Below are 288,358 nucleotides of genomic sequence, written 5' to 3'. Positions count from 1 at the left end.
GTGGGGTGAGAGGTGGGGATCAACCATTTCCCCCTTCTTGCTCTGCACCTTCCACAGTGGCTGTGTGTCTTCTACAGTTCCAAGCCCTTCTGTGGCTCTGACTCCTGCCAGACAACCTTAACCTCCTTGGGGCCAGCCCTACCATGGTTCTAGCTGCTGCCACCAACAATGGCTTCTAGGCCTCACCTCCTCAGCCTTGAAATAAGAGGCTTCCTGCTGGTGCTAAGCTGTGTTCCTCACTCTCCCCTGTTCAGGTTTTCATCCTTCCATTATCTATGTAAGCAATTCCTTGTGTTAAACTCCCTCTGTTGAAAGACCTAGAGTGGTTTCTTAATTCTGACACAGAGAAGGAGCAAGACAGCAGTGAGCTAACCAAGGGTTTACAAAGTCATCAATGAGAAGTTCTGCATCAACCAACCCACTGCTAAGGTCCTTTGGCTATGAAAGTCACCCAAAGCCAAGACCTCAGCTTTTCCCACTTGAAAATCCTTGAATATAGAAGGAGTTGGAGGAGGAGTAATAAACTATTCCTCCAAAAATCCAGATGTGTGTTAATAGTCCCAGCCTTGGCCCTGCACCTCCCCTTCTCCCTCCTCTCGGCAATTCCTGACTTGATTAGTTACCAGGACTAATGCCTTTCTGCTGGTTCATCAGGAAAAAAAAAAAAAAAAATGGTTTCTAATACAAAAACTAGCCAGGTGTAGTGGCACATACCTATAATCCCAGCTACTCTGGAGGCTGAGGCATGAGAACTGCTTGAACCTGGAAGGTGGAGGTTGCAGTGAGTCGAGATTGTGCCATTGCACTCCAGTCTGGGCGACAGAGCAAGACTGTCTCAAAAAAAAAAAAAAAAAAAAAAGAGTTTCTCACATGTCCTGTGGGGACTGTCATGAACAATCAGGATATAAAGAACCAGAGAAAGACAGAGAGAGAGATATCACAATGGGTTAATTTGGAGCCACTTAAATAGATGGTTTTATGAAACCTAATTCCCTCTGTTATTCTAAGTGTGCCACTGAGAATTTTAAGGCTTGCACACAGCTACTGCTTTCCACTGCAGGCGGGAATTGCCCTCCAGGTGGGAGAGCCAGAGAGGGATGCAATCAGTCCTCGGAGGTTAAGGCCGAGGCCAGGACTCCAGTGCTTTGCCTGGGACTTTGTTGTCATTTTCTCCTTGGAAATGGGCCATGATTAGAGAGGGCCGGAAAGGAGCTCTGCTCTGGGTAGGTGAGCCAAGTAGCAGATCCGCCTCGTGCTGGTGCAGCCACAAGTGCCAGGGGGTACCACTTTGTGTTAGATGTCCTGAGACTTTTCATCAATCTCCTTGCTGGATGGGACTGATCCCGGGCCAGCACACATGAGGGCCTCCCAGAAGGCAGGAGTGTTTTCCATTTGTGACATTAGATCTTTAAAAAGTAAAAAAAGCCAGACGCTAGTGCCTGTAATCCCAGCACTTTGGGAGGCCGAGGCAGGCGGATCACTTGAGGTCAGGAGTTTGAGACCAGCCTGGCCAACATAGTGAAACTGCGTCTCTACTAAAAATACAAAAATTAGCCTGGCGTGGTGGCGTGTGCCTGTAATCTCAGCTACTCAGGAGGCTGAAGCAGGAGAATCACTTAAACCCGGGAGGTGGAGGTTGCAGTGAGCAGAGATCACACCACTGCATCCCAGCCTGGGCGACAGAGTGAGACTCTGTCTCAAAAAACAAACAAACGAAAAATTAATACTTCGTAGATCTGTTATTTATGTAGGTGTTACCCACAGTCTGGGCAAGGACAACTTGGTGACGGTGGATTCACAGTCCTGCCAGCACCTCCTCCTTCCTGGGTCCTAGGTTTCCATCAGGGGTGCTCCTGGCAGGGGGTAGCTGGGAAATTGCCCCAAGCAAGACTCACCAAAAAGTGAGATGGGTGGCAAGGGTCCAGGAATAGGTTTTGGCAATACAGAGGGAAATACATACTGAGTGAGTTTATTTTGGGTTTTTCCATCTTTGAGTATTTACTTTGTGTCAGGCACTGGGCTAGGTACCTCCCGTGCCTTGGCTCACCTAATCGACACAGCAACCCAGGAGTCAGGTGCTATTTTAAATTGCTCTTTTGCAGAGGAGGTGCACCAAGGCTCACAGATGTAAAGTAACATGCCAAGGTCACACAGCTGCCTGGGGCCCATATTGCAAGAGCAGGGTCTAAACTCCTCAGCCTGGGAGGCAAAACAAACATCTGGTGAGGCAAGGGTCAGCCACTGAGAGGCAGAGGGAAGCTCCAGCTTGGGGATAGTGGAAACGTGCTGATGTGCAAGTTGGGCCAAAATAGGCACACAAAGGAACCAGCTGGGGGTTTGCTCTGCAAAACCGATGATCAGTGTTCTTGGAAGCTGTGTTCCTGCTTCACCTGAAGGCTCTGGCTGGTGTTATCTTTCTTCACACTGCCTCTGTCCCAGGAAGCCTTTACTTCTTGCTTACCACAGACAGGATGGAGCAACTGCTCTGTACTAGGGCTTCCTAAGGGCTGCAGGAAACACAGATATTGACAGCACAGGATCTCTGCTCTCAAGAAACCCACAGAGTAAAGGGAAGAGGGATATTTATCCAAACAGAAATGACCAAGCCATGCCTAAGAAGAAGAGTGAGCAAACCATCAGAGACACAGAAAGGAGGGCTATCAGGGAAGACTTCTCAGAGGAGGTGGTCTTTGAGCGGGACCCAGACATGGACCGGGGATACAATGGTTGGATTGAGAGGAAAGGCTAGTCCAGGCTGAGGAAATAGATACAGAGGAAAGGAAGGAAATGGTTGGGACAGGGGAGGAGCCAGATGTGACTGGAGTGCGAGCTGTTGGGCTAGAATAGGATGAGTCTGTAAAGGTAATTTGGGCCAGATTATAAAAGGTCTTGACTGAAGAGGCGATATTCCCCCAGCAAGAGAAACATGTGATATAAGCTCTTCATGAATGAGAACCTCGGCTCTTACATCAACACATATCCTCAGAACACCGCTGCAGGACAGGGATCAGGCTCCCAATTTTACACAGGAAGAAACCAAAGTTTGTAGCAATTCTTACTCTACACTTCCTTCCTCCTCCACCATTAAAGAGGTCTGTCTTGGAGGCCCCCTCTGTTTTCCTGAGGACAACCTAATCCAACCACAGGGTCCTTGTGGCTAAGTAAAATCATCATTTCCCCAAGAGAAAGGCTACTCCGAGAAGCATGAGGAAGGGAAGAGGGCACAAGACAGGGAGGAAAGAAACCTGGGTTCAGTCTGGGCTCTGTCAACAGCCTGTGAGCTTAGGGAAGTCACTTCCTCTCTCTGGGTCTTGGTTTCCTCATCCGTAAAGTGAGAAATTGAACTGAGTACTTGCCAACTCCCAGAGTCTGTGAGCAGTGAAATGGGGCCTGGGCATAGAGGGAGAGAAGGGAAGGAGCGTGCCTTCATTTTTCGGTATTTTTGAGTGTGTCCTGGACACTATGCCTCATGCAAAGGACAGGGACAGAGGAAAGAATACGGCTCCCTAAGAAGGAGAAAGACAAGTGAAATGACAGAAACAGAGGCATTGAAAACAGCAGGGCTCAAAGTTAGGCTGGAGGTCAGGGAGGGCCTCACAGAACTGGAGCCTGAGCAGCCTGTGAAGGAAGGACAGGAACTCATTGCCCAGCAATCAGGACGGCCAGGGCCTTCCAGGCAGGGGAGCTGTGTGGACAATGCAAGGAAGGAGGCAACTGCATGTGTGTTCAGGCAGGTGCAAATGTGGATTGGTAGTGGGGTGAGGAGGACCCTGGAGAAACAGATCGGTCTGGAGAGATCAACCAGGTCTTATGGCCAGGGAGAAGTTCTGACCCAGGGGTCTGATCAATGACTGATGGCGGGCTGATTAGAGGACCTCCCACCCCCGAAGAGGCTCCCTGTCCCCCTGCGCAGTTCTCACCTCCCCACCAAGGCAGAAACACTCAGCACAGCTGCCTCTTACGTGCAGGCTGGAGGAGGAGAGCAGGGCTCCAGGTGGGAGTCACAGAGGCCCTTGGTTGATGCAAAACTGAGGAAACTAGGACACCTGCTCTCTGCCTGACAGTTCTACAAACTGCAGCCTGAGTGTGCACAGCATTAAAACTGTGATTTCAGGCCGGGCACGGTGGCGCATGCCTGTAATCCCAGCACTTTGGGAGGCCGAGGTGGGTGGATCACTTGAGGCCAGGAGTTCGAGACCAGCCTGGGCAACATGGCAAAACCCTGTCTCTACTAAAAATGCAAAAATTAGCCGGGCGTGGTGGCACACGCCTGTAATCCCAGCTACTCGGGAGTCTGAGGCATGACAAGCACTTGAACCTGGGAGGTGGAGGTTGCAGTGAACCGAGATGGTACCACTGCACTCCAGCCTGGGCAACAGAGTGAGACTCTGTCTCAAAAAAACAAAAACAACTATCATCTGAGCCAGAGAATGCAAAATCAGGCAGCATGGATTCAGGACTCAGGGCTCTATCCCAGGGTGCATGTCTCCAGGTCAGGTGTAAGCATTCAATAAATATGTTAACTTTTTATTTATTCTTTATTTTATTTATTTATTTGTTTGTTTATTTTTGTAGGGAACAGGGCCTCGCTATGTTGCCCAGACTGGTCTTGAACTCCTGGCTCAAGTGATCCTCCTGTTTCGGCCTCTCAAAGCTCTGGGATTACAGGGATCAGCCACTGCCCCTATGCCAAAATGTTAACTTCTTTACATATTAATGCCCCATCCCCAGAGCCAATAAGATTACCTGCTTTGTGAGGGCAAAGACAGTGTCTCTGCCACTTTTATAGCCCTCTTAACTGTTGGCCTCTTGCTTTGAAGTTCCACAGAACTGAGTTGTCTGCCAAGCTGGGCTACTTCCTGCTATGTGACCTGACAAGCCACTCGTCCTGACTCTGGAGAATGGGGATGATCAAGCCCAGGCCAGAGTGTTGGAAGGATCTTTGAGAGACTCCCACTCCCCTGTACTTCACTGAGGCAGCAATTGTGACTATCGTTATTGTGATCTCTAAGTGGATGAGGAAGTAGACCTTGGGTAAGACTTCCCCTTTCTGGGTTTCCAGTTTCTTCAGCTGTAAACAAAGGTGCTTGACTTGTCTTTGGTTCCACTTGGAACATCTCTGTGACCAGAAGAGATGTTCCAAGATCTTCTTGCAAGAGCAGTCTCCTGGCTGCTGGCTTCCCAAGAAGCACCCTTGCCCTGGGATCCATGGAAGTGGTAGAAACATGGTGGTCCTAAGTTCTTAGACTCTCAGAGCAAAAAGTTCATGAATCCTTCCGTGGATAGGCCTTACGGGTGGCCCAGGAGCCTCCTAAATTGAGTGCAAAATGTTATGAGTACATTTAATGGGGAGAAGGCCCTATTAATTGCCATTTTAATTCACAAAATCTGTCTACATCCTAAAGGGTCCTTGAAGGTATGTGCTGAATCTCCAGGACTCAGCCCAGTGTATATTTTTGTGGAGTGAAATAAATGAACATTTGTGTGCTGACATCCTGCTTCAGCTACGTGTTTTGTCCAAGGTGTGAAAAAGACCTGAATTTAAGGTGACTTCTGTTAATTCCATGGCAAACCTCTTTCAACAGACAAAATTACAACAAATTTGGTTTAAAGATCTTAATTGGCTTTTATTTGCTATTCCAGAATCAGGCAACACTTATTTCATAAGACAGATGCGTGCTCTGATAAGCTGAGCAGAGGAGCTTGATTTTATTTTATTTATTTTTTCAATTTTTTTTTTTTTTGAGATGGAGTCTTGCTCTGTCGCTTAGGCTGGAGTGCAATGGCGCCATCTTAGCTCTCTGTAACCTCCACCTCCCGGGTTCAAGCGATTCTCCTGCCTCAGACTCCCAAGTAGCTGGAATTAGAGGCATGCACCACCACGCCCGGCTAATTTTTGTATTTTTAGTAGAGACGGGGTTTCGCCACATTGCCCAGGATGATCTTGAACATCTGACCTCAGGTAATCCGGCCACCTTGGCCTCCCAAAGTGCTGGGATTACAGGCCTGAGACACGGCGCCAAGCCTGGAACTTGGTTTTATAAACAGAGGGGTTGAGGGAAGCAGAAAAAGAAAACAGAAAATGAATAGGTCATTTCAAAGCTACTTTTCTTGTAAAGGTTAAAGCAGAGGGGACTTTTTTTCATCATGCCAGCTAAAACCAGTGTGTTTGGGGATTTGGCTATTATCATTCTCTCTGTCCTGATTTCTTGGAAGGTCAGATAAACAACTTACTTTCAGTTTGGTGGTGTGGAACTTCACATGAGTGACTCCATTCTGGTTTGGTCTGTTGAGCCTGGTGCAGGAGCTCGGTCCAAACCAATGGCCTCCTAAAAATCTTATTTCATACCCCAGTAATTTTTAGATTCCGACACCCTACTGTTTACCAATTTTATGCAGGTTCCTATACTCCTCCATATTCCCCTTGCCTCATAGTGCCTACAAATGCTGATGAACATAAACTGCTTAAAGCATAAAATATATTAAAAATAATTTTGTCGGGCCATCTTTAAGACTCTCCTAGCACCATTGAAAGTTGTTGGTACTTCCACCACGGTACTGAAAAAACGAGATTTAGAAATACCATTGCCTACTTTAGGAAATATAGTTTAAAGGAAAATGCGGGTTATAGCCTGTGTCCTAGAAACATTTCAAAGCCAGAAGGTCTTTTAGACTTTCTGTAGGTCTTGATGACATGGTTTGGTAGCTAGGGCAAAGAGGTGCTCTGGCCTCAAAACATCAGAAGGCCTTTATTAGCACTGCTTGACTATATCATACAATGTAGTGCTGGTTTATTGTCTTGTATTATTTTTATTTTAATTTTTTTTAGCTTCCTTCCATCCTGGTCAATTGTATTGTTTTTAAGGTCTGTATTATTAAAATAGTGGATGCACAAGGTAACAAATTATTATTATTATTATCTTGAGACAGAGTCTTGCTCTGTTGCCCAGGCTGGATGGAGTGCAGTGGTGCGATCTTGGCTCACTGCAACCTCTGCCTCCTGGGTTCAAGCAATTCTTCTGCCTCAGCCACCTAACTACAGGTACTCGCCACGATGTCCAGCTACACTTTTATATTTTTAGTAGAGATGGGGTTTTGCCATGTTGCCCAGGCTGGTCTCAAACTCCTGAGCTCAGGCAATCAGCCCACCTTGGCCTCCCAAAGTGCTAGGATTACAGATGTGAGCCACTGCACCTGGCCTACATGGTACTAAATTAAATAGTTCAGCATTACTGATGACACAATCTTCCATCCCATGCCTCCCAACCTCACAAGTCGTCTCTTTCACCACTAGAAATCTGAGAATCTGAGTCTTTTTTTTTTTTTTTTTTTTTTGAGATGAGGTCTCTCTATGTTGGCCAGGCTGGTCTTGAACTCCTGGGCTCAAGTGATCCTCCCGCCTCAGCCTCCCAAAGTGCTGAGATTGCAGGCGTGAGCCACTGCACCCAGCTTAGGATCTGAATTCTTTTTTTTTTTTGAGATGGAGTCTCACTCTATTGCCCAGGCTGAAGTGCAGTGGCACCATCTCGGCTCACTGCAACCTCTGCCTCCCAGGTTCAAGCGATTCTTCTGCCTGAGCCTCCCAAGTAGCTGGGATTACATGCCCAGCTAATTTTTGTATTTTTAGTAGAGACGGGGTTTTGCCATGTTGGCCAGGCTGGTCTTGAACTCCTAACCTCAGGTGATCCTCCTGCCTCAGCCTCCCAAAGTGCTGGGATTACAGGTGTGAGCCACTGTGCCTGGCCTGGATTTGAATTCTTTAGGTGGCTAATTCCACCTTGGAAGACATCTATTGACTCACACAATGAAACATGAGAATTTAACTCTCACTTTACCTCCCTTCCACTAGTTTCCTCCACTTCCACTAGTATTACTTTTACTTCACCTATTGGTTACTATTGTTCATTTACATATTCAGGACTTTATATTTTCTCCATCAACCTGACATACTCTCTTCACTCCTCACTTTGTAAGACAGAACCCATTAGCATTTTCTCCACACTTTTTCCTCCACTTCCCATACTTCTTTTCTCAGCTACACTTAAAAAGAGAGAAAAAAACCACTTTTCTTATAGTACAACATAAAGAAAAGTGCACATATCATGAGTACAGCTTGATGAATTTTCATAAATGGAACTGGTTTCATAAATAGAACTGTTGCAATAGGTAGCTAGACATGAGCGGGCAGGGGAGGCCATCTCCCACCATGACTGGCAGGCATCTGTCAGGTGACGGTCAGGCAGTTGTTACACTGTCTCTCAGAGATCATTATTGGTCACAGCCAGCACCAGGCAAAGGTAGTCTCCCAGTGGATAGAAAAACCCTGAAGCTGGTGATTAGCTTCCTAATAAGATCTCAGAAGCTGGGTAAGTGGGCTCACACAGGCACACTAAGAGGCAAAAAGTTTAACTCGTTCCTTAAAGGAACACTCAACTGGTAAGGGAAGAAGCCTCAAGTGAGCATGCACACAACTCCAGGAAACACACTGTGCATGCTCCCCTCCCAAGTGCTGGCAGGCCACTGCACCTGCGGACAGCCCACCCCAAGGGAAGGATTAGGGAGAAGGGACCCAACACCCCCAGAAACATGCCAACATATAAAACCCCAAGTCAAAGGTCAAAACAGTGCATTTGATCTTGCAAGACACCCACGTGGCCCTCTTCCAAGTGTACTTTACTTCCTTTCGTTCCTGCTCTAAAACTTTTAAATAGGCTGAGCATGGTGGCTCGCGCCTGTAATCCCAGCACTTTGGGAGGCCGAGGCAGGCAGTTCACTGAGGCCAGGAGTTCAAGACCAGCCTGGCTAACATGGTGAAACCCCACTCTACTAAAAATACAAAAATTGGCCAGGCGCAGTGTTACACCTGTAATCCCAGCACTTTGAGAGGCTGAGGCAGATGGATCACCTGAGGTCAGGAGTTTGAGACCAGCCTTGTCAACATGGTGAAACCCTGTCTCTACTAAAAATACAAAAAATTAGTTGGACATGGTGACAGGCCCCTGTAATACCAGCTACTCAGGAGGCTGAGGCAGGAGAATTGTTTGAACCCAGGGGGCAGAGGTTGCAGTGAGCTGAGATGGTGCCACTGCACTCCAGCCTGGGCAAGAGAGTGAGACTCCATCTCAAAAAAAAAAAAAAAACCAAAGAAAATCTGAATCATGAGGCATGGCTACAAGGGAAGGGGGCCTGGAAACAGAGTCTGCAATGGAAACAGAATCATTCATGCATCAGCCCTTAGGATGACACACAGGCAGCCTCAAACAAAATCTGGTTCCATTAGGAAAAAAGAAGGGAGAGAATCGTTTAGGGGTAGGTAACTGTTTGCATCTACCACAGACACCCACATCTATACCAGAGGTACACACATTCCTGTGAAACTCATACGCTTGCCCTCACATCTGCCCAAGCAGAGAGAAAAGGCTCTCCTCTCTGCTCCCAGAGCCCCCGTAGACATCTCAGTGTTGGTGTTAATTACCCGGCTTGGAGCTGCTTGGTCTCTATCTTCTCTCAGGACTGTGAACTCCACGCAGGAGGGATTGTGTGGTCATCTTGGAATCTCCAGAGCCTGACCTCCAATAGGGCATTTGAGACCTACTGAGGAATGAGGGAAAGACGGGAGAGAGGGAGAGGTGGAGGGGGGCAGGATAGGCAGGAGAAACAAGGGAGTCATTGGTATCTTTTGGATTAACTTTTCTGGCCCCTGAGAACAATGTCTGTTGATTTTGGATTCTGGAGCTTTTAGTATAGTCTGGTCTAAATAGGAATTCACAGAACACCCAGAATGCAAAGCGAACATGACTTCTTTAGTTTTTCAGTGTCCAATGAGCTCTTTACATTGTAGAGAGACGAGGGTGAGAAAGGAGAGCTGTGTCCGCTCCAGCTGTGTGTGTGTCTGGCAAACAGGAGCCCAGGGCAATGATTTCTCAGCTCCTTTAAGGCCCACCCCTTCTCCTCCCCAGGATGGTTCCTTGGTACAGAGGGTCACTGAGTCCTGGAGATGACAGGAGGGTCACTCCCATCTAGGTAGAGTCCTATGGATGTGCATTGGTCTCTGAAGCTGAGCATCTCCTCTGCCCTGCCCCGGGACTGGCGATGCTGAAGTGTGAGTGTACATCTGGCACCATCCGTGCTCTGGGCCATAGAGGCCTCAGCACCCAGCTAGGCCTCTGAGGGTCCGCAGGCTCTCTCTGGCTCTCTGCGTCTCCTTGCTGGGACTTGGTGAAACCTCCAGGTCCCCGAACGCCACACCTTGAAGAGTCAAGGGGTTCTGCCCTAGACTCATTTTTGTAGCTGCGTTTGACACCACCTTCTCGCCATCTCTTCAGTCTCTTGTTAAAAATGTTGCCATGCCACAGGATAGGCCTCCCAGGGCTGGCAGCCTCCCCCAGACAGTGTCCAGGGAAGCTGATCATAAGCCTTTGTGTCTTCAGGCTCCACTGCTCCCAGCTGGGTGAGCCTGAAGCCCCTTCTCACCTAGGCAGAGCCCCAAAGAGCAATGAACAGGAAGGGCCCAACCATCTCACCTACCTCAAGATCCCTGCTTCTCACAATCCTGTGAGGAGGAAAGAACAGGCTTTTCATGTTTTCATTTGTATGACTGAGACTTTCATATTTCCACTAATCCATACCCTTCTCTCTGACTCCAGTTCCACAGCTCCACTCTGGTTGCAGATGGGGTACTTGCAGGGAGAGAAGCCAGCCCACCAGTATGGGAACATAAACATTATTTCAAAATATCAGGCTGGGCACAGTGGCTCACACTGGTAATCCGAGCACTTAGGGAGGCCAAAGAAGGAGGAGCACTTGAGCTCAGGAGTTTGAGATCAGCCTGGGCAACATGATAAAACCCCATCTCTATAAATAATACAAAAATTAGCCGGGTGTAGTGGCACACGGCTGTAGTCCCAGCTGCTCAGGAGGCTGAGGTGGGGTGGGAGGATGGCTTGAGTCTGGGAGGTCAAGGCTACAGTGACAGACCTGCACTCCAGCCTGGGTGACAGAGTGATACCATGTCTTTAAAAAAAAAAAAAAAAAAAGGCCAGGCGCGGTGGCTCAAGCCTGTAATCCCAGCACTTTGGGAGGCCGAGACGGGCGGATCACGAGGTCAGAAGATCGAGACCATCCTGGCTAACACGGTGAAACCCCGTCTCTACTAAAAAATACAAAAAACTAGCCGGGCGAGGTGGCGGGCGCCTGTAGTCCCAGCTACTCGGGAGGCTGAGGCAGGAGAATGGCGTGAACCCGGGAGGCGGAGCTTGCAGTGAGCTGAGATCCGGCCACTGCACTCCAGCCTGGGCGACAGAGCAAGACTCCGTCTCAAAAAAAAAAAAGGAAAAAGAAAAAAAAATCATACTGATACAAAATGAACCCAGATACACTTGAAAATGAGAACTTTTTACTAAAAAATATAGGGTAGCCAGGCATGGTGGTGCATGCTGGTAATCCCAGCTACTCAGAAGGGCAAGGCAGGAGGATCACTTGTTCCCAGAAGGCAGAAGTTGCAGGGAGCCGAGATTGCACCACTGTGCTCCAGCTTGGGTGACAGAGCAAGACCCCGTTTCAAAAAAAATAGATAAATACAGGGATCTCTCACGTGGATCTCAAGGCAGGGAATGAAGTCTACTTAATTCAAATCAAATGGCAGGATGAGGCAGTCCCACGGTCCCCTGCAGTAACAAACACATCATTTCTCAATCTCAAAGACAGATTCTCAGGACGGGATCAGGTTGGCCAGGCTGGGTCCTGACCAGGGGGTGGGATCATGAGGTACAAGTGTAGCTTCCAGGGAGTCACCAAGGTGGGAGAGGACATTGTAGGGGCAGTTCCCTTAGGAGGAACAATGGTTTCCGGGCTAGGCAGACACCTTTCATATTGTCCACTTTGACAGAGACCCAGACAAATAGTTGATGAAAATGAACTTAGGTTCTCAGAGCAACATAAACACACTTCATTAAATATGAGCTTTGTCAAAGAAAATACAAATGCTGTTTTAGACCACATTCAGTGTAAATATGTGGCTTTCTAAATGTTTTCTGTATTAGATAGCTGACTTGCCACTTCCACCACTGTTAATTATTTTGTAGGACATTTACACGTCCTGCCTCTCCTGCATAGGAGTCATGAGGTCCAGAAGCTTTGTAGGTGTTAAAGGAAAAAAAGAGTGATGAGGTGACCATGGTCTCTAAGATCTGACACCAAAAGTAAAAGCAACAAAAACATTGGACTTCATGAAAATTTAAAGCTTTTTAAAAATTACTTTTATTCTTTAATTTTAATTTTTTTTTTTTTTTTTTTTGAGACAGGCTTTCACTCTGTCACGCAGGCAGTGGCGCGATCTCGGCTCACTGAAACCTCTGCCTCCTAGATTCAAGCAATTCTCCTGCCTCAGCCTCCGTAGTAGCTGGGATTATAGGCACTACCACACCCAGCTAATTTTTGTATTTTTGTAGAGACCAGGTTTCGTCATGTTGGCCAGGCTGATCTCGAACTCCTGACCTCAAGTGATCCACCCACCTTGGCTTCCCAAAGTGCTGGGATTACAGGTGTGAGCCACTGTGATTGTGTCACTCCAGCTCGGGTGACAGGGTGAGACCCTGTCTCAAACTGGTACGAAATGAACCCAGGTACACTTGAAAGTAAGAACTTTTTGTTAAAAAGATGTGGGGTAGCTAGGCATGGTGGTGTGTGCCTGTAATCCCAGCTACTCAGAAGGCCAAGGCAGGAGGATCACTTGAGCCGAGGTTCTTCTTAAGAGGTGCAGAGTTTCTGTTCTTGGTAATAGAAAAATTTTAGACATAGTGGTGATGGCTCTGCAATATTGTGAATGTCATTAATGCCACTAAATGGTACACTTAAAAAGAGTCAAAATCACATATTTTATATTGTATATATTTTACCATAATTAAGAGAAAAAAAATCAATGAGAATGCTGAGTGAAAATTCTCAGTATTCCTGGTGCAGGGTTGCACCAAATTCCCCAAACATGGGAGCCAGGCCTGTTGAAATTACTACATCATTAGTTGTGTTCGTTTCCTTTGTCAAAAACAAACAAGCATGTAAGAAGAAAGAAAAAAGGGACATGGTTATCTGTACCCTCTCTCATCTTGATTTGGAAGGGGGAATACCACATTGTAATTGTCATGAGTTGTAATTAAAAGGTACAGGGAGGTGACTGCATGGCAAGGTTCCCCTTTAAGACATCATAATGCTATTAGGTGTTTATCTCTGGTTAAAAATGAGAGCTGCATTCGTGCATTGTGTAGTTAAGCAGTCTTTCGCCATGTGTGTATCCATATCTAAAGGCGTGGTTATTTGCGTGGCTGAGTACCCTGGCCTGAAAGAAATTCACCATATGACAACTGGAGTCAACAGACTCTGAAATCTATTTCTGTCAAATATCTAAAGTGATTACTATGCTGTTATAAAACAATTATGTTTGATCCAGCAATTTCAATCCTGGTTATGTACCTCCCAAAATGAAAATGTACATCCATAGAAAAATTTTTACATGTTCATAGAAGCTTTATTCTTAATAACCAAAAAGTAGAAACAACCAAATGTCCATCAACTAATAAATGAATAAATAACATGCAAGATAACCATACAATGGATTATTATTCACCAATAAAAAGGAATGAAGAACTAATACATGCTACATTTATGAACTTTGAAAACATCTTAGGGCCGGGTGCGGTGGCCCACGCCTGTCATTCCAGCACTTTGGGAGGCCAAGGTGGGCAGATCACCTGAGGTCAGGAGTTCAAGACCAGCGTAGCCAACATGGTGAAACCCTATCTCTACTAAAAATACAAAAATTAGGCTGGGCATGGTGGCTCACACCTGTAATCCCAGCACTTTGAGAAGCTGAGGTGGGCAGATCACCTGAGTTCGTGAGTTTGAGACCAGACTGACCAACATGGAGAGACCCCGTCTCTACTAAAAATATAGAATTAGCCAGGTGTGGTGGTACATGCCTATAATCCCAGCTACTTGGGAGGCTGAGGCAGGAGAATCGCTTGAATTCAGGAGGCAGAGGTTGCAGTGAGCCAAGATTGTGCTATTGCACTCCAGCCTGGGCAACAGAGCAAGACTCTATCTCAAAAAAAAGAAAAAGAAAAAAGAAAACATGTTAAGTAAAAGAAGCCAGTCATGAAAGGCTATGTATTATATTGACTCCGGTTATTTGAAATGTCCAGAATGGGCAAATCTATATAGACAGAAAGTAGATTAGTGGTTGCCTAGGGGTGGGGGGCTGGGGATGAGGGAATAAAGGGTGATAGCTAATGGATATGGGGTTTCTTTTTAGCATGACGAAATGTTTTAAAAATAATTTGTGATGACCATTGCACAATTCTATGAATATACTAAAAGAAATTGAATTGTACACTTTATTGTTGTTAGAGGCAAGGATCACACTCTGTCACTCAGGCTGGAGAGCAGTGGCACGATCACGGCTCATTGCAGCCGCAACCCCCCAGACCCAAGCGATGGTCCCACCTCTCAGCCTCCCGAATAGCTGTGACTGTAAGCACGTGCCAGTATGCCTGGCTAATTTTTGTATTATTTGTAGATGTAGGGTTTCACCATGTTGCCAGGCTGGTCTCGAACTCCTGGGCTCAGGCAAGCTGCCTGCCTTGGCCTCCCAAGGTGCTGGGATTACCCATGAGCATCCGTGTCCAGCCTGAATTTTACACTTAAAAAGAGTGAATTGTATGGTATGTGTATTATGTATCAATAAAGCTGTTATTGTATAATGCCCACCCCCATTCCCGCCCCCGCCCAACCAAAACCTCCACACACAGAATAAAATGAAAAGGTCTGCATGGCTGGCTGACTAGATGTGAGGACTAAGTTAGAGCAAGGTCCACACAGTCTGAATCTGATCTGCCGTGTGTGTAATTCCCTATGGGCTACAATGTTCTAGTTTTTTTATGAGTGATTTTTGGAATATCATTCCTAAGATGAGCACATATGCATTGCATTAAATTAAACAAAATGCAGAAATCTAAATTACAAAAGCTGTATGTATTTTAAAACCAACGATGAGTGGTTTAAATTGCATTTGACAGATCATTTATTTAGAGAGGCAGAGAGATAATTATGCTTCTTGAGTTACATTCACGTAATTTTTTTTTTTTTTTTTTTTTTTTTGGAGATGGAGTCTTGCTCTGTCATCCAGGCTGGAGTGCAGTGGCATGATCTCAGCTCACTGTAACCTCCCCGTCCCGGGTTCAAGTGATTCTCCTGCCTCAGCCTCCTGAGTAGCTGGAATTACAGGCGCCCGCCACCACGCCAGGCTAATTTTTGTAATTTTAGTAGAGAAGGGGTTTCACCATGTTGGTCAGGCTGGTCTCGAACTCCTGACCTCGTGATCCACCCCCCTCGGCCTCCCAAAGTGATGGGATTACAGGCGTAGGCCACCACACCCGGCCTCATGTAATCTTTTAAAATAGCTTTATTGAGATATAATTTACATATTATACATTTCACACATTTAAAATGTATAATTTAATCATTTTTCGTTTCTTCCACAGGTGTGCAACCATCACCACAACCAATTTTAGGACATTTTTTGTAACCCCAAAAGAAACTGTATAACCTTTGGCAATCATCCTTTATTACCCCACCCATTTCCCCAGCCCTAGGAAACCACTTATCTTTATATAGATTTGTTTATTCTGGACATTTCCCATAAATGGAATCATATCTTTGGTCTTTTGTGACTGGCTTCTTTCGTTAGCATAATGGGGTTCTGTTTGTTTGTTTTGCTTTGTTTTTTATAGAGACAGGGTCCCCCTGTGTTGCCCAGGCTGGTCTCCGTCCTCCTACCTAGGCCCCCCAAAGTGCTGAGATTACAGCTGTGAGCCACTGTACCTGGCCTATCATGTTTTCAAGGTTCATTTATGTTGCAGGATATATTCTTATTTTTTTGTTTTTTGTTTTTCTTCTTTGAGATGGAATCTCGATCTGTAACCCAGTCTGGAGTGCAGTGGCGTGATCGCAGCTCACTGCAACTTCTGCCTGTAAGGGTTCAGGTGCTCCCTAGTAGCTGGGACTGCAGACACATGCCACCAGGCCCTGCTAATTTTTGTATATTTAGTAGAGACGGGGTTTCGCTATGTCGGCCAGGCTGGTCACAAACTCCTGACCTTAAGTGATCAACCAGCCTCAGCCTCCCAAAGTGCTGGGATTACAGGCATGAGCCACCATGCCCAGCTATTCTTTTTTGTTGATGAGTAATATTCCACTGTATAAATAGACCACATTTTATTTCTCCATGCATCAGCTGGTGGACATTTAGGTCATTTCTACTTCATGGCTATTATGAATAGCCATATGAATGTTTCCATGAATATTCGCGCTCAAGTTTTCACGTGAACATATGTTTTCAATTTTCTTAATATATGCTCAGGAGTGGGATTGCTGGGTCATATGGTAGCTTTCTTTGAGGAACTGTCAGACTGTTTCCCAAAGCGGTTACACCGTTTCACATTCTCACCAGCAGTGGTGAGGGTTCCAATTTCTCCACATCCTTGCCGACACTTTTTATTATCTGTCTTTTTCATTATAGCCATTGCAGTGGATGTCAAGTGTTATCTTATGTGGTTATAATTCCTAATGGCTAAGGATGTTGACCTTTTTTCCAGTTTACTCTAACTCCCCTGTGCCTGCTTGTTTAGGTCCTAGCCATCTCCTTTCTTTTTTTTTTTTTTTTTTCAAGAGACAAGGTCTTGCTCTGTGGCCCAGGCTGGAGTGCAGTGGCACAATCACAGCTCACTGCAGCCTCAAACTCCTGGACTGAAGCCATCCTCCTCTTTCAGCCTCCTGAGTAGCTGGCATGATGGCACTATTTTTTGTGAAGAGAGGGTCTTGCTATGTTGGCCAGGCTGGTCTCAAACTCCTGGGCTCAAGCCATCCTCCCACCTCAACCTCCTGAGTAGTTGCAATTACAGGCTCCAGCCACTGCACCCGGCCCTCACTGCACCTGGCACTCACCATCTCCTCTCTGACTGATTTGCATGCCTCCTAACTGGGCTTTGCATTTTCCATTTCACTCCCTAAGATGCAATCCTGGACCATGCCACTTTCTGTTTAAAACCTTGAATGGCTCCCTGTTGCCCACAGGACAGAGCCTGCACTTTGAAGTATGGCATTCAAGACCCTTCACAGTCAGTCTCCACTCTATCTTTCTGGGTCCCATTTCCCTCTGGCCCCTCTAGTGCAGCCATCCTATGCCTTTGCCCATGCTGTTCTCTCTTATAATCCCTTCCCTGAAGTGTCCCTAGTCAGTACCTACTTATCCTTTAAAACCTAGCTCAGGCAGGATGCAGTGGCTCACGCCTTTAATCCCAGCACTTTGGGAGGACAAGGTGGGAAGATGGCTTGAGCTCAGGAGTTCGAGACCAGCCTGGGCAACATGGTAAAACCCCATCTGTACAAAAAATAAAAAAAATTAGCCAGGCATAGTGCTGTGTGCCTGTAATCCCAGCTACTTGGGAGGCTGAAGTGGGAGGATCACTTGAGGCTGAGGCTGCAGTGAGCTGTGATTGTACCATTGCATTTTAGACTGGGCAGCAGAGTGAGACTCTATCTCAAAAAAAAAAAAAAAAAACCTAGCTTAAACAGAAACTTCGAGTGAAGCCTGTCTAAGATCACCTCCAGAGAGGGCCTCCTGATGTATGACTCCAGTGGAGGTGATTCTCATGGTCATCTATGTCAGGATCAGCAAAGTCCGGCCCATAGGCCAAATCCACAAATCCAGCCCACCACCTGTTTTTGTGTGTTGCATGAACTAAATGATTTTCATGTTTGAATGGACGTAAATAATTAAAAAGTAAAATGAAAAGTGGAATACAGCCATGCTTATTTGTTTACATATTGTCTATCGCTACTTTCGAGCTACAAGAGCAGAGATGGTGTGGCCCACAAAGCATAAAATATTTACTATTGGCTGGGCACAGTGGCTCATGCCTATAATCCCAGCATTTTGGGAGGCCAAGGCAGGAGGATCGCGAGGTCAGAAGTTCAAGACCAGCCTGGGCAACGTGGTGAAACCCTGTATCTACTGAAAATACAAAAATTAGCCAAACATGATGGCACATGCCTGTAATCCCAGCTACTCCAGAGGCTGAGGCAGGAGAATTGCTTGAACCCAGGAGGCAGAGGTTGCAGTGAGCCAAGATGGCACCACTGCACTCCAGCCTGGGCAAGAGAGCAAGACTCTGTCTGGAAAAAAAATAAAATAAAATTATATATATATATATTCTGACCATTTATACAACAAGTTTGCCAAACCCTGGTCTATGTTAATGGTGCCCTGGAGTTGTGCAGTGTGCAGCCTATACAGATGTATGCCAGCAGCTTTGCCTGCAGGATCTCCTGGAACTGTTCATAACCTCTCCTCTACAATTTAGTATATAATATAATAATTTGTCTTCTTCGCCTACAGACCTTATACTCCAATAACTGAGACTGACTCTCTGAGTCCTGCTTATCTTTGTATCCTCAATGGATAGACCAGGATCTGGCACAGAGAAGGACCTCAATAAATGTCTGTGTTACTCTACTCAATTAACTATTTCCTGGACACTGAAGATGAACTAATAAAACATGATTACTATTTCAGAATTACTTAACTCATAAGTAAAAATGGCAGTACTATTTATGACTAGCAAAAATCATAGATCTATTGTTTCTGACTTTATTTTATTTTTATTTATTTATTCATTTTATGAGACAGAGTTTTGCTCTTTTGCCCAGGCTGGAGTGAAGTGGCACGATCTCGGCTCACTGCAACCTTTGCCTCCCGGGTTCAAGCGATTGTCCTGCCTCAGCCTCCCAAGTAGCTGAGATTATAGGCACCCCCCACCACTCCTGGCTAATTTTTGTATTTTTAGTGGAGACAGGGTTTCAACATGTTGGCCAGGCTGGTTTCAAAATCCTGACCTAAGGTGATCCACCCACCTCGGCCTCCCAAACTGTGGGGATTACAGGCGTGAGCTGCCGCACCCGGCCTATTTTATTTTATTTATTTATTTTTGAGACAGGGATCTCACTTGAACTGACTCAAACTAGATTCTTTTTTAGCTCACTGTAGCCTCTAACTCCTGCAGCACAAGTGATCCTTTCAACTAAGCCTCCCAAATAGCTGGGAGTACAGCTGTGCAACACCACACCTTGCTAAGTTTTTCTACTATTTTGTAGGGACGGGGTCTTGCAGCATTGCCCAGACTGGTCTCACACTCCAGCATAACTTGTTTGATTTGAATCTCTTTTCTCCCAGACAAATGCTAATTGTCATATTTCATTGAATCAAGTTAGAATCACTATGGTTGGGGTAAGATGCTGGAGATGCACAGACCACTCACCGACCGGACACAGCTCAGGCTGCACGGAGTTGCAGCCAGAGTCCAGCCTCCAGAACATGGTTCTAACTAGGGTAGGTGAATGTGGAGAGGTTCATTCTGCATAATCACAAGATCTCAGTAAAAAAGAGGGCTGAGAAGGCAGTAGAATAAGAATTCTGAAGCTGTTAAACTCAAGATGTATCTATGGACTGAGGGCACAGACACCAGCCAACATGGAACCCATGCTTTCTGCTGGGTACGGCAGAAAGGAGGCATCTGGCTTTCCTCCTCTCATTCAGTCCCCGAAAAAATCCATTTCAGTTGAGAGCACAGGCCCAGAGAATTGACACCACTTGTCCCCACCTGCCTTGGCAGAGCAGTTATTCAAGCTCAGGTCTCCCAGCTTGTACCTGTCTGTCTACCATAGGCACGTGGTGAACACTAACCACCAAGAGTTTGCTTTTTCAACAAAGACTGTCACGGGCCTTTCCTCGCTCCTAGTTTCTCTTTGGTTCCCTGAAATTGATTTATTCCCTTGCAGGAGAAAAGTACCAACCTCTTACCATGAAGTAGAAGGCCCTTCAAGAACCGCCCTGTGCTTCCCTCTTCAGCTTTGCCTTCCAATTTCCCCTCATGCCCCCAACCCTAGACTTTCACGTCAGTTCAAGTTTAATAAAACTTGAAGAAAAACCAACAAAGAGTTATTTTGTACTTACCATGCGCCAGGCACTGTTCTAAGCAGTTTCACCTATACTATCTCATTTACAATTCTATGAAAATGGTCGGGTGCAGTGGCTCACTCCTATAATCCCAACACTTTGAGAGGCCGAGGTGGGCGGGTCACCTGAGGTCAGGAGTTCTACACCAGCCTGGTCAATATGGTGAAACTCTGTCTCTACTAAAAATACAAAAATTAGCTGGGCATGGCAGCGCACACCTGTAATCTCAGCTACTTGAGACGCTGAAGCAGAAGGATCACATGAACCCAGGAGGTGGAGGCTTCGATAAGCCAAGATTGTGCCACTGCACTCCAGGCTAGGTGACAGAGCGAGACTCTGTCTCAAAAAATATATATATTATATATATTATATATTATATATAAAATGTGTGTGTGTGTGTGTGTGTGTGTATATATATATATCTTCTGTGAAAGAGGTTAAATAACCCAGCCCATTTTATAGATGAGGGAGCTGAGCCCAGAGAAGTTATGAAATTTGCCTGAGGTCATATAGTCAGTGAGTAGCAAAGTTAGAATTTGCACCCAGGCAGTCTGACCTGAGAAAGTATAAAAAGGCTTAGCTGATATGTCCTTCAACTCTTGCAAATACTATTTCTTTCCATTTTTTCAGTGGGCCATCCTCTATCTGCCTTCCGGTCTTTGCACTTTGTAGTTTCCTGTTCCTAATACACTCTCCGTCTTGCCTGATTAACCCTACTCGTTGTTCAGATTTCAGCTAAGATAGCACCTCTTGGCTGGGCACGGTGGCTTATGCCTGTAATCCCAACACTTTGGGAGACCAAGGTGGGCAGATCACCTGAGGTCAGGAGTTCAAGACTAGCCTGGCCAACATAGTGAAACCCTGTCTCTACAAAAATATGAAGATTAGCCGGGCATGATGCGGGTGCCTGTAATCCCAGCTACTCAGCAGGCTGAGGCAGGAGAATCGCTTGAACCCAGGAGGCAGAGGTTGCAGTGAGCCAAGATCATGACAATGCACTCCAGCCTGGGCAACAGAACCCAAAATATACAATACACTATGAGCATGTATTGTGTGTGTGTGTGTGTGTGTGTGTGTGTGTGTGTGTGTGTGTGTGTGTGTGTATTAGATGGAGTTTCACTCTTGTTGACCAGGCTAGAGTACAGTGGTGCGATCTTGGCTCATTGCAACCTCCACCTCCCCGGTTCAAGCGATTCTCCCGCTTCAGCCTCCCAAGTAGCTGGGATTACAGGCATGCACCACCATGCCCGGCTAGTTTTTTTTTTTTTTTTTTTTTTTGGTACTTTTAGTAGAGATAGGGTCTCTCCATGTTGGCCAGGTTGGTCTTGAACTCCCGACCTCAGGTGATCCACCTACCTCGGCCTCCCAGAGTGCTGGGATTATAAGCGTGAGCCACAGCACCCGGCCATTGTATATTTTAAAATAATTGACAGCTGGACACACTGACTCATGTCTGTTATCCCAGAGCTTTGGAAGGCCAAGGCAGGAGGATCACTTGAGCCCAGGAGTTTGAGACCAGCCTGGGCAACATAGCCAGACTCCATCTCTACTAAAAAATTTAAAAGTTTAAAAAATTAGCCGGGCATGGTGGCATGTGAATGTAATTCCAGCTACTCAGGAGGCTCAGGTAGGAGGCTTGCTTGAGCCCAAGAGTTTGAGGCTGCAGTAAACTATGATCACACCACTGCATTCGCCTGGACAGCAGAGCAAGATTTTGTGTCTAAAAAACAAATTACATATATAAAAATAATTGAAGTGTTGACTTTTAAAAACGAAAGTAAGTAGCCAGGCGCGGTGGCTCATGCCTATAATCCCAGCACTTTGGGAGGCCAAGGCTAGAGAACATGGAGAAACCCCGTCTCTACTAAAAAATACAAAATTAGTTGGGTGTGGTGGCACATGCCTGTATTCCCAGCTACTGGGAAGGCTGAGGCAGGAGAATCACTTGAACCTGGGAGGCAGAGGTGGCACTGAGCAGAGGTCGCGCCATTGCACTCCAGCCTGGGCAACAAGAACAAAACTCTGTCTCAAAAAAAAAAAAAAAATGAAAGTAAGTAGAATAGTTGCAGACTTCCTAACTAGCTCAGGGGTACTGAGGGGGTTGTCCTGGCAGCTGGCCCTGTGCACATTTCAGCGAGTTGGCAGGCTTGCAGTCTTCCCCTCCTGACACTACAGTTCCTGCACCTTCTTAGAATTTCAGGCCATCTCAGCTTTCCCCCAAGTGACTCAGGAAGGGGAGTTTCCCATGCAAGGCTGTTTGCTGGCAATCCACAAGCATTATTCGGGAAGGATGCATCACTTTCAGATCCCAAATCTGGCCAATTACACCATCATGTTAAGAACAAATCTTAGGCTGGGTGCGGTGGCTCATGCCTGTAATCCCAGCAATTTGGGAGGCTGAGGCAGGCTGATCACCTGAGGTCAGGGGTTTGAGACTAGCCTGGCCAACATGACAAAACCCCGTCTCTACTAAAAAATACAAAAATTAGCTGGGTGTGGGGGTACATGCCTATAATCCCAGCTACTGGGGAGTCTGAGTCAGGAGAATTGCTTGAACCTGGGAAGCAGAAGTTGCAGTGAGCCGAGATCACACCACTGCACTCCAGCCTGGGCAACAGAACAAATCTTGATGGGAGATGTGGGGGCAGGCGAGTGAGGTTTAGGGACTCCTAGTTTCTGTTTTGTTGTTCTTTGTTTTTTGGAGTGTGTGTGTGTGTTTACATTTCTACATGATTTGAATTTTTATAATGTATATACATTGCTTTTGCAAACAGAAAATTTTAAATATATAAATAGTACTTGAAAAACTGCTACCCAGGGCCGATTCTGTGTCCTGTAGAAGAGGGCCCAGCCCTTTAGATAAGAGGTGTGGCCAGACACAGTGGCCCGTATCTATAATCCCAGTGCTTTGGAGGCCGAGGCAGGAGGACTACTTGAGCCCAGGAGTTAAAAGACCAGCGTGGCAACAGAGGGACCCCATCTCTAGGAAACAAAAATTTTTTAATTGGCCGGGTACAGTGGCTCACGCCTATAATCCCAGAACTTTCGGAGACCAAAGCAGGCAGACCACTTGAAGGCAGAAGTTCGAGACCAGCCTGGCCAACATGGTAAAACCCCGCCTCTACTAAAAATACAAAAATTAGCTGGGCATACTGGTGCACAGCTATAATTCCAGTTACTCGGGGAGCTGAGGCAGAAGAACCACTTGAACCCAGGAGGCAGAGGTTGCAGTGAGCCAAGATTGTGCCACCGCACTCTAGCCTGGCCATGATAGCGCCTCGGCACTCCAGCCTGGGTGACAGAGCAAGACCTTGTATCAAAAAAAAAAAAAAAAAAAGATAAGAAGTGATGTGCATCCAGAGAGGTCAAATGTGATTCAGGGGCACATCCAGGTTAAAACCCATGCTTAGGCAAAAGGGAACGACAAAGGATTTTGGGGGGTTTTGGTTTTGTTTTCTATCTGAAAGGAAAACACAGGACACAGAGTTTTGAGGTGGAGAATACAGTGTCTGGTCCCAGGCAAGCAGGAGTGTTTTCGAATTGTTCTCTAGACTCGCCCCCAGGCATATTTTAAGTTTCCTGTAAGCATTCCAGGTTTAACGGTGGATTTTTTCCTAATTCATCCTGAGCACACCCTCCACCCTTCTCCCCAGTCTTTATACCTGTCTTAGTTTGGGCTACTATGACTAAGAACCATAGACTGGGTGGCTTATAAACAGCAGCAATGTATTTCTCACAGTTTTGTGGGCTAGAAGTCTGAGATCAGGGTCCAAGCATGTAGGGTTCTGGTGAGGGCCTTCATCCAGGTTGCAGACTGCTGACTTCTCCTTGTGTCCTCACAAGGTGGGAAGAGGGCTGAAGGGAGCTCTCTGGAGTCTCTTTTATGACACTAATCTCATTCTTGGGGGCTCCACCCTCATGACCTAATTACCTCTCAAAGGCCCCACCTGCTAATGCCATCATATTGGGAATTTTGGGGGGGTGGATGCAAACGTGCAGTCCATTGCACCATGTCCATAAATGGCATCTACCTAGTGCCCAAGCAAGACACTTCAGTGGTTTTTTTTTTTTTTTTTTTGGTTTTTGGTTTTTTGGTCTGTTTTTGAGATGGAGTCTTGCTCTGTCACCCAGGCTGAAGTGTAGTGGCATGATCTCAGCTCACTGCAACTTCTGCCTTCTGGGTTCAAGCAGTTCTCCTGCCTCAGTCTCCCGAAAAGGTGGGATTACAGGCATGCGCCACCGAGCCCAGCTAATTTTTGTATTTTTAATAGAGATGGGGTTTCACCATGTTGGCCAGGCTGGTCTCGAACTCCTGACCTCAAGCAATCCACCCAACTCGGCCTCCCAATGTGCTAGGATTACAGGTGTAAGCCGCTGCACCTGGCCCACTTAAGTATTTTAATTCTTCCTTTTCGCTCACCTCCTATACCCAATCCATAGCTAGTCCTATGGATTTTATCCCCAGAATGTATCTCTAGGTTACCTTCTTCTGTCTACACCCAAGCTACAACCAAAGCCCAGATCATCCCTCACCTGGTCACTGTGACAGCCTGTCTTGTCTCCCTGACGCTGATGGTGCCTATCTCCAACCCCTTGTGGATTTAGTATCCAGAATGCTCTTGTCCAGACACAAACCTGCTTGTCTGCTTACACTCTTGGATGGCTCCCCACCCATAAGATAAAACAGGAGCTCTGTAGCGTGGTCTGCAGGACTGTCCCTGAACTCACCTCTTATTATTCCCCATATGCATCCATGGGCACTCTCCACAGGGATTCGTATTGGCACTGTCACGCTTTCACATCTGCACGTGCTTGTACTTCTGGGATCTGAATTTCATCTCCCTTTTTGTCCCCTCACCTTCTCTCAGAATTTTTATTGTTGTTGTTGTTTTTACACAGAGTTTCACTCTGTTGCCCAGACTGGCGTACAGTGCTGCAATCTTGGCTCACTGCAGCCTCTGCCTCCCGGGTTCAACCTCCCTGTAGCTGGGATTACAGGTGTGCACCACCATGCCCAGCTAATTTTTGTATTCTTAGTAGAGGTGGGGTTTCTTATAAATAATAATAAGAAGAAGGTGGGGCATGGTGGCGCATGCGTGTAATCCATCCACTTTCGGAGGCTGAGGCTGGTGGGTCACTTCGAAGTCAGGAGTTCAAGACCAGCCTGGCTAACATGGTGAAACCCCATCTCTACCAAAAATACAAAAATTAGCCAGGCATAGTGGTACATGCCTGCAGTCCCAGCTACTTGGGAGGCTGAGGCATAAGAATCGCTTCAACCCAGGAGGCAGAGGTTGCAGTGAGCCAAGATCGTGCCACTGCACTCCAGCCTGGGTGGCAGAGGGAGACTTCCGTCTCCAAAAAAAAAAAAAGAAGAGTGTAGGGCTAGAAAACTAGTAATGCTAATTAACTAACTCTGAGAACGTCACATCTATCACCCATCTTTCTCTGACCATCTGATTTTGTTAGCCGTAAATACATTTTTGAGCTGCTTATTCCCGAATCCAACTCTTGCATAAATTGTTGTGAACAAATTCATGCATTGCTCAGTTCTGTGGAACCACATGTGAAGACGGTGGGGAAGGCTGGTGGTCCCAGACTGTTTTGGTGCTCTATTCGGGGGTAGATAATTTCCTGAGCTGGGCCTGATTGCTTTGGCTGCCAAGTAACAATTTGTTTTTAGTGGAAAACTTGGCCGAGGCAAGGCTTGTGCAATTGTGCCCTCGCCCTTACCTAAGGAATTCTGTGCACAGAGGCTGTCCTGCAGCTTCTGCGGTAGTCATGTGTGTAGACACACACCTGTAATTAGTGTTCAGGAGGTGCAGAGGGAGGTCACAAAATCCTTGTGTGAGTGCCGAGGAAGGGGTAGGACTAGAGAGGGGAGGCTCCTGGCCTGCACTGGGAGCTCAAGGGCAGAGTCCACTTCCTGGATGTCACCCACACGTGAGCTCTGAAAGACCCCAAGGAAGCCACCTCGCTGACGAGGAAGGGCGGATGAGAGGAACGCGGAGGGAGTAGAACGCGTGTGGCTTCTGGCAGCCTCTCTCTGAGGATTGCTCAAGTGTGTATGCCATGAACCTCGGCCTACTTCTGATTTGTTGCTGCACATTGGATAGTTAGTATGTGCAGCAGCCTGGGTGACTCATGAAAATGACTGATAAGCCCTCTCTCTTTGCAGTAAGGGCAGATTCTAGCATTTGAGTCCACTTTGGGAAGGATGGTGTGTGAGGTCAACGTAGAATATTCCAGGCTGGCCAGGCATGGTTGGCCCATGCCTATAATCCCAGCATGTAGGGAGGCCGAGGCTGGTGGATGGCTTGAGCTCAGAAGTTCAAAACCAGCCGAGGCAACATGGCGAAACCCCTTCTTTACAAAAAAAATAGCTTGGTGTGGTGGCTCCTGTCTGTAGACCCAGTTATTTGGGAGGCTGAGGTGGGAGGATCGCTTGAGCCCGGGAGGAGGAGGTTACAGTGAGCTAAGATCAGGCCATTGCACTCCAGCCTGGGCAACAGAAGGAGATCCTGTCTCAGGGAAAAAAAAAAAGATATTCCAGGTCATCTTGAAGTCCTCTCTTGACAAAGTTCTCCTAAGTTCCCTCTAACAAACAGTTTTGCCTATTTGTTTTTATTAAAAGGAGAAAGAAAACAAAGAGAAAAGAAAGCCCTTACTTTTCCCTCCTAGGATTATAAGAAACATTACCCAATTTTAAAGGACTTCAAATTCAAATGTTGAAAGTCAGATATTAAATAAGGGTTTGTAGGCTGGGCTTGGTGGCTCAAGCCTATAATCTCAGCATTTGGGAGACCAAGGTGGGCAGATCACCTGAGGTCAGGAGTTCGAGACCAGCCTGGCCAACATGGTGAAACCCTATCACTACTAAAAACACAAAAATTAGTCAGACATAGTGGCACACACCTGAAGTCTCAGCTACTCAGGAGGCTGAGGCAGGAGAATCGCTTGAACCCGGGAGGTGGAGGTTGCAGTGAGCAGAGATCACACCGCTGCATTCCAGCCTGGGCGGCAGAGTAAGGCTCTGTCCCAAAGAAATAAAATAAAAAATAAATAAGGGTTTGTAGAGATATCCTCTAAACATAAAAGTTTCTCCAGCTCTAACATTTTAAAATTCTATGAATCTCAGATTTGTGTCACTCCAATATATCCAGTAAAGTAGAATGAAATATGACTTTGAAATTCACTAAAATGAAAAGATGGAAGCTATATCTTTGCTGAATCCATGTCCTGAAATAGCTTTACAGGACAGGTAAAGCATTTCTGTTCATCTCTCCAGTAAATACCCACATCTTGCAGCTGCCTCTCCTTGACCAGGGAAAGGAGAACAGGCTTCCCGAGGAGTGAGGTGGAGTCATTTCACAGGCACCCCGCCTCCCCTCAACCTGTTCTGTTTCTTCCTCTACAGTTGCCTTTCCCTGCAGTGGGACTGGCAGCCATCTAACACTTCCACATTCTTTCAGCTGTCTCCCTTGTGTGGCCTTTCTTAGCTGCTTAGCACACACCCACACACCCGCACACCCACAAACACCCAGCAACCATCAGTTTAGTCCACATTTCTTAGGCATTCAAGAACCAGTCTGGGCTGGGTATGGTGGCTCATGCCTGTAATCCCAGCACTTTGGAAGGCCGAGGTGGGCGGATCACCTTAGGCTAGGAGTTTGAGACCAGACTGGCCAATATGGTGAAATCCCATCTCTTCTAAAAATGAAAAAATTATCCAGGCATGGTGGCGCATGCCTGTAATCCCAACTACTCAGGAGGCTGAGGCAGGTGAATTGTTTGAAGCGGGGAAGCCAAGGTTGCAGTGAGCCAAGATGGTGCCATTGCACTCCAGCCTGGGTGACAGAGCAAGACTCTGTCTCAAAAAAAAAGACCCAATCTGACTCCAGTTGATGTGTCCAGATTTACCTTCCCAACACAATCCCCTTGTCCAGCCTCCATTTCCCTGTGCCCCTCCAGCATGCATGCCGCCCTCCTCCCCTCTCCACACTCCCCTTCTCCTCCATCTCCTGCATCCAATTGAAGCACTGCCTTCTCTTTCTGATGTGCCCCTACACCAAGTCTCACTTTTTCCACGCATGCTTTTTTTTTTTTTTGGGGGGACAGGATCTCACAGTGGTGTTATCACAGCTCACTGCAGCCTCAACCTCCTGGGCTCAGATGATCCTCCCACCTCAGCCTCCCGAGTAGCTGGGACTCTAGGCGTGCACCACCAAGTCCGCTAATTTTTTTCTTTTTTTTTTTTTTTTGGAGAGATAGTGGTCTCACTGTTTTGCTCAGGCTGGTCTTGAACTCTTAAACTCAAACCATTCTTCAGCCTCAGCCTCCCAAACTGCTGGGATTACAGGTGTGAGCCACTGTGCCTAGCCTTACTTCTGCATTTATTCAAATGATGGTGCTCTAGTCACCTCTCTGGTGAGATGGTAGATTCCTTGAGGGTAGGGATGAAAGCTCATGCAGTTTTCTATTCTCCACTGAACTTAGTACAGGAAGGAAAACAATATTTGTTTAATGGGTGGATGAATTTGTAAAAAACTTTTTCTTTGGTCCAATTACTGGTTTTCCCTCTCTCACAAAACAAACTATTTTTTTATAACACAGGAGGAAGAGGAAGGACTAATATCTGAAATGTTTACCTGGCCCTGAAATTTTCTTTCCTTTTATTTGATATGAGAACTTATCTTTGTCTTTAGAATGAATTACATCTTATTTTCAGTATTTAAAAATCTTCTTGGCTGGGCTCTGTGGCTCATGCCTGTAATCCCAGCACTTTGGGAGGCTGAGGCGGGCGGATCACCTGAAGTCAGGAGTTTAAGACCAACCTGGCCAACGTGGTGAAACCTCGTCTCTACAAAAATACAAAAATTAGCCGGGCATGATGGCGGATACCTGTAATCCCAGCTATTCGGCAGGCTGAGGCGGGAGAATCACTTGAACCCCGGGAGGCAGAGGTTGCAGTGAGCCGAGATCATGCCATTTCATTCCACCCTTGGTGACACAGTGAGACTCCGTCTCAAAAATAAAAATAAAAATAAAAATAAAACCTTCTCATTATAGGCTGTGCGTGGTGCTGACACCTGTAATCCCAGCACTTTGGGAGACTGAGGTGGGTGGATGGCTTGAGCCCAGGAGTTCTAGACCAGCCTGGGCAACACAGTGAGACCCCCATCTGTACAAAAAATTTAAAAATTAGCTGGGTGTGGTGGTGCATGCCTATAGTCCTAGCTACTTGGGATGCTAAGGAGGGAAGATTGCTCGAGTCCAGGAGTTTGAGGCTACAGTGAGCTAAGATCACAGCACTGCACTGCAGTCTTAGCAACAGAGTGAGACCCTGTCTCAAGTAAATAAATAACTTTTTATTATAAAGTCATACAACAAATTATTTAATAAATTATAACAATACACAAGCATGTTGTGTGGGAGCAAAATTCCTCCACCCCAGGTTGCTCTTTCAGGATTATGAAAGAGAAACTCCATGATGCTGCCCAGACCCGTGGAGTAGGGGGGACGGCAGTCTACATGAACGTACGAAATGTGCCACCCACTGTGAGTGCATATGGCAAGACCTTCACTTCCCAGATGGAAGTTCCCTGAGCCTAAGGAACCCATCTGACTTGTGCAGCTTCTACCTCGCTGGATCTGTTCTATTCTCTGTGCAGTGGGGGTGACCATGGTGACTATCTCATAGCGTGGTAATGACGCTGCAGGAGCATGGGAGTTGCTCAGCATAGCATCTGGCCCAAAGCAAAGGTTCAACCCATGTTGGCAGTCAAAATACAGCATGGCCCAGAGAACAAGGTTGTTTGGACACCTGTAATCCCAGCACTGTGGGAGGCCGGGGCAGGTGGATCACCTGAGGTCAGGAGTTCAAGACCAGCCTGGCCAACACGGTGAAACTCCATCTCTACTAAAAACACAAAAATTAGCCAGGTGTGGTGGCTCATGCCTATAGTTACAGCAACTCCGGAGGCTGAGGCAGGAGAATCACTTGAATCCAGGAGGCAGAGGTCACAGAGAGCCGAGATCACGCCACTGCACTCCAGCCTGTGCGAGATAGCGAGGAAAAAAAAAAAAAAGAGGTTGGAGAGCAGAGACTGAAGGCTCAGCGAGTGCAGCATGGCTTCAACTGTCCTTCCTAGCATGTTTGACAGAGTCAGTGACTTGTAATTGAAAGTGGTAAAGAAATAAAGGAGATAGGGAGGCTGAGTGGTGGAAAGAAATGAACTTTGGACCCAGACAGACCTCAGTGTGAAGGCCAACTACATGACTGCCTATTCATAATGACATTGGTTGCATTTCCTGAACCTTATTTCCTCATTTATAAAATGGGCAAACAGTATACCTGTATACCAGTATACCTAGGTTGTGAGGATTCAATGAGTTAGTGTAAAGTGGCTGGCACATGGTAGATCTCTAATAAATGCTAACAGTTTTCCTACAGCTAAGTTTTTGGTTTTTTGCTTTGTTTTGTAAACTTTGTGTAAACACACAGAATTACAGCTGGAAAGGAGTTTCTAGGCCAAGACCTACAGTTTCCAGCTGGGGAAACTCAGAAAGAAGGTTCCTGACTTGCCCGAGCTGTTTTCCAGCTCCCAGGCCGTGGTTTGGCCCCCATCCCCAGGGGCCACTGTGACCCGGCTCCCCTGAGCCAGAAGGAGGCCATCTGAGATCCTCCTCTAGGGAAAGTTGGAGAAACCTAACCCTGCTGGGAGTTTTGTCACCAATTAGTTCAATGGACTCTTTTGTGTGGACCTGGCCAGGGAGCAGGAGGAGATAGGATTTATTTGCCTTTTCCTTTCACTACCTGGGGTTCCCAAATGTGCACTCTTACGTTGACTTTGAGGCCCTCAGTATCAGGACTTCTATGCTTGCCCACCGCTGTTGCCATAACAACAAGGTTTTGAAGGATGCCAGGTGCATAACGTCCTGCTTTGTGTCTTTCTCTCTCTCTCTCTTGTTCTCTCTCTCTCGTTTTTAGGCGGAGTCTCACTCTGTCACCCAGGCTAAAGGGCAAGGGTGCAATCATGACTCACTGCAGTCTCCAGCTGCTGGGTCCAAATGATCCTCCCACCTCAGCCTCCTAAGTAGCTGGGACTGCAAGCATGTACCTCCACACCTGCCTAATTTTTGTATTTTTCTGTAGAGATGGGGTCTTGCCATGTTGCTCAGGCTGGGCTCAAGTTGGTTGATCCCTGATCAAGTTGGTTGATCCCTGGGCTCAAGGGATCCGCCTATCTTGGCCTCCTAAAGTGCTGGGATTATAGGCATGAACCACCGTACCTGGCCTGCCTTGTTTATTAATACCCAGAGGAAAAAAAAAAATGTGCCACTCAGATCTTGCACGCATTTTTTTTTCTTCCTTTTCCTCCAAATTCAACCAAGGCAAGATTTTATACTCTCTCCAAGAAAAACAACAACAACAGCAGCATCAGCAGCAGCACTGTAATTCTCTAACAAAGTTTTTTTTTTTTTAAATCACACAAAAAATGATGTGAAAGATGCTAAATTAGACTTGCCTAATGAGATGCCTACTTACCCTGGGTTTTGCTTCATGTCTCAGCCCTGAGCACTCTCAGTCATGGCCTTTGGGTCTTGCAACACTTGTCAAGCTCAAGCTCCCAAAGGAATTCTAGAAATCTGTCAGATCTTCCTCGCACCCCGACTCCCCTTAGTACCCAGTGTTCAGGATTAGTGGCAAGGGCTTAGTTCTTTTTTTTTTTTTTTTTTTTTTTTTTGAGATGGAGTCTCACTCTGTTGCCCAGGCTAGAGTGCAGTGGTGCCATCTTGGCTCACTGCAACCTCCGCCTCCCAGGCTCAAGCAATTCTCCTGCCTCAGCCTCATGAGTAGCTTGGATTACAGGCGTGTACCACCACGCCCGGCTAATTTTTGTCATTTTAGTCTAATTTTTGTATTTTTAGTAGAGATGGGGTTTCCCTACGTTGGCCAGGCTGGTCTCGAACTCCTGACCTCAGGTAATCCACCTGCCTTGACCTCCCAAAGTGCTGGGATTACAGGTGTGAGCCACTGTGCCCAGCCTGCTTAGTTATTTACTACGTGAATATCTCATTCTCTTGGACCAAGCATCTTGCAGGGGACTGAACACCCCAAATCTATTTTCATGTAATATCCTGTGTTTTTCCACTACATTGTATTCTATCAGATGAGGATGAACAGAAGCTTGCACCATCAATAACTATAGAAAGAAACAGGTGACTTGGGCAGGGGAACCCAGATTTTTTCTCTTTGCGTTTAGAAAATCACCTTGGTTGGCATATTCAGCCAGCAAGAAAGAGAGGATCACCAGGCGTGGTGGCTCACGCCTGTAATCCCAGCACTTTGGGAGGCCGAGGAGGGCAGATCATGAGGTCAAGAGACCAAGACCATCCTGGCCACGCCTCCTACTCGGGAGGCTGAGGCAGGAGAATTGCTTGAACCCGGGAGGCGGAGGTTGCTGTGAGCCAAGATTGTGCCACTGCACCCCAGCCTGGTGACACAGAGAGACTCCATTGCAAAAAAAAAAAAAAGAGGGTCAAGGAAGTATCTACAAAATTAGAACCTTTTAAAACTCTAGAATCTCTTAAAGATATCCCCAACACAATGATCCCTCGTGCTCTATTTCTAATCTGTTTTCATCCTATAATTTTCCTTCAAGGGGTCTATAAAACATCAACTCAAAGTGACAAGAAGTGAACACATATTCTAAGGGAGCTCCCTAAGACAAAAAGAAGATGGAGGAAATGGTCTCTGAAGATTTGTGTGAAGGTGCTAGACAGGAAGTTGTCCCTGCCCAGCCCTGGTCCCATAATGGCCCCCAAACAAACCTCTTTCATCCCAGCCACATCACAAACAAAACAGACATTTTGCACATCACCAATCAGTCTGGAATGACCTTAATGACTTTGAAATTGTCCTATCTCCTTCTATTCTCCACCATGCCTACTTTCTACCTTTCTTCAGTAAAAACTTCTCAATAACCTTTGCCATCTGCTGTGGGGAAACCAAACACAGAGAAGTCACAGTTGCTGTGCAATTTAGTTATGGAGACAAGACAGGGAGAACTTTAAACAAAGAATAAAAATGAGGGGATGCTGGCCCAACTGTATCCCTTGTGCATATCTAAAAATAAAGGGGATCAGTATGCAGATGAGTGGATTAAAACAAAAAGAAAGTAAGAAAATAAAAGTAAAGGGGAAATTAGCATAAGGGCTCTTGCAAAAAAACAAACAAACAAACCTGAGATTTTTCTGAAAGTGTACTCTTTAGATTGGCTCTTGAAAGAAATGAGGACTGGCCATTGTGGCTCACGCCTGTAATCCCAGCACTTTGGGAAGCCAAGATAGGCAGATCACTTGAGGTCAGGAGTTCGAGACTAGCCTGGCCAACATGACGAAACCCTGTCTCTACTAAAAAAAAAATACAAAAAAATTAGCTGAGCTTGGTGGCAGTAGTCCCAGCTACTCAGGAGGCTAAGGCAGGCGAATCGCCTGAACCTGGGAGGCAGGGGCTGCAGTGAGCCGAGATTGAGCCACTGCACTTCAGCCTGAGTGACAGAGCGAGACTCCATCTCAAAAAAAAAACAAAAAAGAAAGCGGCCGGGCGCTGGTGGCTCACACCTGTAATACCAGCACTTTGGGAGGCCAAGGCAGGTGGATCACCTGAGGTCAGGAGTTTGAGATCAGCCTGACTAACAGGGAAAAACCACTTCTCTAATGAAAACACAAAATTAGCTGGGTTTGGTGGCACGCGTCTGTAATCCCAGCTACTCGGGAGGCTGAGGCAGTGAGAATCACTTGAACCCAGAGCCAGAGGTTGCAGTGAGCCAAGATCATGCCATTGCATTCCAGCCTGGGCAACAAGAGTGAAACTCTGTCTGAAAAAAAAAAGAAGAAGAAGAAGAAAGCAATGAGGAGGTAGACTGGGGGAAAGACTGCCTTCCTAGTAGGGAAAGCAGCAGGGTATAAAGGAAGGAATAATGAACCGAGAGTTAGGAGAGCTTGGGGTGCATCCAAGCTATCTCGAACTGGGGTCTGCATCTGTGGGGTGGGCCAGGGTCTGCGAGGTCATTTTCTGATGCTAATAGTCGATGGTGAACTTATGATTCTGTGATGGGTTTGGAATACAGATCTGCCAGGCCTGTGCTCCTGGTGTGTGTTATGTCCTTCTACACCCTAGCAGGACAGTGTCAATGGGATCAAACCTTTGCGTGTGCCCCCTCCTCTGCCTGGAACTCATCTCCTCTAAATCAAACACATTCCAGTAGAACCTTCTGGGATGATGGAACTGTTCTATTAACCTGCATTGTCCAGTACAGTAACCACTAGTTAAATGTGGGGATTGAACCTTTGAAATGTGGCTAGTGTGACTGAGGAATGGAATGAATTTTTAATTGTATTTGCTTATTCATTTTTGCTTTTGAGTTTTTTGTTGTTGTTCTTGTTGTTTTGAGACAGAGTCTTGTTATATTGCCCAGGCTGGTCTAGAACTCCTGGGCTCAAGCAATCTTCCTGCCTCAACCTTCCAAAGTGCTGGGATTATGGGCACGAGCCACTGCGGCCCACTGCATTTAAGTCTTATTTATTTGTTTATTTTTGAGATGGAGTTTCACTCTTGTTGCCCAAGCTGGAGTGCAATGGCGAGATCTCGGCTCACCGCAACCTCTGCCTCCCAGGTTCAAGTGATTCTCCTGCCTCAGCCTCCCGAGTAGCTGGGATTACAGGCATGTGCCACCATGCCCAGCTAATTTTGTATTTTAAGTAGAGACAGGGTTTTTCCATGTTGGACAGGCTGGCCTCGAACTCCCGACCTCAGGTGATCCGCCTGCCTCAGCCTCCCAAAGTGCTGGGATTACAGGCGTGAGCCACCATGCCCTGCCAAGTCTAATTTATTTAAATAGTCATGGGGGCTAGCGGCACCCATATTGGGCGGCACAGCTTATGGTTTGCTCCTTTGCAAAATTCAGCTATCAATCATCTTCTTGGAGAGGCTGTTCCTCAGGATTGCCACCTGTGGAAGGCAGAATGCCCCCCAACCCCCACCAAAAACATCCACATCTAAATCCCTGGAACCTGTTACCTTACCTGCCAAAGGGGAATTAAGGTTGCAGATGACATCAAGTTGCTGCTGAGCTGACCCTGAAATGGAAAAGTTCTCCTGAATTTTCCGGATGAGCCTATCTAATCTTATGAGTTCTTAAAAGGGAAAAAGAAGTAGGTAGAGAAGCAGATGAGCTGTAGAGATGAGAGAGATGAAAAAGAAGAAAGATTAGAAGTGTGTGGGGGGCCAGGCATGGCAGCTCACGCCTGTAATCCCAATATTTTGGGAGGCCTAGGTGGGCGGGTCACCTGAGGTCAGGAGTTCGAGACCAGCTTGGCCAACATGGTGTAACCGTGTCTCTACTAAAAATACAAAAATTAGCCAGGCGTGATGGTGAGTGCCTGTAGTCCCAGCTACTCAGGAGGCTAAGGCAAGAGAATCACTTGGTCACTTGAACCCGGGAGGCGGAGGTTGCAGTGAGCAGATTGTACCACTGCACTCTAGCCCGGGTGACAGAGTGGGACTCTGTCTCAAAAAAAAAAGCAAGTATGAGGCGGAATCACCCTCCATGATTGGTTTTGAAGATGGAGACAGGCAGGCTCCGGGCAACGAAGTGCAGTGGCCTCTAGGAGCTCAGAACAGGCCCTCCATGGACAGCCAGCAGGCAAATTGGGCCTCAGTCCTACAACTGCGAAAACCTGAATTTTGCCAAAAACTTGAATGAGTACAGAAACAGATTTCCCCGAGAACCTCCAGAAAGGAGTATGGTCTGCCAACACCTTGATCTTAGTCCCATGAGACCCACACCAGACTTCTGACCTACACAGGTGTAAGACAATACATTTGTGTTGTTTAAAGCCACTAAATCTGTGATCATTTGGGCCGGGTGTGGCGGCTCACGTCTGTAATCCCAGTGCTTTGGGAGGCTGAGGTGGGAGAATAGCTTGAGGCTAGGAGTTCAAGACCAGCCTGGGCAACACAGCAGGACCCCATCTCTACAAACAAATACAAAAAATAGGGCCAGGAGTGGTGGCTCATGCCTGTAATCCCAGCACTTTGGGAGGTCAAGGTGGGTGGATCACCTGAGGTCAGGAGGTCGAGACTAGCCTGACTGACATGGAGAAACCCCATCTCCACTAAAAATAAAGAATTAGCTGGGCGTGGTGGCACATGCCTGTAATCCCAGCTACTCAGGAGGCTGAGGCAGGAGAATCGCGTAAACCCAGGAGGCGGAGGTTGCAGTGAGCCAAGATCATGCCATTGAACTCCAGCCTAGGCAACAGGAGTGAAACTCCGTCTCAAAAAACAAAAAAATTAGCCAGGTGTGGTAGTGTGAGCCTATAATTCCAGCTACTTAGGAGGCTGAGACAGGAGAATCACTTGAACCCAGGAGACGGAGGTTGCAGTGAGCTGAGATCACGCCATTGAACTGCAGCCTGGGCAACAAGAGTAAAACTCCATCTCAAAACAAAAACAAAAACAAAAATACAAAACTTAGCTGGGTGTGGCTGTCACGCCTATAGTCCCAACCACTTGGGAGGCTGAGGTGGGAGGATCATTTGAGCCTAGGAGGTCGAGGCTGCAGTGAGCTGAGATCACGCCACTGGGCTCCAGCCTGGGTGGCGGAGTGAGACCCTATCTCTAAATAAATAAAAATTTGTGGTCATTTGTTTCAGCAGCAATGGGAAACTAATACTCCACCCTAGACTGGCTCTGGGCCTGCCCTGGTGGGGCTCCTAAGGAGTGAGGGGTCTAAGGTCCCAAGGAGAGGTGCCCCCCTGGAACCCCTTCTAACATCAGTGAGCTCAATGGCCCTGGCCCTGCACTCATGGCCCACATGTGCCTCCTCTCTTGTTCTGTCCTCCAGAGGGTGAACAGGCCTCAGATGAGCACCCCCAGGCCTGAGGGGAAACACATCAATGGGTGTCTGTGTGGGAGCAAGTGAGGCCTGAGCTGGGACACTGGGCTTCAGTGTCCACATGGGCACATGCAAGTCCCTTTGATATATGGGACACGGCAGGGTAGAGGAGGGCTGGGAAGAAAAGCAGCTCAGGAGAGGGGCTCAGGGTCGGCCTCTGACCCTCTCTGTGCTGCCAGGTGGAACTCTGGGAAGGCTGTAGATTTTATTTTTTACAAATTTAATTTATAATTTATTTTTAAAATAGAGATGGGGTCTCACTATGTTGCCCATGTTGGTCTAGAACTCCCAGGCTCATGTGATCCTCCTGCCTTGGCCTCCCAAAGCGCTGGGATCACAGGTGTGAGCCTCCTCACCAGGCCAGTCTGTGGATTTTAAATTCAAGCCAGATCTCCCAGGTGTTTGTGAGGGTATATGAAGGAGAATAAAATATATTTTTCTCTCTTTTTTTAGAGACAGGATCTAGCTCTGTTGTCCAGGCTGGAGTGCAGTGGCATGATCTCAGCTCATTGCAGCGCTCACCTCTCAGGCTCATGATTCTCCCACCTCAGCCTCCTAAGTATCTGGGACTACAGGTGTGAGCCATCACACCAAGTCAATTTTCATATTTTTTTTTATAGAGATGGGGTCTTGCTACGTTGCTCAGGCTAGTCTCGAACTTCTGGCCTCAAGCAATCCTCCCATCCCAGCATCCCAAAGTGCTGGGATTACAGGAGTGAACCACTGCGCCCACTCCTGCCCTTCCCTTTCCTTTCACTACACAGCCTTGTCCTTGAAAATCTCATTGGCTCCTGTGATTTTAACCATCCCCTGCAGGAACATGATACCCCAAAGCATAGTATTTTCTCAAATTCCATTTCCCAATTTTCTCTTGTCTGCTGCACTTCTCCATCTAGATATCCCAGAGACCACTCAGCATTCCATCCCTAAACTTAACCCCCTCCCCAATCCACCCACCATTTCCTACCATTTCTGAGATTCAGAACCATGGGCACTCTGATCCCTCCCTCTTCCTCACCTCACATAACCATTCCACCAACAAGCCCTCTGGATTTCACTACCACCACAGCTTCACTAATCCAAGTGTGTCCTAGGGGCCGGGCATAGTGGCTCATCCCTATAATTCCAGCACTTTAGGAGGCTGAAGCACAAGGATCGCTTGGGCTCAGGAGTTTGAGACCAGCCTGGAAAATATAGCGAGACCCTCCCTGTATCTACGAAACAATTTTAAAAATTAGCCGGGCATGGTGGCACATGTCTGTAGTCTCAGTCACTTGGGAGGCTAGGTGGGAGGACCACTTGATCCCAAGAGGTTGAGGCTGCAGTGAGCCATAATCACACCACTGTACTCCAGCCTGGGTGATGGAGAGAGAACTCTGTCTCAAAAAAAAAAAAAAAAAAAAAAAGAGCCTCTCAGAGTTCCCAGTCCAGTTCTTCCTGCTTTGCATACCTGATTAATCCAGTACAGCCGGGGCTCTGATTGTGTTACCCTTCCTGCTCAAAAACTTTCAATGACTCTTCCTGGGAACAGAGGAATGAACTTTTCCATCTTGGCACTCCAGATCTCACAGTATGTGAGATTACGGTAGTTTAATATTGAACCTGCAAGAGGGTTGAAATCCCAAGAGCTGAGACAAAATCCTGGATGTGCCCAGGTTGGTTTCAAACTCCGGGCCTCAGGTGATCCTCCTGTCTGGTATGACTCTGGGCAAGTTGTGCCAACTCTGTGAACCTCTGTCAGGGAGAATTCTCCAATCAAGTGTCTTGAGGATGGAATTAGATAATGCATACAAAATACTTATCCTTGTTCACATTAAGCCATGACTATATTGTAGCTGCTGTCATTATTAGCTCATATAAAGGTGCTTAGCAAAAAGTGCCTGTCACGAAGGCATTCAAGCAATTGGTGCTTTCCCAAGATGTTATTTGAGTCTGTACCTCTGGTGTTACTTGTATTTCAAAACTGTTTTTTCCAGTTAAATTTTATTTATTTTTTGAGACAGAGTCTTGTTCTGTCACCCAGGCTGGAGTGCAGTGAGGTGATCTTGGCTCACTGCAATCTACACCTCCCAGGTTCAAGCAATCCTCCTGCCTCAGCTTCCTGAGTAGCTGGGATTACACACATTCACCACCACGCTCAGCTAATTTTTGTATTTTCAGTAGAGACAGGGTTTCTCCATGTTGGCCAGGCTGGTCTCACACTCCTGACCTCAAGTGATTCACCCACTTTGGCCTCCCAAAATGATGGGATTACAGGCTTAAACCACCATTCCCGGCCATTACTTTTCTTTTATGAAAGATGACATGACATCCAAATGCATATGCTAATATATTTACTCTATATCAGAGGTTGGCAAACTTTTTCTGTAAAGGGCCAAGATAATAAGTATTTCGGCTAAGGCAGGCCATACTCTGATGTAACTTTTCAACTCTGCTGTTAGCAGCCATAGACAAAATGTAACTGAAGGGATATGGCTGTGTCTCAATAACACTTTATTAATGTTACTAGATAATTCAGGGAATGAGAGTGAAAAAAACTTTATTAATGGATGCTAAAATTTGAATTTCATATCATTTTCTTTCGTTCTCTCTCCTCTTTCTTTTATTTTTTTCTCTCTTCCCCATCCCCTTCCGCTTCCCCTTCCCCTTCCTCTTCTTTTTCTTTCAAGACAGTATCTCACTCTGTCGCCCAGGCTGGAGTGCAGTGGCACAATCATGGCTCACTGCAGCCTTGACCTCCTGGGCTCAAGCAATCTTCCGGCCTCAGATTCCCAAGTGGCACGCCACTACGGCCAGATCATTTTTTACTTTTGTATTAATTAATTTATTTTTTGAGATGGAATGTCACTCTGTCACCCAGCTGGAATGCAGTGGCCCGAACTCAACTCACTGCAACCTCCACCTCCCAGATTCAAGCGATTCTCCTGCCTCAGCCTCTGAAGTAGCTGGGACTACAGGTGCTCACCACCATGCCCAGCTAATTTTTTGTATTTTTAGTAGAGATGGGGTTTCACCATGTTGGCCAGGCTGGCTTTGAACTCCTGACTTCAGGTGATCCGCCCACCTCAGCCTCCCAAAGTACTGGGATTACAGGCATAAGCCACTGTGCCGACCTCCATAATTTTCATGTGTCATGAAATATTCTTCTTTTGATTTTTTCCAACCACTTAAACGTGTAAGGCTGGGCGCTATAGAGTGTTCTCTTAGTTTAAACAGAACAGTAGTTAAGAATAATAGGAAGTAGGCCGGGCGCAGCAGCTCATGCCTGTAATCTCAGAACTTTGGGAGGCCGAGGCAGGCGGATCACAAGGTCAGGAGATCAAGACCATCCTGGCTAACTCGGTGAAACCCCGTCTCTACTAAAAATACAAAAAATAGCCGGGCGTGGTGGCCGGCGCCTGTAGTCCCAGCTACTGGGGAGGCTGAGGCAGGAGAATGGCGCGAACCCGGGAGGCAGAGCTTGCAGTGAGCCGAGATTGCACCACTGCACTCCAGCCTGGGCAACAGAGCGAGACTCTGTCTCAAAAAAAAAAAAAAAAAAAAAAAAAAAAAAGAATAATATGAAGTAAAGGAAGAATACAAATGATTTGTGGGTCAATAGAATAGTCTAACAGTGGCTCAAGAATAACCAAGTTGGGCAACGCAGTCATAAATGTTTACTGTGCATAAAACTCTACAATCTGGTTCAACCTAGTTGTCCAGCTGTGTCTCCTCCAGGCCCCAGTTAAAGCGGGCTTCCACTTCCCCAAATACAGACCCCGCACATTCTCTAGTTCCTCTATCTAGAATATACCCTCCCGTTGTGCTCATTAAAAGCATATCCTGGCTGGGCACAGTGGCTCATTCCTTTGGGAGGCTGAGGCACGAGGATCGCTTGAGGTCAGGAGTTCTAGACCAGCCTGAGTAACATGGCAAAACCCTGTCTCCACCAAAAACAAAAAAATTAGCCACGTGTGGTGGCGCATGCCTGTAATCTCAGCTACTCGGCGGCTGAGGTGAGAGAATCTCTTGAGCCCGGGAGGCAGAGGTTACAATGGGCTGATACAGTGCCACTGCACTCTAGCCTAGATGTCAGAGTGAGACCCTGTTTCAAAAAAAGAATTTAAAATTTGAAAAATAATAAAAAGAAACAAAAGCACATCCTTGAAGGACCATATCAAATGCCACCTCTTAAAAATTATAAGGCCGGGCACAGTGGCTCGTGCCTGTAATCCCAGCACTTTGGGAGACCGATGCAGGCAGAACATTTGAGGTCTGAGTTCGAGACCAGCCTGGCCAACATAGCGAAACCCCATCTCTATAAAAAATACAAAAATCAGCCAGGCATCATAGCGCATGCCTGTAATTCCAGCTACTTGGGAAGCTGAGGCCCGAGAAGCAATTGAACCCGGAAGGTGGAGGTTGCAGTGGACCAAGATTATGCCATTATACTCCAGCCTGGGCGACAGAGCAAGACCTTGTCTCAAAAAAAAAAAAAAAAAAAATATTCAATGATCTTCCCTACCCCTCATAAATGGTATTTTCCCTTCTCTCTCCCTTCTCCCTGTGCCCTGTTCTCTCAGTAATAGCTTGTTTATGCCTCCATCATTTTACTTGTATTCTAGTTATTTTTTGCTATTTATCTTACTTAAAACCAAGCTTCTTGAGGTGTGGCACCTTCACTCAGGATCCCTCAGTGCCTGGCATATAGCAAGCACTCAGGAAGCATCTCTCGAGGTTGTTTCTTGGAATTGAACACAGGGTATGACGTCATCCAGCCACTGTGTAACTGACACAATGGAGTGGGAAGAGATTGGCTTGTTGAATTGCAGTAAATGGAATGGGTCTGGTGTGTTACTCGTTCTAGTTAACGGAATGAAGTATTGCCCCCCACCCCCACCAAAATAAAAAATAAATGGAGTAGGTCTGGATGGGGGTGTCAGGAGGCTGTGAAGGGAAATGCTGTGCCTCTGGGGCACAGCTGGAGGAGAATCCTGTTTGGTGATCGAGGTGGCATGACTAGTCTTAGTTATGCCTTCCACAGGAAGCAGGTCTGAAAAGAGAGAAAAGTAGGGCTTCCTAGAGCTTCCCACACACAGGAGAGGCTCAGCAAAGAACACAGTGAAATTCAACTGCTGATTCTCTCCGGTCCTCAGGAGAGCAGGGTTCTGAGAAGGGCCTCGCGATACACATCATGCCCCAGTTACACCGAGTGAATCAGGCTCTGATGCAATTGGCAATAGGCCTTAATCACAAGCTTCATCTCACAGGCTCCGCACAGATGAGCTTTGTCATTTCTCTGAGGGAATCACTGTCATTTCTCTTCCAGGCTCAAAGTAGCTCCCTCTGCCCCATGTAAAGTGCTGATGGGATGGCAATTTAAACTGCTTTGATGACCAGGTTTCGTTAGGTAAGAAGGCCCGATTAAGCAATGGTGGCCCAAATAACCTCAGTGGTTCAGACGCTGTTTTCAAAGCCAGCAGAAGTCTTGCCAAATTAAAGGATGTCAGGATGAGATGCTACGAATATCAGTTTCCTTCTCTCTGGCAATGGAGAGGATTAATTAAATGCCTGTGAAGTACTTTGAAAATTTAAGCTGTTGAGAATTATTGTTCTGTGTAATAGGGAAAAAATAGAGTTCTTGGCTCATTAAAGCTGTAATGTTGTAAGCCTGAGCACTATTTTCAGGATATCTTTGAGAGCTACATTTTTATTAAGAGGAAGAAAAGAGAAATATGTCTATGAATACAGATACACAGTATACATGCTGGAAAGTCAATTGGGTTAATCAATATTTCTCTTGATTAAGAAATGAACTGGGGCCGGGCGCGGTGGCTCAAGCCTGTAATCCCAGCACTTTGGGAGGCCGAGACGGGCGGATCATGAGGTCAGGAGATCGAGACCATCCTGGCTAACACGGTGAAACCCCGTCTCTACTGAAAAAATACAAAAAAACTAGCCGGGCGCGGTGGCGGGCGCCTGTAGTCCCAACTACTCGGGAGGCTGAGGCAGGAGAATGGCGTGAACCCGGGAGGCGGAGCTTGCAGTGAGCTGAGATCCGGCCACTGCACTCCAGCCTGGGCGGCAGAGCGAGACTCCGTCTCAAAAAAAAAAAAAAAAAAAAAAAAAAGAAATGAACTGGGGGCTGGGTGCGGTGGCTCATGCCTATAATCCCAGCATTTAGGGAAGCTGAGACAGGAGTATCACTTGAACCACTGAGTTTGAGTCCATCCCGAGCAATAGAGTGAGACTTTGTCTCTAAATAAAAAAAAATGCTGGGTGCAGTGGCTCACCCCCGTAATCCCAACACTTTGGGAGGCCAAGGCAGGTGAATCACCTGAGGTCAGGAGTTGGACACTGGCCTGGCCAACATGGCAAAACCCTGTCCCTACTAAAAATACAAAAATTAGCTGGGTGTGGCAATGGGCCCCTATAGTCCCAGCTACTCAGGAAGCTGAGGCAGGAGAATCACTAGAACCTGGGAGGCCAAGGTTGCAGTGAGCCGAGATCGGGTCACTGCACTCCAGCCTGGGTGACAGAGTGAGACTCCATCTCAAAAAAAAAAAAAAGGAATGAATGAACTGGGAGAAGCTGTTTCTCACTGATTACCACAGTCAGTGGAGACAGTTATTAAGAATCAGTTGCTTAACTGTGTAAGGACAGTTTCACCATAACTAGCAGACAGGTATTTGCTTTCTTTCAATAGGATCAAGGGATGAAGACTGAGATTGTATACATGTAAATACCAAGTTCAGTGAGTTTCCATGGCCTCTTCGGTCTTAATACAATTTAACAAACAATCCAGACAGATTTCTGCCTCCACTTTGTTGATTTACCCAGGGATATTTTGGCTTTGTTTGCAGATATTCGGTGATATTTGGAAGGGTGCTGTCCACAGCTGCCCCTCACTTCTCTTTCACTCTACATTGACTGAGGATTTACACTTTGTTTTGTGTTTGTACTAGTTTCCTATCGCTGCTATAACAAATTACCACAAACTTAGTGGGTTAACACAACACAGATGTATTATATTACAGTTCCAGAGGTCAGAAGTCTAAAATTAGACTTATGGGGCTAACATCAAGGTGTTGGCTGGGCTGACCCCATCTGGATGCTCCAGGGAAAGAATCTGTTTCCTTGCCTTTTCAGTTTTCTAGTGGCCTCCTGCATTCCATGGCTCATGGCCCCTTTCTGGGTCTCTCTGACCTCTGCTTTTGTTGTTGTTTGTTGAGATAAGAGTCTTGCTATGTTGCCCAGGCTGGTGTCAAACTCCTGGGCTCAAGTGCTTCTCCTGCCTTGGCCTCCAAAGGGATTATAGGTGTGAGCCACTGAGCCTGGCTCAGACCTCTTGTTATCACATCTTCTATCTCTTGGCCCATGGGATAGTCCAGGATAATGTCTTCATCTCAAAATCCTTAACTCAATCACATATGCTAAGTCCTTTTTGCCACGTAAAGTAACTTATTCACAGGTTCTGGGGGTTAGGTTGTAGACTTTTTTTTTTTTTTTTTTTGAGACCGAGTCTCACCCATGTTGCTCAGGCTGGAGTGCAGTGGCAAGATCTTGGCTCACTGCAACCTCTGCCTCCCAGGTTCAAGTGATTCTCCTGCCTCAGCCTCCCAAGTAGCTGGGATTACAGGCATGCGCCACCACGCCCAGCTAATTCTGTATTTTTAGTAGAGACGGGGTTTCCCCTTGTTGGTCAGGCTGGTCTCGAACTCTCGACCTTAGGTGATCCGCCTGCCTCAGTCTCCCAAAGTGCTGGGATTATAGGCATGAGTCACCGTGCCCAGGCAGACATTTTTTTTTTCTTTTTAAGACCAAGTCTTGCTTTGTCAACCAGTCTGGAGTGCAGTGGTGCGATCTCAGGTCAGCAACCTCTCTACCTCCCAGGTTCAAGTGATTCTCCTGCCTCAGCCTTCTGAGTAACTGGGACTACAGAAGTGTGCCATCACGCCCAGCTAATTTTTTTGTTGTTGTATTTTTAGTAGAGACAGGATTTCTCCTGACCTCAAGTGATCCGCCCACCTAGGCCTCCCAAAGTCCTGGGATTACAGGCGTGAGCCACCTCGCCCAGCCTCGAGCCTGCTTTCTTATTCAAATATCACACATACTTTAGACTGGCCGCGGTGGCTCACGCCTGTAATCCCAGCATTTAGGGAGGCGTAGGTGGGTCGATTGCTTGAGCCTAGGAGTTCGAGACCAGCCTGGGCAACATGGTGAAACCCCATCTCTACAAAAAATGCAAAAATTACCTGGATGTGGTGGCTATTTTGAAAGCTGAGGCAGTAGGATCGCTTGAGCCCAGGAGGTTGATGCTGCAGTAAGCTCTGATCGCACCACCGCACTCTAGCCTGGGTGATGGGGCAAGACCCTATCTCAAAAAAAAAAAAAAAAAAAAAAACAACTTTCTCCCTTTTCTCTACCCCAACTCCACTTAGTTTCCCTTTCCTAGTACTTTTTTTTTTTTTTTTGCCAGAAATAACCCCTTTAACCATTACAGCTTTAATGCTTCTAGTGGTCACCACTGTACTCTAAGCGTTATAACTTTGTGTGTGTGTGTGTGTGTGTGTGTGTGTGTGTGTTCTTTTTTTTTTTTGAGATAGAGTTTTGCTCTTTCACCCAGGCTGGAGTAAAGTGGCACGATCTCGGCTCACTGCAACCTCTGCACCCTGGATTCAAGCGATTCTCCTGCCTTAGCCTCCCAAGTAGCTGGGTTTACAGGTGTCTGCCACCACCACACCTGGCTAATTTTTGTATTTTTAGTAGAGACGGGGTTTCGCCATGTTGGCCAGGTTGGTCTCAAACTCCTGACCTCAGGTGATCCACCTGCCTTGGCCTCCCAAAGTGCTGGGATTACAGGCATGAGCCACCGCACCTGGCCATTTTTTCATTAACAGTGCGTTGTAGGTAGTTGTTTAGATAACTTAAAATATACTTTAATTCATCCTTCTAAAATTCATTAAAATGAAAACCCTGAATTGACAAATTCTCATAAAGGACTCAAGGACCCTGCAGATTCATGTGTAAGCCCACCTGGATAAATATGAATCACAGATCATGTTTCTCCTTAGCTGTAAGACACAATGAATGAGCAAGGAGCAAAGGCTCTGGAGCCAGACGGACCTGGATGTTAACTTCCACACCTCCACTTATTAGTACGTGCCATGGGAGAGTTCTTTATCCTTTGAGTTTCCATTTCCTCATCTGTAAAATGGGATACCAGTGCTCACTTCATATATTTATTAGTATTAAATTAAGTAATTCATAAACTTGTGCGTGTGTTAAGCATTTCTTGAATGCTAAATGTTTCTAAATGCTAGTTTCTCCAAGATAATTTGGAAAGAAAGTCAAGTATCTACTAACAATGAATGAAAGGATGTAAAAGAGAAACTGGAAACAGATTCCATAGACGGTGATAGTTAAGGTCATGGTCCTTGTTTAATATTTCTTCATTTGCTCAACAAAAATTTTGAGGGCTCTTTATGTGTCAGCCACTGTACTAGGCATAGATGGAAATACAGACACGCACCCTGCCCTCCAGGGGCTTATTCTACTTATTGCTATGTCATAGGAGTCCAACAAATACTTAATTTTTAAAACTGGCTAAGGCCGGGCACAGTAGTTCACGCCTATAATCCCGGCACTTGGGGAGGCCGAGGTGGGCAGATGACTTGAGCTCAGGAGTTTGAGACCAGCCTGGGCAACATAGTGAAACCCTGTCTCCACCAAAAATACAAAAAAATTAGCTGGGCACAGTGGCATGCACCTGTGTTTCCAGCTACTCAGGAGGCTGAGGTGGGAGGATTGCTTGAGCCTGGGAGGCAGAGGTTGCATTGAGCCAAGATCGCACCAATGCACTCCAACCTGGGTGACAGAGTAAGACTCTGTCTCAGGAAAAAAAAAAAAAAAGGCTAAATTCTGACAAGTGTAAAGAAAAGATTTGGATCCATGGAAATGAGCATCTGTGGGTTGGGCATGAGGCAGGGGTTGTACTTAATGCACTGTACAGTTATTACTGCATTCCAATGAACTCAAGAACAACAATTACTGTAAAGTAATTGTCAGTATCACCTACTTCCACCAGCTACATAAAAACCTGAATGGTTTTCTAATTTTTTTTTTTTTTGAGACAAGGGTTTTGCTCTGTCACCCAGGCTGGAGTGCAGTGGTGTGATCTCTGCTCACTGCAACCTCCACCTCCGGGGTTCAAGTGATTCTCCTGCCTCAGCCTCCCGAATAGCTGAGATTACAGGCACCCACCACCACACCTGGCTAATTTTTGTAGTTTTAATAGAGACGGAGTTCCACCATATTGGCCAGACTGGTCTTGAACTCCTTACCTCAGGTGATCTGAAGACATTGGCCTCCTAAAGTGCTGGGATTACAGACATGAGCCACCGTGCCCAGCTCTAACTTCTTGAAAAATGTGATGCCTAGCACATAACCTTTTTCCTGAAGAAACTTGATTATATTGAAGGAAAACTACAGTATGGGCGAATGCATTTCCCAACCACTTGGACTTCTGGGAACTTGCTTCAGCTACTTCCAGTTTCATTCTTTGATGCTCATGTTGTATCTCTACCTTCTCCACCATGTCCAGGAGAATTTGTTTGGGATACTGTTTAACACATTCACCAACCTCAGACAGTGACTGGCAACAGGTGTGTCTGATAAAGAAAACATTGCTTCTGCTCTGCTTTAGGCATATCGGACAAGTTGGGGACCTGCTTTCCTTTGCAAAGCTTATAGGAATCTATGTGGGAGGCAGGAACCGCCTTCTAGTTTCCAGGCTGAAAAAGGCTCTCTGTTTGGCTACCAGCAGAGCAATGCTAATGTGTTTCGAGACCTATCCACCTAAGCTGAATGACAAATGGGTATCAGTGGTTTAATGTAAGAGGAGATAGCTGTAGTTTCCTGGGCGAGAGACATCTATGATTGCCTGGAAACAAACACAGCCCATCAGTGATTCAATAGATAGGTTTGGTCTTGTGAATTGGTCTATTGTAAAATAACTGTATTGACATGAAGATACTTGGAAATCATCTGTACAGTCTTAACTAGTTCAGCCAACTTTGACAGCGTTATCTGAGAGGCTGAGGTATAAGAATCACTCAAACCCAGGAGGTGGAGGTTGCAGTGAGCTGAGATTGCAAAATAAAGAAATAAATATCAATTTAATATAAATTCATACCAAAACCCCCAAATAAAGGTACTCTCATCAGTGCCTGTTTCATTTATTTTTATGTTTTTAGAGATGGAGTCTCCCTCTGTCACCCAGTTGGGAGTGCAGGGGCACAATCACGGCTCACCATAGCCTCAAATTCCCAGGCTCAAGCAATCCTCTCATCTTGGCCTCCTGATTAGCTAGGATTACAGGTGCACACCACCACGCCAGGCTAATTTTTAAACTTTTTATAGGGACGGGGTCTTGCTATGTTCTTAGGTTGGTCTGGAACTTCTGGGCCTCAAGCAATCCTCTTGCCTTGGCCTCCCAAAGTGCTGGGATTACAGGTGTGAGCCACCGTGCCTGGCCAGTGCCTGTTTTATTCATAAGAGGAAAGTAATTTACATCACTGGTACCTTAACTACGGGCCAGACACAGGACCAGAGTGTTATGTTCCATTGGAGTACGTGGAATTGCCATTTGATGTGATTTGAGGGGACCAGGAAGGCTCCCTATCCAGATGTGGCCTGAAAATATTTGTCACTGTTCCTGAAATCCCATCAATTAGAGGATTATTTGGATTGGCTTTACAGTTTACAAAACGCTTTTCTATAGATAAACTGTCAAGGAAGCAGAGTCACCTCCCTGTTCAGAAAAGGTGTTTAGTTACCCCCATGGTGGGGCTATTTTCTTTCAAATGGTAGGTACATTTTTTTTGAGAGGGGGGTAAATCAAATTTATAATGGTGATGTTCATGTCCCACCCATAGCTACCACCCAGAATTAACTAAATCAGATTGAGCCCCACCCAAATCTAGGTAGGAATTCTCAGAGATGAAATTAACCCGATTAGATTTGTTTTGTATAAAAGGGAAGTGGGGAAAGCAAGAAGTAATTGGGACTCTTCTAGAGGAGAGCAGGCACAAACTAAGCCAAGAAAAGCAAGTTTGAGAATTCCAGAGGCAGAATTTGCTTCTGGGTGCCTGACGTCAACAATCCAGCACTTCAAGACCGGTGTGCGGCATCCTCAGGGGACACTGTGTCCTGGGCATCCCTGCAGTTTAAGAGAATCCACTAGATTATAAGGTAACTCCTCGACCGTCAGCAGTGGGCCAGAGAGAGACTGTTATTTTCAGATGGACAAATACTGTTGGGTAGAGGAAGGGATGGGGGATAAGGAGGACAAAATCTGACTTTGGCAAAGCCGGGTATTTAGAACTTTAATAACCATGTTGGCAAGTTCTCTCTTAGTCCATGTCCATTTCACTGCTTGCAGAGAGGCCCAGGGGTTCTGGGGGCGAGAAACACATCTCACCCCAGAGCTGCTCCTCCCCAGGAGCCTTTGAGGGCCAGGACAGAACTCCTCTGCCCTTCGCAACCAGGTCAAGGCCACATGGCTATGTCCAGCATATAGCCTGTGAAAATGTAAAATTTACCTCCAAATTGAAGTGAACCAAACTCTGTTGACCTTCCCATGTATTGAGGAGCTATAACTTCTCTCCAAAAACATGAAAGTAAAATTGCAGTTTAAATCGTGTAATTACGAATACTGTAAACTAGTGTTTTGCACATATAAACTTTATCATACACTGGGAATTTGTACATATGTGCCCAGTATGGGATTTTTCTATTTTTATTTTTATTTGTTTGAGACAGAGTCTCGCTCTGTTGCCCAGGCTGGAGTGCAATGGCATGATCTCTGCCTCACTGCAACCTCCACCTCCCGGGTTCAAGTGATTCTCCTGCCTCAGCCTCCGAGGTAGCTGGGATTACAGGTGTGTGCCACTATGCTCGGCTAATTTTTGTATTCTTAGTAGAGACGGGGTTTCACCACGTTGGCCAGGCTGCTCTCGAACTCCTGAACTCAGGTGATCCACCCTCTTGGCCTTCCAAAGCGCTGGGATTACAGGCTTGAGCCACCATACCCAGTCCAGTATGGGATTTTATAAACAAAATTAGGTATACTATAATTTATGGGCAATTGAAAAGATTTTCAAAGGGGATTTTTTTTTTTCTTTTTTTGAGACGGAGTTTCACTCTTGTCGCCCAGACTGGAGTATAATGGCACCATCTCGGCTCACTGTAACCCCTGCCTCCCGAGTTCAAGTGATTCTCCTGCCTCAGCTTTCTGAGTAGCTGGGATTACAGGCGCCTGCCAACATGCCCGGCTACTTTTTGTATTTTTAGAAGAGACAGGGTTTCACTATGTTGGTCAGGCTAGTCTTGAACTCCTGACCTCAGGTGATCCACCCGCCTTGGCCTCCCACAGTGCTGGGATTATAGGCGTGAGCCACCGCGCCCAGCCTATTTTTTCATTCTTTGGGTAAAGTTTAGAACTTAACTGGTAAGAGGAGATGCCACTAAATGTTAAGTTTATCTACACTTTTGTATGTGTCACATGTTTGCTTCATGCCTATTTATTTATTTATTTGGAGACAGAGTCTCGCTCTGTTGCCTAGGCTGAAGTCCAATAGCTCGATCTTGGCTCTCTGCAACCTCTGCCTCCGGGGTTCAGGTGATTCTCTTGCTTCAGTCTCCCAAGTAGTCTCCCAAGGATTACAAGTGTGCACCACCACGCCCGGCTAATTTTTTGTATTTTTAGTAGAGATGGGGTTTCCCTATGATGGTCAGGCTGGTCTCAAACTCCTGGCCTCAAGTGATCTGCCTGCCTTGGCCTCCCAAAGTGCTGGGATTACAGGCATGAGCCACCTCACTCAGCCTATTTATTTAAGAGACAAGGTCTCATTCTGTTGCCTAGGCTGGAGTGTAGTGATGTGATCATAGTTCACTGCAGCCTCAAACTCCTGGGCTCAAGTGATCCTCTTGCCGCAGCCTCCAGGGTGGCTAGGACAACAGGCATGCACCACCACACGTGGCTAAGTTTCTAAATTTGCCTAGCAGTTTGTTCAGATCAGAGTCTATCTTATTGCTTAAAAAGTATATCACATAATTCCATCTTGTAAAGTCTAGTTATGCCTTAATTGAAATTGACAAAGCTCAAAATGCCAGCTCTAAAATGAACCCTGGAGACCAGGCATGTTGGCTCACACCTATAATCCCATCACTTTGACTTTGGGAGGCCGAGGCAGGAGGATTACTTGAAGCCAGGAATTTGAGACCAGCCTGGGCAATACAGCAAGAACCCCCATCTCTACAAAAAGTTGAAAGTTATCCTGGTGTCATGGCACATGCCTGCAGTCCCAGCTACTTGGAAGGCTGAGATGGGAGAATCGCTTCAATCCAGGAGTTCAAGGCTGCAGTAAGCTTTTTTTTTTTTTTTTTTTTTTGAGACAGAGTCTCGCTCTGTCACCCGGGCTGGAGTGCAGTGGCCGGATCTCAGCTCACTGCAAGCTCCGCCACCCGGGTTCACGCCATTCTCCTGCCTCAGCCTCCTGAGTAGCTGGGACTACAGGCGCCCGCCACCTCGCCCGGCTAGTTTTTTTGTAGTTTTTAGTAGAGACGGGGTTTCACCGTGTTAGCCAGGATGGTCTCGATCTCCTGACCTCGTGATCCGCCCATCTCGGCCTCCCAAAGTGCTGGGATTACAGGCTTGAGCCACCGCGCCCGGCCTGCAGTAAGCTTTTAAAAAACTTTTTTTTTTTTTTTTTTTTTTTTTTTTTTTTGAGACAGATTTTGCTTTGTCGCCCAGGCTGGAGTGCAGTGGCACAGTTTTGGCTCACTGCAACCTCTGCCTCCTGGGCTCAAGCAATTCTCATGCCTCAGCCTCCCGAGTAGCTGGGATTACAGGCATGCACCACCATGCCCGGCTAATTTTTGTATTTTTAGGAGAGATGGGGTTTGGCCATGTTGGCCAGGCTGGTCCTGAACTCCTGACCTCAAGTAATCAGCCCACCTTGGTCTCCCAAAGTGCTGGGATTGTGGGTGTGAGCCACTGCTCCCAGCCTTGTAGTGAGCTTTGATTGTGTCACGGCACTCCAGCTTGGGTAACAGAGCAAAATCCTGTCTCTAAGACAAAAATAAAATAACTTCTAGTTTTTTCTCAAGGCATTTATTTACATTAGGCACTCTATGCTCCATATGACTCCACAAAACCTGCCTGCATGGAGCACATAACCAGCTCCCAAAGGGCAGTGACCTGTAACCTCCTTCCTGAGTTGGGGGATCCTGCTCCAGCTGCGGCCAGTCTTTCCTCCCTCCCATGTCCATTCAGTCTTGGACACACCATTCTCTTTAGTGACTATCCCTTCTGCTTGGAAAGCCTTTCCATCTTCATCTGGAAAACTCCTACTCCTTAGCCAAGACCCAGTTCAAACTTTATTGCTTCAACAAATCCTTTCTTGGCTTTACCAGCCAGATACAGATGCTCCCTTCCGTAACTTGGCCCACAGAGCCTAACACTCTGCACCCCACTGGCTTCTTCAGCACTATGGTCTACACCACATCCCAGTGCCTTAGCCCTCTCAATCCCTTCCCCAACCCTTCTCCCCAAGAAAAAACTCTGCAAGAGGGTGATTTTTTTGTTTCTAGAATTGAGTAGTCTTCTTACCACACCAAGTTTTCTTCTGAAATGTTTTTTGCCTTATTCAGGTACTCCACTTTCTACTACCCCCTCAAAAGGAAAGTTATTTTCCTTCCTTTCTTTTTTAGAGATAGAATCTGGCTCTGTTGCCCAGGCTGGAGTGCAGTGATGTAATCACAGTTCATAGCAACCTCCAACTCCTAGGCTCAAGTGACCCTCCCACTTCAGCCTCCTGAGTGCTGGGACTACAGGTGTGTACCACCGTGCCTGGTGTGTATATATATATATATATATATATATTTTTTTTTTTTTTTGAGATGGAGTTTTGTTCTTGTTCCCCGGGCTGGAGTGCAGTGGTGCAGTCTCAGCTCACTGCAACCAAGTAGCTGGGAGGTTCAGGTGATTCTCCTGCCTCAGCCTCCCAAGCAGCTGGGATTACAGGCACCTGCCACCACACCCAGCTAATATTTTGTATTTTTAGTACAGATGGGGATTCACCGTGTTGGTCAGGCTGGCCTTAAACTCCTGAACTTAGGTGATTTGCCCACCTTGGCCTCCAAAGTGCTGGGATTACAGGTGTGAGTCACCATGCCCAGCTCCCTAATATTTTAATTTTTTGTAGAAATTGGGTCTTGCTGTGTTGCCCAGGTTGTTCTCAAACTCTTGGTGTCAATCGACTCCTTGGCCTCCCAAAGTGCTGGGATTATGGGCATGAACTACCATGCCTTGCCTGAACCAGTTCATTCCTTATAATCCCTAATCCTTCACGTCCTTACTCAGTCACTTATCCTATTATATACTTGTCCTATTATACACCTTCGTAGTACCAGACACCTTTTTTTCTTTTGCAATTTTTTCACACTGTAGTGGTACATTTACTTAGGAGATTGTTTGTGTCCACCACTGAGTTGTACTGTATGTGTTTTGAGTTCAGAACTAGCAGCTCCGTATTTCCAGAACCTAGCATTGTGTCTGCCTGAATAAACGAACGAATACATAAATGTCTTCCTCACTTTTGGTAAGCTCCATGACGGGCACAGTGTATACAGAACATCTTAGGCTCCCTCTGAAAATATTGGTTGTTGCAAAAATGAATGATAGCGCGATCGAAAACTATATGGACCTATATAACTCACCCAAGTTCTTTAACTGACTTTTGGACTTTGGGGACCAGCATATTAGTAGTGTATGACGCTTGCGGCTAAGAGCGTTTCTTTACTTTCCCAACTTCAAGAAACATTGTTTGGATCTGCTAATGGTCCCAGAGGAAAAGAGCAGCCACAATAAGCAAAGTATTATTAGACTGAGAAGAGAGTCAGAAGTATCAACAGTTGCAGACTACCAATTTGCTGAGGGAAGCCGGAAATTAACAGCTTGTGTTAGTACCTAGGATAATTTTTTTCTGCTGAAACTTATGTTCTCAGTGGAGCACTTGCTTAAAAACTTCCTACCGAAAGAGATTTGCTGATGGTGGGGAGCTTGGAGGTGATGAGGAGGAGACGAGTCCCTCGTTTCTAAAATCCCATATAAAGAGTAACTGTTTTTTAGTTTTCACACAGAACACCATATTATTGTTATCTTTGAGACGGAGTCTTGCTCTGTAGCTAGGCTGGAGTGCAGTGGCGCCATCTTGGCTCACTGCAACCTCTCCCTCCCGGGTTCAAGCGATTCTCCTGACTCTGCCTCCCGAGTAGCTGGGACTACAGGCGCGTACCACCACACCCCGCTAAGAGTTCACCATGTTGGCCAGGCCGGTCTCGAACTCCTGACCTCAGGTAATCCACCAGCCTCGGCGTCCTAAGTGCTGGGATTACAGGCGTGAGCCACCGCGCCCGGCCAGAATACCATTTTAATGGCTCTTACATGGAAATCCAATCAGGCCTTGTAAATGTCTCAGATGCTTGCTTCTGCTCATAGCACCCATCAAAGAATTGCAAGTGACGTTTTCCTTTTATTATTTCAAGAAGTGGAACGCAGAGTCCCTAATTAGGGACTTTCTAGATGAGGATGGACACAGAGGAAAAGGCGTGCTTCTCCCATTACCCACTTTTTGGCTGAAACAAGCTTTTGAAGCTCGTCCCGCTGTTGCTGAAGAGCGGCTCAACCACGGGAGAGGCTGGGAATTTCCCTAGGGGTGGGGTCCCGGTTGGTGGCCAGGGCAGCCGCTTTCTCTTTGGGACTGAGTGGAGCTGGGAAGGATCCGTGCAGGCGCGGGCGAAATCAGCAGACAAAACAGGGCGGGGGTGCACGAGGCCGCAGCGGCGGCCAGCCTGGGGGTCTCATCCCTCTGGGCGACCCCTCCGGCCGGAGCCAGGGGTCACGCGGCCCCGGAACAAAGCGCCGCGGGAGAAGCCGCCCTGATCCGGCGGGCAAGAGCTAGCTTCTCGCGGGCCAGAGTGCCACGGGCCAGGATCTGTTGAACGCGCGGTGCACGGGCGCAGCAACGGTAGCCGAGTAGCCCCGCACCTACCGCTGCCCTTGCAGACCCACACAGCGACACCCGCGGAGACCGCCGCCGGCCGCGCCAACGCCTGTGCGCCTGCGCGCCCGCGCGTTCGCGGAAGCCCCGCCCCCAGGCTCCCAACGCGCGGGGCCGCGCCTCCTCATGGTCGCCGCCGCAGTGTGTGGTATTTAGCGGGGACGCGCGGCGGGCTCGAGGACGCGCGAAACGGCGGCGGCGGCGGCGGCCAGGGGGGAGCCGGGGCGGCCGTTGCGGGGCGCGCTCTCGAGAGGCGGCGGCGGCCCAGAGTGTCCCGTCGGTCTCGGCGCCGGGAAGAGGCGGTGGCGCTGCCCGCGGTGGCGGGGGTTGGCGACGGAGCGCGTTGGTGCCAGGACCGGGGTCCGAGGCGCGCTCTCCGCCCACAGGTAAGTGGGGCCCGGCCTGAGGGAGGAGCCGGCGGCGAGGGGCTCTCCGGGAGGCGGGCGCCCAGGCCCGGTAATGGCGGAGGGCGGGAAGGGCGGCCCGGCCAGGGCGCGGGCAGTAGTCGGCACGGCGGCGCCTTTGTCTCGGCCGAAGCCGGGCCGCCCGGTCGAGCGCCGCCCCCCGCCCCTCCCCTGCCCGCAGCCTCCGCGAGCCGGCTCGCCCCCGCCCCCGGAGCCCCGGGCCCGGCGGGGTGGCGGTGAGGGTCGGCCCCGCGCGGCCGGGCCGAGGGCGGGGGAAGGGCCTCGGCGGCGGCCCGGCCCCCGCGCGCCCGGGAGGCGGGCCCGGCCGGGGGTGGCGCCCGGCGCGCCCCGCGCCCTCGTGCCGGCCTTTGTTGTGGAGGGTCCCGGGGTGTGCGGCCAACATGGCGGAGGTCAGCTGAGTGCGGGCAGCTGCCGGGGCCCTGCCCTCCCTCCCCACGGCGCCCGGAGGCCCGGGCCGCACCGCGCCGCTCGGCCGGCCTCGGTCTCGTTTCTCTGCCCCCGACACCCGGCTGGAGCCGTCCCGGACGGGGCTGCGCTCTTCCTGCCGCTTCGGCCGGAGGCTTCATTGTGCAGTGGGAAGAATGCAGCCTCCTCCCTTGTTTATGTCGTTAGAGAAGAGGGCGCGTGAACGGCGTGCCAGGGAAGCTCTGGCTTATTATAAACCTGGCATTTCCTAGGCTTCATTTGCCGGGTAGTTTGGGGTCCTTTCTTAACTCTCCCAAATTTATAACTTAAGAAAGTGAATAAGCTGGGCCTCACCAATGCGTAGGTATTTTTTCGCCTTCGGCCCTTTCCTGGAAAGATACATAATTTGTTCGCTCGGACATTCAGAAAAGTCTAGCTTGGGTGTTCGGAAAATCAGATCTGTGTAGCTCCTTTGCCAAAGTCATAGAGGCCATGAACAAACAGAGAGACCGTGGATACTGGATATAGGACAGTGCTCTGACTGCCCCTTCCTAGCAGTTGAGCATTTACCTTTGCTTATAGCGGGTGTCAAGGGTAAATTGTTAACTCTTCAGCACTTGGATGTTGAGAGCACGGGCTGTGAAGTCCGACTGTCTGCTTTGGGTCAAATCCTGTTCCACCGGTTTGTGACCTTGGGCAGATACTTAACATCTCTGTGCTTTGCTTTCCTTATCTGCAAAATGGGTTTGTAAAGACAGTGTCTACCTGAAGCCCTGTTGAGAATTGATGAGATGACAATAGGTGGACTGAAAGCAGTGGCAGGCCCATGCTAAGTTCTCAACAAATGTTTACTGTTAAGGCTGTTGTTAAAGAGCTAAACTTACGAGGTTATCTTGGCATGATGTGTTGGTATGATGAAAGTGCATAGGCCAGAATTTGTGAAATCAGGTCACAGATCTTTAGTGCTGGATTTTTTCTTTCAGTGCATTTTGTTGTTAAAAAGGACAATATTTGTATGATAAATTAACAAACTTGCTGAGATGGTGGCATTTTGGAAATTGCTACGGCCAGGGATTTGAATGGCTATATCTTTGTGATTAAAAAAAATCAAATTGATTAAAATGAGGTCTCCTTTTAGCTAGTTTAGATTTATTGATCAGTTCACTTTCAAGGACTTGAGTTAACTAACTTGGAAAAATGGGACAGTGAATACTTGAGTGTATCTATGGTGGTATGTATGGTGTTACCATCACTTTTAGAAGTTACTGAAGAGCAGAATGTAGTGTGGTGGCAAATGTAATGGTCTGGTAATTTTATCTGGGAAATGTTGGCTCAAATTATGGTGGAGAGGATTTTAGTTAGTTGTTAGGACTTCAGACTGGTAGATCGTGAGACTCAAAGTGGATTACACAAATTGGTTGTGTAGTGTTTCATTCTGAAAATTTAAATGAAGATACAGAGTTCTGTAATCTTGGATGGGTAGTTGCAATTATATCCAGAATTTGTTCCCCAAAGTTTACTATGCCAAACAGTTTTTTTTGTTATTGGCATCTTTCCAACATTATTTAGTAACATTTAATATTTTAAACTGAAATACGTATAATAGATATGAAACGGATGACTTTTCAGGGTAAGTATTCCACAGAGTACAAATTCAGAAACAATTTTAATGTACTTTACATCTGTTAAATATTAATCTGTTCCCTCTAAGCTTTGGGAAGTTCTTACAAAATTGCTGTAGAGAAATATTCTTTCTTAATATCTGTAATTAAAAAGCATAATTAGATTAAATTGGAGTTATAAAGAAATTATCTAGCTATGTCAGTAATGACATAGCATAACAAGTAGGATTTTCAGTGGGTATCGTGTTTTGAAAACAGATCTTACATAACTGGGGTAACAAAGTTTAGTAATTTGCAAAGTTTTAGGAGACTGCTGAAATTGTATTTTTAACCAGTTGATTTACACAATTTTTAAAGATTGGAGGTTCTTTGTTTAAAGAGATTTATTACAGAATTTTGTGGAATTCCCATATGCACCTTGTAAAATGTTAAAATCTGGATATTTTTGGTACAGCCCTCTCTTTCAACAAAATCTATATGAAATCCGCAGTCTTCCATCACCCCCAAAAAAATGGAGATGAAATTTTCCTTTTTACAATAAGTATCCTTAATAGTATTCTTCAAAATAGCAGTATTTCTAATGCACTTTAAATGATTTAGTTCCCATAGCTATAGTTACTAGAACATCTGCTGCGTAAGGGCAAGAATTGTGTTTTTAATATATATCCTCAGTACCTAGTGCTCAGTACATACTTGTTTACTCACCTACTGCTGTCCATATTCTAATGACACTCAGGTCTTTTAATTTTTTTTGAGATGAGTCTCGCTCTGTTGCCCAGGCTGGAGTGCCGTGGTGATGTCATAGCTTATTGCGGCCTCCAACTCTTGGGCTCAAAGGATCCTCCCACCTTAGCCTCACAAGTGGCTGGGACTAGGGGCATGTGCCACCACACTGGGCTAATTTTTAAAAAAATTATTTTGTAGAGACCAGGTCAGGTCTTGCCATCTTGCCCAGGCTGCTCACAAACTCCTGGGCTCAAGTAATCCGCCCACCTCGGCCTCCCAAAGTGCTGGAATTACAGGTGTGAACTGCTGTGCCTGGCCTCCAGTCTTTTTGCGTACTGAGATGTAGACCCATATATCCCCTTATGCAGATTTTTAAAATTGACTTTATTTTTTAGAGCGGCGTTAAGTTAATAGCAAATTGAGGGGAAGAGACAAGAGATTTGGCGTGTAGCACCTGTCCCCACGCGTGTAACCGCCTCCATCATCAACATTCCCTGTCAAAGTGGTACATTTGTTACAATTGAGGAACCTACATTGACACACCATTATAACCCAGAGATTATAGTGATGTACATTTTATGGGTTTAGACAAATATATAATGACATACATGAATGCTTTCACCACCCTAGAAATCCTCTGCTCCACCTGTTTATCCCCACACCCCCAACCACTTATCTTTTTACTTTTACTGTCTCCATAGTTTTGCCTTTTCCAGACTGTCATATGTGTAGCTGGGCTCTTACAATATGTAGCCTTTTCACAGTGGTTTCTTTCACTTAGTAATATGCATTTAGGTTTCCTCCACGTCTTTATGGCTTGGTAACTCATTTCTTTAGGGCTGCATAATATTCTGTTGTCTAGATGTACCACAGTTGGTTTATCCATTCACCTACTGAAGGATGTCTTGGTTGGCTTCCAAGTTTTGGCAATTCTGAATAAAGCTGTTATAAACATCCATTTGCAGGTTTTTGTGTGGCCATGAGTTTTTAACTCCTTTGGGTAAATGCCAAGGAATGTGATTGTTGGATCAGATAGTAAGAGTATGTTTAGTTGTTCTGTTGTTTTTTTGAGATGGAGTCTCAGTCTGTCCCCCAGGCTGGAGTACAGTGGCACAGTCGCAGCTCACTACAACTTCTGCCTCCTGGGTTGAAGTGATTCTTGTGCCTCAGCCTCCCGAGTAGCTGGGATTACAGGCGCCTGCCATCATGCCCAGCTAATTTTTGGATTTTTAGTAGAGACAGGGTTTCAACATGTCAGCGAGGCTGGCCTCAATCTCCTGACCCCAAGTGATCTGTCTTAGCCTCCCAAAGTGAAGAGTATCTTTAGTTTTGTAAGAAATTGACAAACTGTCTTTCAGATTGGCTGTACCATTTTGCATTCCTACAAGCTATGAATGAGAGTTCCTGTTGCTTTGTATCCTTGGCCGGATTTGGAGGTACCACTGTTCTGGATTTCAGCAGTTCTTTTCTTATAGGTGTGTAGTGGTATTTTCTTTTTCTTTTCTTTTCTTTTTTTTTTTTTTGGGACAGAGTCTCACTCTGTCGCCCAGGCTGGAGTCCAATGGTGTGATCTCGGCTCATTGCAACCTCCACATCCCAGGTTCAAGTGATTCTCCTGCCTCAGCCTCCTGAGTAGCTGGGATTACAGGCGTACACCATGCCTGGCTAACTTTTTTTTTTTATTTTTAAGCAGAGAAGGGGTTTTGCCATGCTGGCCAGGTCAGTCTCGCACTCCTGACCTCAAGTGATTCAAGATTCTCCCACCTCGGCCTCCCAAAGTGGGGAATGACAGACATGAGCCACCGCGCCTGGCCTGTGGTGGTATCTTACTGTTTTAAATTTGCATTTCTGTGATGACATGTGATGTGGAGCATCATTTCATATGCTTGTTGTTATCTGTATATCTTTTTTTTGGTGGGGAGTTAGTTAAGGTCTTTTTGACTGTCTTTTTTTAAGTTGGGTTGTTTTTTCATTGGTGAGTTTTTGTTTGTTTTTTGTTGTTTTTTTTTTTTTTGGAGACAGAATCTTACTCTTCTTGCCCAGACTGGAGTGCAGTGGTGCCATCTCAGCTAACTACAACCTCCACCTCCCAGGCTCAAGCAGTTGTTCTCATGCTAGCCTCCTGAGTAGCTCCTGAGTAGCTGAGATTAGAGGAATGAGCCACCATGCCCAGCTAATTTTTATATTTTTAGTACAGACAGGGTTTTGCCATGTTGGCCAGCCTGGCGAACTCCTGGCCTCAAGTGATCTGCCTGCCTCAGCCTCCCAAAGTGCTGGGAATACAGGCCTGAGCCACTGTGTTCAGACACGTTTGCATATTTTGGATAACAGTTCTTTTTCAGATACAGATATCTTTTGCAGATATTTTTTGTGTTCTCTATCTCAAAGCTGGCATTGCCTCTCTTCTTCACATTTGCATTCATTCCTTCTACCTTTAAGAGGTCTCCTTTTGGTCTCTAGCCTTACAGTCAGTTTTCCTACTGCAGTTTAAGTGAGCTTTCTAATAGGTGAACCTGACTTAAAAGGCTTTAGTGTAAAGTTCTCTAAGTTCTTGATATGGTTCGTAAGTACATAGCCTCTCCTCGGCCTCTCTTGTTACTCCCCTGCCATTTTGGACTTTACTTGCAAGCCCCTCTGATCCTATTAAGCTCTATTATCTCAGCCTGGACATCACTAGCTGAGAAGCTCTTTGTGAACTCTGCACATTGAATTGGGTGTCATCTCTGTGTTCCCATGGCACTCTGCTCGGCCCCACTGTAACGTATCCTCCTGAATTATAATTTTTCTTTAGTTGTATGCCTCCCCAAATAGACTGTAATCTCTATGAGGACTTGATCATCCTTGTGTCTCAAGAGTTTAGGACTCTCTTTCTGGAACATAGGTGGTGTTCAGTAAACAGTTATTGAGTGACTGACTTTACACTGTTCTTACACTCTTCTAGCCTTTTAGTTTTGTTTTTACCAAGGCATACTGTTTCTTATAAACTTTGCCAGCCTTATTACCTGTGTTTCCTCTTTGCCCTATGTCAACTGGGTTCTTCTGTTCCTTGAACACTGCTTTAGCATCTATGTGCCTTTGCTCATAATTGTATTTAGCCTCTGAAATGTCTATTTGTGCTACTTTGGGGAGATTACTGAACCTCTCTAACCCGTAGTTCTATTAGTACATGAACATTTATTAAGTATATTGCTGTTTCTTGCCCCCGGCCCCTAGCCCCCAGCCCCCATGTCGTAATGCTAGAGTGTCAGTAAAATTAAGTGGCTAAGAGGACAAGCCCTTAAGAGTCAGACCTGGATGTGTCTCTTGGCTCTATCACTTATTAGTTGTGTTTGTGACTTTAAGTTCCATGAGAGCAGGGACACTGCCTACTTTGCATCCCAAAGCACATTGCCTAACACAGCAAGTGTTTATTGTAAAAAAATTAGTTGAGTAAGTTACTTCTCTAAATATTACCACTTACCTTCTAGTGAAGAAAGAAAGAAACAGAATTACAAATTGTAAAGTGTACTATAAAGGAGTCAAAGTGTTGAAGTGACCAGTGGGGTGGAAGGGAGATCTGGTGTCCAAGGATAAGGAGCTAGCCCTTTGAAGCGGGAAGGAGTACATCTTACATGGAAGGTGCAGCCAGATAAAAGCCCCATGAAGTAGGGATGAATTTGGACTGCTCTAGGACCTGAGGAGTGTTGCTGGAGCAAATGGGTAGTAGAGAGAGACAGGTTGAAGAACTGTGCAGAGGGAAAGAGAGGAGAGAGGCTGTGAAGTGTTAGCTTATGTTAGCATCTGGCTGTTCAAGGAGATTCTAGGAGAATACCTACAGCAATATTAGGACTTTTATTTTCTAACTGTAAACTATTTTGTTGACATTTAGCCTAAATACATATGGAAAAGTGCTCAAATCATGTGTACAGTTTGACAAATTTTCACAAAGGGAACGCTATTGTAACCACCTCTCAGTTCGAAGAAACAAGGAGCCGCCACCTTCAAAAAAAAAAAACCACCTCTTGACTTTTTACACCATAGATTGACTTTGCCTAATTTTGTGCCCTATATGAATGGAACAGTACATACAGTTTGTATTCTTTCATTTCTGTTGTTGTTGTTTTTATTTTTTTGAGACAAAGTTTCATTCTTGTTGCCCAGGCCGGAGTGCAGTGGCACAATCTTGGCTCACCACAACCTCCACCTCCCAGGTTCAAGCGATTCTCCTGCCTCATCCTCCCGAGCAGCTAGGATTATAGGCATGCACCACCACACCCAGCTAATTTTTTGTGTTTTTAGTAGAGACGGGGTTTCTCCATGTTGGTCAGGCTGGTCTCGAACTCCCGACCTCAGGTGATCCGCCTGCCTTGGCCTCTCAAAGTGCTAGGATTACAGGCATGAGCCACTGCGCCTGGCCTGTACTCTTTCATTTCTGTTTGGCTTCTTTCACTCAACGTTTTGTTTTTTGTGTGATTAAGGAGTATTACTTGCTTGTCCATGACAAAGTTACCAGCTGAATAGCCTTGTGTCCCAGTACTTCTTATTTTATTATTATTTTTATTTTTATTAGAGACAAGGTCTCACTATATTGCCCAGGCTAGTCTCAAACTCAAAGGCTTTAGCAGTCCTCTCGCCTCGGCCTCCCAAAATGTTGGGATTACAGGCGTGAGCCACCATGCCTGGCCTTTCTTTTGTTTTTTAAGTCGTATTCTTTTCGCTGACAATCTCAAATACTTTCTGACCAGTATTTCTAGAATGATTTTGTTTTCCTTAAATCTTCAGGAGGCTCAGCATGGTGGCTCACGCCTGTAATCCCAGCACTTTGGGAGGCCAAAGCTGGCAGATCCCTTGAGGTCAGGAGTTCAAGACTAGTCTGGCCAACATGGTGAAGCCCTGTCCTTGTCTCTACTAAAAATACAAAAATTAGCTGGGCGTGGTGGCATCCCCCTGTAATTCCAGCTACTCAGAGGCTGAGGCAGGAGAATCACTTGAGCCCAGGAGGCTTAGGTTGCAGTGAGCTGAGATGGTGCCACTGCACTCCAGCCTGGGCAACAGAGCAAGACTCCATCTCAAAACAAACAAACAAACAAAAAAAACCTTTCAGAACTTTAGGTTTAATGTTATAGACAAGGTATGACCAGAATAATGCTGGCAGAAACCTTTCATTAGATTTGTGGTTGCCCAGTCATGTTTGAACTTACTTGTTTTTTTTTTTTGCTTATTCATTTTTGTTTTGAACAGGGAGTCTGGGCACATATGGAATGAACTAGAAAGAGAAAAACCTTTGGAGAACTAATTATATTTATAAAACAGATCTTGCAGTGAGAAATATTTTCTTAAGGAATTCAGTGCCAGTCCTGAATTTTGTAGAAAATATTTAACTGTACTTGGTATAGTTATTAGTGTCACATTGACCACCTTGGTCTAGTGATGGTTGGTACAGTAAATGTAAGTGTATACTAGCTTCTCTGCGAAGACTCTACCTTGGAAAGACTACTTCAATAATTTGTTTAACAAAATGAAGTAATCCTCTCCTTGTTAAAAACTTCTTCCTGGTTTCCTTCCTTTGTATTTCGCATTGAATTTTGCTCTTTTGAATTTGGCCAGCGCTCAGGCTTGTTGAGTAAGGTAGCTTTACTTTTAAAAATTTATCAAGGCCCTGATTTAGCTTTTTTAGAACAACTTCGGATAACTTGTCTATACAGATGTTAATTTTTGCAGGCTGTATTCTTTTGAGTTTGTGAGGAGAGGGGGCTATCATAAATTTTGTTAACTTTTAAAATGTTAAATTTAAGATATTTTTAGCCAGGTGTAGTGCCGGGCGCTTGTAATCCCAGCTACTCAGGAGGCTGAGACGGGAGAATTGCTTGAACCTGGGAGGTGGAGGTTTCAGTGCACTGAGATTGCACCACTGCACTCCAGCCTGGGCAACAGAGCGAGACTCTGTCTCAAGAAAAAAAAAAAATTAAGATTTTTTTTATAGTATAAAATAAAACGTCTACAAAATATGTAGCTTTTTGTGAATAAGCTGGTTTTAAGTTTCCTGTAAGTATCCATCTATTTGAGGAATTTTAAGGAAAAAAGTGAAAGCAAGGAGAAAATCGGCTCTTGAATTCTGTATTTTATATTTTGTAGAAGTACTAGTAATTCATTAACAGAAAATGTGGAAACATAAAATGTGCACTAAAATTTTTAAGTGTAATATTTTTTATTGCCAATCATTTTATGAAACATTTGAGAAATAGAGAAATCCCCCCTCACCCCCAAATGATTATTTATAATCTGATTACTAAAAAGTAACCGTTGTAGACATTTTAGTGTAGTCTGTGTGTGCTTCACATTTTTTTTGTTCTACTCAGCCAAAGATATTTTAGTTTCTTTGATCTGACCTAAATTCTTATAGTATTTCTCATGATTATCACCTCTAAGAACTATAATGTTTGAACTGTGTACTGTAATTTCAAACGATGAAATTTGTGCTTACAGTCTCTGTTTCTTACAGTTCTTGATGCTTCGTGTGACTCTAGTTCAGTGGTCCCATCTCTCTCTGGTGTCTGATTCCAGACTTGCTCTCCCTTTGATCCTGCATCTTAAACCATTAAACTACATTCTGCAGTTTGGATGTCCTTCCAGTTTCTTTTCTGTTTCATTACATGCTACATACCTGCGTACATACATGAAAATAGATACATCAATATGCATATCTATTATACTTACCTTTTTTTTCTTTAAACCTAAATGAAATTGTAATTTGTATATTCTGTGGCTTTTTTTCTGCCCCCCCATTTGAGACAGTCTCGCTCTGTCGCCCAGGCTGGATTGCAGTGGCCTGATCTCAGCTCATGGCACCCTCCACCTCCTCCTGCGTTCAAGCAGTTCTCCTGCCTCAGCCTCTCTAGTATCTGGGATTACAGGTGCCTGCCACCATGCCTGGATAATTTTTGTGTTTTTAGTAGAAATGGAATTTCACCATGTTGGCCAGACTGGTCTCCCAACTCCTGACCTCCAGTGATCTTCCTGCCTCAGCCTCCTAAAGTTGTTGGGATTACAGGCGTGAGCCACTGCGCCCGGCCTTTCCCCCCAGTTTAAACAGTTGATTCTTACATGTTAATAGGTCTGATATATGAGTCCATTTTATTTAAAAAAGGCAGCACAGTATTCTGTTTTATGGACTGTAATTTAACTGCTTTCTTAGGATAGGGCTGTTTTCAGTTTACTGTTACAAACAGGCATCCATACATACCCACTCCTTTGCCAACATGTGTGGATTAGAGGATAGACTTCTTATTTAGAGTCTCACTGTGTCACCCTAGCTGGAGTTCAGTGGCGCCATCTTGGCTCACTGCAACCTCCATGCCCGGGTTCAAGTGATTCTCATGCCTCAGTCATCACTTTGACCTCTTTTAGCTTATTATTTTTGCATTTATCTTTGTCTTTAAATAACACGCTTTTATTGTTTTTAGATTTCAGTTTTTGGCTTTCTTTGTTGATTTCCTTTTGTGACTTTAACTCTTCTTGCCCCCATCACATGTGCATACCCTTCTCATTCCTACATTCCTAATTTAGTTAGTAACACTGCAGTTTTTTATTTGCATTATCCTGACTGTCAAAGTTATTCACAGTTTGAGCCATGTAATAAACTGATTACTTCTTTCTCTGCATTCTTTAGTTTGTATTTTTTGTTGGTAATACCTTTTTTTTTTCTTCCTATTTTGGCTTTGTTTTCTTTTGTGCTTACTGTTAATGCTACCTCACATTCCTTGCCGCTTGAAATGTTCCATCAGGTTGTTTGGATGCCTTCAGTTGCCCTCTTCTAGCATAAAGGTGTCATTATCTTCAGTAGTTTCTTTACCTTTCTCCTAGATGCAGCCTTCTGTTTATTGTAACCCTGTTCTCTTTCTTGGTTGCTTCCCTTGTATTTGAAGAGCTTATCTTCCGGGAGCTTCCTAAGAACATATCCAGGGTAGGTAGTATTTTGAAACCTTGCGTCATCATTCTGCCCTCAACACTTTCAGGATAATTGGGTATAGAATTCTAGGATATAATTTTCTTTGAGAATTGTAAAAGCATTGTTCTGTTGCTTTCTGACCCTGGATGTTGCTGACCAAAAGTCCAAAGTTCTTGTTTTCTGATTTATTTATTCACCCAAAAAATATTTATTAGAGCCTGTACTATGTGCCAGGCACTGTATTAAGTTTTTGGGATACATAATTGAGCCAGACAAAAATCCTACCTTCCAGTTGAGGACAGGGGGCGCCTATAACAACAAATAAAAAATAGTAAGTTAATTATGTAGTCTGTTAGAAGATGATACATTCTTTGCGGGGAAAAGAATAGCAGGCGTGAGATGGGCAAAGATTTAGGAGTACACAGAGGGGCAGTGGACAGGGTGCTGCTTGCTATTTTAAATAGAGGGTCTGAGAGAGTGTCATTGAATGTAACAAGTAAAGATTTGAAAGTTAGGGAGTTAGCCACGTGGATATTCAGGAGAAAAGTATTTTAAGGCACAGACCCAAAGGAGCAGCCTAGCATTGCCATTGAACAAGGAAGTCAGTGCAATGAGTAAAGGGGAACAAAGTAGGAGATGAAGTCAGAGAGTAATGGGAACACAGCACCATATTGTATCCTTATACATATTGGCCCCTTATGGGCTATTTTTAGGATTTCAGCTTTTACTCTAACATGGGTGGCCAGTGGAGGGTATAGAGCAGAGATTTATGTCATCTGATATAAAATGGAACTGGATTAATTAATTGCTGTTCTTAGAACATACTAGGTGGTGAGGGTGAGAGGCATTGCTGGAAACTAAGACTGGTTGGGAGGATATTGCAGTAATCCAGATGAGAGATACTGGTGGCTTGGACTAGATGGTAGTGGTAGAGGTAGGGAGGAATGGTTGGATTCTGAATATATTTTGAAGGGAGGTACAATAAGATTTCCTGACTGTTTTAGATGTATGTTGTGAAAGAGAAGAATCAAGGCTGACTTGAAGGCTTTTGACCTGAGTAACTGGAAGGATGGAGTCTCTATCAGTTGAAATAAGGAAGACTCTGAGTGAAGAGAGAGACTTTGGGAGGTGATAAGGAGTTTCTCTTTGGCCATCCCCCTGAAGGGGCAATTGGATGTACAAATCTGGGGTTTCAGGCAAATCTGGAGGGTTGTGTTTATTTTTAAAATCTGGGCTGGAGATAAAAAATTTGAAATCCTTAGCATGTTGATGGAATTTACTAGGAGACTGAATGAGATCATTAAAGTACCAGTGTACATAAAAGAACATCTTAGGGTGTAAGGGTGGGAGACAAGGATGGAAACAGGGAGACTGGTTTGGAAGAGATTGCAGTAATCTATAGGCAGCTACAATTTCAATAACTTGGGGAGAAGAGCAGGAATAAAAGGAAGCTGAGGAGTGACTGGTGAGATAGGAAAACCAAGAGTATGTGAAGTCGGCAAACAGAGTATTAGCAGGAGTCCAGTGATCCTTCAACTCTGTCAGGTGTTGCTGACAGTTCAAAACTTGCAATTTAAATACAAACAAAACCACAGAACCATTGAAATTCAAATTACTGATTCAGTAAAATATTGGATACTGTTGGCTGAATTTTAGTCTTGAAACTGCACTTATGGGGTTGACTTACGGTTGCAAAATTGACTGTTATCAGGAAGGTTCTTTTTGAGTTAAGCATACCTTAATTGCCCTGTATCATGTGGTCGTATGAAATCTTAATTTTTTCACTGACATATAAGTGCTTTAGTGGAAACCATGATGACATTTTGCGTCACACAAATGAATTATTTATGTGTTAGATCTACCTCAGTTTTTCTCTTTAGCTTGTGTAATTAGAGTACTATAGGACCAACTTAGAGCCTGTGTGGCCATAAATATGAATAGAGGCATTTAATTACATGGCTAGTAGGTGTATTCAGATGATTCAGAATGTGCTGATATGTTTTTTAGACTATTAAAAACACAAAAGTAAAATATTAAATTTTTAGAGAAATGTGAACTCCTTGTGAAACTCCTTAGTTTGAGGGAAATTAGTACAGGTTGTTAATTCTTGTGTTACATCCTTAGTTGAAGTAACTAAAATGGTTTGGCTAGAGTTTCAGGTGGTACTGCTTTTATCAACACAGATTGTAACTATTTCAACTGAATATAATTGAATTTTAATAAGGCTCCATGATTTTTTAAAAGATGGCATTTCTTTCCTATAAATTCCATTACTTTTTTTCTATTTCACTAGTAAAGAGTCATCAGTCAAAATGTATCGGACTCGCTAATGTGACTTTTTACCCTGTTTCTTTAATTTCTTTAGTCTTCCTAGCAATATGCTCTTTTATGCTTAGTGTAGTATCACAAACTCTATAGATTACTGCTAATTTTGATCTGCTGTAAAAATTTTTTTCTTTGTGTGTGTGTGTGTGTGTACATGCTTACCTGCCAGATTTGTCAGATGGAATGTGAAGTTGAATGTGTTGTAGAGTGTAGAACTAGGTACCATGAATTTTATAAGTAAGGTTTTAAAAAGCACAGCTTAAATGCCAAGATGGAGTATAAGAGCAAGTGTGCACTGGAATATTTGAGAATTTTGTATCCTGAGAGAATATAAAACATAAGGTAGTAAATGGTTGTATTCAGATAACTAAGTAAGTAGTATTTGAATGCTTTTATCTAGACACTGAGACTTGGTTATATTGCAGATTAGTTCGTAATCAAGACTGACATAGTTTCAATAATTTTAATTTCAGGTGTGTTGCTAAGAAGTTTTAAGGTTATTTAAATTTTTTTAGTAATGTGTGGTATGAAATAAAAAGTTGAAAAAGCCTGTTTGACCCTCTGCCTGGTTCTGTTGCTCTTCTCTGCTCTTTCGTCTCCATGGTACTCACTTTGCTTTGATTTCATATCTAATAATTTAATGGCAGACTTAGAATATGTGATTCTATCACTTTGATGGAAAGTAAAGGTTTAATTTAAAGACTTTAGGAAGTTTATTTTCTTGACAACTTTTTGTAAATATGGACAAGATGTTTTGAATGGTAAATTAAATATTTCATACCAGGGTAAGTAAGGAGAACATACATACTGTCTTTTAGGGTTATTCAAAAGAAGATGAGATTAGAGACAGCAAAACATCTGGCTGTGCTCGTATTTATTTCAAGGCGCTGTATTGCCCAGGCTGGAGTGCAGTAGCTGTTCACAGACACAATCATGGTGCAGTACAGCCTTGAACTCTTGGGCTCACATGATCCTCCCTCTTCAGCCTCTTGAGTAGCTGAGACTACAGGCATGTGCCAGCTTGCTCTTACTCGTTTTTTGTTTTTTGTTTTTTTGAGATGGAGTTTCACTCATGTTGCCCAGACTGGAGTGCAATGGTGCAATTTTGCTCACTGCAACCTCCCCTTCCCGGGTTCAAGCGATTCTTGTGCCTCAGCCTCCTGAGTAGCTGGGATTACAGGCACCTGCCACCACACCTGGCTGATTTTGGTATTTTTAGTAGAGACAAGTTTTCACCACGTTGGCCAGGCGGATCTCAAACTCCTGACCTCAAGTGATCCCGCCAGCCTTGACCTTCCAAAGTTGTTGGGATTACAGGTGGGAGCCACCACACCTGGCCTTGAAATCTATTTTCTTAAGTAAGGTGGGGATAAATGTCTAACTTTGGTCTTTGGAAAGGTTAAATGAGAACATACGTAAACCATTGAGGAGTATACCTGGCACTTAGTAGGTGCTTAATACGTGTTTGGGGCACTTCATTAATGAGAATAAAGGGAAGTCTCCACTTTGCCTCTGTGTTTAGACAACCAACAATCAAGGTCCAAGGAAAGATGTGAAAATTAAGCATGAAAACTTATATAGAGGGAGTTAAGAAGTTACAAGAGTAATGTAATCAGAATTTATGTGGCTCTTCCTACTTAAGGGAAAGGGAAGGGAGTGGCCATTCTTGCCATCAGTCTCTGTTCACTTGCTGGAGATTGAGGATACCTGTATATTTTGGAAAATGCTTTAGCATATCAGAAAGTTATCTGCAAAGGGTTGAGAATGAAAATGGCATTAGGCTTTTCACCTACATCACTGAATAGCAGAAGACAGTGGGCATAGTTTACTTAGTTCTTAGGGAAGAGGGGTTGTGACCAGGATTCAAAGCTGCGGAATTTATGCGAGAGCTTCAGACTTAGACTAAGATGGAGAGTTAATCACTTTCGTAATCCTTTCAGAAACTTTCTTTGAAGTATTGTGATTACACCACAAAATTAAGGATTCAAGGGTAGTTAGGTTTGATTAATTGCTTTGACAAAGTTAGGAGTTTAGTACAATCTATTGTGCCTGGTGGGAAAGGGAAAGTTTTCCTATTGGCATGCTGAAGGGCTTGCATTGTTTTGGGGGGGGGATGTTACACTTTATTTTATTGTTTCCCAGACAGAGTCTCACTCTGTTGCACAGACATAGCTCATTGCAGCCTTTACGTCCCAGACTCAGATGAGCCTCCCACCTCAGCCTCCCAAGTAGCTGGCTCTACAGCAGATGCCACCACACCCAGCTAATTTTTTTGTATTTTTTTTTGTAGAGATGAGGTCTCAGTATATTGCCTAGGCTGGTCTCAAATTCCTGGGCTCAAGTGATCCTCCCAAAGTGCTGGGATTACAGGTATGAGCCACCAAACCCCATGTATATGCTAATGTTTAGCTTGGTTGGAAGCCTCAAAATAAAATGATTTAGCAAGGGGTTGTATTTTGCTTTGAACGCATTTAAGTCGGGATTTGCCTTTCCTCTGTCTTCTGTTGACAGCAGTTTTCCTGGGTTTCCCTCATCTCCAATAATCAATCTGTCTAGACCTATTAGTAACTTCTTCTGTAGCTGAAAAGTTTTCAGAATTATCTTCAGGAAAAATGGAGGTTTTAGGAAAAACATACAGTTTTTAAGAAATCATTTTATTGCTTTGCTACAGTTCTGGAAACTATAGATTGTTTATTGTCCTCATTATCTTATAACAGTGTTTGAGTTTTTAACTTTTGGCATTTTTAACTCGTTGAATTTTTAAGAGACTTGCCTTAATATTGTCATTGTGTGAGAAGCAAATCTTAAAATAGAAGCAGTGTTTAATTAACGTAAATTTAACATAAAACATTTTCTACATAATACCTGCCACAATGTCAGATGAGTTTGGAAAGCACCCTTTTAACCAAAAGGCATTCTGGGAACAAGAAAAACCTTAGTGTTTTGAATGGAGGAGTTTTATTTAATTAAGATTTCTAATGGAAAGAGCAAATTTGTAATCTGATACATGTACTTTATATTTTATTGTTTCTAAGAATAATTTTTTTGTTACTAGAGGTGGGGTAGTGATAATCGCATCCTATCCTTATTTATTTATTTTTTTTGAGACAGAGTCTTGCTCTGTCGCCCAGGCTGGAGTACAGTGGCACGATCTTGGCTCACTGCAGCCTCCACTTCCCAGGTTCAAGTGATTCTTCCACCTCAGCCTCCCTTAGCTGGGATTACAGGTACACGCCACCATGCCCAGCTAATTTTTGTATTTACTTTGTAGAGACAAAGTATCACCGTGTTGGCCAGGATGGTCTTGAACTGCTGACCTCAGGTGATCCACCCGCCTCAGCCTCCTAAAGTGCTGGGATTACAGGCATGAGCCACCGTGCCCGGCTCTTTTTTGTTGTTGTTATTTTTACTAAATTAAGAATAAACATGTTTTATTTTTTGCTCATTTTGACTGTTTTCATAGTTGTTAATCAGACTTTATAAAGCAGTTTATTGTCCCCTTTGGAAAAAGATAGCTAAAAATCACCAGTATCCTCATACAGATAACTGATTCATTGGTCTGATGTTGTAGTCCTCTTGATTTCTCACCCCATCCCTCCTATGTTCTATTTGTAACTTCATTTACAATATATTATGCTTTTTTTTTCCATATCTGACTACATTTCTCCATTTTAAACTTTTATAAGTAATTTATAAAAGGAAACAAAGATTGCCACGTGGAATTGAGAATAAAAGTTTATCTTTCTACTGTTAAGTATGCATGGTAAATCAATGGCTGAATGCTCTGAAATTACTAAGACAACATTAAAGGCTGATTCTAAAATGTTTTTATTTAGATTGACATCTACTTAAACTATATACCAAACTGGGCTTGGGACGTAGGCTTTAGAAAGTATCGGTAATAGTGCATTCTTGTTAAGTTTGGGATTTTTGCCAGTTTTTGGATTCTGTGGGCTTGTCTTAAGGTACTTCTGTGAACTTTTCAGCGGTTTGTAAAACTAGTGTAAATAAATATTCTACCCAGTTGAGAATTAAGGTTTATTGTGCTAAAAATTAAATGGTGGTTGATTCTTGGCAGACATGTTTGATCACCTTTGCAAGCTTAAGGCATCTTTTGGAGTGTGTGTCTTGGAATCTACAAATTCTAAATTTCTAATTGATGACTTGGCAATTAAATCCGGTCTCAGCTCTAAACTTAAATATTCTGGAATATGTACCACCTGTGATACACATAAATTACCCATCTCAATCTAGACAAAAGCCATTTGAGTCTGGAAACAGTCCAGTTTTACAGCTGAATAACTAGGGGAGCCTGGGTTTGAATCCAAGTGTAGATGACTCTAGAATGCTTCCACTTTTCTAACTTAATTAAGTAGAGGGGCCTGTCTATAGATGAGTGGTTTTCAGAGTGTGCTGTAAGGCTCTGTACAGATCTTTTGGAGTTTGATAAACAGTGAAATATCTTTTGCTTGAGAAATAATCAGTCATCTTTTTGTTGTATACATTTTGGTTCTCTCATAGTTCTGTGGAAGTTTCTCTAAAATATATGAAATTTTCTTCTCTAGGGAAATTTAAGACCTGTTGAATGAATAAATATTAGAAAATAAAAATACAGACCGGGCACAGTGGCTCAGTACTTTGGGAGGCCAAGCAGGCAGATTGCTTCAGTCCAGGAATTCGAGACCAACCTGGGCAACATGGGGACTCCCTGTCTCTACAAAAAATACAAAGAAAATTAGCGAGAGTGGTGGTGCCAGCCTGTGGTCTTAGCTACTGGGGAGATTGAGGTGGGAGGATTGCTGGAGCCCAGAAGACCCAGGCTGCAGTGAGTGTAGATTGTGCCACTGCACTCAGACCTGGGCAACAGTGAGACCCCGTCTCAAGAAAAAAGAAAAAAAAATAGTTCTGGCACGACTGTGTCTATTTTCAATTATATTTCTTTTCCTAATGTTGTTTTGTGTAGCCTGTATTGTAAAATGAGGTTGAGGTGATTGGACACACTGTTAATAGAGTGAGGAAGTGGGTAGAGTTAAAATTTCTTGCTGAAAGTGGGTAATCTGCAGTTCCTTGCATTGGGTTCACTCCTCACTGCCAGCTCTTGCTGCATTTGGAGGCTGCCCTAAGCATGATGTAATGACAGGTTAAACCTCTGCACGCACTAGCTGATGCAATGCAAATCTGAGGCCCAGGACTTTATTGGGGCTAGGGTAATGCTTGTTTAAAAACAAAACAAGCTACTCTGTGTTTAATGAGGCCATTTACGATGGCTTTCTCAGAGTGGGAAGAGTATAATCTCTTAGGAGGTTTAAGTAGGAGTTTAATGTGGCAGAAGTGTGCTTACAACTTTTCCTGCGAAGTCTTTTCACAGCGGGGAAGGAGAGTTTAAAATATAGTGCCCATAGGAGTAGAAATGAAGTGAGCTAGAATTGAGTAAATATGGTAGTTGATGCCCGGTAAATAGCTGTTGAATGAATTAAGGAGAATGTTTTCACTCTAAAAATTTAGAGTTTGCACGATGAACCGGGAATGTAGCGCCGGTGTGGGCACGCATTTCCCAGATACGCCAGATACGCTGTAGCTCTTAGATCGAACCGTGAGAAACTGCCGATATTCGACTGTTGTGACCTACCGAAAACAGCATGGTTCTACCTAATTTTAAACTGGTGGAAATGCTGAGGAAGGCTCGATGTCGCTGGGGTGGGATGGGGTCAACAGCGGGGTGGCGGGGCCCCGCCCTGGGCTGCGGGGCGGGGCTTGCGGGCACAGCCCCACCCCTGCGCGAGCAAGACGGGCACCGCCCTGCGCGCTGCGCGCCCTGAGCTGGCCCTGGCGCCCCGGGTTGGAGTGGGCGTTCCCAACGCAGGCCCAGCCCCGGCCGAGGCTCCAAATGGCTCTCCAGCAGGCAGGCTTCTGCAGTAGCCCCTGAGCTGGCTCAGGGAGCGCACTTCCTTCGCAGTGAGCGCGTCGCCCCCTGCATCCCCGGCCTCCACCGGAGCTGGGCAGTAGCCTACGGAGTGAATCTGGAGAAGACAAACTTGGGAGACAGACGAAAGCTTAGGGCACACTGGAGGACAGCGCAGCTGTGGCTCCCATTTTTGGAGATGCAGCCGAATTTGAGCTCACAGGGAGGTGTGGTTGCCTCCTGGGGATGGGAAGGCTTCCTTTCTCCACCTCTGTAACTCGTGCTTCTGAGAAGTAAATGGATATTTGGATCCTGACCTCAGACGCGAATTTGGGTCTTCTGTGCTTAGGAGCAGAAAGTGCCCAGGAGGGGCCTGTTCCTTTACTTCTTGGGGGAAACGCAATGCGCGGCCTGACTTCTCATGACGGGAAAGGCTACTCCACCTTCTCTGTACTCCTGGAGGGGAGTCTTGTTCACATGTTTACCAGCGGCCAGGACAAGGAAGAGAAAAGGTATTGACATTAAGAGGATAGGTTGCTGAGGCTATGAAGCTTGAACGCTATTAGTCAGTGGAACCTGTCTGGCTTAGGGAATGGCTGCAGCAGAATCCAGCCGTTTCCGAGGTTCTCAGTCATGTTTCATTTGGGTTGCTGTGCTTTTTTATGTTTAAATCAAACTTCAGGTTACGTCATGACTTCTGCAGGGCTGTCCTTAGTTCCTACTGCAGGGCGGCTGTGTGGTTGGGATTCCTTTTCTGTTTCAAGATGGAGCTGGGTTCCACCCTTGGAGCTTTGAGAGGCTTTAGCAGTTGCTGTCCTGTAATACCTCCATTCACAAGAAATACCGTTCACATTTCAGTTCTTTTTCACACTTTGAATAGGAGTTAAAATGTGCTTTCTATAGTGTTTGGAAAATGGTAAAGATGTATTGTGAGCCTGAACTGTTGATGATAAATGTATAACTATTGCTAGGTCAAGAAATTGTGAACAACAGTGTTTTTCTCGGTCTCTAGCTATGTTGTGTTAAATATAAACTGAGTTTACTGCCCTTGGATGTGATTCCTTGGTTTGGTTTAGTAATCTGAAAGGCATTGGTTGACTAGACTGTTTTGTGCCCAAGGAACCACTTTGTAATTGTTATGCTGCTTACTGAAGTAAACTGGACCATGCAGTAGGCATACAGCATACAGCCAGGGTGTTTTGGCAATACTGAGCCCACTGTTTTACAAGTGACATAAAATGGATGTCATATGTACAAAGAATCTACTCAGAGGGAAACTGGATTACAGGAGAGCTCCTTTATAGTCCTTTGTCAGGGGACAGAACACCTGGGTCACACTGGGCTTCAGATGAGAGTTGATTCATGTTCTGAGTCCGTATGATGAGACACATTATGATGGAATTCTGTCACTTTTGTTGCCTCTTGAACTTTAAAATATCCTTTTAATGATGTGGAATTAATCTTTATTTTTCCTTCACCCTAAGCCCTCATTTAAGCTATCAGTTGGTAACCACTTGGGTAATCTAGAAACCAAGTTGCATTTACTTGGTCACATTGGTAACCAACATTGTTTCTTAAAAGTTCCCTGCAACAGAATAATGACTATAATTGAATTAAAACATTAATTTTGAAGCTTTAATTTTGTAATATGGCTTAGTGGCCGGGCGCAGTGGCCAATGCCTGTAATCCCAGCACTTTGGGACGCCGAGGCCGGGGAATCACGAGGTCAGGAGTTTGAGACCAGCCATGGTGAAACCCCGTCTCTACTAAAAATACAAAAATTAGTCGGGCATGGTGGTAGGCACTTGTAATCCCAGCTGCTTTTGAGGCTGAGGCAGGAGAATTGCTTGAACCTGGGAGGCAGAGGTTGCAGTGAGCAGGCACCATTGTACTCCGGCCTGGGCAACAAGAGCAAAACTCCATCTCAAAAAAAAAAAAAAAAAAAAAAAAAAAAGAATATGGCTTAGTAGAGTTACTAGGAGTGCACTCTTAGGACATCGACTGATCTTTTTTTCCACCCCCAAGACAAATAGTGGCCTGCAATATCCCAGCCCAGGTAGCTTCCTGGGAAAAGTTGCTTGTTTTATGTTTGACTCAGCTTGACTAGTTACATTGTCGATTATTTCTTCCAGATGACATTTACTTGTTAAATAACGTTGATTACTCTGCTGATGAATGTTTCAGCAACGCTGGAGAACCCTAGGCTGCAAGGGGTTCTTCACCTGTTGACTTCATCCCCCACCCCCAGTATGGTATATTATCTCTGCCGTGCTATCATCTTTATTCTTTCCTTTTTCACTGTCTCTTCCTGACTCTCCTCCTTTGTTCATTATGTCTGATACATATTGTGGATTGAAAGTGGAACAGAAAGATGTACTTTCTCTACCAGACTAAAAAGTTTTGAGATGGCCCTCCATTTCTCCTATGTCTCCCTTCACCTTTGTTGTGTGTTTATTTTTATATTTTTGCTACCTTCACTAGCGAGTACATCCCCTCACTCTTGAGGTGGGCACTAATCAGTAAGAAATAAGATTAATACCTGGCTGATGATAATTTGGGGGGAAGACTTAATTAGGTAAAGATGGATAATGGGATGGCAGCAGACCTTTCCCCTTGTGACCCCTCCCCTCATTCCCAAAGTACACCTCTAGAGTAGATAATGGTTTACCATTAAGAAGAGTTAATGGAAGGTTCTCTGATTCTTTGGCATTGGAACTACACTTGTCCTGCGGTATCCTCGGAAGATTAGTTCTAGGACCCCCTTCCCCATACCAAAACCTGAGGATGCTCAAGTCCCTGATAGAAAATGGTGTCGTATATGTATGTGCATATTCTCCTGTATAATTTAAATTATCTCTGGATTACTTAATACAATGTAAATAATACGTAAATAGTTGTTATAGACTGTATTTTAAAAATTTTGTATTATTTGTAAATTTTTCTGAATATTTTCAATCCATGGCTGTGGTGAAGTCCTTGGATGCAGACCGTGTGAATACAGAGTGCCGATTTTATCCAGGACTTCACCTGTAACTCCCTATACCTATCAATAGCTGACTCCAAATTAGAAAGAAATAAGAGTAAGGGAGTCTCAGGGAGAGAGTCCTAGCAAAACGGATTCGATTAAACTTCAGTTCCTTGTATAGTTTCTCTAGTTGTTTATGGTCCATCTTCTATTTTAGCATTTATTATTCCATGTAGTCTATCCAAAGACGATTAAGGGAGTTCCAAATGTTTTCCGGAATATTTTGAAAAGAGAGCTTATCCAGTGTACAGATCCTAATAAAGTGCACATTCAGTGTAATTTTATTTTTTAGTATGTTACTTTTTAAATTCTATTTATTTTTCTTTCTCTTTTGCTCAGTAAATTTTGCATGAAACTTTAAGTACTTCTGGCATGTAAACATTATTTGTAAAATAAGTCATGGTTATAATTATTTTTCTCCTGCCTCCTTATGTATTTATTTCAGAAATGAGCCGTCAGACTGCTACAGCATTACCTACCGGTACCTCGAAGTGTCCACCATCCCAGAGGGTACCTGCCCTGACTGGCACAACTGCATCCAACAATGACTTGGCGAGTCTTTTTGAGTGTCCAGTCTGCTTTGACTATGTGTTACCACCCATTCTTCAATGTCAGAGTGGCCATCTTGTTTGTAGCAACTGTCGCCCAAAGCTCACATGTTGTCCAACTTGCCGGGGCCCTTTGGGATCCATTCGCAACTTGGCTATGGAGAAAGTGGCTAATTCAGTACTTTTCCCCTGTAAATATGCCTCTTCTGGATGTGAAATAACTCTGCCACACACAGAAAAAGCAGACCACGAAGAGCTCTGTGAGTTTAGGCCTTATTCCTGTCCGTGCCCTGGTGCTTCCTGTAAATGGCAAGGCTCTTTGGATGCTGTAATGCCCCATCTGATGCATCAGCATAAGTCCATTACAACCCTACAGGGAGAGGATATAGTTTTCCTTGCTACAGACATTAATCTTCCTGGTGCTGTTGACTGGGTGATGATGCAGTCCTGTTTTGGCTTTCACTTCATGTTAGTCTTGGAGAAACAGGAAAAATACGATGGTCACCAGCAGTTCTTTGCAATTGTACAGCTGATAGGAACACGCAAGCAAGCTGAAAATTTTGCTTACCGACTTGAGCTAAATGGTCACAGGCGACGATTGACTTGGGAAGCGACTCCTCGATCTATTCATGAAGGAATTGCAACAGCCATTATGAATAGCGACTGCCTAGTCTTTGACACCAGCATTGCACAGCTTTTTGCAGAAAATGGCAATTTAGGCATCAATGTAACTATTTCCATGTGTTGAAATGGCAATCAAACATTTTCTGGCCAGTGTTTAAAACTTCAGTTTCACAGAAAATAAGGCACCCATCTGCCTGCCAACCTAAAATTCTTTTGGTAGGTGGAAGCTAGACACATGAAGGTAAATGAAAGGAAAGGCTGTTAAATACAGGAAACAGTTGCATGTAGTAACACTAATATATTTAAAAATAAGTCAACAGTAAACCACTGAAAAAATATATGTATATACACCCAAGATGGGCATCTTTTGTATTAAGAAAGGAAGCATTGTAAAATAATTCTGAGTTTTGTGTTTGTTGTAGATTGATTGTATTGTTGAAAAATAGTTATTTTGTTTTGTTTTTGCGTGGGAGTGTGTGCGTGCGTGGGTGTGTGCGTGTTTGGGTTTTTCTCCTTTAACTGACAAGCCATCTTGAGTGGTCATGGGCCACTGCTTTTCCCCTTTGTGAGTCAATACATAGTGCTGCTGTGTGCTTTTTTGTGTGTGTATTTGCTAATTTTTATTAATTTTAGTTTTTCATTAAATAAATTTGACTTTCCTTTCTGTAATTCAGGTTTTTCTTCACTTTTTTTGTACCATTTTAAAGTTAGTGTCTTTTGATATGCATACTTGTTATGGTAAAAGTTTGTAACATGTGTTCAATATTTTCTTTTCCCCCATTAATCAGTTCATTAGAAATATTTTAAAATCAGCTACTTTGTGAAGCTATGAGTTCCAGAAAGTAAAGGTGACATCGGAAAAATGATCAAAAGCTATTTAAAGCATCTGTAAGATGGTCTCTCTCTTTCTCTCTTCTACGGATGAGTCACACCTTTGAGCTTAATCTTTGAAAGGTTAGAGAATAAATTGATTTTTATAAGTACTGCAAATCAGGCTTTTGTTTCCTTTTTCAAATATCTTGGATAAATCACATGTTTAAAATTTGTTCTTGTATTTATTGGTTTTGCAAAAGAAGGCATCGTCATGCACAGTATTTGTAATTAAAAGCAAATCATTTGTTTAAAAAGGCAGTTTGCAAAAAAATGTTTTTGGTCTTTTATAATTCTCATTAAAAGAATTTCTGGCAAATTAAAAAAATCTTACTGTGTCTGCTTTAGCTCTAAGTTTGATAAAATCCAAAGTTATTTTCCTGTTTCATTCCGTACTTTAATTATATAGCAGAAAGCTGTGTGTTGTCATTTTTAAGTGTGGTAGAGTTATACTCTAAATCACAGCAAATAACTGGGTATATGGCTTCTGGATTACAGTCTTTCCCATGCTCTGCCCCTCTTGCCCACATTTTGATTCTTACAACTGTCAGGAGAATGACTAAAATGCTGACCACTTTTCACCTCTTTAAAAAAGCACAATGAAATAATAAATTTACTATTTCATAGCCTAGTGGTTAAGAGCCTTGGTTCTGCAGCCAGACTTCAGGCACCTAAGTGCCAGTCTCGGCTCTACCCCACTAACCAGCTGTGTGACCTTGGGCCCCAGTTTCCTAATGTGTAAAGTGGGGTTAAATTATGGTAGCTACTTAAAAAGTTTTAATGGGGTACAGGTATGTTACCTCAAACAGTGCTTTGTTCATATCAGCATCCAGTGAATGTTAGCTACCATTATGCCTTTAGTACCATGTAGTTAACTTGCTAATTACTTTGAGGCACATGGCAAGATTCTGAAATTGCCTTCTGAATAGTGAAAGATAATTTTGTGTGGTTTGTATTGGTACTGTAAGCCTAGAAAGTTAATGAAAATTTGGACTTCACCCTTATCCCACCACTGATTCTGGATAATTTTGGATAAGAGTTTATTTCTATTATCCATTTTCAGAAAAGATGATTGTGTAGTCTCATCCTTATGTCAATATTATCTTTTGAACTGGTTATAATGTGCTTGTGGAGCCTTTGTTCTTTTTTTTTTTGAGACGGAGTTTAACTCGTCGCCCAGGCTGGAGTGCAGTGGTGTGATCTTGGCTCACTGCAACCTCGACCTCCCGGGTTTAAGTGGTTCTCCTTCCTCAGCCTCCAGAGTAGCTGGGACTATAGGTGCGTGCCACCATGCCCGGCCAATTTTTGTATTTTTAGTAGAGACGGTTTCACCATGTTGGCCAAGATGTTCTGGATATCCTGACCTTGTGATCTGCCTGCCTCCCAAGTGCTGGGATTATAGGCGTTAGCCACTGCGCCCGGCCTTGCGTAGCCATTTTTATGGTGAAAGAGAATAACAGTTCAACCACAGATTTATATTCAGGTCTGTTCATTAGCATATGTGCTTGGAAAAAGCGACTTTTATTCCATATTTAATGTTGTATGGTAAAAGGATTACTTAACAATATGTAAAAGGGCTCCCAATATCTTTCAGAATAAAAGTGGCTGGGCACTGTGGCTCATACCTGTAATCCCAGCACTTTGGGAGGCCACGGTGGGCAGATCACTCAAGGTCAGGAGTTCGAGACCAGCCTGGCCAACATGATGAAACCCTGTCTCTACTAGAAGTACGAAAAAGCCAGGCATGATGGCACACCCTATTAGGGAGGCCGAGGCAGAACCCCTTGAATCCAGGAAGCGGAGGCTGCAGTGAGCCAAGATCGTATCACTACACTCCAACCTGGGTGACAGACTGAGACTCTTGGCTCAAAAAACAAAACATTGGGTATATTCGTGGAGGTATATCATTTTGTAGTTTTAGTATTTTAAAGTATGTTGATTATAAAGTATGTGTCCATCATGTAGACTTTGGAAATTATAAAACTGCACATACAATTGAGATCTATAGTCTTGCTATTCACTCAGAGGTGGTTTTTCCAGTTTTTTATGTGTATGTGCATGTGCTCATCCTGTCACCCAGGCTGGAGTATAATGGTGCAGTCAGCTCACTGCAGCCTCAAACTCCTGGGTTCAAGTGATCTTCCCACCTCAGCCTCTTGAGAGCTGAGAGTACAGGTGTATAGCATCATGCTTGGCTAATTAAATTTTTTTGTAGAGATGGGGTCTCGCTATGTTGCCCAGGCTGGTCTCAAACCCCTTGGGCTCAAGTGATTCTCCTGCCTTGGCCTCTTACAGTGCTGGAATTTACAGGCATGAGCCCCTGACTCCAGCCACATGTTTATTTTCAAAGGTACTGGGAGCCCTTTTATGTATTACTGTGTAGCCCTTTCATCACACAACATGCTCATCTGAGTGTTTCACCACTAATAATCTTGGAAGAACAATTTTTGTTTATGAGGATTCACTAATTTTAGGTTCTTGTTGGATATTTACTTGGTAATTTATTGGTTATTTATAAATAAACCATGAACATATCTGTATGTTTTCTGTGTATAGTCTTGGGATTATTTTTTACATACTTCATCATTGCTTTCTGGAGAGGTTCCAGAGGACACCAGTAGCAGTGTGAAGTTTTCCATTTTCATTTTCACCTCATGGTTTGCTAATTTAAGCAAATTAAGGTAGTACATTTTGTGTTTGACAGTTAATAAGCTTGACATTTTAGTATTAACAATTTGCATTTAGGTCTTCATATTCTTAGTCTATAGAGGTAAAATCTATAGCCATATTTCGTGGTCCATTGATTTATGAGGCATAACTCTTGTCCTGAAGTTGCTTGTTATAATGAAGACTTCTTCCATTTCTTTTGATGTCTTCTCTCAGGCTGTATATGGGGTAGGTATGGGAGATACTCATTAACTTTGTTCTGTTGCTTTTACACCCTTAAACTTGAAATTGTCCTATTTAATCATGGGCCAGTTTGGTATGTTCATTGTTGGGGAACAGTTTTTCCTTTGTGAGCAATTTTTTATTATAATATGTATGATTTTAAGACCCACATTTCTGCAAACTTCAAACTTACATAAGTGGCTGTAGATAGCTTAGCTCACGAAAATAATAGTGTGCCGCCTCCAACCCCCAGAAGCTCTTCATATTCAGGAACATCTGCAGTGATTCTACTAATGGTAGAATTCTATTTCACACTCCTGATTGGAAGAATTGGTAAGTAATCCAAATTAAGAAAACAGTGGATCAAATTCAGCATACCGGGGGGGTCAGTCTGTGACTGCTGCATTAGAATGGACATAAAAGTAATGTCGGAATTCGACAGGGTGAATAGTGCGTATGAACTACCATGCAGGACTGTGGTCATTTGTATAGATTAAACATGAAAGGTACAGATAGATTGTTACAGAGACTCGGATTTTGAAGCTTGGTCATTCCCCTCCCCACTCATCCAGTGTGCATGTTCAAAACACAAAGGATTATTTGGTATTTTACTGCTTATGATCCTAACCTGAATTTACCAAAAGAAATGTACATTTATCTAAAAATGGCACCATCCAAACAAAATTCCTTATCAAGCATCTACTAAGATTTGGTGGCAAACAGTATAGGCTGTAGATTCTAACTGCCTGGGTTGACTTCTGACCCTATATCTACCGGTTTTTATTTAAATACCATCTCTGCCTGGTCCCTCCTCCATAAACAGGTATGGTGTCCACTGCGTAAGGGAATGAGGAAGGCTAGATGTGCTATAAAGTGCTTATTATGCCTAGCACGATACCCCAATGTCTTGCTGAACCAAATATTTTCGCTATCCTTACATAGCTCTAGAAATTTGACAAAGAAAATATACTTTATTATCATAGAAGTACTTTTCTTAGGTCTTTCTAAATTCTGAAAAGCATAACAGGTTTACAGATATAATGGAGTGAAAGGACACCTGGTTTTGGGGTCACATTTTGACAGGCTTGCACTGTCATGTCAGGATGAGAATTTAGCCTCAAGAGTTTGTACTGCCTAGAAATGTGCTGACAATGTTACAGTTGAACTTAATACAAAAGATTTTATTAGATCCCAAAATGTTAAACACATTGAGTAACTATTCTTTAGTTCATTAAGTACAAACTATAGTATGTTCCAAAGAAATGAATTTTTATGGCAAATAAAGCTTTTCCTAAAATTGTTTTAGAAGTCCTTTTGTTGGTAACATTTAAAACATCTCAATGACTGCTCACCAGATTTGCCTGTTGTCTATTCAGACTCTCTTGATATTTCCTTCCTCTTTCAGCGTTTTTTTTTTTTTTTTTTTTTAAGTGCAATTTTCATTGTGGGATCCACCAAATGTTAGTAAAACAAAAACTGAGCATTAATGTTGCACTATAAATCATCAAATTGGATAATGACTAACTAGTCTGTTTTAAGCTGCTGGATACAATTTTCATGGGGATAGGAACTGAAGTACTTCAAATAATGTGAGCTTAAACATGTTACTTCTTTGAAACAACCAAAACTACTTGATGTTTAACATCTAAAATCCTGGTTAAAATAAATTCTAGATTTGGAAAGGGAATTGGCAAAACTAACATTCTTTGTAGCAAAATGTCCCTTAGTAATAGTCAAGTTGACCTCATTTCAGTAGTTCATAAAGGAAAATCCAAAGCCCTCAGCAGTGAATTACCTGACCACATAGTTGATTGTGGTCACTGTAAATCCAGACAAATCACCTAGTACTGGAAGCTCACGGTGGTAGACTTCACTATCACATTACTTTAACTACGGTCACGGATTTCTCAACTGACGTGAACTATTTTAGGAACAATCACAAAGATGACATTCTTCACTGTATTTGCATTTGTAACGACCAAGCAAGTAGGGATCTACCCCTGACGCAAGGTTTGAGGTAAGGTTCAGAGGGACCACTAAAGGGGCAGAGCCGAGTAAAAACATGGATGCCTCCAGTGGACAGTGTAGAATTTCTTGATAAAGCACCTAAAGCTTTAGTTTTAATACTTGAAAAGTTTAAAAAACCCATGCATAAAATGTGGAATACTGGTAAAATACACATATCCCTAGGTCTAGTGAACTAAAATTCCTAGAGTTAATAATTTTCAATAAAAAATCCAGCATAATTATTGTGATACAGGGGTCTTTGGGTAACATCTTAAAAATGAATGCTAGAAAAAGATGCTCAACATCACTAGTTATTCGGGACATAGAATCAAAATACGTCACAGCCATTTGGAGGGCTATTATAAAAAACCCAGAAAATTAGTGTTGGCAAGGATGTGGAGAAACTGGAACATTTGTGCATTGCTGGCGGGAATGTCAAATGGTGCAGCTGCAGTGGAAAAGTTTGGCAGTTCTCAAAAAGTTAAACAATTATCCTGTTGTCTTAGTCATCTGTGTTAACCATAACAGAATACCTGAGACTGGGTAATTTAAAAGAACAAATTTATTTCTCATAGTTCTGAAGACTGAGAAGTCCACGATCAACGTGCTGGCAGACTGGTATCTGTTGAGGACCCAGTCTCAGCTTCTAGGATGGGGCCTGTTGCTGTGTCATCATATGGTGGAAGGGAATCGAAGGGCAAAAAGGAGGTAATTGGTTCTCTTGAGCCCCTTTATAAAGGCACTAAATCCATTAATGAGGGTGGAGCTCTCATGACATAATCACCCCCTAAAGCCTCACCTCTTAGTAACACATTGGTGGTTGCTTCAACATATGAATTTGGTGGAGAGACATTCAGACCTTAGCATATGTGATCTAGCAATTCCGCTCCTGTATATGTATCCCTAAAGGACCAAAGGGACTTCGAGAGAGATGTGTACACCCATGTTCACAGCATTATTCACAACAGCCAAGAGGAGGAAACAATCAGCAGACGAGTGGTAAACCAAATGCGGTCTATGGATATAATGGCGTATTATTTGGCCATAAAAAGTTTTGGTATTTGCTACCACATGGCTTTTTTCCAGGGAAAGTATTATTTTTTGACAAAACACCTTGATAGGTCATGGTTCTACAAGGCAGAGATGTGCAACAGAAAGCTAACTTGCAAATAATAAAAAGATGGGAGTTCCTTTGAGCTAAAGTGGCAGAGGAGGAAGAGGTTCATCCCTACCCATCTGCCCCCTCATTATTCTGAAGAAAAACAGTAGCCTGACCCTCCAGATCTTTCTTTTCTGGAGGACACTGGGCGAAAATTAGTTGCCCCAGTGACTATTCAAGCAGCTGATGGCTTGCTAAGTAAGAATGCCAGTCACAAAAGGGCAACTCTTGTTTAATCCCATTCATATGAAGGCAAATTCAGAGAGAAAGTGAAGTAGTGGTTACCAGGGTCTGGGGTGAGGGTGGAATTTGGAACTCTTTTTAGGTACAGAGTTTCAGTTTGTGGTGATAAAAAATGCACGTAAGCCGGGTACGGTGGCTCGCACCTGTAATCCCAGCACTTTGGGAGGCCGAGGTGGGCAGATCACTTGAGGTCGGGAGTTTGAGACCAGCCTGGCCAACATGGTGAAACCCTGTCTCTACTAAAAAATACGAAAATTAGCCGGGCATGGTGGCACACACCTGTAGTCCCAGCTACTTGGAAGGCTAAGGCACAAGAATCGCTTGAACTGGAGAGGCAGAGGTTGTAGCGAGCCGAAATCATGCCACTGCACTCCAGCCTGGGTGACAGAATGAGACTCCGTCTCAAAAAAAAAAAAAAAAAAAAATGTAGACAGTGGACACACCCAGTAACTGATACCCCTGAATTATATGCTTAAAAATGGTTAAAATAGTAGATTTTATATTTTGGCTATCCGCCCTCCCCCCCCAAATAAAACAGGTGAAAAAGGAAGAGCTTAGACGTCAAACAACTAACCTCCCACCTCGGAAGAAAAAAAAAAAAAAGCTAGCATGTTCCATGTCATATACAGCAAGGGGAAAATGCATTATTCTCTCAATGGGCGCCTTTCGAAAGACATGCTTAAAGCAAGTGCCCTCCTGCTGCTACAGACAAGTGCAAGGCTGCCTGTGTCAGGACTAAAGGAAGAATACTGAGAACCCCAAGTGATACTAAAAACGTCCTTTGTTGTCCCTGCTGGGTGGAACAGGGCAGAGTGATGTGAATGTGGATTAGCTCCCTCTGGTTGCTGAAAGTGAATTCACAGTTTGTTCTAGTTCCCTTTTAGATGACATTGGAAATGATAAAATTACAGTAGTTGATAAGAGTCAATGGCATATTTTCAAACGTCCTGATGTTCTTTCTCTTCAACTGCCGTAACTAGTCCTAGGTCTGGACTTTTCCTCTCAGAATGCATTCAGATAAACTTTATCAGCAGGTCTGCTATTTTATCACAGTATTTTGGCCAAATCTTTTTTTTTTTTTTGAGACAGGGTCTCGTTCTGTCGCCCAGGCTGCTGGAGTACAGCGGCGTGATCTTGGCTCACTGCAGCCTCGACCTCCCTGATCCTCCCACCTCAGCCTCAAGTAGCTAGACTACAGGCGGGTGCCACCATGCCCAGCTAACTTTTGTATTTTTTGTAGAAATGGGGTTTTGCCATGATGCCCAGGCTGGTCCGGAACTCCTGAGCTTAAGTGATCCACTCACCTCGATTTCCCAAAGTGCTGGGGTTACAGGTGTGGGCCACCATGCCCAGCCCAGACTTCCTTCTCATCCAGGAAATTCCAAAATGTCTTTACATATATATTCTTATATTGTGTAATATAAGATGCTGAAGTCCATTACTGGCTAGAATAACTAGAAATTGCTTAATATTATTTCACATTGCATTTGAACTTAATCTTCACAGTAACAATTAGGTAGCATTACTTGGAATTCATAGATGAGGAAAACCAAGATACAAAAAGTTCACACAGCCAGTAAGCAGGTGATCCTGACTTCATAGTCATACACAGCCTGGATTGAGTCCCAGCAGGAGCACATGGGCATGGACATCTATCAGATTTGGAAACTGGTGTAGCCAAGCAAGAAATAGGAGACAGTATCAGGAGTTACGATTCCATGCTTAGGACCATCCCACATGGATGGCTGCCTCCCTCCGGGAGCTGCACTCTTCTGAGGTTGCAGGCATCCAGGGCCAGGGTGCTTCTGTGAGGTGTGCCAGCATGTGCCACTCTGCTGGATACAAGCTATCATGTTCTGAGGGCTGCTTCCCTCAGCATAAGAAGGGGCTTCTGTTGGGATGTGTAGGCTTCTTCGTAGGGTCCACTTGAGTTTTTTCTTTTTTAGAGACAGAGTCTCGCTCCGTCAGCCAGGATGAAGTGCAGTGGCATGATCCCAGCTCAATGCAATCTCCACCTCCTGGGTTCAGGCAATTCTTGTGCCTCAGCTTCCCGAGTAGCTGGGATTACAGGCACATGCCACCACGCCTGTATAATTTATTTTTTGTAGAGACAGAGTTTTCGCCGTTGGCCAGGATGGTCTTGAACTCTTGGGCTCAGTGATCTGCCTGCCTCGACCTCCCACAGTGCTGGAATTACAGGTGTTAGCCATCACACCCAGTCCACTTGAATATATGTGTTAGTCAAGAATAGTTGGCTATACTTTCATCTTTTCCCAGTTCTAAGTGATTGGTTTCAGGATCCAATAAACTCTACAGGTAAATCCATTAAGTAATGGTCTATACCAGTGGTTCCTTGACTGTGCAGAATTACCTGGAAGGCTTCTTAAAACAGATTTCTGCCCCTACCTCCCAGGATTTGATTCAGGCAGCCTGCTGTGGAGCCTGAGAATGTACATTTCTAACAAGTTATCAGGTACTACAGATGCTTCTGTTCTGGAGACTGTGCTGAGAACCACTATGGTGTATCTTTCCAGGGACAGTAAGGATCCCACTAAAAACAAGACAAGAATTCGATTTTTATCAGTTTACTAAATGAACATCTTATGCTTCTATACTAAACACTAGCCACTACTTGGTTTATTACTGTTGTGATTATGTTTACGAAACACGGACATCTTGCATACCCCTAATGGTGTGAATAAAATCAACCGTGTCAGTACCTTTGAGCACTTCATAACTTAAAATTCTAAAAAGTTGAGATTTGGGCCTACAGTTTGCTATTTAACAGACCAGGTCTGGTCTTGACAGTAAAGCCACCATCAAAAGCTGCATTAAGAACCTCATCCAGGCAGCTTGCTGTGACAAAACTTAAATCCTGTCGTACATTGCCTGGGATTCCCTCAAGGTCTTTTTCATTTCTCCTAGGAATAATGACTTGCTTCAGTCCCGCTCTGTGTGCCGCCAGCACTTTGTCTTTAATTCCACCCACCTGTAAGGAGAGAAAAACGTTTTTAGGGTTAATGATCACCCTCAAGCTGAAAGAAATCCTGACCCAGCTTGCTTTCACTGAATTTACTACTATTTTAAAACATCCAAATCATCTTCCATTTTGTTACTGTATGAGCTAGGAAAGCCAGGAAAAAGGTTGGCAAGTAGTAACCTTTTTAAAATGTTTCAATTGGTGTTGTATTAAAGACTCTGATCGGGGGGCGGATTTTAAATTGTTCATAGGTATGAGTTCCCCTTCGGTCAATGATTCTTTTTATAAATACTGTCAAAGTAAACATTGGCATTCCAGGTGTAATCACAACCATCTTGTCTTTAGGTTGATCTGAAAAAGCAGCACGTGATTCTGACCATGCATGAGCGCCGCTCCTGCAGAGCTTAGCTGTGTGCTGGAGTTACTTCCCTCTCTACGGGTTTAAAGCCAGGACTTCCGTGCTGGTAAAACATATCCCCAAACTAGGCTCCTATGGTGGCTTTCAAACATGTCTACAATGGTCCCCCTGCTTGAATGTGGGCCAGGCTTTGTGACTTGGTAAGAAACAGAGTGTGGTGGGAGTGATGCTGTATGAGCTCCACAGCTGAGTCACACAAAATGAGAGCTGCTGCCTGGATCTCTCTTGATCACCTGCCCTGGAGGTGGCCAGTCATCATGTCTGAGGTCACTCAAGCAGCCTATGGGCAGGCCCATCAGGTGAGGAACTGGGGCCTCCTGCCACCAAACAAGACCAATTTGCCAGTTACATGAGTCAACCACCGTGGAAGCAACTTCTCCAGCCTGTCAGCCCTCACGTGACTGTGGCCTGGCTGGAACCTAAACTGTAAGCCCAGAGACCCTGGGCCACAGGAACCCAGCTCAGCCTCTCCTTAATTCCTAGCCCACAGAAACATGGAGAGTATGAAGTATTCTTGCTTTGGGGTAATGTGTTGCGCAGCAATTGCTCACAAATACTGCTCTCAGTCACAGCACCCAGCATATGCACGCCCTGGAGACAGCCCTCTGGGAGCCCTCTGAGCATCTGTTCCAATTAAGACTGGTTGCTCCAGGCCTTCCTGCCCCACTGGCATCTTCTTTCAAGGTTTTCTTCATGCTGCTGAAGTACTCCTTCAAAATACCCTCTTCAAAAGAGTGTAAGATGAACTGATGCCTTGCATATTTGAAAATATTTTACTTTCACACTTGATTGATAGTAAGGCCATGTATATAAGACTAGATTTAAAACATTTTCCCTCACAGCTTTCGTTACTTTTTTTTTTTTTTTTTTTGAGACAGTCTCACTCTGTCACCCAAGCTAGAGTGCAGTGGCATGATCTTGGCTCACTGCAACTTCTGCCTCCCAGGTCCAAGCGATTCTCCTGCCTCAGCCTCCCGAGTAGCTGGGATTACAGGCATGTGCCAACACATCTGGATAATTTTTTGTATTTTTAGTAGAGACAGGGTTTCACTATGTTGGCCAGACTAGTCTCAAACTCCTGACCTCAAGTGATCCGCCCACCCTGGCCTCCCAAAGTGTTGGAGTTACAGGCGTGAGCCACCACACCCAGCCTCATTACTATTTTTAAAACAATTTTTTGTAGAGATGAAGTCTCACTATATTTCCCAGGCCGGTCTTGAACTCCTGGACTTAAGCTATCCTCCTGTTTAGCCTCCCAAAGTGCTGGGATTACAGACATCATTCGCCGCACCCGGCCCATTTTCCCTCATAATTTTGAAGGTACTGCACATCCAGTGTCAGTGCTGAGGCCACTTTACCCTCAGTGATCTGAAAAGTCAAGAGGATGAAATGTTTTTCCTGGTTAGTAATGGTCCTTTCGATCTGAAGATGCCTAACTTTTAGGAAATGTTCAATTATTTCTTGGATAATTTGTTCCATTTCATCTTCCTGTTAGAACTCCTTTTAGATGCTGGAGTTCTAACAATTGTTAGAACAAATTGTTTTTCACTATAGTTTTTTCCTGAATAATTCTCTGACCACTTTTAAATCTCAAAGCCCCGTCTTGTCCTCTGTTCTCGAAAGAGGTTTTCTCCAGCCTTCGCAGGCCTTTCCTTCAAGTGCTCCTGCTTTCCGTCCTGCCTCTTGTAATAGTCTGGAGCTGAAGGTGTACTCCAGGCCGCTGTGGCTGTCCTCTCCTGAGGCTGTGGAAGCCTTTACTTGGGCTACGATTTGCTCTGAGAGGGTACCAAGTAGAAAACCCATTTGTTCTACAGAGGTTCTAAAAATAGAAAAAAGTATCCGGGCGTGGTGGTGCACACTTGTAATCCCAGCTAGTTGAGAGACTGAGGCAGAAGAATCACTTCAACTTGGGAGGCAGAGGTTGCAGTGAGCCAAGATTGTGCCACTGTACTCCAGCCTGGGCAACAGAGCCAGACTCCATCTCAATAGGAAAAAAAAAAGACTGTTTCCTTTTTTTTTCCTCATCTTGCTATGAACCTGCCAAAATCTTGTTGTAGACTAAATTGTTGTCTAGTCTGTTGTAGACTAATACTGGCAACTAATAACTTAAAATCTAAATACTCTTAAGTTCTGTACATTTTATCACAATATTTTTATAAGCAGTTTAGGATCTGGAGCCTCAAGACCCCACATGTATAGAACCTTTTCAAAATGTAGTCATTAGATACGGTTAATGTTTATTAGAGTTTCCATTCTATACTAGCAAAGTTTTCTGCAGGGGGAGAGGAGGTCTCAAAGAAACTTCAAATTTAAGAAATGGGCTTAAAATTTAAAAAAAGCTACTATCCTATTTTGCACACGTGCTATATCTTTAACAATTTGTCAAGTAGAACAAGGCCTCAAATTTTCATGTGAACTGCCGGTATTTCTGATGACCACACTAATATTTTCTCCCTTAGCAAATCTTCTTAGAATGGAAAACGGGCTGAATGCGGGGGCTCACGCCTGTAATCCCAGCACTTTGGGAGGTGGAGATGAGAGAACTGCATGAGGCCTGGAGTTTGAGACAAGCCTGGACAACACAGAGAGACCCTGTCTCTACACAAAATAAAATAAATTAGCTGAGCATGGTGGCGTGCTCCTATAGTCCCAACTATTTGGGAGACAGACAGGAGGATCGCTTGAGCCCAGGAGTTGGAGGCTACAGTGAGCTACAATCACACCACTGCACTCCAGCCTGGGCAACAGAATGAAACCTATTTCAAAAAAAAAAAAGAAGGGAAAATGTGAAAAATTGTCAGTTTTTATTTGATCAAAAATTTAAAATATGAATTAGTTACAGGTATAAAAATTTAATATATACTTAAAACCAAGGTTTTCATAGAAGGCAAAACCCCTATTTAAAAATAATATTAATTTAAAAAAATTAAATAAAAAATAAAAACCATATAAATTGGTTTTTTCATACTTACTGGAAGAACAAGACCTCTCAGTGTAATTTCTCCAGTCATGGCTACATCTGAACGTACCAGCCGCCCACTAAAAAGTGAGGCGAGACAGGTTACTATGGTAACTCCAGCAGATGGTCCATCTTTTGTGACAGCTCCAGCTGGGAAGTGCAGATGGATGTCTGTGTTGTCAAGAAGATCAAAACTTCCAAAAGCTTTAAAAAGGAAAAAAGGACTTTAATGTAGAAAAATTAAACCTGTTTTCTTTTTCTCCTAAAAAAAAAAGTCACAAACAAAAATGAATGTTTAGGGTAAATGAATTCTTCAAAATATTAGTGGAGAGTACAATTTGAGTGAGGGTCTAGAAGAATAGTTCCACTCTAAGTCGGATTAAAACAAAATAAACCTTTTGAATTAGTTTCTAGTTCAGGCACTAGTCAAATAGTCCTGAAATGGGAACTAGAATTTCCACAGGGGTTCAAAAGCAACAGTGTGTACTTCGCTAGAGGCGTAACTAGCAGTCTCGAGCTCATGCCAGTCTCCGCCATGGAATGGTGTCACCTCCTGGGTCATGCCTGCCTGGCCGGGTGCAGGCTCCTACCGTTAGTCAGCTGGTACTTCTTTGCGTTGCTGCGCAGCCAGCTGATAGCGAGGTGGGCGGACTCCTTCATCACGTCCCCGAGCTGGCCGGTCAGAGTTAACTGGCCCTCGCCATCCATTCGACTCGCCTCCACGAACATGATTTCTCCACCTAAGGGAGTCCAAGCCAAACCTATTGCTACTCCTGGCTGACTCAAACGCTGAGATACCTTGAAAGAAGAAGAATGATCAGAGTTGGGCTGGCAAATGCCGAAGTGTTTGCAGGTGACTGATACCACACAATCCTGCAAGAGTTGGCTGATTTCACAGAGGACTTCAGCCACTTACCTCAAAGTCCTTGTTATCTAACATCATTCTGAGTCACATTCAGCACTTACTCTCTGGCTTTCTGCCAGGAGAAAGACCTAAACTTCCTCTTTGACATTTATCAGAAGCAATTTTACCTTAAAACATATGTAAATAACTTTGCTTTTTATAAGCCAGATCTAGTTACACATGCCCTAGTTTTCAAGGAATAAACCCAATAGTTTTATCTAAGTGTCTTTATTGGGCTGCAAATATGTGTATATATTTTGAGACAGTCTCACTCCACTGCCCAGGCTGAAGTGCAGTGACATAATTTCAGCTCACTGAAACCTCTGCCTCCTGGCTTCAAGTGATTCTCCTGCCTCTGCCTCCCAAGTGGCTGGTACTATGGGTGCATACAGGCCACCACACCCAGCTAATGTTTGTATTTTTTGTAGAGATGTGTCACCGTGTTGGCCAGGCTGGTCTGAAACTCCTGACCTCAAGTGATCTGCCCGCCTCAACCTCCCAAAGTGCTGAGATTACAGGTGTAAGCCACCGCACCCAGCCTATTGGGCTGCATATTTATATATACTTCATAACCTAGCTTCATTTTAGGTAATCATGAATTTGTTTCAAAAAGTGGAAACCCTCTTATTAGCAGACCTTTAAGAAGAGTGAACTTGGCCAGGCACAGTGGCTCATGCCTATAATCCCAGTACTTTGGGAGGCTGAGGCGAGGACCGCTTGGTCCCAGGAGTTCGATAGAGACCAGCCTGGGCAACATGGTGAGACCCTGTCTCTTATTATTATTTTTTTTTTAGAAAGAAAAGTGAGAAGGATTATATTAGAAACTCTAGATTTTACTTCTCCACCGCTTACCTTTAACTTTCTCTGTTACTGCTGCAGAGACTATACAATACTACATAATAAACATCCTGGGTTCTTTCCCATGGGATGAGAGGTCCACTGTACTGCCTGCCATCTTAAATTGAACATGTTGTCACCTGAGATTAGGAGCATAGGTGATGGGCCATAGGTTAACACATCCAAGTTATGAAAACACTAAAAAGTAACAGTGGAAAATCAGTAATGTTAATTCTCAGTGCACCCTTTGAGCTTTAAAATTTCCTACCCATTAGAAGTTACTCATGTTAGAGGAACTGAACACAATAGGTCAACTAAGCATGAATCCAAACAGGAGATGTTTCTACTGAGAGCTGACCTCACTAAGGAACAGCAGTATACAGCCTGACTTTCTGGGTAAGGGGCTGGGTTGCTTCTTTTTCTAAGGGGCTTGGACAATGAAAATCCTGATTGTAAAAATTACTCCAGAATTGTGTGGCATCCACTGAAGCTACTGGGCACTTCTTTTCCTTTTTTTTTTTTTTGAGATACGAGTGTCTGTCATCCGGGCTGGAGTGCAATGGCGCAATCTCGGCTCAACGAAACCTCCGCCTCCTGGGTTCAAGCGATTCTCCTGCCTCAGGCTCCGAGTAGCTGGGATTACAGGCATGTGCCACCACATCCAGCTAATTTTTGTATTTTTAGTAGAGATGGTGATTTGCCATGTTGGCCAGTCTGGTCTCAAACTCCTGACTTCAAGTGATCTGCCAGCCTCGGCCTCCCAAAGCGCTGGGATTACAGGCGTGAGCACTGTGCCTGGCTGAGCACTTATTTTCAGCAGTAAACATACATTAAAAAAAATTAATCCTAATTAACTTCATTTGACAGGTTAGAGATTTGACAGGCCAAACTCCAGCATCATTGAGCTGACAGCATGAACCTCAGGTCACGCTTTCCTCGAGCTTTGCCACTTGCCCTGTTGTATACTAACTTGAGGAGAAAGACACAAAAGATCTGTATGTAAGAGATCAGTACTACTTACAGAAAATCATGAAACAGTTATTTAAAAAACTGTTCACAAGGTTTGTTTTTTCTAATATAAAATCAATTCTCTATACCTGAACGACATACATCTAATTTGGGTGGGAATTTGTCACCCAAATTAGACTTCATTCAGGCTCCTTTCTGGGGTTGGGTGACTGAATCGTGTTTAACACAAAAGGTCATTTGGTACAATTTTGTTACCTCTACCAAGAATAATCCCTTTCTTATATTTGAATCCTCAAAATTCACTTGTCAAAATAATACCAAAAGTATCTCCAAAGAAGCAGTAGTAAGATTTTTTTTTTTTTTTTTTTTTTGAGACAGAGTTCTTGCTCTGTAGCCCAGGCTAGAAGTGCAGAGGCATGATCTCAGCTCACTGCAACCTCTGCCTCCCAGTTCAAGCAATTCTGTTGCCTCAGCTTCCCAAGTAGCTGGGATTACAGGCGTGTGCCACCATGCCCGGCTAATTTTTGTATTTTTAGTAAGACGGCTTTCACCACGTTGGCCAGGCTGGTCTTGAACTCCTGACCTCAAGTGATCTGCCTCCTTGGCCTCCCAAAGTGTTGGGATTACAAGCATTAGTGACCACGCCCAGCCACATTGTTGTTTTGTTTTGAGACAGAGTCTCACTCTGTCAATCCTGGCTCACTGCAACTGCCTCCCGGGCTCAGGTGATCTCCCACCTCAGCTCCCGAGTAGATGGGACTACAGGCACCCACGACCATGCCCAGCTAATTTTTGTATTTCTTTGTAGAGATGGGGTTTCACAATGTTGCCCAGGCTGGTCTTGAACTCCTGGGCTTGAGCAATCTTCCCATCTTGGCCTCCTAAATTGCTGGGATTGCAGGCATGAGCCACCATGCCCGGCCAAGATCTTACTGATTACTGTTGCTTCAAGAAGCCAAGCCAGTTTCCAGTATTCCCCATTTGCGGGAGAGTCTTGGTACTTTGGATAGAAGCAACTGGTAAATTGTTAATTGGAAGGGTAGGTGGTGTAGAGAACTACGTATAGCCAAACCTAGAGCATCTAGGCTTACAATTACTATCCTGACTTGATAACAAGTGTTCTGATATTAACCTGAAAAGAGAGTAATGCCAAATTTGTGTAACTTAACGTCTACATATACAGGGTGGAGAACTGAAGTTATTATCAAACCTGGAATCTCTATGATCAAGGCTAACAGTAGTTATCTAAGAAGCAAAGGACCTACAATTCTTAGACTTGGAGTCATATTCTTTAAGGACGTGTTCTGAAACTGTAACAATCAAGCATCTGGTTTCCATGTATTTCTCCCTCAGAAATGATAAAGTACAAGTAAATATGGAGGTACGGGATAAGACACATGCTGCTTTCTTGCTCTTGAATGGAGACAGTTTTCCAGCCATCTTAACCCCTTTACACAAAACAATTTGTGTTTTATAGCAAATAAGCGACTCAACATAATTTCAACATGGTGTTTATCCACCAGTATTTTCCTTTCAGCTTCTAGTCCCATGACAGGTTTGTGAAGTCATCAGTTACATTAGCCAAGACAGGCCTAGACTTGAAGTCTAGAATGTTTTTCCCACTATATGCCAAAGTAGAATGTGGGTATCTCAGGGTCATTTTTGTTGTTCAATTTCCCACCTGTACAATTGTTATGATTCAGTTTTCTTTTGTGTCTAATAAATCTTGTTCCATGAAATGATCACTTTCTTCTGAAATAATTCTGTCAATAAGGTAAATATGCAGATTAAGGAAGAATTTAAACTAAGTAAAAATCTAAAAATAGAATGTGTCTTCTAATGTATGATTGCATTCTTAATACATCAATGCTATTAGTTTTTAAAGAACATTTGGAGTATCTAATCATTGATAATTTCACACTACTCTTCCCTCTTAACTAAAAATAGTGATATTTGATTGAAATCTTAAGTATGCACAACTCTTTGTGACCCTTTCAAGCCTAGACCAACATGTATAGACCCATCAGAGGGACCCATATTTGACATTCATTCAACAGTCCTTTCCAAGCAGCCTGATGCAGGCTCTGTTACAGGCCATGGGGACATAAGCAGGAATACCTCCCGGCACTGAGAGACTGAAGGCATCAGACACAGGAGCAGTTATACTCCAGTGTGGGGAGCCCTGAAGAGGCAAGGGTCCCTCCCTGTCTGGAGAGAAGACACAGGTGTCACAGGAGAGGCTGAGTCTTAAAATACGAGTAGGAGTTTGCCAGCAGATGCCAAGGAATGGAGATATGAAGAATTTTGTAGGCCTTCTTTCCAAGGACAAGCCTGGCGTCACGTGAGACACAGAACCTGAGCTGCCAAATTGCTGTGGTGTGCAGGTTGCCCTGTAGTGGTGTTCACACCATCAACTGGTTTCTTTTGTAGCTCACAGAGCACTTTGAATGCTCCTGCCAGGGCTGTCACCACAGAAGCGATCCATCTGGCAACCTCTTTAAAGTCTTAGTACTGAGATCCCAAGTCTTGAATTCATGAATATTTGATTTTTCTAGTTGTAGATTTGTTTCAGTAGCATTCAGAAATGGGAAGAGCAGATTCTACATCCCTCGGAGAGGTGCTGGGGTCCACCACTGTCATCTCTTAAGCAGCATTATGCAGCCCCAGGCTGGCCTGACACTTGCATTGCGGAGAACCAGCTGCTCTCCAATCCTTCCAGTAAGGCTGGCACAATGGTGGGTTCCTGCCGGGGCCTGGGACCAGACTGAACATGCAGCATCAGTGCTGCCCTCAACAGGTGGCACAGCAGGTTTATATGGAGCAGCACGGAGAAGTAATTTACTACCATGATTCTTTGGGGCATTTAGTTGGTGTTTAGACTCTTTCTCAGTTCTAGCAGCTGAGTTTGTTTGCTTGAAAGGCAAGCATGATGATAGAATCTCCTGGAATTCGCTTCTGGATGCATTCTATTCAGGAGGCTTTAAAGTGTCTTCGTGTCTATCCTCTTCTTCATTATTTTCTCAGAGCAAGTAACTTTTAGACAAGGGCTTTTCATACACCATGGTCAGAAGCCAACACTGAGGCTTTTATATGAGGTGGGGGACACTTGAAAACATGAGAATCAGGAATAATGAAATGACAGAATCCTGTCCCCAACCAGGTATACTGATCCTTTGTCCCTTTGGAGGTGCCTAATTTCCATTCCTTTTCCTAAAACCAGCCTGATTTCCTGCAGTGACCTACTCTTTCCACGCAGGCTCCCTGAGGCAGAAAACTCAGGATTCTGTCTCCCAGTGAGAGAGTGAAAGGGCACAGCCAGGGACTGAGGAGGTGCCCAGGCCCACCTACTCGCGTGGCCCCTCCTCGGACTCGGGGCAGTTCTGAGTCTTGCCGTGATAGCACATGCAGTGTGAGCGATGCCTAGGCTTCCTGGGGACACCTGCACCCACTCCTGCTCCTCCCCACTTTTTTTTGTAGTAACGTTTATTTTTATTTTATTTTTAAAACATGCACTTAATTGATCTTGTTTCTGTAGGAAACTTCATGTATTTTGAAAAGGTGACCTATGACACTGTTCCTAAATTTGAAATCTAGGCTAAGTTCCTGGAACCCATTTGATATGGTTTGGATCTGTGTCTCCACCAAATCTCATGTTGAACTATAATCCTCAGTGTTGGAGGTGGGGCCTGGTGGGAGGTGACTGGATCACGGAGGCAAATTTCTCATGAATGGTTTAGCCCCATCCCCTTGGTACTGTCCTCGCAACAGTGAGTGAGTTCTCTCGGGAGGCGGTTGTTTAAAAGTGTGTGGCCACCTCTCCTCCTGTACTCTTGCTCCTGCTCTGGCCACATGATATGCCTGCTCCCCCTTCACTTTCCGCCAAGAACTGTAAGTTTCTCGAGGTCTCCCCAGAAGCTGATGCTGGAGCTATTTATTTATTTATTTATTTATTTTTGAGATGGAGTCTCACTCTGTGCCTCAAGCTGGAGTGCAGTGGCATGATCTTGGCTCATTGCAACCTCCGCCTCTTGGGTTCAAGTGATTCTTCTGCCTTGGCCTCCCAAGTACTGAGACTACAGGTGTGCGCCACCACGCCTGGCTAATTTTTGTATTTTTAGTAGAGATAGGGTTTCACCGTATTGGCGAGGCTGGTCTCGAACTCCTGACCTCGTGATCCGCCTGCCTCGGCCTCCTGAAGTGCCGGGATTACAGGCGTGAGGCACCGCACCTGGCCTGATGCTGGAGCTGTGGCTCTGATTCCTGTAGAGCCTTCAGAACCGTTAGCCAATTAAACCTCTTTTCTTTATAAATTACCCAATCTCAGGTAGTTCTTTTTTTTTTTTTTTTTGAGACAGTTTTCATTCTGTCACCCAGGCTGCAGTGCAATGCTGTGATCACAGCTCACTGCAGCCTCAACCTTCTGGGCTCAGGTGATCCTCCCACCTCAGCCTCCCAGGTAATATTTTGTATTTTTTGTAGAGACTGGGTCTCACTTTGCTGCCCAGGTTGGTCTCGAACTCAAGCAATCTGCCCGCCTTGGCCTCCCAAAGTGCTGGGATTTATAGGCATGAGCCACTGTGCCTGGTCTCAGGTATTTTTTTTATAGGAATGCAAGAATGAACTAATCCACCATTTTTCGATCTGTTTAGGGAATACTAAAGGATATTATTAATTAATAAAAGTGTGCCTTCTTACCTTACTTTTGAACTGTCAGTTTGCTAGGTCAGTAACATTTTTTGACATTAATATATTTTTGTAGATTCATCTTCGATGAAAGTAAAAAATAGTAAGTGGTGGTATAAGGTTATTAACTATGTACAAAAGTTGGAGTAGAAAAACAGTGGGGATTTTTTGGTGATTGGGGATAGGTCTCTTTTTATGGAGTATGGTAGTTGCAGAAATTAGTATTTGTTTATTCTTTTTTAGTATTACTGGGCAATATGGTGGGTACGCTGACTCCCCAAATTCGAACTCTGTGATAATGTGCACATGCTTACCACCATTTATCAGAGGAAGACATCAAGCTCAAGGAGACTGAGTTTATGATTTAGTGAGTAAGAGGCCGCCTTGCTACTTTCAGGCCTTATTCTTCTACCCTTCTGAGCCCCTGCTTCTGGCAGTTGGCTTTACCATCCTGACTTTCTCCTCACTGTCTCTAACATTCAGGAAGAGTCTAAACACTGCTCCTTCCTTTCTACCCCAGCCCCTGCTATCACCCTGGGTATCTTCAGTGAAGGCATGATGCTCACCCAAAACCTGGCTTCTCAGTTCTTTAAATGCCTCCTGAACTCAGCCACCCTCTTCCAGGTACTTATCACCAACAGAAACCATACTACCTCTGAAACCCCTGACCATCATTTCTTATCCTTCTAGCTCGCCTGTACTCAAGCCATGAACTCCAGCACATTCCCATCATACAGCAGCTCTGCCCTAGCTTCACTCTTCTCTTGTGCAGCCCACATACGTTAGCCCCGTCATTGTAATCTTTTCCTTATAGATCACTCAATATTTTTGTCCCTTTCTACATAATACCTTGCAAAAAGTATCCCTTCTCCCATCAAAAGCCATTTCCTCACTGGTGCTTTGCATCCCACCCCCTCTCACTTTCCTGGAGACTGTTTCTATCGTACCACTGCTCTGTCCTGCAACATCAGTCCTGTGCTCTCTCCTGGATTACTCTTAGCAGCAGCTACTATTTTGAAAACATTCTCCCTTTGACATCCATATTCTCTTCTAGCTGCCTCATTTCTCTGCAATTGTTTACAGCCAAACTTCTAAAGAGCTGCCTACACATTAATTCTACTTCCTCGCCTCCCATTCTTCAACATACTCCAACTTCTACCATCCCCACCACTCCTTCCTTGTGAAATCTCTTTCAAGGTCACCAACAACCTGCATGCCATCAAATCCAACACACATTTGTTCTGACCTTGATCTTCTTTGATCTCTCAAACAGTAAACACATTCTGATGTCCCTTCTTTCTTGAAATATTCTCCTCTTCTGTCTCTATGGCAGCACAACATCCTGGTTTTCCTCTTCCCTGAAGGCTTGTTCCTTCCCAGTCCCTTTCTGTTTTTCCTGACTTCTTTGTTGGCTCCTCTTCTCTCTATATGATCCCTAAATAATGCTGTACTTCAGGGCTTGCTTCTAGGCTACCTGCTTTTTTATGTCTCCTTTTTTCTTAGGTGATGTCAAAGCCTCAATTTCTGGGGCTCTAAATATCCTCTACTTTCTGATAACCCTATAATCTATATCTCCATCTTGGGTTTTTCCTCGGAGCCATAGATCTGAATGTCCAAATATCTCTACTTCTATGCCTCGCCAATATTTCAAACTTTTATTTTATTTTTTTTGAGACAGGGTCTTGTTCTGTCGCTCAGGCTGGAGTGCAGTGGCGTGATCTTGGCTCATTGCATCCTCTGTCTCCCAGGCTCAAGTGATCCTCCCATCTCAGCCTCCCAAGTAGTTGTGACTACAGGCGTGAGCCACCACACCCAGCTAATTTTTGTATTTTTTGTAGAGAAGGGATTTTGCCATGTTGCCCAGGCTGGTCTTGAACTCCAGGACTCAAGCAATCCACCTGCCTCAGCCTCCCAAAGTGCTGGGATTACAGGCATGAGCCACCACGCCTGGCCTGGATATTTCAACCTTAATGTGTTCAAAAGAGCCCCCAGTTTTCTTTGCAACACTCCCTCCCCATCTCCCTCCCCCAGTCTTCCCCATCTCAGTAAACGGCACTACTACACACATACCCTGTCACTCTGGCCAGAAACCGGTAAGTCCCTTTTGATAACTTTCCTTCATTCCCCAATTGTTTCCCATCAGCATGTCTACCTCTACCTCTAAAACAGACCTCAGATACAGCTAGAGTAGTTACTGTCTATCTCAGTACCACCGTTTGTTTTCTCTATAGCATCAACTTCAATTTGTGATTATTTGTTTACCTGTCGATTTTTTTTCCTGCACTAAAGTGGGATCCATGAAGGCAGACATCATACTTTGCTTATTTACTACTGTATTGCCAGAAGCACATGTTAGGTCCTTAATAGGTATTTATTAAATGAATGAAACTCTTTCTAGAAGAAACCACAGACCCTAGACTGTAATTTACCCTAAGGGAGAATATAGGCATTTAGACAAAAAAAGGTATCGGCTGGGTTTAGTGGCTCATGCCTGTAATTCCAGCACTTTGGGAGGCTGAGGCAGGTGGATGGCTTGAGCTCAGGAGTTTGACACCAGTATAGGACAACATGGTGAAACCCCATCTCTACAAAAAAATACAGAAAAAATTAGCTGGGTATGGTAGCACACGCCTGTGGTCCCAGCTACTCAGGAGGCTGAGGTGGGAGAATAGCTTGAGCCCAGGAGTTGGAGGTTGCAGTGAGCTATGATCATGCCACTGCACTCCAGCCTAGGTGACAGAGACAGACCTCATCTCAAAAAATAAAAAGTAAAAACAAACAAACGAAAGGTATCTTGTAACATCTTGCGAACACCTCAACATGTATTCCAATATTCCTAGTGTAACCTCTCTCTTCAGATTCTTTGCCTAGGAAAGCACAAAGAAATAGAGAAATAAGACTGGCCACTTGTGAAGCGCAAATAACAGAGGCCCTGCTCAGGTCCACCTGTGAGCTCTCTGCAACGAACAGAGGCCCTGCTCAGGTCCACCTGTGAGCTCTCTGCAAAGAACAGAGGCCCTGCTCAGGTTGCCTGTGACGTTTTCTAGAGTAATAGAGCACTAGGTTTGGAGTTGGTCAGGCCTAGAACCAAATCTCATTTCTGGCATAAGTTGTGTCTTCTCTCGAGTTATTTAAATACTCTAAGCCTGTTTCCTCAACTGTTACTGGAAAGACCACCATGACCGAGGATTAAATGATCACTTGTGGAGGGCCTTGCACAGTGCCTGACAGCCAAGAGATACAAAAATGGTAGTGGTCAACAAGTTGAGCCCAGCCTCTCCCATTCCAAAGCAGAGCACTAGAGTTGGTAAGAATATGAATGAGAATCTGATGTAGAGCAGATGCCTTTTTAAAAAACTCTAATATATCACTGCCACTCTCTTCTAGCAGCCAAGGGCAGGAATTATCTTGACCTGACAGGCTGCTGTAGAAGGGGAGAAAGAATAATGGACTTGGAATAAGCTGATCTGAGTCTGAATTCCAACTCTACCAACTGCACTTTATGTGAATTTGTACAACTCATTTAATCTCTTTAAACTTTTCCCTTGTATGTAAAATGGAATTATACTCCTAGCACAGTGACAGCCCTCATGGGCAAGAAAGAAATGTTCTATAAGTCTTAATTTTATAGACACAAAAGCAGAGGTAGACTGTGTGGTTAAGTAATTTGGGGCTGGTGGTCATAAGACCCCGGGTAGAGACAGACCCCAGGCTACAGGGTGAGTTCTCACTTTCAAGCATGAAAAAAATGAACACAATGTTCCCAACACTCAAACACCATGTCAGGCCTCTGAGCCCAAGTTAAGCCATCATATCCCCTGTGATCTGCACGTATACATCCAGATGGCCTGGAGCAAGTGAAGAATCACAAAAGAAGTGAAAATGGTTGGTTCCTGCCTTAACTGATGACATTCCACCATTGTGATCTGTTCCTGCCCCACCTTAACTGAGCGATTAACCTTGTGAAATTCCTTCTCCTGGCTCAGAAGCTCCCCAGCTGAGTAACTTGTGACCCCTGCCCCTGCCAGCAAGAGAACAACCCCCTTTGAATATAATTTTCCACTACTCACCCAAATCCTATAAAACAACCCCACCCCTATCTCCCTTCGTTGCCTCTTTTCGGACTCAGCCCGCCTGCACCCAGGTGAAATAAACAGCCTTGTTGCTCACACAAAGCCTGGTTGGTGGGCTCTTCACATGGACGCATGTGACACACCACATCTTCCATTCTAAGATGCTATTAATAAAAGACAAAATGGCTACTGGAGTCTTTCTGCAGACTCTCATTGGTAGAAGTGTTACTACGTACAGCTCACATGCTACAAGGAAAATAAGGTTCTCTGATGCTAACAATGAGAGCTGGTAAGCAATGTTTATAAAATTTCTCATTTCTGTTCTCTTGGCTCTTTCTTTGCTAATGCTCCAGGAATGTCAGCAATGCTCCCAAACTTAACATCAGCAGAGATGGCTGGGCGAGAGGGGTATATGCAACAGAGACATGCATTAATCTTTTGTCTTTATTTGCTGCTCTAGTTTAAATCCTCAAAGAACTGTTGGAATGTAGTTTTCTGAAAGCCTAGAGAAAAAGGCCATCGGCCATGCAGGAGTCAAAACCTGTTTGTGTCTTCACTCTCAAAGTCACTGGATCCTCCCAGAACGAGAAAGCGGGTTTTGTTCACTTTCTCAATCAACAATGTTTTGCTCAAGTTCTTTCAACACTTCAAAATTCAAATCCATGATATCTTAAGAATTCAAATAATCAAAACAATGCTTCTGATTCTATTGTTCGAGTCCAGATTTACTGTCAAGAGTAAACAAGTTCTATTCTTGTAACTGAGAGCTCTGAGACAGGCTCATTAGCTTTAATGACCAGCTTAGAGTTTAAATGGATAAACAAGACAGGCTTGGGGGCTATTTCTCATCAACTCAGTTGTAAGAACTTAAGGAAAACCTATCTACTGGTAATGATTTCAAATGTTAGATGGAGAGATTACCTTCTGCATAATTTATCAGATTTATTTTCTGAAAATATTTTTTCCTTAAACTGATAAGGAGGTGATGATAAAGCCAAATTCAGTAGTATAATACAAACATTTTTATAGTAACCAACCTATGAAGGCTCATCTAAGCACCCTATAAATTATTTCACAACACCCTTCGCAGTTATATTCTAACATCTATTTCCATCAGTTGCCTAACTCAGTCTTGGCGCTCAGGCCTTCTGCTGTGAGGTATAGTTAGGAGAGAAAGATGAAAACAGGGCTAGACCTGCATGTGGGTTTAACCCTAAAGGAACTATTAACAATGGGACAATAGGTTCCTGAAAGATGTCATCTGGGTCTGCACTAGCACAGTCTTAAGCTAAGCTATGCTCATGTTTCCACACCTGTATCAGGTTGATTCTATGCCTCTTCCCCCAAGCCCTTGATAGCAGCACAAAGAAATCCCTCATTAAAGTACACATAAGAATATGGAATTTTTCTAAGGAGAAGAGTCAGAGGCATTGTTCTTAAAAAGGAACTGAATGGTAGAGAATAAAATGAGACTGGGGTTCTAAAAGAGGATATGGCTGGGATCTCTGGCTCCTGGCAACAGTCATATTATCACATTAAGCACTAAAACGCAATACCATACAGAAATAAAGTTTCTATCTTAAGGCAAAATTCAGCCTCTGGAAACACCCAATTCTACTTCTCTGTTAAGCAACCACCTGAGAGAATCAGTGAGTACCAATGAAAAAAAGGAGAATGGAGCAAGACTCGCCGAGCCGCAGACGCTGAGATGTGGATCTTTGTGAAGACCCTCACAGGCAAGACCATCGCCCTTGAGGTCGAGCCGAGTGACGCCACTGAGAATGCCAAAGCCAAAATTCAAGACAAGTAGGGCATCCTACCTGACCAGCAGTGTCTGATAATTTGAGGGCAAATAGCTGGAGGATGGCCGCACTCTCTCAGACTACAACATCCAGAAAGAGTCCACCCTGCACCTGATGCTGCGCCTGCGAGGTGGCATTACGGAGCCTTCCCTCTGCCACCTTGCCAAGAAATACAACTGTGACAAGATGATCTGCCACAAGAGCTGTGCTTGCCTGCGCCCCCATGCTGTCAACTACTGCAAGAAGTGTGGCCACACCAACAACCTACGTCCCAAAAAGATCAAATAAGGCTCTTCCTTCCCCAAAGGGCAGCCTCCTGCCCAGGCCCTATGGCCCTGGGGCCTCAATAAAGTGTTCTTTTCATTGACTGGAGCAAAAAGCAAAGAAAAAAAAAAGAAATTGATCACCTCCATTTCATACATCGGGGGCCCAAGGATGTCTTTCAGAGCATGGAAATCAATCAAAATCGGCATTTCAGGTGGTAGAGCCAAGTCAGTAGTGTCACTGATAGATTCAGGTTTTTCATCTTCTAAGATGTGTTCTCTGCAACCTAAACGAAAAAAAAAAATGTATTTAGAAGTTCTAAGACATTTGCAGGCTGGAAAATTCACTAGCAGTAAATATCAAACAAAAGCCCAGTCAGTGGACCTCAAAAGTTCAGTCACTTTTATGCATTTCTCAAGGCACAGACATTCACCTGTGCATTTGTGGCATGCAGGTGAAATAATTTGTCTTTCAAGAGCTCACTGAGGGTGGCATTTGCAATTGCCTTGTTCAATTACTTTTACTTGCTTATCATCTATCTCCCCCATTAAAGTGTAAGTTCCAGAAGGGAAACAACTTTGCCTGTCCTTTTTGACCATTATATTCTTAACGATTCCCAGCACTATTCAACTTAATGGCCTACAGCTAGGCCAAAGACTGAAGAGCTAAATGCAGTAGGTTACTTTGCATTCTGTGATCTAACAATTCTCTGTTCCATCAGAATAACTCAGGGCTTGTGACAAACTTTTCAAGTCCCTCTTCAGAGGAGTCTGATCAGGTGTCCTCTCCCCTCCCCTCCTCTCTCTCGCCACACCTGCCCCACTTTTTTTTTTTGAGACAGGGTCTAGTGCAGTGGTGTTAACACAGCTCATGCTGCCTTGACCTCCTGGGCTCAAGCGATCCTCCCTCCTTGGCCTCCCAAAGTGCTGGGATTACAGACATGAGTTGCTGCACCAGGTCAGGTGCTCTGTTTTCTAATGGGCAATGTAAACCTGGACATGACAGAACTCATATAAGCAGTGCCTCTTTTGGAAGCATATAGCTTAACTCTAAGGTTATCATTTTCCAATAAATAAATATAATTGGCAGTGCCAGGGTAAGAGAATACTAAGCCTGGTTTGAAATCCCTGTAATAATGGGCCATCTCCTTTACCTGCCTATAAGCCTATGCCTATGGCTGATATCTTGTCCAAATACTGACTCCTTTTGGTTTGGACCTAAGACATACAAGGAGCAGGACCCAGTCGACTTACCAGACCACCTTCTGTATCAATCTTTGTAATTCCAGTTCAAGTAATGAAAAATATTACATAATCTGTGGCCAGAAACCAAAAATGGGGAGTAGAGGTTTTAAAACTGCAGGAAATACTTGGCTGTATTCGATCTCATTCCCAGCTTTTTCTTTTAGTTTGTCGTAATTGTTCTAACTTCTTGTCTCATGAAGTGTTTTGTTTTAAAATCTTTCATTACCTTTTTTTTTTTAACATACTATTCCTTCTGAAAGTGATTGCTTTATATATTAATACACACATATAATAATTATGCAGTTATCTAACATTGTCTGTCTATCTATATTGTTTGAGATGGAATCTTGCTCTGTCACCCAGGCTGCAGTGCAGTACCTCCGCCTCCTGGGTTCAGGCGATTCTCCTGCCTCAGCCTCCCAAGTAGCTGGGATTACTGGCACATGACACCATGCCCGGTTAATGTTGGTGTGTATATGTATGTGTGTGTGTGTGTATATATATATATATATATATTTTTTTTTTTTTTTGAGACGGAGTCTTGCTGTGTCACCCAGGCTGGCATGTAGTGGCACAACCATGGATCACTGCAACCTCCGTCTTCTGGGTTCAAGCGATTCTCCTGCCTCAACCTCCCTGTAGCTGGGACTACAGGCATGGGCCACCATGCCCGGCTAAATTTTGTATTTTTAGTAGAGATGGGGTTTCACCATGTTGGCCAAGCTGTTCTTGAACTCCTGATCTCAGGTCATCTGCCCGCCTCGGCCTCCTAAACTGCTGGCATTACAGGCATGAGCCACTGCACCCAGCCTAATGTTGGTAGTTTTAGTAGAGATGGGGTTTCACTATGTTGGCCAGGCTGGTCTCGAACTCCTGACCTCAGGTGATCTGCCCACCTCAGCCTCCCAAACTGCTGGGATTATAGATATGAGCCACGGCACCCAGCCTAATGTTTGTATTTTTAGTAGAGATGGGGTTTTACCATGTTGGCCAGGTTGGTCTTGAACTCCTGACCTCAAGTGATCCGGCTGCCTCAGCTTCCCAAAGTGCTGAGATTACAGGTGTGAGCCACCGTGTCTGGCAATATATCTCTATATACTTATTTTAGTTTTGCTGTGGTTCTTCCATTTTTTCCACTAACTCTTTTCCTTTCAAAAGTGATTACTGAGTATGTTTAATACTGGTAGACCCTTATTTTATTTTTGTATTTTCTTGGACCTCACAGGGATGAACCTAACTTTAAATTCTAACGATAACTGGAGACATCCTGAGTGTCACTAAATGATGCCAATGAGAACTTTTGGGTGAGGGATTCTCCCACTCTCCTCTCCTGCTGGGCTCTCGTGGGCTTCTCTTCAGGACTGAAACCATGAATGACACAGGAAAGAAAACACAACAGTTCAAATTTTCTGCCAATGGATGGCTATTTAACAGCAAATTATGTCGAACAAAGCATTAAACCTCTCACTACCTCTCTCTGCAGAATTGTTGTGAGAATTAAAAAGAAAATCCTTTGTAGACTGCAAAGAGCAATGCACTGTTTAACACATATGTAAGTCTTGAGTGATATATATTCTTATAATTGTACCTCTGTAACATCACTTGATCTTTCAAGGTTTGGCCTGACCATGTCCTAGGGACATCTTCCCCGATTTTTTTGACTTCTTTTATAGCATTCATTTGCTTCACAAAATCTAGCAATTCTGGGTTAATCGGCAGCTTGTGGAAACGGGAGATTTTCTGCTTGCTGCTCTTTTTCCAGTATATTCCAAGCAGTATCAATGATCAAAGGTGGGAAAGCACTCACCTGATCAGTTTAGCTACATGCAGATCTCAGAGTGGAAAAGAAAGTAGGTGTCATTGCTTCATTAAAATTAATGCACAGAAGAAAAGCACTACCTGTCTAAGGTTACTACACTCTACAGATGGAAGGTAGTGGTACTCAAAAACTTCAGCCAGTGCAAAAAGAGCTTACAAGTTTCTCCAGTCTGTGGTGCTTTGTGACAAGCTTTTCTGAGATCTAATTACTGTTGCCAGCTTGTATTTCACTATCACAGGAGGACGTAAAGCTCAGTGGGTGAAAGCCAACCCACAATTACATAACCAATGCTTTAGGACATCCAATCCTTTTCCAAGTGTAGTACGGGGTTCAGTGTTCTGAGCACTGGGGGAGTGGGGTTGGGAGAGCTATTTCTAATGCAACTAGACCTTGTAATATAAAAGATGACAATTTAGGGGCAGCAGATGTGTTATTAAAAAAATTCAATAAACTCAAAAATAAACTGCATTTCAAAATGTTCCATCATTAGAATATATGCCTAGAAAACTAAGGCTCTAGTCAAGAAAATGGTGTCAGCTAACTGGGAGAGGCAGGACAGCACTGGATTCTGAGTCACCCCCCGGACTGTGTGTAATGCAAAGTGAGAGTAGGGAAACACTGGATCTTCCTAGAATACCCACTTTGATTCCTCATTATAAAACACACAAACAACAAGCAAAATGTCATCTCACAAAGATAGCACTCAAGGAATGAACCCCCGGTTATATCTGCACCTTCTGGGTCGTATGTGCAAGCATTCAAGCACTCAGCCCTAACACCATGTTCTCTCTTGTCAGAAACGACCAGCACCAGGAGAAGAAAGTGGCATCGTCCCTGAGATTAATTGCTGGCCTTGCCCAAGACTGCAACATTCAAGCAATATGGACTTTTTAAGGCAAGGGGAAACACCACCAACAAAAAGTTCAACCTTCCAACACATCAGGGACCCTGACTCCAAGTCCTTCCTACTGGAATTGTGCAGTTTTCTTCTTATACACCTTTCTTTCGGACTCAAATAGTGGTTCTTAACAAATGGTTAATCCTCATATAAAAGAAACTATTATTTCACTGAGAAGCAAAGAAATTCAAATTATAAAAACAAGCTGGTTACCAAAATAACCAGTCAAGTTTAAGAAATGACAAAGGCCAATGTTAAGGAAAGTAAAGAGATCTTCTCACACACCGTTGCTTACAAAGTATAAACTGGTTCAATCTTTCAGGAAAGCAATATGGAAACAGACTGAAAGCCTTCCAAATATTTAGAGTCTCACACTCAGTGGGTCTTTTTTTGCAGCAATCTATCCTCAGAGAAATACACAAAAGTACAGGCAAGGGTTTGTGCACAGAGTCACCCATTGGAGCACTACAAATAACAGCAAAACCTAGATCCAATATAAGCACCCATCATTAGGAACATAGTTAAGTAAACCATGGCGTATCTATCTGGTAAAACACTACAGTCACTAAAAATGGTTTCCTAAGTGTTTTCAAGTAATGTGAGAAAATTCTTTCAAAACGTTAAACTGAGGAAAGGGGAGGATATAACATTTCACACAGTGTGATTTCTACATACACAGTAGTCATCCCTTCTCCACAGGGGATACATTTCCAGACCCACGGTGGATACCTGAAACACGGGATAGTTCAGAACCCTATATATACCATCTTTTCCCTGCAGATACGTACTTATGATCATGTTTAATTTGTAAATTAAGCAAAGTAAGAGACTTACAACAATACTAATAAAATAAACCCAGAATGCCAGCATCACTGCTCTTGGCTTTGGGTCCATTATTAAGCAAGGGAAGGGTTACCTGAACACAAACACCCTGATACCGAGACAGCTGATCTGGTAAGTGAGATGGCTGCTGCGTGGCTAAACGGGTGGGAGTCATACCGCGCGGATATGCTGGACAAACGGAGGCTTCCCGTCCGGGGTCTCACAGAGCAGGACGGCTCGACATTTCAGCACACTGCCCAGAATAGTGCACAATTTAAAACTTATGAGTGGATTATGTCTAGAATTTTCCATTTAATATTTTTGGATGATGGTTGACCGCAGGTAACTAAAACTGCAGAAAGTGAAGCTGCAGGTGAGGGGGGAGCTACAGTGTCATTATCATATGAATGAAATGATACAGTCCAAAATGGTAAAAGAGTTATGCCCTGAGCAATCATTAAAAAGTCAGGAAACAACAGGTGCTGGAGAGGATGTGGAGAAATAGGAACACTTTTACACTGTTGGTGGGATTGTAAACTAGTTCAACCATTATGGAAAACAGTATGGCGATTCCTCAAAGATCTAGAACTAGATGTACCATATGACCCAGCCATCCCATTACTGGGGATATACCCAAAGGATTATAAATCATGCTGCTATAAAGACACATGCACACGTATGTTTATTGCGGCACTATTCACAATAGCAAAGACTTGGAATCAACCCAAATGTCCATCAGTGACAGACTGGATTAAGAAAATGTGGCACATATACACCATGGAATACTATGCAGCCATAAAAAAGGATGAGTTTGTGTCCTTTGTAGGGACATGGATGCAGCTGGAAACCATCATTCTCAGCAAACTACGGCAAGAACAGAAAACCAAACACCGCATGTTCTCACTCATAGGTGGGAACTGAACAATGAGATCACTTGGACTTGGGAAGGGGAACATCACACACCGGGGCCTATCATGGGGAGGGGGGAGGGGGAAGGAATTGCATTGGGAGTTATACCTGATGTAAATGACGAGTTGATGGGTGGTGACGAGTTGGTGGGTGCAGCACACCAACATGGCACAAGTATACATACGTAACAAACCTGCACGTTATGCACATGTACCCTAGAACTTAAAGTATAATAATAATAAAAGAAAAAAAAGGAGAAAAAAAAAGAAAAAAAGTCCTTTAAAAACATCTAGTTGGTGTAAAAATAAATCCAGAATACCTATGTATTTAATTCAAAAAAAAAAAAAGAGTTATGCCCTGAGTTATGAGATTAACATTACATGAGATATTAAAAATAAATCATTGCCTCCAGTCCTGACTCTGAATTCCCACCTATGTGGCCTAGAACAAGGTGACTTTACCTCTTTGTATCTGGTTTTCTAATCAGCAAAACCAGAATTACAGTATTCTCAGAGAGTTGCTGGGAGAATTTAGTAATGGTCAAAAGCCTTAATATGTATAGATGAGAGATACTCAATTATATACTAGCTCCCACTCCCCCCATCCCCCGCTTTTTTTTTTGAGACAGAGGCTGGAGTGTAGTGGTGAGATCTCAGCTCACTGCAACCTCTGCCTCCTGTGTTCATGTGATTCTCATGCCTCAGCGTCCTGAGTAGCTGGGATTACAGGTGTGTACCACCACACCTGGCCAATTTTTTTTCTTTTTTTTTGAGACGGAGTCTCCCTGTGTCACCCAGGCTGAAGTGCAATGGTGCAATCTTGGCTCACTACAACCTCCGCCTCCCGGGTTCAAGCGATTCTCCTGCCTCAGCCTCCTGAGAAGCTGAGATTACAGGCGCTCGCCACCACACCCGGCTAATTTTTGTATTTTTAGTAGACACGGGGTTTCACCATGTTGGTCAGGCTAGTCTCGAACTCCTGACATCGTGATCCACCTGCCAAGGCCTCCCAAAGTGCTGGGATTACAGGCGTGAGCCACCGCGCCCAGCCCAATTTTTGTATTTTTAGTAGAGACGGGGTTTCACCATGTTGGCCAGGTTGGTCTCGAACTCCTGGCCTCAGGTCCTCCTGCCTTGGCCTCTCAAAGTGTTGGGATTATAGGCATGAGCCACTGCAACTGGCCTTTTTTTCTTTCTTAGTTTTCCTTTAGCAAATTCTCCCAGATCCTGATGGCTCCCTTTTTAGAGTAATACTTACTATACAGATTTCTATGACTCACATATTCTTACCCCAAACCCTTCTATTACAAGAAAACAAAGTGCTCTCTACAATCTCATTCTACCCAGCATCCCACAGACAGGACTCTGACCACAATCACACAACTGTTGGGAATCACATAAATTAAAAATACATAAAAGCCCTGTTAAACAGAGGTTGAAAAGAAAGGACATGCAAATATAAAATGAGTAGAATAAGTTAGCTCTACTTCATCCCACTTCAACTATTTTTCCACTTAAATAAAATCAGTCTGAAAATCGGAGGGGGCTAGTGTTTTCTAGTTGATTTAATCTACTCAGGGGTATCTCCCAGCTCTTCTTTACTAGGTATTATCGGCCTATTAATACCTATTAATACCATTATCTATGTCTGATTCAGAACATCGCCAAGATAGTCGGGGCATAACCATGGAGTTTCCCAGCATTAAAGCAGCAGAGATGCACATAGCACAGGGGCAGAACCAGCAATGTACTCATGGCATGGACTGTGGTGATGGCAGTGAACAAAGTGAGAGTGAAATGCGGTGTACCCCCAAAGGGGGCTAAGCCATCCTCTAGAGCTGATGGAAGCACAGCTATTATGGAGGGAAGTCCTATAGGGACAGCCTCCTCTGGGGAAGGACTGGGCTTTTCCTAAGCAGCTATCACTCGGACACAGTCAACTGTTTTCCACTCATTTTCCCTCTGCCACAGGAACATGATTTCAATGAAAACAGGACCCACAGCCAAAGAATTGCTGTGGGAAGAGGGAGGAAAGGGAATTATTGAAAGGGGAAGTAAGGAGGAAGGATAAGGGGGTTGTAATACCTCAGGATAGTAGCTCTCTGTTAAAAAATAAAAAAGTTCCTTGCTGTTTGAAAAAATCTTGACGCAAAATGGGAGGTCTCGGTAGCCCTTGGCCAGTGATCCAACCAATGGCAAGTAGCAGGGAGGCCAGAAACACAAAAAGCGCAACACCCACAATTCCTCAGCATGTGGTAGAAATGGAGACTATCTAACCACAGAGGGCCCTAGGATATCTATCATCATCTTTATTCAAGGCAGAATTTTAGTGATCACTCCTTATTCTCTATACCCTGCTTAATCTGAAGCATATATAGTACCAAGCTTTCAACCCCAGTCCCATGAGTTCAAAAGCTAAATTTTGTGGTAACAGGAACCCCTTCTTCTAAATGATCAAAGAAGTGTTCATTTCCACAAACAGCAGGTTTTTAATGCCTGTGGGGTGGGAATGGAGGAGGGAAGGATGGGACATACCAGAGCCTGTTAATTGCAGCCAGCAATAAAACAAGCTCCAGAAATGGGGATAATTTTCCAAGAAAGGACTACTACTGTTTCTGTCATACTAATATCATGTCTTTGGGAAACTGTTGGGAATGTGTAAGCTGCATTCTGATGCTTAGCAGAATTCAGGAAGAATCAGGAATTCATGAAGCACAGGATACAACCACAATAAACAGAACTTTAAATGCTGGGCAGAAGCTTAAAGATCCAGTGTAACCCTCCATTTTATATCTAAGGAGACACAGACCCAGTTTAAACAAGCTTAAACAAACTGCCTAAGTCCACAGCGTTTACAGACAGTATTAGGACTACTGACTCTCAAAGACACTTTTTGTCCCAACCTAAAGTCCAGTCTAGAAAAGCCACCTGTAGTTGGTGTGGATGTGGAGAAAGGAGAACTCTAACACACTGGTGGCTGGAATGTAAATTAGTACAGCCATTATGGAAAACAGTATGGCGATTTCTCAAATTTTAAAAGTAGAACTATCATATGATCCAGCAACCCCACAAATGGGCATTTATCCAAAGGAAATGAATATGTCAAAGGGGTATCTGCACTTCCATGTTTGCTGCAGCACTATTCACAATAGCTAATATATGGAATCAACCTAAGTGTCCATCAATGGATGAATGGATAAAGAAAATGTGACATATATAAACAATGGAATATTATTCAGCCACAAAAAGAATGAAATCCTGTCACATGTGGCAACATGGTTGAACCTGGAGGACATTATATTAAGTGAAATTAGCCAGGCACCAAAAGACAAATACTGTATGATCTCATTTATATGTGGAATCTAGAGAAGTTAGAGTTAAGTGGAATCTTATAGAAGCAGAGAGTAGAATAGTGGTTACAAGAGGCTGGCAAGGGGAGAGACAGTGGGGATGGGGAGAGATTGGTCAATGGGTACAAAATTGCAGATAAATAGGAGGAATAAGTTCTGGTGTTCTACTGCAGGGGTCCCCAAACCCTAGGCTGTGGACCAGTCAGTACCACTCCATGGCCTGTCAGGAATCGGGCCACACAGCAGGAGGTGAGCAGTGGGTGGGTGAGCATTAGGGCCTGAGCACCGCCTCCTGTCAGATCAGCGGTGGCATTAGATTCTCCTAGGAGCTCGAACTCTGTTGTGAATTATGAACTGTGCATGTGAGGGATGTAGGGTGGATGCTCCTTATGAGAATCTAATGCTGATGATTCGAGGTAGAAGAGTTTTATCCTGAAACCATTCCCCCACAGGTCCGTGGAAAAACTGTCTCCCATGAAATTGGTCCCTGGTGCCAAAAAGGTTGGGGACCACTGTTCTACTGCACAGTGACTATGGTTAACAATATTGTATATTTCAAAATAGCTAGAATAATTTTAAATATACTTACCACAAAGAAATGATAAATATATGAGGTGACAGATATGCTAAACAGCCTGATTTGATTTTTACACAATGTATACATGTACTGAAACATCACACTATACCCCATAAATATGTATATTATGTAGCAATTTAAAAAAGAACAAATGAGGCCCCAGTTTCCTTATCAATAAAATGAAAGTCAGATTGGATGAACTCTACTCTCCCATACCATTTGTCATAGGGCCTTATCAAAATAGTCAATTGTGGTTTGTCGAATTAGACCAAATTTCGGCTATGTAATTCTTAAATTTTATCAACATCTGTGAAAAATGATAAATCATCAAAATACTTATTACTTTAATTTGCCAAAGAATTACTGTTTCTAATGCCAATTTTGTCAAGTAAACAAATATTTTTATAAGCGAAAATTAATTATGTAACAATTATTTCTGAATGATTAAAATTTTTTCTTGCAAGTTGAATTCCATCACACTGGCTTCCTGAGTTGTGGAGTAGGAGCAAAATGGAAAGTGGAGATGGTTGTACTTGTGTCAGGGGCAAGAAACGCGTTACTGGGGATATAAAAAACAAGATGGCAGAGGGGTTATGTGTGAGGAGGAGATGTTTATATCTCAACTCTCTGGCACACACGATTTCAGACCATGTTTAAGCATGGAGAGAAAGACACATATGGTTGCGGTTATACAAACAACCAAGTTGTTTTGTTTTAACCAAGCCTACTTTAAAAAGTGACATGAAATGCTGAGATTTCGAGTGGCTTTCTTATTGCACAAAATAGCAGAAATACGTGTCACAAGGCTAAACTGACAAGGATATAATGCATCTAAGGACCTACCAATGGTAAGGCAGAAAAGGGAAAACAAAGTGTCTTTTGAAAAAATCAGAAAAACCTGAGTATTTCCAACTGTATAATTTGTGCTGTCATTTCAGGTTAATCTTTTCCAAAACAACATCTTCCCAGCCAGAGGAAGTGTGCTAAGTACAACTGAGATCCAAGTTACTGGCCAGGGCTGCCAAGGCATTTGGGTCTACATATTTTCAAACTTTTTAATTTTTTTAAAGGAACTAGCTATAATGGAGAAATCTGTAGATCAAATGCCCAGAAGAACCTTCAGGCCTGCAATAAATCCTTTTTCTTTCTGTTGGTATTTTCTTCATTATTTTGGGGGTGGCAATACAACCTTACCATTACCAAATACATTTTCTTTCAAGTTTACCTACTGAACATTTCTACATAGTAACCACTGAGATACACATGGAAGTTATGACTGTGACTTCCATCATTTAAAAAAAAAAAAAAAATTAGGTTTTTTTTTTTTTGGAGACAGAGTCTCATCTGTTGCCCAGGCTGGAGTGCAGTGGCACAATCTCAGCTCACTACAACCTCCACCTCCCGGGCTCATATGATTCTCATGCCTCAGTCACCAGAGTAGCTGGGACAACAGGCGTATGCACCACCACACCTGGCTAATTTTTTGTATTTTTAGTTAAGATGGGGTTTTGCCATGTTGGCCAGGCTAATCTTGAATTCCTGAGCTCAAGTAATCCACCCGACTTGGCCTCCCGAAGTGCTGGGATTACAGGCGTGAGCCAACGGACCTGGCCATTTTTCAATTTTAGTGGCAATTATCTATTATGAAACAAACAAACAAAAGGGTATCTGCAAACATTTTTTCCACTATTTTTCCATTGAAATGAATTTAGAGACATAAGCAAATGACCTTTTCATGTCCATTTACTATAAGTAATTTTTATAAGCTACCATACCTTCAATAAGTAAAATAGAGCTTTCAATGATCAATTCAGTGCCTCCATAGAGGTTAAAAATCAGCATTTATTTCACTTAAAAAATTGTTTCTCTATCTGCCTCTTCCAATAGACTACACATTTAGTTCTCTTTAATCAGCTTCCCAGAATCCAATTATAATTTGGCATATAGTAGGTACAGTCATGCACTGCATAACAACATTTTGGTCGAAGGCAGACCACATATATGACAGAAGTACCAGAAGACAACAATAGAGCTGCAAGAGTCCTAATGCCTAGTGATGCCCCCTTAGGGCAATGGAATGCATTACCCAAATGTTTGTGGTGATGCTGGTGTACACAAACCTACTGTGCTGCCAGCTGTACAAATGCACAGCACGTACAATTACATACAGTACATAATACTTCATAGTGATAGTGAGTGATTATGTTATTGGTTTATGAATTTGCTATGCTTCATTTAAAAATTTTTTTATTCTTATATATATTTTTAGAGGTGGGGGTCTCACTATGTTGCCCAGACTGGTCTTGAACTCGTGAGTTCAAGCAATCCTCCTGCCTCAGCCTCCCGAATAGTTGGGACTACAGGCACACACTATCATGCCTAGACTATACAATGCTTTTTCTTATTATTTTAGTCTACTCCCTTCTGTAAAAAAGAAGTTAACTGTAAAACAGCCTCAAGCAGATGCTTCAGTAGGTAGAAGAAGGCATTGTTATCCATGCATGTTACTGCCCCTGAAGACCTTCCAGTGGGCCAAGATGTGGAGGTGGAAGACAGTGACACTGAAGATCCTGATCCAGTTCAGGACTGGGCTAATGTGTGTCTGTGTCTTCGCTTTTAATAAAGAAGTTTAAAAAGTAAAACAATTTTTTAAAAAGCTTATATAGTAAGGATATTAACCCATTTATGCCAGAAGTTGTGATTTTTTTGTGTGAAAAATCAGACCTTGGCAATGACCTTGAGCAGTAGGATATAAATAACTCCCACAAACTTAGCATTCCAATAACGAAGCACTAGGCATAAATGGGTTAAAAATGTATTTTTGTATAGCTATACGGTGTGTTTGTGTTTTAAGCTGAGTGTTATAAAAGATTTGAAAAGTTTTAAAAAGCTGGATGTGGTGGCACACACCTGTAATCCCAGCTACTTAGGAGGTTGAGGTAGAAGGATCACTTGAGCCCAGGAGTTCAAGACCAGCCTGAGCAACACAGCGTGTCTCAAAAAAAAAGTAAAAAAAAAAAGAGAAAAATTAAAAAAATATAGCTAAGTGTACAGTGTTAATAAGTTAGTAAGTCTATGGTAGTATATATACAGTAATGTCCTGGGCTTTCACATTCACTCACCATTCACTTGCTGACTCACCCAGAGCTATTTCCAGTCCTGCAAGCTCCATTCATGGTAGGTGCCTTATACAGAAGTACCAGCTTTTATTTGTTGTTTATCTGTTGTTCAGATACACAAATACCGCTCTGTTACAATTGCCTACAGTGTCCAGTATAGTAACATGCTGTAGAAGTTTATAGCCTAGGAGTAACAGGCTATACCATATAGCCTAGGTGTATAGAAAGCTATACCATCTAGGTTTGTGTAAGTACACTCTATGATGTTTCCACAATGACAAAATTTCCCAGAGATGCATTTCTCAGAATATATCCCCATCATTAAACAACGCATATGACTGTATCCAGTAAATGCTAGCTGACTCACTGATTGAATAAACTGGGTATAAACAAGGACCCAAAACATAAGATTCCATGTTTAGTACCAAACAAGAAAGTTTGCACCCGTTTTCAGTGGGTTTTATGTATTAATAAATCTCATTTCCTGTATTAGAGATTCAGAAAATATTCCTGGACAATGATTTAGATGAGTAGTTAAAATGCAGAGACCATTTGTAATATTTTTTTAAAAACCGTAAGTATTGCTTTAATACTCTTGTAACTTGGGCTTGTTTTGATAATGTATAACAATGACAACCAAAGGTCACTGCAGGCTGGGCATGGTGGCTCACGCCTGTAATCCCAGCACTTCAAGAGGCTGAGACACGTGGATTGCTTGAGCTCAGGAGTTTGAGAACAGCCTGGGCAACATGGCAAAACCTGTGGTCCCAGCCACTCTAGGGACTGAGGTGGGAGGATAGCTTAAGCCTGTGAGGTGGAGGCTGCAGCGAGCTGAAATCAGGCCACTCCAGTCCAGGTGACAGAGCCAGACTCCGTTTCAAAATATATACATATATATTCAAAGGTCACTGCATTTTCCTATATGATTCATTTAACAGAATGATGACTTTATAATTATTTGATAATACTTTATTTTCCTGTCCCCAAATGGAATTTACATAACAAATGTTTGGCTCCTATTATAGATTTTTGCCTTCACTGAAGCTTCCTTCCGGTCTGTACAGGCAAACAAGTGTCTCTTAAACTAGGCCAATATTGATGAGGGATAAATCAGCAAATCAGTGTAAATGTCAGACTTAGAAAATAATATTTCGTACCTCTTCATGATATTGGCAGTATATACCAATATGATATTTTCACCTCAATGTTAGACCACCACCTGATTTTAGAAGTCTGGACATAGCATACTGTCTCGTATCCCTACCAAATGCAAAGGATTTAGCACAGAAAGTGTTACTCTCTAGATCTATTTTTTTTTTTTTTTAAATAATCTTGGCTTATTTGTAAAATCCAATTAGCCCTAACAACACAACAAACCCCTAAAGCTTAGTACCAATGAGCCAGTGCCTTCAGGACTAAACTCTTGTCTCTGAAACCCATATTCCTCAACACTAACCTTAGTTCCCTGGAAAATTATAAATTCTCATTTGTCCTGAGCTGCTAATACAATCAAAGGAAAGATAAGAATGAACAGGATGAAAAAGACTTTAAATAATGAAAATGTAAAACCGAATCCAAACTTCTAACCCCTATCTGGGTCTTTAATAAGAAATCAGCACTCTCCCAAGACTAAACCAGGAAGAAGTTGAATCCCTGAATAGATCAATAACAGGCTCTGAAATTGAGGCAATAATTAATAGCCTACCAACCAAAAAGAGTCCAGGACCAGATGAATTCTACCAGAGGTACAAGAAGGAGCTGTTACCATTCCTTCTGAAATTATTCCAATCAATAGAAAAAGAGGGAATCCTCCCTAACTCATTTTATGAGGGCAGCATCATCCTGATACCAAAGCCTGGCAGAGACACAACAAAAAAAGAGAATTTTAGACCAATATCCCTGATGAACATCGATGCAAAAATCCTCAAGAAAATACTGGCAAACCAAATCCAGCAGCACATCAAAAAGCTTATCCACCACGATCAAATGGGCTTCATCCCTGGGATGCAAGGCTGGTTCAACATACACAAATCAATAAACGTAATCCAGAATATAAACAGAACCAAAGACAAAAACCACATGATTATCTCAATAGATGCAGAAAAGGCCTTTGACAAAATTCAACAGCCCTTCATGATAAAAACTCTCAATAAATTCGGTATTGATGGAACATATCTCAAAATAATAAGAGCTATTTATGACAAACCCACAGCCAATATCATACTGAATGGGCAAAAACTGGAAGCATGCCCCTTGAAAGCTGGCACAAGACGGATGCCCTCTCTCACCACTCCTATTCAACATAGTATTGGAAGTTCTGGCCAGGGCAATCAGGCAAGAGAAAGAAATAAAGGGTATTCAGTTAGGAAAACAGGAAGTCAAATTGTCCCTGTTTGCAGATGACATGATTGTATATTTAGAAAACCCCACCGTCTCAGCCCAAAATCTCCTTAAGCTGATAAGCAACTTCGGCAAAGTCTCAGGATACAAAATCAATGTGCAAAAGTCAATAGCATTCTTATACACCAGTAACAGACCAACAGAGAGCCAAATCACAAGTGAACTCCCATTCACAATTGTTTCAAAGAGAATAAAATACCTAGGAATCCAATTTACAAGGGATGCGAAGGACCTCTTCAAGGAAAACTACAAACCACTGCTCAATGAAATGAAAGAGGACACAAACAAATGGAAGAACATTCCATGCTCATGGATAGGAAGAATCAGTATCGTGAAAATGGCCATACTGCCCAATTATAGATTTAATGCCATCCCCATTAAGCTACCAATGACTTTCTTCACAGAATTGGAAAAAACTACTTTAAAGTTCATATGGAACCAAAAAAGAGCCTGCATTGCCAAGACAGTCTTAAGTCAAAAGAACAAAGCTGGAGGCATCACGCTACCTGACTTCAAACTACACTACAAGGCTACAGTAAGCAAAACAGCATGGTACTGGTACCAAAAGAGAGAAATAGACCAATGGAACAGAACAGAGCCCTCAGCAATAATACCACACATCTACAACCATCTGATCTTTGACAAACCTGACAAAAACAAGAAATGGGGAAAGGATTCCCTGTTTAATAAATGGTGCTGGGAAAACTGGCTAGCCATACATAGAAAACTGAAACTGGATCCCTTCCTTACACCTTATACAAAAATTAATTCAAGATGGATTAGAGCCGGGCGCGGTGGCTCAAGCCTGTAATCCCAGCACTTTGGGAGGCCGAGATGGGCGGATCACGAGGTCAGGAGATCGAGACCATCCTGGCTAACATGGTGAAACCCCGTCTCTACTAAAAAATACAAAAAACTAGCCGGGCGAGGTGGCGGGCGCCTGTAGTCCGAGCTACTCGGGAGGCTGAGGCAGGAGAATGGTGTGAACCTGGGAGGCGGAGCTTGCAGTGAGCTGAGATCCCGCCACTGCACTCCAGCCCGGGCAACAGAGTGAGACTCCGTCTCAAAAAAAAAAAAAAAAAAAAAAAAAAAAAAAAGATGGATTAGATACTTAAACGTTAGACCTAAAACCATAAAAACCCTAAAAGAAAACCTAGGCAATACCAGTCAGGATACAGGCATGGGCAAGGACTTCATGTCTAAAACACCAAAAGCAATGGCAACAAAAGCCAAAATTGACAAATGGGATCTAATTAAACGAAAGAGCTTCTGCACAGCAAAACAAACTACCATCAGAATGAACAGGCAACCTACAGAATGGGAGAAAAATTTTGCAATCTACCCATCTGACAAAGGGCTAATATCCAGAATCTACAAAGAACTGAAGCAAATTTACAAGAAAAAAACAACCCCATCAAAAAGTGGGCAAAGGATATGAACAGACACTTCTCAAAAGAAGACATTTATACAGCCAATGAAAAAATGCAGACACATGAAAAAATGTTCATCCTCACTGGTTATCAGAGAAATGCAGATCAAAACCACAATGAGATACCATCTCACACCAGTTAGAATGGCGATCATTAAAAAGTGAGGAAACAACAGGTGCTGGAGAGGATGTGGAGAAACAGGAACACTTTTACACTGTTGGTGGGACTGTAAACTAGTTCAACCATTGTGGAAGACAGTGTGGCGATTCCTCAAGGATCTAGAACTAGAAATACCATTTGACCCAGCCATCCCATTACTGGGTATATACCCAAAGGATTATAAATCACGCTACTATAAAGACACTTGCACACGTATGTTTACTGCGGCACTATTCACAATAGCAAAGATTTGGAAGCAACCCAAATGTCCATAAATGACAGTCTGGATAAAGAAAATGTGGCACATATACACCATGGAATACTATGCAGACATAAAAAAGGATGAGTTCAAGTCCTCTGTAGGGACATGGATATAGCTGGAAACCATCATTCTCAGCAAACTACGGCAACAACAGAAAACCAAACACTGCATGTTCTCACCCATAGGTGGGAAATGAACAACGAGATCACTTGGACCCAGAAAGGGGAGTATCACACACCGGGGCCTGTTGTGGGGTGGGGGGAGTGGGGGAGGGATAGCATTAGGAGACATACGTAATGTAAATGACGAGTTAATGGGTGCAGCACACCAACATGGCACATGTATACATATGTAACAAACCTGCACGTTGTGCACATGTACCCTAGAACTTAAAGTATAAAAACAAACAAACAAACAAAAAATCAACTCAAAAAAAAAAAAAAAGTTTGATGGATATTCTACAGCATAAACTTCAATGCTGGCTTAGAAAAATTCTTTTTTTTTTTTTTTTTAAGACAGAGTCTTACTCTGCTGCCCAGGCTGGAGTGCAGTGAGGGGCCTGATCTCGGCTCACTGCAACCTCTGCCCCTCAAGTTCAAGCAATTCTCCTGTCTCAGCCTCCGGAGTAGTTGGGATTACAGGCACCCGCCACCGTGCCTGGCTAATTTTTGTATTTTAGTAGAGACGGGGTTTCACCATCTTGGCCAGGCTCGTCTTAAACTCCTGACCTTGTGATCCACCCGCCTCGGCCTCCCAGTGTTGGGATTACAGGCGTGAGCCACTGCGCCCGGCCAAAAAATTCTTGTAGGCACACGCACAAAAAATATTCTGTCCCAGCTAGCCTTCAAGATGGCGCCCAGGGCCTGGCGCAGTGGCTCAAGCCTGTAATCCCAGGACTTTGGGAAGCCGAGACGGGTGGATCACGAGGTCAGGAGATCGAGACCATCCTGGCTAACACGGTGAAACCCCGTCTCTACTAAAAAAAAAAAAAATACAAAAAACTAGCTGCGCGAGGTGGCGGGCGCCTGTAGTCCCAACTACTCGGGAGGCTGAGGCAGGAAAATGGTGTAAACCCGGGAGGCGGAGCTTGCAGTGAGCTGAGATCAGGCCACTGCACTCCAGCCTGGGCAACAGAGCGAGACTCTGTCTCAAAAAAAAAAAAAGATGGCGCCCAGATATCCCATCCCCATGCAGTCAGTGCCTCCCATATCATACCAGGGTTGGGCTGTGTGACCAACAGAATACGGCAATAGTGATGGGTATATAAGACTGCAGTTTTGTCTGACTCTTACTCTCCCTGCTTCTCTCACACATCATTCCCTCTGGGAGAAGCCAGCTGCCACAGCCTCAGTCTAGGGAGAGGCACATTACCTCTTACTAGAGGTTAGAAACTGAAGGCTCTGGCCAAGTCAGCAAGGAACTGAGGTCAGCTAACAGCCATGTCAATGGGCCATATAATATAAAACTACGTTAGTTTTATATTAAAACTAATATAAAACCCAAAAGATAGGGAGATCCCGTAACAAGTAGAAGACTGTTCAAGAGAAAGACAGGAATTTAGCAAAAAGTTACACAAAGCACACAGGTTGCTTTTCATTTTTTTTGAGAGAGTCTCGCTCTGTTATCCAGGATAGAGTGCGGTGTCTTGATTTTGGCTCACTGCGACCTCCACCTCTTGGGCTCAAGTGATTCTCCTGCCTCACCCTCCTAAGTAGCTGAGATTACAGGCGCCCACCACCATGCCCAACTAATTTTTTCTATTTTTAGTAGAGACGGGGTTTCACTGTGTTGGCCAGGCTGGTCTCGAACTGCTGGCCTCAAGTGATCCATCTGCCTCCGCCTCCCAAAGTGCCAGGATTACAGCCATTAGCCACCATGTCCGACCACAGAGGTTACTTTCTAGAAACATTAAATTTAGCATTTTCTGTTAACATAAATGCACTCATGACAGTAGACAAGAGAATGGATATGCTTCAGATTTGGAGAAGAATAGTTAAAAAAAAAAAAAAGCTGAAAGGATCAAAAGCACTCGATTCTGTTGCAGGGACAGCTTCCTGTTTGGTTGAGGAAGGAGCTGCACTTAAAATAACTAGCATAAAGCATGCTTAGGGCTTGCAAAGTCAATGGCAGGAAGCCCCAACAAAGAGCTCTGAAAGGAGCCCAACAGAAGACTGATTCCTCCTGGAGAACTGGATCCTGAGAAAGGCTAAGGGAAGAGGCGCTTGCACAGTGAGTGAGTGAGAACAAACGCAAGCCCGTCTGCACATGGCTCTCCTCTGTGACACTCTGACCCCCTGGCTCTAGGTATACTTGCTTACATGGTGGGATACCTTTCTCCCACTCACCACATTCCTGCCAATAGTTAAAGGTGTGGTAAACTGGGAGAATGAAAGTCAGTGAACGAACAGAACTAGTGCTGTAAAATTCAAATATTTTATTTTGATGCATTTTGTTTATTTTCTTTCTTTTTTTTGAGACAGAGTCTTGCTCTGTTGCCCAGGATAGAGTGCAGTGGTGTGATCTCGGCTCACTGTAATCTCCGCCTCCCAGGTTCAAATGATCCTCCCATCTCAGCCTCCCAAATAGCTGGGACTACAGGTGTGCACCACCACACCCAGCTAATTTTTGTATTTTTAGAAGAGATGGGGTTTCACCATGTTGGCCAGGCTGGTCTCCAACTCCTGACCTCAAGTGATCCGCCCACTTCAGCCTCCCAAAGTGTTGAGATTACCGATGTGAGCCACCACACCTGGCTTTTGATGCATTTTAAATTGAGGTTGCCTGGAAAGTAAGCCCTAAGCATGCTTTATGCTAGTTATTTTAAGTGCAGCTCCTTCCTCAACCAAAACAGGAAGCTGTCCCTGCAAGAGAATGGAGTGCTTTTGATCCTTTCAGCTTTTTTTTTTTTTAAACTATTCTTCTCCAAATCTGAAAAACCACATCCCGGGAGTACCACATAATAAAAGGATGTATATCAAGGAATTAAGGATGTAATATCTACTTTATTCCACTACATTAGGTTGATTTCACTGTCCCACGTAAGGCAAATATAGCAGATAAACAACACATCTCCAAATGCAACTCACATAAAATAGGATCCATACTGAGCTACAAAAATTGTCATTGAGGGAGACAGATTGGTGGTCTACCCAGCCAATGCTTTGTGGTCAGCAGGGGGCTCAAGGAATCTACCATAAGAGGACAGGCCTGTCATCACTGACATCAAATCTTATTGCTTATGACTCACCACCCAACCACCAGCCCTTTCTCCAACTTACAGCTTCTCTTTTCCTACTGACTGGAAAATGTATAGCCAAGTTTATAAAGACATGTCTGTTAACCAAGTCAAACAGGCAAAGCATAGTGTTTACTGAGGAATGTTGTGAAGGGATTTATAAATCAAATCAGAGTCAAAGTAGGTGGCTACTAAAGAACCTACTCAAATGAGATTTTATAATAGTCAATTATATAGGTAGAAGCCTAAAGCTATAAAACAAAAGCAATGTTTCTTCTTAATGTTTTTGTTTTGTTTTTTTTTCCCCGTCTTTTCTGTGGGATCTGGGGTAGAACTGAGTATCACCATAATTCAGAATTGACAGAGTAGATGCTATTTTTAGAATCATAAAATATTTAGTCAAAAGTAATTCTGAAAATTAGAGGTTGTCAAAGCAACTGGGACTTCACTGGCACAATCCCAATAAAGGAAGAAACCAAAAAGAAGGATCTCAAAAATCTGCACTTAAATCCCCCTCAAGCTGTTGACTAACTCCTAAGTTGAGTATATTCAGGGTGAGTCTTTTAGAAACCCAGGAGAAAGGAGAAGCCGGGATGCTAAAGAGCTGATTGGATTTTCAAGTGAGAAGTCAGAAAGATCATGCCCTAGAAGTAAGGGTCACCCACCAAGGAATAAGAACTACATCCTGGGAGTACCACATAATAAAAATAAAGACTGTATCCCAGTAATAAGACCTAAACTGAAATCGACCAGTCCTGACAAAGCCTAAAACTCAGCCTTGACAGGACAGAGTGACCTGTTGGTACTGCGACTACCAATTAGAAGAAAATGTAACTCTTTTCAGAGGATAATAGTTACAGGCCTTATATTTTTCATCCACAATGTCTGGCATCCAGTAAAAAAATACAAGAAATGCTAAAAAACAAAACAAATAACTAGAAACCAAGGGGGGGGGGGGGGGGAAACAATAGAAACAAAACAAACACAACTGAATCACATAATGGAGTGTTAAAGTGGAGATTTTAAAAATAATGACTAGTATGTCCAAGAAAATAGAGAAAAGGAGGGATTAAATAGATAAAAAGATAGAAAATTTAAATGGAGAACCTATTGGAGTCTATATATATATACATATATATATGTATGTATGTACAGGTTCTTGTCAGAAGCTGGCACCTTGACACTGGACTCTTCAGCCTCCAGAATTGTGAACCAATACATTTCTGCTCATTTAAAATAACCCAGTCTGTGGTATTCTGTTATAGCAACACAAAACAAACTAACACTGTCTGCAAATCTCAGGCTGAATAAACAAGTAAAATCACACTTCACCACATGATTGTCTGACACGTCTGTTAACAAAGTCAAACAGGCAAGGCATAGTGTTTACTGCAGAATGTTGAGAATTAAATCAGGGTCAAACTGGACAGTTTCTGAGAATCCTACTGAATTGCAATTTTATAATATTGGGTGATGAGGGGTGACCTAAAGCTACAAAGCAAAGACTATGTCAGTTGGTAATTTCTTCATAGGCTTTTATCCTGCTTACTTTGTCTATTATCATTATTTTTATTCAGCATTTTCCAGGAGGTCTTAGACAGCATATTAGGGAAGAAATGAAATAAAAGTCATAATGACTGGAGAGGAAGAAGTAAAAACTGACATCTGCATTTGTGATTACAGGATGGTGGATGCAGAAAATCCAAAAGATTCCACAAACAATTATAATTAATAAGTGTATGTGGCAAGTCTGTTGAACAGGAGGCCAATATTGCATTGGCATACACTAGCAACAAAAAATTAGAAAATGAAATTTTAAAAACATTATTTACAATAATATACACATAAAGATCAAATACCTAGGAACATATCTAAAGAAAAATTATGTAAAACTGTGCCACTGAAAATAATCAGAACTCTTAAAAAACATATTTAAGAAGATCAGATGGTTGTAGATGTGTGGTCCTATTTCTGAGTTCTCCATTCTGTTCCATTGGTCTATGTGTCTGTTTTTGTACTAGTAACCAATGAGGAAAGGATTCTCTATTTAATAAATGGCACTGGGAAAACTGGTCAGCCATATGCAGAAAACAGAAACTGAACCCCTTCCTTACACCTTATACAAAAATTATTTAATATCTCAAGATGAATTAAAGACTTAAATGTAAAACCTAAAACTATAAAAACCTTAGAAGAAAATCTAGGCAATATCATTCAGGACATAGGCATGGGCAAAGATTTCATGAAGAAAACGACAAAAGCAATAGCAACAAAAGCAAAAATTGACAAATGGGATCTAATTAAACTAAACAGCTTCTGCACAGCAAAAGAACTATCATCAGAGTGAACAGACAACGACTGGGAAAAGAATTTTGCAATCTATCCACCTGACAAAGGTCTAATATCTAGAGTTTACAAGGAACATAAATTCACAAGAAAAAAAAAAACCATTAAAAAGTGGGCAAGGGATATGAACAGACACTTCTCAAAAGAAGACATTATGTCGCCAACAAACAATTGACAAAGAGCTCAACATCACTGACCATTAGAGAAATGAAAATCAAAACCACAATGAGATACCATCTCACGCCAGTCAGAATGACAATTACTAAAAAGCCAAGAAACAACAGATGCTGGCGAGGTTGTGGAGAATAAGGAATGTTTTTACACTGTTGGTGGGAGTTTAATTAGTTCAACCATTGTGGAAGACAATGTGGTGATTCCTCAAAGATCTAGAAGCAGAAATACCATTTGATCCAGCAATCCCATTACTGGATTTATATCCAAAGGAAGAGAATGATTTATATATATTCATTGCAGCACTATTCACAATAGCAACGACCTGGAATCAACCCAAATGCCCATCAATGACAGACTGGATAAAGAAAATGTACACATACACCATGAAATACTATGCAGCCATAAAAAGGAATGAGAACATGTCCTCTGCAGGGACATGGATGAAACTAGAAGCCATTATCCTCAGCAAACTAATGTAGGATCAGAAAACTAAATACTGCATGTTCTTACTTATAAGTGGGAGTTGAACGATGACAACACATGGACACATGGCGGGGCACAATACACACTGGGGCCTGTCGTGGGTGGGAGTGAGGGGAGTGACAGCATCAGGAAGAATAGCCAATGGATGCTGGGCTTAATACCTGGGTGATGGATTATCTGTGCAGCAAACCACCATGGCACATGTTTACCTATGTAATAAACTTGTACATCCTGCACGTGTATCCTGGAACTTAAAATAAAAGCTGAAGAAAAAACTTATTTAAGAAGACTTAAATAAATGAAGCTAGTCATGAATTAGAAGACTTGATAATATCAAATTGTCAACTCTCCCCAACTTGATTTACAGATTCAATGGAATCATAATAAAAATACCCCAGGAGGTTTTATTTATTTACTTACTTGTTGGCAGAAAATGACAAACTGACTTTAAAATTTGCACCAGTATCTGAAGGACCTACAATAGCCAACCCAATTCTGAAGAAGAACAAAGCTGGAAGACTTACACTACCAGACACCAATATTATCTAAGATAAAGTAATTCTTGAAACGATGTATGAGGCAGCCACTGGAAATTTTATCCCAGGCCCAAAGCACCCATTCAGGGAACTCAAACATGAGCTTGGCTAGTCCATCCAGCCTGCCTGGTTTTACCCCACAATCTACCCTGGAAGCAGAGCACAAGAACAGAACCCCTGAAAGTTTCACGGCCCAGCTCGGTAACTGAGATACCTGAATAATTCTTGAATTACAAAGGTTAATCACCCTACTGCCACTATTGCAGCTGATGCTCATCTGCAAGTACCACCTCCTAGTAAGTCAATCTGCACCACCCATCACAATATCTATTAATACAACTGCATAGTGCCTTGGAAGAAAACAAGCTTTGTATGACCTCTGCTGCCACCATTGCCCACCCCAGCTAGGCAGGAGGCCTTGAGCCCAATCACCCACCCAGTACATTACTACTATCACTGGCATTTGAGAAAGTCACCATACTAAGACTACTTTATAACCAACACTATGATACAGTGTCTGTGTCACTGAATGCACCCTGAAGCAAAGCCAAATGACCCTACTCAACATACATCATAGATACATCCTCAAGGGAAAAAAAGTCCTGCCCCAACAAAAGCAAACTAAAAAATAATAAGAAGCAACTGTTATCCCAGATGCAAGTGAATAAGCACAGTAATATTGGAAATATGAAAAAAAAAGGTGCTATGACACCCCCAGAGAAACACACAGTAATTCTCTAGCAATGGATCCTAACTAAAAAACAAATCTTCAAAATGCCAGATAAAGAGTTCAAAACACTGATTTAAAGAAGCTGTCAGGGGCTGGATACAGTGGCTCACACATGTAATCCTAGCACTTTAGGAAGCCAAGGTGGGCAGATCATTTGAGGCCAGGAGTTCAAGACCCGCCTGGCCAACAGGGTGAAACCCCATCTCTACTAAAAAAAATACAAAAATTAGCCAGGCATGGTAATGCACCCTTGTAATTCCAGCTACTCAGGAGGCCGAGGCACAAGAATCACTTGAACCCAGGAGGTGGAGGTTGCAGTGAGCCGAGATTATGCCACAGCACTCTAGGCTGGGTGACAGGGTAAAACTCTGTCTCAGAAAAAAAAAAAAAAGAAGAAGAAGAAGAAAGAAGAAGGAAGAAGGAAGAAGGAGGAGAAGCAGCAGCAGCAGCAGCAGAAGAAGCAGCAGCAGAAGCAGCAGCAGCAGCAGCAGCAGCTGTCAGGGGCAGGGTACAGTGACTCATGCCTGCAATCTCAATACTTTAGGAGGCCAAGGCAAGAGGAAGGAGGATCACTTAAGGCCAGGAATTCACGACTAGCCTGGGCAACATAGTAAGACTCTCCATCTCTACAAAAAATAAAAAAATAAGCTAGGTGTGGTGGTATGTGCCTGAATTTGTAGCTACTTGGGACAGTGAGGTAAGAGGAGTGCTTGAGTTTACAGTGAGCTATGACTGCATCACTGCACTCCAGACAAGGCAACAGAGGGAGGCACTGTTTCAAAATAAAATTAAATTAAAAGAAAAAAGTGGCTCAACGAGATACAAGAGAAATCTGAAAACTAATACAAAGAAGTCAGAAAATCAATTCAGGATATGAATGAGAAATTTACCAAAGAGATAGATATTTTAAAAAGGAAACCAAACAGAACTTCTGGAAATAAAAAATTCATTGAAGGAATTATAAAATACATTTGAAAGCTTCAACAACAGACTAGACCAAGCAGAAGAAAGAACCTCAGAACTTTAAGGTAGGTTTTTTAAATTAATCCAGTCAGACAAAAAAAAAGAAGAGAAAAGAATTTTAAAAAATGAGTAGAACCTCTGAGAAGTAAGGAATTACATAAGACATTGGAACCTATGAATCATAGGTATTCCTAGTGGAGAAGAAAAAGCAAAAATTTCAGAAAACCTATTTGAGAACAAAATTGAGAAAACCTTCCCTAGTCTAGCAAAGGATCTAGAAATCCAGATACAAGAGGCTCAACGAACTCCAGCCAAATACATTGCGAGAAGGATCCCACCATGGCAGCTAGTCATCAGGCTAAGTTCAATGTGAAGGAAAAATCCCTAAATACAATAAAAGTGTCTAGTCACTTATACAGGAAACTTCATCAAACTAACAGTGGACTTCTCAGCAGAAACTTTAGAAGCTAGAAAAGACCGGGATTCCATTTTCAAAGTGCTTAAAGAAAATGGTCAAACTCAAATTTTGTATCCTGCTAGTGTAACCTTCACAAATGAAGGAGAAATAAAGTGTTTCCCAGACAAGCAAATTAGGTAATGCATCACCACTAGATTGGTCCTATGAGAAATGCTTAAAGAAGTTCTAAACATGGGAACAAAAGGTTGATACTCTATCATAAAAACACATGAAACTCACAAGTTTTATGAAACAATTATACAAATAAGGAAAAGAAAGAAATCAAAGGGCAACATGACAGAACTCCAGAAGACCACAAAGCAAGAATAAAAAACAAAGAATCTACAAAGCTGGCTGGTCATGCTGGCTCATGCCTGTAATCCCAGCACTTCAGGGCCAAGGCGGGAGGATCACCTGAGGTCAGGAGTTCGAGACCAGCCTGGCCAACATGGCAAAATCCCACCTGTACTAAAAATACAAAAATTAGTCAGGCATGGTGGCATGTGCCTGTAATTCCAGCTACTTGGGAGGCTGAGGCACAGGAATCACTTGAACTCGGGAGGTGGAGGTTGTAGTGAGCCAAGATCGTGCCATTGCACCCCAGCCTGGGTGACAGAGTAAGACTCAAGACTCCTCCTAAAAAAAAAAAAAAAAAAAAAATCTACAAAGCACCTAGATAGCAATTAACATTATGACTGGAATAAAACCTCATGCATCAGTATTAACCTTGAATGCACCACTTCAAAGATATAAATTGGTGCAATGGATTAAAAAACAACAATAAAGTATATAATAATAATCACCTGCCTCTGTGGTGATGAGGAGTGAATCTCTGCACATTGACTTTCAAGAAATCTCCTGTTTTGAGTTCCACACGATATCATCCCCTCTTCCTGAGTTTCAGCTGCCTTAAATACATGAAACTTTCTGACTTAGCAGAATTGCATGGTTTCTTGTTCACTTCTTCCTCTGTAATCAGTTGGGTTCTATATCTCTTTGCTTTGCAAAATCAGTTGTCATACACATCCATGTGCTTCCCATTTTCATTTTTTGAAAATTTCTCACCCACTTTTGCTTTCTCACACATTATACTATTCACCATGAGTTAATAGTTGTATTAATATTAATACATAAATACATGTGTTCAGTTTACCTGCTTTACATATTTTTTTTTATTTAGCCTTTTTATTTTTATTTTTTTATTATACTTTAAGTTCTAGGGTACATGTGGATAACGTGCAGGTTTGTTACATATGTATACCTGTGCCATGTTGGCGTGCTGCCCCCATCAACTAAGTGTCCATCTTATAAGTGTATAGCTCAAAAATCATTGCAAAATGAATACATCCTGTTCCCTCAATACAGATCAGGAAATATGCCCCACAGTAATGTCAGTTTTGGTAGGTGTTCCACATGCAGTTAAAAAATGGGTAGTACATAATTGTTATTTTCTTGTTTTTTAATTATTAATAAGATCGATATTTTTAATGATGTTTTTCAAATATTTTAAATCATTAATTTTGTGGTTTTGGCCTAGTTGTGTTATTTCCTAGAAAAGGTGTAATAAAATTTTTCATTGTCATTAAAAAAAAAAAAAAAAAAAAACAACAACAACAACTATATGCTGCTTACAAGACATTTGCCTTACTGTTAAAGACACACAGACTGAAGGTAAAGGGGTGGAAAAATGTTCCATGCAAAAAGAAGCCAAAAGCAAGCAGGAGTAACAATACTTACATTAGATAAAACAGACTTTAAATAAACAATAGTTTAAAAAAAAAAAAAATATATATATATATATATAATGACATAGGGATCAATTCAACAAGAAGACATAATAATCCTAAGTATATACTGCCAAAACTGGAGTACCAGATTAATAAAACAAATACTACTAGGCCTAAGAAAAGAGACAGATAGCAATATAATAATAATGCGGGACTTCCAACACCCCACTGAGAGCAGTAATAGATCACTGAGACAGACAGAAAGTCAACAAAGAAACGCTGAACTTAAAACCAAATGGACCTAACAGACATTTACAGAACATCCTACCCAACAACCACAAAAGATACATTTTTCTCATTAGCACATGGGACATTCTCCAAGACAGGCCAAACGTCAGGCCACAAACAAGTCTCAACAAATTAAAAAAAAATCAAAATCATATCAAGTATCTTCACACAATAGAATAAAACTAAAAATCAATCTGAAGAGAAACTCTCAAAAATATACAAACACATGTAAATTAAACAACATGCTCCTGGACAACCTTTGGGTCAATGACAAAAGTAAGAGGGAAATTAAATTTTCTGAGGCTGGGCACGGTAGCTCATGCTTGTATCTATTATACCACACTCTATGTTCACATGTCCACATTATTTGGCTTCCACTTATAAATGAGAATATTCAGTATTTGAATTTCTGAGTTATTGTCATGGCTTTCAATTTCATCCATATTGCTGCAAAAGGCATGATTCCATTCTTTTTATACCAGATAAAACAGACTTTTTATATCGGATAAAACAAACATATGTGCGCAGGTTATCTTTTTGACATAATGAATTCTTTTCCTCTGGGTATATGCCCAGTAGTGGGATTGCTGGATCAAATGACGGTTCTATTTTTTGTTCTTTGAGAACTCTCCATATGTTTTCCATAGAGGTGGTACTAATTTACATTTCTCCCAACACTATATAAGCACTCCCTTTTCTCCACATCCTCACCAACATCATATTTTTTGACTTTCTAAAAATAGCTGTTTTGACTGGTATAAGATGATATCTTGTAGATTTTTCGTTTTTCTGATGATTAGTGATATTGAGCATTTTTTCAAATGCTTGTTGGCCACTTGTATGTCTTCTTTTGAAAAATGTCTTTCATGTCCTTTGCCTACTTTTAAATAGGGTTATTTGGGTGGTGGTGGTTGTTGTTGCTGCTGTTGAGTTGCCTGAGTTGCTTGTAGATTCTGGGTATTGGTCTTTTGGATATGCAGTTTGCAAACATTTTTGCTTATTCTGCAAGTTGTCTGTTTACTCTGTTGATTATTTCTTTTGCTGTACAAAAAGCTTTTTAGTTTAATTAAGTCTCATTTGTCTACTTTTGGTTTTATTGCTTTTGCTTCTGAGGTCTTAGTCATGAATTCTTTGTCTAGGGCAATGTCCAGAAGAATTTTTTCTAGATTTTCTTCTAGTATGTTTTAGTTTTGGATTTTACATTTAAGTCTTTAATCTGTCTTGAGTTGATTTTTTTTTTTTTTTTTTTTTTTTGAGACAGAGTCTTGCTGCGATGCCCAGGCTGGAGTGCAATGGTGTAATCTTGGCTCACTGCAACCTCCACCTCCTGGGTTCAAGTGATTCTCCTGTCTCAGCCTCCTGAGTAGCTGGGACTATAGGCGTGTGCCACCATGCCCGGCTAATTTTTGTATTTTCAGTAGAGACGGGGTTTCACCATTTTGGCCAGGCTGGTCTCGAACTCCTGACCTCAAGTGATCTGCCCACCTAAGCCTCCCAAAGTTCTGGGATTACAGGTGAGCCACTGCACCCAGCCTCTTAAGTTGATTTTTATATAAAATAAGAGAGAGAGTGGTTCAGTTTCATTCTTTCTGCCTATGGCTATCCAATTTTCTCAGCACCATTTACTGAATAGGTTGTCCTTTCCCAGTGTACGTTTTTGTCTACTTTGCCAAAGATCAGTCGGCTGTAGATTTGTGGCTTTATTTCTAGTTTCTGCATTCTGTTCCATGGATCTATGTGTCTATTTTTATACCAGTACCATGCTGTTTTGATTACTATAGCTTTGTTTCCCATTGTTGGAGGGGGACTACTGGGAGGTGTTTGGGTCACAGGGGCACATCCTTGATAAACGGCTTGGTGCCTTCCCCATAGTAATGAGTTCACATGACAGCTGGTTGTTAAAAGGTCCCTGGCTCTTTCACCTTTTTCTCTTGCTCCCTCTCTCACCATGTGACATGCCTGCTCTCCCTTTGTCTTCCATCATAAGCTACCTAAGGCCTCACCTTATAAGCTGGCACTGTGCCTCTTATAGAGGCTGCAGAACTCTGACCCAAACAAACCTCTTTTCTTTATAAGTTACCCAGCCTTAAGTATTTGTGTATAGCACAGCAAAATGGAATAACACAACATTTACACACTTCATGAATAACTGTTAAATTTGTATCAATTTTGTCTTTTTTTTCTAACCAAGTTTTCAGGTGACTTCTATGAGAATAATCAGAAACTGGTATCTACCAAGGTTCTTTCTGTTTAATGTAACTTCCTCAAATACTATGTTCTTCAAAAATTAAGTAATTGAGAATGCAGTGTATTATGAGAAACTTTATAAGGACTGATTATAATATAAATCCTTCTTTGCTTAGGATAGTTTTTGAGGAAAAATCTTGCTAGATATAAATTGAATATATATGATACATGGGTACTTAAATGAACATTTACCCTGTTTAGAAACACCCAAGTGTGCAAAATTAAGTACATGGAAGATTTGTGTCTTTCTTGGCAAAAGGCAGGCAAAAAGCAGAATAAAACTGTAGTCATGTAATCCAATTAATCCCTCAATCCAACAAATACCCTAGAAAGGAAAAGGGCAATTCAGAAAATACTAACAACATGCAGAAAAACAGAGGCAGCATTCTTTCAAAGAAATAATTCTCATACTTTATAGGTAAGTGACTGAAACCAAAAATGTTCCTCCTCTAACACAGATTGGTCAACTCTAAATCTCACCTGCTTTTTAAACTCCCTGCTATTATTTAGTCTCTTTAACTGCCAGTTAAGACCCCACAGATACAAAGACAACTGTTCACAGATTAGTGCTTCTGGGCCTATTCCAGAAAGTTTGATACACTGGAGGTTTCTGCCTGTTTTGAAGCTTGTGGCCTAAAATTACTTTTCTTCCTGGCAGTAACTCCAAGTTCGCCTTATTATTATTATTTTTTTTTCAGTCTCTCGTGCTTGAATTAGGAAAGCTTTATTTTTAACATTAAAAATAATTCCCACACTGTATTACTTGAAGTTTCTAAAACAACTGTCTTGTTTTATACTCTAATTTTAAATAATTCATTTCTTAATGAGAATCTTTTCATTACTAAGCTCCATTTGAACTTGGTGCTATGAAAACCTAACACAGACTCTTTTGTAGAAATTATTCTTTTGGTTTGGTTGAGGTCATAAACACCAATTCAGGACACCTAATAATCATTCTACTAAGGTCTAGAGAATGGCTGTTATTTACTCAAGGGTATCTCATAATATTAGAGCCAACTTGGAGTTCATACCTGTGCCTCTAGTAAAGACTACACCCAAAATCATCTCCAAGAGACAAGTATTTATTCTGTTCATCTGGATGCTCTTGGTGATATCTTAACTAAGCAAATCTGCTTAACTGTCTTATCATTTAGAAGATGTTCTGTGATCACCTATTTTAAAAACCACACAAATAAATGTTACTATGAAAAACTGTAGTTCTCACACAGTTCACAAACTGAACAATTCCTTGAGTATTTGTGGGTTATTTTAAAATAGCTAGTATAATTAAAGATATTATTAGAAATATGCTAATGGATGTATGTATAAACATCAAGCAATATATAACTATACAAAAGTTTCCCTTGACAATGAATTCCTCTGAATGTATTAATTCTAAAATACATCGTCTAAATCTTAAACACAATTTTCAAAATGTGTTACCTAATAAACTCATTTATTTCATCCTCTACCTTCTGTTATATCAGACAAAAACCAAAAGACATAGGCTCAGCTGCTTGAGATCACAGCACAAAGGAAGTGTTGTTAAGAATAAAAAGGAGAAATTCAGGAGCATCTAGATCTAGGTCTTAACTTTTATAGACCTCAGTTCTCCACTGTCACTGTCATCTATACCAGTGATTTCCACCCTTGATAGGTACTCCCTCCATCTAGGACATTTTTTTTTTTAATTCAAATTTCTATAAATGGTAGTCTGGGCATGCATTTATACTTCCTGTCCAAATCGTATTAAAATGACAATTAAAGGCCGGGCGCGGTGGCTCACGCCTGTAATCCCAGCACTTTGGGAGGCCGAGGCGGGCGGATCACAAGGTCAGGAGATCGAGACCACGGTGAAACCCCGTCTCTACTAAAAATACAAAAAATTAGCCGGGCGCGGTTGTGGGCGCCTGTAGTCCCAGCTACTCGGGAGGCTGAGGCAGGAGAATGGCGTGAACCCGGGAGGCGGAGCTTGCAGTGAGCCGAGATCGCGCCACTGCACTCCAGCCTGGGCGACAGAGCGAGACTCCGTCTCAAAAAAAAAAAAAAAAAAAAAAAAAAAAAAAAAAAAAAATGACAATTAAGAAATAAAAAATATATAAACTCACAAGAACAAAAAAAATGAGAAAGAAGACAACAGCTGACAGATACTGACAAAATTTTGGAAAACAAAAAGTACATGGACAAAAAGTAACAAACACTGAACAGGCTAGACAAAGCAGAAACTTCAATGTCTGTGGGGCTAGAGGTAGAGAACAAGAAGTTGATGTGGGTCTTAAAAGTCTCCAAAAGCCAAGAAATTCAAGGTAGCCCTGAAAGCATGGGTGAAGAGTGGGACAAAAGGCAAAAGTTTTCTAGATTCTCCCAAGGCAGAGTCAAAATAAAAAATAAAAATAAACCTAGGCACAGTGGCTCACACCTGTAATCCCAGCACTTTGGGAGGCTGAGGTGGGCAGATCACCTGAGGTCAGCAGTTCAAGACCAGCCTGGCCAACATGGTGAAACCCTGTCTCTACTAAAAATACAAAAATTAGCCGGGCATGGTGGCGTACGTCTATAGTCCCAGCTACCGGGGAGGCTGAGGCAGGAGAATCGCTTGAACCTGGGAGGTGGAGGTTGCAGTGAGCCAAGATTGTGCCACTGCACTCCAGCCTGGACGACAGAGCGAGACTCTCTCTCGAAAAATAAAATAAAATAAAAATAATAAAAATAAAGCAAAAGTTTTAAAGTCTGGATAAAAAACAATTAGAACTCACTACCTCTATTCCTACTCCACATAATGAAGGCACTGCCTCCCTCCAATCCAACAGAAGATAGGAGCTTTACTCTCTGGAGAAAATGAACCAGTGAGGTTCCAGGCACGGGGGTGCAGGGGTGAAGCACTGGACTGGCCACAGGAGGATTCTGTGAAAGCTGACTCATGCTACTGCTGTAAAATGCACTGTGTTCAGCAACTGATAGAAAAACAAGAAAGACGTTTGGCTGTGTCTGTTCAACTGGGCACACCATAAATTAGGGTTCTTTAATCATAGTCATCCAACTTCTTTCTTGAAAGAGCTATGAAAATGGTAGAAAAATCTAATAAATCTCTTTACTATGAAAGGAACTGTCAATTCCCTACAACTTTTTTTTTTTTTTTTTGAGACGGAGTCTTGCTCTGTCGCCCAGGCTGGAGTGCAGTGGCGCGATTTCGGCTCACTGCAAGCTCCGCCTCCCGGGTTCACGCCATTCTCCCGCCTCAGCCTCCGAGTAGCTGGGACTACAGGCGCCCGCCACCACGCCCGGCTAGTTTTTTGTATTTTTAGTAGAGACGGGGTTTCACCGTGTTAGCCAGGATGGTCTCGATCTCTTGACCTCGTGATCCACCCGCCTCGGCCTCCCAAAGTGCTGGGATTACAGGCTTGAGCCACCACGCCTGGCCAACTCATGTTTGTTAAAGCAAATTTTGGCAAACTGCATAACAGCATGATATGATGAACTGAGACCCCTTACAGTTCTGGGGCAAGAAATTAAAACATTTTATTTTATTTACTTATTTATTTTTTTGAGATGGAGTCTCACTCTGTTGCCTAGATGGAGTGCAGTTGCATGATCTTTGCTCACTGCAACCTCTTGACTTTTGGGCTCAAGCGATTCTCCTGCCTCAACCTCCGGAGTAGCTGGGACTACAGATGCCTGCCACTACGGCCGGCTAATTTTTGTATTTTTAGTAGAGATGGGGTTTCACCATGTTGGCTAGGCTGTTTTCAAACTCCTGACCTCAAGTGATCTGCCCACTTCAACCTTCCAAAGTGCTGGGATCAAAGGCATGAGCCACTGTGCCCGGCCAGTTAAAATATTTTAAGTGGGTACCAAAGGAACGTCCACATTTGATTGATTACAGTAATAGAACACCTCCACAATAATTTTTTAAATAATAATTACATTTATTTGTTTATCTGTAAAAGAAAATGTGTGAAAAATTATTACACATGGAGCTATTCCAGAGTACAAAGGTCTGCCCTTGCAGTACTTGAACAGCATGGATTTTCTAACGTTGTAAAAACTTTTTATGTTATGAATTATTTAAAGACTTAACTATCTGGGTCAGAAAGAAATAAGATAACACCAGAACCCATACATAATATACACCATCATTATACATCTGGAGAAAGTTACTGTGATGGTTAATATTGAGTGTCAACTTGTTTGGACTGAAGGATGCAAAGTATTGTTCCAGTGTGTCTGTGAGGATATTGTCAAAGGAGATTAACATGTGAGTCAGTGGACTGAGAGAGGCAGACCCACCCTCAATCTGAGTGGGCATCATCTAATCAGCTTCCAGCATGGCTACAATAAAGCAGACAAAAGAAGTTGGAAGGATCAGACTTGCTGATTCTTCTGGCCTTCAGCTTCCTCCCGTGCTGGATGCTTCTTGCCCTCGAATATCGGACTCGAAGTTCTTCAACTTTTGGACTCTAGAATCTACCAGTGGTTTGCCAGGGGCTCTTGGGGCTTCAGCCACAGACTGAAGGCTGCACTGTCAGCTTCCCTACTTTTGAGGTTTTGGAACTCGGAATGACTTCCTTGCTCCTCAGTCTGCAGATGGCCTACTGTGGGACTTCACCATGTGATTGTGTGAGTCAATACTGCTTAAACTCTTCTTCATATACACATCTATCCTATTAGTCTTATCCCTCTAGTGAACCCTAATACAGTTCCTATATCCTCAAAGCATTCATATTGAGTATTACTCCAGTTAAAACTGTGCTATTTGTAAAAGACAATCCTCTTGATGAAACATGTTGAAACATTAAGGTATTACTTACTGGATGCATTTAACAGTGGAGTCATGTGTGTCACTGCTCCAAGGACTACCCAACACCTTCCCCTCCATACCCAACCTTCTTCTGTCACTCATTCCTAGCCACTAGGCCTGAGAATGCCAGAACAAGGTCACCAACCTTCTCTCTCAGTCACATCAGAACGATCCAACTTGGCTTCCTTATGCTGTCCTTCTGCCACCTTCACGGCCACAGCTCGGCAAATGGCCCCAAGTTTTCTATCCAGAGAACGAACCCCTGCCTCTCTGGTATACCTGTCATCAAAGAAAAATATATTATTTTTGACTATACACCACCTAAAAAAATAGAAGTAATGTGATTAACATTTTTAGTAAGGAAACGGTGTACATTTACAAGTTCATTACCCTTTCTTGAATACTAGCTTTTCCACACTTAAAACTCCTCATTATTGTTATTTCTTCAGTACTCTGATGTATTTTCAGCTACAACAATGTCCTTTATACAGATTATTTTGAATTATAATCCTACACTTAAAAATGAACCCTAGTTCTAGTTCAATTTACATTGCCAAAGTAAACTTGGCACCATATAAAAAAACCATTTACTCCTCGGTAATTTGTTGAAGAGTTTTCTTAAACAAAATTTGTCAATTTAGGAAAATTCTAGATAAATTTATTGTATTTGAAATATTGCTGAAAGAGTAAGAAAAATTGTGCTCTTTGTGGAACTAAAACAAAAACAAATCTGAGACAGAAATCTGGTTTTCACTAGGCACTTTGCTAACCACCTTTCTTCAGTGTATTTTCATTGTGAAGATTTCTAAAGGAAGAAGGTATGCTAAGTGATGAAAGCACTGTGACACTGTGAAAAAGACTCTACGTGTGGTTAAGCAGAGCTGCTTTAAACACATGTACATTAGAATCAAACTCCATTAAGACATTCCACAGACCATTATACAGTGAAACCATTTTTGGCCATTTAGTTTTGAATGGACCTGAATGGACAGGATCAGGTGGAGAATGCAGTTTTATCTGAAGAATTGGATTTGACTAAGCCATACATTTGATTAAGTCAGACATACACTGTAGACTTTACGAAAGCAGATTTTAAAAGTTCTGAGAAAAGACAGATAAAAAGCTCTTAGCTAAACACTAAAACTCATTTCAGTCAAAGGTACAGAAGGATATAAAGTCTATATTATGCAACTATACATAATTTCAATAAGGGAGGAAACAGGGAGGCATCTTAACAACTTCTACATTTGGGCTTTAAAAAATTCAGCTCTATAAATACAAAATAGGATATGCCAAGCTTAGTGAAATTCACTGAAAAAGGGAAGAGAATAATCTTTAAAAAGCTAAGAATCTAGAGATACAGTCATAAAATAATATAGTCAGAATAAGAAAAGCATGATCTTCCTATACCATGAACTGTTTAGACTCTATCTGAAACACTGTGTTCAACTCTGGGTGTTTAATTTTAAGACACATTGATATATAGGATTCTTTCAGAAGAAGACTAATTAGGAAGTCTTGAAACTACATCAAGAGGAACGGTACAGAGGAGAGGAATGGTTAGCTTGAAGAAGAGAACGCTTAGCCTGCACACCTGATAGTATTTTATTTTAATGTCAGAAGGGCTGTACAAGGAGGAATTACACTTAGATTCCAGGTGCTCATATAAGGCAGAAGAAGAAAATTATAGAAAAGTGAACAGAAAGAATATCTTTGTAACAATTATCACTTGAGCTCAGGAGTTCCAGGCCAGCCTCGCCAAGATGGTGAGACCCCATCTCTAATTTTTTTTTTTTTTTTTTTTAAAGACGGAGTCTCACTCTGTTGCCCAGGCTGAAGTGCAGCGGCACGATCTCGACTCACTGCAACCTCCACCTCCCTGGTTCCAGCAATTCCCCTTCCTCAGACTCCTGAGTAGCTGGGATTACAGGTGCACACCATCATGCCCGGCATGCGCCTGTGGTCCCAGCTACTTGGGGGATTAGGCGGGAAGATGGCTTGAGCCTGGGAGGCAGAGGCTGCCGTGAGCCAAGATCACGCCACTGCACTCCAGCCTGAGTAACAGCATGAGAACCTGTCTTAAAAAAATAATAAAAATAATTATCTTTGTTACAATTAGAATTACCCATGAAGAGGTAGTGATTAGCTAGCATTAAGCATACTGGGACTGGAAGTATTCAAGTAGGTGAGTTATACTAGGAGACAAGAAAGACTAGAACATTAGGGTCTATGACTGTGACATACCTCAAAAGATGAAAAACTCAAATATTGATACTCTATGTCCTAAGTTTGGTAACTCACTAAATACCCAAAACGTGCCTGGAGTAGTACATACTTGTGCTGTTTTTAAAAACAATATCAAAACTAACAAAACTGCTCAGTATTTCCTTATGTCCATAGCTTTTAAGATCTGATATTTTGAGTTAACAAGTATATATAAAAAAAGAAATAGTTCTCCAGGCAACAATTGGGAAATATAAATAATGATCACTCTTCAGAATCATTATTATTCAGATAAACTCTGGGTTTTTCTCCATCCCTCATATTTTACAGATGGGGAAGCTATCAAAAAGCTTAATGACTTATTGAAAGTTACCCAAAGGCATCATGAGTGTTATCTGGAATAATGATATTGTTGGAAGACTCAGGCATATAAGTCACTTAATTTATTTCTCCTGGCATTATCCACACCATAAATCACAAAACAAATTAAGAAAAGGAATCCCCAGGTAAGATTTAGTCTTACTGTTTTGTATATAAATCTATATAGACCCATAAGAACGCACAGATCAAAAGACAGTCTGGCCAAACTCTAAGTCAAAGTTCAAAATAGAGAAATACTTTACATCTCTTAAAAACAGTAGTTACTAGAAAAGGGCCACATGACTCGAGCTTGGCAGCCTGACATGACTTGCTGGATGATGCAATGGATCTGTAATACTGAGCCAGGAAAACTGTAAGAGGCTGTGGTGGATATAAATTCTCAACAGGGTATATTTTCCATTCAAACAGGGAATCTGTACATTAGACTAAGCAATACTCTATTCAGATAATTTACACACTGCTTGCTACAGGCTTAAGCATTTGGTAGTAAACTGGGGAAGGCACCTTCTCTATTGTTCCAGTGTTAATTCTGAAGATCAAAATTCCAAGGATTTAAAAAATCTCTCAGCCAAACAGAAGAAAAGAAAACTGAGTAACTTATATCAGATTATCTGAAAGTAGCATATCACCTCTTAGAATTCAAAAACTTTCAAGATCCTGGGCATAAAAAGTGTCTCTATATTTGCCACGTATTTGGTTTTTAAATGATCAGATTAACCCCTTATATTGCTATTGTGGCAAAGCATAAATTTCAGCTTTAGCTATAACAATATTCCAAATGGTTTCTCTGTAAACTTCTGCCTAGTACAGAGAATGGTGTAAATCAATAGTTATGATAACACTTGCTGGAAGTTGTTGAAGAAAGATAAACGGATGCTATGGGATGCCAATAAAATAATCTCCTTTTCAGGAGACTGTGGCTTATCTCAAAAGATGAAAAACTCAAATATTGATACTCTGTGTCCTAAGTTTGGTAACTCAGTAAATACCCAAAACGTGCCTGGAGTTCATTAATGAAGCCTCAGGATGGCTAACTAACCTGGTGATGATGTCAAGAGTGGTGACCTGGGGGATTTGAATCTGCTGAGGAGTCAGCCCATGTTGTTCCAGCTGCTTGGGGATCAAGTGCCTATGGGCAATCTCTATCTTCTCCTCCTGTGTATACCCTGGAAAAGAAGGGATCTTGTTTCGTAATTATTTACATGGCTCCCATAATGCCATGCGTTTTTTTTTTTTTTAGAGACAGAGTCTCCCTCTGTTGCCCAGGCTGGAGTGCAGTGGCGTGATCTCAGCTCACTACAACCTCCACCTCTCGGGCTCAAGCGATTCTCCAGCCTCAGCCTACCAAGTAGTTGGGATTACAGGCATGCGTAACCATGCCTGGTTGATTTCTGTATTTTCACTAGAGACGGGGCTTTGCCATGTTGGCCAGGCTGGTCTCAAACTCCCCGCCTTAAGTGATCCACCAGCCTCAGCCTCCCAAAGTGCTGAGATTACAGGCATGAGCCACTGCTCCCAGCCAGTGCCATGCTTTTTTAATGAATCAAATATAGATTAAATGGATCTTAGATTTAGAACACATTTAAGTATTATTTCAAATGAGACTATAATTACAATAAAGAAATTTATTCTGGCCAGGCACGTTGGCTCACATCTGTAATCCTAGCACTTTGGGAAGCTGAGGCAGGCAGATCACTTGAGCTTAGGAGTTTGAGACCAGCCTGGGCAACATGGCGAAACCCTGTCTCTACTAAAAATACAAAAAATTAGCTGGGCGTGGTTGCGCGTGTCTGTAGTCCCAGTTACTCTGGAGGCTGAGGCACGAGAATTGCTTCAGCTGGGGAGAGGGAGGTTGCAATGAGCTGAGATTGTGCCACTGCACTCTAGCCAGGTCAGCAGAGACTCGAGACTCTGTCTCCAAAAAGAAAAGGAAAAAGAAAAAAGAAATTTGATCTAAATCAATAATTGTTAAAATTTCCAATGTTTTCACAAACAAAACAAGCATTTACTAAGCACAGTGTTTGAAAGTCTTCTGATTAAATGATGTATCTCCCAAAGAGGAAAAAACCTCAAATCTTAGAGACAATTATCTCTTTATCCTCAAATCCTCTGAAATTTCAAATAGAAAAATAAATGCTTCTTTTTAGCCTAATTTGATCTATACTTGAAACACACACACACCCGTCAATTAACTAAGCAATGGGTTCCAAAAGGGCTCTAAAGATACTGTTTCCAGAACTATGACTATAAAATAAATGGTAGCAGCAAAAGAAAACCTAAGATGTCCCTACAAAAGGTTTTTCCCTCCACATGATCGTACATATAAACGTGTGTGTATATGTAATTATATATGTGTGCATATGTATTTATATATGTATATATGTATTTTATATATACAGTATATTTAAAATACTTTACGTTCTTATTTAATAGCCTGAATAAATATAGATTATCTTTGTCTCTAAATCCTGTAAGACAAAATTCCATCTAACGTCCCTTTCCATTTAACAAGCAAAACTTAAAAATATGAATTGATAAGGCACCTTTTGAATGGAAAGAGGTTAGTAAACACCAGGAAAGCTAGAAGATCGGACAGCTAAATCTGCCAAAGGAAGAAGGTGGCATCATATGTTCCCCTCTGCAGCAGCTGTCCTGATTCACTTTAATTTAGTGTTATCTAAAGGGTTTTCTGCCGTAACTTGGAGTTTCCAGGGAATTGAGTCTCATTACTTATTTACTTTAGACTTTAAATACACAATTAACTTTTTACTCTACCATATTTTAAAATTAAATATAGGAACCTGCAATGCTCACAGATAATGAAGAAATCCAATTATATTGGGAGGCCAAGGCGGGTAGATCATGAGGTCAAGACATCGAGACCATCCTGGCCAACATGGTGAAACCCTGTCTCTACTAAAAATACAAAAATTAGCTGGGCGTGGTAGCGCACGCCTGTAGTTTCAGCTACTCAGGAGGCTGAGGCAAGAGAATTGTTTGAACCTGGGATGTAGAGGTTGTAGTGAGCCAAGATCGCACCACTGCACTCCAGCCTGGCAACAGAGCGAGACTCCATCTCAAAAAAAAAAAAAAAAAATAGAAATCCAATTATAACTCACTTAGTAGTAAAAATATATTTCAGATTAATTAGAAAAATATATTTAGATTACATTTAGAATCTAAAGACATTTAGGGCCGGGTGTGGCAATTCATGCCTGTAATCCCGGCACTTTGGGAAGCTGAGGCAGGTGAATCACCTAAGGTCAGGAGTTCAAGACCAGCCTGGCCAATATGGAGAAACCCCATCCCTACTAAAAATGCAAAAATTAGCCAGGTGTGATGGTGCGCACCCGTAGTCCCAACAACTTGGGAGGCTGAGGCACGAGAATCGCCTGAACCAGGAAGCAGAGGTTGCAGTGAGCCGAGATTGTGCCCCTGCATTCCAGCCTGGGTGACAAAGTGAGACTCCGTCTCAAAAAAAGAAAAAATAAATAAAAGACATTTAGGTTGGACATGGTGGCTCACGTCTGTAATCCCAACAATTTTGGAGGCCAAGGCAGGCAGATCACTTGAGGCCAGGAGTTCGAAGCCAGACTAGCCAACATGGCGAAATCCTGTCTCTACTAAAAATACAAAAATTACCTGGGCGTGGTCGCGAGTGCCTGTAATCCCAGCTACTTGGGAGGCTGACACACGAGACTCACTTGAACTTCGGCAGCAGAGGCTGCAGTGAGCCAAAATTGTGCCACTGCACTTGCCTGGGCAACAGAGCTAGACTCTGTCGCTAAATAATTAAATAAATAAAGACATTTAGATTCTACTTTACATTAAAAAAAACCTCACTGATATTTGATCTCTTCCAGGGAAAAACAATTCTGAGCAATCAAAATAAGGTGAAAGTGCTATAATTTATCTAGTGTTAGTAAGCGAAGGAATACATTTTGCACACTCCAGTGAAGAAGACAGTTAAAAAATTTAACTATTTGATAGATTCAAGAGGAATTTAAAAGCGGCATGCATTTTAATATAAAAGTGAGGCCAGATTTTATGAAAACATTCAGTTTTTTTTTTTTTTTTTTGAGATGGAGTTTCACTCTGTCACCCAGGCTGGAGTGCAGTGGCGTGAGGCTCACTGCAACCTTCCCCTCTCAGGTTCAAGGGATTCTCCTGCCTCAGCCTCCTGAGTAGGTGGGACTACAGGCGCCCACCACCATGCCAGGCTAATTTTTGTATTTTTAGTAGAGACGAGGTTTCACCACATTGGCCAGGCTGGTCTCGAATTCCTGACCTCAAGTGATCCACCCGCCTCGGCCTCCCAGAGTGCTGGGATTACAGGCGTGAGCCACCACACACGGCCTGCAATTTTAGAAATTATGTTAAAGAAAGAATGTCTTATTTTTCACAAAATTATCACTCATGCTAAATTAAATCTGAAATTGTTGTTGTCAACATTTGCTGTTTTGCTCTTCCAGACTTTGAAGCTACATAGAAACTGATTTATATACATTCCTCAGAACTTCTGACGATTGTATGCTGGCAAATGAACCTCTTTCAGTCACAACTCCACAGCATAACTAATTTTAAAGTGACGGTCAGAAAGGCAAGATGTATCACAATGATTTCATTTAAGAGTCAGGTACCTGGAACCTGAATGATCTCCATTCTGTCCAACAAGGCAGCTGGAATGGTGGCAGTGGTGTTGGCGGTAGCTATAAAAAGAACTTGAGAAAGGTCAAAGGCCACATTTAGATAATGATCTGTGAAGTTATGGTTTTGTTCAGGATCCAACACCTAGGGGAGAACAAAAAACATTTTAAAAACTTTAGTAGTTCCAACAGAAGGCTGTATATAAGTGAAAACACATAATGTACTGGGAAGGTTGGTATTTCTGCTCAGAATAGTTTAAGAAACAGATAAAACTAACATCTAAGCATTATTCTTTGCATTCTCTACACTCTACATACTTTTTAAAAAATAAAATATGTTCAGTGTTAAAATTTCTGAAAATGTAATAGCACAAAGCAGCAGAAATTACACTTTTAAGATTCGTTCAAAAATCTATTTATTGATGACTCATTGTTTGGCCATCGTAAGTTACTAGTCCTGCAGAACCAGTTTCCATCTTGGTAACACACCCTATCTAAACTGCTATGGGAATATAAAGCAAATATGTAAAGTATTTTGAAATTCTCAAATAACCGGTAAATAAGAACCCATATAATCCTCCTAGAACATTTTCAGAAAGTCTGGTATAAACTATTTAACAGAAAGGAGAATTCCAAATAAGAGAAACCTTTACTATGAGTTAAATAAGAGTAAAAATTACTATGCTACTATATTCTGATACAGCAAAAAAATCACTATTTAAAAATGGCTTACTGCAAAAACACTGCTGCCTATGATAAGCAAAATATCAATAGCTCTTTTTTTTTTTTTTGGAGACAGAGTCTCACTCTGTTGCTCAGGCTGGAATGCAGTGGTACAATCTCGGCTCACTGCAACCTCCGCCTCCCGAGTTCCAGCGATTCTCCTGCCTCAGCCTCCTGCGTAGCTGGGACTACAGGTGTGTGCCACCATGTCCAGCTAACTTTTGTATTTTTAGTAGAGATGGGGTTTCACCATGTTGGCCAGGCTGGTCTCGAATTGACCTCAAGTGATCCGCCTGCCTTGGCCTCCCAAAGTACTGGGATTACAAGCTTGAGCCACTGCACCCAGCAATAGCTCTCACAAATATTTGAATTAGATACATCAGATAATTTATCAGTCAACTTGGATTCTTAAAATGTGCAACTGTACATTAACGAGCTTCAAGTTACAGGCATTTGTTGCTAAGGGGCTGGTGTAGGACTTTAATAAGGCACTAACAGCTTCTACATGTTCCAAACCTTAAACATATTAACACTTTCACTTAGACACCCAATTACTATAAATAGGGTTGCCATACATATTCAAAAAGGCAATAAAATGACTAACATATTCACCAATTACAATTTAACTATATAAGCAGGTTTTCCTACCTTCTGATTGTTTCTGAAGTTTTACTTATTTTCAAAACTATCCAAAGTTAGTTTTTTTGGTTTTTTTTTTTTGAGACAGAGTCTCATTTTGTCACCCAGGTTGAGGTGCAGTGGCACGATCTCAGCTCACTGCAATCTTTGCCTCCTGAGTAGCTGGGATTACAGGTGCGCACTACCACACCTGGCTAATTTTTGTATTTTTGGTAGAGATGGGGTTTCACCATGTTGGCCAGATTGGTCTCAAACTTCTGACCTCGAGCGATCCACCTGCCTTGGCCTCCCAAAGTGCAGGGATTACAGGCGTGAGCCACCACGCCCAGCCCCAAGCTAGTCTTAATTCTAGGCCTCACACATAATTTTGAATTTTGTTAAACATTAATTATTACTGGAAACTCTTTATCTAGAGTTCCCAGAAAGCTCTAATTTCACATTTTCACAAGACTTGATAATGTTTAATATCATTAAAAAACAAGTACTTTCAAGTAATCAAGGAAAACTAATTATGTTCAGTATCGAATTGGTTAAGAGTGGTCTTACTATCTAATTACCTAAAAACTGTTTACAGGCCAGGCACGGTGGCTCACGCCTGTAATCCCAGCTTTTTGGGAGGCCAAGGCAGGCAGATCAGTTGAGGTTAGGCGTTTGAGACCAGCCTAGCCAACATGGTGAAATGCTGTCTCTACTTAAAAAATACAAAAATTAGCCTGGTATGGTGACACATGCCTGTAGTTCCAGCTACTCAGAAGGCTGAGGCACAAGAATTGCTTGAACCTTGGAGGCGGAAGTTGCTGTGGGCTCAGGTCATGCCACTCCACTGCACTCCAGCTTGGGCGACGAGCAAAAATCCATCTCAAACAAACAAACAGTTTAGGTATGGAAAATGTTTATGTATGGAAAATAGTTAAAACTATTACCTAGTGACAAAAATGCTCTTTTTTTGACCCAAACTTGAGTCAGGCTCCTCTGAGTCCTCTGCTCAACTAGGCCAATGTCAGCCTTCCCTCTGTCTTTGTATAATCCAATTTAAGCAAGAATCTTGCTAAGTCAGGTTAGCGAAAATGACCCATACCCATATGTATCTGTTCTCACTTCCAACCCCCAGTGTCTTTTCACCCTGGCCTCCCTTCAGCAAGAGTTCTGTTGTGTCCTTCTAGTGAGAATCCCTCATAACACCAATGTTTCCTCTTAGAATCTTTCCCTCTACTGATTCCCCATTCATTCTCCCACCACTGCAAAACCCCATTGCAGTGCTTCTTATACCTAGTCTCCTACCTTGAAAAAAGTAATCCTTACCACCTTTAATAAGCATCATGAATAATTTTTTAACACTAGCTAAAGAAAAAATCTATTCTTTTTTTTTTTTTTTTTTTTTTTTTAAGACAGAGTCTCGCTCTTTTGCCCAGGCTGGAGTGCGGTGGCGCGATCTCGGCCCACTGCAAGCTCTGCTCCTGGGTCCACGCCATTCTCCTGCCTCAGCCTCCCAAGTAGCTGGGACTACAGACGCCCGCCACCACGCCCGGCTAATTTTTTGTATTTTTAGTAGAGACGGGGTTTCACCATATCAGCCAGGATGGTCTAAACTCCTGACCTCGTGATCCACCCGCCTCGGACTCCCAAAGTGCTGGGATTACAGGTGTGAGCCACCGCGCCTGGCCAGAAAAAATCTATTCTTTAATGGCTCTAATCCTATGTAATTCATATATGTTAGATATGTTTTAGAAATGGCTGTCAGACCTGAACAAGTAATTTTTTTCTCTTCAAATTTTAAGACACTAGAGTTTTTAAAAAGTAGGAAAATTAATAAAGCAATGTTTCTAATTATGGAGGTTTTAAAAACAGCATGACAGAATACCTAGATGATAAAGAAAAAAAATTAGTGATGCCTGTTAAAAGAAAGACTCTAGATAAATTAAATTTAACAGTTTAATTGAACAAAGAATGAGTCTCAAATTGGGCAGCTCCCAGAACCAGAATAGGTTCAGAGAAACTCTGGCATATGGTTTGATAATATTTATGGACAGAAAAAGGAAAGTGGTATGCAGAAAACAGAGTGAGGTACAGAAACAGCGGGATTGCTTACAGCTTGATGTTTGCTTTATTTAAACACAGTTTGTTAACAGCTGACTTCCTGTGACTTGCTGAAAATCTGTGATTGGTGTAAGAATAGTGTATTTACACATCTAGTTAGGCTGCAGTTTACCTTGTAAGGGGAAACTTTTGGGCCAAACTTAAAATATTAATATGTAAGGAGGCAGACTTAGGCTAAATTTGTGCCCAATTTGCCTGCCTTCCTCTTTTACTGAGAAAAGTGTGAAAGGAAAGTAAATCTCAGGACCCCCAAATCACTAAGCAAAAGGGAAAAGACAAGCTGGGAACTGCGTCACACAAACCTGCCTCCCATTTTGCTCCCGAATAAGATAGCTACAAAGACAAAAAAAGCTACATACCTCCCTCACAATTCCCCACTTAGAAATTCCTTATGAGCCCCAAGATCTTTACCCTGGAACAGTTCTGTTGAATTTCACCCCAACAATGTAAATTGACAGCTTATTCTTTACACATACAGGACAAAGGACAGAACTCAAAGTCATCCCTCTGCTCCCCTGAGACAACTGCACATCTGATGGCTTCCTGTACACTGTTTATTTTATCTTATGTAGAAATGCAGATTCACTAAGCTAGATGAATGCATAACTATTCCTCTGCCCCCCTCTCACAGGCGAATGGCTGATCAAAGACTCACAAGAATGCAACCGTTTGTCTCTTGTCTACCCATACCTTTTAAAATTTCCTCCTCTTTCCCCAGTATCTGCCCATTCCCCCTTAAATATTGAAGCCATCAAAATCATCTTTGGAGAACGTTGGCAAAATAAACTTCTAAATTGGTTGAGACCTGTCTCAGATACTTTCTGGTTTTCAAAAGCATAAAAGGACATACAGAATTTAAACAGCATCAGAAATACCGATCAATATTCTGGCAGAAAATAATTTCTGGTAATCACTACTCAGATGAAGCTCCAAGGCGAACTGGTGAGTCCATGGAAGGACGAAAATTATAATTAAGAGCTTTGTAGCTATCAAACCTCGTCTTCTTACCCTAACTTCAGAGCAGGGATTCTACTGCCCATATCCAGGGCCGCTTTCAAACATAATTAGGGCTGTTTCTCCTTTATTTTCCCCAACTAAAAGATTTTCTGTATCAATCCTAGGACTATAATTCCTACCCAAAAGGTATGACTGTGAAAGTACTTGAAATAGCTGTGATATGACACATTATTCCTAGGAATGTAAAGTCACAATGGGGTGAACCGTGGGAGCAATGTACACCGAGAACTGTTCTTCAATAATAATTTCTGACAAGAGAAGAACTACAGATGTCTGTAGGCAATCCAGGAACAGATGACATAGAGTTCATTAAACATGACTAGGTAACTGTCATCTTTAGGTGTGATATAGTATGATTATGCTTTTTAAAAGTTATATCTTTTGTAGATAGATACTGAAACATTTGTGAAAAGATGATGATGTCTGGAATCTGCTTCAAAATAATCAGAGGTTGGGTAGGGGCGAATGGGAAACAATAGATGAAACAAGCTATGAAAGCTGGGTGATGAGTCCATAGAATTCATTATACTATCTGCTCTGCTTTTGCTATGGCTGAAATTTTCCACAACAGAAAATAAAGATAAAATAACATAATTAAAATCAGCTCTGAAAGCTGCACACAATTAATACTACTATGATACTGTGAAATATACATTTGGCCTTCATCCCTTTGTTTCCTGACACGCGACTCCTAAAATCCTTGGAATCACCAAAGTGAAAAGTATCATTTTGTATGTTAGCGATTGACTGGTGGCTGGCAGTCCCTCCACAGCTTCAGGATGGGGGCTCGTCACAGGAAAGACCAAGGCATGATTAGAGGGCTGAGGACTTGTCAGTTCCCCACCCCAATCTCTGGGGAGGGGAGAAGGGCTAAGAGTTGAGCTGATCACCAATGGCCAATGATTTAATCCATCGCGCCTACGTGACGAGGCCTCCATTAAAAACCCGAAAGGACTGAGGTCAGGAGGCTTCCAGGAAGGTGACTATGAGCACACCCAGGTGCAAGAAGGCTGGTGGACCCTGACTCCACTGGGATGGAAGCTCCTGTGCTGTGTGTTTGCACTCTTTAAAATATTCTTTTAATAAACCAGTAAATGTAAGTAAATTGTTTCTCTGAGTTCTGTGAGCTACTCTAGCAAATTAAGTAAACCTGAGGAGGGACTTGTGGGAACTCCAATTTATAACTGGTTGGTTACATGTTCTGGAAGCCAAGTCACAACTGACATCTGAAGTGGGAGGTAGTCTTGTGGGACTGAGTGCTCAACCCGTAGGATCTCATAGACAGCGTCAGAATTGAATTAGAGGACACCAGCATTGTCCGCTGCGGAAGAACTGCTTGCTTGGCGTGTGGAGAAAAACCCCATGCATTTGGTCAGAGGTGTTCTGTGTTGTGAGACTGCAGTAGGAGAAACTGAGTTTACTTTTCCTCTATATCCTCAACTATGGAAATTAAATCTGTGAAAGACAAACTTGAGAAAAGTGTTCAGGACATAGAAGAAAAAGGGCTTTACAGACATGTAGGGGATAAATACGGGAAAAATTAAGAGATGCAATTCATATCTAGTTAATATAACTAAAGAAGAGGTCTCAGTAAATTAAAATAGGGAATAACTAAAGAAACAAAAATATTCTAGAAGATCCTGACACTATAGATTGAAAAGATTTAGATTCCTCCTCCTGTGCAATAAAAATGAGAATGTCATTAGAATAACACCTATAGAATTTTCAAGCAAAATTATCACTAGTTTAAAATATTCTACAATCTTGAATACATCAAATATATGTAACATATATAAGATATGATGCATAATAACCAAATGAACACCTGTGAACCTACTACCCATTTGTGAAGACATTTGTTTATCTATTTAGACCAGTGGTCACAAAAGTGGAAAATGACCCACCAAAGTGCAAGTAAAAAATATTAGTATTTGTATTTATCTTTTTTATTTATAAATACCAGAAAAAATAGCTTGTAAATATTTAACATCCAAAATGGAATTGATGTCTTCACTTGGAAGAAGTTCCATAACGTCAAAGGCTGCCTGTGGTGCCCTCACTTATTTGCCTTAACTATAATTACAGCACATTGCTGTCCATGTGTGCTGTGAAAGGAAAATATGTTTGGCCCCCCAAATCACTAGACTAAAGGGAAAAGTCAAGCTGGGAACTGCTTAGGGCAAACCTGCCTCCCATTGTATTCCAAGTCACCCCTCTGCTCACTGAGGTAAATCTGATTGCCTCCTTTGGAAAGGCTAATCAGAAACTCAAAAGAACACAAGGGTTTGTCTCTTATCTACCTGTGACCTGGAAGCCCTCTCCAGAGAGCTGTCCCGCCTTTCCAGACCAAACCAATGTTCACCTTACATGTGCTGACTGACGTCTCATGTTTCCCTAAAATGTATAAAATCAAGCGGTGCTCTGACCACCTTGGGCACATGTCGTCAGGATCTCCTGAGGCTGTGTCATGGGCACGCATCCTCAACCTTGGCAAAATAAACTTCCTAAATTAACTGAGACCTGTCTCAAATTTTCTGGGTTCACAGAGCCTAATATTACAAATGAGTGGAGTGGTTTAAAAAGACTCCTGCAAAACATCATTAAAAAGTGTATAGGCAAAAGTATGAACCACAAGAAAATAACAAGAGTTGACACTTGTATTTATGTAATAAGCTGTGATAGACATATTATGAAGTAAAAACAATTATCTAATTAGAACACAATGCGTTCATCGAAAATATAATTACCTTTTAAAACTGATTTCGTTTTACATAAAGTACATGATATGAGCACACTGGTACATATATATTATGTAACTATTATATAGATCCTTTGTTATGGACTGAATTGTGCCCCCTCAAAATGGACAGAATCCTTAACCCCCTTCGCTTTGTCTCAAAGGCAGTCAGGGTGAAGACTGCATTTGGAGACAGGGCATTTAAGAAGGTAATTAAGGTTAAATGAAGGTAAGAGTGGGCCCCTAGTCTAATACAACTGGTACCCTTATAAGAGGAAGGAGGAGACCCAGGGATGCATGCACACAGAAGGTCTCCCGAGGACACAGCCGTAAGTCGGTTGTCTGTAAGCCAAGGAGAGAGGCCTTAGGAGAAACCAAACCTATAGACACCTTGATCTTGCACTGCTAGCCTCCAAAACCATGAAGAAATAAATTTCTGTTTGGTCCTCAAAGCTACGCAGTCTGTGGTATTTTGTTATCGCAGCCTTAAGAAATACATTCTAATACATTCTGACCAGGCGCGGTGGCTCACGCCTGTAACACCAGCACTTTGGGAGGCCGAGGCAGGTGGATCACAAGGTCAGGAGTTCAAGACCAGCCTGGCCAACATGGTGAAAGTCCATCTCTACTAAAGATACAAAAAATTAGCCAGGCGTGGTGGCACACGCCTGTAATCCCAGCTACTCAGGAGACTGAGGCAGGAGAATCGCTAGAACCCGGGAGGCAGAGGTTGCAGTGAGCCAAGATTGAGCCAATGCACTTCAGCCTGGGTGACAGAGCGAGACCCTGCCTCAAAAAAGAAAAAGAGAAGTCAATGGAAACCATCCCTAAGGAAGACCATGTTGGATTTATTAGATAAAGATTACAAATCAGCGGCTGGGCGCGGTGGTTCATGACTGTAATCCCAGCACTTTGGGAGGCCGAAGCAGGTGGATCACAAGGTCAGGAAACTGAGACCATCCTGGCTAACATGGTGAAACCCCATCTCTACTAAAAATACAAAAAATTAGCCAGACGTGGTAGCAGGCACCTGTAGTCCCAGCTACTCGGGAGGCTGAGGCAGGAGAATGGTGTGAACACAGGAGGCGGAGCTTTCAGTGAGCCAAGATCATGCCACTGCACTCCAGCCTGGGCAACAAAGCAAGACTCCGTCTCAAAAAAAAAAAAAAAAAAAAGATTACAAATCAGCTATTATAAATATGCTTAAAAAACTAACGCCACAACATGGATGAACTTCAAGGACACTAAGTGGAGTCAGTCAATTATAAAAAGATAAGTACTGTACAATCCACTTATATGAGGTATATAGAGCAGTCACTCATAGAAACACAAAAGAGAATGGTAGCTGGAGGGACTGAGGGAGGGAGAAAGAAACGGAATTGCTGTGTAATGGGTATACACCTTCACTTAAACAAGATGAAAAAGTTCTAGAGTTTGGCTGCACAACAATGCGAATGTGCTTAACATTACTGAACTGTGCACATAAAAGTGGTAAAAACGGCACTTTTTCTGTTGTATATATTTATTAACATTTTTAAAAACTAAAGGAAATCGTGTCTAAAGAATTACAGGAAAGTATGAGAATGATGTCTTGACAAATAGAGAATATAAACAAAGATAAATAATAAAAATTTTAAAATAGAAATTTTGGAGTTGAAAACTATAGTAATTTGAATGAAAAATTCAGTAGAGGGGCTGAACGACAATTTCAACTGGCAGAAGAAAGAATCAATGCACTTGAAGACAGGTCAACTGAGATGATCCTGTCTGAAGAATCGAAAGACAAAAGGTTTTTTAAAAAGTGAATAGCACTTTAGAGACCTAAGGGACTCTGCAAAGATTACCAACACACCATAATATGAGTTTCAGAAGGAGAGGAAAAAGAAAGGGGCATAAAGAATATTTGAAGAAATACTGGCCACATATGTCTCAAATTTGATGAAAAACATTTACCTACACATCCAAGAAGCTCAAAAAGATCTAAGTAAACTCAGACGATCACACATAAACACAGTCAATCTGTCTGAAATGAAAGACATAGAGAGAATCCTGAAAACTATGAGAGAAAAATGCTGCCCTCATTAGGCATAAGAGATCCGCCACAAGTTAACAGCTGGCTTCACAGCAGAAACCGCAGAGACCAGAAAGTGGTGAGAGGACATATGAAAGGGCTCAAAGCAAACAACTGTCAACCCAAATTCTATACCAACAAAATGACTTCAAAAATGAAGGAGAAATTAAGACATTCCCAGAAAAATAAAAACTGAGAATATATCACCAGGAGATGAGACAAGAAATACGAAAGACTGAAGTTAAAAGGACACTAGATGGTATCCACACAAAGAAATAGAGAGCATTGGCAGAAGCAATTACATTGCAAACATAAAAGACAGTGTAAATATATTGTTGACGTAACTTTTTCTTATCTGATTTAAAAGATAATGGCATAAAGCAGTAATTATAGTTGATCCTTATTATTCCATATTTGCAAATTTGCCTACTCGCTAAAATTTATTTGCAACCCCTAATCAATACAGGCATACCTAAGAGACATTGTGGGTTCAATTCCAGACTACTGCAATAAAGCAAATTTCGCAACAAAGTGAGACATATGTATTGTGTTTTTGTTTCCCAGTGCATATAAAAGTTATGTTTACACTATATACTATAGTCTGTTAAGGGTGCAATAGCATTATGTCTAAAAAAAAGTAGATGCCTTAATCAACAAATACTTTATTGCTATAAAATGCTAATCACCTGAGTCTTCAGTGTTAGTTGTTACCATTTTGCTGGTGGAGTGTCTTGTCTCAATATTGATGGCTGATGACTGATCAGGGTAGTGGCTGCTGAAAGTTAGGGTGGCTGTGGGTGATTTCTTAAAATAAGGCAAGAGTAAAATTTGCTTCATCTATTGACTCTTCCTTTCATGAAAGAATTCCTTATAGCCTGCATTGCTGTTTTATAGCATTTTACCCACAGTAGAATTTCTTTCAAAATTGAAGTCAATCCTCTCAAACCCTGTTGCTGCCTTTATCAACTATGTTTACATAATATTCTAAATTGTTTAGAATTTCAACAAGGTTCACAGCATCAAGGTTGTCATTTCAATGAGGTTCATAGCATCTTCACCAGGAGTAGATTCCATCACAAAAAACCCACTTTCTTTGCTCATAAGAAAGAAGCAACTCCTCATCTGTTCAAGTTTTACCACTAGATTGCAGTATTTCAGTCACATCTTTGGGTTCTAATTCTAGTTCTCTTGCTATTTCTACCACATCTGCAGTAACTTCCTCCGCTGAAGTCCTGAACCCCTCAAAGTCATCCATGAGGGCTGGAATCAACTCTTCCTGAACTCCTGTTCATGTTGATATTTTGACCTCCTCCCATGAATCATGAATGTTCTTAATGGCATCTAGAATGGTGAATCTTTTCTAGTGGTTTTCAATGTACTTCACCCTGATGCATGAGAGGAATGATAATCTATAGGAGCAATAGCCTTAAAAAATGTGTTTCTTAAATAATAAGACTTGAAAGTTAAAATAACTCCTTGATCCATGGGCTGCAGAATGGATGTTGTTTTATAAGGCATGAAAACAATATTAATCTCCTTGTACATCTCCATCACAGCTCTTGGGTGACCAGAAGCATTGACAATGAGCAGTAATATTTTCAAAAGAATTTTTTTTTTTAACAGTAGGTTTCAACAGTGGGCTTAAGTATTCAGTAAAACCATGCTATAAACAGATGCACTGTCACCTAGACTTTCTTGTTCCATTTACAGAACAAAGGCAGAGTAGATTCTGGATCATTCTTAAGGGCCTTAGGGTTTTCAGAATGGTCAATGAGCACTGGCTTCATCTTAAAGTCACCAGTTGCATTAGCCCCTAACAAGAGAGTTAGCCTGCCCTTTGAAGCTTTGAAGCCAGGTACTGACTTCTCTAGCCATGAAAGTCCTAGATGACACTTCTTCCACTACAAGACAAGGCTGTTTCATCTACACAGGAAATCTGTTGTTTAGTGTAGCCACCTTTATCAATGATGTTAGCTAGATATTCTGGATAACATGATGCAGCTTCTACAATACATCAGTACTTGCTGCTTCCCTTTGCACTTTATGTTGTGGAAATGGCTTCTTTCCTTAAATCTCCTGAACCAACTTCTGTTAGCTTCAAATTTTTCTTCTGCAGCTTTCTCACCTCTCTGAGCTTTCACAGAACTGAAGAGCCTTAGGGCCTTGCTCTGGACTAGGCTTTGGCTTAAGGGAATGCTGTGGTTGGCTTGATCTTTTATCCAGACCCCTAAAACTTTCTTCATATCAGCAATAAGGCCGTTTCACTTTCTTATCATCGGTGTGTTCACTGGAATAGCGTATCTAATTTCCTTCGAGAATTTTTCCTCTGAACTCACAACTTCGCTATCTGGTACAAGAGGCCTAGCTTTCAACATGCCTTCCTCACTAAGCTTAATTATTTTTAGCTTTCGATTTACAATGAAAGATATGTGACTTTTCCTTTCACTTCAACACTTAGAAGTCACTGCAGGGCTATAACTTGGCCTAATTTCAATATTGTTGTGTCTCAGGGAACAGGAGCCAGAGGAGAGGGAGACAGAAGGGGGAATGCCTGACCAGTTGAAGAGTTAGTATATACTCAACATTTATTGATTAAGTTTGCTGTCTTATATGGGTGCAGTGTGTGGTGCCCCAAAACAATTACAATTGCAATATCAAAGATCACTGATAACAGATCATCATAATAGATATAATAATGAAAAAGTTAAAATATTGCAATAACTACCAAAAGGTGACATACAGACATGAAAGTAAGCTGTTGGAAAAATGGTGCCAACAGACTTGCTCGACACGAGGTTGCCATAAACGGAGTCTTGCTCTGTCACTCAGGCTGAAGTGCAGTGGTGTGATCTCGGCTCACTGCAACCTGACTCCCGGGTTCAAGTGATTCTCATGCCTCAGCCTCCTGAGTGGCTGGGATTACGGGCATGTACCACCACGCTGAGTTAATTTTTTTGTGTTTTCAGTAGAGACAGGGTTTCACCATGTTAGCAAGGCTGGTCTTGAACTCCTAGGCTCAGGCAATCCACCCGCCTTGGCCTCCCAAAGTGTTAGGATTACAGGCGTGAGTCACTGCGCCTGGGCTGCCATAAACATTTAATTTGTTAAAAAACACAGTCTGTGAAGTACAATGAAGCACAACACAACTAAACAAGACATGCCTTATTTAAGGCATTTTTTTTACTCCATTTGATTTTTGGAAATTATATCATTAATATAGCATGTAGTGAAATAAAAAATTAAAATAGTATCTTAGGCCTCAAGCTTTTTATCCTTAAGAAGATGAAGCTGGATTAGATGATGTCTAAGTCCCTCTCTTCCGACATTCTTTGACAATAATTATATAGCACAAATCAGAAGATCATATGTCTACTGTATCTAAGTAGTAAATATACTATTGATCTAATTACCAACTGTATCTAATTCCAATTAAGTAAGAACTTCAGTTTTAAAGCAAGTTTACTATATCTAGACTAGTGACTTCTCTATTTTGGGGAATATATGTTTTACGAACTGTAAATATTACTGCCTATACAGACAATTAATTATAGTATCCATGCATTTTTTTTTTTTTTTTGCCTATTCACACAAAAAATGTATTTGAGAAATGCATTCATATTTAACAATAAAGTCTGGACATGTGCCAGTTATAAATATAACATATATCTGGTAAGAAAATAATTCTGTAATTTTCTTTCAAGTTTGTTAACTACATACAAGCCCTTACTTTCCTTATGGCTAATATTTTAGTGCTACTCAGTTACAGACTTGCCCAAATTCTACTGTCTACCACCATTTATTAAGCAGTTGGACCTATTTTCATATTCTTCCAATAAATTTTCAAAAGATAATATCTAAATTTTGAATAGTCCTTTTTTGGACAATATTAAGTAATAACTTGAAATACATTGTTTTACATAAGCAACAATTACATGCTAGATCAAGGAAATGGGCATATCCTTCATAAATAAAAAGAAGAATATACAGCAGAAAAAGTTTATTCTTTATTCAGAGTAAGTACTCTAGTGTAAATATACACTACTATTACATTCTTCACATCTGGCCTATATTACCTTAATAATATAAATTAGCTTAAACATAAAATAATCTTATACATTTTACAAATAATATCTAGATATCATTTTTTTAAAGTAGGTTTTCTATGTGGAAAGATAATAAAACTATACCTGGGTCTTCAAACTCTCAGGAATATTCACTTTAAATGTAAAGTGTTGTGTAATTGAATTTGTTCTTTTTTTAAATTTAAGTGAACCTACTGGCAATGGAAACAGCAAGTGGCTTTCAAAATGGACACATATCAGTGGATATTAAAGTAACATCTGTAGAGTACTTTACCACTTATAGAGTGCTTTAACATGTATTGTTATTTAACTGTTTCAACAATCTGTGAGGTCTGAGGTTTTTACCCAGGACTTGGGCAAGCAGGGAGGAAGAGGATGTCAGGTACCAAGATACTCAGTTCCTCCATAAGTATGTCTTGCTTCATTTTATAGCATTTATAGTCTGTAAGGAATTGATGCTATTCATAACTAAACTACAGTGATTAGTACGTGGGCCCAGGGGCATTTACTTTGAGATACCATTTGAAGTTTTCATACTTTTTTTTTTGAATGCTAATAAATCGACTGCCAAAAAAAGTGAGTACCAAGGTCTACGTCAGACAAGAAAATATCATTATGCTAGCTGCTTGTTATCAATGATTAATTTAACAAATATTATTGAATCATTACAAAGTATATATAGGTGAAGACCTAAAACAGTGTGTATCAACTGAACAAATAAACAGGGGACTTAATCATCTACTACTTGTAAAGCTGTCTTTGGTGAACTTGCTTCAAAACAGTTGTTGAAAAAATTTAAGTGTTAGGGGAGTACTCTAAAATTCTTTTCAACAGGATAACTATAAGTGTCTAATGGGACAATCTGTCAGATAACCTGAAAAAATGTCCCAATATAAATTAAACTGAAAGTCTAAAGATACTATATAAGAAACTACTAAAATCTTAAATAATGTTCACTATTTTACTCTTCATAGTAAAATGAACCAGAGTAAACCAGTTATGGAGCCAGAAGGTAATGATCTTACAATAAAAAATAGCAAAACTAAACCAAATCAAACCCTTACCTCCAAACACCGGGGCTTTTAAGTAAGGTAACTGTACTTTTTTATCATCCAAACAAAACCCACTTCCGAGACTTAAAAAGAGTGCAATTAATATTAGGCATAAACTGGGAATGTGCCAGACAAACCAGAATGTATGGTCTCCTGCTTAATAAGACACATGTCCCAGGCCATCCTGTTCTAAGATCATAAAAACAGAAAAAAACAGAAAGCATGAGGGAGCTCAAAGCACAGAAATAAACAAGAAAAAAATAAAAACTTTCACAAAGTAAGGTTTCCTCAAGGTTGCAAATCAATTTGCATTAATAATATTTTAAGCAACGGTAAAAGGGAGGAGGGGCTGATGTGCTAAAATAAGGAGGACTGGCTGAAATAAATTTACGAAGCAGTCAGATCCCAGATCCTCTCCCCGACCCCAGCAAAACACTGGAAGTTTATTTTCTTAAGAACATAAAACAGTGGTTCTCTGCACAGTGGACTCCGGGCACAGCTGAGAAGAACATATACTATGCTGAAAACAAGAGCTTGGGTGAATGCATATATACAGATGCCGAATGCAGTGATACCCCTGACCTCAATCATTCTTCCCCTGCTGGGTTCCCAGAATGATGGCCTTCATTCTCAAGGCAAGAGACATGAAGAGTCTTCTCTGAGGAATCTGACCATCCTAAGAAGGAAGACTTAAAGTTATTGAGTAGAAGATTCCTCAACCAAACAGCCCAGCCAGGCCACTCTATTGTGGAACTCACTGTTGATAAGCCCCACTCCTATGCTCATAGCCTCCTATCAGCCTTTTTGTTCCTTACTATTAAATATAAACACACAAACAAAAATGTCCAGATGTCTAATGAAAGACTCTTATATAAAAGACAGAGATTAAAAGAAATACATAATAAACAGATTAAAGCAGCTTAAAGAGAAGTAATTTTTTTCTTTTTCTTTTTAATATACTGAGTGGTAAGAGAAGTAAAATTTTAAAAAATATCTATAAGTATCTTTCTCACGCAGATAGATACACGCAGAGAAAAAAAGTTTTTAAAATAATAAACTCAGAGGGTTTTTAAAAGATAAATCTGAGAAAGTCCGCACAGAAAGCAGAGCAAAACATAACAGTGGCGACTAACAGGAAAGGAAAGGTAAGTCAGAAACGTAATATCCAAGTCATGGGAGTTTCAAAAAATAAAGGGGAAAAATCATCAATAAAAGAATTTAAGAAAACATTTTAGAACCAAAGAAAAGGAAGAATTCAAAGAAAGAATGAGCAAAAATGCATGAAAAGAAACCCATGCCAAGGCAGATTATTATGAAATTTCAAAATTCCAGGATAAAGGGAAGAACCTGAAAGTTTTCAGGGTAAAGCAGGTCTGAAAGGATAGGAATTGAATGGAATCAGTCTTACCAACAGCAACACTGAAACGGGAAAGTGAAGTAAAATGGAGGCAAAGTACAATTCTGTAGAAAAATTATTTTCAACCAGAATTCTATACTCAAATTACCAATCAAGTATGAGGGAAACATAAAGACATTTTCAGATATGCAAAGTCTAAAACATTTACCACTCATGCAAGCTTTCTTGGGAAACTAGCAGGGAGTTAACACCACAAAAATGAGGGAATGGACCAAGAAAGAGCAAGAAATGGAATACGGGAGACAGGAAATCCAACACGGTGAGAGGTGAAGGGAGAACCTAGGAAGGCAGCCATAAAACCAGATGTCAAAAACAACCGGTTCAGACTGGACACTTAAGAAGATAAAATGGATAGAACACCCAAAGTGTCTGAATGTCTTGACAGAATTAGACAACTGATGAAAAAGCAAACAAAAGAAACAAGACAACTCTGAAAAGATTTTTAAAACAGAGAGAAAAACAAAAACGGGAACAGGAAAACTGATCATAGTTTACCACATGGCTCCTGCTGTGAAAAGCATTTACATAATCAGAATAATGTAAATACTAATATGGATGTAACAGAAACAAGGAAAACGTCTTATTGTGAGATCTAGGGTATAAAAATGATACAGCGGGGACAAGGGAAGAAAAAAGGTAAAATCTTCACCTCCTGTTGGGGGGAGTCTATAGAAAATGACAAAAACTAAAAAAACAAACAAACAAACAAACAAAACCCAAGAAGTGCAAGATAGCCATGCTATTTTGAAAGTAGGGTTAATCAACTAAAAGTTAGAGGTCACAGTGCAGAAGAGGGCATGGAGGACCCCAGGGAGGAGACCTGCTTGCTGTTTTTTTTTGCCATAACTGTGTAGAATTGTTGGTCTCTAGATAACAAGTGTGCACAAAATTTTGTTAAACTATTTGATTAAAATAGAAAAGGAAAAGAAAAAAAGAGGGGACTTAGTGAAAGAAATCTCAAAAACATTTTAATTGAAGTGCCAAATTGCTCAGACCTCAGCCGGTATCAAACTGTTTTTCCCGTAACTAAAGCTACACCACTGTGTATATCATTTGAGTATGATTATCAACCTTCCTCCATATTCTTCTAGTATGAAGACAGACAGGGAATTTTCCAAATCTTACCTCGAGCAGAGCTGCTGCGGGATCACCCTGTAGACTTTTTCCCAGTTTGTCAACCTCATCTAATAGGAACACTGGGTTGTTCACTCCCACAGTCTTCAAGCCGTTGATGATGCGACCAGGCATGCTGCCAACATAGGTGCGCCTAGAGAAAGCAAGCAGCACATTCACAGTGTGAGATGTCAGGAGGCAGGAGCGACGCCATACAGAAATCGAAACTTACGAATGTGAAAAGATCATTTAGCTATCACCATAATATAGCAAAGAGGTACTATGTATTTAAAAGGCACTATGATAAAATCAAAAGTTATTATATTCAATTCCAACCTTATCTTCTACTTAATTCTGGTTACAAGTTGCCCATGATATTGGAAGAACTGTATCACATTTGCCATTTGGTGAAATGAAGAAACATGACACTTAAGTCACCAGTTACGGTTCTTACTCTTCAAGATTCCAAAATGTCCAAAGTACCCTATGAATTCCCAAGCTTTCCATGATTTTCCAGAGCATCTTCCTACCCAACGCAACCACCTTTATATACACTGAAATGGCTGCCCCAGGGCCAGCTAAAACATCATCATGTTCATGAAGGAGATTAAAATCGGTTCAAAGGGCCACTCAGAATGTAGACCAAAAACAACAACAAAAAAGAAAAACTCCAATCTCTTTTATTTTCAGAGGCAATAATCTGTTAACTATAGTACGAGGATCTGGGGTCAACAGTATTTATATCAGAATTCCATTATTCTTATTCTGTCATTTTGAACAAAACTGTATTCATCCCATATGTACTAATTGGCAATAATCACGTTCAGCCAGCCAGGTATTTTGTTGAATGTTAAAATGTGAGAGCGTGCTTTATCGTATTTGGACCAGAATCACCCATACAATTATGACAGATGTAGACTGTGGCATGAAATAAAAACACATATGTTCATCAAACCAAAAAAGGTGCATTTTTTACAAAGCCAGCAAAACTGAAAGCAGCAATTTACTAATTTTAATTATAACCTTGCTGTCTACGTTGTGCAAAGCAAATGCTGTCTCTGAAGAGGCATAAAAGCCTGACTGCCGAGAAGAAAATGATCAACGAGAAGTGGAACAGCCGCAGTTACCTCATGATCTGCACAAAGCCAATTCACAGAGCAGGCCTGAATTCTGCCACATGACTGGTATAAAGTAGGACAGAACAAACAGAGTGACCTTTGAAAAGACAAGCAAGCCTTAAAAACATCGTGGGAATGCCTTTCATCTGGGAAAGGTGACCACGGGAAGCAAATGCAATAAACATTGTCCTGTTAATATAAGGAATTAGCACATTCAAGATTTCAGAATCAGATACAGGAAAGATAAGACTCAGAATTAATAAATTCTTTCAAATTATTTTTCTAGAGAACCTACAGATTTGCCATTACTCTGATTTTTAAGAGTGGTAGGGAAGGGAATTTTTTAAGAGAATCTCAAAGCCTCTAACAGGTCATTTTTTGCTGCAGTTATTTATTTGCCTTTCCTCTTTTGATGAGTAAACTTTAAAAACAGGTACTGACAATTCTACACCTAAAGTTACGGAGAGAAAATAATATTCTAGGTAGGCACCCTTTCTAAAAAAAGTGGAATCCTAGATTCTACTCACACTGTATATAAGCAATTCCTCTTACATTTTCCATTGCTTCCCAGAGCCTACGTAATAAGGTTCAAACTCCTTTGTCTGGAGTTCGAGGCTCTTCACAATCCAGCTCCCATTCATCTTCCCCAACTTGCTGCCATTACTTTCTTGCTTCATCCACAATCAAGATCCTATTATGCTCCTTAAACTTTTTACCTTTGTTAAAAATATGGTGCCTTCCTGCCCTTAATACTCCTCTTCCTGCTTATGTAAATCCCAACAATTCTAAGAAACTTTTTCTGACTACCTCTCACAAAGTGACTGCTCCAATAATGCAACGTCTACTGCATTTACTGCCCCCATAACTCATCTGATGGTTACTTATGACCTAGTTTTTATTCATGGGTATAATAACCTCCTCTAAAGAGCCAGTGAGCACTTTTATGACAGAGACGGGGTGTCGCCACAGAGTAGTGGCTAGATATAGAGCTGTAAGACTGTTCCCCACCAGATCCACCATGCCAGCACTCAAAGCATCTTTCCATCAACACTCTAAAGGTAACATAGTACAAGCCTCTGAATACTATTTTGGGCAAATTACTTGACCTAAGCCTCAGTTTCCTCACCTATAAGATGGGGATAATAGTGTCAACTTGGTGGGTTATATTAATATAAAGATCACGAGAGAACACAGGTAAAGCACACAGCACGGTGCCTGGCATACAGTGAGCTTTCCAAAGATGCTCATCGTTATTAGCAACAGCTACTTAAAGTTTACTTCTGGTTTCCTGGAAAAACCACAAGAGCAGAAATCTGTACACCTGAGTCCCAGTTCAATTTCCGCCTCATGGAAGCAACTTTTGCAAATGTCTTTTATAGCAGACAAGAGAGAAAAACATAGACATTTCACCATCCACTCTTCCTACCTATTCAATTAAAGGGCTCCCTCAGGCTATAATGCAAACCATTAAAATAAAATTTACAAAGAATTTGGAATATAAAAGAGTTTAAGTGTTACAATGTTAAGTGAAAACAACAGGATTACAATTCTGTTACTTAAAATCCAATGGTAAGTTTGGCAGTACAAAACAAATGTTAACAGTGATTATCTTTGTATGATAGAAAAACATGAGAATTTTTTTCATTTTTCCTTTTTCATATTTTCTACCAAGGGTGTGTGGATGTGTAGGTGTGGGTGTGGGTATATGCGTGGGTGGGTGTGTGGGTGTGTGTGTGTGTGTATCTCAAACCCGAAAAAGTAATCAGTTTAAAAAAGATCCTAATGATCTCAAAAAGAAAGATAGTCTTTAAGAAACTGGGATTTTAATGTTTAATAGCATGTCTAAACAAACGCAATTCTTCTGGTAGTCATTACTAAATCTTTTTATAGACTAACTTGTATGGGTGTACTCATCTAAAGGGTTGCATAACTTCCAAAATACTATGTTTTAATTTTATATGAATTCACAAACACCTAGAGAGCACTCACCACATTTAGCACTATGTTAAATAAGCATCATGGGGTACATAAAGATATATAATAAATCCCCTGCCTGAGAAAGCTTGTACTTTTTATAAACGTATTTATGTATCATCTCCACAGTTGTATGGTAGAAATGCCAGAGGCCCGTATTCTATAAAGGAGCACAACAGGTGGTCAGTTTAGAGAAGAGTAAAATCATAACTGACTGCACTTACATTAATGGAGGAAGCCTTGGGTTGAGTCTTTAAAATAAACCTAAGTTTTGGAGAGGCAAAGAAGAGCTGCATGCAAATACAAGTTGAAAGGATAGTGGGCAAACCATAATATATCTGGTACACTATGCTAAAAAATATATTAGAAGCTTGCTGCTTCAGTTATTTTTCCCTTGTAGAAACTAATAATGAAACAGTTTATTTATAACTTTACCATTTCAGGTTACATATGAAAATGTATCAATGTGGAAATCACAAGGTCATTTTTCTTCTCATATTGTTTGCAAGTTAAGCCAAGGATTTCTCACAATAATATAATTTTATTATCTAAACAAACAGCTGGTAAATTATTTCTAGGAGTGAATATCAACAGTGATTTAAGATATATCATAACAGTAATATATTATTTTTTACCAAAGAACAAATGAAAAACAATTATGCAAACATGATTTCATAAAACTTCATCTTAAAAGAAGTTACTTTATATTTAATTTGTGTGAATTGATTTACATTACTTAAATGTAATATTTAAATATAAAAATTTAAGTTGTTAAAACTGATAGAAGAGAATGGGTATTTTGTGGCTTATAAAGTGGACAGAAAAATCACAGTGGAGATAAACCCAAATGAGAAATGTCGAAAAGACTGAAAAACTGAATGAGTTAATACATAGTATAAACATTATTCTCCCTTTAAGCTACTCAAAACAATATAGACAAAAATGAGCCAATGTTTAGTCAGATCACTATTATTTTCCAAGTGTAGGATTAAATGTTAAGGCAAGCCTTTCTTTTACTTCCCCATCTCCCACCTCATTATCGTTTAACCCTAAAAAATATATCTTTGCTTGTTTTTAAAATAAATCCCCAACTTATCAGCATCCTCCTTCTCATACGCAGATACTTTCAGCAAGAGGCCAGGGTTCTACACATGGAAAAACAGGGAGAGTGAGTGGCAAAATCGAAAGGATAAGCAAGTGCAGTAACAAAGCAGCTTTCTTTTTCCTTGGCGATTCTAAGACTGCGGAACAGTGGTGCCTACTCAGAGGCTAAGGAAAAACAAAACTTTTCATGAACTCTAACTGTGAGCACGTGACCGGTACTCAAATGCCAAGACCTGGGTTGTCTCCCAAATGCCTCAACTGTCACATGGAACCACATGTTCCCCCAGGCACACCCACGGTTGTGCTGGAATCGTCAACTGTTCTTTCTCTTCTCCTCCTATTCACCTTCAATTCATAACTGACCTAAGTGCATGCTCTGCCCCACCCTTTCCTCAACAACTGAACCCCACTACTCTCCACGTGCTTCCAAACAGGGTTTGAAATAAAATTTTTCTACAGGCTTTAATAATTTACGGGGTAGATGGGTAATACGTCCCCAACAGCACAAGGGCAGGTTGCTATAGTAGTTAATCAAACATCTGGTACACTGATAGCTAAGTAACACTTACCAGCAAGGTGTATCTAAAATCAGGCTGAATAAAATGATTCACAAAACAAATCGTGATACTTTTTACTCGGCAACCATCATAGCCTCCATATATACGTTTCTAAAAAGGTTATATTTACAAATATTTTAGGCAATGGTGATTGTAACATGACCTCCTGTTACAAGACTCATAAAGTCAAGTCTTATTTTCTTTAGGCTCAATTTTCTTAATACAGTCACACACACAAAAGCATATTCACTTGAAAAAAAAAACAAATTTTATATGTCAGTAAGGATTTAAAACAGAGATTTATTTTAATCCAATGATGTTCATAAGTGGTGAGAACCATGACACTATACATTGTCCATTAATAGGCAATAGAAAAATGCATTTTCCCATAATTCTGCCATATAAATTAAGCAATAATGCTGAGAATAGGATAAATATTTTAGAAGGCAATTTAAAAAATCAGATTGAAATTTATAAAAACTCATACTGAAGCTTGTAAATCTAAATTTGTCCTCCTGAGAATTTATTAATAGAATTTAAATGGTTAAAGCTAATTTTTAGTGAATGCTGTGTGTCAGACATTGAATAAGTGCTTTCCAAGCCTTATCAAATAATCAATACCAATGTGAAAAGAAACAGAACAAATTACCTACGTGTCATGTGTTTATGATGTCAATTTCATATAATTCCACAAACTCACTGTCTAAATGCCATCAAATACTTACTCTGTAGCTAAAATGAGAAGATTTAGGCCCTAGACGCAGCTTCTTTAAGTTTGGTCCAAGAGAAATGCCAATTCCTTTACAAAAGCAAACTACAGCCTCTAGTGGTACATGCAAGAATAAGAAGTCTAGGCAACAAAAATATCTTTTGAAATTGCCAGAAGAAATCACCCAAATCAATTCTCTACTCTGATCTGCACCCCTCATTGTTTATTTACTAAAATCTTGTGATGATTCTTTTTTAAAATTTATTATTATTATTTTTTTTAGAGATGGGGTCTCACCATGTTGCCCAGGCTGGTCTTGAACTCCTGAGCTCAAGTAATCTGCCTGCCTCAGCCTCCTAAAGTGCTGGGATTATAGGTGTGAGCTACCACACAAGGCCAGTAATGATTTTTTTAAAATGCATAAGAATTTTAAGTGAGCAAATAAAAGAGAATAAAAATAACCATTTCTCATAGAAAAGTTTCTGAAACAGTTTCCCATCCCTGTCTATGGATAGGGATCCCTTTAAATAAGGCAAATAGAGAACAAGATATTTAAAAAGCATCATATTCTTTTATAAGCAGTTTATGGTTTCTACATTTAAACATGTTCTTTAACACATACACTATAGGTATGTTTTCTCACAACTTACAATTGCTATGAATCCCTTAAACCATGAAATGTAAATTCATGCCTTCCCAAGGCATCTTCCATCAGATCAACAGAGAGATCAGGGAGAACAATGAATGCAACATGCAAATCTGATTCTAATAATGTCAGATGAATCAGAAACAATTTCCTCGTTGTTGTTTGTTTGTTTTTTGAGATAATGTCTCTGTCTCCAGGCTGGCGAGCAGTGGTACAATCATGGTTCACTGCAGCCTGGACCTTCCCAGGCCTAAATGATTCTCCCACCTCAGCCTCCTGAGTCGCTGAGACCACAGGTGCATGCCATTGTGCCTGCCTAATTTTTTAATTTTTGTAGAGACAAAAATTAAAATTTAAAATTTAAATATAAATTTTGTAGAGACAAAAGTGTTTGCCTATGTTGCCCAAGCTGGTCTCAAACTGTTGGGCTCAAACAATCCACCCATCTCTGCCTCCCAAAGTGTTAGGATTACAGGCATGGGCCTCTGCACCCAGCCTAGAGAGACAGTTCTTACAGTTTATTGTTTTTTTGATAGAAAGTGAGTCCAAAATGCAAGAATAAGCCTTAATAATTATGCTAACATTTATCCTTATTACTCATATTCATAATACAAACCGACCTTCATAAAAGGAAGCTTAGATTGCAATCAGAACAAGCTTGTTATCAAAGACTTCCTACCTCCTCCTATTGGTCCTCCCTATTGCAGTTACTTTGTTTAACTCTTAAGAGTTAGAGGTTATTTATGGACCGCTACTGGGTTGAAAAGAGTGTAAAGACATAATAATATCCAATCATAAATAACTTATAATTACATTCAAATGAGATTCCAGGAAAGCTGAGGCACAGAGTAGGTATCCACTGCCAAACAAAATCAAGGTCAGTTTGGGTGCTTAGAGGCTCTAGGCTAGCTGGTAAGTCTTGTAAATGTCCTTTCCATTGAAGGTACCACAAATAGCCCTTTAAAGAAAACAGACGTATGCTATGCCTAAGCTTTTAGGGAGCTCTAGTCAATTAAAAAGAAAGAGGAATCAGAGATTAAACTGAGAGAAGTGTTCTACCTGTGTCCTCGAATGTCAGACTGATCACATACTCCTCCAAGTGCAATCCTATGGAACTCTCGACCTAGAGTCTTGGCCACTGATCTTCCCACACTTGTTTTACCAACCCCAGGAGGGCCAACAAAGCATAGGATTGGGCCCTTCAGGTTATTTTTCAGCTGTCTGACAGCCAAGTATTCCAGCACTCTTTTCTTCAATTTTTCCATGGCATAATGGTCATTATCCAGAAGAATCCGGGCTGCCCTAATGTCCAGGCGGTCTGTCAAATAACCCAACAGAAATAATTAGAACACATAAAATTTTTAAGTTAAAGAACTCCTTTCAAGCATAACGAGAGCAAAATATTTTTTTCCGAAAACAGATGTGATAAGAACAGACTTGGATCCTTCTAAATGAGGCTTCTAGGAGATCTGCACTTGGTTTGGCTTTTCTGCTTAAGACTTAGTGTCTCCAGAGATAGCAGGGACTACACAATTAAAAATTAAATGTTCATATCATTTTATTTGGAATGATTTTCTAGTTATGCATTACTTCTTATGAAGATATAATTTCTACATAGTCTATGTGTGCTGGCATTTGTTCCCTTTAAAAAAGGGTGATTTTTTTCCTTATTTCAGCAGTAATATATGTTCGTTCCAGAAAAGCTGATACACTAATAGAAAAGAAGAAAACAGTTACCCATAATCTCATGCCTCCAAGAGATCACCACTACCTTTACTTCAGTATGTGTTATTCCAGGCTGTGTGCGTGCATTTACAAACCTACTTTTCAAAATGGGATTTTATGGGGCCTTTAAGTTTTGTAAAATGTTTTTTTCACTTAATATATTACAGACAACTTTCACTGTCACACATATATTTATCAGTAACATTCTATGGCTACTTAATACTCCATTACTTAATTATCTATATTCATTTAACTACTTCCCTACTGCTGAGCATTCAAGTTGTTTATACATCTTTACATTTATAAAAGATGCTTCAACTGTGCATCACTGTAACTAAATCATCCCATATATCTGCAATGATTTCTTTCAGATTATCTTCTATGAACAGAAGTGCTGGGTCAAAAAAAAAGAGATGATGTAAAGAATTGCCTAACTGCCACACAGAAAGTTGTATCAAAGTCTCACCAGAAGTGTGTGAGTTAGGCTTTGTTTCTAAAGCCAGGCTTTCAACAGGTTTACTAATATGTTTCAGCACTTAAAATACTCAGATTAAACACCAGGTAACAGAAGCCAAAATAAATTCACTAGATGGGTGGCTGCCAGAGGATAATACACAGCCACATGATCATGCTGGCAGTGAAAGAAGAAGATGGGAGAGAGAAATACACACAAATCTTTTAATTAATTAGTACACACTCTTTTAATTATCTAGAATTTGCTACGGATTTTTCATAAAGGAAAAAAATGGCCTGAGATGGTAATTTGGTTCCCAAGCTAGTTCCCCCAAAAACCTAGCTAAGCAGTAAACTATATAATTTAATTATAGTACTATTGATTTTAGTCAGAGTCCTAGGTGAGTGATGCAAGAGGAGAAAAACTAAAATTTCTTCCCCCTTTCCTGGCTCCAGAACCCAACCAATGAATATATGAAGAAGTGAAAGATAGAAAGTTTCTCAATTGTTTCACAATGCTAGCCCTGACACTAAAACCTACCACAGTAAACATAAAAGAAAACCTCAGACATCCCTTTTTATATAGCTGTAAATATTAAAATGCTAGTAAATCAAATCTATAAAGAATAATCTACTAAATCCCAGTGGGATTTATTTTAGTTATGCAAAGATGGTTCAATGTTAGGTCATCAATATCATCATGTCCAAGAAGAGTAAGTTTCCATCAAAATATCATCTTGTACCTAAAAAGGTACTTGTTATAATTAATTATCCATTCATGACTAACACATTCAGTAAGGTAAGAATAAAAGTCAAGATAATTTAGAAAAGACACAACACTGTGAAGAAATTTCTTCCAAGAAATATGCCAAGTAAAGATAATTTTAAAAGTTCTTTCAATCTTTTAAGTAAAGGTGATTTCCATGCTGTATACATTATTTTCTATCTTTTCCATAGAGGACATATTTTTCTAGTTATTCTCTTTAATGATTCAGAAAGCAGGCTTCCTGTTTTGAATAACATGTGGTTACATGAAAAAAATTTCAAATTTCAATATAAATTTCCCTATTTATAATTGGAAGATTGAAATGGTATCTACTGACTCCTCTGAGATGGGAAAATCTGCAAAGATATTTCCTACAGCTCTTTCCTCTCTGCTTTCCTTTCTGCTTTCAGTTACTATCTGAGATCTCCACTTGGTAGGTAAACTTCTCTTTCAGAAATTACGAATGGGGGGCTGGGCTTGGTGGCTCACACTTGTAATCCCAGCACTTTGGGAGGCCGAGGTGGGAGGATCACTTGAGGTCAGGAGTTCGAGACCAGCCTGGCCAATGTGGTGAAACCCCATCTCTACTAAAAATACAAAAATTAGCTGGGCATGGTGGCAGGCGCCTGTAATCCCTGATACGCAGGAGAATCGCTTGAACCCAGGAAGCAGAGGTTGCAGTGAGCCGAGATCGCACCACTGCATTCCAGCCTGGGTGACAGGGCAAGACACCATCTCAAAAAACAAACAAACAAATGAAGATATTTAGGCTGGACACAGTGGCTCAGTGGCTCAGGTCTGTAATCCCAGCACTTTTGGAGGACAAGGCAGGCAGATCACTTGAGGGCAGATCACTTGAGGCCAGGAGTTCTAGACCAGCCTGGCCAACATGGTGAAACCTTGTCTCTACTAAAAATACAAAAATGAGCCGGGTGTGGTTGCAAGCGTCTATAATCCCAGCTACTTGGGAGGCTGAGGCAGGAGAATTGCTTGAACCCAGGAGGCGGAGGTTGCAGTGAGTCAAGATCACACCACTGCACTCCAGATTGGGCGACAGAGTGAGACTCCGTCTCAAAAATATATATATGAATGGCATTTTCATGGTTTTATAACCACACTCACAATTATCTAGACATAATCCTATGTAGCAAAGGTTTAGGAGCTTAACATGACTCCTTTTATACCATAACTTACTCATCTTCAGTTCTTCGTTGAAATGCTAAACAATGGAATTATTTTCATGATGGATACATGGCTGCTATACATCTCCAGTGCTGACACATATGGCATCTCAGAGTACCAAGAAATGTTTCCTTTCAACTAAAAGGCAGTATTTTGTTATGACATGCAAACTTTAAATAAATTAAAAAATAAATTTACTACCACAGCTCACCATAGCTTTATTTTTTGATATTTTATTAAATATTTTTATTTTATTTATTATTTTATTTTTTAAAACAGAGTCAAGGTCTTCCTATGTTACCCATGCTGGTCTCAAACTCCTGGGTTCAAATGATCTGTCCACTTTGGTCTCTCAAAGTGCTAGGATTACAGGTGTGAGTCACTGTGCCCAGCCAGCTTTATTTTTAATAGCCAAAAAAACTGAAAACAACCCAAATGTCTATCAACAGATGAAGTGATAAACAAATGATGGTATATCCATACAACAGAATACAACTCCAGCAATAAAAAGAAACAAATTACTGTTATATACAGCAACATGGATGAACCTCAAAATAATCATGCTGAATTGAAGAAGCCAGAAAAAAGGGCTCATACTCTATGATTCCATTTATATGAAATTTTAGAAAATACAGATTAATCTTTAGTGGTTGCTTGGGGATTAGGAGGCAAGGAGGAAAGGGGCAGGGAAGAAGGAAGGGATTATTAAAGAGCATGAAGAAACTTCCGGAGGTGATGGTTGTACTCATTATCTTAATTATGGTGATAACATTACAGATGTATACATAAGTCAAAACTCATCAAAATGTACATATTACATTTGTGAAGTTTACTCTATGTCAATTACACTTCAATAAAGCTCAAAAAAGAAAAAAAAACCTTTCTCTAAAGAGAAATTAAGGGCCAGGCGCAGTGGGTCACATTTGTAATCCCAGCACTTTGGGAGGCCGAGACGGGTGGATCACTTGAGGTCAGGAGTTCAAGACTAGCCTGTCCAACATGGTGAAACCCCGTCTCTGCTAAAAATACAAAAAATTAGCCAGGTATCATGGCAGGTGCCTGTAATTAAGGCTACTTGCGAGGCTGAAGCAGGAGAATCACTTGAACTTGGGAGGCGGAGGTTGCAGTGAGCCAAGATCACGCCACTGCACTCCAGCCTGGGTGAGAAGAGTGAAACTCCATGTCAAAAAAATTAATAAATAAATAGAAATTAAGGAAACAATCTCATTTACAATAGTTTCAGAAAGAATGAAATACTTAACTACAAACTTAACCAAGGAGGTCAAAGGTCTGTACACTAAACATCATAAAACACTGATGAAAGAAGTTAGACACAAACAAATGGAAAGATATTACATGTTCATAGACTAGAAAAATGTTGTTAAAATATCTATACCACTCAAAGCAATCTACTAGTTCAATGTAATCCCTATTAAAATTCCAATGACATTTTTTCACAAAAATAGATTTTTAAAAATCCTAAAATTAATAAGAAATTACAAAAGACCCTGAATAGCCAAACCAATCTGGAGGAAGAACAAACGTGGAGACACCAGACTTTCTGACTTCAAGTTATATTATGAAGCTACAGTAATCAGAGACTATGATTCTGGCACAAAAACAGACACACGGACCAATGGACTAGAATGGAGAGCCCAGAAATAAACCCTATCAGGTTAGCTAGAAGGTCAACTAATTTTCAAAAAGGGCACCAAGAATATACAACAGGGAAATGCCAGTCTCTTCAAAAAAATGCTATTGGGAAAACAGATACCCACATGCAGAAGAACGCACTTGAACCCTTATATTATACCGTGTACAAACATTAATTCAAAATGGACTCAAGACTTAAATGTAAGGCCTGAAACTGTAAAAGTCCTAGAAGAAAATATATTTTAAAAGCTCCTTGACATTGGTCTGGGCATGGTATTTTTGATATGACACCAAAGTCAAGTCAACAGAAGCAAAAATGAACAAGTGAAATTATATCAAACTAAAAAGCTTCTGTACAGAAAAAAAAGTTCAGCAAAATGAGAAGGCAACCTATGTAACGGGAGAAAATATGTGCAAACCATATATCTGATAAGGGGTTAATATCCAAAATATATAAGGAACTCATGAAACTTAACACCAAAAAATCAAATAAGTGCTTATCATGACTAATAATCAGGGAAATGCAAATCAAAACCACAATGAGAAAGCACTTTATGCCTGTTAGGATGGCCATTATTAAAAAAAAACAAACCAACCATAACCAGTGAAGGTGAGGATATGGAGAAAAGGGCACCGTTGTACACTGTTGTTCGGAATGTAAATTGGTATAGCCATTATGGACACAGTATGGAAGTTACTAAAAAAGTTAAAAAACAACTTCCATATGATCCAGCAATCCCACCTCTGGGTAAATAGCCAAAGGAACTGAAATCAGGATCTCAAAGAGATAGCTGCACTTCCGTATTCACTGCAGTATTACTTACAACAGCCAAGATACAGAAACAACTGAAATGTCTACTGATACATACGTGAATAAAGAAAATGTGGATAGACATACAATGGAACATTATGCACCTTAAAAAAGAAGGAAATCTTGCCATCTGTGACAACATGGATGGAACTAGAAGGCATCATGCTAAGTGAAATAAGCCAGACACGGAAAGACAAGTACTGTATGATTTCACCTATTTAATGCATGTGGAATCTAAAATAGTCAAACTCATAGAAATGGAGAGTAGACTCGTAGTTGCCAGGGGATGAGAGGAGAAGAAAATGGGAGGTGATGGTTAAAGGGAACAAAGTTTCAGTTACGTGAGATAAATAAGTTCTAGAGATCTACTACAAAGAAAAGTGCCTATCACTAACAATATTGTTAATTTAACATTAGACCTTATGTTCAACGTTCTCACCACCAGCACCAAAACAAAAAAGCCAATAATAATGATGATAATAATAATCACAAAAGACATAGGAGGAAACTTTGGAGGTGATGGGTATGTTTATGGCTATGAGGATTGTGATGGTTTCATGGGTGTATACTTATTCCGAAACTCACTGAGATGTATTCACTAAATATATACAGCTTTTTGTATGCCAATCACACTTCAATAAAATGGTTTCAAAAAAATTGAAAACAAAAATAACAGTAAGACAATCAGTGGAGTAAATCTGAAATGAAAAACTGCATGAGCTTTCTGAGTGACAATTAGACTGCAAAAAAAGGTGTAATTTTTTGGCTTACCAGTTGTGCTTTTGTTCCAAGGAAGTTCTACCATAAGTTCCAAATAATTTCTAGTCAGAGCATATTCTGGCATTGACTGAGGCATTTTTTTGAGTCTGTGGAGAAAGAATACACAGCAAACTTGTTCAAGAACACAGAAAAATTCTGTAACAGAAAAATCAAACAGCTCTCTTTCTTGGTTAGATATATCATGCATGTTTAGTTGAACAAATCTGAAAAAGTTTGAAAGTATCCAGATAATAAAACGTTTATTTTGTTTTGTAATGTAATGATCACCACTCCTCTCTCTCTCCCCAGCCTACTTTACTGCCCCTTCTGTAGTCCCACCAGGGAGGGGTTCTTCCCTTCTGCTCTGCTTTCTCTACAATGTATTCTCATATTTTGTAAGTACTTAATGTACTTACAAAACAAAATAAGGCAGATACCTGCAAACTGCAGGAGAAAACAGTATATCTAATTCTATCCTGGAAATATGGCCTCACTAGTGTGTGTCCCTTTTGAGCTCACAGGGATAGTCAAGTGACACATATCCATCGGTTTACTTATCACAGTAAGATGTAAGTGCCTAACTATGCGTAATACAATAATTTTATTCTTTTGTATCAGAGATGAGTGAGGTGTCGCCTCATAAAAGCAAGCTAATATCATATACTCATTTGAATGTAATTATAAGTTATTTATGATTGGATATTATTATGTCTTTACACTCTTTTCAACCCAGTAGCGGTCCATAAGTGTTCTATATATATTAACTAATGTCAGAGGCAATATAAAATACCCATCAACTACAATTACCAATGTTCTTAACTGTGAGCCTCAGAAAGTCAAATATGAAGTCACTAAGCATTCAAGCAGGCTCATTACAATTCACTAATAAAAGAAAATGGAATAAGAGTTATAAAGTTAAAAGTATGTAAAGGAAAAATGGCTTTCAGTTTAACACTGAGGATATCCAGAAAATGTAATCAACCCACATATCCTATTCTGTTATCAAGGTTTCCCTGTACTTTGTCTTGTACGAAGAGAAATGGACAGTCCTTGCCCTTGAGAGTTTATAATCTAGAGAAGAAAAGTCACGTGAAGAATACGATGCTAACTGAACAAACATTACGTATAAACAAAGAAGCATGGTCTGTTCTTTCAGACAACAAAAAGGCAGCTGCAAGAGTTATAATGCTTGACAGCACACTGCAGGTGGAAGACTTGCACCATGTATCCTCAGTATTTGAGAAAAGAGTAGTGAAAGTGGTGTTAATCAGGAGTACTAAGAATGTTAATCAGGAGTACAATAATGAACAAATGCCTTTTATAATTTACCTCTTTATCTCTTTGACACAGACTTTATGGGCCTGCTCTGGCATACTAGATGTTTGTATTTTTTTCTCTAGCATGACAATGTCATCATTATCTTCATCTTCATCTTCATCTTCTAAAGTACCTGAGATATGTGTAATTCTCCTAATAGGGCGTATTGCTATAACCTAATGTAGAAAGCAGAAGAGTAAAACCGTATGTCAAAATAAATTGGAAATAGTACCCAGGTACACATAAGATTATGACTGGTGCTGAATAAACATTTTTATGACTATAGTCTATAGCTTTAGGAAGTGAAGCTCAGAATGATAATCTGAACTTCAGGCGGTTGTATACAGAGAGGCAGTAGAATTGCGAAAGCAGACCAGCATAAGGTAGACATGATTCTTTGGTATATGCTTACAATAATATGTGCATGAGAAAACAAATTTCAAAGAACTGGATACCAGAAATGATTAAACCAACTAGGAACTATCTTTCTTTCAGCTACTATTGCAGCCACTATTTTCTTGAAATACATTACTTCTTACCATTTGGTGACTGAAAAAAATTCCATTTTATTTCTCACATTACAAAATTTCTTCCTAGCATCTTCAACCTTTCCACCACTGGCTCTATTTTGTCTTCAAAGCTTTCCTGCTTTCAAAATATTTTTTCTTACCTCTAGTTCCTTCTAGTTAACTACCACACTATTTACTTCCCTTCTTGTGAGGTTCTGTGACAAGTGGCTATAACCACCAGATCCCCTACCTCATCAATCACTTCAGTGAGCCTTTGGCATCTGTTCCCATCCTGCCAAAATTGTTCTTTCAAATCTAAAAAACATATTCTGTGCAAAGTCAAATGGCCTTTGTGTTCTCCGCTATGATCTCTCTATCATATGTTAAAACTACCTTATGTGCTCCTTGAAATTCATGAATAAACAACCATTACTGGAGCAAAATGATATACTAGCATTTAATTTAAAAGCCCCCAGAACATTTTATTTTTTGAGACAGGGTTAAGCTTTGTCATCCAGGCTGAAGTGCAATGGCATCAACACTGCTTACTGCAGCCTCAACCTCCCTGGCTCAAGCAATCCTTCCACCTCAGCTTCCTAAGTAGCTGGGACTACAGCCACACACCACCATGTTGGCTAATTTTTAAATTTTTTTTTTGTAGAGGTCTCACTATGTTGCCCAGCCTGGTCCTGAACTCCTGGCCTCAAGCAATTCTCCTTCCTTAGCCCCCAAAGTGCTGGGATTACAGGTGTGAGCCACCACATTCAGCCCAGAACTTATTTTTTAACCTGGAAAATTTATCTATTTAATACATTCAAATATAAAAATGTTTAAAATATAAAGCAGTAAATAAAAATTTAATTTTATAAAAACATAAGTACTAAATATATGCTTTTATTCTTATATAAGTCATCAGCAGATAAAATATTATAAATAAAAAACTGAACATATTATATATATTTTTAAAAGTGAGAGTTCTATAAGCATATCAGTGATTTCACTGTTAAGACAAAAGCACTTTTTAATGCATTTTTCCTTCCTGACTGCTAAAACAGTGCTTTTCAACTCTTAGGGGAATGAAAAGGACAGAATTTTAGGCTAACTCCAAATATTATCCTCATTCCTACTTTTTAAATAACTATCTCTTGTTTGATCATTTTCTGGAGCACTTTTGAAAAACTTTCATTTTAAGTGATGGCAACCTTTATTGAGAGTAAGTTGAAGTTTTCTGCAACTCCCAGTGGATTTGTCTTTCTACACAAAATGAGTAATTGAATCCCTAATCTGATCTCAAGCCAGAAATAATCCAGTTTTCTGCATGTTTTAAACAGCATGGTGTCCTGGAGTACTAAACCCCAGCATGATGATCACTGTTCCTCCCTCTCTCTCCTCCGCCTACTTTACTGCCCCTTCTCCAGTACCACCAGGGAGGAGTTCTTCCCTTCTGCTCTGCTTTCTCTACAATGTATTCTCTTTGATGACAAGACTTCTGTACTGATGAACATCAAATTGCTAACATAATTCTCAACACCTCACTTAAGTCAGAGTTCTGCATCTCCAACAGCCTTCAAAGAACTGCCATTTTCACATCCTGTCCATACCAAATATATTTTCCTAATCTAAACTCTGTCCAGACATAAAAATTGAAAAATCAACAGATCAAGGTAGACTTCAAACAGATCCCATCATACATATAAATGTAATGGATGATAATGGGGATGGGAAGGATTATTTAATTAGTGGTGTTGAGTCAAATAAAAAGCTATTTGAAGGAAAAATACAACTGCTGTCTTCAAAATAATATATGGGTTAAAGAATTAAATACTTTTTAAAAAATCAACTAAAGTCAAACTGAAAGGAAAGTGAATATTTATCAAGCCACTGGAGGTTAGAGGACTTAAATTTAGAAAACAAAAAAGATCAAGAGTTTGACCAAATAAAAATGGAAACTCTTTTAAGTTGAAAACAGCCAAATTTCGGACACAACATACAGTCCCTTTAAGAAACAGTTTTGTATTACTTCCTTAATACTACATGCAGTAAAAAAATGTTACACTCAAAGACACCCATCACAGTTATTTGTTAGTGTTTACAATATGCAAAACACTGGAAACAAAAGGGGAAATGGCTCAGTAAATTATCCTTTTGGACGATAACCAAAACAAAGTGAGAAAAATGCTTACATGTTTTAAAAAATAAATCCAGGCAAAGACAAGGATGAGAAGGAAACATCTAAATTTTATCAGTAATGCGAGTGGTAGGAGACAATAAACTTTTCTTTTTTGTTCCTCTCTTTATTCTCCTCTTTTTTTCAAACCTTAAATGGATTAAAATAAATATTTACCCTCTTATCATCATCTTGCTTGGGTTTTCTGGTTTTCTGAAGCAATTTTAGGCCTTCAATTTGTCTGACAAGCAGTGGTATAGTCATCTTGAACCGCTCCTCTAGGCTCACAGCATCTAAAATCTAAGGAAATGTGAGTCCATTAATAGGATCTCTCTCAGAAACACACAATCCAAAAACAGGCAGTCAGAGCCATGGTTTGAATTGCCAAGTTAAAAAAAAAAAAATTCTTACCAGTATTCACAGCTACACTACGGCTAAGACAACCCAAATGAACTATATTAATCAGCAAGGTTGTTTGAGATGAGTATCAGAATCCTCAAAAAAGAAAGAAAAAACAGAATCTTGATTTTTCACTTTAAAATGAAGCTGTGTGTTTTTAAGATTAAAAAAACCAGATACACAGTTGACGTCAACTCTTTCTGGGAATTATTCTCTTAAAGCCCAGCATGTGTTTTCATATTAGATCTAAACAAATTATAAGTTCAAAATATTAAATGTTTACATACACAAGACAACAGAAGCACTGAACCAACTCTCACTAGTGATTTGTTGGAGCACGGGCCGCTCTCCGTTCCTGCAGTAAAACACACTGCTGCCGCCCACAGCCAGGGGGCTCTCTGGCAGTCCCGTAACTTCTCTACTCCCACCGGTTTAATTGAATTCCTGTGTATAACCAACCTGTTTGTGTTAGTTGCATTTGCTATTATAACAGTTGGATTTAAGTATTAAATAAACTGATAACATATGAAAGAGCTGTTTCACTGAAAACAAACAAATGTTCTAGGATGATTCAGTAAAAAAGATTGCTTTAAAAATAAGTGTGCAAGAAAACTTAAAGTATTACAGTTTGGAGATTAAGTCATGTAAATGTAGGATTCTACACTTGGATTACTTTTTAAGTGTCTTTAAAATTCATTTCACTTTAAATAAATATAAATTTAAAATTATAAGTAATGTATCATAGGTGTGATTTATATAAAAAACATCATGAAGATTCTAAGAAAGCAGGTCCACACATAAGGGAAGGGCCATGGCTCCACATTTAAAAATAGTGAATCAAAGAATGTCTACATATTTAAGTTAAATTAAATATTCACCCCTTTTTTTTTTTTTTTTTTTTTTGAGACAGAGTCTCTGTTGCCCAGCCTGGAGTGCAGTGGCACAATCTTGGCTCACTGCAGCCTCCGCCTCCCAGGTTCAAGCGATTCTCCTGCCTCAGCCTCCCAAGTAGCTAGGATTATAGGCGTGCACCACCACGCCCAGCTAATTTTGTATTTTTAGTAGAGATAGGGTTTTGCCATGTTGGCCAGGCTGGTCTTGAACTCCTGATCTCAACTGATCCACCCATCTCGGCCTCCCAAAGTGCTGGGACTACAGGCGTGAGCACGCAGCCAAATACTGACCTTTTTATGATTCTTTGCTTTAACTTTTTCTGTAAATTGACTATTAGTACTGATTATACAAATAAAAGAGATGCTTGTGTAAACAAAAATATAAAACAATCACATTTGAAAGTCAGCTTAAATGTAAAAGCATTTCAACTACTTTGGGTCTCCAATATCTTTTTCTTGAAGGTCAAAACTTAACTACTCACTATCTAGATCTCAATAAAAAGTGACAAAGCAACCTGGCATTCAAGAAGGGAACACTGTACCTGGAGTTTCTCTTTGTTGCTCGTTCGGATAATTGATGTCAAGATGTCTGGTAAAGCTTCCCTTGGAAGACTATCTAAAAGACGTCTCAATTTAGCAACTGCAGGGACAGACATATCCAACATTTCAACCAACTAGAAGGGGGAAAAAAAGTCTCTTAAATGAAATCTGGCATTATTTGTGAATTTTTAAAAATCAGATTTCCATCTAGGTTTAATGTTTGGGCCTCAGTCTTTGTTTTTGAAAGATCACTGATTAATATAGTCCACGTATTTTACAGGCCTCAGAGGAAAAGTACTTTCAAAACGTCAGTCAGAATGAAAAGCAATAATGGCTCAAAAGTAGTTAATACTAATGTTTACAAAGGCTTTGTAAATTTGTGCCATGATTATTTTTAACTTTCTATTGAAAAAAATTCAAACGTACAAAAAAGTTGCAAGAATCATACAGTAACTCCTGTATATCCTTATTCCAGATTCACGAATTGAATTCACCAACTGAAAAGTGGCATTTTGCCACGTTTACTTTCTCTCTCCACACTCACACATAATTAATAAACATTTGAGGATAAGCTGCAGAATCGAAATCCTTATTCTTTAAATCTCTAATCCTGTGACAGATTAAGGACCCTTGTTCTTAAGAACAAGAATATTCTCTTACATAATCACAATATAACCCCTATTAGATGCATATTATTAGAAATATGTGTATTATTAGAAATTTAGCATAGTTGATGATATTATCACGGCCAATCAGAAGCTGAAATATTAATATTTAGTATAACATGTATGTATTAGTCTGTTCTCACACTGCTAATAAAGACATACCAGAGACTGGGTAATTTATAAAAGAGGTTTAATGGACTTACAGTTCCACATGGCTGAGGAGGCCTCACAATCATGGAGGAAGGCAAAGGAAAAGCAAAGGCCTGTCTTACATGGCGGCAGGCAAGACAGCGTGTGCAGGGGAGCTATCATTTATATAACCATCAGATCTTGTGAGACTTATTCACTACCAAGAGAACAGTAAGGGGGAAACCGCCCCCATAATTCAATTATCTACACCTGGCACTGCCCCTGACACACAGGAATTATTACAACTCAAAGTGAGATTTGGGTGGGGACACAGCCAAACCATATCAATTTGGACTAACTAGAATCTGAGCACTGACTGTGAATGATTTTTAGAAAGACAACTGTCAGGGTGTATCTGGGAGTTAAGACAGATTATGCCCAAGACACACTTTCAGTAACTATGATAGTCATTAGGGCTACTGACAAACTCCCCTTTTCTTCCGGGCACTGCTCTTTCTAACTTCCTTCAAATATATTAATAGGTGTGTCTAAGAGTTTTAAATTGACCCATGAAACATAGTAGAAGTGACAGTTCCTTCCGGGCAGAAGCATTACAAGCCAATGAGAAATACGTCCCATTTCCTTTTCCTGCCTCAGAGATAAGGGAAGCATGTCTTGAGATGAATCTCCAATCCACCTGGGTCCAAGTGACTCTAACAGGCAGACACAACCCCCACTAATCTCAGGCATGAAGCATGAGCCAGAAAGACACTCATGTCATGTGACTGAGATTTCAGAGAAGTTAACACAGCAAAACTTAGTTCACACTAATTCATAAATGATGTACCAAATCCTCATTTAGTCAATTCAAATAAGATTTCATGTGCTAATAATAATCAAACCCCTCCAACAACATTGTAATTTTGGAACCTATCCATTACCTGCCTAGAATGAAGGGAGCTAAAGTATAATTACGATGCTGTTCAGGTGGAAGAAGTAGATAATAAAATTTGAATACCCTTACTACTAGGAATTCACCCTATGAAAATAAATAAAACAGTTAAAACTCATTTTCCAAACATCTACTGAGTACAAACTATCTGCCAGACCCAATACACTGCTCAGTACAGGATGGCTAAAGGAGAAAAACAAATTCAAATTTGGTAGAGAAAAAATACCTATAAGATACATTTCAATACAATGGGATAAGCATTATGTTAAATTACATGTATGACAGACTGTGAAGGCACAGAGAGAGGAGTGGTAACAGCCTACAGCCGTTGGAAAAGCATAGATTCAATTTTAAAATTCAGAGATGGAGGCCAGGCGTGGTGGTGGTTGGATCATGAAGTCAGGAGTTCGAGACCAGCCTGGCCAACATGGGTAAACCTTGTCTCTATTAAAGATACAAAAAATTAGCCGGGCATGGTAGCACATGCCTGTAATACCAGCTACTCAGGAGGCTGACGCAGGAAAATCACTTGAACCCAGAAGGCGGAGGCTGCAGCGAGCCGAAATTGCACCACTGCACTCCAGCCTGGGCGACAGGGCGAGACACCGTTTCAAAAAAAAAAAAAAAATCAGAGATGGAAGAGCACTCCCAGCAGAGAACCAAAGGCAGAATCATAGAGACATGAAATAACTCAATGTGAAGCGGTTTTACATTCAGTAGAGCTAGAACTAGGGTGTCAATGAGGTGAGTTGAGGCAAGACAGATAGGCCCAAGACAAGTTGCAAACGGTCTTAATGTTATACTAAGAAATTTCGTGTTCATTCTATAGCCATTAAAGTCTTTTATTCAAGGGAAAGGGATGCCCCAAACTTCTTTTAGAAAGGCTCAGTGAAGAGAAAAGGTTCAAGACGAAGAACTAGGAGACAAGAGGCTATTGAAGAAGTCCATTGAAGAGGGCTGTAGAAGTTGATGCAGAAGGGGATGAAAGAGAATAATTAATTGGAAATAAACTTAATGTCTAAAAAGGGAAATTACAAAATTAGTATACATTAACTCAATGAAATTAATAAAAGTACTTAATATGAACCTTAGACATGGATAAAAAAACAAAACATAATTGAATATGAAATTTAACAAAAATTAAATTTGATGCATGATGATAGTAACATGTGTGGTGATCTATTTATCTCTAAAAATTCCTTTAATGTCACTGTAAAATCTTTAAAAGTTTAAAAGGTTTTTCTAGATTCAAAGTGCAAAGAAGTAAAGGCAATGCGAAAGAGGCTATGTCTAACAGAAGCACAAAGACCCAGTGAACATCACTGCCGAAAAGAAAAAGAAATTCTATTTCTCTCAATCTCCTTTATTCCAAAGCAGTATATTCACTATTCCAGCTTTCAAACTGAAGTTTCTTTCCTCAAAGTCCTTTTTTTCAGCTCTCATAGAAATTACAGATTCAAATTTTCAATTTTTCTTTTTTTTTTTTTTTTGAGTCAGGGTCTCACTCTGTTGCCCAGGCTGGAGTGCAGTGATGCAATCTTGGCTCACTGCAACCTCCACCTCCTAGGTTCAAGTAATTCTCCCACCTCAGCCTCCCCAGTAGCTGGGACTACAGGCACGCACCATCACACCCGGCTAATTTTTGTACATTTTGTAGAGACAGGATCTCACCATGCTGCCCAAGCTGATCTCAAACTCCTGGGCTCAAGCAATCCGCCTACTTCAGCCTCGCAAAGTGCTGGGATTACAGGCGTGTACCACTGCAGCCGGCCCTCAAATTTTCTATTTTCCTATTATTGTTCATTACACTCTAAGTATGGCTCTTCAAATGCCATATCAGATACAAGTACCACAGGCTATGAACACTTGCCCTACACATATTTCAATGATCAGTAGTATTTATAATAGAAACTTTTAAACATCTGATCCTCATAGATCTAGTTATAGTCACTGGATTATATTAATAGAAAAGTAGACTATACTTTATAATTTTATATGTTTCATTAAGGTTTGAAACAAAATGGGGTGGGAAGAGGAGCTTTCTGTTCTATCTAGAGTTAACCAAAAAAACTAGAATTAAGGAGTCAAATATTTAATGCATATCTAAAATGTGCTTCCCTCCCAGCATTCTAGTTAATGAAGGTTTTAACCATACTTGAAACCAGCCTACCACAGGCTTGATCTGCCATAGTTACTGCTAGACAATGTGATCCTGACTTCTGAAGTAATATAACTTATATAAATGGTGCCTAGATATTTTAGTGACAAATAGCTTCTGTGCGTATTTTATTTTTTAGCTTTAAATATTTAGGTTTAATAATTATCTAGTTTAGAGACAGTAGAAGTTAGAAGGAAAACTGTAGAAATAACATTTGGAAAAACTTTAGAAAGGGTAGGCCAATATGTCCTGGAATGATTTAGGCAGAACCCCAGACAAGAGTAAATCAGAATTAATATATTATGTTACTAAGTCATTTAAATGTATACTGTCCTAAAACTTCACCACCCAACAGATTCATCGTATCTTAGGAAAGCAAAGGAACCAAAAACAAATGGGTTTAGAGAAAAAACAAAAGCAACTTACTTGCACTGCATATTTGTAAAACTGCTCTGATAGTTCTCCTAGCTCCTCCCTCATTTTACAGGTGCTGGGAAACTCCTCAAGTCGGTCCAATTGCTCTACTTCAGCAATGGGATATGGCTTCTCTTTTAAGACCTGTACAATCTGGAAACGGCACAGGCCTGTAATCAACAGAGTATAGTGGGGCTTGGGCCAGTTACTGCCCACAACCTGAACGGCCAGTGCAGCTGTGCCAATCCTGAAAAACACACAAAACAGTGGTATTACAAACATTCAACATGGTAGAACAGAAACTCACTTCCGAAAGTGTTGGCTTTTCTAATAAATTCATTAAGCAAAAAAAAAAACTGAAGTGTAAATAAATTATTTCTCTATTTAACTTAGCATCCAGCATGTGGCCTCTTCCGCCACTACCCTCAGCTATACGGCAAAGCGGGCCATGTCACTATAATCCGCACCTCTTTTAAAAAATTAGGTAGGAATTTGTAAACACTTGGATTATCAGGCATAAAAATGTAAGAGGAAAGTAGTTCAGAATTACGTATCTTAAATTAACGTTGCCAACTAAGAATAAGGCAATCTTACACCAGGATAAATATCAATTTAAATACATTTAAATATAAATAGCATTAACCAATCTAAGAAATCTCTGTTCCAACACCAGTTATTCTACTAACATCGAGTCAGTTTTCTTACATAATCTATGAAACTTCCATATACCCACCTTATCACGAACTGCGAACTTACATATTATGCCCTTAACACTGAATTTCTAAGTGTGAGGGCTAAATATTACAGTCCACACACTGCCAGAGACTGAGGAGAGCTAAAGAAAGACCCACATCTCAAAAGGTCTCAACCTAGTTCTAAGTGGTAATCACTTTTCCTAACAATAGGTGAAAAGGCTTTAAGTCGCAGCTCCTCACCAGCAAATACAACTCTGATCAAGTCACATATAAATTTAATTCACAGAAAGGAAGCCTCATCCAAACTAAGCCAGTTATATAAAAATCAACATTGAGAAGATACTTCCAGATCCCAAAATAAATAATATTTTCTCCCTTCAGCCATAGGAAAACTGGTAATTCCAGAAAAGAAAATAGAAGGACTAGAACTCTCAACACCCTGGGAAAGCGGTAATAGGAGAACACCACACCTGCCCATCTCAAAGATAATAAATCATATAATACAGTATGTGAATATGAGTGAACTTGCTTACTTCTATACACAGTGAATTCTTGATTACTTCCTTATAAATTACTCATTCCATGGATTACACATAGCCTTTGGCTTCTTTCTGCCACTCAGCTTATTCTGAACTACGTCTATCCTTTCTTACCTTTCAGTCATTGTCATATTTACAATAAAAACTGATTTAACTAATAACTTAAGCCAAACAACTGAGGAGATAAATTGGTGAGGGAAAAAAAAATCACGTACATAAAAAACTTGAAATTATTTAGCAATTGGCTATTATTTTGACTTATTCGTGTTGTGGTTGCTTTTCTTCAATCAATAGTAGATCTTATTTCCCACTTCCCGAAAGCCCACTCAGATTGCCTGAGAAAGTGAGCCACATCTAAACTGATTAGAGAATAACTTAAACCATAATTCATTGCAGATGATATTCATCAATGTTTGCACAAGGCTGAAAGAGCTCACAGTCCTGTTTGTATATAAAACATCCACAGACAAGAAACTGGATCCCCAGCCTAAAGGGTTTACAAAGTAGAAACCAAGGAGGAACCAGAAAGAGAGATGAAACAAATCCAAACCTCCAGATCAGGAGACAAATTTAATTATTTGGGCTACGTCACTGCTAAAAGGTGATGCTAAAGAGGTTTTTTTTGGTGTTTTTTTTGTTTGTTTGTTTGTTTTTAGAGAGTCTCGCTTTGTCACCAGGCTGGAGTGCCGTAGCGAATCTTGGCTCACTGCAACCTCCGTCTCCCAGGTTCAAGTGATTCTCCTGCCTCAGCCTCCCAAGTAGCTGGGACTACAGGCGCACGCCACCATGTGCAGCTAATTTTTTGTAGAGATAAGGTTTCACCACGTTGGCCAGGATGGTCTCGATCTCTTGACCTCATGATCCGCCCACCTCGGCCTCCCAAAGTGCTGGTAGTACAGGTGTGAGTCACTGCAGCTTTTCTGTTTGTTTGTTTTAGAGGAAGTCTTGTCCTGTCGCCCAGGCTGAAGCGCAATGGCGTGATCTTGGCTTACTGCACCCTCCCTCCTGCGTTCAAGGGATTCTCGTGCCTCAGCCTCCCAAGTAGCTGGGATCACAGGCACATACCACCACACCCAACTAATTTTTGTATTTTTAGTAGAGACGGGGTTTCACCATGTCGGCCAGGCTGGTCTCAAACTCCTGACCTCAGGTGATCCACCCACCTCAGCCTCCCAAAGTGCTAGGATTACAGGCATGAGCCACCAACCTGGCCAAAAGGGGTTTTCCTATAAAGCAAATACAATATTTTTGCTGTGAAAGGAAGATGTTCCAAACTGAAGAGATTAAGCTGAATTTATACTATGTCTACAAAAGGTATAGATGTATACATGTCTTAACTGCTTTTTACTTAAAATCACTTATAGTTGACTAGAAATTATCTCTTTTTTAAAAATCTTTTTTTTTTAAAAGAGATGGGGTCTCATTATGTTGACCAGGCTGAACTCGAACTACTGGCCTCAAGCAATCCTCCCATCTCGGCCTCCCCAAGTGCTAGGATTACAGACACGAGCTACCGCACCCAGCCTAGAATATATCCCTTTTACAGAAAAACATCTGTGAAATTATAGATGGCTAGAAACAGAGTACCTGGTGAGACATTTTGGGTGAAAAGCATAGTGAAAAAGAATCTATTGTATATTGGGCCCCAGGTTTTATATATACAAACAGGTAAACAAACAAAATATTCAACTAATATTTTCCTTCTATGATATACAAAAGGTTGTACATCAAGTCAGTCTTTTTTTTTTTTTTTTTTTTTGAGACGGAGTCTCGCTCTATCGCCCAGGCTGGAGTGCAGTGGTGCGATCTCGGCTCACTGCAAGCTCCGCCTCCCAGGTTCACGCCATTCTCCTGCCTCAGCCTCCCGAGTAGCTGGGACTACAGGCGCCTGCCACGCCTGGCTAATTTTTTTTTTTTTTTTTTTTTTTGTATTTTTTAGTGGAGACGGGGTTTCACCGTGTTAGCCAGGATGGTCTTGATCTCCTGACCTTGTGATCCGCCCGCCTCAGCCTCCCAAAGTGCTGGGATTACAGGCAAGAGCCACTGTGCCCAGCCTCAAGTCAGTCATTTTTCTAAAAATTCTGGCTCTTCCATTGTATGTGCATTATTAGGTATGCTCAAAAGGCAGCATTTTAATTTTGCAACAGATCCAAACTTACACATCCCAACGACTGGTGTCCTTCCCTTTAGCTAGTAGCTCCGTAAATCTACATCCTAACCATGATATTGTTCAAAGAAGTTTTGAAACTCCTAACTCAAATCTACCCTCAGAGTTTGTAAGATAATGTTTTAATCCAAATCCTAACTCAAATCTACCCTCAGAGTTTGTAAAATATTGTTTTAATTCAAATGAGGTCTGACTACAGCGGTTAATAATTTGTATAATTTGGAAACTGACCTAAATAATATAAGAGGTCCAAACATTTAAGAACCGTCAACTGCAGTAGTAGGAAAATCTAAAAGCAGCACTACTGGAAAAAGCAGTTTTCCAAGATGAGGATATTATGTAAATATTTAATTCTGGCCTATATGCCCAGCACTTGTTTTTTTTTTTCCTATAGACAGAATCTTGCTCTGTCACCCAAGCTGGAGTGCAGTGATGTGATTATAGCTCACTGCAGCTTCAATCACCTGGGCTCAAGTAATCCTCCCGCCTCAGCATCATGATTAGGTGGGACTACAGGCACATGCCACCAGGCCCAGCCACTTAAAAAAATTTTTTTTACTCAAAGCCCTTCATTTTTCTTGGAATCTTTAATCTTCCAAGACCTTCTGGCAATGATGCTAGTTCAGTTCAGCCCATGTTGGAATAATATGGGGCCTCCCCACTACTCTCTTTAATCCCCTTTTGTGAAAATCTACATTTAAAACTACCCATTTGGATATAGGTTTAGAATGCTTTGCAGTTTCAAAAGGCTTTCATATGTATACTTCATTTTATACCTCCTTTCACCCCATGAAGAAGGTAGTATTATTTCCTTATTACAAGTGAGTAAATGAGATTCAAAAAGGTAGAACACGTCCTGGTGGCTCATGCCTATAATCCCAGCACTTTGGGAGGCCAAGGCAAGTGGATTGCTTGGGCTCAGGAGTTCAAAACCAGCTTGAGCAACATGGCAAAACCCCATTTCTACCAAAAAAAAAATAGCTGGACATGGTGGCACATGCCTGTAGTCCCAGACACTCAGGAGGCTGAGGTGGGAGGATCACTTGAACCTGGCAGGCAGAGGTTGCAGTGAGCTGAGATGGCACCACTGCACCAGCATGGGTAACAGAATGAGACCCTGTCTCAAAAAAATAAAAGTGGAACAACTTAGTTATACATGGTTACAAGAAAATTTAATAGAAATAAATTTAAGAAATCAATTTAAATTTTAAATTTAAAAGATAAATTTAATAAATTAAGAGTTCCTTAATTATATTTTAAGACAAATTTTACTTTTTTCCCATCACAATGGACAATAGGTTCCACTTGTACCTACAAGAATTATAAACATAGACCAGGCATGGTGGCTCATGCCTGTAATCCTAACACTTTGGGAGACTGAGGCAGGAGGATCACTTGAGCCCACAAGTTTGACACCAGTCTGGTCAACACAGGGAGACTACATCTGTACTTCATTTTTTGTTTTTTGAAACAGGGTCTCATTCTGTCACCCAGGCTGGAGTGTAGTGGCACAATCACGGCTCACTGCAGCCTAGACCTCTCCAGCTCAGGCAATCCTCCCACCTCAGCATCCCCAAATAGCTAGGATTACAGGCGTGTGCCACCATGCCTGGCTAATTTTTTCTTTTTTTTTTTTTTGGTAGAGACAGGGTCTTCCTATGTTGCCAGGCTGTCTTGAACTCCCGGCCTCAAGTGATCTCCCTGCCTCGACCTTCCAAAGTGCTGAGATTACAGGCATGAGCCACTGTAGCCAGCCTCTCACTCTTTCTTAAAACTTCATTTCTAGGCCGGGCGCGGTGGCTCAAGCCTGTAATCCCAGCACTTTGGGAGGCCGAGATGGGCGGATCACGAGGTCAGGAGATCGAGACCATCCTGGCTAACACGGTGAAACCCCGTCTCTACTAAAAAATACAAAAAACTAGCCGGGCGCGGTGGCGGGCGCCTGTAGTCCCAGCTACTCCGGAGGCTGAGGCAGGAGAATGGCGTGAACCCGGGAGGCGGAGCTTGCAGTGAGCTGAGATCTGGCCACTGCACTCCAGCCTGGGCGGCAGAGCGAGACTCCGTGTCAAAAAAAAAAAAAAAAAAACTTCATTTCTAAATTCAAGAAATACCACTAGTGTATCATATATCTTCCTTAAGAAGAGTCAATGAAGATTTAGAAAAATCTAATATAATAGATTAAATTTTAAAATTTTACCATTACCAGGTAATATTTCTTGAATGTCTAAGAATTCTAAGAATACAAATAGGTATAATGTATGGATGAAGAACTGATCCAACTTATGAAATTGTGCACCTGTTATAAATAAGGCATTAATAGCTTGTTAGATAAATGCCAATGAAACTTAGCTGGGTTCTTACTGATAAGAAGCAAGCCAACAAAGAGGGGGACTGAGAAGTCGGCACTATGAGGAAATGAAGCCATGTACCCTGAAGAGTGTAAATTTGGAAGAAGGCTGGATGACTACCTTGAAATGCTTGAAAGGATATTGTATAGGCAGTGCTAAATTATGACCCTTTTCACTAAGAAAACAATGGGTCACTCAGGAGGCACTAAAAATGCAGTTAAACTAAGCAGAAAAACGCAGGGTGCCCTAGGTCAGCATGCCAGCCAAGTTCTATACTGCAGGACAAGTTTAAAGCTCCTCCTTTAAAAAGGCTCCTACAGGTAACATGCCTGCACACTAATGTGCAGAAAGGGACTGTGCTACTCAAAACCACCAAGGAAGCAGCAGAGGTGAGTCAACATCTAACCCTGCCACTCTGTGTGGCAAAGAACGCTGGGAGCAAATTACCTCTGCTGCTCCTTGAAGGCTGCATCCAGTGTCACCTGGATGGTGTAAAGGAAACAAGAGATAGGAACAGAGCCCCTCATCTCGCCTCTGGGCTACCATACGGAAAAGCAGGTAACTGGGGAAGGACAGATTTGTGCATGGAAACAGACTAACGCTATGGATAACTCAGTATTGGTATTATTAAAGCCTTTTTTTTTCTTTTTTCTTTTTTTTTTTAAGTAGAGTGTTTTAAAGGCCATATTGGAGAAAAAAAAGACATTGGAAACTATTACCAAGGAATATGGTACAATCTTTCCACATAGGCTTTTTAAGTAGCAAACAATACTTCTAGGATAACTAGATGGTCTGATGAGTTCTTACAATGCTGGACTTCTATGAATACTTTTCAGTGTATGTTTTCTAATTTAAATGATTAAATTTTAACATTGCTACTCAGTTAAAGGCAATAATATGAATATCAAGGATCAGATCACACAGTATCTGATTATTAGTGATTACTTTCAAGCAGGAGAATTGAAGATTGTTGTTTTGGAGGGATTTTCATAAAATAAATTAAAAACCTGAAGGGTATGGTGGCGCTTGCCTATAGTGCCCAGCTACTCCAGAGGCCAAGGCAGGGGATAGCTTGAGTCCAGGAGTTCAAGACCAGCCTAGGCAACATAGTGAGACCCCATCGCTACAAAAAATTTAAAATTTAGCTGGGTGTAGTGGTGCACACCTGTAGTCCCAGCCACTCCAGAAGCTGAGGCAGGAGGATCACTTGAGCCCAGGAGTTCAAGGTTGCAGTGGGCTATGATCACGCCATTGCACTTCAGCCGAGGAGACAGAATGAGACTGTCTCAAAAAATAAATAAATGAATAAATAATAAAAATCCTCCAAAATCTTGCCAGAATAATACCAACAAATAGTGAAATTTAAAATGTGACTAAATCGACTTTTCAAGTTCACAGTGTGCCCGTGGTTAATCAATACATATGTACAGTAGAAAGAAAATGCAAAGTCTAATCATGACCACGCTTGCCTAGACAGGGAACTAAGTGCCTGGGCACAGAAGGCAAAAAAATTTGGGAAAAGTAAGCAGAAGGAGCAGGGTCACATGTTGGGAAACTGGAATCCAATACAATTTATCAAAGAGTACTGAAACTTGGAATGTGACCAGTTCCACTCAGGCAATAACCAAAGCAGGTCAGATGGGAGCCAAAATATTTTCCATGCTTGAGAAAATCAAGGCTTTTACAATATAAATGAATACTGGGCTGTTATGGAAGGTTTGTTGGTCTTTGTTGCTTTGTTTTGCTTTCTTTTAATGGGGGTGTGGGGGAGGTACCCGTCTCCTTTGAGAACTGAAGAAAGCAAAGGATTTGCCTAAAAAAAAAAAATGTACATAGTCACAAGATTTTGAGGGAAAATAAGGCATGTCTAACCGTCTGGAAATCCATTCAGAGTCAGGAACCCCTAATTTAAAAATGAGTGATAACTGCCAGGAAAAGAGAAGCTCTAAACTGAAAACACAACACCTCCAGTAGAGTTAGGAATAGGAGGCGGGTGCTTGGGAGGTGAGTTTAAAGATACTTGTTGAGAGTATACTACATACCAGCATTGTCCAATAAAAATATAATGTGGGCCACATATAAAATTTTAGTGGCCACATTATAAAGGAAAAACAGCACAAATCTTAACATTTTATTAACCCCAAGTACTCAAAACATTACCATTCCAACATTTAATCTATATAAAATGTATTAATCAAAAAGATTTTTCAAAATTTGGTGTGTACTGTACACTTACAGCACACTTAGGGTGACCAACCTCTTGGTTTCCCTGGGACGGAGGGGCTGAAACATAGGACTTTCAATGCTAAAACAATCCCAGCAAACCAGGACAAATTGCAAATCTAGCAACTCAATTTGACAAGCCACATGCACTACACAGTACTGGACAGCACAGTCATCCATCAAGCATGTTGCAAAGCGGAATATACACATTATTCAATTTATTCTTCATAACATGCCTAAAAGATGGATGCTGTCAGTTTCCAAACTACAGACTAAAAGAAACAGAGGTTAAGGCTCTCACCCAAAGTCACACCAATAAGGCGACGGTACTGGGCAATACAGTAGCAAGCCTGGGGCCTAAGAAATGTTATGAGTGAAGGAGCAGAGGTGAGAAGCTAGGAAAGTTCCAGAAAGGGGGAACCAGCGAAAACGTGAGCACGAAAGGCCCTTTACAAAAGGAAACAGAAGTATTAGGGGGAGAAGGAAAAGGGTGACAAGGAGTATAGAAGGCACCCACAAATAGTGCAGTTTAGGAATGAAACAAGAAAAAGTTAAAACTTACGGAGCAGAGAATGTCTCAGCGGACAAAAATAATGGGTGACAGAAAAGGGGAGGCGGATAGGAGGAAACGGCAGTGGGGAGAAAGGCGGAAAGTGAAGGCAGAGATCACCGGGGAGAAAGGGCCTAAAGAGTTAAAAGCACTGGCCTAGGAGGCTGAAGACCGAGGGCGAGGAATTGCGGGGCGGAAAGAGGATTCAAATTAAATCATTCAGAGTGGCAGGGAACCGAGTAGTTTCACCAGGTATCAGGCACTACTTCATGAACAATCTCATTCATGGTCATGGGGCAGGTATCTGTCATCCCCATTTTGCATTTGATAGCACCGGAGAGGCGGAATCGAGCCGCGAAGGCCGCCCCGAACCGAGACTCGCGCTCAAGACAGGCTGTGGCCTGGGCCCGGGTCCCCGGAGGAGGCCGCGCCGCCCGCCGCCGCCGCGGGGGCAGCCAGGCCTACCTGTGCAGCGGCGGCAGGTCCTGCGCGTCGCTGGCGGGGTCAGGCGTGTTGGGGATGACGCCCAGGATGGTGCTCTGCAGCGACGTGCCCTTCAGCAGGCGGTTCCGCACCAGCTGCAGGTTGCGGGCCGAGTCCACGCTGGTGCGCATGGTGGAGCCGGGCAGCAGGACGCCCTCGTGGGTGAGCAGCAGCGGGAGGCGGCTGGGGATCTGGATGGGGCTCACTGATGACATGGTGGCAGCCGTTCGCACTGGGGGCTGTCAAAAGGAGCAAGACAGACAGCTGCCCGCGACCCGCTCCGCAGCGACCAAACCTCAGACCCGCCTCCGCGCCCCCGCTTCCGGCTACGCGATACGGTCCGCCCCCGGGCCCAGAAGCCATCGCTTCGCGCTGCTCTCTTGCAGAGCCTCCCGATAAGACTTGCGCGTGGTACCTCTACGAAAAGAGGTGCACTCAAGCGTGCGGCGACCTTCGCCTCACTTACAGAGTGTATTTGGAAGGATGATCTTATTTGAATTGTGTATACTTGAAGTGTGTTTAACTTTTTTCAATTTTTTTATATATACTTGAAGAGTTTTTAAGTTTTGATTTGAGTTATTTATTTATTTAGAGACAGTTTCTCGCTCTGTCGCCGAGGCTTGAGTGCAATGGCGCGATATCCGCGCCTTGCAGCCTCCGCCTCCCGGGTTCAAGCGTTTCTCCTGCCTCAGCCTCCTGAGTAGCTGGGATTACAGATGCCGGCCAACACACCCACCTAATTGTTGTGTTTTTAGTAGGGAGGGGATTTCACCATGTTGGCCAGGCTGGTCTCTAATTCCTGACCTCGAGTGATCCGTCCACCTCGGCCTCCCAAAGTGCTGGGATTACAGGCGTGAGCCAACGTGCCCGGCCCGAATTGATTTTAGATGTACAAAACTACAGCAAAGAGTTCCTATATACCTTTCACCCAGTTTCGTCTGTTATCATCTTACATAATCATAGTTCAACTATCAAAACCAGAAAATTAACATTACTATCTTTTAACCGGTAGATCTTAACCAAATTTTGCCAGTTTTCCCACTAATGTATTTCACTGGATCTGGTCCAGGATCCAATATTCAGGATCCCACTCTTTATTTTGTTGTAAAATCTCCTGGGTGTTCTCTAATCTGTGGCAATTCCTCAATTTTTTTTTCTTTAAAACCTTGATACTTTTATTGTATTTTTTTCTGTTTTTTTATTTTATTTTATTTTTATTATACTTTAAGTTCTAGGGTACATGTGCACAACATGCAGCTTTGTTACATATGTATACATGTGCAGCACCCATTAACTGGTCATTTACATTAGGTGTATCTCCTAATGCTATCCCTCCCCCCTCCCCCCACCCTGTGTCCAAGTGTTCTCATTGTTCATTTCCCACCTGTGAGTGAGAACATGCGATGTTTGGTTTTTTGTCCTTGCGATAGTTTGCTCAGAATGATGGTTTCCAGCTTCATCCATGTCCCTACAAAGGACGTGAGCTCATGCTTTTTTATGGCTGCATAGTATTCCATGGTGTATATGTGCCACATTTTCTTAATCTAGTCTGTCATTTATGGACATTTGGGTTGATTCCAAGTCTTTGCTATTGCGAATAGTGCCAGAATAAACATATGTGTGCTTGTGTCTTTATAGCAGCGTGATTTATAATCCTTTGGGTATATACCCAGTAGTGGGATGGCTGGGTCAAATGATATTTCTAGTTCTAGTCACTTGAAGAATCACCACACTGTCTTCCACAATGGTTGAACTGGTTTACAGTCCCACCAACAGTGTAAAAGTGTTCCTATTTCTCCACAGCCTCTCCAGCACCTGTTGTTTCCTGACTTTTTAATGATTGCCATTCTCACTGGTGTGAGATGGTATCTCATTGTGGTTTTGATTTGCTTTTCTCTGATGGCCAGTGATAATGAGCAGTTTTTCATGTGTCTATTGGCTGTATAAATGTCTTCTTTTGAAAAGTGTCTTTTCATGTCTTTTGCCCACTTTTTGATGGGGTTGTTTGATTTTTTTCTTGTAAATTTGTTTAAGTTCTTTGTAGATTCTGGATATTAGCCCTTTGTCAGATGGGTAGATTGCAAAAATTTTCTCCCATTCTGTAGGTTGCCTGTTCACTCTGATGGTAGTTTCTTTTGCTGTGCTCTTTAGTTTAATTAGATCCCATTTGTCAATTTTGGCTTTTGTTGCCATTGCTTTTGGTGTTTTAGTCATGAAGTCCTTACCCATGCCTATGTACTGACTGGTATTGCCTAGGTTTTCTTCTAGGGTTTTTATGGTTTTAGGTCAAACATTTCAGTCTTTAATCCATCTTGAATTAATTTTTGTATAAGGTGTAAGGGAGGGATCCAGTTTTAGTTTTCTACATATGGCTAGCCAGTTTTCCCAGCACCATTTATTAAATAGGGAGTCCTTTCCCCATTTCTTGTTTCTGTCAGGTTTGTCAGAGATCAGATGCTTGTAGATGTGTGGTATTATTTCTGAGGGCTCTGTTCTGTTCCATTGGTCTTTATCTCTGTTTTGGTACCCATACCATGCTGTTTTGGTTACCGTAGCCTTGTAGTATAGTTTGAAGTCAGGTAGTGTGATGCCTCCAGCTTTGTTCTTTTGGCTTAGGATTGTCTTGGCAATGCAGGCTCTTTTTTGGTTCCATATGAACTTTAAAGTACATTTTTCCAATTCTATGAAGAAAGCCATTGGTAGCTTGATGGGGATGGCACTGAATCTATAAATTACCTTGGGCAGTATGGCCATTTTCACGATATTGATTCTTCCTATCCATGAGCATGGAATGTTCTTCCATTTGTGTCCTCTTTTATTTCATTGAGCAGTGGCAAAACCTTGATACTTTTAAAGGATACCAGTCAGTTATTTTGTAGAAGTTCATTCAATTCGAGTTTATCTACTGTTTCTCATTATTAGATCAATGGTATGCATTTTGGGACCAAATACCATGAAAGAGATGTTGTGGGCCGGGTGCAGTGGCTCAAGCCTGTAATCCCAGCACTTTGGGAGGCCAAGCTGGGCAGATCATCTGAGGTCAGGAGTTTGAGACCAGCCTGGCTAACATGGTGAAATCCCATTTCTACTAAAAATACAAAAAATTAGCTAGGCGTGGTGGTGCGTGCCTGTAATCCCAGCTACTTGGGAGGCTGAGGCAGGAGAATTGCTTGAACCCAGGAGGCAGAGGTTGCAGTGAGCCGAGATCAGGCCATTGCACTCTGGCTTGGGCATCAAGAGCGAAACTCTGTCTCAAAAAACAAAAAAAAGTGATGTTGTGGCCATGTGATATATGATGGTGAAATGTCTTATTAATGATGGTTTGAATCTTGACTACTTGGTGAAGGTGGTATATGCCAGATTTGCTCACCGTAAGTTACTATTTTTCTCTTTGTATTAGTAAGTATTGCGTAAGGAGATAATTTTACATTTATTTATTTATTTTTCCTTCAACTTTTATTAGGCTGGTGCAAAAGTAATGGCAAGAAACCGCAATTACTTTTGCACCAACCTAATCTTTTAAGTTCTGGGGTACATGTGCAGATGTGCAGGTTTGTTACATAGGCAAACATGTGCCATGGTGGTGTGCTGCACAGATCAATCCATAACCTAGGTATTAAGCCCAACATCCGTTAGCTATTCTTCCCAATGCTCTGTCTTCCCCTACCCCTGCCCCAATCAGACTCCATTATGTTGTTCCCCCACCGTGTGACCATGTGTTCTCATCCTTCAGCTTCCACTTCTAAATGAGAACATACAGTGTTTGGGTTTCTGATCCTGTGTTAGTTTGCTGAGGGTAACAGCTTCCAGCTCCATCCATGTCCCTGCAAAGGACATAATCTCATTCCTTTTCATGGCTGCATAGTATTCCATGGTGTGTATGTACCATATTTTCTTTATCTAGTCTATTGTTGATGGGCATTTAGGTTGATTCCATGTCTTCACTATTGTGAATAGTGCTGCAGTGAACTTACATGTGCATGTATCTTTAAAATAAAGTGATTTATATTCCTTTGGGTATATACCCAGTAATGGGATTGCTGGGTCAAATGGTATTTCTGCTTCTAGATCTTTGAGGAATTGCCATACTGTCTTCTGCAATGGTTGAACTAATTTACATTGTCACTAACAGTGTAAAAGCATTCCTTTTTCTCAGCAATTTTGCCAGCATCTGTTGTTTCTTGACTTTTTAATAATTGCCATTCTGACTGGTGTGAGATGGCATCTCACTGTGGTTTTGACTTGCATTTCTCTAATGATCAGTGATGTTGAGCTTTTTTTCATGTTTGTTGGCCACGTGAATATCTTCTTTTGAGAAGTGTCTATTCATGTCCTTTGCCCAGTGGGGTTGTTTGTTTTTTGTTTTTCTTGTAAATTTGTTTAAGTTCCTTGTAGACTCTGGATATTAGACCTTTGTCAGATGGATAGATTGCAAAATTTTTCTTCCATTCTGTAGGTTGTCTGTTCACTCTGCTAGTAGTTTCTTTTGCTGTGCAGAAGCTCTTTAGTTTAATTAGATCCCATTTGTCAATTTTTGCTTTTGTTGCAATTGCTTTTGTGGTTTTCATCGTGAAATGGTTGCCCGTGCCTATGTCCTGAATGGTATTACCTAGATTTTCTTCTAGAGGGGTGTGTGTGTGTGTGTGTGTGTGTGTGTGTGTGTGTGTGACAGAGTCTCACTGTGTCGCCCAGGCTGGAGTGCAGTGGCGTGATCTCGGCTCACTGCAAGCTCCGCCTCCTGGGTTCACGCTGTTCTCCTGCCTCAGCCTCCCGAGTAGCTGGGACTACACGCACCTGCCACCACGCCCAGGTAATTTTTTGTATTTTTGGTAGAAATGGGGGTTTCACCATGTTAGCCAGGATGGTCTCAATCTCCTGACCTTGTGATCCGCCCACCTCAGCCTCCCAAAGTCCTGGGAATTACAGGCGTGAGCCACCTCGCCTGGACCTTCTAGAGTTTTTATAGTTTTGGGTTTTACACTTAAGTCTTTAATCCATCTTGAATTAATTTTTGTATAAGGTGTAAGGAAGGGGTCCAGTTTCAATTTTCTGCATATGGCTAGCCAGTTCTCCCAGCACCATTTATTAAATTGGGAATCCTTTCCCCATTGCTTGTTTTTATCAAGTTTGTTGAAGATCAAGTGATTGTAGGTGTAATTTTACATTTATTATTTAGAATTCTCCTGTAAGAAAGCACTGTTCCATTTACCCCATTTATTTACTTACTCAATTACTTTTTAATGTTAGTATGGTCTCATAGATATTTAGTTCTTATGGATTTTTTTTTTTTTTTTTTTTTTTTTTTTTTTGAGATGGAGTCTCACTCTGTCGCCCAGGATGGAGTGCAGTGGTGCGATCTCGGCTCACTGCAAGCTCTGCCTCCCGGGTTCGTGCCATTCTTCTGCCTCAGCTTCCTGAGTAGCTGAGACTACAGACTCCTGCCACCACGCCTGGCTAATTTTTTGTAGTTTTAGTAGAGATGGGGTTTCACCATGTTAGCCAGGATGGTCTCAATCTCCTGAACTTGTGATCCACCCGCCTCGGCCTCCCAAAGTGCTGGGATTATAGGCGTGAGCCACGGCGCCTGGCCTAGTTTTTATGGATTCTAATTCAATAATTTTATGGGTTTTTTTTTTTTTTTGGCTTGAATTGTTTTGGATTTGACCATTTCTGCATGTTGAAATTTGACTTGGGTTTGGCCATAGGTTGCAGATGGAATATTTTCTCCAATAAGAAATAAGAAGTCCAGCAGTGCTTTCAGAATTCCAGAAGGAATTGAAAGTCCATTCATATCAAGAGTTATTTGTTGAGGGACTTCTCGGTGCCAGGCCCTGAGCTAACTGCCGAGGGGTAGACAGGTCCCAAAACAAGGTCCTACTCTTAAGCATCTCTCAGCCAGGGGAACAGACCCATAGAAATCTGAGTGTGAGGTAGGGCAGACAGAATTGTGTGTTTATATGTGTGCAATAGATAAGGGAAAGAGAAATCAGGTTGCTAGGTGCTGTGAGAGAGACACACATACACAAACTTGGAAGCTCCTACCTAAAGCTCTTTGTCTGACAGGATCCCACCTTCTTTCATTCATTCACTGAACATCATTTTCATATTGCTTAATGTTCATTTCAATAAACATTCACTGAAAATGTTTTTTGAACACCTATGATATGCTGGACACTATTCTAGGTAACGGGGTATAGATCAGGGAATAAGACAAACCAGATTTCTGCTTTCAGGAAGCTGACATTCTAGTGGGAAAAACAAACAATAAGCAAGGAAAGAAATAAGGAAAATATTTCTGGATAGTAATAAGCCTTTTAGATGGTCAGAGAAGGCCTCTGAAAAGATGACATTTGAACTGAGGCCTGCACTATGAGAAAGCATAGATCAATGCAAAGATTAGGGGGTAGGGGTCAAGGGCACAGTTAAAAAGCAGCACTTGCAAAGACCCTGTGGCTAGAATGAATTTATGGTGTTTGAGGAACCTGTTCTTGGAATGTCTGAGCTTGGGACCTAGTGGCTCCAGTTGCAATAAGGTGGGCAGAGTCCGATTATAGAGGGCTATGTAGGCTCTGGTAAAGAGTTTGGGTCTTAATCTAAACCTGATGGAAGCCATGGGAGAGATGAAGCTGAGGAATAACATTATCTAGCTTATGTTTTCAAAAGTTCATTTTGGCTGCGATGTGGAGAATGGAATATAAGGATTTAAGATCAAAAGCAGGGAGGCCAGTCAGGAGGTGGATGCAGCTGTCCAGGCGACAAGTGATGACTTAGAATAGGAGCAGGCGCTGTCAAGCTATGTTTGATTGTAGCTTCAAGAGAATATGCTGATGGATTGGACATGAAGATTTAAGGCAAAACAGTTGACAAGGATTATCCTAGGTTGGGGCCTAAGCCACCAGGGCCTGGAGAGAGGTTGAGCCAGTAGCTGAAGATCCTAGCTATAATGAGGATCTCGATCACTTCTCTGGATATATACAATGTACCCACTCTGTGACAGACTCTGGGGGTGATACAGAGATAAAACATATGTGGCCCAGATTCGCAAGCGCTTACCTTTTCATCAAGGGTCTCTCCAAGGGTAAGAGGGGAGGGGCTGCATTCATTCAGACTTCCAGAGTTTTAACAAAGAACTTCTAAAACCAGCTTACAAACTTTATGGTATATTTTTGAAACACTAATGTTTAATACTTTTAACCCACTTATGCCGGAGGTTGCCATTTTTTTTGGATTTTTGCAATCAGACCTTGGTGATGACCTTGAGTAGTAAGATAGAAATAACTTTCACATGTTTAGCATTCCCATAATGGAACACTAGGCATAAATGGCCTAACACATACATGTGCCCCAACAACCACAATAAACGAAACTGTATAAATGTTCTGTTCATATAATAATGGCTGGATTTAGTTTTTAAAATACAAATTCATGCTGCTCTATAGAAGATGTGGTGTGGTGCGGGAACAGGCCCAAGTTTACCCTGCCTGCTTGATGAAAACCCTCTTTCAATCCTGTCACTATATCTCCGGATTGGGATGTGTCAGCCCACTTGGGAGAACACCAAGAATTTAAATGTGAAATCTTTTGTGACTGTGCGACTTTCCTAGCTCCTTTTTTGACAGACTCTGCATGTACTTCATTCATTTATCCATCGAATATTTGCTACGCATGTACTATGTGCTGGGCACTCTTCTAGATCTCAGGACACATCTGTGAACAAGACAGACAAGGTCCCTGGTTTCAAAGAGCTTACATTCTAATGAGGTATGCAGAAAACAAATAAGCCAACAAGGAAAGAAATGGCAATTTCAGAATGTGATGAGTAAAGGAAGTAGATTAGGAGAATATGCAGAAGGTGATGTGGAGAGAGGGGATCTGGGAAGGTTACTCTGAGGAGGTGGCATTTGAGTAGAGTCCTGAATGTCAAGAATGAACCAGCTCTGCAAGGAGGTGGGAGGAGAATATTCTTGGCAGATATTAGGACTTGTGCAAAGATCAAGGTGAGAGGATCATCCTAGCTTCTGAAATTGAGGAGAAGGCCAGGTACTGAGATGTGGGGATTCTTCAGTCAACAAGATGCCCTCCTGAAGCTATTGGAACTAACAGAAGGATATAAACCTAAGAGCAGAGAAAGTTAAATAGCACAGGGTGAGGTACAGGAGGAGTAAGACCTAATCACTTAAACTTCTTTAGGGCCCATCTGGCAGGTGCTTCTGGCTCCTTGCCCTGGACACTACCTTAGCCACTGATGTGCCTTCTGGTCTTGGACACTAGACCCTGCTGCATAAGAATAAGGAAATAAATCAGCTCCTCCAGAAAGCCCTTGATATAGGTTACCCTGCTCCATTGGCTCCCCTCCTGTTCACAGTCTGTTTCACCATATGCAAGCAACCCACGTCCAAATCAAATTTGTCATCCTGACCTTTGCCTCTGGGGATTGGGAAAACACAGGGCTGGAAGCATCTGTTGTTTCCTCTCTATTTTATTCCCAGTCATGTCCTGGTTTCCATCCTTACTACAATGATGGTCTTACACTAATTAGAGTGAATAAACTCCAGCTCCATTTTCTTCCAGAAAGAGAATTGGGAGGCCAGGGAACTTTTCCGGGACTGCCAAAGAAAGTTCTAGAGAGAATTCCCCGGTCAGTCCAGGAAGTGGAGATGGGCCTCATGGAACTGGAAGGAGGCCCAAGCTAATGTGTGGCTGAGCTCAAGCTCGTTTGCTTGGGACGAGTGACTGATGTTCTGCAAGCATAACTATTACATGTTTGCATTTTCTTAATTTTCATTGGGTTTCATTTTCCATGTTGTTAGTTTCCTGGATGAATCTTGAATAGGAAAGAGTCACATTATGTGCTGGGCACTCTTCTAGATCCAAAGACACATCTGTGAACAAGACAGACAAGGTCCCTGGTTTCAAAGAGCTTACATTTTAATGAGGTATGCAGAAAACAAATAAGCCATAGAGGAAAAAAATGGCAATTTCAGAATGTGATGAGTAACCCTCGTTGCATCTCTTTGCATCTCTAGTTGTGAAACTTTCATTACCTCTCTTTGCAGGTGTATTTGAATAAACCAGGTTGGCAAATCATACTATAGCTGAGAGGCGAGAGAAAATCTAATTTCTTTACTTGGTCTTTACAAATCTGGTCTTCCTCATGATCCCCCACTTGCTGGTTAATGAGGAAAAAATTAATGTTTTGGCTTATCAGTTTAAGATCTTGTTTGAGCCAATAATTTAAATAATTTTATTAAGTAATTCTCACTAAAGGCTCTGTCTCAGAGTTGTCACCTGGCAGAGAAAGAATCAGGGACCTGGGCATAGTGACCTCTGCTCCTAGGCTTTCCCAGGGGAGGTCTTTTGTCTGCTTGGTCACTGCCTGTCCTGCTGTCTTTGCAAGCCAACTGGATCTTGGGTAGGCCTTCAAGTAAAGCTTTTTTGGCTCACTCACCTGGGGGTGTTCTCTGAGTTGCTAGGACTCCCCTGTCCTACTTCCGTTGGCACCATAATCCCCTCCAGGATCTCTCCATGACTCTCAGCTGTTTGCAGCCTGGGTTGTCCAGTATGCCACTTCTGGAAAGTCCTTCACCCAGACTTTTAGCGACTTCTTCTTCCCATCGATACCACAGGGAAGCCAAGAAAGCTTACCACCAGCACAGCCAGCCACAGCCCATAGAGCACTTAGAAGTGAATTGGAAAATGATGTGCCCAGCAAGACGAGGATTTAAGAAAAGGCAGCACTCTTGCAAGATGGATGCCACAGTGGTCTGCTGGCGCCTGTTCTTACTGCTTCATGAGAATCAGCGGTCAAATTTTCATGAACTTTGAGAGCCTAGTTGCTAAACACAAACATTATTAAAAATCAAGTTATATAACCTTACAATTAAATAAATTATATCAAAAACAAAGATAATACTCAAAATGTATCATTTCCTACTTATTTTGCTACCTTTTGCTGTTATTTATACTTCTGAGGTTACTTACATCTATTATATATCTGTGGTAGAAACACTATATGGTGATGTCGTGCTGTGCATCTCTTCCCAGCTCTGCATTCGGTGGAGTTATGTTGGTATCACATCATGAAATCAGCTATGATGGGTGTGTTTACACCACAGAAATAGGCAAAGGCTACATATCAGGGCTGGATTTATCGTTTTGTTGATTGTCTAGTCTTAAGAAAGAAATGTAGGAAATGTTAATAATGTAGATTAAATCTACAACTGTGTGGGACCTGTAGCCGTTGTATTGTGAGTAGTAAAATAAAATAAGGGAATATTCTTTCAGCATTTGAAAACTATTCAGCAAAGTTACTCAGGTCATTGACAAATGAGTGAAGATTCAACCAACATACATCTCTGGTATTGCACTTTCCTCTTGTTAACATACAGCAAAATGGCAAGTAGCATTGGAACTATACTTAATCACCAATTGCAACCACAGGTTTGTTACAGATACAGACATTTATCAGCACAGCACTGAGGAAGCCCTTTGCAAGGATATGAGACTTGCACTCTGAAATTTGCTGTCTCCACCCCCTGCTCTATTCCCTTTACTGGGGATGTTCGTGTGTGAATAAATCATATAGCAATACACCATGGCCCCATCCACAGGGCCTCATTCTAGGGAATCATGCCAGTTTTACTTTAATGCAGCTATATTCTAGGCTGGTTCATGGCAGCCAGTCTTCTTCCCAGAGCTGTAAAGAGTGTGTGTCACTCTCTCTTATCTAATACACCTTCTTCTCTCTCTTTTCTCTTTTCTGTCATCCCTGAAGTGTCCACATGCTACCACTACATGGCAAGTAAGCCTATGGCCTGGTGCCCTGGCTGGGAAGTCTATCTTATATGGTCTGCAAGAAAATTCCAGCAACTGACTCTACCAGATCTGGTTGTGATTTGGTAAAAGGAAGTGGGATGGGAGGGAATGGGACAAAGAAATCCAGAGTAACTTCTCACAAAGTAATGGGTTAGCTTGCAGTCTATTTGCTTGAAGTACAATCCTGTATTTGAATGTTTGTTTTGTTTTGTTTTTTGAGATGGGGTCTTGCTCTTTTGCCCAGGCTGGAGTACAGTGGCACAATGTCAGTTCATTGCAACTTCCACCTTCCAGGATCAAGTTATTCTTCTGCCTCAGCCTCTCAAGTAGCTGAGACCACAAGTGTGCACCACCACACCTAGCTAATTTTTTATATTTCTGGTAGAGACAGGGTTTTACCATGTTTCCCAGGCTGGTCTCAAACTCCTGAGCTCAAGCAGTCCTCCTGCCTTGGCCTCCCAAAGTGCTGGAATTATAGATGCATGCCACCATGCCCAGCCTCAGTATTTGAATGGTAAAAGCTGTATCTGAACACCAGGACCAACTACATAATTTGTGGGTCCCAGTGCAAAATGTAAATGAAAATGAAAATGTGGGTCTTCTTGTTCAAATGTATTAAAAATTTCAAGATGGCAACAGAAAAGCATTAAACTAAGCCTGGGGCTCTCGGGGACACAGGCTGTACCCCCATGGCCCTGGCTCTGCTGCATGCTTTCTCTTTCCATCTCTTCAGAATATTCCTAATTACTTACCTTCTCTCCTGCCCCAGGCACATGAATGTTCTGAGTCAAGCAGGGAGTGAGTCACATACTCAGGAAAACAAATATGAAAGGCGCATCAAAAAAAAAAAAAAAAAAAAACAACAACAACCCTGATTATTTAAGTTTCCTAACTTGTGCCCAGATTCCCTCTGGGGTCTGTGAAAACCAAGAGTGAAAGAAGGGCAAAATGATGTTTCTTTCATTCATGTATGCGTCCATTCCTTCTTCATTTGTTGAGCACCTGCTGTCCTCCCAGCACATTCCAGGCCCCGGAAATTCAACAGCGAGGAAAGCAGACACATCCCTGTGCTCATGAGGCTCTCTGTGTAGTGCATAAACGAAGTCTGAACAAATAATGATTCAAACAAATACACAGTTACAGACTGGGATAAAGCAAGAAGACTGATTTTACGAGCAGGGCTTTGATAGACCAAAGGAGATTGCCCAGGATCAAGGGTATGGTGTTAGGGGTGGGTTAGGGAGGGTGGTTAGAGAAAGTTTCGCTAATGATTTGGACCTGAGGTCTGAGAAGATATTTAAAAAGAGGGATCAAGCACATGCTAAGGAGAGAAAAGAGCAGGCACCCAAACCTCTGCATGACCCCAAAATGCTCCCGGCAGGGTAGTGCCCCCTCTCCTGGCTGCTCAAGATGGGATCTAAGCTGCCTCTAACTCCTGCTGTCTTTTCATGTTCTCTGATTCTGGGAAACGAAGAATTGGCAGGAACTGAAAATGACTAGGAAGAGGACATACTGGGTGCCCAACTCTTCTGGTGGCCTTGTGAATCTTGGCATCGACATAGGCGATGACATGGTTTCAGGACTTAGTTATGTAAGTAGATCTCTTAGCATCAGCACCCCAGGAAACTGAGTTGGCAGATTATTTTCCATAGTCATAAATTACGTCGAACAATTTCTTCCTATACTTATTTACCCTTGAATTTGTAAATTTTCTTTTTTTGTTTTCTCTCTCTCTTTTTTTTTTTTTTTTTTTTTGACTCAGGGTCTTGCTTTGTCACCCAGGCTAGAGTACAGTGGCACAATCATAGCTCACTGAAGCCTCCTGGGTTCAAATGATCCTTCCACCTCAGCCTCCTGAGTAGCTGGGACTATGGGCACATACCACCACACTGAACTAATTTTTAAATTTTTCACAGAAACGGGGGTCTCCCTATGTTGCCCAGACTTGTCTTGAATTTCTGGCCTCAATCCTCCTGTCTTGGCCTCCCAAAGCACTGGGATTACAAGCATGAGCCACCCCACCCAGCTACTCTTGACTTTTTTCAAATGGACCTCAGGCTTCCACAATTAGATCAATTATAATCCGTCATCATGGCACACCTTCATGGTTTATGCATATCTCTATGCATAAGATTTGTATAGAGATTAGATTGTATCTATATCTATCTGTCACCTATTACCTACTTATCTATGCATTTACTCGTAATAATAATCATCATCATCATCTGCAAACCCATCACCAACATATCAGCTTGGACCTTGACAATCAGACGCAGCAATTGGTCTTCCCCCATCTCATTCCCCAACCCTTCCTACCTGATGTAACCACTATTCTGAACCTCTTTCTGTCAATCCTTGCTGTGCTTTTAAAATAGTATTATTTTATATAGAATATATTATGTATTCTATATGAAGTCCTAAAAATTACCTGTCCTTTTATTTTAGTTGTCAAAAGGGAAACATATAATATTTTAGGATTTGCTTTTCTACTTGTTGGTTTCTTTTTAGTAGATTTACCCTCAAAGAGTGACTTGGTCCCTCATTCTGCGGGTAACTAACTATGACACCCTTTATTCCTGTGTAAATTGTTTAGTCTCAGATAAAAATCCAAAGAGGTAGAGTGACTTGGCCAGACTTACTCAGCAAATGTGGGGCAGAGCGAGTGCTGGGACCTACTTGTTCTGACTCTAGGCCCCCTGCTTACTCCCAGTGTGGAAGCCTTTCTTTAGGAAGCAGGATATAGAAAAATCCATCTCTCCATGGGCATCTGGTCCAACATTCCCTCAGGACAGAATTTATGAGTTTTGAAACTGATGCTCTTTTGTTTTTCTTTTCCAAGAAAACCTACACCCTCCAAGATGGCCCCTGGAGTCAGCAAGAGAGAAATCTGGAGGCTCCGGGGAGGGCAACTGTCCCACCGTGGGGGAAGTATGATGCTGCCTTGAGAACCATGATTCCCTTCCGCCCCAAGCCAAGGTGAGTCCTGATGGGGGTGGTGGGGGAGAGCTGTATCCACCAGGTCAATGATCCCTAACCCTGCCAAATAGACCTCTCGTGAAGGTTGTATAACTACGTCCCTACACAGCCAAAACCCTTCAGAGCAGCCTGAGGCACACCAGGGAGGCACATTGTCATAGCCATTCATTCATTATTTATTCATTCAGAAAGGATCATTGAGCACCTACATGTGCCAGGCACTGCGCTACACCACACGGGAAGAACAGTGAGCAAACAGACGTGATCTTTGCCATCAGGGACCTCACATGGGAGACAAAGACAATGAGCAAATAGACTTGTGCATGACGTGATTACAAGCTGTTTAAGGAAGGTGCTGTGAAGAAATATGCGAGTGTTGAGGGACAGGAGAACCATGACAACTTGATAGGTTCTGAGTGGCTTAAGCTGAGTGACACCTAAAGGGAGAACAAGAATTTCCTAAGCAAGAGTAGCAGAAGAATGTTCAGGGAACAGCCTCTGGGACAGCCTTGCCTGGAGGGGCAAGGAACACAGCATGATGTGTCCAGGAACTGAGAAAGAAGGAGGCCAGTGTCACTGGAGAGTCTTGTGCGATGTGGGCGTGGCATGAGGTGAGGCTGCAGAGGAAGGCGGATCAGACAGGTTCTCAAAGGTCACATTAAGGATACTGGCCTTGGTTATAGGAGTAACCAGGAGCCACAGGAAGGCCCTAGGCTGTTAACCTTACATTTAAGGATGAAAGAAATTCAATGTATACCCCCTGAATCAATCATAGTTTAATGTAATCATCCCCAAATTGCTTTCTTTTTTTAACAGAAAACAGTCACAAGAAAATTTTGTTTGTTTGTTTTTTATTTTTATTTTTTGAGATGGAGTCTCACTCTTTTGCCCAGGCTGGATTATAGTGGCATGATCTGGGCTCACTACAACCTCCATCTCCCAGGTTCAAGTGATTCTCTGCCTCAGCCTCCCAAGTAGCTGAGATTACAGGTGCCTACCACCATGCCCGGCTAATTTTTATATTTTTAGTAGAGACAGTTTTCACCATGTTGGCCAGGCTGGTCTTGAACCCCTGACCTCAGGTGATTCACCTGCCTCAGCCTCTCAAAGTGCTGGGATTACAGATGTGAGCTGCCGCACCCGGCCAATTTTAATAGACTTTAAAACTATGTGCAAGTATAAAACATTGGTTTTTATTTCAAAAGTTGGTGGAACATATCCAGTCATTAAACAGTCAACAAAACGTATGCTAGTAGATTACATAAAGACTATGTACAATATAAAAATAGCTGAAAACAGTCTTCCCTGTAAAAATAATTTAAAGTGAACTTTTCAATTTAAAATATCATCCATTGCAGAAACAGCCATTTAATATGAGTTGTTTTTTTCTTTTCCTAGCAGTAATGGTTCTAGCAGGGTATTTTATGCATAAAGAATATATTTCAAACCCTTTTTATTGTAATAAATACTAAAGCAACATAGGAATACTTCATAATTTAGGACCAAGTTGCTTTCTAACTTAATACAGCCTTGCTTTCAGGGGCCCCTACAGAATCATACTCGTAAGCATGCACACGCTCATCTATTCGTTATTTATTGACAAGATCTTAACGCTCTGTTAGTCTGACTCTTCAGTGTTTAATCACCAAAAGTTAATTTTGTGTTTACGATTTCTCCTTCTCTTCAACATGTTTTCTAAGATTTTTATCTATCAACAAACTGCATTTGTTTTCCCATTTTTAAACTCTGAGCTTCTGTCCTTACTGGTTGCATTGTTACCATACTGAATTATGTTATCTCCACCAAGAAAAAAGAACCTTGGTACTTTTGTTCACCTGGGTAACCTCATCTTAGATAAATATATTGTTTCTGTTGGGGCTTTGAGATATTAGCACTAGTTCATAGGTCTTGTCCTGTCTTTTGTGATCATAAATAGTACAATCTCTTGCCCTCCCCTCACCCACTCCTTGCTCCAATATCCCTGGCAAGGGCATGTGGCCAGCCTTGTGGAGAACACAGGATATAAAAGGGTGGAGAAAAGATGTCATAGCCCCTCTCCCCTACCCTCAAAAGAAATCTTGTAAGTTCGGCATTTTCATCTTCCCATCTTTCTCCTCAAGTCTCTTTTCAAATTGCATTTTCTTCCCACTAAAACACATAACCTTAAAGGCAATTTTGAAAAAAAAAAAAAGTGGAAAAATGACACATAATCCCAACACCCTAATTTAATCATTTTTGGTATTTGTAAATCATTCTTAAAGATAATACCTTATCATCTTTAACTATGTATGCATTCAATTTTATTGTTTGTAAAAGTTTCACAGAAGAATTAAAGCCATGAGAACCTCTCTTCCTATTTCTTTGCCAACTCCAACTCCTTTTTCAATGTCAACCACTATCAGCAATGTGATATAAATGTATATACTGTTTTGTCTGCTTTCCCTCCTTTCTTCCTTTTTTATATAAGTAAAAAATATATATACTTTTTTTTGGTTTTTGTTTTTTTCCTTTTGAGACGGAGTCGTGCTTGGTCTCCCAGGCCGGAGTGGCAGTGGCGTGATCTCGGCTCACTGCAACCTCTGCCTCCCTGGTTCAAGCGATTCTCGCAACTCAGCCTCCCAAGTAGCTGGGATTACAGGCATGCACACTACCACACCAAGCTAATTTTTGTATTTTTAGTAGAAACAGGGTTTCACGATGTTGGCCTGGCTGGCCTCAAACTCCTGACCTCAGGTGATCCACCCTCCTCAGCCTCCAGAAGTGCTGGGATTATAGGCGTGAGCCACTGCGCCCTGGGATTACAGGCGTGAGCCACTGCGCCCGGCCAATACTGAGTTTTTAATCTGCAAGTGGTCTTTTTTTGGCTCTTGCTTGGAACTCTTCCTGTGTTCTACATATAAACAAACCTTATTGAAAAAAAAAAAATCCAAACATCTACACTGAATTTGCATTTGCATTTTATAGTATGGGTAGATCATAATTTCTCTCTTTTTGTTTAAATAATTCCCCAGTTAATGGGTACTTTTGTTGTTTATGGTTTTCATCTTACAAATAAGAGTCATGAAAACATGTTTGTGTGTAGATCTGGGTGACCTCGTTGTGTTTCTCTATGGTTATCATTCATCCTTGCAAAATCTTGATCCTGACTTCATTCTTATCCCTGTGGCCCCTCTACTAGGTTTCCTGCCCCCCAGCCCCTGGATGATGCTGGTCTGTTCTCCTACCTCACCATGTCATGGCTCACCCCGCTCATGATCCAAAGCTTTCGGAATCGCTTAGATGAGAACACCATCCCTCCACTGTCAGTCCATGATGCCTCAGACAAAAATGTCCAAAGGTGAAGCTGAGCTGGGCAAACCAGTGGAATAGTTAAAGGCTATCTCTTGGTGGGATGATGACCAGAGATGCCTAAGGGTGGTAGGGAGGGTCCACCCCAGACCACTTGGCTCTTCCTGTAGGAAGAGGCCTCATACTAGGTGAGGGTTTTTAACCTGGGGTTCATGAATCTCCTACAATGGTATGGATATTTTGTACATACAGGCTGGAGATCTTTCTCTGGAGCAAGAATTCACATCTCTTATCAGATTTACCAAAAGGTTTGTGAACCCAAGAAAGTTATTTATTTATCATTTTTTACTTTATTTTTATCACTATTTTTATTTTTGAGATGGAGTCTTTCTCTGTCACCCAGGCTGGAGTGCAGTGATGCAATCTCAGCTCACTGCAACCTGCGCCTCCTGGGTTCAAGTGATTCTCCTGCCTCAGCCTCCCAAGTAGCTGGAATTACAGGCACTTGCCACCATGTCTGGCTAATTTTTGTATTTTTAGTAGGGACGGGGTTTCACCATGTTGGCCAGGCTGGTCTTGAACTCCTGACCTCAGGTGATCCACCTGCCTTGGCCTCCCAAAGATCTGGAATTACAGGCGTGAGCCACCACGCCTGTCCCAAGAAACTTAGAAATGACCACTTCTAGTTCGTTTTGATTTTCTCTTCTGGATCAGGCATTCGACAGTGACACTGAGTATTACTTTGGGTAAGTGGCCCAGTCTCCCAATGCTCAAGCCACCGCTAACTAGTTGTATGATTTAATTTCTTGTACCAGCTGTCACACACGGTAATATGAGGACAAAAAGTGGGAGAATATGAATATGTGATTTTAAAGGTCCTGTATTCATGTTCCTACCTCTAGCTGCTTCATGAGAGATACCAGGTGGAAAATGAGTTCCCAAATGTGTTCTGGAAATTATAGTCTCATAAGAGCCTCCCCATAAAGAGCATTCAGTAGTCAGAGGAGTTTGTGAAATGTTGTATTATAGCCAGATGTTGGAGGCTTACAAAGCAACTTAACATATTGAAGGCACATGTTTTCACATGGAGTACAGAAACTGGGTAAACTTTGACCCATTCCTTCTCAGACTTACTTGGTAAGAAAAAAAGAAATGGTTCCAGGAAATACTTTTTGGATAATGCCAGATATTGGTCAGAATCTCACCTCTTACTGACTATGATATCAGACAAGTTTCCCTTTCTGGGCCCTGTGTCTTTATGTATAAAATAGTGGATTGGCCGGCCGCAGTGGCTCACGCCTGTAATCCCAGCACTTTGGGAGGCGGAGGCGGGCAGATCACGAGGTCAGGAGATCGAGACCATCCTGGCTAACACAGTGAAACCCCGTCTCTACTAAAAATACAAAAAAATTAGCCGGGCGTGGTGGCGGGCACCTGTAGTCCCAGCTACTCAGGAGGCTGAGGCAAGAGAATGGCGTGAACCCAGGAGGCGGAGCTTACAGTGAGCCGAGATCACGTCACTGCACTCCAGCCTGGGCAACAGAGCGAGACTCCGTCTCAAAAAAAATTTAATAAATAATGGATCATAAATTTATTTCATGGTCCTTCATAGGATTGTTGCAAGAAACGAAAGAGGTGATAAATTCATTTTTTAAAGGACACAGAGAATTGCTTGAACCCGGAAGGTGGAGGTTGCAGTGAGCCAAGATTGCGCCACTGCACTCCAGCCTGGGTGACAGAGTGAGACTCCATCTCAAATAACAATAATAATAATGTACCTGGAAAAACACTTGATGCTTAATAGGTAACCAGCTAAGTCAATGTGAGTTTGCTTGTTCTTCTCTAACCATTGTGAGTACAAGATCTCCTGACTTCCTTCCATTCTCTTCCAGTTCACTGATTCTCTTTTTAATTTCATTACTCACAATGTCTGTCCACAAACACTTTTGCAATCACTCCATTTTTGTTTTTTGTTTAAAGATGAGGTCTCACTACATACGCAAACTACTAAATACAGAAGGAATGGAAGAATTAGAAAACTCATCATTTTTCCAGCACTAGTGGAGGTGGCGCTAGGCAGTGGTCATCAGTGTTGGAGATCTTGAAAATGAAGGAGGCAGGCTGACACACCCTAACCCACTGACCCCCTCAACATTCCTAAAAGTGGGACACCAGACATCATGTGGTTTCTGATGTGAGGCAACAGGAAGTACACTACATCACCTCTTAAATTTTTTTTCCAAATGACTTGAATTCTGGATTTCATTAAGCCTTAGGTCTAATGACCAGTTTATTAGGAAGCACAGGGGAACAACGATTATGTTAGACAACACCATGGAGATGCAATCAGTCCAGTTCAGAGTGTGTAAGATCCTACAGAATGAATAAAAATCAGTTTCTTCAACAAATAAATGGCGTAGAAATGCAGACCAGGGGAAATGCTTACAGATTAAAATGCAACTCAAGAGTTCTATCAGATTTCTCCTTTAGATGCAATGTGTGGACCTTGTTTGGATCTTGATTCAGAGAAACTAACTTTATAAAGACATGTTTAAATAATTAGAGAAATTTCAATACAGACTGGGCATTAAATGCCATTAAGTAATTATTGTTACTCTGCTGTTACGTTATTTTATTTTTTTGAGACGGAGTCTCGCTCTGTCACCCAGGCTGGAGTGCAGTGGCGCCACCTCGGCTCACTGGTTCAACTCGCCTCCCAGGTTCAAGCCATTCTCCTGCCTCAGCCTCCCAAGTAGCTGGGACTATAGGCGCCTGACTGTAGTATTATTTTTATTGTTACTATGGTTTTTTTTGTTGTTGTTGTTGGTTTGTTTTTTGTATTTTTTGAGATGGAGTCTCACTCTGTCACCCAGGCTGGAGTGCAGAGGCATGATCTCAGCTTACTGCAACTTCTGCCTCCTGGGTTCAAGCAATTCTCCTGCCTCAGCCTCCCGAGTACCTGGGATTACAGGCTCATGCCACCATACCCAACTAATTGTTGCATTTTTGGCAGAGGTGGGGTTTTCACCATGTTGACCAGACTGGTCTCGAACTCCTGACCTCAAGTGATCCACACGCCTTGGCCTCCCAAAGTGCTGGGATTACAGGCATGAGCCACTGCACCTGGCCCTGTTGCTATGGTTTTTTAAGGGACTTTATCTGAAAGAGATACATACTGAAGCATTTACAGATAAAATGATATGATGACTGAGATTTGCTTCAAATCCTCCAGGAAACAAAAGTCAAAGGGAGGAGACATGAAACAAAAATGTCAAATATTTTTAATTCTGGAAGAAGGGGGATGAGTACTCAGAAGATTACTACATTGTTCTATTCTGTTATGTTTGAAAATTTCTGCAACAAAACTCCTGGCTAGCAAGAACTAGGATGTTTGGATGTCACATGCAAAGAGATTCCACTAGTTCCATTATCCTCTTTTCAAGGCTTCACCGCCTTTGGGAAGAAGAAGTCTCAAGGCGAGGGATTGAAAAAGCTTCAGTGTTTCTGGTGATGCTGAGGTTCCAGAGAACAAGGATGATTTTCGATGCACTTCTGGGTGTCTGCTTCTGCATTGCCAGTGTACTCGGGCCAGTAAGTGGCAGAGTTGGTGAGGTTTGGGGGACTCTAGGCTTCAGAGGTTTAGAAATGGAACTGGTGGCATGTTCAAGTCCATGCCGTGAGTTAGAGATGCATTTGTCTTTCAGTTGCTGTCTAGAAAGGGAAGACCTTTTGAGGACGGTAGAGCATGGTGATTAGGAGTAGCTAACTACCAAGGAGTGGCCCTGTAGCCACTGCTTGGGTTCAAACCATGTCCCTGCCACTTAGCTGGTGGGTGACTTCGGGCAATATAGTCATGCTTTCTGTGCCTTGGTTTCCTCATGGAATCCCATGGAATCCCATGCACCCTCAAGTGTAGACCTTATGGAAACCCTTGCATGTAAAATGGAGAACTGCCTCATAGGGTAACATCAAATGAGATAAGTATATAAAGCACTTAGAATATGGCCTGGCTCAGAACATGTTAGCTCCTCTGAGAAATGGCTGAGCAACTCTGGGAATGTAGGTAGCAGGAAATAATGGTCTTCTCCAGGTACCATGGTTGGGATGAATGGGCTTTATCTCCCATCATTCTCCAGTTCCTCAGCCCAAGAGGCTCATATGAGAGAAAGAGTCTGATTGGCCAACTGGGGTCACATGATCACTGGTTGGCCAGAAGAAGTAGGGCACTTTGATTTACAGTCCAGCCTAGACTGCACCAACGGGGGAGATGGGAATCTTCCCAGAAGAAAACTGAGGCACTGGTACCAGCTCAGGGGAGGTGAATGTAGGTCAGGAAGAAACAGCAGTCTATGACAGAATGGAGATAACTGAGTCGGGTGACAGGTGCCGGGTCTTTTAGATCCACTCTCCGTCATTTTCCATCCTGCCCTGTGCCCCTAGTGTGGATCACATTAATGAGCCCCCACTGCCCTCTGGCTTCTGGTTAGGGTTGACCAGTGGGAGATTCCAAAAGGAGACTGGAAGGAGGGAGAAGATGAGGTCAGGATACGTATTCCCTGGGCGGCCTCCCTCCTTGTCCTTGGAGGCAGGTGATCAGAGCTCCTGTCCAGACCCTCTCTGCGCGCCTCACCCCTTTTGGGCCCTGGAACCTCTTCCTGCTCTTGCCCCTTAGGTCAAAGGAGGCCACTGTTCCCTGCTGTCACCAGCTCCATGGTGCTCCACCAGGCCTTGTTGGATTTCCTATATTCTGCCCACACCTTTGTAAAGCCACTTCGTTAACTCCTAAATCACTCTTTTGTGTGTGCCCCTTGTCTCCTGTCAGGATGAGGACAACCACGTAAGATTTCAGAACTGGGTCAGTTGAACTCCTAAGTCTCCTCCAACTGGACCTTAAGCTTCTTGAGGGCAGGATTGTGCTTAGTCAGTTTTGATCCTTCAACAAATCCGCAGCATGAATCAGACCTCCCAACCCTTCTTCCAGCAACAAAACATCAAACGTGTTTGGCGGGGCAGTCTGAATGATCCAAACTCCCATTTCCTTGTAGACATTGATTATACCAAAAATCCTGGAATATTCAGAGGAGCAGTCGGGGAATGTTGTCCTTGGAGTGGGACTCTGCTTTGCCCTTTTTCTCTCCGAATGTTTGAAGTCTGTGAGTCTCTCCTGCAGTTGGATCATCAACCAGCGCACAGCCATCAGGTTCCGAGCAGCTGTTTCCTCCTTTGCCTTTGAGAAGCTCATGCAGTTTAAATCTCTAATACACATCACCTCAGGAGAGGTAAGCGGCTGGGACTGCCTATTCCAGGCCATGCTTCCCTACGCTTCCTCCAGACATCACTGCCCTGGAGGCCAAGAGAGGGAGAAAAGGGGGTTAGGAGAGGAAGGAGAAAGAGAAAGAAGAGAATTCCTAGGTTGAGTGTGGATAACCATCAACAATTGCCTCTGTGTCATGAAAGCAGGTCAACAATGATGCAGGAAATGCCACTTACATTCAGAGACTAGAGAGGATTTATCCATTCATTCAACAAGTAGGAGCTTTGGGAGGCCAAGGCAGGAGGGTTGTTTAAGTCAGGAGTTCAAGACTAGCCTGGGCAACATGGAAAGACTCTGTCTCTACCAAAAAGCAAAACAAAACAAAAACAAAAATCAACCATCTGTGGTGGCTCATGTCTTGTAATCCCAGTTGTGGAAGGCCAAGGCGGGAAGATTACTTGAATCCAGGAGTTTGAGACTAGCCTGAGCAAAATGGCAAGACCCTATCTCTACTTCCAACCCTGCAAAAAAATAAAAAAATTAGCTGGGCATGGTGGTGCATGTCTGTAGACCCAGCTACTCAGGAGGCTGAGGTGGGAGGATCATCTGAGCCCAGGGAGGTTGAGGCTTCAGTGAGCCATGATCACACCACTGCACTCCAGCCTGGGCAACAGAGTGACAGCCTGTCTCAAAAAAAAAAAAAAAAAAAAAAAAAAGACAAAATGTAGCCAGGCATGGTGGTGTGTACCTGTTGTCCCATCTACTTGAGAGGCTAATGCAGGAGGATCACTTGAGCCCAAGAGTTCAAGGCTGCAGTGAGCTATGATCACACCGCTGTACTCCAGCCTAGGTGACAGAGCGAGACCCTGTCTCAAACACACACACACACACACACACACACCAGATAGTTACTGAGGCCTCTTCTGAGCCAGATTATGTTCTAGACCCTGGGAATAGGCCCCTTAACAAAAAGACACAAATCCCAAGTAGAAGCATGTTGGAAAGTGCATCCCCTAAGCCAACCTGAGGGTGAGGGTATGGGAAGACTTGATGGCTTAGGGAAATCTTTTGGGAAAAGCAATTTTTGGTAACATCTCAGAGTTTTAATTTCCTTATCTGCAAAAAAGGAATCCTTTCACCTGCCTGGTTATTGTTACTGTCCATTGTTACTCTTGCTTTTCTTTTACAGCATAACACGCACAAGCATTGACAGAAATGGAGGAAGATACTCCAACTTATGACCTATAGTTATGGAGGATACTGGGATTTCATCTATTTCATTTTGATATCTCTATTTTTCTGTGGTTTACCAATTGCCTCAAGGGTTGTGGGTTACTTTGATATTGAAACAGATACCTTAATTTTTGGAAAAGGCAACACTGCTTTGGCTCCTTTCCTTTAAGCCAAACCCCTTTGTGATCTGGCATTAGCCCCTTTCCAGCCTCATCTCTTCCCATATCCTCTCCTCTAGCCCTAGCTTGACTTCCTCCTGTCATCTAGGCTTGGCTAACCTTCAGTGCTCAAATACACTGGACACGTCTACCTCCTGGTGACTTTGCTCATGTCACTCCTACTCCCAGCCCTTTAAAAATCCTACTCATCCTTCAAGACCCAGTTTAGTTTTCCTCTCCTCCATGACAGGATCTCCAAACCCAGCCCTCTACTGGCATTCCCTGCTAAGCATTTGCAGTTCTTTTTGCACAAATCTGGCTGCCCTACTAATATGAGCCCCCTTCAAAGACACAAACCATTTCAGATTCACCACTCTGTCTCTCAGAAGGCTCAACACCTGAATTACACAGAACAGATGTTCCAAAAACATCTGCTGAATTATTCATTGTCATCAAGTAGAGGGGCCCCATAAATGCAAGCACTGACAAACATTATGTATTTATTGGAATCATCATGGTTATTATTGTTCACCATTTTATTGGTTCTGTGGCCTTAGGTAACTTGTTCGGCCTCTCTGAAGCTGTGGAATAATAATAGAACCAACCTCATAGGATTGTTGTCTCATAGGATTCAGTGAATTTGTACATATAAAGCATGTAGACAAGGGGTAGTGGTTGACACGTGTAAGCTGTACAATTAGTATTAGTTTCTATTAGGCCTTGAGCTCCACTGTCCTCCTGCACTTGACCGACAGCTTAAAGATCTCCCTGTTTATCTCAGGAAAGTCATTGTAACAACCGCTAACTCACTCTTAGCCATACATTGCTCCAAGTCATTACTTACATTGGCTTGATCAGTTCTCTAACATCCCTCTTGTGTGGCAGGTTCTGTTATTGTCCCCATTGTCACAAAGGAGGAAACTGAGGCAAGGAAAGAGTAGGTAACTTGTACAAGGTCATGTGATTGCTAAGTGCTGGGGTCTGAATTTGGACATGGTGCCTGGCTGCAGAGTCCAGGTCTTCAACCCTTGCCATCACCTGCCTCACTAAGGAACCCTGTGCTAAGGCCTAGCTTGGTTCCTTTCTGGGTATTCTGAGCACCTGCTGTATGCAAAATCCAGTTTCCTCAAACATCTTCATAGAAGCGTAAAACAAAGTGATCTATTTGAGAGTGGAGATGGAAGTAATTTCTGAAGTAAGGATTTCTAGGCAATTGCTTATACATTTTAATTAAATTAAATTTATTTATTTATTTTTGAGCTGGAGTTTCCCTATTGTTGCCTAGGCTGGAATGCAATAGTGCAATCTTGGCTCACTGCAACCTCTGCCTTCTGGGTTTCCTGCCTCAGCCTCCCAAGTAGCTGGGACTACAGGTGTATGCCACCATGCCTGGCTAATTTTTGTATTTTTAGTAGAGATGGGGTTTCACCATGTTGGCCAGGCTGGTCTCAAACTCCTGACCTTAGGTGACCTGCCTACTTTGGCCTCCCAAAGTGCTGGGATTACAGGCATGAGCCACAGCTCCCAGCCTATGTTTTATTTTTAAATTAATTAAAAAAATTTTTTTTTACTTAAAAACATTTCTTTGTCTTTTCTCTTGCACTAAAATTAATTTTTTAAAAAGATCTGAATACATTCTCCTTGGAAACAAAATAAAATAGTATAGAAGTTGCCTTAGGCCTAGTTTCTTCCCCTATGCCAGAGGTTAGCACCATTAGCAACTTGGTTTTTGTCCTTCAGACCTTTTAAAGCACATTTGACTGGACGCGGTGGCTCACACCTGTAATCTCAGCACTTTGGGAGGCCAAGTTGGATGAATCGCTTGAGTTCAGTAGTTCATGACCAGCTTTGGCAATAGAGCGAAACCCCATCTCTACCAAAAATGCAAAATGTTAGCTGGGTGTGGTGGCATGTGCCTGTGGTCCCAGCTACTTGGGAGGCTGAGGAAGGACGATGGCTTAAGCCCAGAAGGCATAGGTTGCAGTGAGCCGAGATTGTACCACTGCACTCCAACCTGGACAACATAGTGAGACCCAATCTCAAAAACAAAAACAAAAGTCCATTTAGGTACACATGCAAGTTACCCATGAAAAGCATTGGATTTTGTGTTTGTGTATTTTTATGTAAATGGTACTATGTTTTACATAGTGTCCTCCTGTTGGTTTTGCAATAGAAAATGTAGAACATAGCTTTTGGGGGATTTTTTTTTTTTTTTTGAGACAGAGTCTCGCTCTGTCACCCAGGCTGGAGTGCAGTGGCGCAATCTCGGCTCACTGCAAGCTCCACCTCCCGGGTTCACGCCATTCTCCTGCCTCAGCCTCCCGAGTAGCTGGGACTACAGGCGCCTGCCAACACGCCCGACTAATTTTTTGTATTTTTAGTAGAGACGGGGTTTCACCATATTAGCCAGGATGGTCTCCATCTCCTGATCTCGTGAACCACCTGTCTTGGCCTCCCAAAGTGCTGGGATTACAGCCATGAGCCACCGTGCCTGGCCAAGACTGAGTAATTTATAAAGGAAAAGAGGCTTAGTGAACTCACAGTTCCACGTGGCTGGGGAGGCCTCACAATTGTGGCAGAAGGTGAAAGGCACGTCTTACATGGCAGCAGACAAGGGAGAATGAGAGAGTTTGTGAAGGGAAACTCCCCGCTATAAAACCGTCAGATCTTGTGAGACTTAATCAATGTCACGAGAATAGTATGGGAAAGACCTGCCCCCATGACTTACCTCCCACTGGGATCCTCCCTCAACATATGGTAATTGTGGGAGCTGCAATTCAAGATGAGATTTGGGTGGGAACCCAGCGAAACCATATCATTATTTTTTTCAGTGATGCTGAATCATAATTACAGTACTTTCGATGTACCCGAATAAAGTGTTATATATGCGTTATCTAGCACCGTTCTCAAATCAGTATGAGAAAGTAGCTTGTAGTATTATTTCCATTTCACTGATGAGGTGACAGAGGCACAGAGACGTGGAGTAACTTGTCTATGGTTGCACAGCTAGTAAATGACAAGACTGGGGCATGAGCTCTGACAATTTAGCTCTAGGACCCAAGATTACCTACTACTTCTGGGGTGACTTTGTTGTTGTCTCAGACAGGTTCTCACTCTATCACCCAGGCTGGAGTGCAGTGGTGCCATCATAGCTCACTGCAGTCTTGACCTCCCGGGCTCCAGCAATCATCGTCTCTCAGCCTCCTGAGTAGCTAGGACTATAGGCACACATCACCATGCTTGGCTAATTTTTAATTTTGTTTAGAGATGGGGTCTTGCTATGCTGCCAGGCTGATCTTGAACTCCTGGCCTCAAACAATCTTCCTGCCTCAGCCTCCCAGAGTGTTGGGATCATGGATGTGAGCCACTTAGCACAGCCTGGGGTGGACTTTTTAAATCCTTTTCCACCAACTTGTAGGATGTTTCCAGCATTTGGCTGGTGTAAGCAGTGCTGTAATGAACATCCTTGTATGTGCTTCATCTAACATGTGTGAATGTTTCTCAACAGAAAAATGAAATTGCCAGATCATAGAGTTTTGTGCAATTTTTAATTTTAAAAGATACTTTAAAATTGCCCTTCAGAGTGGCTATACCAATTTTTGCTCCCTAAAGTACTTTTAAAAGTTTTAAAGACTCCCACTAGGGCACGTCCTAGAAACTAGAAGGAGTTTAGGTGAAAGTTAAAAGCAAATCACTTTATAAGGGATTCAGACTTGTAATTCTAGAAAACATTAGTGAATTGTTCTTTAAAGATTTCCTGATTTGGAATGTAAGTTTTTGTGTTTTTGTTTTTGTTTTGAGACTGGGTCTCATTCTCTTGCTCAGGCTGGAGTGCAGTGGCATGATTACAGCTCATTGCAGCCTTGATCTCCTGGGCTCAAGTGATCCTCCCACCTCAGCCTCCTGAGAAGCTGAGACTACAGGCATGTGCCTCCATGCCCGGCTAATTTTCCTACTTTTTGTAGAGACGGGGTTTCACCATGTTGCTCAGGCGGGTGTCAAACTCCTGGGCCCAAGCAATCCACTCACCTTGGCCTCCCTGTGCCCGGCCAAATGTTACTTTTTATATAGCGTTGAGCCATAACAGTACCTCCCACACAGTACGTGTGGGAGGAGGGAAGTAGGCAGAAGAATCTATAACAAAAAAGAAAAAAAAGGAGAACATTTAATTAATATTATTATTAGTAGTAGAATGAATAGAATCAAGTGAAGAATGGAAGCAATTCTCTGGAATATAGATATTAGTGGTGTTATTAAGCAAAGGGGCTCACTGCCTAATGTTCTAGAAGCCAATACTTTGACACTGGGTTTTTGAGAAAAGAAAAGCTTTTTATTGCAAGTTGGCTCACAAGGAGACAGGAGTCCAGCCCAGATCTGTCTCCTTGTGCTTGCTTTAAGACAGCGATTTTATTAGGAAAGATTTAAGGAGTGGATTCTGAGATTAGTAAGTGATTGGTGGAATGAGAGGGGAGGTCTGAAAAGCCCTTGTATATATGCAGTGATCTCTTCATGTCTCTTCCTGGGTCCCATTTGCAAATTCATGGGGAATTAGTATGAAACATGTGGTGGAAATTTTTAGGCTGTGACGTTAGCAAACTGGTTCTGCACAGACTCTAGTTAGCCATACTGGTTCTACCAATTTTAGCCAGATCTGTTATCTTACAAGCAGAGGGACTTTCAGCAAGTTGTTTCTTTCTGTAACTGCTGTCCTAAAAACTCAAGAATATCTGTTAGTCACTGGTTTCTTTAACTCTTTGGGGCATGGTTTCAGTAGCAGTAGTAATAGTGGTAGTATTAATCGTAGTAAAATATCCCTTTTATTGATCACATTCTATGTGTGCAGACACTTTCTATGTCATTGAAATCTCACAAAACCCATATAAAGTATGTATAATTATTCCAGCTTTACAGATAGAGAAGCTGAGGCTCAGAGTGGTGAAGTAACTTGTTGAGGGTCACACAAACAGAGAGAAGAAAGATGTGAACCTGGGGTGTCTGCCTCTACTCTTCCACCCTGCCTTTCAAGCCTTCCTGCTAGGAGAGGGCATGGGAAGGCCACCTGCCACCACTTCTGGGTACCCAGGGAGGTGACACCTGTGCCCGTGGACTTGCTGTCTTGCAGGCCATCGGCTTCTTCACCAGTGACATAAACTACCTGTTTGAAGGGGTGTGTTATGGACCCCTATTACTGGTCAGCTGCGCATCACTGGTCATCTGCAGCATTTCTTCCTACTTCATTATTGGATACACTGCATTTGTTGCCATTTTATGCTTTCTCCTGGTTTTCCCACTGGAGGTAATGTCTCTCTTTGTCACCCATTTGATGCTGGGCCCCAGAAGTCCCAGGGCTCTGGAATCTGGGATAGCTCTAAGTGAGAACGTTGATTCTTGTTGACCTTTCAATCCATTGTGGATAAGATTCAGCTCCACTCCCTACCTCAAACTATTCTCTGGTCACAACATTTGGTTAATAAGTAAATAAGAGCTGAATGTGATGTGCAAAGTCTACCTCATAGCTTTCTATGGGAGATTATCTGCTTTGACAGCTTTCCTTTGTAGATAATCTCTGTGCAAGATTTTTGTTCCATCTCTTCTACCCAGAATGTGCTGTTGTAATAACACAGCCACCATTTAACATTTGTCTGAGCACAGTATAATGGGGAAAGGGAAGCACATTTGTTGCCAAAGATTCAGGTGAAATAAAATTGAGAAAGCAGAAATGACTCTTGGATTGTGTGTGCTCTGAATTATTGAAATTGAGTGTTTTCCTGAGTGCAGGCACTCTGATTGAAAGGTGATTTTAATTATTAGAGGATTTATGGTTCCAGAAGACAGAGGAACCATTTCAGTTTAGTTTCTGTCTCAGTAGCCACAGCCTGGCTTGGGACTCAGGAAAGAAAGGCCCCTGGGATGCCCTAAGGCATGGTGGCCTGGAGAGCTTCGACTGGAAAACCTCTCTTTGGAAATACACCCAGTTGCCCTACTTATGCCAGACTGAACCCTCCTGCCTTTGTCAAAGGAAGCCCTTGCAGATCAACTCCAAACTTGCTGTATCCTGACTCCAGGTATTCGTGACAAGAATGGCTGTGAAGGCTCAGCATGACACATCTGAGGTCAGCGACCAGCGCATTCGTGTGACCAGTGAAGTTCTCACTTGCATTAAGCTGATTAAAATGTACACATGGGAGAAACCATTTACAAAAATCATTGAAGGTATGGAAAGTCTGGCTTTCTGCTCCAAACCTGATGATGGCATGGTGATCCAAGTCCCTCTCACCTCTTGGGGAATTTTTTTTTTTTTTTTTTTTTTGATGCTTTGGGGATGGTGCTGTGCTCTTTGGAGAATGTTCTTGTGGTTATCTTTGGTGTATTTCTTTTTTATTTCCCAGACCTAAGAAGGAAGGAAAGGAAACTATTGGAGAAGTGCGGGCTTGTCCAGAGCCTGACCACTGTAGCCTTGTTCGTCATCCCCACAGTGGCCACAGCAGTCTGGATTCTCGTCCACACATCCTTGAAGTTGAAACTCACAACGTCAACGGTAAGGGTTTGGGGGGCTTTGTTTTCTCCCCATCATGATCGGGAGTTTTCTCATGTGTCCTTTTTTAGCCATACCCCTCAAAGGTCTGAAGGCTTTGTAAATGAACACTATATGTTCATTTTGATTTTCCAGACAAAAGTACAGCGCTGTCTTCCATCTCAACCCATCTTAAAAAGTGACATCTTGGACAGCCCTGTGGGCGGACTGGACAGCAGACCCATCAGGGGTGGGGGGGAGGTCGTCCCTGTAGTTAAAATTCTGACAATTTGAATTACACCTTGAGGTTGAGCAGTTCCTCTAATCCCTAAATAAGGGCCCCGGAAGTGCACTTCAAATACAAAGGTATAGCTTCTTTGGTCTTTCCCTTCATGGTCAGAACCCGGCCCTGAGAAGTGGCAGCTGCCTTACAGGGTTAGGAATCCCAGCTCTTTGAGCAGAATAAGACAGGGTGCCACTCTTGGAGGGGTGGTAATCCAACCGGGGAAGCCAGGAGGCAGCACCCAGAGCAAGAAGGGAAACATTTGATAGTCTGCGGTCAAGGGATTGTGTGTGCCCCAGATGGCTGGCCCCTCTGCTTGGCTCAGGCATGCACCAGGGAAACAACCCCGAGAACTCTGAGGGTGTTGGGGGCGCTATAGAAGGAATACTTTCAGAGGCACTTGAGGCTGACACTGAGATGACACATGGCAGGTCTAGACCAAGGCATTCCTGCTCCACTGGAGTTCATTTTTGGATGGAGCCAGGAGAAGAAAGGAGGAGAGAGAGGCATGGATTGGAAGGTTCTTTCAGCACCTCCAGGAGGGCACCTTCTGGGGTCCTGAGAGCCTAAGGTGTTTTGCTATAGTCACAGTGCAGCAGGGGTTAGGCATGAAGGGTAAGGAGATGTTGAATGTTAGAAAGAAAACAAACATCTAAAGCAAAGAAGAAGAAATAGGACCTTGACAGCAAGAATAGCACCAAGCTCCATTGAAAGGAAGCAATGCTCACTCACATGAATTTTTTTGGTGTTTCCCAACTTTATTCCTGTATGTACTTCATGATTTTTCTCACTATGCCAGTGGGGAAACTGGGATGCGGTAGGGGCAACCTGCCCAAAGCTAGAGATGTCAGTGGCTAAGCTGCAACAGGGACTAGACCTTTAACTCTAAGACTCCAAGACGAGTGCTCTTTCCCCAGCTTTTTCCAGTCTCCCCCTAAACACTAACTTAGCCTCTGTTGGAGGAACCAACTGCTTGTTGGATGCTGAGGATACGGCTCAGGGATGCGGGTGCCAGGGAATGGTGGAAGCAGGAAGGGCCACGACCCTTACTGCCTCCTCCCCTTCTTATCCAGGCCTTCAGCATGCTGGGCTCCTTGACTCTCCTTCGGCTGTCAGTGTTCTTTGTGCCCTTAGCAGTCAAAGGCCTCACGAATTCCAAGTCTGCGGTGATGAGGTTCAAGGTAGGTGGTCAGGGGACTGGCTGTAGGCCCCCTGCTTGGACGCTCCTCTGCCTTCAGCCCCTGTGATGTTCCTCCCGAACATGTCACCTGGCCAAGGCCTAGGTTGAGAGAGGGATTAGCTAACTCAGTGACCTCCTGTGCCAAGGCTGGTGTGGGGCCTGGGAAGACAGATGAATTGGGTCAGGTCTCAGTCTCCAAGGAGATCTTAGGATAGTGTGTCTAAACCAGGTCTCAGACAGATGCTCTGCAGACTTTATCCAGGTTTGCATAGAGTTACCCTGATAGATAGTTTTGTTTTAGAAAAACACCATAGATGTTGCTTGCATTGAAACACTTGGACATTTTATGTGAAAACCCAGATTTTTGAATTCTCTTGAATGATTAGAAGATCTAGTGACCCTGGACCACAATCTACCATGGCCACAAGCAGCTGGAGTTGAGGTGATAGCTGCCCTGTTTAGATGGAGGCATTTAGCTGCAGTTTGCTGCAGTCTCTACCATACCCTATTACATCTCCAGGCCTGGAGCTGCATTTTAATGATCATGTATCATCTTAGAAATGGTCCACTTCACTTATTTATATAGTTGGCATCTAAGTTTGAAAACCCTAATCTAAACCAATTTTTAAAAGTCATTTTGTAGTCACCCGACTTTTATGTACATGCAGTCCACGACCTATTATCACTCATTCACTCATTCATTCATTAATGCAAAAAAATATATATATATATTTATTGAGCTCCTACCACAAGCTAGGCACTGAGAATACTGCATTGAACAGGGGTCCCTGCTGTCAGGGAGTTCCGATTTGGTATTGGAAACAGACAATTAATAAGTAAATTAATGATCAAAGAGGATTCGATCAGGTCACATGAAGAACCATGATGCCAATAAAACAATGTGATGTCCTAGAGCAAGCGTGTCCAACCTGCAGCTCACGGGTCGCATGTGGCCCAGGATGGCTTTGAATGTGGCCCAACACAAATTTGTAAACTTTCTTAAAACAGGAGATTTTTTTTTTGCGATTTTTTTTTTTTTTTTGGTTAATTAGCTGTCGCTGGTGTTGGTGTATTTTCTGTGTGGCCCAAGACAATTCTTCTTCCAATGTGCCCTAGGGAAGCCAAGGGATTGGACATGCCTGTTCTAGGGAGTATGCTGGGGAGGGCTGGGGGCTCCTGGGAAGAGCCTGGTTAGGAAAGGCCCCTGCCAAGGTGACTGAGTGATGATGACCAGGCAGAGGAAACAGCAAGTGTGAAAGCCCTGAGGCTGGAACGAACTTGGCTGCTCTGAGTAACACAAACAGTGCTTTGCTTATCACCAGCCCAGCGCGCTTCCCTGACTTCTCAGCAGCTGTGAGAAGGCTCCTGCCGCTGCCTTCCTTCCCATGGGACACTGGGTTTGTCCATTCATTCTCCCCTTCTGTGCCTGTTTTCACCTGTGGTGGGGGCAGAGATGAGGAAGACGCAATCAGAGCTCAGAAGGATGGGTAAGAGAGTCCAAAATGTCAGGAAGCATCCTTCTAAATCTCTTAAGCATATCTCCAGGTAGGCCTATTTGAATGTAATCCTGACTTCTGTAGGATCATACTCCCCTCCCATTCTTTTGATTGCTAGAATTTATGTAGTTCAACCCTTGTGCTTTATAGACAGGGAGCTGGAGATGCAGAGAGAAGTGACATGCTGATGGTCACCTTTTGAAATGTATGACCCCAAATGACCTTTCCCCAGTGTGGGACACAGACAGAGTTTTTATTCTCAATAGCTACAAGTAGAATTTTTTTTTTAAAGAGATGGAGGTCTCACTATGTTCCCCAGGTTGGTCTTAAACTCCTGAGCTTAAGCAATCCCCCAACTTGGCCTCCCAAAGTGCTAGGATTATAGACATGAGCGATTATGTCCAGCCCAATATTAAAAGAATTTAATTAGAAAAACATCAGTCTTATGAGTCAATGGCTATCATCACTTGGGATGAGGCTAATGTAGGTTAGTCCTTAGTCAACCTCCTGCCGTTGATAGCGCAGTGTTTGCAAATATGGAAGAGCAGCCCTGTGCTCTGAAATTTGGAAAACGCTGACCTAGAATTGTCACCCACAGAAACTGGCCTTTCCTAACTGGTGGTACTTCTGCAAACTTTTACTGCTTATTTGAAATTCAGAAAACCATACCAACTGGCAGGCTTGTAAAACTGGGAACACATTCCTGCTGAACTAAAGAACTGCATTCCTCCTCCCTCTATTTCCTTTTGTCTTTTCAGAAGTTTTTCCTCCAGGAGAGCCCTGTTTTCTATGTCCAGACATTACAAGACCCCAGCAAAGCTCTGGTCTTGGAAGAGGCCACCTTGTCTTGGCGACAGACCTGTCCTGGGATCGTCAATGGGGCATTGGAGCTGGAGAGGAATGGACACGCTTCTGAGGGGGTGACCAGGCCTAGAGATGCCCTCGAGCCAGAGGAAGAAGGGAAGAGCCTGGGCCCAGAGTTGCACAAGATCAACCTGGTGGTGTCCAAGGTAGCCTTGTTCAGGCCATGCAGGCAGGCTGCCTGCCAGGCGCTCAGGACCTGAGACCGGGGGCTTGGCCAGGTGCCCCACCATATCCTTGGTTAAAAACTGCCCTTTCCAAGATCTCTCCCTTTAAAATTCAAATTTTTCATGGAGGGCAAATACAAGGTATCTTTCATTTTTTAGTGTGAATTAATCTATCATGTAAAATTTTTTTGGCTTAGGTAAGACCCAAAATAATATGAGAGCACTGTGTGCTGGTCCTTGGAAGGACCAAGGACACAGACAGGAGAAGGGAAAGGAGACTCAGCTAACATTTATTACATTCCTCGTATGTGCCAAGCACTATCCTGTGTTTGAATTCTGTTATTCTGTGAACTCACCTTATCTGGCTCTTTCTCTGCCTGATGTTTACAAAGATTAGCTTCCTGCTGTCTCCTCTTCGCCCCTCCTCTTTTCTTCTCTGTTATCTATTAACGTAGATATTGATATCTAATAATAATTGACATAGAATAGATATAGATATTGATATTCATATGTAGTGATAAATGTCTAAAAGCTAGATAATACCTAATAGTAATAGGTGTTAATATCTAATATCTACTGTCTGTTATCTATTTATACTTCTTTCCTTGGTGATCATCTCTAGCCCTATGGTTTTAAATTCTATCTCTGTGCTATTATCTCTAACTTTGAAGTCTCTTCTGGACTCCAGACTCGATTGCATATATAATATCTCTCTTAAATGTCCATCAAGCATTTAAAATGAAATAAGGTTTTGATATTCACCCCCTTTAATGAGTTCCCTAAATCTTCCTTCTCCTGGGAGATGGCACCATCATCCTTCCAGTGGTCAAGGACCTGGAAGTCACACTTGATTCCTTTCCTTCCCTCCCTCGAATCCAATCCACCAGCAAGGCCATCAGCTTGACTTCCACATCTGCCCCGAACCTGCCGCCCTCACCATAGCCCCTCCACTGCCCTATCCCTGCCACTGTCATGCCGCTCCCAGAACCTCCTTATCCCCCTCTCTGCTCCCACTTTTGCCTTCTTATGAGCCTTTTACCATGCAGCAGACAGAGGGATTTTCCTTTTTTAAATAATTAATATGTATTTTTTATTTCAATAGCTTTTGGGGTACAAGTGGGTCTTGGTTAGACGGAGGAGTTGTATAGTGGTGAAGTTGAGATTTTAGTGCACCTGGGACTCGATAGTGTGTATTGTACCCAATAGGTAGTTTGTGTCTCTCACCCCACTCCCACTCTCTGTCTCTCTGAGCCTCCCAAATCCATTATACCAGGGGTTCCTGACACCTGGGTGGTAGACCTGCACTGGTCCACAGCCTGTTAGAAACCAGGCCGCACAGCAGGAGGTGAGCGGCAGGCCAGTGAGCATCACCGCCTGAGCTCCACCTTGTGTCAGATCAGCGGCAGCATTAGATTCTCATAGCAGCGCGAACCTTATTGTGAAGTATGCATGCGAGGAATCCAGATTGCTCCTTATGAGAATCTTGCCTGATGATCTGAGGTGGAACAGTTTCATCCTGAAATCAATCCTCCACCAACCCTCAGTTTGTGGAAAAATTGTCTTCCATGAAACTGGTCCCGGGTGCCAAAAAGGTTGGGGACTACTGTATTATACTATGACAGAAGGATCTTTCTGAAATGTAAACCAATTCAAGTCACTCTCCTTAAACCCTTCAGTGACTTTTCACTGCCCTTAGAGCCCGGGTTCCTCCAAATCGGTACCTGTACCTCTGACCTCTTCCCCACTAGAGTTCTCACCGCTCTGGGGCAGCAATGACGCCTGCTCTGTAGAAGCCTTCCCTGGCTGAGTCGTCTAAAATTGACTCAACCCCAACTCTCTGTCTGTCATAAGAGCCGACTTCATTTTACTCATATCACTTATCTCTATCTGATATTTGTTTATTTATTTATTTATGTAGTCTGTCTGTCTTCCCATCCCCTCAGCTTACGTTCTAAGCTCAATGTGAGGTCTTCTCTTCATTACTGGGTCCATAGAGGAAACTCAGATCACTATTTGATGGATGAATGAATGTTTGAATAAATGCATGCATGCATGCATGCATGCATGAAATTCTGTGAGACTGGCTTCTTTATTCCCATTTCACAGATGGAGAAACTGAGGCCCAGAGAAGCTAAGTGGCTTTCCCAGGATTGCTGCATAGAATAGACACCAATCTGGAATTCAGGGTTCTTGCCACCTACCCCTGAGTTCCCCTCTGCCTTTTCCTTGTGATCTGCTTCCTCTCGGGCCACCCCTCCTGCCTCCAGGGACTAAACGCAAAGCTCCTCTTGAGCTTTACTTGTCTGAGGAGTCTTGGGCTCTGTGTGGTTGTTTTGTTTTCTGTGTGTTGTTTTGGGTTCTAAACAGTTGAGCCGCCCTGAGCAGGTGGATATGCCAGGGCTGTGCTGTCCCAACACTTGTGTGTCCTCCTTGGCTTGCAGGGGATGATGTTAGGGGTCTGCGGCAACACGGGGAGTGGTAAGAGCAGCCTGTTGTCAGCCATCCTTGGGGAGGTAAGTGATCTGTGGCCACATGCGTGCCTGTCCGCAAGCAGTCCAGGCGCTCCCAAGCTCCAGTGCCCCAGGCAGGGTCCCCCACTGCTTTCTTCCTCACAGGGGTCTGAGCAAGTGGGGTTTTTATAAATGAAAAATGGTTGTGCTTGCACTGTGTGGGAGGTGTGTGATCAAGGTGGCCCTTTCTCTTCACCTTGTGGCAGCACTCCTGGTGCGGGCTGCCTCTTACATCACCTGGAGATCTGTCCTCACCTGTGCTCTGTGAGGATACAGGATATTAACTCAAAGTTAATATGATCATACAAATTATTTAACAGGGAATTGAGTCCAATCTCTCTTCCACACTGCAATACCCTGTTGCAATGGTTCCTTTAAAAAAAGAGCATAAAATCATTTTATAAAGCCAAACTCATAACATTGAGAGTGGGATGTTTGTGCCTTTTAGGACGGGATCGGAAGAGAAATGTTGGGGGAGAAACAGGGAGAAAGAAGGAAGGAAGGCTGGGGAGAGGAGGCCTGCTGGATGGGATGGGGCAGTCTTACTCGTACTCTGGCAGTGGGGTACATATGCCTGCTAGGTGCACTTGCCCTTGAGATTTGAACCCCTCATTCCATCCCCTGCGGACAAGTTTGAGGTCTGCTGCCATGTGGACATGTGGTTCACACACCCTTTCTCCAGTTTCTTTTTTCTTTCTTTTCTTTCCATTTTCTATTCCCTTCCTTTCCCTTCCCTTTCCTTCTGTCTTTCTTTCTTTCTTCATTTTTTTCACACAGAGTCTTGCTTTGTCATCCAGTTGGGAGTGCAATGGCGTGATCTTGGCTCACTGCAACCTCTGCCTCCAGGGTTCAAGAGTTTCTCATGCCTCAGCCTCCTGAGTAGCTGGGACTACAGGCATGCGCCAGCAACCCGAGCTAATTTTTGTATTTTTTGGTAGAGACGGGTTTCACCACATTGACCAGGCTGGTCTTGAACTCCTGGCCTCAAGTGATCCACCCGCCTCGGCCTTCCAAAATGCTGGGATTATAGATGTGAGCCACCATGCCCGGCCATTTCTCCGGTTTGAAAAAACCCCAAGCCCATTCCCCAGATCCTTTGGGGTCACACTGCACACCTTATAATGAACACTAAAAGCACCTATGACACCTGCTACGCATTTTTGTTCACCTTCCTGCAGGAGTCTTACACCAGCCCTTCCCCACAGAGCCCCAACCTCACCCCCTCCTGGGCTGCCATCTCTTCCCCCTTCTTCTTCTGCCCATTGTCCCTTGTTCCCCTATCACTGGGAGAAGTTTTCCTTCCTTTCTTCGGCTTTTGCCTCAGCTCCTTCTCCCAAATGAACATTGCCAAACTCATCCCTTCCTTGGAATGCGGTTATGTTACCAAAGCCAGCTCTCTCTTAACGCATCAGCCATGTGCTGCATGTGGGATGGCCTTTCCCCAGTTTCTTCGCAACTGCAAGGAAGAAAGACTCCATTAAAAAAAACAGTAAAACTAGCTTCAGTACTTACATGCCAAGTCCTGTGCAAAGAGCTTTCCATTTTCCCCTTTAACGCTGGTAACCTCCCACGACAAAGGCACACTCATGATGACCCATTTACAGATGAGTATGTGAGATTCTGAGAGGTGACTCATCCAAGGTCATGCAGCAGGTAAGGGGTGAGCCAGGGGTGAGTCCCAGGTCCACCTGAGGTCAGAGCTGTGTTCTACATCACAGGAGCATCACCCGGCAGCCTCCAGGCAAGGCCACCTCCCTACGCGCCCAGTGGTTTGTCAGTTTCCTATGCAAATAAGCCTGTCACTTTCCTTCTAATAAAGGAAGACACAGAGATGCCATTTTAAAGTTCTTATTTGTTAAAGTCTCATGTAAAGTAAACATGTCAGGGTATAAAAGAGAAAGGATTAAGAATGATGAGGTCCCATGTCAGGGTGCTGGGGATGAATGTCTATCTCTATTTGTTTTTAACGTGTTGTTTTGAACTTATACAGAAAAGCTGGAGGACACTACAGCAGGAATCCATATACCCACCATCTAGATGCAGCCGTTGATAGTTTTTGCATATTTACCTTACTATACAGACGTATATTTTGTAGAATGCTTTAAATTACACAGGTTATAACACTTTCCCTTCTAAATACTTCATCATGATGTCCAAAAGTAAGAACATTTTTCTACCTAACCATGATAACATTATCCTACCTAACAATAATAATTCCATAATACCCAGGCATGCTCAGAGATAGCCTGGAAATTTTGGTGTGCACGGTGAAGACCATGGAGGCACTGGCTACCAGGGAATGGCGCTGGGACAAATAAGAGGAAAAAACGTTTGGGGTATCTTTAGTGCAGACCTTGGATTCAGTCCAAGCAGGACCTGGCTGGGCTTATCTCCAGCTGCTTCCACATGTTCTCATGGCCAGTCCCTGCAACTCGCTGGTGGGCCTGGCAGGGCCACATTAAAAGTCCCTTTTACCTAGGAGAGCCCCCAAGATCCTGGAGGGCAATGGGGCCGTGGGCACTGTGCCTGCTGAGCCAGGCAGGCTCTGTCCCTTTGCCCACTTGGTCCTAAGGCTGGACTCATTCTGCCACAGATGAACTTGCTTGAGGGCTCAGTGGGGGTGCAGGGAAGCCTGGCCTATGTCCCCCAGCAGGCCTGGATCGTCAGCGGGAGCATCAGGGAGAACATCCTCATGGGAGATCCATATGACAAGGCCCGGTAAGCTCCTGGAGGGGAAGGGGAGAGCACAGGGCATGTGGCTGGTCTGGGGGCACTTCCAGCTTTGAATGGTAACCTGACAACTGCTAACACTTGTGTGCTCCACTTTCACTCATTATCATATTCACCCCTCATTGTGAAAGAAATACCATCGTATCAATTTTCCAGATGAATCAGCTGAGGCCCCAAGAGGTTAAATAATTTGCCCAAAGTCACCCAGGTGGTGGGATGTGATAGAGCCCGGATTTGAACCCAGTTGCTTTCAGAAACTTCATGCTTAACTATTATGCTGTATTGGCTTAAAATAGTCAATACATTCTCCCCCCTCCAAAATTGCTACAGTAGAACTTCATTTGTATTCGTTAAATCTTGGCCTCTAAGTGAAAAGGAAAACAAATGAGAGCGATGAGGTTCTGTGACATAGAGGAAACCGGTTTGAATCTGTGGCCCCGTGGATCTCCCAAGTCTTGTCCATATCCCTCCTTTCCCTATGTGGCCTCTCCCTGCCCTAGAATTATCGGGTTCACCTGCCCGAGACATGAGATTGGATATCATGAGTGAAGCCTTTCAGTGAAGGGTCCAGGAAAACTGCTCTGAATGCTACAGCTACGCTTCCAACTATGGTGGACTCTGACCTGTGACTGTTTGCTTGGTTTTGCAATTGGCCCCCGGTAACAACATAGATATGGAGGTGTAGGAACTGGCTGTCTCTGTCTGGTTGTCCTGTGTACACCTCACAATCATGTCCAATGCCAACTCATGAGCACCCTGCCTGCTCAGCCCCATACACCTGGCTTCTTTTCCCAAATTGTGCAACTCAGTTTAATGGCATCACCCAAACCTTGCACCCCGGGAAGCCAGATGTCTCCTCCTCTGAGTGCTTCCACATCTAATTGGTCACCAATTGTGAATAAGCCTGTCTCCTACATATCTCTTGTATTTCTGTCTTCTCCATCTCTGCTTCTAGTTCGTTCAGCCTGTGATCTCTTGTTTGAACAGTTCCCACTGCCCCTGCCCTTGGGTCCCTGTCTCTAATCTCCTGCTCTGTTCCACCCCGCGTAAGATTGTCTCCAGGGCAATCAGCCTAAGTCCCGGCTCTCGTCCTGTCATTGCTCTTCTTTATGGTCTTCTGCGAGACTGACAGAACTCATACAGAAGTTTTGAAATATCTGTTAAAATAAAAACGCACCAACCCTTTGACTCAGCAAATCCGCTGTTAGGTATTTAATGTGCAGATATTTTCACCCATGAAGCAAAGACCCATATACAAGGATGTTCACACTGCACTGCTCACAGGAGCAAAAGAGTAGAAACAATTCCAATCTCCATCACTAGGGCTCTGGTTAGATAATTTATAGTGCAACCGTATAATGGAATACTACAGTGCCGTTAAAGCAATAATAGCCTATACCTGCAGTACCATGCAGTACACATCCATATACGAATAGATTACTTCTGAATAAATACATAAGACACTGTAATAGTGGATGCTTTTTTTTTTTTTTTGAGATGGAGTGTCACTTTGTCTCCCAGGCCGGAGTACAATGACATGATCTTGGCTTACTACAGCCTCCACCTCCCCAGTTCAAGCGATTCTCTTGCCTCTGCCTTTCGAGCAGCTGGAACTATAGGCACGCACCACCACACCCAGCTAATTTTTGTATTTTTAGTAGAGATGGGATTTTGTCATGTTGGCCAAGTTGGTCTCGAACTCCTGACTTCAGGTGATCCGCCCTCCTCAGCCTCCCAATGTGCTGGAATTACAGGTGTGAGCCACCACACCCAGCCAAGAGTGGCCGCTTTTGAGAAAAGCAAATGAAGGTCAAAGATGGGAAGGAGAACTGCTTTTCATTGCATCTTTTTGTTCCGGTCAAATATTTACTAAGAGTGTGTATTAATTTAAAGGAAATGAAAGAGGGAAGGAAATGAAAAAAGCCTTCGGTGGTATACCATTAAACACAAGATCAAGTCTAAATTTCTTAGCATGAAAATCAAGACTACTCCTTTTGACACTGGAAAGGATGATGGGCAGGAGGGCTGGTCCCCTGTGCCTTACGGCTCCCTGTCCTTCACAGATACCTCCAGGTGCTCCACTGCTGCTCCCTGAATCGGGACCTGGAACTTCTGCCCTTTGGAGACATGACAGAGGTAAGAGGGAGGCAAGCCTGCTTGCTCTGTGTAACGTTGGTGCTCTTATGTTCACGCTGCCTCCCCAGGCAGGGAGGGGAAGGATCCCAGCTCTTCCTCCCAAAGCAGCTGGAGTTTTTCCTGCAGCAGGTGCAGGAGAAGCAAAGCTTCCCTCACTGAGGGAGGTTGGGGCTCAGCTTATAGAGGCACCTGGAAAGGAAAGGGGGTACCTTACCCCACAGAGGTGGAGAGCTGACCTCAAGCTCCTTCTTCTGAAGCAAGAGCAGAGACCCTGTGAAGATGAGAACCCCACCCCCATCACCCTTGCCCCACTCCAGCCAGTGCAACATCAGCCATGACCCGCAGGGGCAATTTCTGGCTGTAACATTTCCCTGATAATTCACAATCTTTCACATCTGCAGTCACCTTAATACACATACGACCCTCACCCACAATAAAAGTGGCATTGCCTTCTTGATTTTAATGGTCTAATAATAGCTCAGTCTGTTGAACACTTACTACATGCAAGGTGCTATTCTAGTGACTTGAATATAGTGTCTTAGGTGAGAGTCACAATAATCTCAATAACCTCAGGAGGGTAGTTTTAAATTCTTCTTCTTCTTCTTCTTCTTCTTCTTCTTCTTCTTCTTCTTCTTCTTCTTCTTCTTCTTCTTCTTCTTCTTCTTCCTCTTCCTCTTCCTCTTCCTCTTCCTCTTCCTCTTCCTCCTCCTCCTCCTCCTCTTCTTCTTCTTCTTCTTCTTCTTCTTCTTCTTCTTCTTCTTCTTCTTCTTCTTCTTCTTCTTCTTCTTCTTCTTCTTCTTTACCTTTTTCTTCTTCTTCCCCTTCTTCTTCTTTTTTTGAAGGGGAATCTCGTTCTCTCTCTGTCACCCAGACAGGAGTGCAGTGGGGTGATCTCAACTCACTGCAACCTCCACCTCCCAGATTCAAGAGATTCTCCCACCTCAGCCTCCTGAGTAGCTGGGATTACAGTCATGTGCCTCCAGGCCCGGCTAACTTTTGCATTTTTAGTAGAGACAGTGTTTCGCCATGTTAGCCAAGCTAGTCTCAAACTCCTGACCTCATGTGATCCACCCAGCTCGGCCTCCCAAAGTGCTGGGATTATAGGCATGAACTACTGTGCTTGGCCTATTCTTCTTCTTTTAAAGCTGGGACTATACATCTTTGATGGCAGAGAGCTAAATGATCATATTCAAGGTTGTTTCTTCAATAGGAAGAACAAGATCTCATCTGTAAAATGGCATAAATAAGAGTACTGACCTGATCGGATTGCTTTGAGGTTTAAATGAGTTAATACAAAGTGCTTTGACTAGTGCCCGGCCTAGAGTAAGTGATAACTACTATTGTAAGAGCACAGTAGGCATTGAATAGTATTTGATGTATAAGTAAATGAGTGAATGGGAAAACTGGGCTTTGGCCAGATCAAGCAGGTTGTCCAAGGTCACACAGTGGTGACCTGGAAGCACGGCAGGGACAGGAGGTTTCTCTGCCACCATTTCAACTCTGATTCTTCTCTACAGAGACTTCAAGCAGTCAGGATAGAACAGGAACTAGGACTTACACTCCAGCTCCCACTTCCTCAGAGCCTGAAGGAGGGATGGGCCAGCTGGCGGCTGCCTGGAGCGCTAATCTGCAAAACATGCTCAGTAACTTGGGTTTTCACCCTCAACTCCTATCACAGCAGGTGCCCTGTGAGATGGTCCTTCCAGCGTCAGTAAAGCTCCTTGCAGCCATTCCAGCTCTGGTCTGTTGAGTGGGTGCACACAGTGCAAATAGTCTCTGATGACACCCCTAATCCAGGCCAATGGTCCCACAAGTTGACAGGTGCTGTCAATGGAGATTAAAAACCTGAATAAGGCCAGGTCCAGTGTAACCTCAGCACCTTGGAAGGCTAAGGTGGGAGAATTGCTTGAGCCCAGGAGTTTGAGACCAACCTAGGCAATATAGTGAGACCTCATCTCTACAAAAAAAAAAAAGAAGAGAAAAGTTTAAAAACATTAGCTGAGTGTGGTGGCACCACCTGTAGTCCCAGCTACTCAGGAGGCTGAGATGGGAGAATCGCTTGAGACTGAGAGGCGGAGGTCGCAGTAAGCCATGATTGCTGGTGCCACTGCACTCCAGCCTGGGCAACAGAGGAGACCCTGCCTCAAAAAACCAAATACATAAAACCAGAATAATATGTGAGACAGTACTCTTACTTGGGAATGAGTGATTTATTTTATTATCTGAATTTTTAGTAGTTTAATGTTTGCCTCCTAGAAGTTGATAGGCTTAGAAAAATTGTATCTAAGTAAGAGTTACAAGTTTTTAAAAGTTATGTATCTTTAAATTTAGATTCAGGGGATACATGGAGAGTTACAAGATTTTTAATTAATTGAGAAGCAATTTATTCATCTCAACCACGTTTTGAAAAATATTTTTATTGATGCATAATATTTGTGCATTTTTTTGGGTACCTGTGCTATTTTGTTATATCTGTAGAATATGTAATGATCAGGTCAGGGCATTTAAGGGACCCAGCACCTTGAGTATTTATCACTTCTGTTGTGCTGAGAACTTTTCGACTCCTGTCTACTAGCTCTGCTGAAATATACAATACCTTGTTGTTGGCTGTAGTCACCCTATTCTGCTATCAAACATTAGAACTTATTCCTTCTATCTAACTTGATGTTTGTGTCCATCAGCCAACCTCTCTTCATTCTCACCCCCCTTCCCCACCCCCAAAAATCCTTTCCAGCCTCTGGTGTCCGTCATTCTACTCTCTACCTCCATGAGATCAGCTTTTAAGCTCCCACATATGAGTGAGATACATTATGTATTTTTAAGTCCGGAATGCCAAATTATCAGGTATCCTGGAGTGTGTGCATATCTTGGTCTGTACTGAGGGAGTTCTGCCTGCTACATCTGCCCACCCATTTGAGCGCACCTGGCTGTGCTTGCTCTCTGGACATGGTGCTTTTTACTGCCTGTCTGCAGATCGGGGAGCGGGGCCTCAACCTCTCTGGGGGGCAGAAACAGAGGATCAGCCTGGCCCGCGCCGTCTACTCCGACCGTCAACTCTACCTGCTGGACGACCCCCTGTCTGCTGTGGACGCCCACGTGGGGAAGCACATTTTTGAGGAGTGCATTAAGAAGACACTTAGGGGGAAGACGGTCGTCCTGGTGACCCACCAGCTGCAGGTGAGAACCCCTCCAGGGCTCTGACTGTGATTGATGGATAACGTAGATCCTCAAGCCTCTGCCATTTCAGAGTGTGATTCAGCGACAGCCTCCCAGCACCTGTCCTCATCTCAGGCTAGACTCCATATTTGGGGAGGGCTGTAAAAAACTTGGATGTCCTCTGCTTTCCACATAGAGCAAACAGACTGGTAGAAGATTTTTGTCCTGATAAAAATTAAGAACAAATGTTTTGGTCTCCTTTATCTTCAAAATTTTATGAGTGGACCCCTGCTTTTCAAGTTACAAAAAATGAAAACAGGCCCGGCACGATGGCTCATGCCTGTAATCCCAGCACTTTGGAAGGCCAAGGCAGGAGGACTGCTTGAGGCCAGGAGTTCAAGACCAGCCTGGGCAACTTAGAGAGACCGCCCATCTCTATAAAAATTTAAAAAATTAGCCGGGTGGGCTGGGCGCGGTGGCTCAAGCCTGTAATCCCAGCACTTTGGGAGGCCGAGACGGGTGGATCACGAGGTCAGGAGATCGAGACCATCCTGGCTAACACGGTGAAACCCCATCTCTACTAAAAAATACAAAAAACTAGCCGGGCGAGGTGGCAGGCGCCTGTAGTCCCAGCTACTCAGGAGGCTGAGGCAGGAGAATGGCGTAAACCTGGGAGGTGGAGCTTGCAGTGAGCTGAGATCCAGCCACTGCACCCCAGCCTGGGCGACAGAGCAAGACTCCGTCTCAAAAAAAAAAAAAAAAAAAAAAAAATTAGCCGGGTGTTGTGGTGCATCTGTGGTCCCAGCTACTGGGGAGGCCAAGGCGAGAGGATAGAGCCCTGGAGGTCAAGGCTGCAGTGAGCTGTGATAGTGCCACTGCACTCCAGTCTGGGCAACAGAACAAGACCCTGTCTCAAAGAAAATCAATCAATCAATAAAAAAGAAAAGAAAAGAAAAAGAAGCCAATCTGTCAGAAAAGAATCCCGCAAGTCTCCCGTTCTTAGATTGAGGGCCACCTCAGTGTGTTTTCTTACCGACGACGAACTCAGTGCAATGACTGCTTCTGCTGCTGCTTCTCCTGGGTCATTTTCCCTTGAGTATTTTCACATATGGCATTGGCCACAGTGCCTTATTATTTTCTCTCCCCCTTCTTCTTCTGTTTCTTTTTCTCTCGCTCCTTATTTTTGCTTTACTATTTTTTTTTGGTATAAAATATTTAAAACCTAAACAAGGTTTAGAAAATAATTAATAAAACCCATGTATCTACCGCCCAGATTAAACAATAAAACATTGATTCCACTCTCCAATTCTGTTGCAGTTCCTCCTTTCTGCTCTCCTGACTTTATTGTTTATTGTTTCCATGCATGTCTTCATACTTTTACAGCATATGCGTGAATCTCTAGACAAGAAGAAATTCCTTTTGCATATTTTTTAACTTTATAGAATTTTATAGAATTTATTTTTTACTTTCTGTGCCCTTTGGTAGTTTCCTTTTCTCCCCTCAACATTATGTTTTTTGAGATCTTCCATGTTGATACTTGTAACTTTATATATATATTAAAAAAATTATATAAAGATATATATGTATATATTTTGAGACAGAGTCTCACTCCAGCCCAGGCTGGAGTGCAGCGGTACAGTCTCAGCTCACTGCAGCCTCTACTTCCCAGGTTCAAGCAATTCTCCTGCCTCAGCCTCCGGAGTAGCTGGGACTACAGGCACACGCCACTATACCTGGCTGATTTTTGTATTTGTAGTAGAAACAGGGTTTCACCATGTTGGCCAGAGTGGTCTCGAACTCCTGACCTTGTGATCTGCCCACCTCGGCCTCCGAAAGTGCTGGAATTACAGGCGTAAGCCACTCCACCCAGCTTCATAACTTTATTTAATTCTCATTGGTATAGCATTCCAATATCTGAATATACCAGAATTTATTTCTCCAGTATGAACAATTGTTTCTTATTTTTCACTTTTACAAAAAAAAAAAAATACTTCCGTGTACATCCTTCTACATGTATCTTTGTACACATGTTTGAGAGTATTTTCAGGTAGAGTTTTAGGAGTCAAATCATTGGTTCATAAACTTCAAAAATCTTCCATGTTACTGAATAGGTCAAATTGTTCTCCAAAGTAGTTCTCCGAGGAACTCTCCTTAACTACAATCCTCCTGATAGTTAAGGAGAGTTCCTTTTACCTCAGATCACCACCAACACTTGAGTTGTCCAACTTTTAAATGTTTGCTCATCTGTTGGTATGAAATAATATTTTATCGTGATTTAAATTTACATTTTCCTGGTGAATAGTAAAATCAAACATCTTTCCCTGTGCTCACTGAAGGCTTTCTTTCTTCTGACTGTCCAGTACTTAGAATTTTGTGACCAGATCATTTTGTTGGAAAACGGAAAAATCTGTGAAAACGGAACTCACAGTGAGTTAATGCAGAAAAAGGGGAAATATGCCCAACTTATCCAGAAGATGCACAAAGAAGCCATATCGGTGAGTCCTGCCCCGCCGCCCTCACTCCCCATCGTGGACGCACGTGCACTCAGGGCCTGTGCTCTCTCCCCAGGTCACGTTGCAGGACACAGCAAAGATAGCAGAGAAGCCACAGGTAGAAAGTCAGGCTCTGGCCACCTCCTTGGAAGAGTCTCTCAATGGAAATGCTGGTAATGGTGCGGGAGACAGGACAAGAATGCCTGCCTGGGTCCTCCAGATGGCCCAGTGTTTCCTCCTAGACCCCAGATTGGGCCATGACCCTCAGTGTCTGAGACCCTAAGCATTTACATACACAGGGTTCAGATCCAAGTAGTTGAGGGCCATGGGGTGTAGACTGCTGGGCAGGAGGCCTGAAGGATCCAGGAAGTGAGTGTTGCGGCGGGCACAGCCGAGGGTGCACAGCAGAGGCAGGATAGGAGGTAGCTTTGGCTCTGAATGGCACAGATTTAAGGCTCGGCCAGGCATGTAGACATTCATTCACTACACACTGGAAGACAGTAAATATTGAGAGCAAAGGTATTAGGGATCAGAAATGAACTGGGTTTAGTCCCTGATGTCTGGAAGCTCATGGCCTTGCTCTTGTCTGGGGCAGAGTAGCAGAAGGGAGCGACTTCCATTTTTCGAGTAAGACAGTTCTGGATTTGAATCCCAGCTCTGCTGCTTACTAAGCTGTGTGACCTTGGCCATCTAACTTAACCTCTCTGAACTCTCGGCAAAAGTGGAGATGATGGTACTTAACTCCACAGGGTTGTAGTGGAGATTAGATGAGGTCAGATATAGGGAAGAACCCCACACAGGGCCTGTTACATTGTAGGCTCCCGTCTCCCACTGAGTCTTTTTTTTAGACAGAGTGTTGCTCTATTGCCCAGGCAGGAATACAGTGGCACGATCTTGGCTCACTTCAACCTCTGCCTCCCAGGTTCAAGCAATTCTCGTACCTCAGCCTCCCAAGTAGCTGGGACTACAGGCACACACCACCACACCGGCTAATTTTTGTATTTTTAGTAGAGACCGGGTTTCACCATGTTGCCTAGGTTGGTCTCGAACTCCTGACCTCAAGTGATCCACCCGCCTAGGCCTCCCAAAGTGCTGGGATTATAGGCATGAGCCACCGTGCCCAGCCACCAATTGAGTCTTTTTGAAGAAAACCTACTCCAAAACTTTCCATCCTGGTGTAATTTCCCTCAGGATTAAAATTCCAGAGAAAGAGCACTCTTCCCCAGGAAATATTGGGCTGTTGTTACTAGAAGGGAGAATAGCAGGCAGCAGCAGCAGACAGTCACTGTCGTGATGGCTATAATTATCATCAGAAACATCTATGGGCATCTCCAGGTACTGGTTTTCAGGCCAAGCTCAAGGTCAAGAGTCCACCTGGGCTGGTCAGGGCTGTTTTGTGAAGCATTATCTCAGAAGTGTATGGCTGCAGGGCAACTTAGCAACCCTCTCAGCTTTCCATTTTTTTGGACGAGTGAACAGAAGGGTTAAGTGATTTGCCTGATGTTGCACAGTGTCATAGTGACAGTTCTGAAACCCAGGTTTTCTGGTCCCAGGTGGTTTTCTTCATTCTTTCCTGCGTTTCTCTCAGTCCATCATACACAGGAGACCCTGCAGTCCCTCCAGAGTTGATTGAATGGTTAGGGATGGATCCCTTTCCAGGCTCTGGAGCCCAGGTCAAAGGTTTCTTTCAGCAGGGTCTTCCATGAAAAACCTTAGACGCAGGTGGGGCACTGAAGCTAGAAGGTGAAAAGCTGGCCCAGGATCGAAGCCAGAGACAGAAGGAAGGAGATCATGTGATTGGCAGGCATACCATTTTTCTCTTCTTCTACTCTGACCCAGTGCCGGAGCATCAGCTCACACAGGAGGAGGAGATGAAAGAAGGCTCCTTGAGTTGGAGGGTCTACCACCACTACATCCAGGCAGCTGGAGGTATGGTTCCCATGCCAGCCCAGGGCTGTCTCTTGGAGCAGCCCTATCCCTGAAACTGGGTCAGATTAGAACATGTGAGGTCATGTGAAGTAGAGAGGTCCAGAGGAGCCATGGTGTTTATTGGCCTAACTTGCAAAACCAAACTCTACTCAGTTATAGCAACTCTACCATCAAAGCCAAGGTTGGAAGTTATATTTTCATGTATACTCATTATTTCAGTGTTTTTCTATTTTTTTAGTTTAAAAAAATTTTTAAAAAAGAATAGAGATGGGGTCTTGCTATGTTGACCAGGCTGGTCTTGAACTTCTGGCCTCAAGTAATCCTCCCATCTCAGCCTCCCAAAGGGCTGGGATTACAGGCATGAGCCACCGCATCCTGCCTCATTATTTCAGTGTTTTTCAAACTCTGAGCTCTGCTCCCTTAGTGGGTTTTGCAATCAGCTGAGTTTATCATGAGCAGCACTGAAAGACATGAAATAGAATCGGATAGAAAATAGCAGCCACATCGCATAAGGTCACAGTGGTGGGACTTTTATTTTGGTGTGATTTAGAATTTCTTAATTTTTATTTCTTAAGGCAGGTAGAAGGCAATTAGAAGTTCAAAGCTACTGCCTTCTTAAATGGTGTATATCATCATGTATATTTACTGTACAATGTTGTAAACACAAAACTCAATATATGGTGCTGTACTTATCAAGTAATTTAAGAGATTTTTGAGAGTTATTTTTACTCCATGAAACGTTTTACGCATCGTTGACATTGGAAGCTGACTGTTGTGTAAGATGTCTGCTGTCTGCATGCCTGGGGGAGGAAGAGGTAGGCTGCGTACACAGGACACTGTTCCCGCCCTGTCCACCATGGGTATCCTGCAAGGAGTAACCCAGGGCCTGCCCAGACAGAGCAGGGAACAGCAAATGCTTGTGAAATGCATGAATGGATCTAGCAGCATACATTGATCTGTATTTACAAAGTGCCTACTATGTTCCAGGCCCTGTGCCAAGCTCTAGAGGGGAGGGGGCATAAAGTCATCTAAGAACCATCGCTGAAATCTAGCTGGAGAATTAAGACATTGCTTCCATCAGATGGTGAGAGAGATCTCTGTGGCCAGGGAATCTCAAATCTCATCAAAGAAGAGACAACCCTTGAAGGAAGGATAGAATTTGGGAAAAGACTGTAGGCACGGGACATGTGAGCATAAATAGGTGAGAGGAGTGCTAGAGCAGGAAGCAGTGCCCCAAGAAGGAGTGTACCCTGCCTTTTCCCACCCTTAACTGCTTCAAATCCCAGCTCTGCCACTCACCAACTCTGCGAGTTTGGACAAGGTAGTTCCCCTCTCAGATTCAGTTTTCTCATTTTATTAGCCTATTTGTGCTGCTGTAACAACATATATTAACTGGATAGTTTACAAAGAACAGAAATTTATTTCTCACTGTTCTGGAGGCTGGGAAGTCCAAGATCAAGGTGCTGGCAAGTTTGGTGTCTGGTGAGGGCCCAGTATCTACTTCCAAGATGGCGCCTTGAATGCTGCGTCCTCCATTGTCCCTGGAGGGGATAAATGTTGTATCCTCACATGGTAAAAGGAACAAAAAACCAGGGAGGCAGCTCTCTGAAGCCTCTTAAGGGCATTAATGCCATTCATGAGGGCTCCATCCTCATGGTTGTCACCTCCTAGAGGCCTCACTTTGTAATACCATCACCTTGGGAATTTGGTTTCAACATTTTGGAGACACATACATTCACACAATAGCACTTTTGAAAATGGGGATAGGAATTACTAATTCAGAAATACTGCATACATTTAGTACTATTCCTGGCATGTAGCACATGATAGTACATGGTGCGTACCACATAACAGGTAGCTGTTATTGTTACTTATAAAACTGAACCTGCAGGACCTGTATAAGGTGAACGAACTTCTCTAGAACACTGCCCTCTGCCAGACACTGGGCTGAGTGCTTGACACACATTATCTCATATCATCTTCAGCATGGCTCTGAAGCTGGTAAGGTTATCACTATTTCATAGGTAAAGAAGTGGCATGTTGCTGACATTTGGTACCTTGTCCAAGGTCACACGGTTTGGAAGTGGTGGAGCCAGGATTTGAACCCAGGGCTCCCTGACTTTGGAACCCAGCTCTTCCCATTCCTCCAAGGTGTCCACAGTGGGTGGGGCTCAAGGGTTTCCAAGCACTCAAAGACAGGGATGGCTGAGCAGCTGAGTCAGCAGTTGCCTCGCACCTGAGTCAGCAGTTGCCTCGCACCTGTTTGTGGCACTTGTACATCACCACTGTCTCCCTCCCAGGTTACATGGTCTCTTGCATAGTTTTCTTCTTCATGGTGCTGATCATCTTCTTCACAATCTTCAGCTTCTGGTGGCTGAGCTACTGGTTGGAGCAGGGCTCAGGGGTGAGTGCCATGAGGTGGGTGGGCTGTGTTTCTATGGGCTTGAGTGAGGTGTGGTGACTTCTTGCTCCTTGAGACCACAAGAGCCAGAGCATGGCTTGGGACCCACATGACAAGCCCAGAGCTGGTGTTCCAGAGAGAACCATGGGGAGCCAGGACTCTGGGGTTCTCCCGCACAGGCCTCCTGATTTTGTAGAATGAGTGGTCACCTGATCAGTCTTACTGGAAAACCAAGAGATTTATATCCCCAGACAGTGCCCCAAGAATCTTTCCATTCCACTGCAGTAACTGTCTCCTTTAGCTCCAGGCTGGCCTCCACACTATGGTTTATTTAAAATATACTTCTGGTCTTGTGAGCTGGGAGCCACAACCGGCCACACTGTGTCAAGTTATTTCACTAATCTCCCCACCCACATTCTGAGGCAAGTTCCACTGTCTCCATTTTCCCAAGGGGACCCTGTGCCTAGAGAGGATGAAGAACCTGCCCTAGGACAGGACAGGGCTGGGACTTGAACTTGGTGCCCTTAATCGAAGCCATGCTTTCCCCACAGTGCTTCATGTGGTTTATTTCTGGATTGTGTACCAGGAGGTTTGGGTCAGGAGAGCAGAAGCCACTCTAAGTATTTAGAGCTTCAGAGGATTTAATATAGGGAATTAGAGGCTCAGTCAACCATTGGAGGGGAAGCAGCCATCAGGGATCTCAGCTGAACTGAAGTGGGTGATTCCCAGGATGCCTTCCAGCCTCTGGAAAAACCCCACACCCCACGCTCCTGCCCACAGTTGCCACTGAGCGTGCTGGCTTCTCCTCTTCCACCTTTCTGTTTCCCTGTGGGTGCCTCTCCTTGGCAGAATCTAGCCTGAAACCATGCCAGGAGGGGTTTCGGGAAATCACGTCCCCAAGCTTCTCGCTGCATCGCAGCAGAGCGTGTGCAAGGGCCCGGCTGCTGCAGTGTCCACAGGGCAGACTCTGAGGGCCTAGTGCAGGGCAGGGCGGTGGGAATGAAGGGCAAAAGATAGTAGCCAAGCGCTGAGCAGGGAGGTTTGGGCAAACAACTTCACCTTCTACCATCCACGGGATCTCACGTGGCCCCAGGGAGAAGGCTTTCCCTGCCACTGAATTTCCCCCTGGACACCTGCAGTCTGACCCCCTGTTCTTTCTTGAAGACCAATAGCAGCCGAGAGAGCAATGGAACCACGGCAGACCCAGGCAACGTGGCAGACAATCCTCAACTGTCCTTCTATCAGCTGGTGTATGCGCTCAACACCCTGCTCCTCATCTGTGTGGGGGTCTGCTCCTCAGGGATTTTCACCAAGGTCACGAGGAAGGCATCCACGGCTCTGCACAACAAGCTCTTCAACAAGGTATGGGCCTGGGTGCTGGGCGGGGCTGAAGGCTAAGCTCCGAACTTGCCCAGCTTCATTTTTATTTTTTTATTTTTTAGAGCTCTGTAGCCCAGGCTGGAGTGCAGTGAGTGGCACAATCTCCACTCACGGCAACCTCTGCGATCCTCCTGCCTCAGCCTCCCAAGCAGCTGGGAGTACGGGCGCATGCCACCAGATCTGACTAATTTTTGTATTTTTTGTAGAAACTGGGTTTCACCACATTGCCCAAGGTGGTCTCAAACTCCTGGGTTCCAGTGATCCATCCACCTCAGCCCCCCAAAGTGCTGGGATTACAGGCATGAGTGACCATACTCGGCCTATTTTTTTTAAATTAGTAGACTTTAATTATTTATTTATCTGTAGAGATGGGGTCTTGCTATGTTGCCCAGGCTGGTCTCAAAATCCTGGGCTAAACCAATCCTCCCACGTTGGCCTTCTAAGTAGCTGGGATTAAGGTGTGAGCCACCATGCCCAGACAACTTTGTTTTTTGAGCACTTTTGGTTTACAGAAAAATTGAGATGACGGTACAGAGAGTTCTCATATACCTGCCTATCACCCAGGCTGGAGTGCAGTGGTGTGATCACAGCTTACTGCAGCCTCAACCTCTTGGGCTGAAGAAGTCCTCCCTACCTTAACCTCCGAGTGGCTGGAACCACAGGCGCACACCACCTCGCCTGGCTAAGTTTTGTATTTTTTGTATTTTTGTAGAGACAGGTCTTGCCATGTTGCGCAGGCTGGTCTTGAACTCCTGGGCTCAAGTCATCTGCCCATCTCAGCCTCCTAAAGTGCTGGGATTACAGTTGTGAGTCACTGCACCTGGCCCACTTCTCCTATTCTTAACATCTTGCATTAACATGGGATGTTTGTTACAATTGATGAGTCAATATTGATACATTATTAATTATTATTATTAACGAATGTCCACGGTTCACCTTATGGTGCATTCTTTGTGCTGTGCATTCTGTGGGTTTTGATAAATGTATAATGACATGTATCCACGGTACAGAATAGTTCCCCTGCCATAAACAAAACCCTGTGCCCCACCTATTCATTCTCCCTCCCTACCCTCAAACTCCTGGCAACCACTGATCCTTTTTACTCTCTTCATAGCTTTGCCTTTTCTAAAATGTCGTCGTTGCAGCTGGGTGAACCGGGCTGCTTGATGAGGAGGGAGTGACGAAGGTGTGGCGGAGTTCTCCCGCTGCTGGAAGTCTGGTTATAAGAGCTCAGTGTCCCTTGATGGAGGGCCACAGCAACGCTGGCCTCCACTGGCTGAGCATGGTCACGTAGAGTTGCTTATGATTGCCCTGAGTTCTCTTTGAAGTGGATATTATCCTCATTTTACATATGAGGATACTGAAATCTCACATATGTTAAAGTTGGAATATGTGTTTGGTTAGAATACTCAATTGTCAGCTGGGTATGGTGGCTCACGCCTGGAATCCCAGCATTTTGGGAGGCCCGAGGTGAGTGGATTGCTTGAGCTCAAGAATTCAAGACCAGCCTGGGCAACGTGGCAAAATCTTGTCTCTACCAAAAATATAAAAATTAGCCGGACATGGGGGCTTGTGTCTGTAGTCCCAGGTACTCGGGGAACTGAGGATCAAGGAGGATCGCTTGAGTCAGGGAGGTGGAGGTTGCAGTGAGCCAAGATCATGCCACTGCACTCCAGCCTGGGAGACAGTGAGACCCTATCTCATAAAAAAAAAAAAATATATATATATATATATATATATATATATATACACACACACACACACACACACACACACATACCAAATTGTCTGTGGTATCACACTGCTTCTTGGAAATGTCATTCCTCTCCCTCACTTACTAAGTGTTACTATGTGCCAGTTTCTGCAGTGGCCATGGGGCTCACATCAGAGAATGCACAGTGCAGGTAGGATTTGGGCCATTATGGGTGTATAGTCTAATGGAGAAGATGGACAAGAAAATGGGATGGGGCACACAGGGCCATGAGAATGTAAGAGGCACCTTGTCTTAGCTTGAGGGCAGGGGAAGAAAGTGGGGAGAGTCCAGAAAGCCTTCTTGGGAGCTTCCCTCCTTGAAGGAGGAATCAGATTTAGCCAGCTCAAGACCAGGAGACTGAAGGTGAACAAAAGCAGAGCGCTTCTGGGAGGCGAATGGAGTTCTAGAAGGCTGATCTCAGAGGTGGGAGTGGGGGTTTTGACTTGGAGACACGGGAGGTGAGGGTGGCCCATCGTTCCTTGTAGACTGAATGCAAATTGTGTTGCCATCAAGTGTTTCAACTTCGGCAGGGTGAGACGAAGCTTTTCCCTACCTCTCAGGTAAAGCTTGGCAGAATCAGAAAGCAGGAGGGGGACATTCTACCTGAGGCCTGACACTTTCCCACCCGTCCTCTGGGGGTGGCCCTCAGCCCTCCAGGTGGTCTCTGAGTTTCTTTTGATGGCACATTCCAAGATTCTAGAAATATCCAGTGCCCATGCCTCTACATGACATTTTGTATTTTAATTTTGAGAAATGTTCAAGTTTCTTTCCATGAAAATGTGTTTCATATTTAAGATATTTTCATTTTTCCAGTCCTTTTGTGGCTTTTTAAACTTTAAATTTGTCTTTGTAGTTTTAAAGAATCACAAGTAAAGGATAAATCTGAAAAAATTCGCTCAACTGCAAGCACAACAGAAAAAAATGAAGCAAAAATGAACAAACAAGAACAACCCCAGATCATTGTGATACTTAGAAGACAATCAGAAACCAAAACCCTTTTCCCTTTGTTACCGCCATTGGTCCCTAATCCAGAGTAATGCTGGGCTTCCACAGATGCACTTCCTCACCCACAGTGGAAATGAGGTCCGTTCCTGTGTCTCCTCCACAACCCCGCCATGCCCCGCACCCGCAAGGCGTGCTCAGAGTCCTTGAAGGGGTGACCCTTTTGCTCTTTGATTCCTCTGAGTGATCATGACAATTCTGGTTACTTTAGCTCAAGTATTTAACAAAACATTCTGGAAATAAAATTGAAGGCATTTTAGAGGCAGAAAAAGCAAGGTGGCCCTAAATTTGCCCCTCCGACCCTCACTACCCCACCAGCTAGAAAGCAAACATACATGAGAACTACACTTGGTCAGCAGTATCCATGCATTTGCAATGAGAGCAGCTATAGGGAACAGTTCATGGCTCAAATAATTACATTTAGTAGTCAAAATGTCCTTCCCTGCTCTTTCCGTGAGTTTGACTTTAATAGATGCCATTGACTTCTCTTCATTTCTACTTCTTGCATTATAGCTTGAGAAGTACATGGGGAAATGTAGGTGGTCATTTTGTCAGTGCCATGAATCTTTAAGAAATTGCCTTCTGTGAAGAGTGACTGTGCCAGGCTTGGGAAAGCCTCAGAAGGCCTTAATTGGATCATGGTTTTGCCATTAACCACTTGGGTAACGAATAAGTTACAGAGCCACTTCCTCTTCTGCAATCTTCAGTTTCCTCATCTGCAAAACAAGGACACCAAACGAAATGCTTTTGTTAGAGCCTACCTTGTGGTTTGAAATGTCCTTTGATCTCTGAAAGGCCTCATGCCCACTGGCTGTTAGAGATCAACTTGGAGGTACCACCTTCAAGAAGGGGGCAGTTACGGCTAAATTTGATCCAAGGGTCCAAATCGTGTGCAACCACAGTGGGATTGCTGCTGCTAATCTTTGGCAGTCCTGAGTGAAAATAGTGCCATCTGTAGAAAATCATAAGAGCTGGTATGGATAGAATGCCTACTGAGGGTGATGCAGGGCAGGCAAACCCCAGAATGGGGCTTAGTCCATGAGAGTTCTTGGCTTTGCCCGGGGAAGAATTCAAGGGTGAGCCAGTGGTAGGGTAGAAGAAAACAGTTTTACTGAAGTGTCAGTGTTGCAGTTCTGGCAGTGTTGCAGCTCTATGACTGACCCTGCAGAGCAGGGCTACCCCGTAGGCAGTGTGCTGACAGCTGCAGCTCAGGGCAGGTTTGCAGTCATATTATACCTACTTTTCATTACATGTAGATTAAGGGACAGTTTATACAGAAGTTTCTAGGAAAAGGGTGGCAACTTCCAAGTCATCAAGTCATTGATGACCCAGAAAGGGGCGGTAACTCCTGGATGTTGCCATGGCAGTGGTAAACTGACATGACACACTGGTAGGCCTGTCTTATGGAAAGTGGCTTCCACCCTGCCCCTGTTTTAGCTAGTCCTCAATTTGGTCTGGCGTTCAAACCCCGCCTTCAGAGTCAAGTCTCACCTCCTACCTCGGGGGAGGCACTGCTTTGAGCATTTTCAATGTATTCTCTCTAATAGCTTTACAGGATATAATTCATATACCGTACATTCACACTTTTAAATTATACACTTCAGTGTTTAGTATATTTGAGGAGTTGTGTGATCCTCACTACAACTCTATGAAGCATCGTTTTCATCACCATTTCATTAACAAGGACCTTGAGACTCAGAGGAGCTCAGTACTTGCCCGAGGTCAGACAGCAGTAGGTGGAGGAGTCAGGTAGCCATGGAGCCCATCTGTGCTTTTAAACCATTGCTCTACATTGCCTGCCCTGGAGACCCCTGGGATCACATCCCATGGCTCTTTAGAGTCAAGGGTAATAGACATCTTCATCCAATCTTGAGGAGGGCCTGCAGCTTCTCTCACGGTCCACACTGATTTTGTCCCTGCAGGTTTTCCGCTGCCCCATGAGTTTCTTTGACACCATCCCAATAGGCCGGCTCTTGAACTGCTTCGCAGGGGACTTGGAAGAGCTGGACCAGCTCTTGCCCATCTTTTCAGAGCAGTTCATGGTCCTGTCCTTGCTGGTGATCGCCATCCTGTTGGTTATCAGTATGCTGTCTCCATATATCCTGTTAATGGGAGCCACAATCATGGTTATTTGCTTCGTTTATTATATGTGAGTAGGTTCTTTTTGCTTGTGACTTGGGGAGCAAGGCTGGGACCAACCCAGACTAGATGGTCCCAGAGGTGGACGGTCCAGGTCCCTTACTTCCACTGTCTATTCAGGATGTTCAAGAAGGCCATCGGTGTGTTCAAGAGATTGGAGAACTATAGCCGGTCCCCTTTATTCTCCCACATCCTCAATTCTCTGCAAGGCCTGAGCTCCATCCATGTCTATGGAAAAACTGAAGACTTCATCAGCCAGTGAGTCCTTCTGCTGCCATTTGAGAATGATGGAACCACAGGGGTGGTGGGGATCAGGGAAAGAATGGAGCATCTGGGAATGGCATCATCCTCAAAAGCACCAGAGCACATTGTTCGATGGACTTATTTCTCTGAGCCTCCAGAACCTGCTGAGCCATTCTTTCATTTATAATAATGAAAAATGTAAATAATAGGAAAAATGTTTGTAAACTTTAAAGGCCTTGGATATATTGTGTGTGTATATATATGGACATATGTATACATACATTTAATGATAGGGTGCATTACTGTGCAAACACATCTTGCATTATGTTATTTCTTTCACTTCCAAACAAATATCTAACTTTAACAAAACAATAAGGAACAATAGCTTTCTAAATAACAGAACTTCCTTCACTACTCATGCCATAGATTTGCCTCCTAAATGTTGAAACAAACAAGCAAACAAGTCCTATGATTGTTGTTGAGGTTTAATGGTGTAACATGAACTTATCTGTTCGTAGAGGATAATCAAGCACGGTCTTCACCTACAAGAAGTTCATAGTCTGGTGGAAAAGGGAGAAACAGGCACATGTTTTTGTAATTATACATGATTGAAGAAGATAGATGGCATCAAAGAGGGGCAGATAAACTACTTGGGAATTCAGAGGGGAAGGAGGTGGCCTGGGGGGGATCAGAGAAGGCTTTCAGGAGGAGGTGGCATCTGAGCTGGCCTTGAAGCCTGGGTAAGACTTGGGCACACATTTGGGAGATGGTATGTGCTCAGTTAGCTGGAATATTGGATGAACTGTGCACCTGCTCTCTCAGTGGCATTGTAGACCACTCAAGGTCTGTGCAGACTCTAGGACTGAAGGGATCCTGGAGCGATGCATTCGCTCAGCCCACACTGAGAACCCTGCCCCAAGGTATATACCAAGACACGCAGACGAAGAGAGACTGGAGGGATTGGAGCTGTTGTTGGGGAAGGTCTCAGAGAAAAGGACCTGAGCAGAGATCTAAATCAAGTGTGGGTTGAGCTATGGAGTTATGTGGGCAGGACCTCTGCAGGCAGAGGGGACAGTAAACGCAAAGACCGTGAGATGGGGGAGTAGGTTTGAAGGATAGCAAGGTGGCTTGAGCACAGGGGCCACAGAGTGACCAGGGTCTGTTTTGTTTAATCTGGGAAGGCCTCAAGGTGGAGGTGACTCAATCAGTATAGAAAGGTAAGGTGGACGGAATTTGGAATATCTTATGCAAAGGTTCAGAGGGTATGGACAGAGTGAGTCAGAAGGGCCACTGTGCTGGGGTGATAGCCCACTCAGATGGTAAGATGGTTTTAGTTGATGTGTAAATGAATATTTAATTTCAATAATCAAAGTTTTATTTGAATGTACTTTAGAAAAAATGCAACTAACGTATCAAAGCCATTATTTATATAATTTAAGGTTGTGAGTAAAGTTTCTTTTAATATACATTCTCAAATAAATCATGTAAAATAAGAATACTAATCAATTAACAGTATAGGTTGTGATTGATATGGAAAACTGTGATGGTGGTATGTGAAAATTGGAAATTGGTAGGTCTCTGTTGGTTGGAAGTGACAGAAAAAACTAATTCAAACTAGCTTAAAAGTATGACTTAAATATGGCAAAATAGTAACAATTGCTAAATTAGGTAGAGGGTATACAGATATTCTTGGAACCAACTTTTTAATTTCTTGGTACTTCAAAAATTTTTCATTAGTGGGTATACAGATGTTCATTAAATCAAGCTTTTAATCTCTCGGTACTTATAACAATTTTCATAACAAAAGGCTGGGGAGGAGGACTTGCTTAAAGTGAGGCTTAATCCAGAGACTCAGCTAATGTTCCCCGGGTGTCTTGGCTTTGCTGCTCTGCCTTCCACTGTGTTATTTTACCTTTAAGCTTCCAGAGACCCTCTGGTGGCTCCAGGCTCCCCTCCTAGTAGCAGAATGGTAGTTTCGGATCTCCCATCATCCCACTGAAAGGAACCACTCCCACACTCACTCACACGTCCTGGCATTTATTCACTCTCTGTGGCCAGTTTAGGGTAACTCACCCATCTCTGAGTGAGTCGCAGAGGTTAGGCGAGGAGTGCGTGCTAAGGACGGGCCTTACTGGCAGAGCCTACTCCTCAATCTGGGTTAGGAGTCAGGTCAACTGCACCCAAATTCATGGCTGAGAAAGTGGTAGGGAGGAACTCCCCAAAGAAAAATCAGGCCCTGCTGCTGGGAGTGGGGACCTGGATGCTGGAGGAAGCAGCCGGTATCTACCCAGACCCGGGGAGACCCTGGGTCGGACAAACACGTGGTTCTTAGTCTGTGCTTTCCTTCTCAGGTTTAAGAGGCTGACTGATGCGCAGAATAACTACCTGTGGTTGTTTCTGTCTTCCACGCGATGGGTGGCATTGAGGCTGGAGATCTTGACCAACCTTGTGACCTTGGCTGTTGCCCTGTTCGTGGCTTTTGGCATTTCCTCCACCTCCTACTCCTTTAAAGCCATGGCTCTCAGCATCGTGCTGCAGGTGAGGAGGTGACCCTGTGTGGGCCCTGTCTGAGCTTTGCTCATCCTCTGCCTGCGGCTTCTGGGCAGACTCAGGGGGTCCTCAGGTATTCAGTGACACCTTAAGTTCTGGCCACATGTGATCTTAGGAGTTAACGTGCTTGGCCTTCTGAAATTGGCTACTTTGCTCTGTTTCCTCGTGGTCAGCTCTGAATTGGGAAGTCTGTATTCAAAGGTATTTAATAGAATGAAGGGGGAATGAAGGGGGAGCCCACAGGCAACAGAGTCCAATGCTCATATTGTGCAGTTGGGGAAACTGAGGCCCAGACAAGGGAAGGACTTGTCCAAACAGATGCATGTTAGCAGAGCTGGTAAGGGAACCCTGACCTCTTGGCTTCCTGGCTGCTGTCTTTGTACCTAACCGTTCCTATCCTGATTGAGCTGTCAAACCTTTCTGAATCACCTGGAAGGGTCGTTTAAAAGGTGGGTTTCGCAGCCCGGCCCCTAGAACAGGGCTTCTCAAACTTAAATGTGCCTAAGACTTGAAACAGACTTCCACTGAGCTGGTGCAATGGCAGGCACTGGCTGTGCTCTCTTCCAGGCATTCAGTGCTCACCCCACTGCATGAGATGAGCAAAGTGGTTAAGAACATGTGGTTTGGGGCCGGGCGCCGTGGCTCACGCCTATAATCCCAGCACTTTGGGAGGCCGAGGTGGGTGGATCATGAGGTCAGGAGATCGAGACCATCCTGGCTAACACGGTGAAACCCCATCTCTAGTAAAAAAATACAAAAAAAAATTAGTCAGGCATGGTGGCAGGTGCCTGTAGTCCCAGCTACTCGGGAGGCTGAGGCAGAAGAATAGCGTGAACCCAGGAGACGGAGCTTGCGGTGAGCCAAGATCGCGCCACTGCACTCCAGCCTGGGTGACAGAGCGAGACTCCATCTCAAAAAAAAAAAAAAAAAAAAGAACATGTGGTTTGGAATATCCAGGTTCAAAGAGGCTCTGCCCATTATTAGCTGTGTGGCTTTGGGTAAATTGGTTAACCTCTCTGTGCCTGGGATTCTTCATCTGTAAAGGGGAGATAATAAAGGTTTCAAAAATAATAGCCTTGTGAGGATTATGTGTAAATGTGAGACTTAATGCTTGTGAAAACCTAGAGTAGTGCCTGGCCTGCAATAAATGCTCAATGAATATTAGCTATTATTGTTCTGGTCTTACAAATAGAAAACTTAGGGCTTAGAGAGTTTAAGTAACTTGGCCATGTTCCCATAGCCAGTAAGACGCAGGTGTGTGCACAGGCTCACATCCTCTCTCTCTCTCTCTGATATACACACGTGCACCAGTGCAGAGTGACCCCCAGACCTCCAGCACTCTCAGGGAGAGGCACCACACCAGGGTCTTAGGGGATTCGGAACCACTAAGGCCCAGAAATCCCTCCTGCTGCTGCTTCAGGACATAGATCAGGAGGGCAACGCTCAGGGCGAAGCTTGCCCAGTGCTGGCGCTGCCTTAAGCGCAGCCCCTGTAAGGAGCGAGGCAGAGGCTCGTCTCTCCCAGGGTGCCCCGTTCACAGCAGGCAGTTGCTCCAAGGTTGTTGCACCACCGGAGACACAAATGGGAAACCCTGCCTGGGGGACTGACTGCTTCAAAAGGGCCCTTGAGGGTCATTTTTTCTTTTCAAGGTCTGCTGTATTATTTAAGCATCTTATCTTCATCCTGGTCATAACTTCTCAATCCCCAGCCCTGCAGCACTTTCCAAGTCACCTTCCACACTCTCACCAGAGTAATCTTTAATTATAGTTTTCATCATGTCACTGCTTTGTTCAGAAGCCTTCGAAAACTCCGTCTCCTGTCTACCAAACTTCAGCTATGGGGTCCTGACCTCAATGTGCTCCCTCTGCTGCAGTCAAGCCAGAACCTCACTGACTTCTGCATGCACTTTTGAGAAAATTGCATTCGAGCATTGGGAGGCAGGAATCACACATCACATTGCTTTGTAGCCTTAAGAGGCTTCTCAGGAAGTGCCAGAGATGCATCTGGCTGTGAGGCAAAGAATCAACCCAAAATGGCCTCGACCATCTGGGAACTTATTCTCTCATGTAACCAGAAGGCTGGGGTAGGGCTATGCTCAGTTGGCTCATGTAGTGGCCTAGCAAGAACCCTTGATCATTCTACCTTTTAGTGCTGGCATCCACAGTCTAGCTTTGTCTGCAAGTCTGTCTGTATTCATGGTCACAAAATGGCTGCTGCAGCCCCAAGTGACACATCCTCCCACAATAACAGTCAAAGGCTGGAGAGGAGATAACTTTTTCCATGTGTTTGTTCCTTTTTAAAAGCAAAGAGAAGTTTTCAAGGACACACCCATCTGATGCCTTCTCATCCTTCAATGGCCGCAATGGCATCATGAGCCCACACATAAACCAATCTCTGGCAAGAGGAGTTGAATTAATGTGATTAGTTTGGATTAACCAAGCTTCCCTGAAGCATAAGGCCATCAGACACCTGAACATGATGCTGGCAAGGCAGCCCACAGGGTGTGATACACTGGGGGATGGGAGGAAATGTGGTCTTCCAACCCACCCCTGGCCTCCTTTCCAGACTAAGCACCATTTCATCATGGTGCCCACCTTCTCTGACTTACAGAGGGCTTCCCCTCCTTCCCACACCCTTTTGTTTCAGCCATAGCCAAACAGCTTGTGGGTGCCTGGGTGTAATCTGTGAATTTGCCGCTTTCAGCGCTTACATAGGCTGTTCTGTTTGGAACACTCTTCTCCACACATCTTTAGCCCACTGCATCTTACTTCACCTTAAAAATGTCGCTCTAGGACTGACTCTTCCTGGAATCCTTCCCTGTGCCCTCATCCAGGACCCCTCCTGTGCATCCCAGTGGCTCTCCAGGGCTTCTCCGTTGTGGAGTGCACCCCTCTGCACTTTATTCTTTGTTGCCTTGTCTGCCTTTCCATCCGGCTGGGAGCTCCTTGAGGGCAGGCTTACATCTGCCACACTTTGGGACATGGAGCCTGGTCCAGCTTCCGGCACAGAGCCATCCACCAGTTTGTTGAATGAATGTAGATGAATGTGTTACCCAGCACCCCCTGCACGTCCTTTTTGCCCGTTTCTTGGGCCAGGGTAATGGAGGTTATAGACCGGGGCCCTAACCCCAGCTCTGCCTCCAGCTTCTAGATGTTTCTATGAATGTAATTTCTTCTTTTGGAGCCTCAGTTTCCTTATCTTTGGTACCCCCAATTCCCAAGAGTCCCTCACTCCTCTAGCCTGGGTTTCCCTGAAGGCAGGACCTGAGACAGGTACTTGGGTGCGGGCAGCTTATTTGGGAGGTGCTACCAGGAACCAGGATTGGGGGAGCAGAAAAGTGAGACGGGGAAGGAGGAAGTCATCATGGAAGTCTGACATTGGGGTCCCTGTTCTATGTCACTAGGGCTCAACTGTCCTGGGATCTCCTGAGGAGCGTATGGGATATTCCCAGGACCATGCCCTCAAAGGCTGGGAGATGGGAGCATTTATCTCTGCTAGCTCTTGTTCCCCATCAGTCAAAGTTCATTCTCAGTAGCCTTAAGTCTCCTGGGTTTCTGGGATGCCCTCATGCACAGGCTAGGTGGTTGCTGTGATGTGGGCAGAGGTCTTGAGCAGAAAGACATACAGAGGGCACTTGAGGTGGAACAGTGTCTGGGGAGAGAATTGTCCATCGCAGCTGCAGCTAAACTCAGAAGAGGGCTGAGGGGGCACCAGCGGCCTCTGCTCCATTCTTCCTAGGAAAATTATCTTAGTTTCAGGGGTCACTCAGGGGCAATGGCAATCAGTGGTTGTCAGGAGCGTTGAAGAGCCTGGGCACACCCCAGCAGCCTCTTGACCCCCAACACTTCTCCTTCCTTCCAGCTGGCGTCCACCTTCCAGGCCGCTGCCCGGACTGGCGCAGAGACAGAGGCACACTTCGTGGCTGCAGAGAGGATGCTGCAGTACATGAAGGTGTGATTCAGGTCTGGGTCTGGTGTGGGGAGCTACGCAAGTTGGGGCGTGACTTCTGTGACCTCTACAAGCCCCAGTGACCTCAGAGCCCTGAGACCGTCCCAGGAAACAGCAGGCTCCTGGCCCTTCCTCCCCATCCTCCCCAGACTTTTGTTGACCATCTTGCTGAAGCTCTTCCACACCTGTCTGCTCACTTTGTCCACATCCCTCACAGCATTCCTAGGGGGAAGAGGAGATCATCTGCTCCTCTTAGAAATGAGAGGTTTGCCTGGTGCAATAATAATGATGACAATAATCTTTGTTCCTATTATTGCTTCCATTTATGTCATGGTGGTTAAGAACACAGATTCTGTAGCCAGATTTCCTGGGTTCAAGTCTAAGCTTTATCATTTGAATCATTGGAATAACCTGGGAAACTTATTCAAACTCTTTTCCTCATCTCTGAAATGAGAAAGACAATAGCATCGCTTTGCCAGATTATCACAAAGTTGAAATGATATAACACATAAAGCGCGTAGCACACTGCCTGACCCATAGGGAGGCTCCATCATGTTCTTTATTATTGTGATTGAGACCTTTCTACGGGCCAGGCATGGCACTAAGCTTTTTACCTAGATTATCTCATGGGATCATGGAACAATTTTATCAGGTTGATTGAATGATTATCCACATTTTTCAAACAAGGAAACCGAGGTTGGCCCAGGCAGAACATTTGCTTAAGATCATACAGGCTGGGGCTGGCAGAGCCCTCTGCAAATCAGGTCTCCTGCCCCCTTGCATGAGTGGAATTTAAGAATTGTAGGGCCCTGATTTCCTGCCCAGGATGCTGCCGTGACATGGCACCAGCGTGGAGAGCTGTGGCTTGCAGCCAGGTGGTCAGACCCAACTTCTCCAGTGTTCTTTCCTCTCAACACACACAACTGCACTTGCAGATCTGGGTTTGAGTTCCAACCTGAAACTGTGTGATCTTAAGTAAGTTGTTGATCTTAAGTTGTTGGATCCTCTATCTCCTCACCTGGTAAATGCCTCTAAAAAGGCCTGTCTCATAGGATGAGGATAGAGAGACATTAAGTCTCCACAAGGGCTCTGAGCTATGAAACCCCCCGAAGGCATGAGTCTCTGCTGCCTTTACTGTCTTTATCTTGGATTCTATTTCTTTCGAGTCACACAATCAGGAACATTGCTATATGTTAATAACAAGGGAATTAGCTATGCAGGTTTCTCACTCTTCTGGGGAAAATTTTGTGTGTTTTAGGGCATGGGGGGTGGGAGGTGTTCCTCTGATTACACAGCGGGGGGCTTGACCTTGGCGCAGGGCAGGCTGGGGTGGGTCATACCCCCTACAGTGGGAGGCTGACAGGCCTGCAGGGGATGGGCTGAGATGGATGATAACTATTGATTTCCTTTTCTTTCTTCAAAAACAAGATGTGTGTCTCTGAAGCTCCTTTACATATGGAAGGCACAAGTTGTCCACGGGGGTGGCCACAGCATGGGGAAATCACATTTCAGGATTATCACATGAAATACAGAGACAACACACCCACTGTGCTTCACGGCATCAACCTGACCATCCGTAGCAACGAAGTGGTGGGCATCGTGGGAAGGACGGGCTCTGGTGAGCTGAGCTTCCTGGGGGAGCATCCCCGGCTCCTCCTTTGCCCTTTCGGCACTAGACTTATTTGGGGGCATGTGTTTGCTCAGTTATCCCCCAAATGTGTATTAGGTCCTCACACTGTGCTGGTCCCTGTGCTAGACAAACACTGGCGAGCAAAACCCAAGGTCCCTGTGATCATGGGATTCCAGTGGAGGAGAGAGATGTTAAATAGAACAGCAAATAAAGACAGAAATATGACAGCTGCAGGCTGTGGTGGCTGCCAGGGAGAAAATAAACAGAGTGGTGAATGCAGAATAATGGGACCAGTGGTACCAGGCTGTGGATACCTGGGCTCTGAGCCCAGTGCTTAAGCTGAGGTATGTAGGGTCCGGGCAGGAGCACTTTTGGAGGGGCAGTGCAGGGCACTGCCAGGATGAAGAGCAGGACAGGAGTTAAATCCAGACTCCCCTTTTCCTCCCTCCCCACCCGCTTCCTGGACTGCTCTCATCAGCCTCTGTCTCCTCCTCTTTCCTCTCCCAGTTTCCTTTCTCCTCCTCAGTTTCTCTCCCTGTCTTCCTCTCTTGTCACTTCTGGGAGATCTGGCCCAAGTCCCCCTCCCTCTGCCTCTTTGCATTGTTCGAAAGCTACTGTTCAGACTTGGTTCTTGTCCCCTGTCCCCCACCCCTGGACACCCCAGAGCTGCCTCCTCCAGGCAGTCCCATGGATGATGAGAGCCTTCCTGGTCTCTGTCTCCCTAGCACTCGCGCACTGCAGGGTGAAGAGCTTCCACATATGTACTTTTGGGTGTTTTTCTCTTGCTATTTTCCACCTGCCGATTGGTGGAAACCCTGAGAGGGCCACGGTCTGGCAGAGAGAAGCTCTCAGTAGATTCTGACCCTACTGACTATATTCATTCAATAGGTATTTATGAGCACCTACTATGTGCCTGGGAACCTACAGGTAAAGAAGACACACAGCTTCTACCCTCACAGAGCTTATCTTTGAGAACAGGGTTGAAACCTCCAATGCTATGTCACCTGGCAGGTGACATAGCTGAGTGCCATGGGTCTCGGTGTGACATACGGGGGCTGGGGAGGGCGGGTGGTGACTGGAGAATGCCACTGTGTCTCAACCAAGCGGCCATGCTCAGCTCCAGCTGAGCTGTTGCCTGGGGGGGCATATGGGTCCAGTGTTGCCAGTTCTACTAAGTTTCAAGAGAAACATGCAATTTGAATTTTTATATCTAGGATTTTTAAAAATGCTGGCAAGGAATTACAAACTAACCCTAACATTGTGTGTACGAAACAAAACATGTCTGTGGGCTGGCTTTGATCCAGGGGCCCCACGCGTGCCCTCTGACCTAGGCTGTAAGAAGCTGCTCATGGCATTAGGTATGCCTGGAGCAGAGACACCAGCCCTCTCCTACCCTTTCAGGGCTCACAACGATGAAGAATGGGCCATGGAGGGCAGTGGGTCAGGTGCGATCGCCAGGTGTGACCTGTGCTTCCACTAGTGCAGATGCAGGAAACTGAGGCCCTGCTCGTTTCTTGCCCCACAGGGAAGTCCTCCTTGGGCATGGCTCTCTTCCGCCTGGTGGAGCCCATGGCAGGCCGGATTCTCATTGACGGCGTGGACATTTGCAGCATCGGCCTGGAGGACTTGCGGTCCAAGCTCTCAGTGATCCCTCAAGATCCGGTGCTGCTCTCGGGAACCATCAAGTGAGTGCTCGGCCAGCAGGCAGCCTGCGGGAGGGAGGTCACAGGACCAGGATTCCAGCACTGGGCTGCCTATAGTGAGCTGGTGACCAATGCCCCGATTTCCAGGCCTCCTTGGCCTGCTGGGCCACTCATGCCTACCAGGCTTACCTCACTGAAGTACTGTTGAGGATTAAATGAGGCCTCAATATATATAAGAGCACTTTGTAAACCATAATGTTCTACGCAAAAACAAAGCTTATTTTTATTTTTTAGAAACTGGATGGGCATGGTGGTGCACAGCTGTAGTCCCAGCTATTTGGGAGGCTGAGGCAGGAGGATCGCTTGAGCCCAGGAGCTCAGGGCTGTAGTACACTATGACTATGCCTGTGAATAGCCACTGTGCTCCAACCTGGGCAACACAGCAAGACCCTGACTCTATTAAAAAACAAACAAACAAACAAGCAACAGAAACAAAATGCTGATGGGATTGGTCAGATTTCACTACACCATTAAGCATCTGGACTCAGGCTACCATGTTCTTTCTTGTCCAGACGTGGCTTATTCTCTCCGTGCACTGGGCAAAGCCCCTGGGGACGTTTTTAGGAAGTGATTCTTCAATGGTACACATTGTGGACAGGGGTGAAGTGAGAAAAATCCAGGCAACCCAGTCAGTGAAGCAGACAGAACCAGATCTTCCAGCCTCTTCACTACACTTTCTGTGTCCTCAGAAGTCAACTCAGGGATGAAGCTTTATCCAGATTAGGCTCCTACTGACAATGCACTTTATCTGGGAGGAAACATAAAGGCATGGGGACTGAGGAAGACAGATGCACTAAAAAGCAGGCTAGGTCCCCCATGTTTTGTGATATTTAAGGAGAATTCTTAGAGCCAGGAGGATAAACTGGGCTCCAGAGCTTCATTCATTCATTCCTTCATGCATCCTTCCACCCTTTAACTTGCCTTTTCTGAGCTTCTGCCTGGTCCAGACACTGTGCTAGGGACTGGAGCCAGTTTAGTGAATGTGCATTTCCCCTGCTCCCCCAGCAGGAGCTCACAGTGTGGGTGGGGAAGATGGTTTTCTACAGGGGTAAGACCCAATAAATCACAGTAGGAAGAGGTAATTGCTAAGTCAGAGATATGTACAAAATGCTAAGGGAGTTACAAGTGGGATGAGTCACTGCCTGAGTGAATCCAGAAAGGCTTCCCAGAGGAGGGGACATTTGATCAGGGTCTTGAAAGCTAAGTAGGAGCTTGCCAGGCAGAAATAGGAGAGAAACTCTTTTCAAGGAGAGGGAACAATATGTGCACAGACACAGAGTTTCAAAATGACTGGGTCGTGAGGCAGGGCATAGTAGCTCATGCCTGTAATTCCAGAACTTTGGGAGGCTAAGGCAGGCAGATCACTTGAGGTCTGGAGTTCGAGACCAGCCTGGCCAACATGGCAAAACCCCGTCTCTACTAAAAATACAAAACTTAGCCAGATGTGGTGGTGCACGTCTGTAATCCCAGCTACTCGGGAGGCTGAGACACGAGAATCGCATGAGCCCAGGAGGTGGAGGTTACAGTGAGCCGAGATCATGCTACTGCACTCCAGCCTGGGCAACTGAAGGAAACTCTGTCTCAAACCCACCCCCACTAAAAAACAGCAGCAACAACAACAACAACAACAACAAAATGGTCATGTTAGGGGAATGATAAGACATTTAGTGATGGATTTCTATGTTACAGTAGAATGTGGCCGAATCTCCTGTGCATTGGCATGAAGAGTAGTAAAAATATGAACTTAACATTTATTATTTATGTGTGCCAACCAAATGCTTTAGTATACTGTCTAATTTAACTCTCCCAGCAACCGTGTGAGGCCCTTTCATTATCCCCATTTTACAGATGAAGGCACAGAACTTAGAGAGGAAGGGGACTTGTTTAAGGACACACAGAGAAATGGTGAAGAGATATAACCCTAGGTATTCTAAACCCATAACTTGCAATATTCCGCGCACCCCTTGCTGCAGAAAGAAATGTGGACTTGAAATCGTACCTTAGAACTTAAGGCTCTACCCTTAAGCGTCTCTCTGAGTGTCTTTGATGTCAGCCTGGCTCTCATACTGGCTTGTGGCACGGCCTTGAACAAGCCATTTAAAACTGATAAGAAAGGGGTATACTCATCTCATGGAGGAGAAAATGTCAAATAACCCATCTATGAAAGTGCTTTGGAGACATCAAATGTCATGCAAATAAGACCTGCCACTTCTTCAGTACACATTAGCCCTACACACAAGATATGTGTGGCTGGCACAACTGGGGAAGGATAAAGCAGAGGTTGACAGGTTTCACTCAGGGCTGCGCGGCTGAATAGCAGGGAAGTGTCTATAGTGCCGCCTGTTCCAGATGCAAGTGTAAAGCTTGCTGGCTGTAAAGTCCAGATAGATTCCCTCTCTCCTGTCAGTTACCTGGATGTTAGGATTCTTTTCACTGCAAGAAACAGAAACTCCAGCCCCACCACAATGAGCTACCACTTCACACCCACTAGAATGGCTATAACAATAATAAAAGGTAAATAGCAAGTGTTAACAAGGATGTGGAAAAATGGAAACTCTCGTGCATTGCCAGTGGGGATGTAAAATTGTGCAGAGACCATGGAAAACAATTTGGCAGTTCCTCAAAAAGGTAAACAAAAATTAGCTGGGCATGGTGGTCTGTGCTTGCGATTCCAGCTACTCGGGAGACTGAGGCAGGGGACTTGCTTGAGTCCAAGAGGTCAAGGCTGTAGTGAGCTGTGTTTTCACCACTGCACTCCAGCGTCGTCGAGGCTGTCTCAAAAACAAAGAAACAAAAAATGTTAAACATAGAATTACTAAGTTATCCAGGAATTTTACTTCCAGTTATATATCCCAAAGTGTTGAAAGCAGAGACTTCAACACATATGTATACACTAGTGTTTAGGGCAGCCCTACTCACAGTAACCAAAAGGTGGAAACCAGCCATACGTCTATAAGCAGATGAATGGAAAAACAAAATGTGGTATAGCCATACAATGGAATATTATGCAGCTGTAAAAAGGAGGGAAACGATACATGCTACAACATGGATGGACACGAAGTGAAAGATGCCGGACAGAAGGACACATACTACGTGATTCCACTTACATGAGGTAGCTGGAATAGGAAAATCCATATCGATGGAAAGTAGAATAGAAGTTACCAGGGGCTGGTGGGGAGGGGAGAGAAGAGATTGTTTAATGGGTATGGAGTTTTTGTTGGGGATAATGAAAAAGTTTTGTTTTGTTTTGTTTTGAGACCGAGTCTCATTCTGTCATCCAGGCTAGAGAGCAGTGACACCATCTCAGCTCACTGCAACCTCCACCTCCTGGGTTTAAGTGATTCTTCTGTCTCAGCCTCCTAAGTAACTGGGACTACAGGCTCGCATCACCATGCCTGGCTAATTTTTGTATTTTTAGTGGAGTGGGGTTTCACCATGTTGGCCAGGCTGGTCTCAAACTCCTGACCTCAAGTGATCCGCCCACCTCAGCCTCCCAAAGTGCTGTGATTACAGGTGTGAGCCACCGTGCCCAGCATGATGATGAAAAAGGTTTTGATATAAATAGTGGTAATGGTTACATGGCATTATTAATGTATTTAATGCTGCTGAATCATACACTTATAAATGGTTAAAATGAGAAATATTATGTACTTTCTATCACAAAACAAAACCCAAATGGCTTAAGCAAAAGTGGCCTCTAATGACTCATGCATGATAATGGGGAGGCCAAGGCTGAGTTCCAGGGCCCGGTTTTCCCCTAGCATTGTCTTGCTTCATTCTTAACTCCACATGAGGGCCCTGGGGAGCTCCATGTGTCCCGCTCCTGTGGGAGGATGGTTGCAATCTCTCCTCACGTCTCTTCTCTCATGGTAGCCTGAAAAGTCCTGAGATACACTCTGATTGGTTACTTTCCCACCCCGAGCTAAGCACTGTGGCCAGCGATTGCTGTATGTCGATTGGCTTATCCTTGAGCCCTTCACTCCATCTGGAGTGGATGGTGGAGCCCGCCTTGGAACACATGGGCTGGGGGATTGGGGAGGAGGTGTCCCCTAAACAAAACCCGGGGCTGCTGCCTGCAGAAGGAGCAGGTGCTGGGAGGCACAGGAAATTTCCATTCGTGGTGGTTCCATGCATTTTCCTAAACCCCATAATCTAGTTCTAAATATTCTTGGTCATTCACTGGGCATATAAATGAGTGTTCAAAGGCTGGGTGATGTTGTTGAACACTTCTCTTTCTCTCATATGGCAGATTCAACCTAGATCCCTTTGACCGTCACACCGACCAGCAGATCTGGGATGCCTTGGAGAGGACATTACTGACCAAGGCTGTAAGTAGCTCCAAGGCCCAAGTCTTGATCTAAGTCTGCATCCCCCATGGGGGCCTGCTCCTTTGGGCTCCCCTTATGTGATGTGCCAGCTGTTGCTGCTTCGGGTCATGGATGCATCCTCTCATGGAGATGAGATGACTTGGCATTCCTAAGTCAAGGCTGATGGCACTCAGACACCAACCGTGTGCCAAACACTGTTCTAGGCTCAGGGGCACAGCAAAGACAAGGCAGATGAGGTCTTTGTCCTCCTGGTACATACATTCAATGAGAGATAAAGGCAACAAGTAAATGCAGGAGATACTTTCAGATACTGGTGAGGACTGTATAGGTAGTAATGAGACGCATAGAAACTTCAGTGCAGGAGCAGTTCCTTTCAACTGGGTGACCAGGCAAGGTCTCTTTAAACATGTGACAGCTGAGCTGAGACCAAGAACTGAGGGGCAGCTGGTGAAAGATCTTCTGAGAGGACATTCTGGGCACAGGAGATAGTGTATGCAAAGGCCCAGAGATGAGAGCGAGCAAGGCACAGTTAAGGAGCAAGAAGACAGAGGCTGGAGCATAGAGAGAGGAGGGGAGTGTTGCCAATACAGTGGGAGACTCTCACCCCAGTCAGGTTGGCTCTCACCCCACAGTGGCTTCCAGGTTATGTTGTCTCTTCTTCCCATATCACAGATCTCAAAGCTCCCCAAAAAGCTGCATACGGATGTGGTAGACAATGGTGGAAACTTCTCTGTGGGGGAGAGGCAGCTGCTCTGCATTGCTCGGGCTGTGCTTCGCAACTCCAAGGTGAGGCCACCACTGCTGCATGGCCAGGGGAAGCCACAGACTACACATGATGAGGGAAGCCACACAGGTTCCTTCTCCCTTCACGACCATGGGACACTGGGCTCTGTACTCTATGTCTTAACAACAACAACAACAACAACAACAACAACGGAATCCAAAGGGCTTATTCATTTCTTTTTTGCTCTTTTTTTTTTTTTTTATTATACTTTCAGTTCTAGGGTACACGTGCATAATGTGCAGGTTTGTTACATCTGTATACATGTGCCATGTTGGTGTGCTGCACCCATTAACTCGTCATTTACGTTAAGTATATCTCCTAATGCTATCCCTCCCCCCTCCCCCCACCTCATGACAGGCCCCAGTGTGTGGTGTTCCCCACCCTGTGTCCAAATGTTCTCATTGTTCAATTCCCACCTATGAGTGAGAACATGCAGTGTTTGGTTTCCTGTCCTTGTGATAGTTTGCTGAGAATGATGGTTTCCAGCTTCATCCGTGTCCCTACAAAGGACATGAACTCATCCTTTCTTATGGCTGCATAGTATTCCATGGTGTATATGTGTCACATTTTCTTAATTATTTCCACGCATCTACAACCATCTGATCTTTGACAAACCTGACAAAAACAAGAAATGGGGAAAGGATTCCCTGTTTAATAAATGGTGCTGGGAAAACTGGCTAGCCATATGTAGAAAGCTGAAACTGGATCCCTTCCTTACACCTGATATAAAAATTAATTCAAGATGGGCTTATTCATTTCACTGAGTGCCATTCCACACATATTTGTGGTGTGGGTGAGGCATGGTAGATGAGATTCACAGCCTGGGCTGCCTGATAGCCGGATTCCTTACATCTGAGCTGAAATGGTCTCCAACTAGACCGAGTGATGATTCTCTTTTCTCAGAAAAACACAACACATTAGAACTTGTTGATTTTAAAATTGCCTACTGTGTCCTCTTTAAAAACTTGGATGCAGGGCATCCCTTTTATCTTTATTAGAATTGGGAATTGGATGACAGATGCTGATCCAGGGCAAAATTGCATTTTTAAAAAAATTTACTTTAAGTTCTGGGATACACGTGGAGAACGTTCAGGTTTGTTACATAGGTATACATGTGCCATGGTGGTTTGCTGCACCTATGAACCCATCATTTAGGTTTTAAGACCCACATGCATTAGGTATTTGTCCTAATGCTCTCCCTTTCCTTGTCCCCAACCACCCGACAGGCCCTGTTGTGTGATGTTCCTCTCCCTGTGTCCATGTGTTCTCATTGTTCAACTCCCACTTGTGAGTGAGAACATGCGGTGTTTGGTTTTCTGTTCCTGTGTTAGTCTGCTGAGAATGATGACGTCCAGCTTCATCCATGTCCCTGCAAAGACATGAACTCATTCTTTTTTATGGCTGCAAAATTGCATATTTTTAAAAATTTGGTGGAACTTCTAGAAGCTTTCTGGATATTTTGTCCATAATTTCAGGTGTTTGAGTATGTGGGATAGCCTGGGGCAACCCTTCTCTTACATAGGTGAGGCAACACGCACATGTACACACATACTTATGCGTGCATATGTACACACCTCCTCCATACTCACACACGTATGCACGCACACACACACATATTAATGATAAATAAATTAATCAATTAACACACATGTTAATTAATGATAAATGCAAAAAATGTTGGTGCAAACTGTCAGAGCTGTGGGAAAGAGCTCAGTGGGACCCAAAGCTTGGGAAAATTTCAGAGGAGGTAGGACTTTCCCCCCTCTTCTTCTGAGAGATGAACAACAAATTTGCAATGTGCATGTAGTACTTTCTTCACTTCACACTTCCTTATTTCAATTACATAACCATTTGGTGCAGCAATGGCTTCCTCTGTATTGCTTCCCAAATTTGAGTCATTACTCTATGATTTTTATCATCTCTGGGTACCACCTACCCTGTGATTTACTAATGATATTCCCTTTTCAAAAACAGCCTCATCCCAAGCAGTGCCATTTGTGAAATCACACTTTCAGTGCGAGTTACAGTTTCCTCATGCATATCGTTAATGAAATAAATACAAAAATGTTAAACTAAAAAGAGTGTTGATCCATATGCTGGAGAAATCATCTCATGTGCCTCCTGGGGTGTGTGCCTGCCCCTTCTTGGAGAACACTGCTCTACTTTAATTTAGGTAAATGGGAAAGCAGTTAATAAAACAAGAAGTTGCCACTGGGCCATTTTCATTTCCAAGAACTTAATTCTCTGGCCACCAAAATGCAGTTCGCTCCTGGTTGAGACCTAACGTTCTCTTCATAAGGTAATGGATAATCAGCAGTCAGAGTGGACTTTGCACTCAGCACAATTCTCGCATTTCCCAGCTAAAGAAATGGAGACCTGGAGAGGAAGGGCCCTGGTGAATTAGTGGTAAACCAGGACAAGACCCAGGTCTCTAGGGTCTGAAGTAGATGCCTTCACCCCTGTTTTGTATTCATCAGATCATCCTTATCGATGAAGCCACAGCCTCCATTGACATGGAGACGGACACCCTGATCCAGCGCACAATCCGTGAAGCCTTCCAGGGCTGCACCGTGCTGATCATTGCCCACCGTGTCACCACTGTGCTCAACTGTGACCGCATCCTGGTTATGGCCAATGGGAAGGTGAAGCCTGCGTCCCTGGGCTGGTGGGAGGATGAGGGCTCAGGCTGCTACCCCGGATGCCTTTGAGTCCTCCAAGGACACAAGCTCAGCTGTGCCCTGATCCTCCCCTCACTTTTCTCTACCCTCCAGGTGGTAGAGTTTGATCGGCCGGAGGTCCTGCGGAAGAAGCCTGGGTCGTTGTTCGCAGCCCTCGTGGCCACAGCCACTTCTTCACCGAGATAAGGAGATGTGGAGACTTCATGGAGGCTGGTGGCTGAGCTCAGAGGTGCACACAGGTGCAGCTTCGGGGCCCACAGTCTGCGACCTTCTTGTTCGGAGATGATGACTTCTCCTGGAAGCAGGGGTAAATGTAGGTGGGGCAGGGATTGCTGGATGGAAACGCTGGAACAGGCTACTTGATGGCTCTCAAAGCCTTAGGACCCCAGCACCATTGGAGACATGGGATTCAGTGATCGTGTGGTTCTCCTTTTAACTTATATGCTGAATAATTTTATAATAAGGTAAAAGCTTATCGTTTTCTGATCTGTGTTAGAAGTGTTGCAAATGCTGTACTGACTTTGTAAAAAATAAAACTAAGGAAAAGTCACTTTCTTTGTTCTTTCTTTCTTTCTCTCTTTTTTTTTTTTTTTTTTTTTTTTGACAGGGTGTTGCTCTGTTGCCCCGGCTGGAGTGTAGTGGCACAATCTCAGCTCATTGCAGCCTCTGCCTCCTGGGTTCAAGCAATTCTCCTGCTTCAGCCTCCTGAATAGCTAGGACTACAGGCATGTGCCACTATGCCTGGCTAATTTTGGTATTTTTCGTAGAGGCAGGGTTTCACCATGTTGGCCAGGCTGGTCTCGAACTCCTGACCTCAAGTGATCGGCCTGCCTTGGCCTCCCAAAGTGCTGAGGTTATGGGCATGAACCACTGTGCCCGCCCATCTTCATTCTGCTTTTTATGTTAGCTAGTACTTGTTCAGTTGCAAGGAACAGAGACTCCTTCAAACTAACTTTGGCAAAAAAAAAAAAAAAAAGAATTTGTTGGTCTTGTAACAGAAAGGTACAGAAAAAGTTCAGAGTTGGGTGCCAGAATGAAAGGATGCTTATCTTGAGGTCTCCGTTTCTCTTCTCCTACCTCTGCTTTCCTTTGTTTGGCTTTACTTTCTGACCTTCTCTTGCCTCATGGTGGCAATATGGTTGCCTGCAGCTCCAGGTTCACGTCCTACACACTCGGCACCCCCAGGTCTTCTTGCCTCAATGATTCCAGGGTGAAATCTCACTGGGCCAACTTGGGTCATGTGCTTGTTCCTGACCAGTCATGTGCTAGGCTGTTGGCATATCGTGATTTGCCAGGCCTGAGCCACGTGCCCATACTTGGGTCTGGGGATGGGATTTGCTGCCCTGGATCATATAGATGGAGAATAGAAGAGGTTTTTTTGCCAAAGTAAAATTGAGATGCTCTTACTACCTGAAGGAAGAATGGCTGTGGATGCTGGCCAGACCCCAAATAGCAGCTGTCTACTATGATTGTTTACTGAAGGACAGCATAACTTATAACGTATGACAACTGAAAATAAAATAATTTGTTTTCTCTCTTTCTTGTTCTCACGCCCCCACCCTCCACATGTGGTTATAGATAAATAGAAAAGGCAATCATTTCCACCTTACTTTTGGGGAGACCTTGTTGTTGGGGAAAATATGTTTCAAAGTACTTTCCTTTTTATTCCAGATTATGATGTCTGATTTTCCAAAAATGCCATAAAAAATCAATTTAGTAAACCAATGTTTCTCACTCTCTTGCTTGCACTGGTGCTGGGGATGAAATGTCGTCCCTGCCCTCAGGGAATTTGGAATCTCCTGAGGGTAAGTAAACAGTAAAACTGTAAACAAGTAAGCAGGCCGATCCAGAACAGGGCTACCTGAGGTTATAGGCAGGAACAGGGTGTGGAGGAAAAGGCAGCCCCTGGGGACTTCCTGGAGGCAGTGTGGGCATAGTTTACTGAGACCCGAGCACTGATCAAACATTTACTCCGAGGAAGGAGACTGGGGCAAGAAAGAATGTTCAAGGCAGAGAGAACAGCCGACAAATCCCTGTGGGAATGAGCTACTACAGGGGCTGATGTTCTGGACGGAACAAAGTCCAGTGCCCTGGAGCTTGAACCTTCTGTTCCCCATTCTGGACTCTCTAGTGGCACCTGCTTCTCATTCTAGGGGGTTTATCTTTCTTAAAAAATCTTTTGTCTGTTATTCCCTTCTCCCCAGTCCTGGCTTTTTTCTTTTTTGGGTCCTAAAGTGTCCCTGGAAACCCCATGTGCTACCATCCCGTCACAGCTCAGCTGGTCATCTGCCCGTTGAGGGTGACTCTCTTTCCCCAGCTTGCCTCTTCCCAGAGCTGCTGTGGGACACTGCCCACGTCACGGGTGAGGGAACTCTCTACACGCTGGGATGTCACCGTCACACTCCAGGCAAGGTGCCTCCTCAGGCCACATGCAGCTGCCGCCTTTTCCTTGAGCGGCCAGCAGATGGCAGCCTCGTCCCAAAAATGCGGTGAAGGCCCCACTGGGCTTCAGAGCTGGGCGGATCCAAGGATAGAATTAGCCAGAAAAGTGTTGACCCCTGGAGTCAGAGGACAGGAAATAGAGCCCATTTCCACTCAGTGTGCAGGGCCCCATCCCATCTGCCCCCGTCCCCACCTCCAGCAGCAAAATGGGAGAACCATTGGCTCCGAGCAGCAATAAAGCAGAATTTTTTGAAAAATACCGTTAGTTTTTTTAATCAAATTGGTTTTACATATATATACACACACACATATATGCATATATATGTGTATATGTGCATATATACGTATACATATACACATACTTGTGTGTGTGTGTGTGTGTGTGTGTGTGTGTATAGAGAGAGAGACGGAGTTTCACTCTTGTTGCGAAGGCTGGAGTGCAGTGGCGCGCTCTCTGCTCACTGCCTCCTGGTTCCAGCGATTCACCTGCCTCAGCCTCCTGAGTAGCTGGAATTACAGGTGCCTGCCACCACACCTGGCTAATTTTTGTATTTTTAGTAGAGATGGGGTTTTGCCAAGTTGGCCAGGCTGGTCTTCAACTCCTAACCTCAGGTGATCTGCCTGCCTCGGTCTCCCAAAGTGCTGGGATTATAGGTGTGAGCCACCGCACCCAGCCAATATTGTAATATTTTATTCTTTAAGCTGAGTGGTGAGTGTATGAGGCTTTGGTTTTTAATAATTCTTTTCACCTTTTCAGGTTTCAGAAATGTTTTAAGATAAACATTTAAAAATTGGTATTTGGTCTTTCAAAAATAATACTAAAATAATTATAATGAGAGAATGCAGGGCTTTGTTGTGCTTTGTTGTATTTGTTTGATGGTTTGTTATTATTTTTATTTTCAATTCCATACTGGTGGAGAGGAGGTCATGGTTTCTTTAGTACTTAGAGGTTCTAGAGGCCTTAATCTGTGCATGAGTTGGGGTGATGTTGTCAGAGGCATTTGAACCAGAGCAACTCCATCTTGAATAGGGGCTGGGTAGAATAAGGCTGGGACCTACTGGGCTGCATTCCCAGATGGTAAGGCATTCTAAGCCACAGGATGAGATAGGAGATTGGCACAAGATACAGGTCATAAAGACCTTGCTGATAAAACAGGATGCAGTAAAGAAGCCGGCCAAAACCCACCAAAACCAAGATGGTGACGAGAGTGACCTCGGTTGTCTTCACTGCTCCACTCCCACCAGCGCCATGACAGTTTACAAATGCCATGGCAATGTCAGGAAGTTATCCTATATGGTCTAAAAAGGGGAGGCATGAATAATCCACCCCTTGTTTAGCATATCATCAAGAAATAACCATAAAAGTAGACAACCAGCAGCTCTCGGGACTGCTCTGTCTATGGAATAGCTGCTCTATCTATGGAGTAGCCATTCTTTTATTTCTTTACTTGTTTTTTTTTGTTTTGTTTTGAGATGGAGTCTTGCTCTGTCGCCAGGCTGGAGTGCAGTGGCGTGGTCTCAGCTCATTGCAACCTCTGCGCCACCCCTGACCCCCTCCTCCCCACCCCCCGGGTTTCAGTGATTCCCCTGCCCAGCCTCCCGAGCAGCTGGGACTACAGGCGCCCGCCACCACGCCCAGCTAATTTTTTGTATTATAGTAGAGACGTGGTTTCACCGTGCTGGCCAGGATGGCCTTGCTCTCCTGACCTCGTGATCCCCCCATTTCGACCTCCTAAAGTGCTGGAATTACAGGCGTGAGCCACCGTGCCCAGCCCCTTTACTTGCTTAATAAACTTCCTTTCACTTTACTTTATGGATTCACCCTGAATTCATTCTTGTGTGAGATCCAAGAGCCCTCCCTTGGGGTCTGGATTGGGGCTCCTTTCCTGTAACAGTGTGGTCCACAGTGACAGCAGCCGATGTGCAGGGCAAAGGAGGCCACAGTCACGCTGGCCCTGCCTGCCCTGCCCTCCGTCTGCAGCCCTGGACGATTTTCTAAGAGAAACTGGTAAATAAGCAGTCTTCAGAGACCAGCTTCCATGGTGGCCAGAGCACTATGCTGTGCAAGTCACCAACAGGAAGAGGGGAAGACTCAGACTTCGGTCTTTCCGGTCCGGAAGGGCTTCTTTCAGAAAAGTGACTCCAGAAGGCACCCCCAGCCTAGAAGGCATGGACGTTTGGGTCACTGGAAAGGTCCCAGGAGGGAGTGGCTGCCTGGAGGGGCAGGGAGCTCCCCATGGCTGGGAGCTTTTTCTGGCACTGAAAGCTTCCTCCAGTGCAAAGTGAGGGGCAGTGTTCTTATCCCCAGGCTGGGAGCAGGCTGAGTGCTGGGAGAAATTCTGCATACACCTCTCTGGGGACTGGGATACTGGAATGCAATGATGGAAATAATAACGCCTGACAGCAGAAGGTCTCAAACTTGAACTTGAGTATCCAAATTGCCTGGAGGGCAAGACACAGATTGCTGGATCCCAACCTCATATGGTTCCATCCAGTAGGTCTGGGGTTGGGCTTAAGAATTTGCCCTTCTAACAAGGCTCAGATGTTGCTGATATTGCTGGTCTCTGGCCCGCACTCTGAGAACACAGAGGTTAGCTGAGAGCACATGTCCCATATGATCTAGACAGGAAAGGTCCAGGCCCCCGTGCGAATGTGCTTCCCAAAGTTTCTGTGCATCCGGGCACCTTGATTTGCATGCCCTCTTTTAACTCTGCCTTCCTGAGCATCCCACTAGGCCATCCATCCTCTCCTTTGCTCCACTGCATTGACCTAGCAGGAGAATTCAGCACTTTTCCTTATTTCCTTTGTATGTGTAGACCACTTTAATGAAGTGTGGGGTCAGAAGAGTTGTTGACAGCAAGTCAACAACTTCCAACTGAATATCAACCATGTGCTTTCTTAAGGAGTCCCTCACCATTCTGCCTGCTCTGGCTCTGGTTTCCTCTCTGGTTCTCTGATTACCCTCCGTGTTCTCCCTGCCCCCACCTCCCAATTCTTGAACACGTTTTACGCAGAGCAATTTAGTTCTTCCTTCCGATGCCCTTTCCTGCCAAGCAAGTCATTGGGGTGTCTCTGACTGCCCCAAGAGACAGATCAAGGCAGTTGCTAAACAGAAACGGTTCCCACCCTCTGATTCACTCTGGTGCCAGCTGTTAAGATTGTAAAATGTCACCCCATTATCCTAAATGTCCCCTAATCTGTCCCCTGGTATCACTTAGAAAATTCTATGGAATGCAACTGCTTCAGAGTCAAAAGCAATTTTAGAAGTCCAGCTGCTCTTAGCCTGTAGTCCATGGACCTCTTAGCTAGATTCAGGGCACCTATGAATTTGGATGGGGAAAAAATGACATCTTTATTTTTGCAAATTGAAATTTGGTATTGTCCTTGATGGGGCAACAAATAGATACTATTAGCAATATCTGTGACCTTGTTACCAATAGAAATCAGCAATATTCTCAAATCTCATTTCAATTGTTTCAGATGTCTCAGAATATCACTTATATGCATCAATGCTTTGAAATTATAATAGTCATTAGGACTTCTGCTAGATCACATTACTTAGTGCATCAATATAGAAGCATATATCTTACAATATTCAGCTGTGTTTTATACATATTATGGTAAGCGCATTCTGTATAATTGGTTATCTTTGCAATCCTATGTACTTCATCTCATGCATAGAAATACTTTTTCTGAGAATATACTAGAATGCCAAAGAGGTCCATGGCACACAAACAATTTAAGAACCTGCATTTAACTCAGCTCTTTGATTTTCTAGAGGAAACTCGTGTCCCAGGCAGAGGAGATACCTTGCCCACAACCACACCACTGGCTTTTAATAGGCTGGTTTAGAACTCGAATCTAAAACAGGAGATGGGGCTGGGCCTGGTGGCTCATGCCTGTAATCCCAGCACTTTGGGAGGCCAAGGCGGGTGGATCACCTGAGGTCAGGAGTTCGAGACCAGCCTGGCCAACATGGTGAAACCCCGTCCCCACTAAAAATACAAAAATCAGCCAGGTATGGTGGCATGTGCCTGTAATCACAGCTACTAGGGAGGCTGAGGCAGGAGAATTGCTTGAACCTGGGAGGTGGAGGTTGCAGTGAGGCAAGATTGAGCCACTGCACTCCAGCCTAGGCAATGAGAAAAACTCCATCTCAAAAATAAAATAAAATAATAAAATAAAACAGGAGAGGGAAGAAAACGAGAAGGACAAAGCAAGTAGTAGGGGCTGGGGATACAGGCCTCACCCCCAAACCAGCCAGCATGGCCTGCTTAGAGCAGGGGGACAGAGAGGCTGCCCCTTCACGAAAGTTCTATTTCTAGTGCCTGATGGCCCCTCATGCAGAGCTTGCCATCCAGTGCAGCATCTTTGAGTAGCATTAGTGCCAAACTACGTTTCATCAGAGCAAAGAGGAGTACACTTTGCTGACTCGATAACCGTGTTCCTTGCCAATCCTTGGTTCCCAGATACTTCATGGTTGGCATTGTACTCTAGAGAGAACCGTACTGATTTGGAAACTTCTGTTCTGATATGAGGGTCTCCGTTCCTCTCGGTGGCATTCACTGAAATGCTCCCCACCTCCTTCTCCCCTCACACATCAGTATCCTTCACTGATCTGAGGTGTGTTCATGATTTAGACTTAACAGAGCACTTCCTGGCATATAATTGCATATAAATGCATGCCATAGGATTGTGTACAGTTACTACAGATGGCTGAGTTTTTGCTCTAAGCTCCTTAACAGCCCATGCAAAGAAAGAAATAGGTTTCTTACAAGATTGTTGTGACCCAACCATTTAAATGGAAAATTTAGTTGTTTGCAATTAGCATAGTTTTCCTGATTCTGAGAATGGATTCTTTGAGAATTCTTTCTCGTGTTGGGGGCAGGTTTTAATTCCTAGGCTTAGCTCTCTGAGCCAAGGGGCTTGCTCAGGTCTTTAAGCTGTAAGTGGTGGAGCTGAGGCCAGCACCCACATTTTCTGGCTGTGAAATATTTTTGTTCTTTATTAGAGGGCTTGTTCTCTGACTGTTGCATGCATGTATTTCTGGCTCATGAATCCTATTATTGCTTTACTTACATTTTTTTCTTCCACTTACTGTTTTAAAAGTCCATGCAAATTCCAAATTGCTTTCCAGAATCACTTGACATCAGCTTTGTTTGATAGTCCTTTTATCTCTCTCTCCTTAGTTCATTAGGCAAATAAAGTGAAAAACGCAAACCCCTTCTTTTAGCAGAGACTTCAGTGTATTTCTACTAGACAGATTCTGACAGCAACCCAGGAGGTAGAATTCTTACTTCTAGCGAGATCCTGCTCGTTTTAAAATTATTATTCACAAACAATAGCTACCATTTATTGAGTGTTTACTCTGTTTAAGGCACTGTGTTTAAGCGCTTCACTTCCATGATCCACTTTAATCCTCGGTTAGTTTACAATGCTTTTAGGATAGTGTTTTCATTTTGCAGTTGATGACGTTGAAATTTAGAGATTTTGAGGACAGATCTGATTCCAGAGTTTCTACTCTTAGCCACTATAAGCTATTGATTCTATGTAACTGCACACACTGATTTCTGAGCACTTCTTGGGGCCCTTGGGCCAAGTCTTTCTGCTCTCTCTCTCTTATCTGTCTCTTTCTGTCTTTGTCTCCCCACTCCTCTCTAATTTTTTCTTTTTTCAGACAGAACCTCACTTTTTTGTTGTTGTTGTTAAGACGGAGTCCTGCTCTGTCGCCCAGGCTGGAATGCAGTGACGCAATCTCGGTTCACTGCAACTTCTGCCTCCAGGGTTCAAGCGATTTTCCTGCCTCAGCCTCCCGAGTAGCTGGGAACTACATGTGTGCATCACCATGCCTGGCTAATTTTTGTATTTTTAGTAGAGATGCAATTTCAACCATGTTGGCCAGGTTGGTCTTGAACTCCTGGCGTTAGGTGGACTGCCTGCCCAAGCCTCCCAAAGTGCAGGGATTACAGGCGTAAGGCACCATGCCCGGCCAGAACTTCACTTGGAATAGAGACCCCGCAGAACCTCAGAGCTGGGAAAATTCCCTTCCCATTGAACACCAGTTTTCCCTTGCCACAGAGCACCACTGCAGGTGTTTGAGCACACAGACTCCTGATTTATGCATGCATAGTTATTTACAAGGGATGTGCAGGGTGGACATGTGTTGGGGCTCGGACAACAATACCCCAAAGTATGGCACTTTGGCAGGCTGAGTACTTTGAACTGATGGAGTTTGGATGACCTCAGAAGCAAGTTCTCTCTGACCTTCTCCTGCCCTCCTGTACCCCTTGTGCCCCTCTTTCTCCCCTGAGATGAGTCATAGAAACCAGAGTTCCCCTTCCCCAAGGTGAGTCATAGAAATTCTTCCCCCAAAGCCACCCATAAAACCTAAAAATATAACTCAGGCCTTCCCCCACCCTTCTGCACAGGAACTGGCCGTAAAGAAATTCTCTGACCAACTTTGTCTGAGAGTAGGTCCTAAGACCCTCATTCCAGAGGGGTCATGCCCCATACCTAGAAAGAAGGAATGCTGCACAGGGAGGCCAGGACGAATCTGCACAGACAGGCCCTGCTGGGTCCCCATCCTACCACCTCGGTCCATTAGAGTCGATCAAAACTTTCTGTCCAATCACATTTCTATACCACTGTCAATTCCTCATTGAGTCTAAGCATAAAAATGGACGGTTCTCCCTGAGCCTTTCGGTATTCATTTCTGAAGACTCACATGTCACGGTAAACTTTGATGAAATAAAATGGTTATGCTTTCCTTTTGTTAGTCTGCCTTTTGTTACAAGAGTGTCAGCCATGACCCATATGACTGGTGAGGAAAAGTATCCCACTTTTTCTCCCCTACACATGTATATCACTGTACACAATTTTATGTACACTATTTTGTATACAAAATAGAGGGTTTTTTTTTTTTTTTTTTTTTTTTTTTTTAGACAGGGTCTCACTCTCATCGTCCGGGCCTGAATGCAGTGGCATGATCATAGCTCACTGCAGCCTTGACTTCCTAGGCTCAGGTGATACTCCCACCTTAGCCTCCCAAGTAGCTAGGACTACAGACACATGCCACCACCCCCAGCTAATTTTTGTATTTTCAGTAGAGATGGGGTTTCGCCATGTTGCCGAGACTTGTCTTGAATGCCTGGGCTCAAGTGATCCGCCTGCCTCGGCCCCCCAGCGTTGGGACGATAGGCCTGAGCCACTGCACCCAGCCAAAATAGAACTTTTAAAGGAAGAGGAAAAATACGAAAAGGATTTCTATTTTTTTTTCTTTTTGTATTCCAGTGCATTATCTTGCCCCACCCCCAGGCGTGTGCACACCCAGACTGGGCCTCAGGTCCCTGACCGTGGGTGAGTCCACGCTCTGCCTGGAACAGGAGCTTGTCTGGTCTCTTCCTAAGGACTTCCTTGGATACAGACCGTACAGTCCCTCTCCATCATTCTCCACTCTGTTTCCTGCTAGGCCAACCAATCTTCTTGCGTAGCGTCCAATACCGTTTGTCTGGGTGGAAATCCGTCTCCGCCCGGCCTTTCATGGAGATGGAGGAAAACTGATCAGCATTCCTCCTGCATAAACTTGATAGCACTTGACTCCGTTTGGAAGATTGTGGAAGCGAGTCTTTGCTGTGTTTATGAGACCCCCAGGGTTGTTGCGAAGATCAGGTGATAAAGAGGATAAAGAATTTTGCGATACACAAAGGGCTTCCAGAAATGTCAAGTGACATTATTAGCAGTGATTTGCATGAATGAAGGGAAGAACGGAGGGAAATTAAATGGGACACTTTGGACACGTGTAAGGAAACTGTTGTCGGTCTAGCTCACTTCCCAGGCCGGGGAGCCTTCCTTCCTGGGAGGACCCATTTTCCTACACAGCTGCCCACAGCCCCCTCCATCTCCACCTCCCTCTAGATAGGAAGAGAACTCAGGTCCGGCAAAGGCGGCGAATTCGCATGTCCAGGAAGCGGCGGAGCCCGAAGGTAGCCAGCAGGGGGCGGCATTGCGCAGGACAGGAGAAGGCAGCGGCCGAGTTCCTCATAAAATCCACGTGCCTGAGGCTAGGGAGGGTCCTCTAAGGTGTCTAAATAACCCTTAAAGCGGAATCAAGATTTGTTTTTTCTGCACTTAGAGAGTTTGCTTCCTCCCAGCCGGCTCGCTGAGCGCTGTGGAACCCTTCGGCTAGGCTTACCTGAAATCGGGCGCTTGTTCTGGGCCAGGCGCTGAAGAGGCTCCAAGAATCATACCTGCGCTGGGGGTGTGCAGGGTTCCAAGACTGACACAAGGGGAACTTTTCTATGCAAGGGCTAGCTGCTAGTGCCGGTATCAGACTTACTTTCCATTCATTTCAAGACAAATTGAGCTCAGATTACCGTTTTCTTTTTCGTTAAATAAATGGGGAATGAATGAATGAGATTTTCTGTTTTGAAGATTACGTTCCCCTCCCCTCCCCTCCCCTCCCCTCCCCTCCCCTACCCCTACTCCATCCTCCCCTACCCCTGCCCTCCCCTCCCGCTCCTTCTCTTCCCCTGATCCCAAAGTTGCTTCTTCGTTGCAGGAACACAGCGTAGGAAATTCGATGCATTCTCCCAGGAAGGAGCCTGGAGTGGGACTCAGGGGACCTGGGTGCTGGTCTCAGCCCCACGCCAGTCGTGGACAGGCCTCTGTTCCTTGGGCTTCTCGTCTGTAGAATCAGGGTTGGAGAGAGGATTTTTCTCCTTCTCTTCTACAAGGATGTGCTGCGACAGCCAGGGAAGGGCTGACCATGCACAGTGCTTTCATGCACAGGCTCTGTCACCAAAGAACCAGACCGGGCCACAGGCCATCCTGGGAGAGGGAAGAGCCCTTTAATGTGGGCAGAGGGAATGTTGGTCCGCCAGAGTTCCCTCTCAGGTGTGGTGGGAGTGGCAGTTGAATGGGGCAGTTGGAGAGGAGGACTTCAGGCAGGTGGGACAAGAGAAGCTGAATCTGAGGTCCTTGGGGAGAAGGAGGCCCAGGAGTCCTGGGCAGTAGGTGCCAGGCTCTGAGCCCCATGACTGCTGACCCTCCTCCCCTCCCTCTCATCCTCAGCCCAGGTAAAGCTTTTCCCTATAGCAATTAGCGGCCTCCATTTATTCCCACGGGCCCTTGTCTCTCATCCCCAGGACAGGCTGTGGGGAGGGGGGCGGTGACACCACTGAATGGGGCTGCCCAAGCGGGAGGCAGCAGGATCCAGGCTCCGAGAAGAAAGGCAGCCCCTTTTCCACTTTTGGAGCCCCCGTTATCATAAAAGAAAAGGCAGATATGCCAAGACACGATTTCAAAATCTCTGAAATACAAAAGCCTACATTGAATAATTTAAGTCTTTTTCCACGCATGCACAAACACATATACAGGCTAGTGTTCACAATTTAATTATGGGATTTATACCCCCCACCCACCCAAAAAAAAGACCTGGAATTCATGAAGCATCACTGTGGTTCTCATAGGAAGCTTTCCCCTTCCTTCCTTCCTTCCTTCCTTCCTTCCTTTCTTCCTTCCTTCCTTCCTTCCTTCCTTCCTTCCTTCCTTCCTTCCTTCCTTCCTTCCTTCCTTCCTTCCTTCCTTTCTCTCTCTCTCTCTCTCTCTTTCTTTCTTTCTTTCTTTCTTTCTTTCTTTCTTTCTTTCTTTCTTTCTTTCTTTCTCTTTTCTTTCTTTCTTTCTTTTCTTTTTTACTTAAAAATATATTATTTTCCTGTGAGTGTAGATTTCAGTTGCCCTGAATCCAGGCTCTTGCATCCTTCTCTGATCGTGTCGGAATGTGTCTGTAACTGGATGGATGACCTTGTTTGGAGATGCCATCACTGGCCACTGTTTTAGGACCTCTTGGGGATGAGGGGACTTGAGCAAAAGCACCCCACTTCCCTTCCCGCACTCCCAGCTTGGTGCTGTCCCCTGCATGCACTTCCCTCTGCCGCCTCTCTGCCTCCCCCTCCCTCCCAACGCCAGTCCCTCATCACTCACAGGGCTTTCTGGTCTGGCTGCTGCAGGTGCGGGGTACCTGGGGACAGACAGGAGAGCTGCGGTGTGGGCAGGGCCTGGGAGAGCTCCCAGTGTCTCCTCTGTGCTGGAGGCCTGTCAGGCCCTGGAGGAAGGGGCTGTGGGGGTTGGCGGAGACCATCAGATATTGATAACTTCCGTGGCTTTAAATTAAGAATGGATTTATTAAGAAAGAAGTAGGGCTGTAGTCTCGTACCTGGGAAAAATGTTATGACTAAAGGTGTGCCTGCTTTTGGTTGATGGAGGGACTCCCATCATGAGCACCAAGGAAGACCCAGAGTCCAATTCTCGAACATGAAGTTGTTAATTTTCTGGGCTAGACAGGGGCAGAAATGAAATATAACAGAACAAAGTGGGCAGGTGTGGAAAATGGTTCTTCTTGAGATGACTTCTAGACATCTTTTGTCCTCTCTTGGGGCAGAGACAAGGATAGAGAAAAAGGCCTCAGGAAACACTATAAGGAAGACAGTAGTGCTAATGCAATCATAAATGTTATGTGACCCCGAATCTCAGAGTCACAGAGACAGTAAGGAGTGGTGGGGATTGTGGCAAACTAAAGCATGTATGCCCTGCCCAGGAGGGGTTGCTGTGCTCAACGTGAGTGGATTGTCATCATGTGAGCATACGGAGCTCCTGATATTTGATGAAAGCCAGAAGCCAGTCTTATTTTTTTTTAATGTGGTATCTCCTCATTTTTAAATGTTTTCCACAAATTGGAAAAAAATGTTTAAACTACGCAGGCCATATAAAATGGAACTGCAAGTTGCACATGGTCCACAGTTTGTGTCCTGTGCTGTAAACAGAGCCCTTCTTGCTTCTGCCTGTCCAGTCTGTTGAGGTTAGGTTAAGAACCCCCTGCCTGCCAGCAGAGGGGTGCACCAACGACTTTTTGGCACCTCCTGCCAATCCTCAGATGCTCTGCATGGAAAATACAATGCCAAGAACAGAGACACGATGGCTGCAGGGACCCTGGCCGAGTCGGCACTGCCTCCTCCCAGCTCTCATCAGCTGCGCGCCCCTCAGACCCCATCCTGTGATTGCCAGCAAGCAGATTTCTCACCCCAGGCAGCTCCTCACTCCTGGCAGAGGATGGTGTGACAGACGGGGATAGAAACGTTAGCCAAAGCAGGCTTCCTGATTTAAAAAAAAGTCTCATTTTCCCCCCAGGGCTGCCAAATTTAGCAAAGTGCCATTCCAGCTGCAATGCTTCCAAGCCACCTCAGATCATCATAACTTCCCATGCCCTGGGGAGCACTCAAGGAAATTACCTTCTAGCACCAATTTCCTATGCACGCTGATTACTCAGACCTGGCCAGGGAGTCCTGGCCTCCAGTGTTTGGTATCTGGGACTCAGGAGCCCTAAAGACAAACTGATGACATCTTGCTGCCAGGGTCCCTTACCATTAGAAAAGGGAATCAAAAAATAGAAATTATAGGTAAGAGTTCTCCACTAACAATGAGTTCCACCCTCTCACAGGGGCTGGGAAAGATTAGCCTGGATGAGAGAAGCTAGCAACTGGGTGGTTGGGAGTGAGTTGTAGGAAATGACAATGGTCCTCAAATATCACAAGGCACGTGAAGAGGACATCAGTGGAGGCTGCATGGCTCCTGAGAGCAGAGAAGTGTGCAGAAAAATTGCATTTAGTTCCACAGAAGGAAAAAAAATCGTCCTCTTTAGGGGTGTTTCCTTAGAAAATGCTTAACTTTTTATTTTGCGATGATTTCAGACTTACAGAAAAGTAACAGAAATAATGCTAAGAGATCCCAACTACCCTCCACTGAGATTTGCAGTGACATTTTTGCCACATTTACTTTAGCATTAATATCAAAATCAGGAAATTCATCTTTGATAAAATATTATTGCAGAATCTATAGTCCATATTTAAATTTCTCCAATGTTCCAATACTGTTCTTTTAAAAATTTCATTTACTTATTTTTGTTTTTTTAGAGCAGGAGTGAAAATTTATTAAAAAGTTTTAGAGCAGGAATGGAAGAAAGTAAAGTACACTTGGAAGAGAGTCAGGTGGGTGACATGAGAGTCAAGTGCACAGTTTGACCTTTGACTTGGGCCAATAATGTTCTTTATAGCAAATTTATTTTCCTCTGTTCAAGCACCCAATCCAGGCTGTGTGTTGCTTTTAGCTGTCACATCTCTTCTGTATCCTTTAATCTGAGATGTTTCCTCACCTTTGTTTGTCTTTCGTACTATTGATGTTTTTGAAGAGCACAGGCCACTTGGGTTCGTCTGGTATTTTCTCAAGACTAGATGCAGGGTATGCATTTCCTACAGGAATACTACATGCGGGCTGTCTTGAGAAGAAGTGACTGGGGTCTGTCACCAAAGTGTGTTGAGGCCCGATCTGGTGGGCCAGAGGGAAATTCTCCATGAGAGGCTAGTTTGCCATGTCTTGGATTCTGTGATTCTCCCCCAAATAATTTCAGCTGGGTTTCAGAACTTGCCGTGAGCTCTTTCTTCTTCATCAGCGAATCTGCTTTCCTACCGCTGCTTTGCTCAGGTTACCAAGGGCAGGGCAGTGCCCCAGCGGCCATTGGGAGGTCATGGGTGGTTGATCAGGGACCACAGCTTGACTGTCCACTCTGCCCGGCAGTTGCAGAGTGAGGGAGCATGTGGTAGAAAGACCGTGCCCAAAGACTGCACTTGGGTTCAGGCTTCTTTTCTTGCTTCT

General features: G+C 43.1%; 3 protein-coding genes, 1 long non-coding RNA gene and 1 pseudogene across 19 annotated transcripts; 3 read left to right on the top strand and 2 right to left on the bottom strand.

The window, feature by feature from the left end:
- The first annotated feature begins 55,309 nt into the window (after positions 1-55,309).
- On the top strand, positions 55,310-79,860 carry SIAH1 (siah E3 ubiquitin protein ligase 1). Of its 6 annotated transcripts, none has more exons than XM_045381788.3 (3): positions 55,310-55,519; positions 70,854-70,933; positions 77,936-79,860. In XM_045381788.3, the coding sequence occupies exon 3, from the start codon at positions 77,938-77,940 to the stop codon at positions 78,784-78,786; it is 849 nt and encodes a 282-aa protein (XP_045237723.1). In that variant the 5' UTR covers positions 55,310-55,519; positions 70,854-70,933; positions 77,936-77,937; the 3' UTR covers positions 78,787-79,860. The 6 variants fall into 6 exon arrangements, with proteins under 6 accessions (XP_045237723.1, XP_065393818.1, XP_005591919.1 ...); XM_065537746.2 differs by lacking the exon at positions 70,854-70,933 and adding an exon at positions 59,670-59,786; XM_005591862.5 differs by lacking the exon at positions 70,854-70,933.
- On the bottom strand, positions 78,770-197,798 carry LONP2 (lon peptidase 2, peroxisomal). Of its 11 annotated transcripts, XM_045381787.2 has the most exons (17): positions 197,477-197,798; positions 188,502-188,736; positions 184,174-184,305; positions 182,517-182,639; positions 179,676-179,839; positions 178,359-178,453; positions 172,057-172,315; positions 164,902-165,043; positions 147,936-148,086; positions 144,335-144,461; positions 140,837-140,970; positions 105,863-106,005; positions 92,778-92,985; positions 92,201-92,391; positions 88,602-88,819; positions 83,774-83,819; positions 78,770-78,889 (listed from the first exon to the last, which is right to left on the bottom strand). In XM_045381787.2, the coding sequence occupies exons 1-17, from the start codon at positions 197,707-197,709 to the stop codon at positions 78,770-78,772; spliced, it is 2,721 nt and encodes a 906-aa protein (XP_045237722.1). In that variant the 5' UTR covers positions 197,710-197,798. The 11 variants fall into 11 exon arrangements, 7 of the variants coding, with proteins under 7 accessions (XP_045237722.1, XP_005591913.2, XP_073883291.1 ...); XM_005591856.4 differs by lacking the exons at positions 78,770-78,889; positions 83,774-83,819 and adding an exon at positions 84,973-88,381 and having other exon boundaries at positions 88,715-88,819; XM_074027190.1 differs by lacking the exons at positions 78,770-78,889; positions 83,774-83,819; positions 184,174-184,305 and adding an exon at positions 84,973-88,381 and having other exon boundaries at positions 88,715-88,819.
- On the top strand, positions 105,350-105,854 carry LOC102142202 (ubiquitin-ribosomal protein eL40 fusion protein-like; annotated as a pseudogene).
- Positions 197,799-209,801: 12,003 nt separating the features above from the next.
- On the top strand, positions 209,802-273,757 carry ABCC11 (ATP binding cassette subfamily C member 11). Its single transcript, XM_065537743.2, has 29 exons — positions 209,802-209,900; positions 211,149-211,285; positions 214,464-214,622; positions 218,017-218,164; positions 219,619-219,852; positions 226,341-226,514; positions 227,284-227,431; positions 227,608-227,756; positions 229,089-229,196; positions 231,450-231,701; positions 234,161-234,232; positions 236,823-236,947; positions 239,023-239,095; positions 242,069-242,272; positions 244,612-244,746; positions 244,820-244,922; positions 246,583-246,672; positions 248,973-249,076; positions 250,238-250,435; positions 255,131-255,357; positions 255,468-255,605; positions 257,942-258,128; positions 262,002-262,091; positions 263,517-263,706; positions 265,244-265,403; positions 269,671-269,749; positions 270,422-270,535; positions 273,011-273,175; positions 273,305-273,757. Exons 1-29 carry the CDS (start codon positions 209,802-209,804, stop codon positions 273,395-273,397), a joined length of 4,155 nt encoding a protein of 1,384 aa, XP_065393815.1. The 3' UTR covers positions 273,398-273,757.
- LOC141409271 (uncharacterized) lies at positions 267,066-268,591 on the bottom strand. The gene is made up of 2 exons (XR_012428918.1): positions 268,529-268,591; positions 267,066-268,192 (listed from the first exon to the last, which is right to left on the bottom strand). It is a non-coding gene; the product is annotated as an uncharacterized lncRNA (long non-coding RNA).
- Positions 273,758-288,358: the final 14,601 nt, after the last annotated feature.

The sequence above is a fragment of the Macaca fascicularis genome, chromosome 20, assembly GCF_037993035.2.
Source record: "Macaca fascicularis isolate 582-1 chromosome 20, T2T-MFA8v1.1".
In the NCBI taxonomy this organism is placed as follows: domain Eukaryota; kingdom Metazoa; phylum Chordata; class Mammalia; order Primates; family Cercopithecidae; genus Macaca; species Macaca fascicularis.
Note: the sequence above shows the minus strand (reverse complement) of the source record. Positions and strands in the feature narration are given on the sequence as shown.

What these genes read in the sequence shown, in the direction of transcription:
- SIAH1 (XM_065537745.1), top strand. Translation starts at nt 74,887, where the DNA reads ATGACGGGAAAGGCTACTCCACCTTCTCTGTACTCCTGGAGGGGAGTC. An exon ending in CAGGACAAGGAAGAGAAAAG is followed by an intron (nt 74,978 to 77,935) that starts GTATTGACATTA and finishes TATTTATTTCAG; the next exon opens with AAATGAGCCGTCAGACTGCT.
- LONP2 (XM_045381787.2), bottom strand. Translation starts at nt 197,709, where the DNA reads ATGTCATCAGTGAGCCCCATCCAGATCCCCAGCCGCCTCCCGCTGCTG. An exon ending in TTTACAAATATGCAGTGCAA is followed by an intron (nt 184,306 to 188,501) that starts GTAAGTTGCTTT and finishes TCCCCCTTCTAG; the next exon opens with TTGGTTGAAATGTTGGATAT. An exon ending in TGAGAGGTCTTGTTCTTCCA is followed by an intron (nt 88,820 to 92,200) that starts GTAAGTATGAAA and finishes CTCTCCTTACAG; the next exon opens with GTGGGTGGAATTAAAGACAA.
- ABCC11 (XM_065537743.2), top strand. Translation starts at nt 209,802, where the DNA reads ATGACTAGGAAGAGGACATACTGGGTGCCCAACTCTTCTGGTGGCCTT. An exon ending in TCAACCTGGTGGTGTCCAAG is followed by an intron (nt 231,702 to 234,160) that starts GTAGCCTTGTTC and finishes CTTGGCTTGCAG; the next exon opens with GGGATGATGTTAGGGGTCTG. An exon ending in CTACATCCAGGCAGCTGGAG is followed by an intron (nt 246,673 to 248,972) that starts GTATGGTTCCCA and finishes TCTCCCTCCCAG; the next exon opens with GTTACATGGTCTCTTGCATA.